The sequence below is a fragment of the Giraffa tippelskirchi genome, chromosome 7 (genome assembly GCF_054371585.1).
Source record: "Giraffa tippelskirchi isolate mGirTip1 chromosome 7, T2T-mGirTip1v1.2.pri, whole genome shotgun sequence".
NCBI lineage: Eukaryota > Metazoa > Chordata > Mammalia > Artiodactyla > Giraffidae > Giraffa > Giraffa tippelskirchi.
This window is the reverse complement of record NC_137281.1, coordinates 13,166,172-13,408,753: the sequence shown is the minus strand read 5'-3', so window position 1 is coordinate 13,408,753 and position 242,582 is coordinate 13,166,172. Positions and strand designations below refer to the sequence as shown.

General features: G+C 45.8%; 5 protein-coding genes and 2 long non-coding RNA genes across 22 annotated transcripts; 2 read left to right on the top strand and 5 right to left on the bottom strand.

Annotated features, from left to right (window-relative positions):
- Positions 1-27,457: 27,457 nt before the first annotated feature.
- LOC145515600 (uncharacterized) lies at positions 27,458-41,183 on the bottom strand. Its single transcript, XR_014060934.1, has 2 exons — positions 41,105-41,183; positions 27,458-28,517 (listed from the first exon to the last, which is right to left on the bottom strand). It is a non-coding gene; the product is annotated as an uncharacterized LOC145515600 (long non-coding RNA).
- Positions 41,184-42,007: 824 nt separating this feature from the next.
- On the bottom strand, positions 42,008-50,394 carry DYRK1B (dual specificity tyrosine phosphorylation regulated kinase 1B). Of its 8 annotated transcripts, none has more exons than XM_081516400.1 (12): positions 50,241-50,394; positions 48,046-48,209; positions 46,922-47,041; positions 46,644-46,832; positions 46,126-46,273; positions 44,968-45,254; positions 44,130-44,276; positions 43,903-44,043; positions 43,583-43,618; positions 43,303-43,498; positions 42,841-42,947; positions 42,008-42,745 (listed from the first exon to the last, which is right to left on the bottom strand). In XM_081516400.1, exons 2-12 carry the CDS (start codon positions 48,106-48,108, stop codon positions 42,374-42,376), a joined length of 1,806 nt encoding a protein of 601 aa, XP_081372526.1. In that variant the 5' UTR covers positions 48,109-48,209; positions 50,241-50,394; the 3' UTR covers positions 42,008-42,373. The 8 variants fall into 8 exon arrangements, 6 of the variants coding, with proteins under 6 accessions (XP_081372526.1, XP_081372522.1, XP_081372524.1 ...); XM_081516396.1 differs by lacking the exon at positions 50,241-50,394 and adding an exon at positions 49,476-49,856; XR_014060929.1 differs by lacking the exon at positions 50,241-50,394 and adding an exon at positions 49,476-49,856 and having other exon boundaries at positions 42,841-42,995; positions 43,231-43,618.
- Positions 50,395-50,683: 289 nt separating this feature from the next.
- Positions 50,684-61,813, bottom strand: FBL (fibrillarin rRNA 2'-O-methyltransferase). Its single transcript, XM_081516402.1, has 9 exons — positions 61,720-61,813; positions 56,138-56,314; positions 55,954-56,055; positions 55,770-55,864; positions 54,619-54,789; positions 52,965-53,097; positions 51,778-51,890; positions 50,868-51,013; positions 50,684-50,785 (listed from the first exon to the last, which is right to left on the bottom strand). The coding sequence occupies exons 1-9, from the start codon at positions 61,727-61,729 to the stop codon at positions 50,761-50,763; spliced, it is 972 nt and encodes a 323-aa protein (XP_081372528.1). The 5' UTR covers positions 61,730-61,813; the 3' UTR covers positions 50,684-50,760.
- Positions 61,814-69,300: 7,487 nt separating this feature from the next.
- Positions 69,301-229,085, bottom strand: FCGBP (Fc gamma binding protein). Its single transcript, XM_081516306.1, has 30 exons — positions 228,638-229,085; positions 224,542-224,661; positions 220,229-220,344; positions 178,619-178,689; positions 162,968-163,168; positions 162,464-162,580; positions 159,822-159,923; positions 151,836-151,917; positions 147,761-147,949; positions 141,073-141,218; positions 109,515-109,571; positions 106,868-108,115; positions 104,351-104,697; positions 99,541-100,111; positions 96,966-97,570; positions 92,782-93,349; positions 91,425-92,017; positions 89,570-90,164; positions 89,265-89,464; positions 87,254-87,395; positions 84,123-84,460; positions 82,459-83,032; positions 81,527-82,143; positions 80,382-80,925; positions 78,034-78,605; positions 77,126-77,699; positions 75,926-76,125; positions 73,413-73,796; positions 69,592-69,860; positions 69,301-69,470 (listed from the first exon to the last, which is right to left on the bottom strand). The coding sequence occupies exons 10-30, from the start codon at positions 141,080-141,082 to the stop codon at positions 69,461-69,463; spliced, it is 9,018 nt and encodes a 3,005-aa protein (XP_081372432.1). The 5' UTR covers positions 141,083-141,218; positions 147,761-147,949; positions 151,836-151,917; positions 159,822-159,923; positions 162,464-162,580; positions 162,968-163,168; positions 178,619-178,689; positions 220,229-220,344; positions 224,542-224,661; positions 228,638-229,085; the 3' UTR covers positions 69,301-69,460.
- Positions 136,197-145,476, top strand: PSMC4 (proteasome 26S subunit, ATPase 4). 2 transcript variants are annotated; one of them, XM_081516355.1, is made up of 11 exons: positions 136,197-136,255; positions 137,158-137,256; positions 138,004-138,097; positions 139,635-139,781; positions 139,863-139,972; positions 140,076-140,169; positions 144,153-144,320; positions 144,406-144,482; positions 144,625-144,793; positions 144,999-145,054; positions 145,242-145,476. In XM_081516355.1, exons 1-11 carry the CDS (start codon positions 136,220-136,222, stop codon positions 145,353-145,355), a joined length of 1,164 nt encoding a protein of 387 aa, XP_081372481.1. In that variant the 5' UTR covers positions 136,197-136,219; the 3' UTR covers positions 145,356-145,476. The 2 variants fall into 2 exon arrangements, with proteins under 2 accessions (XP_081372481.1, XP_081372480.1); XM_081516354.1 differs by having other exon boundaries at positions 137,911-138,097.
- On the top strand, positions 151,038-165,471 carry LOC145515586 (uncharacterized). Of its 8 annotated transcripts, XM_081516318.1 has the most exons (8): positions 151,102-151,258; positions 151,753-151,795; positions 151,892-151,963; positions 155,888-155,975; positions 157,713-157,839; positions 159,869-159,964; positions 161,236-163,348; positions 165,244-165,471. In XM_081516318.1, the coding sequence occupies exons 4-8, from the start codon at positions 155,967-155,969 to the stop codon at positions 165,290-165,292; spliced, it is 2,394 nt and encodes a 797-aa protein (XP_081372444.1). In that variant the 5' UTR covers positions 151,102-151,258; positions 151,753-151,795; positions 151,892-151,963; positions 155,888-155,966; the 3' UTR covers positions 165,293-165,471. The 8 variants fall into 8 exon arrangements, with proteins under 8 accessions (XP_081372445.1, XP_081372444.1, XP_081372446.1 ...); XM_081516319.1 differs by lacking the exons at positions 151,753-151,795; positions 165,244-165,471 and having other exon boundaries at positions 151,038-151,258; positions 161,236-163,375; XM_081516320.1 differs by lacking the exons at positions 151,753-151,795; positions 155,888-155,975; positions 157,713-157,839; positions 165,244-165,471 and having other exon boundaries at positions 151,168-151,258; positions 161,236-163,375.
- Positions 197,306-203,100, bottom strand: LOC145514924 (uncharacterized). Its single transcript, XR_014060565.1, has 2 exons — positions 200,446-203,100; positions 197,306-198,377 (listed from the first exon to the last, which is right to left on the bottom strand). It is a non-coding gene; the product is annotated as an uncharacterized LOC145514924 (long non-coding RNA).
- Positions 229,086-242,582: the final 13,497 nt, after the last annotated feature.

Genomic DNA, 242,582 nt, shown 5'->3' with positions numbered 1-242,582 from the left:
GTATTGAAGTTAGAGGAGAAGCAGGAGTTTTCTTTACATTCGTGTGTGTAGGAAACCCCAAAGAGTCAGAACTTGAGAACTAATAAATTTAGTAAAGTTGCAGGGTACAAAATCAACAGATACTAGGCACATCTCTATACACAAACAACAGGTTATCTGGAAAGAACTCTAGATAGCATTCCCATTCCCAGCAGCAACAGAGGTAAAATTCTTAAGAATGTACTTAACCAAATAGGTGAAAGACTTGTACACTGAAATTTATAAAAATCAGGAAATAGATGAAAATTAAATAAGACCCAGTTAAACGGAAAGGTAACCGGTATTCATGGATTGGAAGAATTAATATTGTTAACTTGTTTATACTTCCCAAAGTGATCCACTCTCCAGAAGTCACCTCATGAACATAAAAGGCACTTTTATGGCTCATCTCAGGAAATGACAAGGATTTTATGCCAAGAGCTCTGTGCCAGGAACAGGAACCAAGACCTCATATGTATTTCTTATAAATAACAGTATCACAATTTAAGTGCCCAGGTGCTTGGAAAAGAGTACAGAGTGAGAGAGAGAGAGTAAAGTCGCACAGTCGTGTCTGACTCTTTATGACCCCATGGACTATAGCCTACCAGGCTCCTCCATCCATGGAATTTTCCAAGCAAGAGTACTGGAGTGTGTTGCCATTTCGTTCTTCAGGTGATCTTCCTGACCCAGCGATCAAACTCGGGTCTCCCGCATTGCAGGCAGACGCTTTACCGTCTGAGCCACTATGGTACTTTACTAAATACAGAAGTCCAGACAAATCAGAAAATTGCAGAACGGGAATTATGGGCAAGAAGTTCTGAAGGAGATTACAGAGGAGGTGAGCTACAACTTTGTTTCTTCCCTGTACAACATGTCCAATCTTCCCCTTCAGAAATCAGCTGTTAATTGAGTCAGGCTCCCCCTACCTCAAGTTTGAGAGGCATGCTGAATTTGACCACGACAGGAGTGAGCAAAAGTACATTGAAAAGTCCATGCATAATAGGTAGATGAAGAGAGGAAAAGACAGGGGAGAGTCAGAGTGGAGAGATGGTCTGTATCGGAATGTTGAGGATGGGGTGCGGGTGGAAGGAGGGACTGAGATACATGAAAAAGGACTCCCCTGGTGGTCCAGTGCTTAAGACTTTGCCTTCCAGTGCAGGGGGTGCAGCTTTGATCCCTGGTCAGGGACCTAAGATCCACATGCTCTTTGGCCAAAAAACCAAAACAGAAGCAATACTATAACAAACTCAGTACAGACTTTAAAATGGTCCACATAAAAAAAAAAAAATCTTAAAAATAAAGGGGGAGAATTAGTAATAAGGGAGAGTATAAAAGGCAGAATAGAAACAGCTGGATTTATGGAGCAGTGATAGCATATCAGTGGGCAGGGCCAGCACTGACTCAGACTTGGATGTTTAAAGTGAAGCCAGTACACCTGAACCCACTCAAGGTGATGGCAATATCCTGAGTGCACGTGCAAGGCAGGCTGGGGAAGGAGGTCACTTGGAGGTGAGTGGTTAGAGGGATAAACTCATCACCCACCTGAATTCAACTCACTCTGGGTTATGGGGAGAACCTGCAGTGCAGGGGTGTGGGGAATGTGGTATTTTGCATAAAGATGAGGAGGAGGGAGGACTTAGAACTCAGCTCCTGGTTCAGAGGGAAGAGGAAGAGAGAGGGAGAGATTTTACTCAAGAAAGCTACCAGGGAGAGAGACAGGGCTGTTTCAGGATCCAGATAGATTTTATACTTGTGTGGCACTCTCTGACAGTGCTTTTTAAACTTGAATGTACCTTTCAGTTCCCTGGGGATATGTTTAAACTGCTGATTTTGATTTCATGGGTATGGTGATTCCGTTGGCTGAGACTCTGCCTTTATAGTAACAAGCTCCAAGGTAACGCAGATGCTGCTGGTCTACAGGCCACAGCTAGGCTCTGTGGTACATTTTTATAGCAGTTACCACCTTATCCTTGTATTTCTGTGACTTACAAACGGTCCTTTTGTTTTTCAGACTCTGAGTTTCCTAAGGCCAGTGTTTTCTTTAAAGGTGAACCCAGAGGCCAAGCCACAATACAAGGTAGGTACTCTGCAGTCTTGCAAATGATTACATTTATAAATACGGTCATTTAAATTTGCATGTATGACTTGTCAGAATGCATATATAGTCTAGTGTGTACAGAACTTTATGCAGTGTACTTGTTACCGAACCAGACGTGTCTGCTTGCCCAGTGTGCAGGGAAGCCAATCTTTTGCCACCGGTTTGTGGTGAAGGAAAACACAGGGTTTATTGCAAGGCTCTGCAACACGAGGCCATGCAAGGAGCATGGGCAGCGGGAAGCGTTTGTAAAGATGGCGTGAGGGAGAGGGTTGCAGGCATCAGCTTGTGGACATTCTTCTGATTGGTTGTTGACAGGGTGGTATTTCAGGAGTTAACCTCGTCAACCTTCTCATTCCGACGGGTCCGAGGACCACGTGCTTATGGTCAGCATGCAGTTAACTCCTTCACCTGGTGGGGATTTAGGATCTGCAAAACAGCTCACATATATGGCTCCAGGTATTACCTGTAGCCCTTTAGGAGGAACAAGAGGCCCTCAATTTTCTTTTGTGGGTAAACTGTTACTATTTTGTTGTCTGTTTTTGTTTCTGAATTTTCTCATTCTCTGATTAAATTTGCTCTTTGGAACTGAGGGAAGCCTTAGGAGGCTAAAACTTTTCTGCGAACAAGAGGCAAGGGAAATGGAGGCAGGATCTGTCTCTGGGTGGCAGGGAGGGAGAGCCCTGCTGGTTCCTGCTCAGTTTCATAATTATTGCCTTGTTTCTGGTCCCACCTCATGAGCTCGGACACACAGCACCCCATCTTCAGTTCTCGGTATCTCCCACCTATGGGGGAGGCAGTGGGTGGTGGCTAGCCTTCTGCAGGTAGGATCACCTGAAGTGGATCTGCCACCTTTTTCATTAAATCTTATTACCCGGGTCGGCTTAAAACGCACAACGTGAGAGTTGCTAGTTAAGTTTTTATTTGGGGCAAAATGAGGATCATAGCCTGGGAGACAGCACCTCAGACAGCTCTGAGAAACTGCTCCAAAGAGGTAGGGGGGTAGGTCAGTATATATGTGATTTTGGTGAAGGGGGAGTACATGTAGTTGATTAAGCACATGTTTTTTCTAGAAGGTTTCTACTAGTCTCATGAAGCTTTTGCTAGTCATGAGGAACAGTCGTCACCATGAAGGATTTTAGTGCTTTTCTGGATATGGGGAGACACAAGAATTGGGTTCATAAAGTCAGCTCCTGAAAATACCTAACTATTTGAAGGCCTATCCTGCCAGTTTTTGCCAAGAGCAGAGTGCCTCATTTCTTCCCTCCACCCTGAACTCCTTTCAGGGGCTGCTGAAGGTCAGCAGCAGCTGCAGCACAAGACATAATCCTTGTAGAGGTAGATGACAAGCGCCGATTTGTAGTTGACACCTGTCATGTGACTGCTTTCTGCTAAACGTGGTCATAATTGATGAATTTAATGAATTAAATTAGGAAATAGACAAAGAATATTGCTAAATTGATCCAGGAGCCATCAGGTGGCCTGGGGAATCAAATAGTGCTGGGGAGGAAACAGAATGTGGTCCGAGGGAGGGAATGTGATGAGATGTTAATTATAAAAAGGCAGACAGACCTCAGAATTTCAGCTTCTAATTGGCATGTGAGGAGCTTGGAAGTTGCCAATCAATCCTAACAAAAACTAAAAAAGAACAGGTTGAAAAACCAGCAACTCTTCCTGAATGCCTGAGAGAGGGGAGGACACAGGGCGTACTGCTGCTCCCAAGATTGGAGAGACAGACAAATATCAATCCGGTGACGTCATTGCTTGCTGGAACAGAGACTAGAGGAAAGCATCATGGGACCAGCGCTGGGGTAGGAAAACCTAAACTGTAGCCGACAAATTGTTAGAGGATAAGTGTGGACAGTCTGGGAGTTAACTCTGAGGAGGACCCAGTTATAATGGGGCACCTATAACTTTGTGGAATTTACCTGGAGGAGTTTGACCAGATCCCCACATTAAATGTGGAGGAAAAGGAAAATCCCCTTTGCTTCCAGCTTGGGGAAGGGAAAAAAAAAAACCTTTATTTTTTTTTTTTTGGTCATGCTGCATGGCTTGTGGGATCTCAGTTCTTCGACCAAGGATTGAACTCAGGCTATGGCAGTAACCCCTAGGTCACCAAGGAATTCCCAGAACCATTTTGAAGTATGCTAGAGCGCTCTCTTAACAAGACCTGCCCTCAGGCAGCTGAGCTGCTGCTGCTGCTAAGTCGCTTCAGTCGTGTCCGACTCTGTGCGACCCCATAGACGGCAGCCCACCAGGCTCCCCCGTCCCTGGGATTCTCCAGGCAAGAATACTGGAGTGGGTTGCCATTTCCTTCTCCAGTGCATGAAAGTGAAAATTGAAAGTGAAGTCGCTCAGTCGTGTCCGACTCCTAGCGACCCCATGGACTGCAGCCCACCAGGCTCCTCCGTCCCTGGGATTTTCCAGGCAAGAGTACTGGAGTGGGTTGCCATTGCCTTCTCCCAGCAGCCGACCTAACCAGAGCTTAAACTGCTAGGGTATTTTCAGAGTATCACTAACCTGGAGGGAGAAAATATCTAACTTCAGCTGGCTCAAGCCTCATGGGAGAAGGGAAATGCCCACTCTGGCCATCTTGTGCAACCTAAGGGGGTGGAATCTGAGAAATATTTGTGAAGTTTATAGTCTAGAGTCACAGATTTACAGACCTAATCATAGGAATATAGACTACTTCTTCTCCCTCGCCCACATAACTACTACATGACTAAGGCATCTTTGGATGCAATTTTAAATGGGACTTTTTAAAAACTTTATCTTGTGACACTTGTTAGTGTAAAGAAATGCAACAGACTCCTGTATGTTAATCATGTATCCTACAATCTTGCTGAGTTCATCTATTGGTTCTAGTAGTTTTTGGGTGGAGACTTCTGCAGATAGTGACAGTATTACCTCTCTCCTTCCAAATTGAATACCTTTTATGTCTTTTTCTTGTCTGATTTGCTGTTGCTAGGACTTCCAGTACTATGTTAAATAGAAGTGATGAGAGTGGGCATCCTTGTCTTGTTCCTGAATTTACTGGAAAGACTTTCGGTTTTTCATCGAGTGTCATGTTGGCTTTAGGTTTGTAATATTCAGTAGCTTTCATTATGTTGAGATATGTTCCCTCTATGAACTTTTTTGAGTTCCCTCTAGGCCCACTTTTATGAGAGTTTTTGTCATGAATGGAGATTGAATTTTGTTACATTTTTTTGGTTACTTTTTTTTTTTGAGTCTATTGAGATGATCATTTGATTATTTTTTCTTTAAAATCTGGTGTATTACATTGATTTGTGTGTGTTGAACCATCCTTGTGACTCTGGAATGAATTCAGCTTGATCACGGTGTATAGTTGCTTTTTATGTATTGTTGAATTTGGTTTGCTCATACGTTGCTGAAAACTTTTGCATCTATATCCATATAATGTCCTTTTTTGTTGTAGTGTTTTTGTCTGGTTTTTGTATCAAGGTAATGGTGGCTTGTAGAATGAATTTGGGGCTGTTCCCTCCTCTTCAACTTTTTGAAATAGCTTGAGAAGGATTGTTGTACGTTTTCTTTATATGTTTGGTAGAATTTCCCAGTGAAGCTGTCTAGTCTTGGACTTTTGCTTGCTGGGATTTTTTTTTTTTAAATTAGACTCTATTTCACTTTTAGTGATCTGTTCAAATTATCTGTGCCTTCTTTATTTCGGTCTTGGTAGATTGTCAGTATCTAGAAACTTTTCCGTTTCTTCTGTGTTGTCCAGTTGCTGGCATATATCGTCACAGTATTCTCTTGTGACTGTTTGCATCTCTGTGGTATTAGCTGTTATTTCTCCTTTCATTTCTTGTTTGTTTGTGTGTGTGTACACGCACCTGCTGGGTCCTCTCATTCTTGGTAAGCCTGGCTGAGGTTTTTCAGTTTATCTTTTCAGAAAAACCATCCCTTGGTCTCATTGACCTTTCTATTATTTTTATCTCTATTTAATTTCCTCTCTGATCTTTATTTCCTTCCTTCTGCTGCTGTGGGCTTTGTATGTTCTTTTCCTAATTATTTTAGGTAATAGGTTAGGTTGAGATTTTTTTGTCTTGTTTCTTGAGGAAGGCTTACATATCGCTCTGAACTTTCCTCTTAGGATCGCTTTTACTGCATCGCATAGATTTTGAAAAATTGTGTTTTCATTTTCATGTGTCTTGATGTATTTTCTGATTTCCTTGTTAATCCGTTGGTTTTGTTTTCTTGTTGTTGTTTTTTTTAAGCAGCGTGGTATTTAGTCTCCATGTTCTTTTCCTGTTCTAATTTCTGTAGTTGATTTCTAGTTTCATACTGTTGTGGTCAGAAAAAAAATGCTTGATATAATTCGTATCCTATTAAGTTTGTTGCTTGAATTGATCTCTTACTGTATTGATCCCTATGTCATTAATAGTATAGCCTTTGTCTTAAGGCCTATTTTGTCTGATTATGGCCACCCTTGTTTTCTTGTCATTTCCATTTGCATGGAATATCTCTTCCCTTCCTCTCACTTTCAGTCTGTGTGTGTCTTCTGTCCTAAAGTGGTCTCTTGTAGGCAGCATGTTGAGAGTCTTTGTTTTATATCCAATCAGCTATCCTGTTTCTTTTTTACAGGAGCAGGTAGCCTGTTGACATTTAAATTATTGATCAGTATGTACTTATTTCCATTTTAGTCCTTGATTGCCAGTTGTTTCTGTAGTTCTTTGTTCATTTCTTCTTTTTGTTTTTCCCATTGTAGTTTGATTTTCTTCTGTAGTATGCTTGAATTCCTTTCTTTTTGTTTTTTGTCTATCTGTTTGTAGGTCTTTGATTCGTAGTTACCATGGAGTTCATATATGTTGACCCATAATTACACCTCTGTGTGTTACTCACCTAGTCGTATCTCTGACTCTCTGCAACCCCATGAACTGTAGCCTGCCAGGCTTCTCTGTCCATGGGGTTCTCCAGGCAAGAATACTGGAGCAGGTTGCCATGCCTTTTTCCAGGGGATCTTCCCAACCCAGGGATTGAATTCTGGTCTCTTGCATTGGCAGGTGGATTCTTTACTGTCTGAGCCACCAGGGAAACCTCATAGTTACATCTACCTGCTTTAAACAGATAATTATTAAATTTCAAACACATTCTAAAAGGTCTACATTTTTTTCTCCTCTCCCTCACATTTTGTGTTTTTATGTCATGTTTTATATCTTCATGCTTATCCTTTTGCTGTTTATTGTAGTTACAGTTGCTTTTACTATTTTTTGTTTGTTTTTTCAGTCTACACACTGGCTTTAAGTGATCTTCAATCCTTACTATATATTTGCCTTTCTTGTTGGAACTTTTTTCTTTCCTGTTGATGCTTATTTCTCTCCATTTAGAGAAGACCTTTCAACATTTTTTTTTTAGAATGGGTTTAGTATTGCTGGATTCTTTTAGTTTTTGCTTGTCTTAAAAATTCTTTCTGTCTCTTTCTGTTCTAAGTGATAATCTTGCTGGCTGGAGTATCCTAGGTTGTAGGTTCTTCTCTTTCAGCACTACCATATTTCTTCTTTCTGGCCTGCAAAGTTCCTGCAGAGAAAGCTGATAGCCCTATGGGGATTCTCTTGTATGTGACTCTGTGTTTCTCATGCTGCCTTGGGCATCCTCTTGATCTTTAACTTTTGCCATCATGTAATGGTTGTGGTGGTCCCAGCTCTAATGCAAGGTTCTGGTGTGGAGTGGGTAGAGCCTGAGCATTTGCCCAGCTGGGAGTAGGGCTCGTGGCATGGTGGTCACTGGGGTCCCAGTGGCTGTGCTGCACTGGAGGCCTGGGCTGCATCCATAGTGCTGTTGGAGTACCAGCAGTGGCCACTGCTGCCCCACCTGGACCACCCCCAGGCCCTCAGGTTGCCTCTACATCTCTAGATCAAGTCTTTTCTCAGGACCTGGCTGCCCTAGATTCAGTCAAGTTGTGGCATGGGGTCAGTGGGGCCAGGGTGTTCACTCAGTTAGGATTGGGGAATGTGGCCACATAGGCAGAACACTATCTGGCATAAATCACAGTAATTTTTTTTTGGATCCATCTCCTAGAGAAATGGAAACAAAAACAAAAATAAACAAATGAGACCTAATTACACTTCAAAGCTTTTGCCCAGCAAAGGAAACTAAACAAAAGGAAAAGACATCCTTGGATTGGGAGAAAATATTAACAAATGATGTACTAGATAAGGAGTTAACATCCAAATATAGAAACAACTCCCACAGCTCAGTTTAAAAAAGAACCCCATCAGTGAGCAGAAGGCCTAAACAGACACTTCACCAAAGCAGACATACAGATGGCCCGCAGGCACATGAAAAGATGTCCTATGTCACAAATTATCAGGGAGATGCAAAGCAAAACCACCCTAAGTTGCTGATCTGGCTGTTATCCTTTGGCTCAGCAGGTGTGGGGATGGTGGGACCGTGAGTGGGTGATTGGACCCTGGAGGGTACCTGTAGAGACCCAGTACCTGAACGTTTGGGACAGTGAGCAATCACTGTCGCCCAGCCCCAAGGTCACTACCAACATTGAGCTCCAGGTGGCGCCATTTGTATATAACATGAAAAATCCTGCTCCGTGATGGTGTGGTCCTCTCTTCCATCTGCTGTGGGTGGGCAGCTCATCTCTGCCCTCTGCACAGGCATCGCTGCTTCTCAGGTTCACAAACCGGTGGATAAACAGAAGTTGACACAGGCTGAAACTCAGCCAACTGCTTTCCAATGGGGATGCTCTATCCAAGTTCCCTGCTGTTTCCAGCATTGTTGATCAGGGCTGAAGACTCACTCACTCCTTACCCTTGATGTCCAATCAGGATGATGGGTAGATACCAAGAGGCATTAGCCAGGCAAAGGATATTTTAGGCCAAAAGAATAAAATTTAAATGAAAATGGAGTTTCTCTTTGGAAGTGTTAATGATAATAACTGACATGTGAAAAAGTAGAAAATCTGAATAGACCAGTAACTGAATAAGTTATAAAGGAAGTAAAAAGATCTACACTCTAAGAAAGGCATTAGACTTTAGATTTTAGATTAGGTCTAAAGGCATTAGACATTAGATTTATTAACCAATTCATTGTGCATTCAAAGAAAGAATTCCTAGGTTATAGAAAGTGGTCCAGAGAATATAGACACTACTCAAATCCTTTTAATTATTAGCATAATTCTCTCAACAAATATAGAAAAACAGAATAAAATCTAGGTCAATGGTACTCATATATGGAGGGAAAATTTCCAGATAAAATACTAGCAAATTGAGCTCAGCAATGTTTTGACAAGTACTCACAATAACTGATAGGGTTGCTTTCAGAAATACCAAAATACCTCAATGTTAGAAAGTTTGTCAGTGCATTCCAGCACATTCACATGTTGAAGATGGAGTAACGCTTGGATCATCTTGAGAGATACAGAAATGTTGCAAATTAAACGGAGAAGCCTGAAATTCAATCATCTCCTTTTACTGTTCTTCCAGCTGTAGGGACAGGAAGCTGGAGCACAAATTCATCATTTTTTAAAAGTTTGAGGAGAGAGGACAGCTGAGGGTGTCTGAATCCTCAACTACCTTGACTGCAGATGGCAAAAAAGGGAGAGCCACAGAGATGGGAGAGCTGTGGGGAGAGAGGGTGAGGGACCCTGGAAAAGTGATTGAGGCAGAGACAGGGAAATGTAGAAACGGAGCAGAGACCAAGAGCAAGGGAAGGACTGAGGGTCAGAGAGAGGAGATCCTCAGACATTTCCTCATCTGAAAACCCTGATACTGAGGTTTGCCAGTCATAGAGTGAGAGTGCTCAGTCATGTAGTATCTGCATGATTTCATCAGTTCTCAGCTGCTCTGTTTTCAGCATCTCTAGAAATCGGATTTATCCTATAATTGAGGGCATCTTACCGGTGCTCTGTGTGGAACAGCAATCACAATGCAATCATCCTTGCCTGGCTGTTGTTTCCAATAAGGTGACTGGACCACTACAATCTCATACTATTTAAGCACAAATATTTTAAAACCGTTTGAAGAACCAATATGAATCCAGTTGTTGTCTGGAAACCCTTCCATTGACACGTGGTGAAAGGAAGAAAGCTGAGCTTGGAGCATTCTAGCAAATGTCCCATCAGTTATGCTCTTGATAGCGCAAGGACAGTATTTATGGGAAAGCAAAAATGTTAACTCTAAATCAGAAAATAAGTCAAAATGTTTGCAGTTTACTTTGAGATGCACTGATGGATGGATGGATGTGTATAAAGCAAGTGCAGGAAAAAAATTCTAGTGGGACAACCTTGGACAGATGATTCCCCTCCCTGGGATTCAGTCTCCTCACATCTGTGAAACAGGAATAATAATAGTTAATATCTACCTTTTGGAGTCATGTATATTAAATGAATTAAAATGTATACAGCTCTTAGAGAAATACCTGGCACATATTGAACACTATGTAAACATTTTATATTACTTTTAGAAATACACAATGTTCTGTACGTTATTTTTATTCCAAATGAAACAGACTGAGTTGAAGTTTTTTAAAGAAATTTGCTTTTCACTTGAAACCTTTCAGTACCTTAAATTTTTTGTTATATTCATGTTTTACTTTGTTAAAAAAAATTTTAATCATGGCTACTTCTATTTCTGGATAGCAGAAATATCTAACCTTCTTGTGACAGACCTTCTGTCTTCCAGAAAAGCCTAGAATGACTGTTTAGTGACATCAGCTTACAGCAGGTATTCACCCCTGACTGCTAAGGTCGCGGAGCTCGGCATAAGGGACAGAGGTCTTCTGGGAGAAAAGGGATTAGCTCCTAGACTCCTTCACTTTGAGATACAGAAGTTTTAGAACATTTCTGTTAAACTGGAATGGCCAGACTATAGTCATCTGTCACGAAAAGGTCAAGGGATTTCTATAGGGAAACTCACCGTAACGTGTAGAGATGTGTGTATTTGGTAGTTAGACGCAAAGCAGCTTGACTGGTTAGAGGAGAGCGTGAGGTGGATTTGTATTCCTCTGTGAGGGGTAGAACAAGCTGATTTCCATGTAAGGGGGAAGGTGATTATTATATTAATGAATAGGACCGCCACAACGAAGGACCACAATCTGACTGGCATAAACAACAGAAATTTATTTTTCTTGGTCCTGGAGGCCGTGAGTGCAGGGTCAGGATGTTGGCAGGGTTGACCGCTGAGGGCTGTGATGGAGTTCCATGCCTCTCCTACGAGCCCCTCGCTTCCAGGGGTTTACAGGCAATATTTGGCATTCCTTGGCTCGTTAAGTGCTATCACCTCATTTCTGCCTTCATCTCCGCCTTCATCTCCATGTGTCAGATTTCCCTCTTTTTATAAGGACGCACCCCAGGTAGGCATATCCTCTGAGTCAGAAATATTTGGCACCGAGAAGTCACCATCTGGGTATTTATGTTTATCTGGACTTGAGAGATAAGAAAAAGAAATCTCAAGTTTGTTTACTTTTGTTTTTTTTCTGTTTTTAAAGTTAGTTTTATTATGTACCTCTAGTACATTCTCAGTTTTTTAATTTTTTAGTTGAGGTATTGGATTTATAATATTGCATAAGTTTCAGGTGTACAATAGTGATTCACATTTAAAGGTTAACTCTAATTATAGTTATTATAAATATTGGCTATATCTCTGTACTGTATAGTATGTCCTTGTAGCTTATTTTATACATAGTAGTTGTACCTCTTAATCTTCTGCCCCTTTCTTGGCCCTCCCCCTTCCCTGTCCCCACTGGTAACCAGTATGTTCTTTTGATAAGAACATGGAACAAAACTGGTAACCCCTTTGGTTCTTTATATCTGTGGGTCTGTTTATTTTTTTGTTATATTCACTGGTTTGTTTTATCTTTTAGATTCCACCTATAAGTGATATCATAGTAGACCTAAGAAAATATTGCTACAATCCATGTCCAGAAATAAACGTTTTGCCTATGTTCTCTTCTAGGAATTTTACGGGGTCATGTCTTATGTTTATGTCTTTAAATCATTTTGAGTTTATATTTGTATATGGTATGAGAGAGTGCTCAAATTTCATTGATTTACATGAAGTTGTCTAGCTTTCCCAACACTACTAGTTGAAGAGACTGTCTTGTTTGCGTTGTATATTCTAACCTCCTTTGTTGAAAATTAATTGACCATATAGGTGTGTGGGTTTGTTTCTGGGCTGTCTATTCTGTTCCATTGATCTGTGTGCCATTACCACAGTGTACAGGTCACTATAGTTTTGTAGTACAGTCTGAAATCTGGAAAAGTTTATGCCTCCTGCTTTGTTCTTTTTCCTAAGGATTGCTGTGGCGACTCTGGGTCTTTTGTGTTTCCATATAAATTTTAGGATTATTTGTTCTACTTTTGTGAAAAATGTCATAGATATTTTGATAGGGGATTGCATTAAATCTTTACGTTGCTTTGGGTAGCATGGCTATTTTAACAATATTAATTATTCCAGTCCAAGAGCATAGGATATCTTTCTATTTCTTTGAATCATCTTCATCGTCTTTGCTAGTATTTTATAGTTTTCAGCATATAGGTCTTTCGCCTGCTTGGTTAAGTTTATTCCTAGGTATTTATTTTATGTGATTTAACTTTTTTTTTTTTTTACTTTACTTTCTGATATTTCATTGTTAGTGTAAGGAAATGCAACAGATTTCTGTATATTAATCTTGTATGCAATCTTCAATCTTGCTGAATTCATTTATTAGCTCTGATAGTTTGTGTGTGGAGTCTTCAGGGTTCTTGGTAAAGAGCATCATGTCATCTGCAAATAGTGACAGTTTTTACCCCTTCCCTTTCTATTTGGATACCTCTTTTTTTTTTTAATTGTTTGATTGCTGTGGCTAGGACTTCCCATGCTATGTTAGAAAGTAGTGAGAGTGAGCATCCTTGTCTTGTTCCTGAATTTGATGGGAAGGCTTTTAGGTCTTCACCATTGAGTATTACATTGACTGTGGGTTTGTTGTAAATGGCTTTCACTGTGTTTGAGATATGTACCCACTTTGGTGAGAATTTTCACCATGAATGGACACTGAATTTTGTCAGTGCTTTTTCTGCATCTTTGAGATGATCGTGTGGTTTTTGTCTTTTCTTTTGTTGATGTGTTGTATCACATTGATCTGCATATTTTGCAAATCTGGAATGAATCCAACTTGATCATGGTATGTGATCCTTTTTATGTATTGTTGGATTTGGTTTGTTAATACTTTAAGGATATTTGCATCTATATTCATCAAAGATACTGGTCTGTAATTTCCTTTTTTTTGTAGTGTCTTTGTCCCAGTTTTGGTATCAAGGTGATGGTGGCTTCATGTGATGAATTATGTTCCCTCCTCTTCAGTTTTTTGGAGTAGTTTGAGAAAGATAGGTATAACTTTTTCTTTGTATGTTTGGTAGAATTCCCCTAGTGAAGACATATGATCCTGGACTTTTGTTTGCTGGGATATTTTTAAAAAATAGATTCCATTTCCCTTCTAATGATTGGTCTGTTCAAATAACTTGCTGCTGCTTTACTCAGTTTTGGCTGGCTATGTTTTTTAGAAACTTGCCCAGATCATTTTTTTTGGCTGAGAATTGTGTATAATATCCGCTTAGGATTTTCCCCCCTGTGGCATCAGTTGTTATTTCTCCCCTTTCTTATTTTATTTGGGTTGTTTCTCTTTTCTTTTTGATGACCTAGCTAGAGGTTTGTTGATTGTTTATCTTTTCAAAAAACCAGCTCTTGGTTTTATTGATCCTTTTTTACTGGTTTTAACCTTTATTTATTTCCTCTCTGATCTTTATTTCCTTCCTTCTGCTGACTGTGAGCTCTGTCTGTTCTTCACCTTCTAGTTCTTCTAGGTGGCAGGTTAGGTGGTTTATTTGAGACTTTTCCTGTTTCTTGAGGAAATCCTGTGTACCTGAGAACTTTTTTAGAACTGCTTTTGCTGCATCCCATAGACTCCTCCTGCAATGCAGGGGACCCTGGTTTGATTCCTGGGTCAGGAAGATTCTCTGGATAAGCACCCACTCCAGTATTCTTGGGCTTCCGTGGTCGCTCAGATGGTAAAGAATCCGCCTGCCATGTGGGAGACCTGGGTTCGATTCCGGGGCTGGGAAGTTCCCCTGGAGGAGGGCATGGCAACCCACTCCAGTATTCTTGCCTGGAGAATCCCCATGGACAGAGGAGCCTGGCGGGCCACAGTCCAGGGGGTTGCACAGAGTCAGACACGAGCGACTGCGCAGAGTGACTAAGCACAGCACATAGACTTTTGTGAAGTTGTGTTTTCATTGTTTCGAGGTATTTTCTGATTTCCTTGATTTCATCATTGACCCATTGGTTTTGTAGTAGCACATTATTTAGTCTCCATGTGGGTGTTTGTTTTTTCCCATTTTTCTTAATTTTTTTTTTTTTTTTAATTTTTAAAATGTTCAGTGTTTCTGTCTGTGCTGGGTTTCTGTTGCTGCGTGGGCTTTTCTCTAGTTGCAGCAAGCGGGGGCTACTCTGGCTGCTGCGTGCAGGTTTCTCTTGTGGCTGAGCGTAGGCTCCAGGGCACTCAGGCTTTAGTAGTTGTGGTTCCCAGCTCTAGAGCGCAGGCTTACAGATTGTGGCGCTTGAGCTTAGCTGCCCCTCAGCATGTGGGATCTTCCTGGATCAGGGGTGGAACCCGCATCTCCTTCCTTGGCAGGTGGATTCTTTAACACTGGACCAACAGGAAAGCACTTTCCCATTTTTCTTTCTGTGGTTAATTTCTATTAACCACAGACTATTGTGGTTAGACTATTGTGATCAGAAAAGATGCTTGAAATAATGTCTATTCTCTTAAATTTGAGGTTTGGTTTGTGACCCTTTCTATACTCCCTTCTTCCACATTTAGTGACTTTGTCCTATTTTACATCTTCATGCTTATACTTTTGCTGCTAATTGTAGGTATAATCATTTTTATAATTTAAAATTATTTTTTTAAATCTATATGCTGGGTTATTTAAGTGATCATCAATTCTTCTATATATTTGCCTTTCCTATTGTAATTTTCTCTTTCCTGTAGATCCTTACTTCTTTTCTATTTAGAGAAGTACTTTCAATATTTCTTTTAGGGTAGGTTTAGTGTTGCTGAATTCTTTTGGTATTTACTTGTCTGAGAAATTCTTTACCTCTCCTTCTATTCTAAATAATAATGTTGCTGGGTAAAATAACCTAGGTTGCAGGTTTTTCCCTTCAGGACTTTGAATATATCATACCACTCCCTTCCAGCCTGCAAAGTTTCTGCAAAGAAATCAACTGATAGCCTTAAAGGGCTTGCCTTGTAACTGTTTTTCTCTTGCTGCCTTTAGAATCCTCTCTTTAACTTTTGCCATTTTAATTATGTGTCTTGATGTGGGTTCATCTACTTTGGAACCCTCTGTGCTTCCTGTACCTGAGTATCTATTTCCTTTTTTAGGAAAGTTTGGAAAGATAGAGGCATGATTTCTTCAAAAAAACATTTTCTATCCCCTTTTGTCTCTCTCTTCTTTCTGGAACCCCTGTTATGTGTAGATTGGCACACTTCATATTATCCTATAGATCTTGTTTATTTTTTTCATTTGTCTTTGTCTGCTGTTCTGATTGTGTGATTTCCATTATTTTATCATCCAGATCACTTATTTGTTTTGTATCATTTAATCTCCTGTTCATTGCTTCTAGATTGGTTTTTACCTTGGCAGTTGAATTGTCTAATTTTGATTGGTTCATCTTTATACTTTCTACTTCCTTAAGTGACCTGCACTTCTATGAAAATCTTTCTTAATTCCTGTAGCATTTTTATTACCTCATTTTTGAGCTTGAGGTCTAGTAGACTGGTGAGGTCTCTTTGATTACTCTTTCAGAGGATTGCTCTTGTTCTTTTAAGAATAGTTTCCCTGATTTTCCATTTTACTGTCTCTGTCTCTATGAATTTAGGAGAAATAGTTATCTCCTGTGGTCTCGAAGGGGTATTTTAATGTGGCAGCATTCTTGTGTAGACTCTGTGAGTCCAGTGTTTTTGGTGCAAGGGCTGGTTTTGGTATGGATGCCAGCCACATCTTTCCTCGGAGTGTGGTGGTTGTTTTTTCCCTTGATTGGGTTGTTATTGGCATTCTGGTGTCCAGAACCTGTGCTGGATGCTGGGCAGGGCCTCCTGTTTGCTGTGTGGCTGCCACTGCCCTGTGGAGGGCAGGACCTGCTCCCTAGTTGTTGGAGTAGAAGCCCTGAGGGTTAGGTTCTATCAGGCTCTGTTGCCCTTGAGTGCATGCCCTGCCCTAGAGGAGGTGACTGCTGCAGCAAGGGAGTCCCGTGTGAACCTGCACATCAGGTGCGCAGCTGTCTCTGGTGCTGCTCCGAAGCCGCCCCAGTTCATGCACCTTTCTCCGCTGTGTTCATCCCAGACCTAGTGCTAGGCTGTGGTGGGGGCCGGGCTGTGCTGAGGATCTGCCTGGGGCTTAGAGCCAGGGCACTGTGGCTGCAGGAATCAAGGTGGCTGTGCTTCCTCCTGGGACTTGAGCTGCGTCCCTGGCAGACCTCTCCCAGGACCTGTCTGCCCCAGATCCGGCTCCCGGTGGTGGTACAGAGTGGGTGGAGCCACAGTGTTTGCACCTGTGGAATGGGAAGTGCAGCCAGGCACAGGTGTGCCCTGATTGGTGTGCAAGTCATCATGTGTGCACTCCCCGTGAGTAGAATCTAGGCTTCTCCAGCCCTCTGTCCCAGCAGATTTCCCAGCATGCACGGGCTCCTCATGGTGACGCTCTGCCCGTGTGGACCTCCTCTCCCTTACAGGCCACTCCCAGGGGCACCAGTCCTGTGCTGACGCTGCCCCCACCTCCACCACCCATCCCACCTGGCTACATGGAGAGCTTTCTTGCAGCATTGGTTGTATAGGAGATCTGTTAGTTTCTAGTTGGTTTTCTGTGAGAATTGTTCCACATGTAGATGTATTTTGATGTATTTGTGGGGGGAGGTGAGCTCCCTATCTCCTTACTCCACCATCTTTATCCCTCCCTCACTACATCTTCTTTATCCATTCGTCCGTGATGGATATTAGGTTGCTTTCACAGCTTAGCTATTGTAAATAATGATGCCGCTATGAACACTGAGATGCATGTATCTTTCCGAGTTAATGTTTTTGTTTTCCTTGGATATATACCCAAGAATGGAATTGCGGGATCATATTTTATCTCCAGTTTTAGTTTTTTGAGGAAATCTCCATACTGTTTTCCACAGTGGCTACACCAGTTTACATTCCTACCACTGTGTACAGAGTTCCCTTTTCTCCACATCCTCAAATTTGTTATCTGTGATCCTTTTTATGATAGGCACTCTGACAGTGTTGCAGTTATATCACATTTTGTTTGTGTGTTTATTTTGTTTTTATTAATTTTTATTGGAATATAGTTGCTTTACAATGTTGTCTTAGTTTCTGCTCTATAGCATAGTGAATCAGCTATATGTATACATATATCCCCTCTTTTTTGGATTTCATTCCCATTTAGGTTGTCACAGAGCACAGAGTAGAGTTCCCTGTGCTATCCAGCAGGTTCTCATTAGTGATCTATTTTATACATAGTATCAATATTCGGAGAAGGCAATGGCACCCCACTCCAGTACTCTTGCCTGGAAAATCCCATGGATGGAGGAGCCTGGTAGACTACAGTCCATGGGGTCGCTAAGAGTCGGACACGACTGAGCGACTTCACTTTCACTTTTCGCTTTCATGCACTGGAGAAAGAAACGGCAACCCACTCCAGTATTCTTGCCTGGAGAATCCTAGGGACGGCGGAGCCTGGTGAGCTGCCGTCTATGGGGTCGCACAGAGTCAGACACGACTGAAGCGACTTAGCATCAATAGTGTATATATGTTAATCCCAATCTCCCAATTCATCCCACCTTGTTTCATTTTTTAAACAGCTTCATTGAGATAGAATTCACAGGCCATAAAATTCAACCAGTTAAAGTGAGCAATTCAGTATTTTCTTAGTATATTCTTAGTAGATATGTGAAACAGTCACAGTAATCAAGTTTTGAACATTTTCATCAACTCAGAAAGAAACCCCATACCTTTAGCCCATCCTTCTCAGTCCTAATCAACCAAGAATTCACTTTCTCAATATATATATTTGGCTATTATGTACATTTCATATAAATGGAACCCTACAATATGTGGCCTTTTGTTTTTTCCCTTTTAACTTTTTATTTTATATTGGAGTATAGTTGATTATCAATCTTGTGTTAATTTCAGGTGTACAGCAGAGTGGTTCAGTTATAACGTGTATGTATCTGTTCTTCAAATCCTTTCCCATTTAGGTTGTTACATGATATTGGGCAGAGTTCCTTGTGCTATACAGTAGGTCCTCATTGGTTATCCATTTTAAATACAGTGGTGTGTACATGTCCATCCCAAATTTCCCAATTATCCCTTTTCCCACCCTTCACAATATGTTCATTCTGTTTTCTACATAAGTTCATTTGTATCATTTTTCTTTTAGTTTCTGTATATAAGGGATATCAAACAGTATTTCACTTTCTTTGTCTGACTTACTTCACCTAGTGTAATAATCTCTGGGTCCATCCATGTTGTTGCCAATGGCATTATTTAATTCCTTTTAATGGCTGAGTAATATTCCATTGCATATATGTACCACATCTTCTTTATCCATTCCTCTGTCAATGAATATTTAGGTTGCTTTCATGTCTTGGCATTCTGTGGCCTTTTGATTTTTTGTTTTAAAGATTTTTTTGGTTGTTGTGGACCATTTTAAAAGTCTTTATTGAATTTCTTGCAATATTGCTTCTGTTTTTAATGTTTTGTTTTTTGGCTGTAAGGCACGTGGGATCCTGGCTCCCTAACCAGGTATCAAACCTAAACCCACTGCATGGGAAAATGAAGTCCTAACCACTGGACTGCCGGGGAAGTCCCTGGCCTGTTGTATGTGGCCTTTTTTTTTTTTTCAACCTTAGCATTTGTCTTCAAGGTTCATTCATGTTGCAGCATGTGTCAGCCCTTCATTCCTTTTCATTAATATTCCCTTGTATGGTTATATCACATTTGGTTTATCCATCCGTTAGTGGACATTTGGATGGTTTCCAAATGAACTATGAATAATGTTGTACACATTTGGGGTTTGTATAGACAGTTTTCTTTTCTCTCGGGTATATTCCCAGGAGTGGAATCATTAGGTCATATGATAACTCTACATTTAATCATTTGAGGAACTCCTAGACTATTTTGGAAAGTGGCGGCACCTTTCTACATTTCATCCAACAGTGTATGAGGGCTCTGATTTCTCCACATCTTCACCAACACTTATCTGACTTTTCAGTTATAGTTACCCTAGTGGGTGTGAATTAGTACTTTATTGTGGTTTTGATTTGCATTTCCCTGATGACTGATGTTGGGCATTTTTTCATATGCCTATTGGTCTTCTGTATGTCTTCCTTGGAAAGATGTCTGTTCAGATGCTTTGCCCATTTTTAACTGGGCCTATTTACCTTTTTATTACTGAGTTGTATAAGTTCTGTACATATTCAAGATATAAGTTGCTTTTTAGATATATAATTTGTGAATATTTTCTCACATTGTGGGTTGTCTTCCCTTTCTTTATCTTCACTTTCTTGATAGTGCCCATTGATGCACAAAGGTTTTTAATTTTGATGATGTCCAATTTACTTTTTCTTTCATTGTGTTTTTGGTGTCATATCTGAGTTTCATCGTTTTTGCTCTTAATTTAGGACTTTGATCCATTTTGAATTAATTTTTTAATATGGTTTAAGGTGAAGGCCCAACTTTATTATTTTGTATGGACCACGTGGTTGTCACAGCTCCATTTGTTGATGAGACCGTTCTTTCCCCATTGGATGATCTTTTGGCAACCATGTGGAAACCAGTCAGCCAGACAGTCCTGTCTCCAGTTGTCATCACACACTACACTGGGAACCCACAAGGTCTCCACAGTATGTGGCTGCTTCTTTGCCTTTGGACATGGGGTATCTTTTTTTGGTGGGTTCCAGCAGCCTCCTGTCAATGGTTGTTCAACACTAGTTGTGATTTTGGTGCTCTTGCAGGAGGAGATGAGCATACATCCTTCTACTTCACCATCTTGAACCAGAAGCTTTGCCTTGTTCTTGATCTTAATGGGAAAGCATCCAGTCTTTCCCCATTAAGTATGATGTTAGCTTAAGTGTTTCATAGATGCCTTTATCATGTTAAGGAAATCCCCTTCTATTCCTAACTTGCTGAGAGTTTTTTTGTTGTTGTTTTTTTTTTTTTTAGTAGAACAAGAAGTTTATTACTCCCACTCAGTAGTTCCTGGGGGCTTTGATGTTAAGTCATACATAATTCGAGAAATACCAGGAATCTTCTTAATCTCAGTGACCATCTTTAACACCACCTCTATGGGGATCTCACTGCCAGGGGTTGCAGGTATACCAGTCATGAAATCACTAGTAATAAAGGATGAGAGCTTTTATCATGAAAGAGATTTTGCCAAATATTTTCTTTATATCTATTGAGATAATCACGTGGTTTTTCTTTCTCATTCTATTGATATGGAGTATTATATTAATTGATTTAGGGATATAAAACCAATCTTGCCTTCCTGGAATCAATCTCACTTGTTCTTTGTGTGTGTCCAAATACAAATTTTATTCAGAATAATTAGGGTTTGCTTATAAGCTGATGGATGTAATACGTAGTAGCAAACAGCAGAAAGTTCGTGATCTTTCCTACACATGGCTGGAATGAAAAGTGGTTAGAGTCTTGGTTGGTTCCAGTTTTATTTCAGAAAATTTGTAATCGATTACAGGCCAGACATTAAGATGAAGTTCTCAGGTCCACCCAGGAAAGCTCCTACTCTCAGTCCTGGGTATGGATCACACCTCTGCTCCTGCCCTAGACACTGGCCCCAAGGCAGCAAAGTGTATCCTCGTGCAGAGCAATAATGTGTCGACTTAAAAAAAAAAAATTGCACAGTGTGAGAGTTGTGAGTCATGTTTATTTGGGACAGAATGAGGATGATAGCCTGGGAGACAGCGTTTTAGACAGCTCGGAGAAACTGCTCCAAAGAGAAGTGGGGAAGCTCAGTTTATATATGATCTTGGTGAGGTGGGGAGTACATGCAATCAAGCACCTATTTTTTTGCAGAAAGTTTCTGCTGGTCTTGAGGGTTTCTGCTAGTCACGGGGAGCAGTCGTCACCATGAAGGACTGTAGTGCTTTTCTAGATATGAGGAGATAACAAGAATTGGGCTCATAAGATTGGTTCCTGATAATATCTAACTATCTGAAGACCTGTTCTGCCAGTTTTCCCCTGAGCACAGAGTGTCTCATTTCTGCCCTCTCTGCTCTCTACCCTGAACTCCTTTCTGGGGGTGTTGAAAATCAGCAGCACGTTTTAATCCTTGCAGAGGCAGGTGGCAAGTACCAATTTGTAGGCGACAATGGGAAGCCCATGTGGAGCCATCTTTCCCAGCCAGACTTAGAAGGAAGAGGGAAATCTCACCTTCTCTTGTTGTGTAGTTCTTTTTATATGTTGCTGGAATTGGCTTACCTAGTATTTGAAGATTTTTGCATCTGTATCAATATTTATAAGAGATACTGGCCTCATAGAATGAGTTGGGAAGTGTTCTGTCCTATTTTTTGGAAACATTTGTGAAGAGCTGATATTCATTCATCTTTAAATGTTTGGTAGAATTTAGTGGTGAAGTCGGGAGCAGATGAGCACAGAATATTTAGGCGAAAACGCGAGGAGGGGGTGGGATCGCGGGGCAGGAGGAGTATCTCCGCCAAGAAAATTATGCATGCGTTAGGGAAGCTCTGAGAGAATGGCTGTGGAAGGTAAGGGACGCTTGGGCATTTTAAGCTCCCTCTTAACGCGCGCACCCCAATACACACATCCCCGCTGAAGCTTGGGGAACCTGGGGAGGAGAGGAAAGGGGGTGGTGGCGAACGGGCCCTTTCCTCTTAACACCTCTTCTTGGCACTCACCTGAGCCACGGAAGGCCAGTGGGTGCTTTATTCAGTTGCTTTAGAAAGACAAGTAGATTGCACAGGACTCTCGGGTTGGAGGCAAAGAGTGTCCCTAATGCGAAACGATGTACTGGAAATGGGGGGAAAGCCCGAGAGATCGCCTTGAGATTTCAGCCCCGAGGTGCCCTTTTTGATGCGCCCCACCTCCCGCCCCATCCACCGAGCCAGCTCCTGGGCCTCGCGGCTGGTAGATGCTCGCTTTGCCCACCCCCGCTCCCCCTGCCCGCACGTGGGAGAGGACCCTCACCAGGTGCTCATGGGGAAGCATGTACTGCTATTGGGTGGAGGACCCCACATCGTGTGTACCCAGAAGCGACAGCACTGCATGTACCCAGAGGGTGGAGGTGTCCCTACACCTGCCTCTATTCATACAACCCTCCCGAGGCTGGCAGAGTTTACAGAAACAGTCAGGGATGAGGGCAATCAGCCTCTTCGATTGGGGTAAATCCTCCTCTTTGAAGCCCACCTTCTTTCCTCATATAATTTTGGCCTTTGGCTTTATAGTGCGGGCTCTATGATCCTGCTTCCTTTGAACTTCCCGGTTGAAAGCCGGGATGGGCGGTTTGTATGGAATCCCAAGTTTTCATTCAGATGCTCTCACCTTGGAAGACTGGCTTTTTAGCTGAGGGTGGTTTCTGGGGGAAAATATGTGGGCCAGACGCGTTTATGATGTCGCACTAGTAGCCAAACTGTCCCTGAATGATAAAGTGAACTGAGCATGAGACTAAAGGGGAGCATCCGTTCATCTCCAGAATTATGGTTCCAGAATTATGGTTCCTGAGTGTGGCTCAGGTCTTAAAGGAAATGGGTGTTGGTAAGAGGGCATGCTTGCCAGCTGTGGCAGGCTCCTTGCCAAGGGGAAATGAGCCTGCTCCTTGGAAGCCGGAGGCAAGAAGAAACCATGAGAGCTTACTGGCGTCTCTCCCCTCCCCACCCCAGGTGAGAACAACTGAGCTACTCTGACTGTTGTTAGATTACTCTTGTTAATTACTTAGCAACTTGAAGAACCAACAACTCCTGTAATCAACATCCATTAACTTGGAAGACATGCTTTTGGGCTGTCTGAGGTTTGAAGATTTCCCCAGCTGGGCACTTCTATCTACCTATCTACTCACCTTTAATGTATATATTTGGCTTTTACATTATTTATATAATTATAAGTTTATATACACACACACCGGAGAAGGCAGTGGCACCCCACTCCAGTACTCTTGCCTGGAAAATCCCATGGACGGAGGAGCCTGGTAGGCTACAGATGATGGGGTCGCTAAGAGTCGGACACGACTGAGCGACTTCACTTTCACTTTTCCCTTTCATGCACTGAAGAAGGAAATGGCAACCCACTCCAGTATTCTTGCCTGGAGAATCCCAGGGACGGTGGAGCCTAGTGGGCTTCCGTCTATGGGGTCGCACAGAGTCGGACACGACTGAAGCGACTTAGCAGTAGCAGCAGTGGTGAAGTCATCTGAGTCTAGGCTTTTCTTTATGGGTAGTTTTTAGATTATGAATTAAATATTTTAACTTGCTTTGGATTTGTTCAGATGTCCTATTTCTTCTTGATTTTGTTTTAGTAGTTTGTGTCTTTCTAGGAATTTGTTTTTCATCTAAATAATATATTGGCATACAGTTGTTCATAATATTCATTTTTTTAAATTTCTGTAAGTTGGTAGTAATGTCCCCTCTTTCATTTCTGATTCTAATCATTTCACTCTACTTGCTTTTGTTCTTGGTATATCTAACTAATATTGTTACTACATTGATCTTTAAAAACCCAACTTTTGGTTTTTCTGATTTTCACCATTATTTTCCTATTCTCCATTTCATGTATTTCTGCTTTAATCTTTATTTTCTTCCTTCTGACTGCTGGAAGTGTAGTTTTTTCTTTTTCAAAGTCTTGAGTGGAAGTTTATTATTTGCAGTCATCTTTTTAAATATAGGTATTTACAAGTATATATTTTCTTCTAAGCACTGCTTTTGCTGTACCCCATGAATTTTGGTTTATGATGTCTTCATTTTCATTTATTTCAAGTTCAGTTCAGTCGCTCAGTCGTGTCCGACTCTTTGCAAATCCACGAATCGCAGCACGCCAGGCCTCCCTGTCCATCACCAACTCCCGGAGTTTACCCAAACTCATGTCCATCGAGTCGGTGATGCCATCCAGCCGTCTCATCCTCTGTCGTCCCCTTCTCCTCCTGCCCTCAATCTTTCCCAGCATTAGGGTCTTTTCCAATGAGTCAACTCTTCGCATGAGGTGGCCAAAGTATTGGAGTTTCAGCTTCAACATCCGTCCTTCCAATGAACACCCAGGACTGATCTCCTTTAGGATGGATTGATTGGATCTCCTTGCAGTCCAAGGGACTCTCAAGAGTCTTCTCCAACACCACAGTTCAAAAGCATCAATTCTGTGTCACTCAGCTTTCTTCACCATCCAACTCTCACATCCATACATGACCACTGGAAAAACCATAGCCTTGACTAGATGGACCTTTGTTGGCAGAGCAATGTCTCTGCTTTTTAATATGCTGTCTAGGTTGGTCATAACTTTCCTTCCAAGGATTAAGTGTCTTTTAATTTCATGGCTGCAGTCACCATCTGCAGTGATTTTGGAGCCCAGAAAAATAAAGTCTGACACTGTTTCCACTGTTTCCCCATCTATTTACCATGAAGTGATAGGACTGGATGCCATGATCTTAGTTTTTGAATGTTGAGCTTTAAGCCAACTTTTTCACTCTCCTCTTTCACTTTCATCAAGAGGCTCTTTAGTTCTTCTTCACTTTCTCCCATAAGGGTGGTGTCATCTGCATATCTGAGGTTATTGATATTTCTCCCAGCAATCTTGATTCCAGCTTGTGCTTCTTCCAGCCCAGCGTTTCTCATGATGTACTCTGCATATAAGTTAAATAAGCAGAGTGACAATATACAGCCTTGACGTACTCCTTTTCCTATTTGGAACCAGTCTGTTGTTCCATGTCCAGTTCTAACTGTTGCTTCCTGACCTGCATACAGGTTTCTCAAGAGACAGGTCAGGTGGTCTGGTATTCCCATCTCTTTCAGAATTTTCCACAGTTTATTATGATCCACACAGTCAAAGGCTTTGGCATATAGTCAATAAAGCAGAAATAGATGTTTTATTGGAACTCTCTTGCTTTTTTGATGATCTAATTTAATTTTTTTCTTTTGGTTATTGACAAGAATATTGTTTAATTTCCACATACTTATGACTTTCCCAAATTTCTTTCTGCTATTGCTATCTAACTTTATTCCATTGTCACCAGAAAATTATCTCTGTACCTTTAACTTTATGCTGGACCATAAAACAAATCTTGATACAGTTTTTTTTCTGGAGAATGCTCCATATGCACCTGAGACAAATGTATATTCTGCTTTTCTATAGATGTGTTAGGTCTAGTTGGTTTATAAGTGTTGTTCAAATCTTCTGTTTTCTTATTGACATTTTGCCTGATTGTCCTATTTATTATTGAAAGTGGAGTACTGACGTCTCCAAATACTGTGTTTTTTAAAAGAAATTTATTTCAAAAATATTTATTTTTATTTTTGGCTGTGCTGGGTCTTCGTTGCTGCACAAGGGCTTCCTCAAGTTGTGGTGAGTGGAGCGATTCTCTAGTTGTTGTGCTTGAGCTTCTCGATGCAGTGGCTCCTTTTGTTGCAGAGCATGGGGTTCCTGAGTGTGCATGCTCAGTAGTTCCTGCTCACGGGCTCTAGAGCCGGGGCTCAGTAGTTGTGGCGCACGGGCCGAGTTGCTCTGTGGCATGCAGGATCTTCCCAGACCAGGGCTTGAACCCATGTCCCCTGCATTGGCTGATGGATTCTTAACCACGAGACCACCAGGGAAATACCCCATTTCTTACCTATGTGGTGACCACATGTGCATTCAGAGTATAATTTTTTTCAACTGTATACACACGTATTAATATGTATGTGTCTCTACACATAGATACACTATATGGCACAATTTTTTTAAATGAATTTTAAAATTTTACCACTATTAGGATAGAGCCCAAGTTCTTCTCATGACATATAAAGCCTTATACAACCTATATTCTGCCTGTATGCCTGACCTAATCTCCTGCCATCCTCCTCCCTCTCTCTCAGCTCCTGCCACACTGACCTTCCTGCTCTAGCTGACGGGTCAAGTAATAGCAGAGCTTGTTGGAGAAGTGCTTAATTGGCCCTGAATTTAAAGCCATTTGTATTAGCAAAGCAAACAAATGTCTGTGGTGGGGTGAGTGAGTGAGTGGGGCTTGGACAGCCAGGGTCAGGAATTATGTGGCAACTGCAGCCTCCCAGAGATTAGGAGGAAAGGTGTCTGCTTATATAAGAAAGCTGGAGACGGTCCTGAAGGCTGCCAAAAAAGGAACAGTTGTGGGTGAAGAAGCCATCAATCAGGTCCCTTGAACAGGTGGAAGCTGGCGCTACTCTCAGCGGAAAGCTGGGCTCAGAGCTCCAGTTACCAGCACAGAGAATCCAACTATCAAAACCAGTGCCAGAGGGGAGGGAGAGGATGAGAAAGAAGCCTGAGTCAGCGGAAAGAGTGAGTCCAGAGCACCTGAGGTGACTGCAGACCCACTAGAAAGGGAGTTGGACACCAGTAACATCTAACTAGGCAGTTCTCAAAGTAGGGTCCCCTAGACCAGCAGCATCACTTTGATGCAGAAACTCGTTAAAAATGCAAAGTTTCAGGCTCCCCTTTCTGAGAATCAGAAATCTCAAGGGGAGGGGAGGGGAGGGCAGGGCCCAGCAATCAATGTTTTAGCAAGCTCTCCAAGGACATTCTCACATCCAGCAAAGTCTAAGAACCATGGATCTAATGTCACTGAGTGTGTGGACTATGTGCCAGGCACTGTTCTGAACAATTTACTTCTGTTAACTCATTGGGCTTCATAACGGTGCTATCACAGAGGAGAGCACCATTTTCCAGATGGGAAAGGTGAAGCAGGGTGACTTATGTAACTCACCTGAAATCACAGGGCCAGAGAGCAGAGACACAGCTTGAAGCTGTGCTCTCTCTCCCACTGTGCTCGCCTGTGGTGATGCTCTGACTTCAGGACACAGCCGCTGGAATGCTTCTCAAAACACTCTTGCCAGAACCCATTCCAAGTTTGTGATTTTCTAAAGTTGAACCTGAGAATTTGCACTTTTTCACAAGGTCCCAGGTGATGCTGGTGGTCCCAGTCCAGATCGCACACTTGGAGAACTTCTGTCCTGTTACTCTGCATTTTCCACATGGTGGCTGAGTGCAGCTAATGGAAATGTTGACTGGGGCTTAAAAACCCAACAAATTCCATGTGCATAGGCCCCTGCTGGGATGCTTTCGGCTACAAATGACAGAAAACCCAGTTCAAGCTGGCTTAAACAGAAATGATATTTATAAGTTCATCTAATTGAACAGGTTACATTTGCCTTCAGGTACAGGTGGATCCAGGGCCAAGGAGGTCATTAGGATTCTCTTTCCTTCTTCATCTCTCGGCTCTGTCTTCCTTCCCTTGTGGTCTTCGTTTCTAGGTGAGCTCTCCTTGCAAACGGGCCCCCAGCAGCTCTGGCCTTGGATCCTACTGGCTGGGAAACCACAACCTTTTGTGTTTTGTGGCTTCCCCCTTCCCTACCAGCTCAGGGGAAGCCCACCCCAGCTCTCATCGGCCGGGTCTGGGTCACAGGCTCATTTCTGAAGAGTCATGGTGGTTAGGGAGATGGAAGAGTCTCATTAGGGAGGCCTAGGTTATGGGCTCAGCCCTAGAGAACCAGCAGGTGGACTTACCCACACCCGAAACACACAGATGAAGAGGGAGAATGTGGGGGTGCTGCAGCCAGAAAAATGGGCGGATACTGGACAGGCCAATATAACCAGTAAGCACTACACCACCTTCAAAGGAAAGGGCACCAGGAAGCTGAAGTGTGTCCCACTCATTAAACGTTCACAAATGAGTCCAAGCACAGAGATGATGGTAAAAGAGGAAACCTGGAGGTTGATGTATTGTTTCATTTATACAGAGGAAAGGCTTGGGAAAATAATCTGTGGTCCTAGAAGTCAGCACAGTGGTTATCCTTGGGGAGAGGGTTGTATGTATCAGTTCTCTGTTGCTGCTTTAACAAACCTCCGTTACCTTAGTGGTATCATAAAATACTGATACTTGACGATTGCTATTAGTTATGTGTCTGGTAGTTGGCTGAGCTCTTAAGTATGTGATCACAATGTTGGAATTCCTAAAAGGTGATGGATGGACACAGCAGTGTGTCTGGACCAGGAGGCAACCAGTGGGTGGCAGGAGCAAGCAGGACAGTCTGTAGTCTGAGGGCCCACTCAGTTAAACGGAGGACTGAAACCAGCCTCACAGGGGTGTTGTGAAGAGTCAAGGAAATCATGCAGGTAAAGGCCTCACATACCAGTTGACACACCGCGGGTATCCCTGTGAAAGTTAATAAATGGAAACCAAAACTGGAGTCAGGCTTGAGGAGGCAGGTCTCATGCCCTACCGTGCACTGTGTTAGCCCCACAGGAAGATGCCATTACTGACCCAGTGGAAGAGGGGTGCCCTGCACTCCCAGACAGGAAGGGCAACCACCTGACTACCCGGGGGGGAGGGGAGGCTTCCTTCCTGCCTCACAACAAGCCCAACCAATGGGAAGCCAGTATTGCCTGAACTTTTGTCTTCCTCTGATTAACTTTCTGATAGCTTTCCTGTCACACTGTCCTTACTATGAAAGCCTTCTATGTTGTGTTAACTTCTTGGTTTGCCATACAGAATGCTGCCCAATCCATGAATTTTTAAATAATGCAAATTAGATCTTAATTTACTCAGTTAAACCTTGTTTTTTTGCTAACACTCCTAAAAACTCATACTCAACTTACCACGTGATCACCAGTGCTGTTTGGCTGCATGTAAGAGGACCCAGGTCCAAAGGGCTTGAATTAGAAAGAAATGCATTACTTCACACATAGCAAGAAATCCAGAGGTGTAGGGTGTTTCAGGGTTGTTGAAGTCAGACATTTAAGAAAATTTGATTTTATTTTACTTCCAAAAGAATTTTAACTTAAAAATACACATATTTATCAAGTGCCAACTAATCACCAGGCCTGGAACTGGAGACACAGCAGAGGAAGCAGAGCCCCTCACCTGGCTCCATGACTCAGGTCCTTCTGCCCAGACCTCCTCGGCGTGACAGGTGAGTCCCCAGATGCTGGCACTGCCCTCCTCACACTGCATATCCAGAGGTGGTACGAGGGGTCTGAGCTGCCCACTCCCCTTTATGATTTAGCTCTACAGAGGTATCATTTACGTGCAGTAAAATAAACCCATTTTAAGTGCACAGCGCAACAAATCCCAAAAGGTTCCCTCCTCCACTTGCTGGTTTTACATGTTTTCTTACACACAGTTTCTGTGTGCTGGGTTTTCAGCTTTATGGAATGGTATCATCATCCAATATGGAATCTTCTGAATTTTGCTCCATTCACAGAACATTATTTTTCTTGCACACCTGTAGTTCCTTCCTTTTCACTACTGCATAGTATTCATTTAAGAGATATTTATTGACTCCATGCCAGGTTCTGGAGACAAAGTGGTGACCAGAACAGACTTTGTCCTCATTCTCATGGATTTATCTATCTCAAGGGAGAGAGTGACATATCATGAAAGCATCTCTCCTACCGTCTCATTGTGGCTTCTTCGCGTTTGGATGTAGAATATCTTTTTGGTAGGTTCCAGTCCTTTTTTTGTCAATGGTTGTTTGGCAGTTGTGATTTTGGTGTGTTCGTGTCAGGAGGTGAACTCAAGTCCTCCTACTCTGCCATCTTGTCTCCAGTCTCCAAGAGACAGACATTTAGATGCTGACTTATATCACAGGTAGTCAGGACTGAGATGAGGAAAACCAATAGAGCAGAAGCCCAAAACAGACACCCAACCACCCTGGGGGATTAAGGAGGACTTCCTGGAGGAGGAGACATCTTATTTGAGACCCGAAAGATATATGTGGTTACTTTTGAGAAGGAGGTTAGGAAGAAAGAGGGAAGCTTCAAAAAAGAGGGAAAACATGTACAAATGCTTAGAGATGAGAAGTCGAGTTCTAGACCAGTACAATCCAAGAGAAACATCATGAGAACCACAAATGTAATTTAAAATTTTCTAGTAGCCACATCAAAAAAAAAAAGGAAAAATTAATTTTAATAATATATTTTATTTAACCCGATATATCCAAAATATTACCATATTAACATATGATCAGTATAAAAGCTATTAATGAGACATTTTACATTCTCTTTTTGCACTAAGTCTCTGAGATCTGGCCGGTATTTTACACTAAAGTACATCTCAGGCCACACAAGCCACATTTCACACCCTCCACGACCACACGTGGCTAGTGGCTGCCTTACTGAGCAGAACAGCACAGCAAGCCTCTTGTTACTCAGAGCACTGGCCTCACTTGGGAGCTTGTTAGAAATGCAGAATTCTCAGTCCCCCTCCCCAGACCCACTGATTAGGAATCTGCATTTCAACACAATCCCAGGGGACTTATATGTACATTAGTTTGAGAAAAATGGGTCCAGTTCTGCCTAAAACACTTCTCTGTGGCTTCCCACTGCCCTCAGGAGAAACCCCAGGTACTAACCCTGGCAGTCATTCATTCATTCGCTCATTCATTCCTGTTACTGCGCGCCTGCTGTGCACCAGGCCAGGTGCTGGGTGATCCTGGGACACAGCAGGAACACAGACAGACCTGAGTCATGGAGCCCCCAGGCAGTTAAAGGTAAGTACCCAGATCCCTGTTTCCTTTAGACTGTGTTAAACACACTGTGCTGAGGTGAAGTTACGGTGTGCAAGGGGTGTTACAGGAGGCTGACCTGGCTTGAGTGGAGGGGCGGCCAGAAACGAACCCAAATAAGGATGAGGCCACTATCGCGGCAGAGAGCCACACGCAGGTGAAATGTCCCGCTGAAGGGGACGGGCTGCCAGGCCACTCAGCCGGCCTTGGTCACTAAGAGGGATCGTTTTTCAGGCTTCAGGGCCATGTGGAGAAATGCCCGGAGGGGATTGGGTTACGGGAAACGAGCCAGGGATGGGGCCTTGATAGCGTCACACTCGGCAGAGGTGTGTCTGCATTTGGAAAGCCCAGGGGGAGGGGAGGTGAGCTCGGGAAGGTGGTCAGCTTGCCCACAGCGGGAGGACTTAGGGCAAGGAACTTAGGTCCCTTTTGCTTGGAAGGCCATGTCTTCCGATAAAACACCTGAATTTGCTTTAAACTAACTGAACAGGGAGAGAACATGTGTAGGATGTGGATGGAACAAGAATGGCCATGTGCTGGTAACTGCTGAAGCTAGGTGATGGGGGCATGGGCACTCATTAGACTTTTCTCTCTGCCTTGGCGCATGTTTGAAGTTTCCTCTTAAAAAAACAAAACAAAGTTAAGTGTTTTTCTTTGCAAGTAATTGGGGATGTTGAAAAAAATATTTTTGGCACCTGGAGAAGAAAGTCTTTGAAGCTCTTCTTCTGAAAAGAAGAAACTGCAGTATTAGGCATGTGAGCATCTCAGGGGATTTCCTGGTGGTGCAGTGGTTTGGGCCCTGCAGTTCCACTGCAGGGGGCATGGGTTCAGTCCCTGGTCAGGGAACTTAAGATCCCATAAGCTGCGTAGCAAGGGCGCCCCCCCCCACCAAAAAAAGAAAAAAAACAAAAAAACCACTGAACGTGAGCATCTCCTTAAGAATGGAGCCCAAGAGGAAGACGGTTGAAGGCACAGACAGTAGTACCAATAGTATTCCTGGGGTCAAATCCCAGGGCTGCCACTCACTACCTATGCAACCTGAAGCAACTGATTTCAACTCTGAACGCCTCACTGAAAAAGTGGGATAACAGCAGCTGCCTCCTAAGGGCTGTGTTAGGTTGTTACTGAATTAACGGCACACAGAGGGCTCAGACCGGTGCCTGGCTTGAAGCAGCACGTGTAAACATTGGCAGTGGTTATCACAGCACATGCCAGGCAGATGTAACACCACAAAAGGTCTCAAGGCAGATGCACCCATGGTTCCTTTATAGGATTGACCGTCCCAATAGTCTGTGGTATCAGAGGGGAAGTAAGGAACTCTCCCAACACCAGTGTATTGAAACTTTAGTAACCTTCCCTTACACATAGAAAACTCTTTTCTATAAGTCAGTTGTTCCAAAGGCTTGTGAAACACCGTCTAAATGACGTAAGTTCTGTTTATGATGATAACTGAAGACTTCATGGTAGAAAGGTTCCCTAAGTTGATGTGACCTTGAAAGGAATCCTATAAGCACTCGGAAGCAGTCTGGGGTAACTGGGGGTTACAGACACTCCTCAGTTCTCTTCCTGCCCTGGTGGAATTGTTTAGGTGATACAAATGATTTCTGAAAGGTTTTTCCTCTTAAACACAACGTGATTGTTGTCTTTTGTTTAGTTAACTGTATCTCCCACAACAGCTACTGGTGTGTTCTGTTAGTATTCAACAAAAACGTGTTTGTTGCAAAAAATACGTTAAAGTGAATCTCCTTTCCCCTACTTCCAACATGCAGAAATTACCACGGTTTTACATTTTGTCCATCATCTTTACGGATGATGTCTGGGAGTGTTTCAAAATAATACGAGTGGGAAGAAAGTGGGTGGTGTATGTGGAATGGGCAGGGCTGGCGGGACTGAAGGTCACGGGGCTGAGCGATGGTGCGCGCTGAGGCCCAGGTGAGAGTGAGGGCCGAGCTCTAGGAAGAGAGGAAGTTAGTTCAATGTGTCTGCGGCTCAGGCAGCTGGGGAGACAGGCGGAGCAAGTCAGGAACCAGATCACACCACATCTTCAGTGTCAGTCTATAGAGTGAGGACTCGGTCTTGAGGACGCTGGAGAAATATGGAAGGACTTCAAGCAAGAGGGCGTGATAAGGTCTGGGTTTCACAAAGACCCCTCAGCTGTCCAGTGGAGGTGGGTTCAAGGGGGAGACAGGAGGCCAGGCAGAGACGAGGTGGGGGAGGACAGAGCTGGACCAAAGCAGGGCCATGACAGATGAGAAGGGGCAGGTGGGCGAGTCTGGAGGCCTAGTGGTCAAGCCCTGGAGGATGGCAGTAAGTAGGATGCAGGTTGGGGGTGGGGAGCGAGGAGGCATCAAGAAGGAAGCCTAGAACTTGCTCTGGGAGCCTGGTGTGTGGAGGGGACACCCCTGGGGCAAGGACCAAGAGGAGGAGCAGGTCTGCAGTGTGGGACATGGTGAGTATTAGGGGCCCGGGGCTGAGGGCAGGAGGGGGCTTCTTGAGGCCCCAGGACCCCCAGGTCTGGGGCCAGGGAGGAGTCTGAGCTAAAGGCTGAGATTGGGCATCATCAGTACAGAGGCAGCAAACAGACCACAAGAGGGTGAGATGGCCCAGAGGGGGCAGGAGAGAAGGGTCCCGCACCAGCCTCCGATTTAAGGGGTCAGTGAAAACAGGAACTTCCTGCAAAGAAGCAAGACACAGGAGAAAAACTAGGGGATGGTGTTGTCATAGAAACCAAGGAGAGAGTGTCCTTATCAGAAATGGGGATGACCTGCCATATTCGCTAATGGCCCATAAGATGAATACCAAAAAGTGCCCACTGAACCAGGTTTCTCAGTGCCAGATAGAGAAGTTACAAGAAAACAAGACAAGGAACCCTCGGGAGACTGGATGAGATACCATTATGGACTCAAATAGGTTTGCTTATATACAAAGATATCTGTATATATACACACACAAATACAAATGTGTGTGAATACATGGGTTTCTACATATACATCTCCCCGGCTCTGTCAGCTGAGAGACTAGAACAGACACCTCAGGTGCAATGACCACACTCAGTGTCCAGTTCTTGGTCTCCAATACCATTCTCCACCAGAGGACCCAGGGCTACTGCAAAGGGGCTGAGTGCAGGGCTGGGGCGAGTCACTGTGAGAGAAACGGGCCATCATACAAGTGCTGAAGAAGAAGGAAGTGCTCGAGGGAAAAAATAAAAAATACAGAGCCAACCTGGAAGAGCCCCTGTGGCCAAAACTGGAATGAGTGAAAAAGTTAATTACGATAGTATTGGGTTAGATGCAAAGACTAAAGAATAAAATATCCATGAGTCCGCACTGATATGATTGTACAAATAAGTGGGACAGAAGGGACAAACCTGGCTACAGAAGAATTCCCAATAAGAAAAGAGGAAATCAGAAAAGCATCATTAGAACACCAAAGTAACAACTGCTGCTGGGGAGCTTCATTGAGGAATACCAAAATGAGTGTATGGAACACGGAGGAGAAACAGCCTCAAAGAGTCTTCTCATATTCATCAATTACTGTGGTGGGTTTGACATATGAAAACAAATTCTTTGTATTTTCCCTCCAGGAATTGGAGCTTATGAGCTGGATTTTGTGACTGCAGTTTAGTTTCTAAAAGGCATAAGGAAAGGGAAAACCCTAAGAGTACAGCTGAGAAACCTGGTGGCCAGCACCTAGAGGAAGCGCTTGGGTTCCCATCACCTGAGTGGCACTCTTTGCCCAAACCTGCAATCCTGGTCTAGCCAGGAGAAGAGCATCAGATGACCCCAGACTGAGGGGCCTCCTACCCAACACCTGACCAGGAAAGCCATGGGAGGGAAAGTCTGAGAAACTGTCACAGGTTGGAGGACATAGGATGAATAAATGCAACATGGTATCCTGGACTGCGTCCTAGAACAGAAGAACATTAGTCATATTCCACCCATTTTTCCACTAAAGTCGTGAATTCTGTTGGCAGAATAGTAATCAGTGTTCATTGCTTAGTTTTGACAAATGTACTGAAATTAAGTAAGATGCTAACATTAGGGGAAGCGGAAGGAAGTCTCTATATTATCTTTGCAACTTTCCTGTAAATCTAAAGTTACTCAAAAATAGTTTAAGTATCTATTGACTTGGCTACATAGTTACCACCTGCGTCCCAGACTCCATCTAACTCCAGATTTCATCTCACAGGTTCTCGACTCCATGAAGTCCTCCCTGATACCTTCACCGAGGTCAGGTGCTTCACTGAGCTCCTGCCGTGACCCCCTGTGGTCAGGGCTGTCTCCCCACTGGATGGGTGCTCTGGGAAGACAGCCTGGAGGCTGCCTCAGTCATCACCAGGTGTCCCAGGCAGTGCTGGGTCCCCCTTACTTCCTGAGACCCGACCTTAGCCCTTTGAGTTCAGAGCCTACCAGACCCCCCAGCTTCCTGGTCCCCCCATCCTTCCCCCAGTGCACCGTCACGAGCACTGTGATTATTTGAGGTGGCCGCCCTGTCCACAGCCTTTCCCAGCAGGCAGACCTCACTGTAGGAGTCCTCCGTCCGTGGTGGGTGGAAGGGGTTGGACACTGGACCCCAGCACTCCGACTTCTGTCTGGGGAACTTGGGACGGAGAGGCTGTGGGGCACTGCGTGGGGAGACCCCATAGAGTCAGGGCAAGAGCCCCCCAGGGCCAGCTCAGCTGCTGCAAACAGAAGTCGCAGATGCAGAGAGCAGCAGGGCCCACAGGGCCCGGGGGGGAAGCAGGGTCACCACCCTGTGTTGACTCTGTCCTCTGTCATCACCCACAACCAGCCCACTGTGGGGTCTGCCTTCAAAATGCATCCAGACGACTACTCAGGCCTTCCCATGCCCTCGTCCAGGCCACCGTCCCCTCCCACAGGCTCCCTGCTCCCACTCCCAGACCAGGTCCGTCCACACACTCCCTCCCTCAGTGAACTCATCCTGGACCTTATTACCATGAAATCAACAACTCCACGTTTATGTCTCCAGCCCAGACAGCGCCCCGAATGCCAGACTCCTGTGCCTGCTGGGGTGCCTACCACAACCACGGGCTCCCTCACACAGTGACACACAGCACTCTGCTCAGGCTAAAAACCTTGCAGTCACTGACCCCCCTTTCTCACCTCGCACCCCAATCCACTTCCACCGCTACCACGCTGGCCGAGCCACCATCTCTCAGCTGGACTGGAGCTGCAGCCTCCACGCTGGGCCCCGCTTCCATCCAGGGGCCCCCACAGCGGCCACAGGAACCCCACTAGGACGTGAGATGACATCACTCCTCAGCTCGGGATGTTCTGACTGCTTCCCACCTCACTGGGAATCAAGTCAAGTCCGTCCCCCCCACCCCACCTCTGCATGTCCCACCCCCAATCTCCTTCCCACCCACTGGCTCGGTCTGCTACAGTTCACCCCTACGCACTGAGCACATCACGGGACCTTTGAACTTGCTGTTTTTTCCCCAGACAAAACAGGTGCACAGCTGGTTTTCTCCCTTTTGGTCAGGTCCCTCCTCCAATCTCATTTCCTCAAAGATATCTCATTTAACCCCTCCACCTAAAATAGCAGCTCTTGTCACTCTCTATCCCCACTACCCTGGCCTTCACCAATACTAACTTTTCTTAAAATCATCTACCTCTCCCCACTAGAATGCTAAATTCCATGAGGACAGGGCTCTTGAGGATCTTATTTACTATTATAAAACCAGCACCTAAAACAATGCCTGAAACAGTATTGCATATCTGATGAATCAACAAATAACAAAACCCAGACGTTGGCTCCCAAGTAACAGAAAGCCCTATTCAACTTGGCTTAAATGATTTAAAAAAACGACAAAAACTTTACTGGATCCCCTAATAAGAAAGTCCTGAAGTAACTCATTTCAGATGCGGCCTGATCCAGCACTTCAACAACATCCCCAAGGACCTAAAACCTGTCTCTCCACTAGGCCTTCCGAGAAAATGGCTTTACCCTGCGGCCACAGCCCATCTGGATGCGTGCTTAGCTGTGGTCATCTTCCCTGCCGTGGGTTAGGTGTCTGCCCTCTGACAGACCCTGTGCTCCTCATGGCAACCTTCTGAGATGACCAGTAGAATCTCCACTTCACGATGAAGAAATGGAGCCTCAGAACGGTGAAATCACTTATCTAAAATCATACCGCTAGTAAGTGGAGGAATTAACGCTTTAATTCCTCTTACGACCCCTTCTTTAACCATCATGGAGATTTTAACGCTGGTGAACATGATGCTGGTAACAGCTATGATATGCTCACCATGTGTATCCTGCTAGTCCTCCACCAACTTCTCTGTGCCCTGGTTTTCTAATACACATAAAGACAATAATAATACTACCACACAGGGTGACTAAGAGGGTTAAAAGAGCTAATACATAATATGGACTTCGCTGGTGACTCGGATGGTAAAGAGTCTGCCAGCAATGCAGGAGATTTGGGTTCGACCTCTGGGTGGGGAAGATCCCCTGGAGGGAGGGCATGGCAACCCACTCCAGTATTCTTGCCTGGAGAATTCCATGGACAGAGGAGCCTAACAGGCTACAGTCCATGGGGTCACAAAGAGTCGGACACGAGTGAGTGACTTAACACTTCTCATTACACTTATTACTAATACATAAAATGGTCAGATGGAGAAGGCAATGGCACCCCACTCCAGTACTCTTGCCTGGAAAATCCCATGGACGGAGGAGCCTGGTAGGCTACAGTCCATGGGGTCGCTAAGAGTCGGACACGACTGAGCGACTTCACTTTCACTTTTCCCTTTCATGTACTGGAGAAAGAAATGGCAACCCACTCCAGTATTCTTGCCTGGAGAATCCCAGGGACGGTGGAGCCTGGTGGGCTGCCGTCTATGGGGTCGCACAGAGTCGGACACGATTGAAGCGACTTAGCAGCAGCAGCAGCAGCAAAATGGTCAGATCTCAAAAAAAACGTTTTAGTTAGCTATTGCCAGGTAACAAGTCCCCAAAATACCATGGCTTAAAATAGCAACCATGTATTTGCTTCTGATTCTGTAATTTGGACAAGTCTCTGAGGGGTAAGGGGACTCAGGATGGCCCATCTCTACGCCATGTGCTGTCAGCAGGGAGCTGGGCTAGACTATCCAAGATGGCACCACTCATGTCTGATGTAGCACATCAGCTGGGGACTGACTGGGCCTCCCTCTTTCCACATCTCTCTCCAGGGGGTGGTTCAGGGCTTCAAGAGAGTAAAAAGCATAAGCTGCTATTTCCTAAGGCCCAGGCCCCCCAACCAGCACAGCATCACTTCCACTGCATTCTGTTGGTCAAAACAAATCACAGGCCAGCCCAGATGAAAAGGGAGGAGGAGACTCCACCTCTTCACGGGAGAAACTGGAAAGAACACATGGTCTTCCTTAGTAGCAGCCATTTTAACTTCATGGCAATCAGCTTCCTCACAGGTGTCTCTACTTCAGTCCTCGATCCCCTACAGCCAGTTCCCCACACAACGCCCAAGGGAGCTTTTAACACACGTAACCGATCATGCCTCCTTCCACTGTTTAAAATTCTACAGCTTCCCAGGACTTCCTTGATGGTTCAGTGATTAGGACTCCGAGCTTTCCCTGTTGAGGGCACAGGTTCAATCCCTGGTCCGGAAACAGATCCTGCAAGCCGGCGCAGTGTTTAAAAAAAAAAACAAAAATTCTACAACCTCCCAATGCACGTAGGGTAAAGACACAAACTCCTTACAGGATCCACATGGTCTGGCCTCTTCCTCCCCCTCAGCTTCTACGTTCCAAGTCTCACACACACACACACTTGATTGAGTTAATATTCCTTCATCACCGCAAACCTCATTTCCTAGGGTCCAGATTAGACATTCTGTCAAGTGTTCTCACAACACTCTACCTTTGTAATTTCATATCTGTGTGATGATAAATTAAATCTGAACCTCCACCTCTGAGACTGTGAGTTCTGTAGGGAAACTCTTTTGTTCTCTGCTGCATTCTCAATTCTGAGCACAAAGCAGAGGCAAGATGAAATGCCCCTTGGATGTCAGAGACCTCAGCAAATTTTCAGGCAGCCCTGGGCACAGGGGATCAGCAGTCCCTAGGATGCTGGGATCAATAACTACTATGAAATTACCTATCCATTCATCCTGTAAATAGTTACTGAGTCTGTACTACATGTCAAGAGCCTTCTAGGTGTTAGACAAAAAGCATGGAGTAGACATAAGCTTCTGCCCTGATGGTCTGCTATGGGAGGAGACAATAAACAAGTTAAAGGAGGACAGATATGAGTATCAGTGATCCAGTTCTAGAAGAGTGGTCAGAAACAACCTCCAGAAGAAGGTAACATCTGAGTAAAGACCCAAAGGAGATGAAGGTGAGCCCTGACTCTCTGGGAGAAGAGGGTTCAAGGTAAAGAGAACAGCAAGTGCAGAGGTCCTAAGGCCAGTGTGGCTGGGGCAGAGGGAACAAGCCGAGGGGAGTGGATGATGTCAGATGGGTAACAGGGACATATCCTGCAGGGCCTTGCAGGCCACAGAGAGGAATGTGATTTCTACCTTCTGTGAGACGGAGCCACATGGAATCGGGGGGTGGGGGTAGGGGTGGCGGGAGGGAAGTGTGACCAGATGGACCAGATGCAGGCTTTCAGAATGTCCCTTTGGCTACAAAAGAGGAATGGACAGTGGGGAGCACGGAGACCACTGATGGTCTAGGTGAGACGAGCGTGGACAGGGCCAGGGTGACAGGAGTGGAGGTGAGAAGAAATGGTCAGGTTCTGAATATACTTTGAGGGTATTTGCTGATAGACCGGACAAGGGTATAAGAGGGGAGTCAAGGACACCTCCAAAGCTTTTGATCTGAATAACTACAAGGATGGAGCTGACATTTAATGAGAATGTGGGAGGAACACGTTTTGTGAAAAAGACCAGGAGTTCAATATCTCTAGATATCCAGGAGGAGGTATGCTGGCAGTCAGTCAACAGGTCAGGGGAGAGGTTCTGGGTAGATTTCTATGCTCATCACAGATTCCTTACAGGACTTAAACGATATGACTCCTGTGATGTCTTGAGGCTCATCTTGCACCTTGCTAAGTCAGTGGTTCACTCACAGATCCTGAGCCCTCTACTTCCTAGCCATGTAATCTTGTGCTGTGCTTAGTTGCTCAGTCGTGTCCAACTCTTTGCGACCCCATGGACTATAACGCTGTTCATGAGAATTCTAGCAAGAATACTGGAGTAGGTTGCCATGCTCTCCTTCCCAACCCAGGGATCGAAGCCAGGTCTCCCGCATTGCAGGCGGATTCTTTGCCGTGTAAGCCACCAGGGAAGCCCAAGAATACTGGAGTGAGTAGCCGATCCCTTCTCCAGGGGAACTTCCCGACCCAGAAATCGAACCGGGGTCTCCTACATTGCAGGTGGATTCTTTATCAGCTGAGCTATCAGGGAAACCTTATCTTGGGCAAGTTATTTAATTTTTTCTACCATCAGTAACCTCATTTGCAAAAGGGAGATCATAGTAGTTACCTCGTTCCTACGGCAATTCACTCAAAAAATACTTTTTTTTATTAAGCATTTTTGATATGCCTGAATCTGTTCTACAGTGCTAGAGATCCATCTCCCACACAGCCTGTGAACTCAAGCTTTCTGGAAGTCTCCACCCACATTCATCCTCCCCTCCCATCCACGGGCCCTGTCATGGTACAGCCCGGGCATCTCCTCCCTAGGACACCACGGCTGCCATCCTGGGCTCCCAGACCCTAGTCTCTTTCCCGTCAATCTCTTCTGGCAGCTGGCAGCCAATTGGGTCCCTTCCCTTCTGGAAATTACCCCGAGGTTCCCCACTGCCCTCAGGACAAAGTCCAAGCTCCCTAAAGAGCCAACAAAATCCTCCACAACCTAATTCACACAGCCCTTTTCAATAAGATTTCCACCAACACGAATCACCTGCAATTCATTCACACACCTGTTTCTCATCATTGCCTTTGCGCAAGCCATTTCGCCGCACCAGCGCCACCCCCAAACATTCCTCCGTCTTCAGGTCTCAGTTCAGACAGCACGTCCTCCCCCAGGAAGGTTTCCCTACCAGTACCGGGCCGGGTTCTCTCCGCGTTCCAAGCGGCTTCAGTTTGCGAACACATGCAGATCCATAACCGGGCTTTGCCCGTCTCTCCTACCGACTGGGGCTTCCAGCGAGCCGGACCCAGCAGAGCGGCTAGCAATGACCCATACTGTGAGGCCACTTCGGGCCTCCCCGCTTACCTCCTGCTCCGTGATCACGAACGCCCAACTTGCATGCTCTCCCAGCACAGCGCGCAACCCACCTGCCCCAAGAGTGAACTCAATGCTCGGGAGAGTCGGGCCTAAACCACCCAATCACTGCCTTCTCCTCCCCTACAGCCCGCCCCCAGCATCCGGGCCCTGGATGTCTCTGACTGCCGACTGGCTGCCTGGGAAGCCCCTGAGCGCGTGAGCGAAAAGAACTCTGGGCTCTGTAGTTCAGCAACGAAAACAGGGATAAAAGAGCGCCAATAACGCCATTTCCCAGAAGGCGCAGCGCCCCAGTATCCTTTAAATCTGGCGTCTCTTGATTGGCCGGTTGGGGGGACAGACGTTTCCAAATTACCATGGAAACAGACGCACTTACCTGGAACCCCGGTAATTTCTTTTTGCCTGAGAATCTAAAACATTTTGCTCAGCAATGATTCCAGTGAGACAAGACGTGTGAGTGGGGTGGGGGGAGGATATAAATTCTGTTCCCACTGCTGCCTGCCATCCCCCAGATGGCACCAATAAGGCCAGCTACATGCACTCAGCACCTACTGAACGCCTGGCAGAATGAGCCACGCCTGTGCAGACTCTGTGCAAACCCTGGCTTATCAGGACAGAACCTGATGTTCCCCATAGACAGCTGGCCCTTTATCTTTCAAGGTCTCAGTTTATCCGAGAAAAGGCCAGTGTGGGCTAGGAGCCTATACAGAATCGCTGTCTAGGATTCCACAGCCCCACGCCTCCTACAGCCCCGTCTGTGCCGTAACTCCCCCAGGGACCGGGGCCTCACGCCAACCACAAAGTTCTGCCAGCACCCCGTCCCCAAACACCGTTCCCCATGCCTCTGAGGGCGGGGTGAGGGGAGCCAAGGGCCTGCAAACGCTCAGGCGGGCATGTGAGAAAGCTCTTTACTGGGGGGTACAGCAAGGAGGAGCAAGGCCATCTCCCCCTACCTGCCCCCACCCCCTCCTAGGGCCCTGGGGTGAGGGGGGTCTCCCCCACCCCACTGGACCATCACTGTCTTTGGTACAATAAATAGAAAACAAGGGGAGGGAGGGGTCCAGGGGTCCAGTCCTTAGTGGGGAGGTGAGCCTCAACCCCTCTCCTTTGAACCCCTGCCCCAGGCCCCAATCAGTGCAGGCCTCACCCGCCCCGGCTGGGTAGCAGCAATTCCAGTCAAGGGGAGAGATGAGGATGGGAGCCCAGGGCCCCCGCATGGGGGGGTATGGCTTCAGGAGGGGCCCCAGGAAGGGGGCAGGGTCATGAGCTGGCTGCAGTGCTCTGGGGTACACCACGGAGGCCCAAGCGAGGCCCCAGGGTGGCGGGGTCATCGGGGGGTGGGAGGGGTGGGCGACCCCCTGTCATCCGAGTCCGGAGGGCTGAGGCAGCCAGGTGCTGTGGGGCAGGCGCCGGGTGAGGTGGGGAGCAGTCTGGGGGCCCGCCCACCAGGCTCACATCCATCAGCTCAGGGGGTGGTGGTGAGGTTGGTGATGGGGGACGACCAAGGCATCGGGGTTGGGGGGGTAACTGGGCTCCAGCCCCTGGCAGTGATGAGGCAGAGGCAGGGGCCTGATGTGTCTTGTGGGGTACATCCCCCCCGGCCCAGGGGCGCAGCGGCTGGGAGGGCGGGACCTAAAGGAGCAAAGGAATGGTGGGTGATGGAGACCTGGGTTCTGAAGCCCCAGACACCCCACCACCCTCCTCCTAAGTCCCCAGGACCCCATTACCTGGGGGCTGTTCATCTCACAGTCAGTGATGGGGGGCCCAGGGCCCCCACAATATCGGTTGCTATAGCGGTAGGTCCTGTTGTCACTGGAGGAGCCACTGGAGCCTCCTGGAAGTGCCAAGGAAGAAGAGAAGCCTTAGCCCGGAAAGAGGGGGGCTGGTCTTCAGGTGGCTAAGTCTGGTTCATGGCCCAGGCCCATTCAAAGGATCAGACACAAGTGAGATTAGGGAGGGGTCAGGGTTCAATTTGGGGTGTCAAAGAGTCAAAACAAGGTTTAGAGATCTGAGCCCAAGCTCAGACAGAAGCTCAGGGATCATCTGAGCTCCCCTGCTCCACCCACTGTGAGTTCAGGATCTCGTAGTTTCAAAGCTCTAGGTCAAGGCCCAGTAACAAAGCTATCCCCGCTGCCCCCCACCCCCCCGCCCCGAGCTACCCGACCCCTCGTTCGGCGCTGAGCACCCACCGGAGCTGGAGATGGAGCTGGCGGTGCTGGAGGAGGGGCAGGTGTCGAGGGGTGCGGGTGAGGTGGAGGCACTGCTGCCCGCCGGGCCCGTGTTGGTGGCCTCATCAGCCGTGCGGCGGAAGAAGCCGTGCTGCAGCGCCCCCAGCGGGCTGATGCGGGCGGCGGGCTCATACTCCAGCATGCGCAGCACCAGGTCCTGGAAGCGGAGGTAGTCGGCGGGGCTGTGGCCCGGCTCCCCCGCCCGCCGGCCCCCGGGCCCGCCCGTCTGCACGCCCAGCACCTCCTGCAGCCGCCGTGTCCCGGGGCCCTGGTAATCCTGGCAGGGGGAGGTGGGAGGGGGGGCAAGAGAGTGGCCGTCAGTGGGCAGGAGGGGCAGGGAGACACACAGGGGGAAACAGAGGCACGAGAGAGAAAGTGGAAAGAGAAGCTAAGAAGAGCTGTGCGGTGGGTAGTAGGAGAGAGGGGGTGGGTGGGGAGGAAGGAGAGGACAGACAGGGAGAGACACAGGGAGAGGAAGCAGGGAGACGAGGAGGGAGCCCCAAGTGTGAGAGAGTGAGGGTCCGCCGGGGTAGGAGGAGCGGCGTGGGGCGGGGGCCGCACCTTCCTGAGTTCCTTTGTCCTTCGTAGAGTCCAGCCACCCCCAGGCAGCCGCTCAAAGTACTTTCGAGCCTTGGGCGCCTGGTCCAGCATGGGGGCTGGTGGGATGCCCAGCACCTCCACGATCCGGTTCATCTGGTCCACCTGAGAGCAGGCGGGCCGTCAGGGTCACTGGGCCGGCCGGGCCTCCACCCCCTCCTCGGGAGCACACCCCCTCCTCGGGAGCACACCTCATTGGAGCCACTGAAGAGGGGCTCTCCAGTGTGCATCTCCACCAGGATGCAGCCCAGGGACCACATGTCAATGGCCAGGTCGTAGGGAGTGCCCAGGAGCACCTCGGGCGAACGGTAGAAACGGCTCTGGATGTACTGGTAGATCTGGAGGAGGGGAGAGGGCAACCATCAGAGGTCCCAGCCTCTGCTACGAGGACACCCCCAAAGCTAGGAGGGCCGACTGAGGGCAAGCCGCCTGCCCCCAACACTTGGGACAGGGGTCGCCAAACCCTCATGTTATCAGCACCAGCTTCCTGGAATCACCACCACTATCGTACTCATCGGCTTCAGGGCTCTCTGCTGGCCTAGTCTGGTCCTGAGCCCCTCTAGGTCATCAGAGGCTGGCAGCCGTTAAACCTAGGCCCTTCCCACCCTCCAAAACTAGATCCTTTTCAAACTACTACCAGCATCACCTTAGCTGCAAAGTTAGAGCCTCGCCCTTTCCATCCCCAGCTTTTAGAGCACAGAGTAAACAAAACTTTGCTAAGCGCTACAGCCTTTCAGGCTCACAGCCACCCAACTACGCCTCTGCCCAGCCCCTCCCCAACCTGGCAGTCTCAAAACTGGCCCTGTCCCCTCAGGCTCCGCTCTCCCCTCCTTCGGGCAGTACACCCGGTGGCCCTCTCCCTCTCTTGGTCCCATCCCAAGCACCGTAGCTCACGTATCAGCCTCTTCAGGCTGCACGTGACAAGGCTATCGCCGTCTAGCCTCGCCCCGCGGACCCAGGCCGCTAGTCGGCCCCGCCCACAGCCGCGCCACACCCACACCGAGCCCCGCCCCCGGGGCCGGGGCGCACCCGCTGGCCAAGCTGGCAGGAGCTGCCGAAGTCCACGATCTTGATGGCGCTGCGCTTGGGGTTGCAGAGCAGGATGTTCTCGGGCTTGAGGTCGCAGTGAATGATGCTGAGCTCGGGTGTGGCCAGGAAGAGCAGCGCCGTGCAGAGCTGCTGCGCCAGCTTCCGCGTCAGGTTGAGCGAGACGCCGCGGAAGTGCGTGTTGCGCAGGAGGTCGTACAGGTTGTAGGAGAGCAGCTCGAACACCAGGCACAGGTGGTTCCGGAACATGAAGTGCCGCTTCAGGTGCACTGCCGGGAAGGGGGCGGAAATGGGCTCTGCGAGGGCCCGCGGCGGCAGGGGGCCCACAGTCACACAGAGAGGCTGGCCTCGGATCTGTGTCTGCCTCTGGAGCAGAGACCAAACTGGAGTGTGCTCTGCGTGCTGGGTGCGCGCTAAGTCGCTTCAGTTGTGTCCGACTCTTTGCGACCCTGTGGACTGTAGCCCACCAGGCTCCTCTGTCCATGGGATTCTCTACTGGCTACTCATCGGAACGTTTTCATATGTCCACAATTTCATTTACAGGAAGTGAACCTCTTCAGATCTCTGTCAGACTTTGTGATGAAACCAAAGAGAAAGTTTCTATTTGCTGCTGATGGGTTTTTAACACTGTCCTACACTTCCTCCTTTCATTTTATAACACTGTTTTTAGTCTCAGTTCTGTTTTTTTTTGTGACAAGGGGTACTCGCTTTCCATTTACCGTAAGGATGTGTATCTTTCCTTTAAAAGCAACACACTCCTTCAATCTACTTGATTTTTCTAAGAGGAATCAGTATAGGAAAGAGGACAAAGATGCACACAGTAAAGGCTCTGACGGTCACTGCCTGGTCAAATGATAGCTCTATTCAGTACAAACGCCGTGACCTGCTGCCAAGTGATGGCACCTAACTGCCTCTGTTTTTTCATCTCCAAACTGTGGGTAATCTGAGATGAGGGTTCAACAAGTTAATGTGTGTAAAGTTCTTACAACAGAACCTGACCCCTTAGTGAGCACTCAATAAACTGACCAGCATTCTCATGTGAACAGGATACTGTGAAAGTGGCAACCCTGCCCTGGAGACCCCAGCCCCTGCCCGTACCAAGGGGGGGCCCATCCTGAGCAGCCCTGCCCCAGGCCTCACCTATGTAGTACTTCATCTCCGTGTCGTGCTGATTCATCAGCTCCAGCAGCCGCAGCTCAATCTGGGCCTGGTTCAGGAAGGCTTTCTTGTTCTTGATGATCTTAATGGCCACCAGCTCCTGGGTCTGATGGTCATAGGCCTTCACCACCTGTGATCACAGGCCCGTCACAAAGTGAGGGAATGGGGGCACAGGGAACAGAGCCAGGGACCACGCCTCTCTCCAGCAAGGACACCCACGGATATCACCACCAGTAATACTGCTCATTCAAAACTGTAGTGCTCACCAACAGTCAGACCCTAGTGTAAACATGGGACACAACCTCATGTGGGGAGTCCTGTTGTTTGCACTATTTTATAGAAAAGGAAACTGAGGCACAGGTAGCCAAGTGACTGCGCTGGGACAAGTGGCCCAGCACAGAGTTTGAACCCACTGAACCCACTGGCTGTGAGGGTCAATACCAGTGGGTGCCCGTACCTCCCAATCCCTGGATCAGGGATGAGTGAGGGGCATCCCGCACCTGGCCAAAGGAGCCTTTGCCAATGAGCGAGTCAATCTCATAGCGCTCCAGCCAGCGCTCGCCGCTGCGCACGATGTAGTCGTGGTTGTCATCGTCATAACCGTGGTTCAGGACCTTTTTCTCCTTCTTGGTGCTCGAGTCCTGAGGTGGTGCCTGCTGGGCCCGCCGCTTCTTCTTCGCATAGTACACCTGCCCGGCCGGCCGGGAGACGGGAGTGGTGAGTGACAGGTTGTCAGGACCCCTCTGCGCCCAGCCTGTATCCCCGCTCCTCTGCCCACCTCATTGATGTGCTTGTAGGTCTTAATGAGGTCCACAGAGAGCTTACGCAGTGGGGCTGAGGTCGCGTCTCGGAAGGCCAGGGGCAGCCTCCGCGGCAGGAGCCGTACTTCCGGCAGCACCTGGGGACAGGCAGGGTGACCGGTCGGTGGGCACTGAGGGAGGGCCTCCACCCCTACCTCAAGGGGGCGAACTCTGCAGGCTGTTGGCTCACTATTACCACACGGGTTATTTATCTGGTCACTGTCTGACAACCCCACTAGAACTGAAACTCCCAAAGGACAGAGACTTTATCTTGTTCTTGCTTCCTCTCCCGAGCCTGGAGCAGGGCCTCGCACATAGTGGGTGTTCATGAGAAATTTGCTGAGTGAATCAAAAAGTGAATGATTTATCCCTGACCTTTCATCACACACCTTGATTCTTTTCTAAACCTCAGTGGGAGAAGTCGAAAACCTGGGCTCTGACCCTCCCTATCCTTCACTGGAGACCATCCATCCTGGGAATCCCACCCAGAGGGGCTCCCTATCTTGCCTTATCCTCATCCTTTGGGGCCTTCACACCCCCACCCTGCACCCCTACTCTGTGCTTCTCTGCCCAGGTTTTTCACCCTGAGGATCTTGGATGCTTGTACTCCATCCTGTTCCATGCTCTACAGCTCCGAGTCTTCAGCCTACCCTTGAAGGTCTTAATCCTGCACTCCCAGGCCCTGCTGGCTCCAAAATCCTTCAGGCTCAAGCTTCTTCCCTTTTAGACCCTCCAGATCTTTCACTCTGGATTTTTTTTTCTTAATGAATATTTATTGAGTGTTTACTATGTGCCCGGCACTGTTCTCAGCATTTCCAATTGCATTTCATGAACTTGTTTAATCCTCACAAAAACCTTGTGAGACAGAACAGGGAACTGAAACACGGGGAACCTAAGGAAATATAACCACCGTGCCCGGATGGGAACCCAGGCTCTCCAAACCCTAACTCCTCCAGCGACTCCTCTTTATCTTCCACTCCCATGGCACCCTTCACGCCGGGCAGACTGTCCTGGGCAACCACATCACCTTTTTTGGCCCCAAGACCCTTCTATCCCAGCCTCCCCCTTCCCCAGGCAGGTGAGGAGCCAGCTAAACGCGTACCTGCGTGTGCTCCTGGGGCCCCGGGAAGCCAGAGAAGGGACCATGGCCCGGTGGGACAGCCATGGTGGGCTCAGAGGGCCGCAGGGGAGCGAGGCCTGGAGCGGGAGCCCGGCCGGGGGGCGCCTTCTCGCATCCTGCACCTCGGCTGCCACCGCCGCTGAGACCTGAGAGGGGGCGGGGGGAGGAGGGGGGACATGGAACAAGGGGATGTGTTGGCCAGTGCCAAGCGGAAAAGAGGTGGACAACAGAGAGAAGGCGGGGCACAGAGCAAGGAGAAGAGGGTACACGAGATCAACAGGTGGCAGTGAAGAGCGGACAGAGAGAAGTGGTGGTGGTGGGGGCACAGCAGAGTACCCCAGCAAATGATTACCAGATACATGAAGTAGGCGGCACGAGGAGAGGAACATGGGAAAGGGAACAATTGGGAGCCAGGCAGGGATGTGAGCCGTGACAGGAAAGGACAGAAAGACGTGAGTAATTGGGGGGAGGAAGAGAAGAGAGAAACCACAGACAGCATAGGGAGTTGGGCTCACGCTTTCCTCCCCATTTCTACTCATGGCTCTCCTCAGGGCCCCTCCTGTAGCCTTCTCTGAACGTCAGGACCTTGTCTTACCACAGGACGATCCCTCCACTTCAAGGGCTACCCTTCCCAGTAGGTCCCCCAATCCAGAGAACTCTAGGCTCCCTCCCAAACCACAAGGGAGTCTTCCACCCCCCTCCAAATCACAGCAGACTCCTCTGCAGGCCCCTAAAACCACATCAGGGTCCTCAGGGAGCTCCCAACCACACCAAGGTTATCTGAGGACCCCTTTATAACAGAGTTCTAACCCCAAGGTATTCTCACCCACCAGGGTACACCCTTCTCAGGGGACCCTCCCCATGCGGTGCCAAGACCTCTTCTATCATTTCCTCCCACATCAGGGACCACCCCTCCGGTAATTTCCCAAACCATATTCCAGTTCCCGCATGCTACACCAGGGCTCTTCTCCACATTACTCCACGCTGCTCCCCCTTCCCCCACTAGGGCCACTCCTTTTGGGAAGCATGGGGGAGGCGTTTCTATCGGCGGTTTAGAGTGGATCGTCCTTCTCTCCCCTACCATGGATCCTACTCCCACCCTCCCTAACCAATATTCCTGTCAGGGCCCTTTCTCCAGTTACTCCCTCACACCAGGGTCAATCCACAGCTGTGCCCATTCCTAGAAGTCCCCCATAGCCAAATTCGCCAAATACCACAGAGTTCTCCCCTTCCAGAGTATCTTCCACACCAAACTCCTCTCCCCACGGGCCTTCTCCCCTGTCACTCCTTTCTCCCATGCCAAGCCCTGTCACTCCACGACCCCTCCTCTCTCTTGGAGCTTCCCCACAAAACAATCTCTGCCCCGGGGCCCTCCCACAACAGGACCCTCTCTCCCAGCCTCCACCCCCTACCCGGGTCAGGGCTGGCGCGCCCACGGGGGGCTGGAGCGCGGTGGGGCCCCCAGTTGGGTGGGCGAGCGGCCAGCATGGCGGTGGTGGCTGTGGTGAGGAGACGGCCGCCTGTCCCAGCCCGGCCGGCCCGGCAAGCCCCGCGGCGGGGAGGGCAAGCGGGACAGGCGGCCCGGTGGGTGACAACAGCAGGCAGCAGCCGCCGCCGCCAGGGGCGGGGAAAGGAGGAAACTAAGGGTCAGCCCGGGGCACGCGGGGGAAGGGGAAAGCAGGTGGACGGGGGAGGGGCGGGTTAACCCTCGCCCCGCCGGCTCCGCCCCGCGCAGCCACCCGCCCCAGGGGACCCCGGCGTCCCGCCCCCCACCCTGGAGGCCAGCCCGGGCCAGAGGAGCCCAGGCGGGCGGGGCCGGACCGAACTTGGCAGTCCACACCTACCATGGCAACAACCGTGCCATTGGTCGCTGCTGCCAAGAGATCAACCAATCACAGCGCAGGACAGCAGTTGCTAGGCGACGACGATGCGGCCGGCGGAGCCGAGCCCAAACAAAGGGCGGGAGCGAGGCCCCACTACCCCCTCCTAAGACTGCTCCCTCCGGCTCGGCCCCTTCCAGGAATCCGACTATGAATAGCCAGGCAAGGCCTGCACCTGCCCGCCGCCCCCCTTCTCTCCTTCGGCCTCGTGCTAAATCTCGCGGCGACGCAGGCAGGGCGGGTCCCAGACTACCCTCCCCCGAGAGCGCGTGCTGTCCCCCCGAGCCACTTCCTTACCTGAGGGCGCGGGCAAGGGAACTCAAGCTGCTCGGGAAGCCCGAGCTCAGTCCTGCCCACAGGCTGAAGATATCCGGCGAGCGCAGCGAGCCAGGGCCCCGATTACCCAGTAATGCAACCAGCAAAATGGCGACCACAACAAACCGGCCCCCCCGTCCCGGACTCCGCCCCCACTCCCAAGCTGTTTCCCCTCACGTGACCCAGGGCAGCGCTCCGCGGCTGCGCTCAGAGGACCTTACTGGGATCCATGCGCAGTGAGCTACCGACCCCGCCCAAGCGCCGAAGTCCAAATTACGGCTGCGCAGGAGATAGCTGGGAGAGGAGTGTGCGCAGTGCGACCGGGTGGGAGCGCCTGCCTCCACCACCGCGCCGGTGGATCGAGGGTGCAAGCGCCTTGTGAATAGACGAATAGACGTCGTCAAGCAATCAGCGGCAAACGGAGCGACTGATGAGTCTTTTAATAGAAAAACAAACGTGTAACAGTAGCAACACTCTCTGGCGATCCAGATGGCGCTGGGCTTCAGTTCTTCACTTTAGGAGGTGGCCTGAGAGAGGAAAAAGGACTTAGAAGAGACCGTCGCCACTTTGGGGCACTTGTAACAAGTACTGATTGGGCCTTGTGCTCACCTGTACACACCCACGACCACAGCATGGTCTCTTTCGTAGGGTTCTAGGGTCAGCTGCTCCTGGGGCTTCATGTTCTCTTGCTGCATCTTTTTCACTTCAGAGGCAAAGACGGCCTCGGCGGAGGCTGTGGAGTCTATGCAATTAGCCTGCAAAAGAGAGGATCTGAAGTCTGCGGCAAGCTTTGGGATATTCCCCCCTTTTTGTGTTTCTTTAAATCAACAGAATTTGTTTATTGGAGACTAGGCTTTGGAAATGTACGGAAAGACTTCGTTACAGAAGTTTTCGATTTGGTTTGGATGTGGAACAGGAATCCTTCAACAGAACCCTATTTATCTAAAGGCTAGTGTTTAAATTTCACACTTTTCCCCCCTCCTACTTCCTTTTCTTTAGGAACTGTGCAGCTAAGAATACCCAAACAAACGCAGCAAAAGAGGATGGGGAATCTGGTTGAAGTACTGGAGAGGCCTCCGAATTTCAAAAGAAGACTTTTAAAAAATGCACCTACCATTTATATGTTGTTTATTTTATACCAGGTTCTGTTCTAAACATTCCACATATACTGAGAAGTGTAATCCTTACATCAACACTAAAAGAGACAGGACTAATATTGCTATTTTACAAGTGAAGAAACAGGCATATAGGTTAGGTAACTTGCTCAAAGACGCAGTAAGCTGGAATTCAAACTCAGATACTCAGGCTCAGTGATCATGCACTCAACCACTATAGTCTATTGCCTCTTTAAATTCTATGTTTTTTAGTTTTGTAGACATTTTTCACTATGTTTTATTCGATTGGGTGGCTTACAGGGAGCTGGGAATACACTGAATCAGGGTTATTTTGACTGCTTGCTTGGTAGTTACAAACCAAGAAGATATCACCACCCCATCTTAGACTTCTCTAAGCTCCACACCTTAATGGAAATCACAAAGTGTCCTCCATTACGCAGGAACGTGTGGGCATTCAGGGCTACAATCCGGGTCTGGTCTGGCTGGGCCACGTCGGCAAAGATCACATCCACCATTGCTAGGGAGAAAGAAGTAGCAGTTAAAAGCTGGATCCACTTAATCTTCCCAGCTCCTCCCATGGGGCCTGAGCCCCAACACCAGCAGGTTCCTGGCAGTCTTCCCTGCCTCCAGTCTCACTTTCCAATGATCCCCCACCCTCCACAGTGCCCCCAAGATGAGTCCAAAATCCACAATTACACCAATCATTCATTCCTCTTGTAAACCATATTGCCACCTACTCTGTGGCCAGCCCTGGGCTGGGCGTGGGGGGCACAGAGACGAGTCAGACCCGGACCCTGCCCTCGAGATGCTCCCAGGTCTGGGGTGGGGGGGACAGACACGTCATCAAAAAGGCAAGGAAAGGCGAGCACTTAACAGGCAGTCGTGTATGCAGGATTGTGAAATGGAAAAAAGTTGCAGGACAGGGGTAGGGTATGAATGCACAGGGCAAAAAAGCCACAGGAAGAAAAACTAAGGGAATGCAAAGTAGGATTTTTAAGCCAGTGTGATTTTTTTTAAAAATTAAAAACTCAAAAAAATGAAAAGATGGTGCAATGACTTTTTTTAAAAATCAGGAAAAGCCAACATCAAATTGTTCAGATCAGTTACCTCTGGGGGTGCTTTATAGGTGCTTGATTTTTATGTTTCTGAACTTTTTTTTTTTTTTAAACAGTCATTGATATTCACAATGGGTGCCTCTAGGTGTGCTTTCTGGGTTATGATCTCACCAGACAATGCTGATGAGGACCTCTGAAGGAGGCTTTTATGCTTAAGTCAGGGGTAGCATAAAAGAACTGGGTTTTGGAGGCAGGCAGGTAGGAAGTACTGGGTGGGGGGTGGCGGTGGGGGGGTGGTGTCAGGAGATTGGAGGGAAAGAGGTTGGCCCAAGGACCCAGATATCTGGGTCCCTGAAGTGGGACCGCCACCTCCACCTCACCTGGCTCCCCAGACCCTTTGCATTTCTGCAGACTCAAGAGGCCTGTTCATCCACTCCAGTTCCATCCGAATCAGGGCTTCGGGGGCCTCCTCCAGGACACTTGGAGTGGCCTGTTGCACACCTTCCCCTCTCCCAAGCCAACCCTAGACCCCTCACCGATGAGCATGCGGTATTTGTGCGGGTGCCGAGCGTCTTCAATGACAGGAATAATGTTGGTCCGCTTCTTAGCCAAGTTAATGAGGTCACGGCCAGAACGGTGGGAGAACTCAACTGCATAGACCAGACCGTCCTAGAAGACATCAAAGTCAAACAGAAATAACAATGATAACTAGTTCTCCTGTATGGAGTGCCTACTCTGGCCCATATACCTCATGCAACTCTTCAAATCCCCAAATCAAAACATTACCATTTAATGACCTGGTATCATGATGTGTGCGTGCATGCCAAGTCACTTCAGTCCTGTCTGACTCTTTGTGACCCCACTAACTGTAGCCTGCCAGGCTCCTCTGTCCATGGGATTCTCCAGGCAAGAATACTGGAGTGGGTTGCCACGCCCTTCTAGAGGATCTTTCCAACCCAGGGATTGAACCCATGTCTCTTGCATCTCCTGGATTGGCAGGTGGGTTCTTTACCGCTAGAGGCACCTGGGAAGCCCTTGTTATCATCTTACAGATGAATAAACTAGGGCCAAGGGTTATTCCATCCTGCTTTGTCTGACAGAGAAAGCAATGGCAACCCACTCTAGTACTCTTGCCTGGAAAATCCCATGGACGGAGGGGCCTGGTAGGCTGCAATCATGGGGTCGCTGGGAGTCAGACACGACTAAGCGGCTTCACTTTCACTTTTCACTTTCATGCATTGGAGAAGGAAATGGCAACCTACTCCAGTGTTCTTGCCTGAAGAATCCCAGGGACGGGGGCGCCTGGTGGGTGGCCGTCTATGGGGTCGCATAGAGTTGGACATGACTGAAGCGACTTAGCAGCAGCAGCAGCAGCTTTGTCTGATCTGAGAGCCCAGGCCCCTAGTTCAGGCTTAAAATGAGGAAGCTAGGGCACAGAGAAGACATAACAGCTAAGAATACCTGCAACGGGCCAGACACTGCTCTAGGCACGTTACAGGATTTAATTCATTATCATCACAATCACCCATTTTCCAGAGGGGTACACTGAGGCTCAGAGAGTAAGTACCTGCTGAAAGCCACTTCACTGTTAAGAGCCCACAGCAGAGTCTGGGGTTTTTAACCATTAAATTACACACCCTCTAGTCTCATAGCCGAGTGAAGGATCATGAAGTGAGATGTCTGGGTGCCCTACCAACAGGGAGGCTGTCCAGCTACACAGAAGCATAGCAACCAAAACTGATAATCTTCTGTTAGAGAAACCAGAAGCCCAGATTTGAGGGGTATCTTTTTTTTGGCTGCACCACATGGCATGCGGGATCTTAGTTCCATAACCAGGGATGGAACCCGCACCCTCTGCAGTGGAAGCATGGAGTCTTAACCACTGGACCGCCAGGAAAGTCCCAGAGGGGTAGCAATTAAATCAAATGTACTCTCAGCTCTGGCCCCCCAACACTGCTTACCCCGACACCCAAGCCCCTTCGCTCCAGGCCAAGAACTCAGGTGTGAGGCTGAATGGGGCTCCGGAGAGCATGTGGTTCAAGCCGCTCCTTTCATGCACAGGCACTGTGACCAGGAAGGGCCTGGCTCCAAGCCCCTTGGTGCAGGGAAACGACCAGGGCCTCTGAGTCCAGGCTGGCAAAGGAAGGGGCCTTTCTGTCCCTCCCACCTCTTGTCCCTCTGTCTACTCACCGGGCCGACGATATCAGAGACGTGGGAGACGGTGGTGCCCGAAGCAGCCCCGAGGTAGAGCACCTTGGCCCCTGGCTTGATGTGGATCTGGTCCACCCCACCCAGGATAGCCGCTGCCAGCTTGGAACGGAAGGGGTTCCAGGCACGGTACTCAATTTTGTCATCTCCCTCCTGTACCGGGAGAGATGGGGATGGAAGTCAGTGCCAGGCTCTTCTGCAAGACCCCACTGCTCTTAACTCTAGGGCCCTCAAAAGGGACTGGGCGCCCAGTCACTGTACAAGAAACAAATGAGTATATACATCTGTGACCACAACAGGCAGGGCCTGCGCTCTCGTGGGGGTTCCTGACTCAGGGAGAAGGGGCAGCGACGGGGACAATGAAGACAAGATCTCAGATGACAGCAAGGCAAGACCTCCGCGTTTGTTCTACGAACACTGCCTGTGCTAGCTCCTAAGCTCAGACACTGGGCAAACACACTGAAGGGGACAAAGGCCTTGCCCCCTAGGAGTGAGGACATGCTGAACGGACACACGTGGCACAGGAGCCAGTGACAGGAGCTCAGGAGAAAGGTCAAGCCAGGAAGGGGCGTGTCAAGTCCAGGGAGCAGAGTGAGGGCAGGTGAGGATGAGAAGCGGGCGGCCAGAAGAGGAGGAGGAATCGCCCGAAACTGAGGGCTCGCTCAGGTCAATAAGGAAGTGAGTTCCAGGCAGCAGGGAAGCCTGCAGAGAGGCCGTGAGGGCTGCTTCTGACAGACAGGGTGGGGCAAGGGGGCCTTGTGAGGGAGACAAGGTGACAGCTAACCAGAGATGCTCGTGATGACAAGGGACCGGCCCTGCCTGGAGCGGGGAGGAGCAGAGTGTTTCAGGCAGGGGGAATGGCGAGGCTGTGGGAGAGGCTGGAAGCACATGGTTAGGGGGAGAGGGAGATAGCATATGCAGGGCCCCCCAGTCACACCAAGGACCCAGGACTTGAACCTGAAGCCAGCACGAGGTGACGGAGGTGTCTGGGGAGGGGAGCGTGTGATCTGATTTGTAGGTTAAGACGATGCCCTGGCTGTCTCGTGTAGGATGGACAGTGGGGCAGGGAGACCAGACTGCCGGTGGCCCCGATAGCTGGGGCCCTGGCAGCTTAGCCAGGCATGGGGCCTCACCGAAATCGAGACTCTCTTCTCTCCGTAAACGGATTCCCCAGGGACCAGGTTCTTGGTGACCAGCGCATCTTCCTTTCCTCGACAAATGAAGACCCCTGGGGGAGGGGGTCACAGCAGGGTCAACACCCCATCGGGGCGTCACCCCACCCCTAGCCCCGGCGGGCTCCCCGCCCTCCTCACTCACCCTCATGCCGGTGGGGCTCTACCATCACATTCTTCCCCGATGGGTTTCCTTTCTTTCCTCCCCGACCACGACCCCGGTTGCCACCAGACTGGAACCCGCCACCTACAAGGCAGAGACGCAGTGAGAGCGAAACCCCACGGTGGCTCCCTCCCCGCCCCAGCCCAAGGAGAGCCCCGTCCATCACCTCTTCCTCCCCCTCCTCGTCCACGGCCCCTGAAGCCGCCTCCTCCTCCTCCGCCGCGACCTCGGCCCCCGCCGAAGCCTCCACGGCCGCCGCCGAAGCCTCCACGGCCACCGCCACGACCTCCGCGGTCACCAAAGCCACCGCGGCCACCGAAGCCACCCCCGCGGGGGCTGAACCCTGTGATGGAAACAGACATAGGAATCGTCAACAGGGCCATGGAGCTTGAGAGGTTACTCCTACAGCGAGGGACTCTGCTCAGGAGATAAACGTGTACCCGTGCACAGCGGGAGAGGTGCCCACACGTGTCCACGGCAGAACCAACAGGACCCGAACGTCCATCGGCAGAATGGACGAATGAGACTCAGACCATTCACAGCCACCAAGGAAAAAAGGTTAACAGCAACACGGGACAGATAGAAAAATCTCAGAATCCCAGTCAGTGAAAAAGCAAGCCCTAGAAAATCATGTATGACACAACATCCTTTTTAAAAAGTCCAGCCACAACCAAGACTGAACAGCGCTAGTTGTGTTGATCTAGGTGATAACCCATGCACCCTTCCCCCTCACGGAGACAAAAGGATGTGGTAAACGTGAAGCTGAGTATTAGGCCTGGGGAGGGTGAAATTATAGGATGAGGATGGGGAGGAAAACAGGTAGAGGCAGATTACTGTTAATATTCTGCTTTTCTCGGCTGGGGAGTCAATTCACAGAATCTGTTCTGTTTCCAATATTGACTAGTCTGAAGAAGAGTGTATGCCATGCACGCACATGAGCTGTGGCAGGAGGGTCTCCCAGGCCCTGAAACTTCTTCATGCTCTCCCGCTTGGGACCTTGTGTGTGGCAGAGAAGTGCTAGCCCCAAATCAGAGGGGAGGCATTCGGCACCCCATCTTTCCCGCTAACTGATCCCCCTGCTTCTAAACATGCACAAGTCTCCCCCAGCTTGGGGTTGGGGCGGGGGGCGGTGAGGGGGAAGGAAAAACCCAAAATTGTCCTTTATAGATGGGCAACAGCTTATAAGCAGTTTACTTAGGGTTTGTCAAGAAGATGGAAAGTTTAAGGGAAAAAAAAAAATTCAGACAGACTTGGTTTTCATCACTTCTGGAGACAGCAAACATTGTTCGCTGAGCCAAAAACAATGTCTGAAGCAGAGAGATTTCTCCTGGGGCTCACAGATTCAGTATCTGACCTCTGCAATGGTTTCTAAAGCTCTGCTGTACTTTCAGAAAAACGGAGTTATCAATCATTTGTGTGAAAATCCATGCTGGTTTCAAATGACCTCCCTTGATGTAAACTATTCAATATTAAACCTGCTAAAGTTTTTGCAAAGGTATGTTATATTCCCACCCTATGAAGGCTTCATTCCTCTTTTTTAAAAATTTTAATTTATTATTTTTGGCCACACCATGCACCCTGTGGGATCTCAGTTCCCTGACCAGGGATTGAACCTGATCCCCCTGCCTTGGAAGCTCTGAGTCTTAACCACTGGACTACCAGGGAAGTCCCTATGGAAAGCTTCAATTATCTTAATGGCGTTAAAGATGAAAACGTAGAATTCTGAAGAGCTAGTCCTAATTTAAGTGTTAAAAATGAGCTGGTTTCAAACTTCTACTGGAGAGCTGCTGACCTCTGGTCTCCTGCTCCCTCTGCAGTCTCCTGCCCACACAGCAGCTGATGACTGACCTTTTCAGAACAGTCTCTCACCATTCCTCTGCCCAAACCCCTTCAAAGGTTTTCCATCACATTCTAAATGAAATCACAATTCCTTTCTCGGGCTTCCAAAGTCCTAAGTCAGTGGGTCTCCCCCTTGCCCCATGCAAGCGATTCTGAGTAACTGTCTGGGGTGGGGGCCCGGACATGGGACTTTAAAGTTCCTCAGGTGACTCTAATGTGTGGCCCAGACTGAGAACCACCACACAGGCTTTGCTGACTTTCCTGACCTCACTCTATGCTAGGTCCCGTGTTCTTCCTCCCCAAGAACAAACTCCATTTCCAGCTTCTACACCCTTGACATCTCTTGTTCCCTCTGCCTGGGTCCTGAGGACACTGTCTGACTCACCCCCTCCACTGCACGCAAGTCTCTGACCAATTGTTCCTTCCTCAGACCAGCCTTTTCTGGCTACCTGGCCTTTAGTCTGCTTTCTTTTTCTTCCTATCAATTATCATACATGGCATTTTAACAATTATCACTGTCTCCTCCCCCCTCCCCCCACTAGAATCAAGCTCCAAATGGACAGGGATGTTTGTTTAGGTCATTACTGCATCCTGCAGGACTATGGGCTCCATGAAAATTAAATGAGTTGTTTGCTGATGACTCTTAAAGCCCTGGGTTCTGCCTCATGAAGAAAGCACCCTCTCTGTTCATTCAGGAAGGAGGTGATCAGATGGTGACCAGAGCCCCGGTCCCTCCCCTCAAGCAGCTCATGGACTGAACACAGGGAGATGGCCACTCCATCCGTGACCCTAGAGAGTAGGCAAGGTTCGCGGGTGTCTTGAAAAGTTCACCCATAAGAAGGAGATCTGGAAAATAACACAGTGCCCACATCGGAGAATTGTAAAGATTAAACAACAACACACAAAAAACGCTTAATACACTGCCTTACATGCAGTTTGAATATATTATTCAAACTCAGGGGAACAAGTCTCTCCTCCTTCCTACTTAGGAAAGAAACCACCACGCCTAAGAGACCCTCAACCCAGTCCTGACAAAACAGAGACCCAGAAAGTGTGGGCATGGCATGGAGCGTGGTATGCACGATACTCAAAACATCTTAGTCCATTTCAGTTCCTGGAGCTCTTAGAAAGATGGACTGTACCCACTCCTCAGAAAAACACACATTCACATACTTTTTAAAAAAATAAGTTTTGGTTTTTAAACGGACCCCTAGTTTAAAACTTCTCTTCTGCCACAGCCTTCCCCATCTCCAAACTGGCACCCCACCCTTCCAGTTACACACATCAAAACCCTGAATTGTCCTTGACCCCTCTCATGCCCACATGCAAACTATTGGCTCTATCTCCAAAACATATCCCCAAAGTGTGACAATTTGTTAACCAGGTCCACTGCCGCCACCCTGGCCGAGCCACATCATCTCCAAGTAGAGGACAGCAGCAACTGCCTACTGCTCTGCTTTCACTCTTGTTCCCCTAAAATCTTTCACACAGAGGAGGAAGGATCCGTTTAAATGTCTCACTCAAGTCTGACTGACATCATATCCTTGCTTGAAATCTCCCAAAGGCCTCCCTCCTCTCTCAACCAGACTAAAATCCTTGCTAAAGGACTTCCCTCGTGGTCCAGTGGTTAAGAATCCACCGACCACTGCAGAGGACATGAGTTCGATCACTGGTCTGGGAAGATCCCACAGGCTGAGGGGCAACTAAGCCAGTGCTTAGAGAAAGGCCGAACAACAGTGAAGACCCGTGCTCAGTCACTCTGCTGCTGCTGCTAAGTCGCTTCAGTCGTGTCCGACTCTGTGCGACCCCATAGACGGCAGCCTACCAGGCTCCACCGTCCCTGGGATTCTCCAGGCAAGAATACTGGAGTGGGTCGCCATTTCCTTCTCCAGTGCATGAACAGGAAAAGTGAAAGTGAAGTCGCTCAGTCGTGTCTGACTCTTAGCGACCCCATGGACTACAGCCTACCAGGCTCCTCCATCCATGGGATTTTCCAGGCAAGAGTACTGGAGTGGGGTGCCATTGCCTTCTCCGGCTCAGTCGCTCACTTGCGTCCAATTCTTTGCAACCTCATGGACTATAGCCCGCCAGGTTCCTCTGTCCAAGGAATTTTCCCACCAAGAATACTGGAGTAGGTTGCCATTTCCTACTCCGGGGAATCTTCCCGACCCAGAGATCAAACCTGTCTCTTGAGTCTCCTGCATTGTAGGCATTCTTTATCACTGAGCCACCTGAGAAATCCCAATGGACCCAGCATAGCCAAAAATAAATAAATACATACATAAATAAAAATCCTTGCTAAAGAGCTGACGCCTGACAACTTCTACAACTTCTTATCCTAACACAATGAGGGCAGGGTGGGGAAGAAGGTGTAGCTGCCATTCCTGGGACAATCAGACCACAGGATGCCTGTGGGCTTGTCAGGGTCTCAGGTGGCAGACACACCACCTGGCACTTCTCACTTCACCAGTACATCCCCAAACACTGAAGAGAAAGGGAACCTGGGAGGGGGCGTGGAGCCACAAATTCCATTACCCCCGACCAGATGACCCCATTTCTCCACAGGCCGAAGGGGAAGGAGGAAGGAAAAAAGAAAACCTGTACTAAGAAACAGACTCTTTCTGTCATGGTAGAAGATTTCCCCAACTCCAGGGGAGCCAGTTGTGGGGAGGAGCAGGGAATCAGCCTGATTTATAAGAGCTGGTGAGACATCTGGGGAAAAGGACCCTAATTTTGTTCCCTTTGTTGAGAACGGTAAAGATAACAATTACAACCAATACTATTATACGTCAAGCACTGTGCTATAGAAGATATAATAGACAAAATAACTATGTGAAAGTTTAAGGTGTACAATCTGTCCAGCTAATACACATATATTGGAAAAGGATTACCACCATGTGCTATTTTTTCTTAACATGCTCTCACTAAATTAGAACTGGGCGCCATTTTATTGATGATATAACTGAGGCTCAGACAGGTAAAGCGACTTGCCCAAGGTTACACAGTGAGTTAAGCATAGTTAGGATTGAAACTTTGAACTGAGGCCCTTCTGTTGTCAAAGCGGGGACTCTCCTCATTCCACTAGGAGGGAGGCGCGGAGGGTTCATCAGAATCTCCAGTAAAATCGGAATGAATAAAACCACTCACGCCCTGTGACTACCTCCCTCCCCCACCCCACAATCCTACACTCGGTGTGTGAAGTTTCACCTCACTTCTCACCGCAGTTGAGGATCACCAGGCTCCGGATCTCCACTCCATGCTTAGGGATCCGCCCCCCTCGGGAGAGTAGAGAGCGGGAAAGTGGGCCAGAGAGGGCCAGACTATCAAGCCAGAATACTCATCTATGCGGCTCTCTCCAAGAAGCTGGGTTTGAAGTCAAGGGTACTGCAGCTGCGGCAGCGACAGGGGAGGATACGGGGTCTTAAGAGGATCCAGCCTCTGGGCCCAAGATCAGGGACTCTCCGCCTCGCGATCAGGCCAAATCTCCAAATCCCACGCCCAGAGATCCAAGACCCTCGATGCCTGGATCTACATTCTGGGCAGCACCCTCGACTGCCGCCCGCGGCCCAATATCCAAGACTCCTAATGACGGCCTCAAGGAAACGAATTCCAGTTCAGGGCATCCCCAATTTTACGCCCAAGACCCTCGACTCACGACCGTGACCTCTGACGAATCAGTCACAAACCTCTAGACCAGGAACCCGAACCCTCGGCTCAGGTTCGATCCTGGGGCGGAATCAAGCCCTCTCATCCCCACGAGAGGCCGGAACAGGACCCTTCCTCACGAGACCGGATCCGGGGCTCAGAACCCCTGCCCGCCAGGCCAAAACCCCGCCCCTCTGTTCCCGCCTGGCACCCCGCTCCCCGCCGAGTCCCAGGCCTGACCCCGACCCCAACCCCGGGCTGCACCTGGTTTCATAGCGAGCGCGGAGCTGCTCGGCTCAGGAATCGGCGGCTTCCCGGGCTCCACGCGACTGGGGCTGACGCACGTGGAAATGAGCGCAGGCGCGCGGCGACGTACACTGCGTGACGCGACAACGCAGCCCCGCCCCTCGGAGCCGCAGCCCCGCCCCGACCCTGGCGCGCCCTCTGTGGGCGGGAATTTTTGAGCTTCTCAGGGCACCGCCCCTTCGAGCGCCCTAGGCGCTCCCGTGACCTGTACAGAGATCGCTACACTAAACACGCTTCCCGCTTCTCTTTCACAGGTGCGAGCACCCCAGTAATCAGGAAGTGAAAATATAGTCCCTAAGTCGTGCCCGACTCTGCGACCCCATTGACTGCAGCCCACCAAGCTCCTCTGTCTGTGGGATTCTCCAGGCAAGAATACTGGAGTGGGTTGCCATTCCCTTCTCCAGAGGATCCTTGCGAACCAGGGATGGAACCCTGGTCTCCCGCATTGCAGGCAGATTATTTACCGTCTGAGCCACCAGGAAACCTCAGTAATCAGGGCTCATCCTCAAACTTTCGCAGGAGCTGTGCCCTCTGCTTCTCTTCTCTATTCCCAGTTATCTCCCTAAAATTCCCTCTACACTCAAAAGCCTTCTCTGATACATTTCATCTCCAAGAACAAGGGCCAACTCTGAACTCCCATTCATACATTGGAAAAGCACTTGTGTGCCTGAACGTACCAGGCACTCTGTTCTAGGCATTGGGAATGCAGCAGGGAACAAGACATACGAATTCTGGAGATCATCTTCCGATGAGGGAAACAGACACCAAACAAGTTAGTAAAAACACGCCGAATGGTAGAAGGCCATAGTGCTTTGGAGAAATAAGTGCTTTGGAGACTGGTGTTGGGAAGAGGGGTGAAATTTCTTACAGGGTGGTCAAGGAATGCATCCGGTGACTTTTGAGCAAAAAGCTAAGGGAAGTGAATGAGGCATGCTCCTGTCTAGAGGAAGAGAGTTCCAGGCAGGTAGGATTGCATGTGCAAAGGCCCTGAGACAGGAAAGGTAAGGAGAGTTGCAGAAACACTGAGGAATGTGTTTCAGGCAGAGTGAGCAGGGGCGAGTGGGAAGAGATGAGGGCAGGGAGGTTAACAGGCAAATTGTGTGGGGCCTTGGGGTGAGAACTTTGACTTTTACTCTGAGTGAGATGGAGGGTTCTGAACAGAGAAGGGATGTAATCTGACCTGGGTCACTCTTGCTGAATGTGGGAAACAGAGGTGGGAGCAGGAAAACCAAGGAGGGGCCTGCTGCAGTGGATCAGGGAGGAGACAGGAAGGACCAGATCAGGATGCAGGTGGCAGAAGGAACAAGGAGAAGATTCTGTACCAATACTGAGAATTTTGCACTTTGTAATTTTATAATTTGAATATTACTCCTCATATTGATTCCACAAAGCAAAACAGGTGCTACTATGAGAAATCAGTAACAACCTCCAGGAGAATCCACTGGTCTGTTCTGTTCATTGTTGTATCACTTTGTATCCAGAACAGATAACAGAGTAGGTGCTCCTTAAATGTTAGTTGAAGGAATGAATGAACCTGTGCTGTCTTGAGTTCTCTGTGCAGGGTGTTCCAGAAACACTCCTGAAGATTTGTTTACATATTAAGATGGAAAATCTGTGGAGTCTATGCTGCATTTCCAGGAACTGTGTAATATTTCAAATGGTTCCAATTCAGGGTAATGTTACCTACTGCTCATGGATCTAACGGTTTGCCTTCCAATTAAAAATAATTTTTTTTCTAAAGGATGAAAATCCAGGACGTCCCTGGTGGTCCAGGGGTTAAGATTCCACGCTTCCAATGCAGGGGGTTCAGGCTCCATCCCTGGTTGGGGAAATAAGATCCCACAGGCCTTGAGGCGCAGCCACAAAAGGGAAAGAAAAATGGATGACAGTCTCAGAGTACAATGCAGGGTGTCTTCTGGAATCCTGGCACCATCTCCTGGCTCTGAGATATTGCACCTGCCAACTTGCTCTGCAGACCTGAAATGGGTACTACCAGTGAGTAATTGGGCTTCCCTGCTGACTCAGATGGTTAAGAATCTGTCTGCAATGGGTTTGGAAGCCCTGGAGAAAGGAATAGCTACCCACTTCAGTATTCTTGCCTGGAGAATCCCATGGACAGAGGAGACTAGTGGGCTACAGTCCATAGGGTCGCAAAGAGTCAGACACGAATGAGTGACTAACACTTTCACTTCACTTTTCAGCGAGTAATTGGAGCTTGCCAGGTGGCACTAGTGGTAAAGAATCCACCTGCCAAAGCCGGAGACTCAGTAGGCTCAGGTTCAATTCCTGGGTTGGGAAGATACTCTGGGGTAGGAAGTGGCAACCCCTCCAGTATTCTTGCCTGGAAGACTCTATGGACAGAGGAGCCTGGTGGGCTACAGTCTATGGGGCCACAAAGGGTCACACATGACTGAGTGACTGAGCACACAGTGAATAATTAGGGGGGCTTCCTGCTAGTCTTGTGCTGGGGGCACAGTTGTGACTGAAGGAGTCCAGCCTTCCTGGAGCTGCCAGTCCCTGGTCCTCTGACAGTGGCGGTCCAGAGAGGTCAGGGCCAGAATGAGGGGGGCAGTACAGGCAGAATGGTCAGGGCTGGGATAGAGGAGGCATCCCTGGAGGGCTTTTCTGCATGTCCCCCACGTCTCCTGAACCTTCCTTTTACCTTCCTGCTCTGACCACAACCTAGTTCTCCCATGAAGACACACCTTTCTGTGCAGCCCTTCTAAGCAGAGGCTGTTTCTCTTCCTCAGCCTTCATGCTCACTGGGCCTGTAGATGCGATAAGCTCCTTGTGGCTACTTCTAAACCATCCTCTGCCTCCTCTCTAAGACCCTCACTTTGAAGTTTATGCACAGAACCTGCTCCCATACTTGTTACCAGCTTTATCGACTCCCAAGTCACTGCAGCTCACTTCATCTTTTTAGCTCTAGGCTCATGGCCACCCAAGCCGCTCCTCTCACAATTCTTGTTGACTTACAAATTCAGGCAGATGATCCTTTGACCTTTCTGGCCTCTGGATCTCTTGACTTCCTCTCCTCTAGCGATCTCATCCTCCGCCCAACCCTTCCTTCCCAAACCCAGACTTTGTGCAGGGGACACAATGGTGACTGTGGCAATCCCGAGGTCCCAGGCTGATGGGGGAGAAAGGCCCACTCCCAGACAATGACAACCCCAAAACTGCAGCTCCTGCAGAATCTCAGTTCCATGCATCTCACTGTCTGCCCATCACCTTCTGTCTCTCCAGTTCACTCCCTCTGAAACTGTTGCTCTGAGGACCCTTCAGCCCCATGAAGCTGACCTCCTTCTCCCTGCCCCTCACTGCACCTCCTCATGATCACACTACTCTCACCACCCAGCCCAATCCCCCATCCACTGTTATCTCCTCTCCTTTCCTCATGCCCTCAAACTTGTAACTTTATCTTTTGCACCCAATTGAGTCCACTCTCCACCTGCTTCACACCTGCACACTGGCAGCTGAATGTGGATGAAGAAAAACCCACACCCACTCTAGCTGATCTCACTTCAGACTCATGACCCCAAGCAGTCTCTAATGCAGCCCAGCCATCCTATCACATGCCCCTAATTAAATCATTCTTCCATTTCCTTTTTTTTCTTAGTAGTATCAGTAATGTGCTCATTTTTAAATGCTTAAGACATAGTTTACATATCATAAAATCCACCTCTTTGGGGACTTTCCTGGTGGTCTAGTGGTTAAGAATCCGTCTTCCAATGTAGGGGACGCAGGTTCGATCTCTGCTCAGGAAATTAAGATCCCACAGGTCGAGGGGCAACAAAGCCCGCCCACCACAACTAGAGAGAAGCCCATGTAGCACAACAATGAAAGACCTACGTGTGACAACTAAGACTGGACATAGAAACAAACAAACAAATAAATATATTTTTAAAAGATCAATTTGTTAAAAAAAAAACCCACCTATTTTATGTGTACAGGTCAACACATTATAGAACACATTTTAGTAAATTTATAGTTTATACACCCATCACCACAATTCAGTTTCAGAACAGCTCAATCATCCCATTTCATCTAGATAAGATTATACAACACGTAGAATTCTGTGTCTGGTTTTTGTCACTTAGCATCACGTTCCAAATGGTTGCATGTATCACTAGTTGGTTCCTTTTCATTGTTGAATTCACTGTATGGCTAGACCACACTTTGTTCATCTGTCTACCTGTTGATGAGCTTTCCAGATGTTTCCAGTATGGAGGTTATTATGAATAATGCTGCTATGAAATATTCACTTACAAGTACTTGTGTGGACTGCTAATTTCTTTCTTTTTTTTTTTTTGAGAAGAGTTCCAGGAGTCAAATGGCTGAGTCATGTGATCAGAGTATGTTTACCTACTGACACACTGTTTTCCAAAGCAGCTGGACCGATTTTCTCTTCTTTTTTTATTTGGCTAGGGTGGGTCTTTGTTGCTGTGCATGGGCTTTCTCTAGTTGCAGTGATCAGGGGATACTCTTCATTGTATTGTGCAGGCTTCTCATTGCGGTGAGAGCACGGGCTCCAGAGTGCAGGCTCAGTAGCTGTGGCTCATGGGCTTAGGCGTTCCATGGCCCAAGGAATCTTCCTAGACCAGGGATCAAACCTGTGTGGCCTGCATGAGCAGGCGAATTCTTAACCACTGGTCCACCAGGAAGTCTTGGGCCCCTTTTCTTGAAGGATCATTTTACACTCTCTTCTCTGTCATCAGACCTCAAAACTTTTTCTTTCTTGCTCTTAACTGATGACTTTGTTTCCCATTTGAATGAGAACATACAAGCAATCACAAGAGAATTTCAGCATCCTCTGACCCATATCTACCAGTCAGTGGCACCTGTTAACTTCCTTTGCTATAAAAGAAATCTGTTTTTGTGCTCATACACTTCAATTCTGACACCAGGTATATTTCCACAACAAGCAATTCTCCAATTCTCTGCAGACTCCAACTGCTGTCCTACAGTTTAATTTTTGTCTGGACACTAACTTCACGGAGTTGCAGCAGATCCCACAGGTTAAGGACGGAGAGTAACAGAGGAAATCCTCTTTAAGTGAGGTGGTTGTGGAAGGGCTCTGTAAGGTAGTAACAGGTAAGTGGACATCTGAAGGATGAGAAGCATCTAGTCAGTGATGAGTGGAGGGAACAGCTTTTTCACAAAGGAATGAAGTGAAAAATTTGGCATGTTCGATACCCTGAAAGATAAGGTTCCCAAATCATAATGACAGTGATAGGAGATGAGTCAGAAGAGCTTGGCAGAGGACTTCCCTGGTGGTCCAGTGGCTAAGACTTCATGATCCCAATGCAGGGGCGTCATGTTCAACTCCCTGGTAAGGGAACTAGATCCCACATGCCACAACTAAAGATTCTGCATGCCACAACTAAGACCTAGTGCAGCCAAATAAATGTTGTTCAGTCACAAAGTTGTGTTTGACTCTTTGTGACCCCATGGACTGCAGCATGCCAGGCTTCCCAGTCCTCCACTATCTCCCAGAGAATGCTTAAACTCATGTCCATTGAGTCGATGATGCCATCCAACAATCTCATCTTCTGTTGCCTTCTTCTCCTCTTGCCCTCAATCTTTCCCAGCATCAGGGTCTTTTACAATGAGTCGGCTCTTTGCATCAGGTGGCCAAAGTATTGGAGCTTCAATTTCAGCATCAGTCCTTCCAATGAATGTTCAGGGTTGTTTTCCTTTAGGATTGACTGGTTGGATCTCCTCGCTGTCCAAGGGACTCTCAAGAGTCTACTCCACTACCACAGTTCAAAAGCATCAATTCTTTGGTGCTCAGCCTTCTTTGTGGTCCAACTCTCTTTATTTATAAATAAATAAACACTTTTAAAAAATAAGAGGTTGGCAGGGGCCTTTTAGGTGAAGGAATTTGATTTTATTACAAGATCAATTTATAGCCAGTGGTACTCTTTATAGGTAAGGAAGAGTCCTCTAGTGGCTGTGGGTATGAATTACAGGCAGGGAGGAGCAGATGGTAGGCATGATGATGCCAGCTGAATCAGGTGGTGACAGTGGGCATGATAAGAAAGGCAGGCAGATTTCAGGTATGTTTCGATACAATTCAAAAAGATGTTCTGATGAACAAGGTGGAGAGCAAAGAGGAGGGAAGAATCAAGAATAATTCCCCACGTTCTGACTGAGGTTTGGCAGTGCTAGTCACTGAGGTGGGGGAGACCATATAGGCAGGGCAGGAACCAAATTTAGGACAGAAGAGAGACCTCAGTTTTTGATGGATTGGACGAGCACCTTAAGTCCTCACTCCAACTCTGTGAGGTAGGGACTATCCTTAGCTCTACTTTAAGTATGATGCTTTGGGCTGAATGTTTGTGTCCTTTCAAGATTCATGTGTCGGAAGCTAATCTCCAGTGTGATGGCATTTGGAAATGGGGACTTCGGGGGGTGATACGTCATAAGGGGAGAGCCCTCATGAATGAGATTGCTGCTGCTGCTAAGTCGCTTTAGTCGTGTCCGACTCTGTGCGACCCCATAGACGGCAGCCCACCAGGCTCCCAGAATGAGATTACTGCCTTTATAAAAGAGGCCCAGAGAACTCCCTTGCCCTTCCACCAAGTGAGGACACTTGAGAAGACGGTCATCTGTGAACCAGAAAGCAGGCTCTCACCAGATACCAAATCTGCTGACACCTTGATCTTGGACTTCCCAGGCTCTAGTGAAAGTGAAAGCATTAGTTGCTCAGTTGTGTCTGACTCTTTGCGACCCCATGGACTATAGCTCTTCAGGCTCCTCTGTCCATGGAATTCTCCAGGCACTACTGGAGTGGGTTGCCATTCCCTTCTCCAGGGGATCTTCCCCACCCAGGGATCGAACCTGCGTCTCCCACATTGCAGGTACATTCTTTACCGTTTGAGCCACCAGGAATCCCAGGCTCTAGAACTGTGAGAAATTTAAATTTTTGTTGTTTATAAACCACCCATTTTATGGTATTTTGTTATAGCAACCTGAGTGGACTAAAACATATGAAGAAGCTGAGTGGCAGAGAAATTGCCATGCCTGAATGATAAATGATAAAGTTAGAAGCTGTTGATATTTTCATTTTCTACTTCTTCCCTCCATCCAATTGTTCATTTTCTCATCCATCCATTCTTCTAATCATCCAACTGCCCATTTTCCCATTTCCCCACCTACATCTTTCCCAATCTATCCATCTGTCTCCATCCATCCATCCCCTCACCTGCCAATAAATATTCATCATATGCCAGGTTCCCCAGGCCTCTGACACCTCATGTGCAGAAAGGAGGGGCTTCCCAGGTGGCTCAGTGGTAAAGAACCCACCTGCCAATGCAGGAGATCTTATAGACTCAGGTTTGATCCCTGAGTCGGGAAGATCCCCTGGAGGAGGGAATGGCAACCCACTCCAGTATTTTTGCTTGGAGAATCCCATGGATAGAGGAGCCTGGCGGGCTATAGTCCACAGGGTCACAAAGAGTAGGACATGACTGAAGCTGCTTAGAAACCACACACGTACAGGAAGGAAGGTCATGGATAAGAAAACATAAGGCAGACACGTTGGTGTGCAACTTAAGATATTTATTTAATGCTTTTCCGGTTGGCCTCAGTGGCTCAGCAAAGGCGTAGAGTGGAGAAGGGGCACATACAATGACAGAGTGCACCCTTCAACCTCCAGGGGCTTCAGGTCCTGCAGTCTTCCTTCCCGGTGGATGACTGATCAGTCCTGACTGCAAGACACAGACACTTAGCACTTTTTGTAGACGGAGCACCCACCCCAACTTCCCCCTTCCTATGATGACGCAGGTGCCCCTGCTCTAAGAAGACGGGCCTCCGAGCTGTATCCCTTACCATGGGGAGAAGTCCTGTGCTTTCCAATTCTCCAACGTTGTCTCCTGGGAGTTAGGCCAATCATTTGTCCAGTCCGTGTCAAAGTTTCCGCAGGGCCCACACAGCTTCCCAGCATGGTCATCGCTGACCACCACAGCCAGCTGCCCATCGGTGCCAAGCTGTACCTGAACCCCCGCCTTCTGCTGGACTAGCACAGAGCCATCAGGGTTCTGACTCACGGACACAGATGTTAACACCTCAGCTGGGAGGTCCACTTGGAGACCATTCACCTGGTGGTTTTGGCAGGGGGAAAGGTGGGTAAAACACAGAGGTGAGGCTGGAACCACAGAGAAGCTGGGGTGTTACTATGAAGGAGACCCCAAGGAAGACAACGAGTCCAAGGAGCAAAAGCAGAGAGGCAGACGCTGAAAGAGATGAAGGCCTGGATGGATGCACCAAATGGAGAGATGGACACCTAAGACAATCAGAGATGTGGATGAATGGATAGAAGCACAGAAGTGGATGGATGAAGAGATGGATCAATGCATAAGCAGGTGTGCACACAACATTCCACAGGCACCTGGGGTTGGAGGGAGACACTGGCATCAGAGAGATAAACAATGAGTCAAACCCCAGCATCATCCTGTCTAATTCTAGCTTTCAAAGTAAAAAGAACCCTTGAGCAAGTCCTGTTAAGTTACTGGTTCCCTAACAAGGCAACTTCATCCCTTATTTTTGCCATGCCGATATCTGAAGACAAGTCATGACCTAGCCAGTGTAATAATCATGTGAGAAAATGACTGTCCATCACAGGCTGTGGACTCAGTAACCTTGGTAACCTGGTTTTTTCTTTTAAATAACTGTTGTCTGTTTTCTCTGACAAGTTAACCCTTGTAAAGTTAGACTCCCTAGAGAGCCTTCTTTCAAAGAAAAGTTCTTTTTTTCAAAATGCTTTTGTATGTGACGCTTCCTCTGCCAGATGACTGGAGAGTCAGGTAGATAAGAAAGATAGGTAGACAGATCTGAAGAGGTGGATGGATGGACGGATGGGTGAATCAGTGGAAGGAAGGAACGGAGGGGGAAGGGAGGGAGGAAAAAAGGAAGGAGTGGTGGAAGGAGGAGAGAAGGAGGAGGGATGGATGCAGTGAAGGACAGCTGGAGAGGCGGGCGGGAAGTCTCAGCAGGCTGAAAGCTTTGATGGTATAAGTGGGGCTGAGTTATCTCTGTTTCCCAGCACTTGGCCTGGTGCAGAGGGAACAGGGGTGAATGTAGTCACAAAACCAGACTCTTCCTGGGGCCAGGCCCTGATCTGGGTACTGGTGACAAAGTGACGACCAAGGGGAACAGGATCCCTGCCAACTTGAGGATTATTTGCCGGTGAGGGAGCATGTCAACAAACACGAAGAAATAATGGGTAACTTCAGAGAGTGACTAGCACTGGAAGGGGATAAAACAGAGTGACCGCACAGAGGCTGGGCTGAAGAGGGAGAGCTTCCATAGGAAGTTGGGAAAGGCCTCTCTGTAGAAGCGGTGAGAGCGGAACTGAGATCTGAAGGATGAGAAGGAGCCGAGGCTTAGGAAATCTGGAAGGAGAGCACTGCGGCAGGGGGAACAGCAAATGCAGAGGCCTGGCGGCGGGAACAAGTGTGGTCCACTGTGAGAACAGCATAAAGGCCAGCTCGGCATGAGCTCAGGAAGGAGTTGGAGGAAATGAAGTTGGCGAGGCCAGCGGGAGTTTGATTGCAAAAAGTCTTACAGGCCATGGAAGGGAGGTGGCTTGAGCCTGAAATGTTGCTCTGAGAAGTCATTGCAGAGTTTTAAGCAGCAGAATGGTCCGATCTGATTCACATTTCTAGAGCATCTGTCTGCTGTGTAGAGGATCGTTTCTGGACAGATGAGCAAAGGAAGGTCGTGAGTAGGGGTCTGCAGTAATCTCACTCCTGGGCATATATCCAGAGAAAAAACATAGATCAAAAAGACACATGTACCCCAATGTTCACTGAAGCACTATTTACAACTGCCAGGCCATGGAAGCAATCTAAATTCCATCAACAGACAGATGGATAAAGAAGATGTGGTACATATACACAATGGAATATTACTCAGCCATAAAAAGGAATGAAATTGGGTCATTTGCAAAGACATGGATGGACCCAGAGTCTGTCACACAGAGAGAAGTAAGTCAGAAAAAGAAATATATTAATGCATGGATTTGGAATCTAGAAAAATGGTACAGATGAACCTATTTGCAGGGCAGGAATAGAGATGCAGACACAGGGAAGGGACATGAGGACATGGTGGAGGGGTAGAGGGATGAACTGGGAGGTCGGGATTGACTGTATATGCACAGCCATGTGTAAAACGGATAGCTATCGGGAGCTTGCTGTATAGTGTGGGGAGCTCAGCTAGGTGCTCTGTGATGACCTAGATGGGTGGGAGGGAGGTGAGGGGATACATGTATATATATGCATGATTCACTCCATTGTACAACAGAAACTAACACAACATTATAAAGCAACTGTACCCCAATAAAAATTTAAAACATATTCAACATAACAAAAGAGTAGGAGTCTGTTCACCTGAATTATGGATCCAGCAGAAAGTCAGAGAAAGAGTGACTGGTCTAGACTATGCTAAAGAGAGAACACAAGCTTCCCTGCTGAAAGCAGGGCTGAGTCTTGGACCATCTCCCGGCACTGGGGGAGGGATGCAGACCATCCCCTGGGGGAGGGATGTGTGGAGCATGGGCTATACCCCCCTACTGGACCTAGAAGACAGACGTGTATGGCTCTGCAATCCAAGAACAGGCCACGGAAACCGGGCAAGGGAGGTTTAGCGCAGCCTGATGTCTGTGGTTGGTCAGGAGGCTCTATGACGCAGGCCATGGCGGAGCAGACTATGAGTCGGCATCAGCCCTCAGTCCACCAAAGAGACTCTCTCTAGAAATCTGGAATCAAGCTGGTGAGAACTGTGGAGTTTGGCGAATGCAAGGCAGTGATAAGTCAGTGGAAGTCAAGGAACAGAAGGGAGGACCCATCTGGGCTGGAATGGACTCAGGAGACAAACAGTGACTGGCCTGAGGGGACCCTGAGAGCAAGCTGAAAGACAGCTGAGGGCAGAGGCAAGTGGCTTGGAATTGGCGGAGTTCAAAGAATGGTCCGGCTGAGCGAGTACCGCGCCTGGAGTCGATCTTGGTCCCCTGTGTCCACCCCGTCACCACCAGCACTCCATTCCCATCAAAGTGGTTCAGGGCCTGGGTGGTGCTGGTGGGTTCAAGGCTTGGATCTCCCAGGTACTCTCTGAGTGACCTGAGTAAATGACTTCAAATGACTTTTTGGGCCCTGGTTTCCCCTCTGTGTAAATGGAGATCATGATAATCCCTGTTTCATGAGTATGTTGGAGGGAGTTACAGAGAATGAAGCTGACTGGTGATCAGCAAGTCTTAAACACAGAGGTACAAATCCAGATGACACCACCAGGGCACCTAGACCCAGCCACTCCTGAGGCTGTGTCCCTGGATTTTCTATGTATGTGGGCCGATAAATTCAGTTTTGCTCAAGGCACTTTGAAATTGGTTTTCTCTGACTTGCAACCATAGAGTCTTGATTAACACTAACATCTAAACGGGTAAGTTACTTGACTGTGTTTTTGCTCCTCAAGAACTCAGCCAGAAGACAGGGACTAAGTCTGAAGTACTGACACAAATACAAACCCAGAGAAACAAACTGCAGAGATCTGTGAAGAAAATAGACATTAGGACAGATAGGCCACAAGGAACATAGGCACACTGCAACAGGAAGAACACAGCCCAGGGGAGACACGGCCCCTGTGTCCCGGCTTACCCAGACACCCTTGTTTTGGGTCACGGTCACCAGCCCGTCCTGGAAGAAGATATGAACCCGGGCCACGGCTTCCACTTTGCCTTTGCAGGGCTGGACATCGGCAACCACACGGTACCAAGGGACAGTCTCCTGTGATCCTGGGCAGCGGAAAGAGATCTCGTAGACACCAGGGGAGCTGACGGCGCTGCGGGCCCCATCGAAGGTGGTGAGGTTGGCACCCACAGAGAGGGAACAGAGGCCATGGGGGACCCAGCAGTCCCGGGTCCCAGCCTGGACCTCGCATACATGGCCCAGTGGGCAGCTGGCTGCCTGGCACGTCAGGCCGGTGCTTGAGGAACAGGAACAGCGCTGGCTGCAGTCCGAGGTGAGCACGGAGGAGTTCACCTGTGCACAGAAAGGGGCAGGTGACAAGGTGCGGTGGACTGCAAACACGGCCACCACCTTCCACCCTCTGGGTCCGTCCAGCATGCCTCTGCAGTAACTCCCTCTAAGAAATGGAGGTTAGGACTTCCCTGGTGGTCCAGTGGATGAGTCTGCCAACCAATGCAGGGGACACAGGTTCGACCTCTGGTCCGGGAAGATCCCACATGCTGAGGGGGCAACTAAGCCTGTGGGCCAAAACTACGGAGCCTGTACTCTAGAACAAGAAGCTGCTGCAGTGAGAAGTCCAGGAACTACGATGAAGAGTGACCCCTCCTGACTGCAACCGGAGAAAGCTCACGTGCAGCGATGAAGACTCAACCCCACAACAAACAAATAAATTTTTTAAAAAAGAAAAAAAATGGTTTTTTTTTTTTTAAAAAAAGAAAGAAATGTAGTCTATTTCCCCTTTCCCATTAATCTGAGCTGGCCTTAAGACTATGCCTTGGTTATTGCAATGCAGCAGAAGCAACGCTGTGCCAGGTTCAAGCCTGGACCTCAAGAGACCTTATAGCTTTACTACGCTTTCTCGGAACCCTGTCCAGCCACCACAGGCTAGCCCACCTGAGGAGGAGCGGTCTCATGGAAGAGGGATGGCCAGCCCTCAGCTGACCCACTGGGGGATTACAGAAGTATGAGTGAGCCCAGGGGAGGCAGAACTGCCCTGCTGTGTCCAGGCCAAACAGCAGAGTTGCAGAATTGTGAACAAAACAGTTTTTTTGTTTGTCGTCTTCTTTCCAAGAAGTCCTGCACTTCTAGACCCTCCAGCCCACCGTTCTGCAGTTAATAAAACTGGGATGAGGGACTTCCCTGGTGGTCCAGTGGTTAAGACTCTGCCTTGCAATGCATGGGGCATGAGTTCAAGCCCTGGTCGGGAAACCAAGATTCCACACACTGTGGGGCAACTGAGTCTGCATGCTGCAACTACAGAACTTGTGTGCCACAACTAGAGAGAAGCCTGCATGCTGCACTAAAGCCAAAAAAACAACAACCATGGGATGAATGGGGAAGGAATGTGGTAATCTATCTTTCCTTTATTTGACAAACATGCTTCTGAAGAAGCAGGACAGCCTTGTGGTTCAGAGGTGAGTCCAGGCTGCTGGGGTATGAACCCTAGACTCCTCCCTTGCTAACGGGTAGCCTTGGGCTGACTTCTCTTTGTCATCTGCAAAATGGGGAACATAACAATAGTCCGTGTCTCATAGAATTGCTGTGACTATCGAATGACTTAACGTCTATAACCAACTTAGTGCATAGAGAGAGCTCCAAAAACATTAGTCATGGGCTTCCCTGGGGGTTCAGTGGTAAAGAATCCGTCTGCCAATACAGGAAACGCAAACCTGTGTCAAACCCCATCCCATGTCCAGAAAGATCCCATATGCCTTGGAGCAGCTATGCCCGTGTGCCACAGCTACTGAGCCTGTGCTCTAAAGCCTGGGAGCCACAACTACTGAGCCCACATGTTACAGCTACTGAAGCTGTGTGCTCTAGAGCCTGTGCTCTGCAACAAGAGAAGCCACCACAATGAGAAACCCATGCACCACAACTAGAGAGTAGCCCCCACTTGCCGCAACTAGAGAAAAGCCCGAGCAGCAACAAAGAGCCAGCACTGCCAAAAATAAAATCATTTTTTAAAAAATCCATCACAAAAATAAATCAACTCTTAACTTTCAATTCCCATTATTAAATGACCATAGCTGTGCTACCTACTGCTGCTGCTGCTGCTAAGTCACTTCAGTTGTGTCCGACTCTGTGCGACCCCATAGACGGCAGCCCACCAGGCTCCTCCGTCCCTGGGATTCTCCAGGCAAGAACACTGGAGTGGGTTGCCATTTCCTTCTCCAATGCAGGCACGTATGCTAAATCACTTCAGTCGTGTCCGACTCTGTGCGACCCCATAGACAGCAGCCCTCCAGGCTCCTCTGTCCATGGGATTCTCCAGGCAAGAATACTGGAGTGGGTTCCCATTTCCTTTTCCAGGGGATCCTCCTGACCCAGGGATTGAACCGCATTTCCTGCATTGGCAGGTGGGTTCTTTGCCACTGAACCTCAAGCTCCTCAACCCTCCCTGCCCACTTCAAATTCCTCCTCACCGGCAAGTATCGGCCATCGTGAGTGCAGCCGCAGTCTTGGACAGGAATGCAGACACCCTGGGACAGCAGGAAGCGGTCGTCACACTCACAGCCCTCAAAGCAGCGGGTGGTGCAGCCCGTGAGGCCAGAGAGAGCCGCGCAGGAGCCCTGGCAGGAGCGTGTGCAGACGGAGTAGTGGCTGTTGGCTGGGCACTGGAGCGCTGCAGAGAAAGGAGGCGGTGGGGTGACGGCTGCACACTGAGTAATGAACGGGGCCCACTGCACACTTGGCTCTGAGCTGCTGGTGCTGGGGACACAGATCCAGGCCCTGCCCTGTGGGGCTCATGTCAGTGGGACAGACTGTGATGGCCTAGTGTGATCAGGAGAAATACAGACAGGAGGTCAGGGCCAAGATGGAAGCTGTGAGGACCCAGGGGAAGCACCCAGAGTGAGGGCCTGGGCTCTGGCTAAGCAACTGGTGGATGGTGTGGCTGCCTTGAGATGAGGATCAAGATTGAAAAATAAGAAGATTAAGCTTGGGGTGAAATGCTGATGTCACATGGGGACACAGTAGGTGCGTGAGGGCCCCCTAAGGACACCTAGTGGAAAGTGTTCAGGAGGTCACTGGACCTGTGAGGCTGGTAGTCAAGGGAGACATCAGAGAGGGAGACAGACAGTGTCCACTGCTTGCATGTAGGTCCTGCCCTGAGAAGAATGAAGGAGACACAGCTCTGCCCTGGGGTCATGAGTGGCCACTGCTGTGTCCAGGAGAGTCCAAGGAGACACAGCCCTGTCCTGGGGATTTGAAGGAAACAGATAAGCCCTGACTGGAGGTTAGCTAAGAGGTACAGTCTTGGGCTAGGGGTCTGAGGGGGCTGCACTCTTGTCCTGAAAGATCTAAGGGGTGATGGTCCTATCCTGGCAGGAGGTGGGGCAGGGGCCTGGGTGAGACTCAAGTTTTACTTTGTGAGCTTCTGACCTGCCCGACCCACCCTCCCAGTTCACCACAGATGTCCAGGAAGGGCCCTGAGAACTGTAACAGAAGGTTTCAGGAGAGCGGGCCCCTGAAAGGAGTCTGAGAAGGGCCAGTCAGCCAGGCAGGAGCGAAGCCAGAAGCAGGGTGTGCTAAGGGAGGAACTGGGGCCCTGCCCCTGAGATGCAGACAGGACAGGGGGCACCAAGACTGAGCTGGAGTCCTCCCAAGGGTCCCCAGACACTCACGGCAGAAGCTGTCTGTCCTCCAAGGCTTCACGGAAATGCCAGCCGCCTGGCAGGCTGCTGTGTAGGCTGCCAGGCTGCGGCAGAGGTAGGTGACATTGCCCTTCTGGGCACAGAGGTCATACACGCACTGGCGGAAGTACTCAGAGGGGCTCAGCGCTGCGTGGCAGGCTGAGAAGGGGCCGTTGGTGTCCCGGAGCTGCCCGCAGGCCTCGAGGCTCTCGTATGGTGCCGTCTCCTCTGCTGAGCACACGGGGCAGCCTTGGGATCCACAGCCCACGCTGCAGCCCTGGGAGGAGCCAGGCGCCCGCCACGCAGCTCCAAAGGCATCCACGCTGGGGGCTGTGGTGCCGCTGGGCAGGACAAAGTCGTCATTCCAGTTGCCATTGAAGTTGCCACAGAGGCCACAGAGCCGGTCACGGAAGGGGGAAGGGATGGATATGAGGATGTGGGCGTCGCCATCAAAGAGAAGCCGCAGGTCCTTGGTTGTCTGCAGAACCATGTTCCGGCCCTCGGCCGTCACCCGCACATGGCCCACAGCCACGGGCAAGGCTACAGCCTCACCATCCACTGTGACCTGGATGGAAGGGTCAAGTGCATCAGGGACTCAGAGAAGCACAGGTTAGTCTGTCCCCTCAGACTCCCAGGGCACAGCTGTCTCTCTCTCTCTCAGTTTCACTGGGGTGAGGCCATGTCCCTCAGAGACTTCTCAGGGCAGGGTATGTTCCCTTCAGAGACCACAGGCTGACAGTGTCTCCTCAGTCCCCAACACTGGGGCCGTGTCTCCTTCAGGCCCCCGGGACAGATCTATGTCCTTAGTCCCCTTGCACTGGGTTCATATCTCTCTCAAAATCCCTAAATTAGGCCCGCTCCACCTCAGAACCCCCCAGGGCAAGGCCAGGTCCACTTACCTGTGGCCCCCGAGCCAGGCTCACAACCTGGCCGGCCACAGTAACCACCACACGTTGCGGATCTCCAGCCTCATTCTTCTCAAGCACGATGGTAAAGTCCTCGTCCCCAGGCTGCGGTTGGCAGACTTGGGCCAAGATATAGGAGCAGGAGCCATGCAGGTCATAGACGCGTCCATCCAGGGTGACGTAGTGGATGCCCCCATTGGCCAGGCAGCGGCCACAGCCGGTAGGGCGACAGGCCTGGACACCGTCCTGTACCCGGCACTCCTCGTAGGGCCTGCAGGTCTCGCCCTCCTGGCAGTTGACTTGGCCGCCGGGTCCACACTGGCAGCGCCGCCCACACTCGGGGCCCGGGTAGAAGGTCTCGCCGAGCGGGTAGTAGCGGCCCTCGTGGAGGCAGCCGCACTGGCCCACAGGCACACAGGTGTCTCCGCTGAGCACGAAGCCGGCGTCACAGACGCAGCCCTCACGGCAGGCGGACTCACAGCCCTCGGGCGCTGAGAGGCTGGGGCAGCTCACAGGGCAGGAGTCACCGCAGAGCTGGTAGTGGCTGTGGGCAGGGCACTGGAAGGCTGCGGGAACAAGAGGGGAAGGAGGCAGGGCGTGAGGGAGGGGGACGAAGGGGAGGCACAGAGCGGGAGAAGTTACTGGGGTAAATCTGCGTGTTTTGCCCGGGATATTTCATGAGTGAATCTGTCCAGGGATCTGAGTGGGGCGTCTGACCCAGCACAGCCAACGGGGGATTCAATGTGGGGATATGGGAAGCAGGTCTCTCCAGCCAGGCTGTGTGTCAACCTGCTCAAGTATTTCTAAAGATCAAGTCAGTCTGACTGGGTGAGTCCAGCCTCAAATATCTGACCAAGATATGCAGGATTAGAACCCACCGTTGAGTATCTCAGGGTGTGAATCTTGCTGGGGTGCGGGGCCAGGTGCATCTTGGGGTATGAATCCATCTGAGTATGCCTGCCTGTGGATGTCTGATCTGGAAGCCTCTCACAGTCTCTATGACAGGGTCTGTCAGAGTGCGACTCTGACCACACTGACCACACGTATATCACTGGGCGAAGCTGACAGGATAAATGTGACCAGGAGATCTGCCTGAGGGGAACTGCCTAGGATTCTCTGACCATGAACCTGTATGTATCTTCCTGGGGCTATGTCAGGGTCCTGATTCCACCAGATAGGTATATCTGCCTAAGTGTGTCTCTCTGTAAATGTGACCAAGTGTCTCTAACCAGAGGAGGCCCTGTCTGAGGTTATGAGACCAAATCTGACCCTGTGCATTACCCTGTTTAAAAAAATAAAAAAACAAACAGTCTAGAGGCATCTGGGGCTTCCCTGGTGGCTCAATGTAAAGAATCTGCCTGCCAATGCAGGAGACCTGGGTTCCACCCCTGGGTTGGGAAGATCCCTTGGAGAAGGACATGCCAAACCACTCCAGTACTGCTGGGAGAATTCCATGGACAGAGGAGCCTGAAGATCTATAATCCATGGGGTTGCAAAGAGTCAGACGCTATTGAGGAACTAAAGAACAACAACAACAGAGGCATCTGACCAGGTGTAACTCTCTAGGTCTCTCTGACCAGAGGTAACTGAGAGAATCTACTGGAGTGATCAGTCACCCCAGTCCATCTGAGTGCATGAATCCTGATAGTGCACTGGATCTCTTTGCTGACAAAGGATCATCTAGTCAAAGCTATGGTTCTTCCAGTAGTCATGTACAGATGTGAGAGTTGGACCATAAAGAAGGCTGAGCACCAAAGAATCGATGCTTTCAAACTGTGGTGCAGAAGACTCTTGAGAGTCCCTTGAACAGCAAAGAGATCAAGCCAGTCAACCCTAAAGGAAATCAACCCTGAATATCCATTTGAAGGACTAATGCTGAAGCTGAAGCTCCAAAACTTTGGCCACCTGATGTGAAGAGCCAACTCATTGGAAAAGATCCTGATGCTCGGAAAGATTGTAGGCAGGAGAAGGGGACGACAGAAGACAAGATGGTTGGATGGCATCAGCGACTCAACAGACATGAGTTTGAGCAAACTATGAGAGATAGTGAAGGACAGGGAAGCCTGGTGCGCTGCAGTCCATGGGGTCACAAAGAATCAGACACGACTTAGGGACTGAACAACAACTGGACCCAGGGTTTCTAACCACGTGTATGAGTCTCTCCCTTTGCATTATGTCACCGGGTATATTCCAGTGTGTGAATGCCAAGGTGTTTCTTTCACAGGCTAAGGAAAGGCAGGGTGATGCCTAAGCCCCACGGAGAAGGCTCTTGTCTCAGAGCGCAGAGAAGAGGGTAGGAGGAGAGACCCCACTATGTGTCCCATGCATGGATCAGTACTCACGACAGAAGTCCGGTCGCCTCCACTCGCCGAGCTGAGCCCCAGCGGCCTGGCAGGCTGCCACATAGGCGGCCACGGCCGGGCAGAGGCCTCCTGGATGGCCCTGAGCCTGGCAGGCGTCCAGCAAGCAGGCCTGGAAGTACTGCTGGGGCGGAATGAGGCTGTGGCAGGGAGCCAGCGGGCCTTCGGTGGCCGAAATCACGCCACAGGCGTCGGGGCCGCCGAAGGGCTCCTGCTGCTCGGGCGTGCAGGGTTTGGGGCATGGCCCGGGCACGCACTCTCCGCAGCCCGCGGCGCCGCCCACTTGCCAGCGGTCGGGGTTCCCCTCCACGGCGGTCAGGTCGTCGTTGGGGTTCTTGTTGTAGTTCCCGCACAGGCCACAGAGGGCGCCCGCGTACGCCGCCGGCACGCGCAGGCGCACGTTGCTGTCTCCGTCGAAAGCCAGCGAGATCCCGGAGGCGGTGGTCACCACCACGTCGGCGCCGCTCAAGTAGGCGTGCACGCTGGAGTCCAGCTGGAAGGGCAGGGCCACCAGCTTGCCGTCCACCTGCAGGGGCGGGGTGGAAGTGGGGGTCACTGAATGTCGGAGGCACAGGTTCGAATCCTGACTCCACTATCTACTGGGGGCGGGGGCGGAGACACCTTATGCGCGTCACCTCCCCCTCCTTGTAATAGTTAATAGTTGTAGTAATAATAACGAGGGCTTCCCCCGGTGGCTCAGTGGTAAAGAATCCACCTGCAATGAAGGAGAATCGGGTTCGATCCCTGAGTGGGGAAAATACCCTAGAGAAGGAAACGGCAACCCACTGCAGTATTCTTGCCTGGAGAATCCCATGGACAGAGGAGCCTGGTGGGCAACAGTCCGTGGAGTCGCAAAGAGATGGACATGACTGAAGTAAATTTTTTTGTTTATAGACAGGATATCATTGGCTTCTCACACTACCCTCTGAAGCAGATACTTTTCTCAGACTCATTTCACAGAGGAGTAAACTAAGGCTTAGAGATGGGGAAGCCACTGCCCCAAGCCCCCTACTGTGAACCCCTCCCTCTGCCCTGTCAGCCTGTGAAAGGCAGTCAGAGAATTGGCAGACCCCTAACTATCCCAGGCAACTCCAGGGCTGGCACATGCTGGTCCACAGTCCGCTCACCTGCAGCTGCCGGGGCCAGCCGGCACTGAGGGTGAAGCTGTGGCCGTAGATGTGCAGGGTGACAGTGCGGGTGTAACTGACAGCCTGGCTGCCCCGGTGCTCGTTGGCTACCGTGACGGTGAAGTTCTCAGCCCCCTCGGGTGGGTCATGGCAAGGCGCACTCAGCAGGTACTCGCAGGCGCCTTGGAAGTCGAATCGGTGCCCATCCAGGGTGATGTAATGGGGGTCACCCCAGGCCTGACACTCGGCTGTGCTGATAGGTTGGCAGCCGTGCTGGCCTGAGGGCAGCAGGGCACACTCTTCACCTAGCCCGCAGCTGGCAGGCTTGCAGACCAGCGAACCACCTCCGGGCCCACACTGGCACTTCTGGGAGCAGGTGGCATCAGCCCAGAACTCGCTGCCGGCCTCGTGGTAGGTGCCATTGGCCCAGCAGCCACAGCCGCCTTCCAGGGGGACGCAGCGGTCGGCACTCAACACGAAGCCTGAGTCGCACTGGCAGCCCTCCACGCAGGGGCCCTCGCATACAGCAGGGCTGGTGGGGGGCCTGGGAGATGGGCAGCTGGCTGGGCAGGGTGGACCACAGAGCTCGTAGTGGCTGTTCTCCGGGCAGGGGAGCTCTGTGGGTGGAAGAGAGGGAACGGTTTCAGGAGGTGGGGTCTGAGGATACGGTAGGACGAGCCAGACAGAGACAGACCGAGAGGGACAGAATAAGAGACAACGGAAGACCCAGGGACGGGGAGAGAGAAGAGGAGAAATAGACAACCAAAGGCAGACACAAGAGACAAGGGCCAAGAGACTGAGAAACAAAAACAAACACAGCGAGACAAAGAGAAACAAACAAACAGACCCAAAAGGACTGGAATGAAATCAAACCAGCTCCGAAGAGGCGAGACCCCTGCCAGCAGCTCCTGCTCTGTCCCCCCAGCGCTCACCACAGCCGGCTTCCGTCCTCCAGTCCTTAATGACGATCCCAGCGGCCTGGCAGGCAGCAGCATAGGCAGCCAGAGCCTGGCAAAGAATGTCTTTAGCCCCACCGCCCAGGCAGACATCCAGAACGCAGCCCTTGAAGAAGCTATCGGGGGCCACGTGGTCATGGCAGGCGGCAAAGGGGCCTCCAGAGCCAGGGGCCAGGGGGCCGCAGAAGCCAGGGCCCCCGTACTCCTCCAGTCGGTCCTCAGCGCAGATCGGGCAGGACCCCTGACATTCATCCCAGCACAGTGGGTCCCAGCCTGGAACCCGCCAGCTGCCTCCCCAGATGGGTATGGAGGGAGCCAAGGTGCCGTTGGGGAAGGCTTGGTCATTGCTCAGTTTGCGATCCATGTTCCCACAGAGCCCACACACGGCGCCGTGGTAGCTGCTGGGCAGCGTCACCTCCACTCGCCAGTCCCAGTCGTAGGTGACCTGCAGCCCGAAGTCAGTGGCCAGCACCGCTTTGGATGCACCGTGGGTCACCGAAAGCCGCCCGTCGGCCACAGAGACAGGCAATGCCCTCAGCACACCGTTCACCTGGGGGGAGGAGGGGCGGGAGGCAAACCAGGTCACTGGAGATGCAGAGGCCCAGATCTGGCCCCCTGACTCCCTCGCTCATCCCGCCATGGCTGGGAGCTGCCAAGGCCTTCCTTACGACTGCTGCTCATAGGGTCATTTGACAAACACTATGGGCATCTGCTCTAGTCCAGGCCCTGGAGAATGAAAGCCCACCCTGTGGCTTTTTCTGGGTTTCTCTTTTGATCTCCATCTCACTCCCTTCTCTGTCTCTCTTTCTCTTTCTACATCTGGACCTATTGCTCTCTCTCTGGTCTCTCTCTCTGAGTTTCTCTCACTCTGTCTCTCTTTCTCTTTCTCTGGGTCCTCTTCCTTCTCTGTGTCTCTCTCACTTGTGCATTATCTCTCTGCATCTGTGTGTGTGTGTGTGTTACTTTCTCTCTCGGGGTCCATCTCTCTGGTCTTTCTCTGGGTCTCACTCACTTAGTCCCTCCCTCTCTCCTTATTTCCTGTGTATCCCTGGGTGTCTGGCCATCTCTTCCACTCACTCACCATCATTTATTGAGTGCCTACTCTGTTCCATAAATCATTCTCTCCCTGTGAGCTGCCATTAATCTGCATCTCCATTATTCTGGGCAGAAAGGGCGGCCCATCTCGCTCTCTCTGGATCTCCTTGAATTTCTCTCCACGTCCGAGGCTCGGGGCCTCTCATTTGTTCCCTCGCAAACAATCAAGGGTGCTTACCTGGGTCAGACCCTCAGCCGAGCACTTTATGTGCATCACCTCACTGTGGGGCCGGGCCTGCTTTGATCCCCATTTCACAGACGAGGAAACTGAGGCCCACCAAGTCAAGTCATTTGCCCAGTATCACATATCTCATAAGGAGAGGGTGGATTCAAACCCAATGTCTAAAAAGGCAAATTTTGAAGTCTTGCATTAAAGCCCTTAATGAAGGGCTAGACTCATTTAATTCCCAATAGTGGGGTGATGTAATTATCGTTGCTCTTGCTGTTTCATTTCAGGACTAAGTGAAGAGAGAGAGCCCTGAGCTCCCCTTTTGTGACCAGCAGGACCCTTCCCACTCTACCTGGGGACTCGGGACCAGCCTTACCCTGACTTTGCCGATCTCGCCTTTGTGGATGGAGATGTTGGTGTTGAGGGTGGTCACGGTGACCAGCCTCACATAGGACACAGAGGGGTTGCCCCGGTTCTCGTTCTTGGTGGTGACAGTGAAGGGTGTCAGGCCCTGGGCATTGCTCCCTGGGCAGTCGGTTGTTGCCAACACATAGTTACAGGTGCCCTGGAAGTCAAAGTTCCAGCCGTCGAAGGAGTGGTAGTGTGGGTCGCCCCACAGCCAGCACGTGGCCTGGTAGTTGGGCACACACACGCCCTGGCCATTCTTATTCTGGCACGTCTCCTGTGGCCGACACGTCACACCATGGCACGGGTCTGGGGGAAGAGGAGAGAGGACCTTGAGGGGCTGCCAGGCGGAAAGCCAGTTTCTTCCTAGAGTCAGCCAGGACACCAGCTCTGAGGGCTCCCGGGGTGCAGGGGGGGAGGGGAAGACCAGGTTCCAGGGTCCTTCCATTTGAGAGGCTGGCCCCCGGTCTGCCATTTCTGAGACCAGGCCCTGGGTGCCCCCACTCCCATGTCTGAAGCTGTCCAAGACCCTGTCAAAGGTCCCACTTCTGAGACTCAGGCCCCAAGGTCCTTGCAGCCAAGACACAGGTTCTAGTCCCTACCTCTGTGACCCAGGCTCTGGGGTCCCCTTGCTTGAGATCTCAGCCCCAGAGGACTGAGGTCTGAGACCACAGGGGTCCCTGTGTCTGTGATGCCAGCCCTGCGGGCATCCCTGAGGACACCCACAGCCCAGAGTCCTCTGTGTCCAAGGTTCCTGGTGCCCAGGTTCCCTCACACCTGGGCTCTCAGCCTCCTGGAGGCCACCACATCTGAGACCTGGGTCCTGGTGGTCTCTGTGCCCAAGACCAAGGTACTGCAGGAACTTTCTGGTGGGAAACTAACCTCAGAGGTCCCACCATTTGAGAGGCTGACCCTGGGGTCCCTTTTTCTAAGTCTCATAGCCTGGTGAGCCCTCTGTTCCAGACTCCATCTCCCTGGGATTGCTGTGCCTAAGACCCTGGTCTTGGGAGATCTCATTTCTCAGGCCCTGCCTCCGAGGGTCTCTTTGTCCAGGACTCCCTTCCTAGGGCCACTGAATCAGTGAGCCCAGTTTTTGGAATCCAAGTTGTTATTGTTGTTTAGTCGCCAAGTTGTATCCAACTCTTTTGCCACCCCACGGACTGTAGCCCACCAGGCTCACCTGTCCATGAGATTTCCCAGGCAAGAATACTGGAGTGGGTTGCCATTTCCTTCCCTAGGGGATCTTCTCAACCCAGGGATAGAACCCACGTCTCCTGCATTGACTGATGGGTTCTTGACCACTGAGCCAGTAGGGAAGCCTCTAGGCCCAAGATCCCAGCCTTAAAACCTCCTCTCTCCCCGGGTGCTCCTTAGCTCCAAATCCTCCAGTGGAGTTGGGCTTTGTCAGTAGAGGGAGCTAGAGGGTCACAGCAGGAGGAAGGGGCGGCTTCTGCTTCTAGCGGGCTTTGTTCTCTGGGTTCCTGGTGGCAAGTGGCATCAGCAGCATGTGGGACGCCTGCTCAGTGAGGCCCACTGGCCCCTGCTGGTTTCCCTGTGCACCCCAGCAGGCTTCCCAGTGAGTTTGCCAGCACCCCAGTGAGGGTTTTCCCGCCTGCCAGCTCCAGCCTGCACAACCTCTCTGCCACCCTCCAATAAGATCTGCCTCTCAGCCTTGAAGTGGGGGCCGTCTTCCCAGTTCCTCCCTTCCTTAGGTGCTCTGCTGTAACCTTTGGGGCAGGGGCTGCTCCCTACATCTTCTCTTCTTGTATTCATTAGCGTTCTTTTTAATCCCTTAGTAGTCAATCTTTATTACAAGCAAAGAATTCTGTTAAACTTTCCCTATTTAAGCTCCTGTGCGGCTTCCCTGGTGGAGCTAGTGGTAAAGAATCCCCCTGCCAATGCAGGAGACTTGCATTGGGGCAATGCAACCCACTCCAGTATTCTTGCTGGAAAATCCCACGGAGAGAGGAGCCTGGCAGGCTACAGTCCATAGGATCGCACAGAGTCGGACACAATTGAAGCGACATAGCCTGTGTGGTTTCTGTCTCCTTTTAGACTCAGACCGAGATAACAGGGTCCCTGGGAGTCCCTGTTATCCTGCCCATGAGCCCCGATATCTCAGTCAGTCCTGGAGGTATATCCCTTTATCCTCAGGAATAAGGGAATTTTCTCTGCCCTTCACCCAAGAAATCAGTCCTGGGGGGTGGCTTTGTGTCTCAGACTTAATCTTGAGAGGTGTCACTGTCTGAGCATGTATCTCTATAAATCCTGATCCTCCACTTGAGGCAGGTGCTGTATTCAAGACCCTGGCCTTCGGGAGGTCTCTGCCTGAGACCTCAGGACTCTGCTTTCTTTCTTTCTTTAAGATATTTTTGATGTGGACCATTTTTAAAAAGTTTTTATTTGTTATGCTATTGCTTCTGTTTTATGTTCTGTGTTTTTGGTCCAGAGGCATGTGGGATCTTAGTTCCCCGACCAGGGATTGAGCGCACACCCCCTGCCCTGGAAGGTGAAGTCTTAACCACTGGACCACTAGGGAAGCACCAGGACTCTGCTTTTTGTCCCTGTGGGTCCCGGTCTCCCCTGTCCCTTGGGGATGGTGACTGAAACCCTGAGCCTAATTCCGCATACCAGTGAGCAGCAAACTATGCACTGCCAGCTGCCTATTTCTGCAAATAACATTTTATTGGAGTCACACCCTTCACTTACCTGGTCTACAGCTGATTGCATGCTGCAAAGGAAGAGTTGAGTAGGAGGAACAGAGACCATATGGCCTGCAAGTTTAAATATTTACCCCCTGGTCCTTTAGAGAAGAAGTTTTCTGGTCTCTGCCTTACACAGAGAGTCTCTGCCATCTGCCTGGGGAAACCTATTCCTGAGGGTTCCCACTGCCTGATTTCTACCATAAGAGTCCCTGCCTCCCAGCCTGGAGGGCTGCTGCCCCCGCCCCAGGAATCCTAGCCTACGGGTCCCCAGGTCTGAGACTCCAGTTGTTAGTCCTCTGTGCCTGCCACCATGAAGATCCAGGTGACACCACCCTTAGCTCCAGAGTCCCTGTCCTCTATCTCCCTCGCTGCACCCGCCCTGGCCCCAACCCAGCACCTTTGGTGACACAGCTCAGGACGCCTCCCGAGGGCTGGCAAACCTGCCCGGCATTGCAGCTGTGGTTCTGGCACACCAGGCCTTTTCCGGGCTGGCACACACACTGCTGCTGGCAGTTGTCAGTGAGTACCACCTTCTCAGGCTGTGGGGACAGAAGATATGGCTGTCAGGGCCAGGCTGACTCTGGCAACTGCAGTGTTCTAGGCATAGGCGGTCCGGAGGATGTAAAAGGGACATCTACCAGCAGGGTGGCCCCTTATCTGTGAAACTAAAGCACAGCATGGCCTTGGGGTCCAATTCATTCATTCGTTCGCTTTCATTCATTTATTCTGAAATATCCACTAACTGTCTGCTGTATGAGAGAAATGGTGTAACGTGGGAATTAAGAACATAGGATCTGGAGCAGATTGCCTGAGTCTGAAGCTGGTTTCTGCTATTTCCAAGTTACATCACTCTGCACAAATTGAGCCTTGTTTTGCCTAAGTTTCCTCACCTGTAAGTTGCAGATAATAATAGCACCAACTTATTCAAGTATGTTGTTGATGTTGTCATTTAGTCGCTAAGTCATATCTGACTCTTTTGCAACCCCATGGACTGTAGCCTGCCAGGCTCCTCTGCCAATAGAATTTTCCCCAGGCGAGAATACTGGAGTTGGTTGGCATTTCCTCCTCCAGGGGATCTTCCCAACCCAGGAATCGAACCCACATCTCCTGCTTGGCAGGCAGGTTCTTTACCATTGAGCCACCAGGGAAGCCCTATTAAAGCATAACTGAGCTAATAATACATACAAAGTACAGATGAAATGAAAAGGGATTTCCTTTAAATATCCAGACTGGAGAGAAAACGGGTAGAGATGAAACAAGACTGGGAAAATGTTGATTATTTTTGAAACCGAGTGATTGGTACATGGAGATTAATTATACTGGTCCCTTGACTTTTGCCAGTGTGAAAATTTTTATACTAAAAGGTTTATATATAACATTATAATATATATATTATATATGAATAAATAAAATGCACGTATACTGTGGGCTTCCCAGGTGGCGCTAGTGGTAAAGAACCTGCATGCCAATGCAGGAGATGTAAAAATTGTGAGGTCTGTGCCTGGGTCGGGAAGATCCCCTGGACAAGGAAATGGCAACCCAACTCGCGTAGCCTTGCCTAGAGAATCCCATGGACAGAGAAGCCTGGTTAGCTACAGTCCACAGGGTCACAAAGAACTGGACACAAATGAAGTGACTTAACACACACACATATGTGTATTGTTTACCCACACTTAAAGCAGTAACTGGCACATAGCAAGCACCATCTACCTGTTTGCTCTAGTACTACTATTATTCGTATGAGAAGGAAAACAGAGGGTTCTTGCCCTGACAGAGCTCTCAGACCTTTAAGGGAGACAGACTTTACATAACACACATTCAAAGTAAAAGCAGTAACTCTGAGCATGGGAGAGGGACACAGAGGGAATCAGCCTCTGGTATAACAAAGTTGAAATCTACACCTGGGATACAAAGCCAAAACTTGACCTGAGGAACCAGGGGAGGATTTCAAGTTGTGGGTGCATGCATGTCTGCCAAGTCGCTTCAGTCATGTCCGACTCTTTGTGACCTCAGGGACTGTAGCCTGCCAGGCTCCTCTGTCCATGGGATTCTCCAGGCAAGAATACTGGGAGTAGGTTGCCATGCCCTCCTCCAGGGGATCTTCCCAAACCCAGAGATCAAACCCGTGTCTCTTACATCTCCTGCATTGGCAGGCGGGTTCTTTACCACTGGTAGCATATGGGAAGACCTCAAGTTGCGGGACCTGTGGTCGTATTTAGAAAGGTCTTACCTGCTACTATGGGGATGATAGACCAGAGGGAGCAAAAGTGGACAAACTGGACCATGGCGGGGCCATGGCGAGGGGAAGAGGAATGGATCGGAGAGATATCCAGGAGGCCAAATGGACAGGCTGTGGGAGGGGGGTCCAGCATGCAGTACCGTTCTGCCCGGGACGGTGGGGTCCCTACCTCGTAGTAGATGCCATTGTGGTAGCAGCCGCACTCCTGGATGGGCACACAGCCTTGGCCGTCACTGAGGAAGCCGGAGTCACACTGGCAACCCTCAGCACAGCTCTCTGGGCACTGCGGGGGGGCGCTGAGTGCCGAGCAGCCCAGAGAGCAGGTGTCTGCGCAGACCTCATAGTGGCTGTTGGGGGGGCACTGCATGGCTGCAAAGAGGGAGTGCGGGTCAGGTCCCTGGGAGTGAGAGGTGGTGGGACCCAGCGTCTGCCCCTTCCGTGTCTCCGCCTCCCTCCTCCCTGCCCCTCACTCACGACAGAAAGACTCGGTCCTCCAGGGTTCCACGTGGCCTCCAGCCGCCTGGCAGGCGCTCACATAGGCGTGGATGTTGCTGCAGAGAATGCTCTCGTTGCCGCCACCCAGGCAGAGGTCGAAGACACAGTCTTGCAAGGGGCCCTGGGGGTCCAGGAGCTTGTGGCAGGCGGCCAGTGGCCCTGTGGGGCTGGTGAGGAGCCCGCAGAACTCCTGCTGCTTGTATTTCTCCTGCAGCTCAGGTTTACACTCCAGCTCCGTGCCACAGCCCTCGTCACCCGGCTGGCAGGTGGGGGGCGGCAGGCAGGGTGAGTCGGGCACCGCCTCCTCCCACGAGTTGCCAAACTCATTGGCGCTGCCCGCCTGCGAGCCATCTGGCTTCTTGAAGTCGTCCTTGGGGTCGCCGTTATAGTTCCCACACAGGCCACACAGCTGCTGGTAGTAGTTGCCTGGGACGGTGACCCGCACGTTGTACATGAGGTCGTAGGCCACACGCAGGCCAAAGTCAGTCTCGATCACGACGTCTGAGCCGTGTTGGAAGACGTGGATCCGGCCCTCATCCAGCACCACAGGCAGCCTCCTGTCCACGCCGTTCACCTGGGAGGCAGGACAGGCCGGGCTTCAGAGGGTACACTTCGAGACCCTAGATCAGGCCCCTGCCTGACACTAAAGATCTGTGGGATCTCACCTCTCTGGGTCTTAGTTTCCATAGGTGTAAAATGGGCATAATAATAGGGTTCATAGTGGGTTGATCGGTGGCTCCCCAAAGATATGTCTGCCAAGAACCTCAGAATATGACCATATTTGGAGAGGTAATTAGGGTAGAGATCTTGAGATGGGATCGTCCTGGATTAGGGTGGAACCTACATCCAATGACAAATGTCCCTAAAAGGGCAGGAAGAGGAGAAGGTACAGGGAAACCCAGAGGAGAAGGCTGTGTGAAAAATGAAGACAGGGGCTGGAGCGATGGGGGCACAAGCCAGGAACACCTGGAACCTCTAGAAGTGGCAGGAGGAGGGGGAGGATTCTCCCCCAGAACCCCTGGAGAGGGAGAGTGTGCGTCTCTTGCCCACACTTTGATTTTGGACGTCTGGCGTCCACAGCTGTGAGAGAATAAATTTCTGTTGTTTTAAGCCACCAAGGTGGTGGTGAGTTCTTACGGCAGTCTCAGGAAATGAATATAGGTCTTAATGGAGTAACGCTCTTACAACAGCAGGGACCAGGAGGGAGGGGCAGGTGCAGGGGAAGGTGGAGTGGAAGGGAGGAGGGGGTTGGGGGGGATGTCCAGAAGGGATAATCAAGGGCCAGGGAGGGCTTCCACAGTGGTTCAGTGATAAAGAATGTGCCTTCCAATGCATGGGACACGGGTTCAATCCCTGGTCCGAGAAGATCCCAAGCCCGTGTGCTATAACTACTAAGCCTGTGCTCTAGGGCCTGGGAGCCACAACTACTGAAGCCCTGCAGCCTAGAGCCTGTGCTCTAAAACAAGAGAAGCCACTGCAATGAGAAGCCCGAGCACCACAAGGAAGAGTGGCCCCCACTTGCCGCAACTAGAGAAAGACTGTGGACAGCGAGGAAGACCCAGCATAGTCATAAATAAACAAATTTAAAAGGGGGGGGGCAAGGAGAGGGGAGACTGAGCCGCAAGGGAGAAGGCCCAGGTCCCCAAGGTCTCCGCCCTCCTTGGTTCCCCACTGTAGCTTCTGACTGGCACCTCCTCTCCTGGGGGATCCCATGCCCGCCACGTCTACTCAGAGCTCTGTGCCCCCCGCCTGTCAGCCGAGAGCAGCGCACGCCCCACCCACAGACCACCTTCTACTGAAGACCCCTCCCCTTCACGTTCTGGGGTGTTCTCACCGTGACTTTCCACTGATTCTGCTCCAGCCGCAGGGTGAAGTTGGCCACCTGGACGGTGATCGCCCTGGTCACACTGACTTTCCCGTTGCCCCAGGCCACGTTCTCCTGCAGGACAGCAAACTGGGGCAGGCCAGGCCGAGTCCCACAGGTCTGAGCGAGCACGTACACACAGGTACCCATGAAGTCGAAGCGTTGGCCGTCGAAGGTGGTGTAATGGGGGTCTCCCGATGCCTGGCAGGTGGTAGAGCCCACAGCCACGCAGCCCAGGACACCATTGGATGGCTGGCAGGCCTCGTGAGGGCCACAGCTGGATGGCACGCAAGACACCAGCCCGCCTTCCTCGCAGTAGCAAAGGGAATCGCACTCGGGTCCCGGGTAGAAGGTCTGTTCGGGCGGGTAGTAGGCACCCTGGTACACGCAGCCGCAGGAGGCCAGCGGCACACAGGACTCACCATTGAGCACGAAGCCCTCGTCACACACGCAGCCTTCTTTGCATTCGAAGCCGCAGCCCCCGGACACCGGGAGGTCTCCGCAGGACAGTGGGCAGCCGTAGGAACACGCCTCGTAGTGACTGTGTGATGGGCAGCTCAGTGCTGCAGGGAAAGGGGCAGTCAGGACGAAGCAGCCTTGCTCCCCGGTGACACCGAAGATGCCCTGACACACACATGCACACACATATGCACACACACACTCACATGTATAAGCAGTCTGGCGGCAAGGAGCCCCTCAGTTCAGTGGGGCCCAGGAAACATTTTATCACAGTTAATCTAATCCTGATAATTAAGATTCTATTCCAACTTAACTGTGGTCTGGGGTCATCTGTACTGTCTTTAATGACCTTATTCAAGTTGGTAACAAGTTGTGGATCCGTGATATATATTTTAAACATGCATAGGCATGTGTCTCTATAATCTATGCAGTGTATTTGCGAATCCAGTATTTTTAGCTTCTTTGTTTTATAGCAATAATGTAGTACTGGTGGTAGTAGTAGTAATTCTATAGAAAATTAAAATATTTGCCCAGGGTGGTAAAGAAAACAGTGAAAAAGAATCCCATTCCTTGCTCCAAACTCACCACCCTAGATTATAAAACAGGGGGTTTCCACAAAAATAAAAAACCCTGAAACTGAACCCAATCAAGTCTCTACCTGCACCATGCAATATGAGAGCCACACGTGGCCCATTTAAATGTAAGTTAGTGACAATGAAGTAAAAACCTTTGTTTCCTCATCTGTTAAATGGGTATAACCACATCCCTACCTCATGGAGCTGTTATAAGAATTAAGTGACTTAATGATATCTATACATTAATGAATGCACATAAGGCCGAGCCCCCAGCTGTCACTCTCGGTACTCACGGCAAAGTTCCTCACTCCTCCAGGGGTGCACGGTGACCTCGGCAGCCTGGCAAGCGTCAGCGTAGGCCGCCAGTGCGTCACACAGAGGCCCAGACTGGCCTGGCAGGAGGCAGCGGTCATAGACACAATCGCGCACAGCACCCTGTGGGTCCAGCGTTTGGTGGCATTCCCGGAAGGGACCACTGGGGTCAGCGAGGATCCCACACTCCTTCTTGCTCTGCAGCTGCTCAGCCACCAGGGAATCCAGCTTGGGACAGTCGCCCGGCTCGGCCGCTCCGCAACCCGGCCTCGTTTCCTCTTGCCAGCTATTTCCGAACGCCAGTGCGTTGGCAGCTTGGCCTCCACCCCTCAGAGCCAGGTCGTCAGCTGGGTCCTCGTTGAAGTTCCCGCAGAGCCCGCACAGGGCCCCAGCGTAGCTGGTGGGCACCTTGACGGTCACATGGGCGTCCCAGTTGTAGGTGACTGTCAGGCCAAAGTCCGTGCGGATGACAGCGTTTCGGCCCTGGCGGAACACCTGCACCTGTCCATCTGCCGCCTGGAAGGGCAGGTACTGAAGGATATCGTCCACCTGGGCAGAGATGGCAGAACACCAAGAGGTCAGGGTAGTCGAGGCTCTGTGGCCCTCCCTTTACTCACTCAGCTCTGGCTCTTCTGGGCTCCTTGCTCTTCTCCTGATGCCCCCCAAGGCCTCTGCACTTGCTGTTCTGGCACACCGTCCACCTCCCTGTCCACGGGATTCTCCAGGCAAGAATACTGGAGTGGGTTGCCATGCCCTCCTCCAGGGAATCTTCCCAACCCAGGGATCGAACCCAGGTCTCTTACATCTCCTGTATTGACAGGCGGGTTTTTTACTGCTAGCGCCACCTGGAAGCCCTTCATCCTTCAAGTATTTGCTTAAACCTAAATCCCTAATCCATGGCCTTCAAAACCTGCAGGATTTGTCTCCCCGTTACCTCCCTGACCTAACCTTTCTCCCACTCTCCCCTTACTCTTTCTGCTCCTAACTCACACTGGTTTTCTTTCTTCTTCTTCTTCTTTCCCCCCTACTATGTGCACATGTGCTAAGTCGCTTCAGTCATGTCCGAGTCTTTGTGATCCCATGAACTGCAGCCCTCCAGGCTCTTCTATCCATAGGATTCTCCAGGCAAGAATACCAGAGTGTGTTGCCATTCCCTTTTCCAGGGGATCTTCCCATCCCAGGGAAAGAACTCACATCTCCTGCATTGACAGGCAGATTCTTTACCACTGTGCCACCTGGGAAGCCACCGTTTTTCCGCTATATTTATGATTATTGTTTTATTATAAACAGTACAAATGATGAGCCAGATAAACAGGAATATTGGGTCCCAAGCATAAGAGCTTCTATCCCATGGGTCAGGGTGCACCTCCTCCCAGGTATCTGCAACTGATTGTTCACCAACCAGGAAGCACTTAGTGTTCAGAGTTTTTATGGAGGTTACATTACCTAGGCAGGGTTGATGAAGTCATCTGCCACTTGCTTAAGCTCAGTCTCCAGCTTCTCTCTCCCCACTGGAGGCCCAGGGTGGGGGCTGAAAGTTCCAACCCTCAGTCACCTTGGTTTTCCTGACAGGCAACTGAGCCTTCATTCTGAAGCTACCTAGGGACCTGCCCTGAATCACCTAATTAGCATAAACTCTGGTGTGGTTGAAAGAGGCACTTAATGACAAAGGTACTGGCTTTTTTGATAGTCACCCAGCTCTCCTAGTTTAGTCTAACTTTAGGGGTTTTTCACTTTGCCAAGAACACCGCTTACCACTTTTCTCCTGGCTGCTTCCCTTCCATCCTTTAGGACCTGGCTTAAATCTAGGTCCCTTCCGTAGAACGTCCTGCTTAACTTTGGCTCCTGTCCATCTTTGTGCCAGCACCAACTCCCACCTCCCTCACTCAGGCTCCCTGCTGTCGCTCAGAGCATATCAAGTGCACCCCCACCCCTGGGCCTTTGTACTTGCTGTGACCTCTCCCTGGGATACCTGGGATACCACCTATCACTCTTTATTTAGCCATCTCTACTTCACCTTCTAGGTGTCCACCTTGATCCAAACTCCTTACAATGAATGGCCTAAAAGGCCATAGTGTTGTGGCATGCAAGTTCTTAGTTGCGGCATGCAAGATCCATTTCCCTGACCAGGGGCTGAACCCAGGCCCCTGCATTGGAAGCGTGGAACCTTAATCACTGGACCACAAGGGAAGTCCCCATGCAAGCATTTTGACAGTCTCCTGAACTCACAAGCTCAGCCCAGCCTCAGGGGCTTTGCACTTACCTGTACACTATGCTTGCAACATACCTATTCTCTCCCACATCCTCGTTCTTGGTCTGGCTGCCTCCTTCACATCTCAGTTTAAAATCAAGGCCTCTACCCACCAGGCCCTGCTTCTCCCCTCTTTTCTGACCTCATCTCCCACCAACCTCTCTACCCTATCTCTCCGGCCTCACTCTCTTAGGTGCAGCCTCTTTGGTTCTGTGCTGTTCTTCAACTCAGTCCGGCCTCAGCCTTGGCACCTGTTGTTCCCTCTGCCTGGAAACCACCACTCTTCACCTGGTGGCTTCTTCCTCATCCTTCAGGTTTCAGATTAAATAAAAAACCTCCATCATAACCATCCCTGACATCATCCCCTACCTCACCCTCCCCTCCCTCTCTCCATTCCAGCCCTGCTGGCCTCCATGCTGTCCCTCATGGTTGTTCCTGCCTCAGAGCCTTTGCAATTGCTGTTCCTTCCCCCTGGAACACTCTTCCATCCGCTTCCCTCCCTGCCTGTTCCATGTCTTTATCCAGGAAGAGCAAAAGAACGTGGAGGTTAAGAGTATGGACTCTGGTGCCAGACAGCCTGGCTTCAAATCCTGGCTCTGCCACTCATTAGCTGTGTGACCTTGAATAGGTGACTTAACTTCTCTGTGCCTCAGTTTTCTCCTCTAACAACACTAGCTATTTCACAGTGTTGTTACAGAGGTTAACATATGAGTTACTGTACATCAAGCATTTAACACATAGAAGTAAATTATAAATTATTCCCAAGTGGTTCAGTGATAAAGAATCTGCCTGCCAATGCAAGAGCCATAAGAGATGCAAGTTAGATCCCTGGGTTGGGAAGATCCCTTGGAGAAGGAAGTAGCAACCCACTCCAGTATTCTTGCTTAGGAAATTCTATGGACAGAGGAGCCTGGTGGGCTATAGTCTACGGGGTCGCAAAGAGTCGGACACAACTGAGTGACTGAAATGCATGCATCTCTCTATCTATCTATCTATATGTATATATACTGGCTATTATTGTTCAAGACTCAGCTTAAATGTCATCTCAGATAAATGAGAATATAAATATTAATAATTATGCCTTCTGTTTAGCTACAATTTCTCTATTCCAAACACTAGGCTTTGTGGGCAGAATTTCCTTTACTCTAAAGCTGTTCTGAGGATAACGGATTAAGGCCTGTACAGCGTTTAGTGCAGTGTCTGGCACATGGAAAGCTCTCTCGGTTTTCCATTTCCAATTCATTCTCCTCCCTAAGGCAGGGGCTACTGCTTCAAACTGCGCAATAATAATTATAAACTATCACTGTAAATCTTAAGAAATCCTACTTCTCAATTTTTATCTTTTTTAAAGAGAAAAATCAATGGTTCTTGACTTCTGCTGGGTGGTTGTCTCTTTAAGAACCCTCTGTCCAGAAACCTATGACCTGTGGGCCCATTTGTAAGCACCCCACACACCTTGCAACCCCTCCCTGCCAACACACTTTTTGTTCAGGTCACCTTACTATCTGAATATCAATTTTCCTTCAGAGAATGCCCAAATCTTTACCTTTGGAGGGTTCATAGCAATAAAACATTAAGTCAACATTTACTTAATACTTGTTGGGTGCCAACACCTCTTTTAAACGTTCTTCAAATAACAGCTCGCCAAATCTCCACAACCACCTTATAAAGCGACAGCCACTGGGGAGGCACCATCTTATTATCCCATTTGTCAGAGGACAAAACTGAGGCTCCAAGAGACAAAGACACACAGCCAGGAAGAGGCAGCTCTGCCCGGCTTGGGGGGGGTTGGGGGGGGGTCAGGCCTAACTACTGACCACCAGGTCTTCTAACAGACCCCCGTCCTCCACCAGACCCATCCTCTTTAAGGGGGATTCCGGCCCCTCCACCCCGCCTCAGGCACCCCTCGCTCACCAGCACTCGCCCAGGGTACTCCCGGCGCACCGCCACCTTCACGCCGCGGGCCTCGACCCGCACTGCGCGCGTGTAGCTCACGGTCTGGCTGCCCCGATGCTCATTTTCCACCAGTACCCGGAAGGTGGGCAGCCCTGAGGCCTGGCCGCATGAGCCGGCCAGCAGGTACGTGCAAGTGCCCATGAAGTCGAAGCGTCGGCCATCGAAGCTCACGTAATGCGGGTCCCCGGACCCCTCGCAGGTTCCGAAGTGGTAGGGGTAACAACCCTGGAGGCCGTTCTGGACGAGGCAGCGCTCGCCGTTTGGGCAGCCCTGCGTGTCGCTGCAGCGCACCTGGCCGGTGGTGGCGTCGCAGGTGCAGCGCCTCTGGCAATACTTGTCGGCCCACACCTCCTGGCCGGGCGCGAGCGGGCGGCCCTCGTAGGTGCAGCCGCAGGACGAGGCCGCCACACAGGCGCCGCCGCTCTCCACGAAGCCCTCGAGGCACACGCAACCCTCCACGCACTGGCGCGCCGAGCAGTTGGATGGCGCCGCGTCGGGGTTGCAGGAGGCTTGGCAGGCCGGGGCGCAGAGCTCGTAGCGGCTGTTGGCTGGGCAGGATAGGGCTGCGGGGACACGGGAGGGTGAGTCAGGCCAGTGGGAACGTTGTGGGTCCTCCCTCCCCAACCCGCTGCGTACCCACGGCTCCCCATCTTAGTTAATGGCACGCCCATCCTTCTGGTTGCTCCAGGCCCCAAACCTGAGATGTAGTTGACTCCCTCCCCTTTATCCACTGAACAACCAAGTTGCCCGCAAATCCTGTAAACTCCATCTTCAGGAGCTATCAGGAATCTGACCTTTCTCCTTGCACCACAGTCCCCACCCTGGTCTTGTCCGCTCCAGCGGCCTCCTGCCTGGTCTCCCGGCTGCTCCCATCCTACGTCTCATCCTGTTCCTCACCTGCAGCCAGAGGCATCTGTGAACACCTGAGTCCCCTCTCCTGCTCAGAGCCCTCTGGTAGCTCCGTCTTGCTCTGGCTAAAAGCCAGAGTCCTATTGTCTCATGAGGCTCCCCAGGTTCCACGGTCTGCCCCCCTCACCTCCTTCTCCTCATCTCCTCCTTTCAGTCTGCCTCTGGCTCTCTCTGCCCCCACACGGTGGCCTCTTCTCTGGTCCTCACACTTCCCCATCTCCTTTTTCCCTCTGCCTGTACAGTATTAGCCTTTCCTCATTGAAGGCATGCAGTTAAGAGAAGGTTCCTGGAACCCAGATGGCCTGGGTTCAAATCCCAGCTCTCCCCTTCTTAGCTGTGTGATTGTGAGCAAACACCTCCAATCTCTCTGTGCCTCAGTTTCCCCATCAGTAGAATGGGATAATAATAGTCTCCTCTATGTAGAGACACCCCATGCAGAGCATCATTGCTAACTCACTCTGTTGCCTAATCCTGGTCTCTGCTCCAAAGGCACCCCTCACAAACGTCTTCCCTGAGCACTCTCTTCTTGAGCCTCCCATTTATTCTTATCCCATGAACTCTGTTTCTTTCGCTCTCTGAAGATATTCCATAGTTTACGGCTTACTGTCTGTCTCCCCCGCTGGGACTATAAATTCTGTGAGAGTGGGGACCTGATCTGTCTCAAACATGGTGGAATCTCCAGCACCAAGGACAGGGCCTGGCCCACAAGCGAAGCCCAGGAAATACTGTGAAAACTAATGGGGAGATAAATGAATGCACTGGTTCCTCTTCTGCACCAGGCATTGGGAAACTCAGTGGTGGTGGTGATGGTGGTGATGGTGTTTACTGGGCAGTGAGGACACAGCAGTGACCAAGACAAACCCCAAATGGCCCCAGTGTCTCCCTCAGACTTATGCCTCTCCAGAGTCCCTGTCCCAAGTTCTGAACCTGGAAGCCTTCTCCTCCTTCCTGCCCTAGGCTTTCTGCCTGCTGAACATTTCTCTGGGAGCCTCACAATGGCAGAGACAGGTGTGTGTTGGTCCCCACTATGCCCCATCACCAACACAGGGGTGGAGCCAGATAGGGGTTTAGGAAATGCATGAATGAATGAATGGATATATAAGTGAATGAATGATTCCGTGAATGGATACCTGGCTATGGAGCTTGGACTTTATCCAGAAGATGTTGGGGAGTCATGGAAGGGTTATAAGTGAAGTGATATTAACATGTCTTCCTTGGGACACCTCATGCCAAGCCTTTGCACGTGTCCTTCTCTCAGCCTGGAGCCCATTTCTTGCCCCCTGCTTTTCCATCTAGTTCTAATCCCTTCTACAGCCTTCAGACTGGGCATCCCTTTCTCTAGGAGATCCTCTTTCACCCCACAGGCTGAGTCAGGAAGCTTCTCTGGTCTCGCATAGCCCCTCCGAACTTCCCTCATCCCAGACCTGACCACTCTGGACCATCACTGTCTAGTGATACATCTGCTTCAACTTTAGGCTCAGTGTGGGCAGAGCCTGGCCATCTTGGCCATTGCTGTGTCCCCGGCACTGTCCAGTTCCAGGCTGGACCACAGTCAATGCCCAGATGCAGAGGGCACCCCTGCCTCCTACCACATGCTCCCAGCCCTCACCAGGGCATCACTCACGGCAGTTGGCTGGCAACCTCCAGTTCCCAACAGAGATGCCAAGCTCCACACAAGCCTGGGCGTAGGCACTGAGGCCACGGCACAGGCTGGCTCGGTCCCCGTTGACCACACATAGGTCATACACACATTCCTTCAGGAAGGGCTGGGGGTCCAGGGCCTCGTGACAGACAGCGAATGGGCCGTTGAGCTGGGTCAGCATGCCACAGAGATGACTGCTCTCATAGTGCTGGGCCTGGTCTGGGGTGAAGGCGGGACAGTCTTTCTGGCAGCCGTCCTCACAGAGGTAGTCCCCATCATCCAGCTTCCAGCTGCTGGCAAACTCCACAGCATCGGGAGCCTGCTCCAAGTCAGGTGTAAGGAAGTCATCAGTGGGGTCACCATTATAGTTGCCACACAGCCCGCGCACCTGGCCCTGGAAGCGCACAGGCAGGCTGAGTGCCAGCTGGGCATCCCAGTCGTAGCTGACCACGAGCCCAAAGTCCAGCTCCACCACCGCTCGTATCCCACTCTGGTACACTCGCAGGCGTCCCCCGTCCAGGGAGGCAGGCAGGCGTGAGCGCTGGTTGTCGATCTGCGGAGGGAAGGAGGAGGCGAGGGTCAGATCCCCGTGTGGTCTGGCCTTCAGCCCCTCATCTCCTCCCACGTGTGTCCCTCCTCTAGCCAGTGGGGATTCCTCTCTCCTGTTAGTGCCACCCATCAAGCTTCAGGACTTTTGCTCCTGCCTTTTCCTTGGCCCAAAATGTTCTTTTCCTAGAAATACACATGGCTTACCCCCTTGCTTCTTACAAAGACTTTGCTCAAATGTCACCAACTCAGGGAGGCCATCCTTGACCACCCTATTTTATATGGCAACTCCTTCCTAGTCCCTGTTCCCCTTCTTTGCTCTATTTTTTCCCTCTAGTGTCTAGCTTTCTAAAATGTCATCCGCAACAACTATCTGATGTTTATTGCTGTTTAGTCACTAAGTCATGTCCAACTCATTGCAACCCCATGGACTGTAGCCCACCAGGCTCTTCTGTCCACGGGATTTCCCAGGCAAGAATACTGGGGTGGGTTGCCATTTCCTCCTCCAGGGGATCTTCCCAACCCAGGGATTGAACTCACATCTCCTGCCTTGGCAGGCTAGTTTTCTACCACTGAGCCACCAGAGAAGCGCTAATCTGATGTTTATCGTCTCTAATTTGACTAGACTGTCAGCTCCACAGGACAGAAGTTTTGGTTTCCTTCAATCACTGCTTCATCTCCAGATACTAGAACAATACCTAGCAGAATAGCAGGCGCTCAGTAAGTGAATCAGGCACTGCTGTATTAAATAAACATTCAGTGGGCACTGACTCTGGGCCTGGCTCTGGTCTGGGAGAACCCTGGAGATACATTAATGACCAGATCCCATTCCACTGGGGGAGACAGACATGTCATTAGATGGTGACAGATCAGAGTGATCAGGGCTGGGACAATGGAGGAATAAGAGGCTGCAGGAGCCTAGGAAAAGGACCAGACCTAAATTTTCAGGTCTGGAGAGGCTTACTGGAGGAAGGGACACTGAAGTGAGCTGTAAAGGACCAGGGAGAGAGATAGCCACAAAAACCAGGAGGGAGAGAGGTGTTCCTTTGCAAATGTCCTTAGTGGAGACAGAGAGTCCAGCTGGGAGATAAGGAGTGTATTCTTTCTGTCCCCAGGACCATTTTCCTCTGAGCATCTCTTTCTGATTCTTTCTTCACACAGTCTTGTCTTAGCCAAGTAGATGGAGTGTAAAAAAAGGAATAACAGATAGAGAGGACAGCATGAGCAAAGTCAAAGGTAAGACATCATTCATTCAGTCAGCAATGCCTCCCTGAGTCTTCCCTTGTGTCCAAGTCTATGTCAGGCAGTGACTGAGACAGCCCACATTCACAGGCTCTTAGTCCAGGGACCACTGTCCAAATCCATCTCTTGCCTAAGACCAGGAGTCTTCATTTTTACATGACGCAAATAGTATTTGTTCAGTACAGAAAACTTACAAAATACACATGATCAAAAATGAGAAAAGAGAAAACCACCTATATTGCTACAGACACACACACATATATTTATGCATCATGCAAGTTTCTTTTTCTACCTTTAAATACATTTTTTTAAAACAATAATGAGCCCATGCTGAAGTCACCATTTCATGAACCCCTATTGTCTCTAAAATAGTCTTGTGAGCATCCTAGCATCATTCTACCTGTAACTTTAAACCTTTGCTAAGTCACTGACCTCTGTAAGGATCTGACAAAGTAATAGTTCATCTCTCTGAAAAACTACACAGCATACGCAAGATCCTGGACATAAGTTCAAGGGATCTGAGGTCCCCCTGAGTTTGTGTTCAACCTATCTAGACCTCAAAAACACCTGCTTTAATCCACACACTTATTGATCTCACAGATCCGCCTGCACACTCACAAGACGAGAGAAGTGCAAGAATATTCATGGGGACTTCCTGGCTGTCCAGTGGTTAAAACTCCATACTTCTAATGCAGAGGGTGCATGTTTGATCCCTGACTGGGGAACTAAGACCCCACATGCCTCTCAGCCAACTAAATAAATTTTATAAAACAGATCTCCACTAAAAACTATAATTAGAAAAAAGAATATTCAGGGCAGTACTGCTCACAATCGTGAACACAGCATCCAATCACAAGGGCCTGAGCTAAAGGAACCACGATGCATTCAGCCAATGGTGGGCTGTGCAGCTATAGAAAGGAAAGAGGAGGCTCCCTCCCCACTGATAAGGAAACAGCTCCAGTATGCACTGTTCAGGGCAAAAAGTCAAGTGCAGAACAGAGCCCACGTACAATAATGTCTGCTAACAAAGGGGAGAGGTAAGAATGTATATCTATATTTACTTGTATTGGCATAAAGAAACCCTAGATGAACACTCAAGAAATCAGTAAAAGTCATTACCTGTAGGGAGCAGGGGAAAGCAGGTGGAGATGGGGGTAAAAGCAGGACCTTTCGCAACGTGCCTTCTTGTTTTGAGCTGTGAATGCTTTATCCATTAAAAAATTAACTGCAGCAACAGGGAAGAACCTTGAAACTATTATGCTGAGCTCAAAGAAGCCTTCCACAAAAGGCTTCTTGCACTGGCTGATTCTGTTACTATGAAGTTCTTGAACCAGCAAAAGTAACCTCTGGTGGAGAAAAGTTAGAACTACGATTGCTTCTATGGGTGGGTTGGCCATTGTTTGAGAAGGGACATGAGGGAATTTTTCAGAAGGATAAAAACATTCTATACCTTGACAGAGCTTAGATTTGTACATTTATCAAAACTCAGTGAACTGTCCACTTAAGATGCATGGATTTCATTATGTTTAAATTTTATCTTAAAAGTAAAAAAAATGTAAAAATACTATATTCTAGTTAATGGTATACATGTTGAAATCTCTAGGGATGAAGTGTGTTGATGTCTAGAACTTACTTTCAAGTGCAAAAGAACAAATTTGAGTCAGTTGTAGTGAGGTGGATGAACCTGGAGCCTGTTACACAGAGTGAAGTAAGTCAAGAAAAACAAATATAATATATTAAAGCGTATATATGGAATCTGGAAAAACAGTACTGATGAACCTAATTGCAGTGAAGGAATGGAGATAACAGACATAGAGAACAGACTTGTGGGCACAGTGGGGGAAGGAGAGGGTGGGATCAATTGAGAAAGTAGCATTGACCTATAAACACTACCGTAGGCAAAACAGATAGCTGGTCAGAAGCTGCTGTATAGCACAGGGAGCCCAGCCTGGTGCTCTGTGATGACCTAGAGGGGTGGGATTGTCGGGGCAGTGGTGAGAGGCTCGAGAGGGAGCGGTTATATGTATAAATGTCTATGTATATATATATATAGACATATAATTTTCACTCATTTACCATGTTGCACAGCAGAAACCAACACAACATTGTAAAGCAATTATCCTTCAATTGAAAATAATTTAAAAATTAAGTGAGTAAAAAAGAGAGATTGTTGAGTGGACAGAGGGATAGGCGGGTGATAGATGTGTGATGAAATAAGAAGAGTGAAATGTTTAGAATCTAGGCAACTGCCAAATGAGTGTTCACTGTACAATGATTTCAATCTTTCTGGATGTTTAAACAGGTTCATAGCAATATAGTAGGGAAAAAAATCACTACTCATTTATTTTCCTATTATTAGATTGCTGTTATTTATATTGGCTGAGTAGCGATCCATTTACCAGAGGCAGAATAGCCAGAGGTTAAGATGGAGGCTTGGGAGCCACCCTGTCGGTGTTCCCAGCTCCATCTCTTACTAGCCCAAAGCCTTTGAGTAGTCATTCATTGCTCTGGACCTCAGTTTCCTCATCAAAAAGTGTTAATAGTGCCTACCTCCCTAGATTGCTGTTAGCATTAAATGCATTAATACAATAGAAAGTGTGAAGAAACAAACCCAGCACATAGTAGGTACTCAGTAAAATTTTAGTGTTTGGTCACTTAAGAAATTCTCATTGTTGGATATTTGTCTTCTTTCTCTCCCCCACCCTACTGTCTTCTTGATATAATAATATAAACACATTGGCATAAACCTGTTTTTCTAACCATATCTCTGAGCATTCTTAAAATTTTTAGAAATCGAATTGCTGAACAAAAGGAGTTTTAAGTTCTGCCACTGATTTTCAAATCCCCCTTCCCCAGCCCTCACGCCCTTGGCCCACTTCTCTGCACCCTCCACCCCATGGCAAAGAGCTTGGGTCTGGGGTCTGACATTCAGACATTGCCTCCTCCATCTGACTGGCAGGCGGCTCCTGGGTATTAAACTCTGATGCCTCCTCTGGATCCTTACCCGGGCGAAGCCAAATTCCCCGCGGGCCAGTGACACCGCATGTTCATAGGCGCGCACGGTCACCAAGCCCACGTAAGAGACACGACGGCTGCCTCGGTGCTCGTTCTTGGCGTCGACGCTGAAGGCAGGCAGGCTGACATCGTCACTGTGCAGCTCCACCAGTGAGTACAAGCATGTGCCCATCATGTCATAGTAGCGGCCGTCGAAGGTGGTGTAATGGGGGTCACCCTGGGCACGGCAGGTAGCCACGGAGGCCACGCACCCGGCCTGCTCATTTACCACCTTGCAGAGCTGCCTGGCAGCGCACTGCTTGCCTTCACAGGGGGTCTTCTCCAGCGTCCGCTGGGCTGGGGAGGGAAGGGGGATGGCCACAGAGAAAGAATCAGGAGTGTCCACCCCAGTGGGAATCCTGGAGCTCTCCCGCCCTGGGGAGTTTGGGTGGTTGACTCCCAGCCACCCATTCGAGAAGTAGGGAGCCTGAAGTCTGGAATCTCACAGGGAGAGAGAGGCTCAGGGCTGATTGTTCCCAGGTTTGGTGGTTCCCCAGTTTAATATGGCTCAGCCCCGAGGAACTGGAAGGTGGTGAAGAACCACGGGCAGGAACAATCACGGAAAGGCCTCCATTTTTGCCTTTTCTCTCTGTTTCCCCCCTCTCCTCTACCTTCCCACTCAGGGTAAAAGGCTAAGGGATCCTTTTTTAAAGATAGAAAGTGGGGACTTCCCTGGTGGTCCAGTGGCTAAGACTCCATCCTTCCAAGGTAGGGGGCTCAGGTTTGATCCCTGGTCAGGGAACTAAAGTCCCATGCTGTACGGTGTGGCCAAAAAATAAAAATAAAATAAAGATAGAAAATGGAAAACAGAGACTGTTCAACAGAATGGAAATGGCAGAGTCAGGTTGCCTATGTTCGAATCTCGGCACAACTAACTAGCTGTGTGACACTAGAAAGTAATTTAAAATTCTCTGTGCCTCAGTTTCCTCACTTGTGACATGGGGGTGATAGTAATACCTTCTTCACAAGGACAGTTGGGGAGGGAGAGTGGCCAGGTTTAAATAAGCTAAAACATAAGTTAGGGTTTGGAACTGATCCCAGGTGTTAATGAGGTTATTATCTGTTATAAACATTCACCTTATCTTTTCCCCATTACTAATCAAGCCCAAAGTGGCCCTTTGCAGTTGAGTGGCTTCCATGCTCTGGAGGTGGACAGGAGTGCTGGGAACCTGTGTCTAGGATCCTTGCTTCGGGATGGGGACCCACACAGGAAGAAACAGCTCTTTCTCCCCTGCCCCCTGGTCTTCAAAAGCTCTTGCCTTCTGACTACTTATAATAATGGTTCACCCTTACATAGCCCTGCTTACTAGTCTGATACCCACTAAAGGCTCCACCAACACTAACTTTTGCACTGTCACTTCACAATCCCGTGAGGGGTGCAGGCATTCTTCTCATTTTGCAGATGTGGAAACAGGTCCACAGATGTGAAGTTACAAACCCCAGGTCACACAGGCAGAGGTGGGATCTGAACCTGGGAAGTCTGGCTTCAGCATCCATGCCCTCAAACGCTGCACTGCCTGGTGGCAACTCCTCGATAGGCTGGGCCCCAAAGCACACACAGGGCTGGGTCCTAGAAATTAACTATGTTAACACATACAAGGCCCCTAGAGTGTTCCCTGGTATTTTGAGAAATACTCCCCCCACGGTATCCATCATTATTATATTAATACTTTTAGACCTCCTGAGTTTGGCATTCATATATGAGGTGTGTGTGTGAGGGGGGTAGTTAGTAACTGATATAGTTGTAGCTTCCCAGAGGGGCTCAGTGATAAAGAATCCACCTGCCAATGCAAAAGATGCAGGAGACGAGGGTTCAGTCCCTGGGTCAGGAAGATCCCCTGGAGGAGGAGGAAATGGCAACCCACTTCAGTATTCTTGTCTGAAAAATCCCATTGATGGGGGAGACTGGCAGGCTACAGTCCATGGGGTTGCAAAGAGTCAGACATGACTGAGTGACTGAACACACACATAGTTGTCTATCAGTTGCTAGAATAACAAAATATTTCCAAGCTGGTTGGTAAGAAACTGCTGACCTGATCCCAGCCCCTAAAGATCCCTTCCTCTTGGCACCCTGGCTCTCCCCAGGACCCTTTCCCTATCACCAGACCCCTTCCCTCCACAAAAGCAATAGACAAAGGGCTGATGCCAGACACCCTGGGGGCTTCTAGAACCCTGCTGCAGAGCTGTGTCTGGTATCTCTGCAGACTGATTGGGACCCTGGGTCGTGCCAGTTGCTAAACATTTAGAGAATTGCTTCTGTGGTAGGGTAGGGGGAAGAGGACAGGGAGGGCCTGGGAAGGCTTAAGGAAAGGAAGGATGGCAGGGAGGAGGCAGGTAAGTGGGAGACAGCCCAGCTGACCCAGAAACCACAGATGAGCACAGAGAGGATGGGAAAGGGGACAAGGCAAGAGAGTCGGCAAAGGGGTCACCATCTGGACAGGGTCAGAGGTCATTTCTTGTCACTCACTCCGGCCACAGGCAGCTGCTGTCCCGAAGCTCACGTCCTGGTCTAGCCCGAAGGTGAGCAGTCCAAAGCTGGTAGCGGCCTCGGCCACATGGACACTGTCAGTTGTGCCAAAGTCCAATTCAGCATACGAGAACTCACTGCCTGGCACAGCGGTCCAGGAGAGTTTGGCCCCTAGCCTCTGCCCATCCATGGTCAGCTCGTCAGCAGCCTTGGTTGGTGCCACCACCAGGGCCACACCCTTAGAGCCTGGCACACTCCTCAACACATAGGCAGGGCAGTAGGCTGCCACGTCTGGGATCAGGACCAGGTGGGGGTCATAGGTCTCTCCATCTTTGGTGGTACCCTCACCAAACATCAGGACTTGGATGCCCACGTCTGCAGACAGGTAGAGTGGCCGGGACTGCTGGATCTCAAACTTTGCCATGTTGCCTGCCCGGAGACTCCGGGAGCCAGCGGTGCCCCCCAGGTGGTAGGTCAGCTTTGTAGCCTGGCTGGCCATGACATAGACCACATCGTGCTGGCCGTGGAAGGACCGAGCGGGCACCACGTAGCGGGTGCCCCAGGCAGACGTGGGTAGCAGCTGCTCTACCACATGGTTGCAGTTCAAGTTTTTCTGGGCACAGCTGTGGCCAGAGAAGACAGCCACGGGGCTGCTGGCAGTGACCTTTGACCCCGAGAGATTAGCCGTGCTCTGTACCTGGGCCACCTGGTAGGGGTCCAGGATCACATTCAGGACATGGCCTGATGAGTAGGACTTGCCCTTGAATGTCACCGACCCCTTCAGCCAAATACTGACAGAGGCACCAGCTGCACCCGCCACCACAGCAAACTCCTTGAGGTTCTTGGGTGAAGGGCTGGAGGGTGTGAACACAAAGTACTCAGTGCCCAGGGCGCGGACAGGCCTCAGCAGTGTCACATCCGCCGTGTAGGGCTTAGCGTTTACCGCCTGCACTGAGATGGCACGGTCAGAGCGGACCACCACCGCACGCTGGAAGGTATTGCTGCCGACCATCTCAGCCTTGGCGCTGATGTTGACCAAGACTGACTGCCCTGGCCTGACAGTGACCTTCTGTGTGGTGCCATCTGCCCGGCTGAGGATGGAGACTGAGGTAAGGCTGTCCGACAGACTGGAGAGGAGGAGGCAGAGATAGGCCTTGCTGTACCCGAGATTATAGTTCTGTAGGAAGGCCGTGAGGAATTCCTCACCCCCGCTGTTCTGGGGGTCCACTGAGGCCTCCTGGGTCAACCCTGGGGTGAGAAAATGTAGTCGTGGGTCTTGCTTTATCCAATCCCACCTACCCCTGTCAGAGAAGCAGCCTCCTGCCCCATGCCTGAATCGCAGGTTGAAATACTAACATGAGCTTCTGTTTTCTCTCTTCTCTCTCCTTTCCCCTTAGTCACGCAGTGGTTACCTACCAACCTTTCTGGCTTTTGCCTTCCAGAAGCCTGAACACTTCAGACAGTGTTCTCAGGCTCAAACGCTGATGGGGCCGAACAAGAGATGTAAATGTGTGAAACAGAAGGGGCAGACTGTGCGGCTAGAGCATTCATATGCCATACGCATTGCTATTGGCTTTAATCTGTTGTGATTAGGATGGCTTATAGGATCTCCCTTAAAAATGTCAGATCTTACCATTTTTCAAGAGAAATTGGAGAGCTGAATTCCCGTGTGAAATCTCCAATCCAAAATTGTTTTAAGTAAGCAGTGTGGGGACGTCCCTGGTGGCTAAGACCCCGAGCTTCCAGTTCATGGGGCCTGGGTTCAATCCCTGATCAGGGAACTAGAGTCCATATTCTGGAACTAAAAGTTCAAGTGCTGCAACTAAAGATCCCACTTGCAGCAACTAAGACCCGGTGTAGCCAAAAAAATAAATAAAACAAATATTGCACTGTGGGGCCCAACCTCAGGTGCCAGTTTGTGATTTCTGCCTTCACAGGATGAAGCGTGTGTGAAGGGTAAAAGGAGATTACGAGAGTATGGACAAAATGTCTCCTAGCAATAGAGAGGAGTGGGCACTTTTCAACACCTCCATCAAGGAAGAGATCCTCCAGGGCTGAGAGGAGAGAGGGAGAGGAAGAGAGAGATCACTCTATGGGGTCTTGGAGAGCGTTGTGGGGGGTTACAGAGGGACTGTCTGCCAGGGGCCAGGGCCAGGGGATCAGGGAGATGAATGTAACTAGAGTAACCTAAATAGATGTTGACTGGTAACTAGAGGGCCCAGATGTCCCACCCGTCCACCCAAACTTTGGCCTTATGTAAGACTCTAGTCCTGGACAAAGCCCTAGAGAATTAGGCACCAAGGCCCCCAAAAATGATGTTAGTGAAATTTCCCATCACCTCAACAGAATGAGGCTCTAAGTCAAAACTTGGGTTGAGGGGCAGAAAATCAAGAAAGTAGCAGTTCTTACCTACTTGAATTCAGGGACTAAAGTTTTTACCTGCTTCCCTCCAGAACTGACAGAGGATGGGTGAATTCCACCACATTTCTCTACCCGACTTAACGGGCCTCTCTCCCAGTCTCAGCTAGCCTGAGGTCACACTGGGAGATGGGTTTGCAGAGGTGGCTCCAGTGGAGGGTGCTGACCCAGGCAGGCAGAGTTCTTCAGTCTGGAACCAGGAAATAGGTGGGATTTCGGTCTAACTTACCCCATAGGAGGGTTGCTCCGGCCCAAAGCATCCACCAGCTCCGCAGGGAACCCATGTCTGCAGTGGGAGAAGAGAGGGGGTCATGGGAGGCTGATCTGTCCCTCTGTCAGAAGGCAAAAGTGCCTTGTCTCTAGACAAGGGCTACCTGGGCACCAGGAAGGCTGAGGTGGGCTGGGTCCAAGGGCCAAAATATGTACAAGGGGAGCTGGACATCTGGTGGGTCTGGGGGTTGGGCAGGGAGGGCAGAACAGGAGTAGGATGGCGAGTTGGATGTCTAGTGGGTCTGGTGGGGGTGTGGGATGGGGAGGCCTGGAGCCAGGGGCAAGGGTAGGGGACCTGATGTCCCACTTCTAAAGGTGACACAGCCTCTCTCACCTGCAGGTTCCTGGAGCTGTGGGAATGGCCCCTGGGCTGGCCTATATAGTGGAGTCTTTTAATTCCTCAGACCACACCTTGGGCCACCTGCCACGCAGGTGGTGCCAACTTCCTGGAGGAGGCTGCTGACCCCAGGGTCAGCTGGAATGGGCACCCTGGAGGCCTGTGAAGGGTGAGGGCAAGCCTGCATGCCTGATTCCTGAGGGGTGTGAGAACAGCTGGTGGCTGTGCCTAGGGAGTCTGTTAGAGACTTCAGTCCTGGGAGGGTGGTGTCCCCAAGAGAAACAGCTGGGGAGCAGGGTGCTGAGGGCCTGGACCTGGGCTCCCAGAGAGCAGGAAGTAGGAGCTGAAAGTGGCATTTGGTCCTGTTTGCTGGTTCAATGGCTAGATTTTTTTTTTTCCTTTTGGCTCCTGCCAAGAACAATAGTAAAGGACTCACATCTAGGTCCCCAGTTCCCCCAAGGTCTTCTCTGGTCCCCAGCTACCCATATCCTGTTTCCAGCCACTTGAGGCAGGGGGCAGGGGGTGGTGGTGGTCAGGTGTCGGGTGGGCAGGAATCTGAGCACCTGACCCAGGGCTGTGGAGTGGGACACAATACCTCCATCCCCAAACCCACAGAGTCTCCTGGGTACCTAATCTGCAAAATGGGAACATCAGAAGTAGCCCCACTGGGCTTATTTGTCTCCCAGAGGACACTCTGTAAACTCTCAGGGACTGTGTTGGGGGTGGGGGAGGCAGGCTCTTCTGGCGTGGCCCCAGGTGGGGAGCAGCTGGGTCACAGGGGCTGGAGCTGTGTGCAAAGAAGGATGGAGGCCACTGTTTCCTGGTTCCACGTAGACAATGGGCTCTGCTTTCTGGAGAATTTGTTTTCTGGGAGGTGTTTTGTTTTGTTTTCCTGAGAAGGGACTAGCTGAACAAGTTTTGGGTGATGTGGTGACCCGCCATCAACCCAAAATCTGCCTGGGATGGGAGATGGGTTCTAGGTCACATCTAGAGGAGCAGAAGCAGAGACAGATGAGAGGAGGTGTGGGTGTTCAGAGAAGGAGTCTCTTCCTCCTGAGGGGCTGGCCTGACCCACGCCCTGCTCTCCTCCTCCCAGCCTCAGGACTCATTGTTTGCTGGGGAGTCTCCCCTGGGAACAGCAGCTGCAAAGCCTGGCTGTCCTCTCAGACAACACCCCAGCAGCTGCTGCCCCCAGGACTTCTCCTCCCTTATCACAAGGCCTGGGCCTCCAGGCGGCCAGGGTGGGTGGGGGCTGTCAGAGCCCCCACCCAGGGCAGGTTCCCAGAGGAAAGATAAAGACTCAGAGTTGACTGGAACCCAAAGTCAACTGGAAAAATGAGGTGAGCAAACAAGAGACTGGATGAGAGCCAAAGATATCAAGAAACAGTAGGGTGAGGGGATGCCTGGGGAACTCACGGGGAATGAGAGCTTTGTGTGGAGGCATTCCTGGGTCCTGAGGGAAAGGATCGGGAGGAGGGGCTGCTGTGAGTCCTGAGGAGGAAACAGCTATTTGCAAACAAAGATGTCAAAAAATCTATATCAGATAGATACCCCTCATTTAGCCTGAGACATCCAGAGAAATAAGGGGTGAGGGGCAGAGAATTAGAGTAAGACCCAAGGTGATTCTTCACATGAATCTCTAAGCCTTGAGGTCTCCCCTGGTTAACCCAGACAGGAGCCTTCCCCCATCCAAATCCATGGCTGTGTTCTTCTGACAGAGTCCCCAGAAGTGGGGTGGTGGTGGAAAGTCCTCACGATTTAGTATTTGACACCCCTGGGACCTTCTCCCTCCCTTCAGAGAGCAAGTGGTATGAGTGTGGTAGGTGTGTATGGGGGGGGTATGGTATGACACACCTTGTGCCCTACTCCATGTCATATCAAATTCTCAGAAACCCCACTGGTGATCCCTGAGATAGCCTGTGGGGGCAGTTCCTTGCAGTCAGTGAAATCACATCCATCCTGCACCAGCAGTCCTGGGCTGAGCCCAGACAAGGGGGTGATTGTGTGTCTGAGCCTCTGGCCTCTCCCTGCTGACAGGCTCTGTTGGGGGCAGGTCTGTATTGGTCATACCATTGGAGACCCCTGGGACCCTCCGGCTTGTCTGGGTTTTGGAGATTCGGAGCACAGGTGGAGAGAATTTATTCTGCAGCTCAATTCAGAGTACATTCAGATCAAGGAGGTCAAAATTGCTGGAAATTTTGAACTTCATACTTTCATGCTCTGGATCCCACAAGGGGTCTTTACACTTCCTTGGGGATTGCTCCATCTTGCCACTAAGCTCCCTGAGGTTCAAGCTTGACCTTCTTCCTCCTTTGCTCAAGAACATTCCATGCCTCTCTGTCCCTGTGAATGCAAGTCCACACTCTTGGCAGGACTGTCCGAAGCCCTAATGCCCCACTTCCGGCAACTTCCATCTTGCCGGTGCAGTTCCTTCCACTCTTCACCATATTCTATCTGCTAACTCCAGGCCTGGAATCTAGATATCCTTTTCTGCATGTGTCATTCCCAAGAACCCGAGGTTAGGCTAACCTCTTATTCCTCCTATACAGCACTGGCCATCCACTTCCTTGTTTTACAGGAACTCCCTTTATTTGTTTTGCCCTCTTGAAACTTCAGACCTGCTACATCTATGGTCCTGTTCTGCACCTCCCCACCCATCTCTCTTTCACCCACCACAATCTGACTTCCACGTGCATTGAAATCATTCTGCTAAACCCTCCAATGTAGCTCCTCTGTAACATTTGACACGAACACTTCCTCCTCAACAATTTCGAATGCCTTGGTTTCCATATCACTTTCTTCTGGATCTTGTGTTACTTTGGTCTGTTTCCTACAATAACTCTTTTAACATTGGTGTTCCTCAGAGTCTCTCTCTGCTTATTTCTCTAACTGCCTCTGTTTTCCAGGAGATCGTTGTTTAGTCACTAAGTCGTATCTGACTCTTTGCAACCCCATGGACTACAGCACACCACGCTTCTCTGTCCTTCACTGTCCCTCGGAGTTTGCTCAAACTCATGTCCATTGAGTCAGTGATACTATCCAATGATCTCATCCTCTGTCACTCCCTTCTCCTCCTGCCCTCAATCCTTCTCAGCATCAAGGTCTTTTCCAGTGAGTCAACTCTTCCTATCAGGTGACCAAAGTGTTAGAACTTCAGCTTCAGCATCAGTCCTTCCAATGAATATTCAGGGTTGATTCCCTTTGGGATTGACTGGTTTAATCTCCTTGCTGTCCAAGGGACTCTCAGGAGTCTTCTCCAGCACCTCAGTTCGAAAGCATCAATTTGTCAGCTCTCAGCCGTCTTTATGGTCCAACTCCTACATCCGTACATGACTACTGGAAAAACCATAGCTTTGACTATACGGACATTTGTTGGGAAAGCGATGTCTTTGCTTTAAAAAAAAAAGAAAAAAATATAATATAAATATATATATATATGTACATATATATATATATACATGGCTGTGCTGGGTCTTCACTGCTATGTGGGGTTTTTTCTAGTTTCGGGGAGTCGTGGCTGCTCTCTAGTTGCAATGCACAGGCTTCTCATTGCAGTGGCTTTTCTTGTTGCAAAGCACAGGCTCTAGAGCACAGGCTCAGTAGTTGTGGCTCACGGGCTTAGTGCCTCCACAGCACGTGGGATTTTCCAAGATCTGGGATGAACTCACCCCTGCTGCATTGGCAGGTAGATTCTTTACCACTGAGCTACCAGGGAAGTCTTCTCCAGGAGATCTTATCTGTGTCCACTTATACTATTTTTGTGATGATGAAACTTCTGTGTTTTGGGCTGTCCTGTGTGGTAGGCAATAGCTCCATGTATATATTGAGCTCTTTTAGACATATTTTTCTTTTATTTATTTATTTGGCTGTGTTGGGTCTTAGTTGCTGCATGCATGATCTTCTATCTTTGCTGTGGCATGAGGAATCTTTAGTTGTAGCAATGCAAACTCTCAGTAGCGGCAGGTGGGTCTAGTTCCCTGACCAGGGATCAAACCTGGACCCCCTGCATTGGGAGCTCGAAGTCTTAGCCACTGGGTCACCAGGGAAGTTCCTCTATTGAGCTCTTGAAATGTGACTAATGTAAAAGAAGAACTGAATTTTTAATTTAATTAATACATTTAAAATTAAATTTAAATAACCACCTGTAACTTATGTCTGTATTAGACAGGATAAAACTCTAGAAAACTCTATCTGCCACCCATACCTACCTACCTATCTGTTCTTTTTTATACCCATTTTCTATTCCTGGCCCCTTTGTAGAAACCATTCTAATTTGATTCATGGGAATATTTGTAATGTCCTCTTGAAATAAACTACACATATTGGTAAATGCACAAATCATAAATGTATGCAGCTCATTGAATTATTTAAAAATGAATACATCCTTATAACCCACAACCAGGTCAAGAAAGAATATTTTCAGCAGTCCAGAGCCTTCTGAATTTTCCTTCTTGATCACTACCCACTCCCTACTTCCCATGCTTGCATGCAGTCTCTCAGTCGTGTCTGACTCTGTGCGACCTATGGACTGTATCCCACCAGGCTCCCCTGTTCCTGGGATTCTCCAGGCAAGAATACTGGAGTGGGTAGTCATTCCCTTCCCCAGGGGATCTTCCTGAGCCAGGGATCATAAGGAGTCACTGTTATGACTTCGAACACCACAGATTGTTTAGCTTGTTTTTTTTTTTTCTTTTTCTTTTCTTTTCTTTTTTGGCCGAGCTGTAAGGCATGTGGGATCTTAGTTCCCCAACCAGGGATGGAACCTGAACCCCCTGCATTGGGAGCTCGGAGTCTTAACCACTGGACTCTGTTTTTGAACTTTACACAAATGAAATGTCCATATTGTTTTGTGTCTGGCTTCTTTCACTCAGTATTATCCTATGTACATAACTGTAGTTCATTTTCATTGCCATATGATACTTGCTTGTTTAAAAATCACTACATATTTCCCCATTCTACTTTTTCCATTTTGGCCTAATGAATTCTATCTTTTGACACACGTGAAGTTTCTGTTGGGATGTGCTGTGGAGTTCCCAATGGTCATTGCTGGGTCACGGGGCTTGGCTTTAGTAGATGCTACCAAACATGTTTCAGTTTCAACTCCCATAAATGACCGGTCTGGTCGCTCCATAACTTCACCAATATTTGGCCTTGTTAGACTTTGTAATTTTAGCCATTCTAGAGATGTAGTGATGTTGGGTTGTGGTTTTAATGTGCATTTCCTTGTTCTTTTAGTGAGGTTGAGAACTTTTCACATAGTTATTGGCAATTAGAATCTCTTTGCAACTGGTGATTTTAGTGATGTGCTTGTTCAAGTCTGCCCATTTTTTACAATTATGTAGTCTGTTTTTTCTTATTGATCTGTATGAATTCTTTATATGTTCTGGGTACAAGTCAATTATTGGTTATATATTTTGCTTTTTCCTCCCACTCTGTGATTTACCTTTTCAAAACTTATCTTTTTCTTTTTTTGGCTCAAACCACATGGCTTGTGGGATCTTAGTTCCCTGACCAGGGATTGAACCCACAGCAGTGAAAGTACCAGGTCCCAACCACTGGACTGCCAAGGAATTCTCTCTTATCACTTTCACTTTTTTAATAATGAAAAATTCTTAATTTTAATGTGGTTCATTTTATCAATCTGTAACATTTTGTGACTGGCCTTTTTTTTTTTTTTCTGTGTTGAATTCATCTAATCTATAAACATTCTTGGGCTTCCCAGGTGATGCTAGCAGTAAAGAACCTGCCCGCCAATGCAGTGAGACATAAGAGATGTGGGTTCGCTCCCTGGGTTGAGAAGGTCCCCTGGAGGAGGGAATGGCAACCCGCTCCAGTATTCTTGCCTGGAGAATCCCATGGACAGAAGAGCCTGGCAGGCTAATAAGACGAAGATTTAAAAAGCAGCAACATAAACATTCTTTTCCCCATTTATATAGATTTTCTTGGATTTATTTCACCAGTATTTAATTTTGTTTTTTCAGAAATATTCTGGGGACGGGAAATAAGAATTCTGAGGGGACTTAGAGAAAACAGAAGAGTAATGTGAGCCCTGTCACTTTGGCATGTGCTGTGTCTGAAGAAACTAATAAACATGTGCTCTGAAAAACCCCATGAACAGAGGAGCCTGGTGGGCTACAGTCTATGGGGCTGCAAAGAGTCAGACATGACTCAACGGCTCAACCACCAACAGCACTGAAGACTTTCAAAGGGACACTTTGTGTTCGATGTAATGGTCGGTGAGAGTCAGAGCTATGGCAGCGATTGACTCTGTTGAGGAATGAATAAGTATTGCTATTCTCAGGAACTGTGATCAAATGTTGAAACTCTTTTACACCTGGACTCTGTAGAGCGGGTTCTCCCACCTAGGGTGGAAACATGACACAATCCAGGAAGTTGAAAGAATGCCTCCCAGCCAGCTGCTAATACCTTTTTTCTCTTCTTTGAATAGGTGAACTACAGGCACATGGCAACTTCCTGCCCGAGCCATGACCTTCTCCCTCAGTCACAGATGGCACTGAAAGGCAGCAGGTAGTGGGCAAAAATATCTAACTTAATATTTCAAAGCTGAACTGATACAATCCCTGTGAAGAGAAGCTTTTGGAAAACCTTTAAGACTGAGAACTCAGCGAGTTGAGTTCCCTCCCAGAACCCTATAATTCCTTTACCAAAACACATTTCACATCATCTTGTAATTGTTTTTTTGACCTCCTTGAAAAGAATGCTCAAACTACCGCACAATTGCACTCATCTCACATGCTAGTAAAGTAATGCTCAAAATTCTCCAAGCCAGGCTTCAGCAATACGTGAACCGTGAACTTCCAGATGTTCAAGCTGGTTTTACAAAAGGCAGAGGAGCCAGAGATCAAATTGCCAATATCCGCTGGATCATCGAAAAAGCAAGAGAGTTCCAGAAAAACATCTATTTCTGCTTTATTGACTATGCCAAAGCCTTTGACTGTGAATCACAATAAACTGTGGAAAATTCTGAAAGAGATGAGAATACCAGACCATCTGACCTGTCTCTTGAGAAACCTGTATGCAGGTCAGAAAGGAACAGTTAGAACTGGACATGGAACAACAGACTGGTTCCAAATAGGAAAAGGAGTACGTCAAGGCTGCATATTGTCACCCTGCTTATTTAACTTCTATGCAGAGTACGTCATGAGAAACGCTGGGCTGGAAGAAACACAAGCTGGAATCAAGATTGCCAGGAGAAATATCAATAACCTCAGATATGCAGATGACACCACCCTATGGCAGAAAGTGAAGAAGAACTAAAGAGCCTCTTGATGAAAGTGAAAGAGGAGAGTGAAAAAGTTGGCTTAAAGCTCAACGTTCAGAAAACTAAGATCATGGCATCTGGTCCCATCACTTCATGGGAAATAGATGGGGAAACAGTGGAAACAGTGTCCAACTTTATTTTTTTGGGCTCCAAAATCACTGCTGATGGTGATTGCAGCCATGAAATTAAAAGACGCTTACTTCTTGGAAGGAAGGTTATGGCCAACCTAGATAGCATATTTAAAAGCAGAGACATTACTTTGCCAACAAAAGTCCGTCTAGTCAAGGCTATGGTTATTCCAGTGGTCATGTATGGATGTGAGAATTGGATGGTGAAGAAAGCTGAGCGCCGCAGAATTGATGCTTTTGAACTGTGGTGTTGGAGAAGACTCTTGAGAGTCCCTTGGACTGCAAGGAGATCCAATCAATCCATCCTAAAGGAGATCAATCCTGGGTGTTCATTGGAAGGACTGATGTTGAAGCTGAAACTCCAATACTTTGGCCACCTCATGCAAAGAGTTGACTCCTTGGAAAAGACCCTAATGCTGGGTAGGATTGTGGGCAGGAGGAGAAGGGGATGACAGAGGATGTAATGGTTGGATGGCATCACTGACTCGATGGACATGGGTTTGGGTAGACTCCGGGAGTTGGTGATGGACAGAGAGGCCTGGCGTGCTGCGATTAATGGGGTCGCAAAGAGTCAGACACGACTGAGCGACTGAACTGAACTAAACTGAACTGATCTGAATAGGGATGTGTTTATTTTGCTGATTAGTGAATCCCCAGGGCCTGGTATAGTCCTGGCTCATGGTGAGTACTTAACAATTACTTCTTGATTGAATGGAATGGAGAAATAAGCGAAGATCTGGTGGAATGACAGAGATTTGTGGGGTTCAGTTCTGTCTGTTATATTGGTTTGTGATGGAAGTTGTCCTTCCCATAGCATTAATGGAGAGTGGTATATATATATTTTAATATTTATTTATTTTATTTTTAAGGGTTATTTGCTGCATTGGGTCTTAGTTGCAGCACGTGGGATCTTTGATTTTTGCAGCTGCAGGTGGAATCTAGTTCTCTGACAAGAGATTGAACCCAGGACCCCTGGATCAGGAGTGTAGACTCTTAACCACTGGACCACCAGAAAAGTCCCTGGAGGTTAGTATAGACACTTTGCAGAGGCAGAGTGGGAGAGTCAGGCTGCCTGGTTATTTAAAATGGATATGCTTTTTATACTTCAAGTATACAGCTCAGATCAATGGTCTCTGTGCTTATCAGACCTTTTCTAGAAGAAGTGACAGTTGAATATTTTTAGGTTCAGTCAAATTTTGTTACGATACACAACATACATGTATTAGCCAGATATGAATAAATATAGACCATGGGAACAACATATCTGAAATTTATATAAATATTTAAAGATTTTAAAAAATGCAAATACCCTGGTGGTTAAGAACCTAAGGTCACTTGGCCCCTCTGTTTCTCATTTGTTTATCTTTTTTTCTTATATTCTTGTGGGTTAATATGAGCTTTTCTTATAATTCCATTTTGATTTGTAGGGTTTTTTTGGCTGTGTTGGGTCTTCCTTGTAGCAGGCAGACTCCTCTAGGTGCAGCACACTGGCTTCTCTAGTTGTGGCTCATGGGGTTAGTTGCCCCTTGGCATGTAGGATCTTACGTGCCTGACCAAGGATCGAATCCGTGTCCCCCTGCATTGGAAGGTGGATTCTTAATCACTGGACCACTAGGGAATCCCCTATATTCTTTTTGGGTACATTTTTGTTGTTGTTCCATCACTCAGTCATGTCTGACTCTTTGGGACACCATGAACTGCAGCACACCAGGCTTCCCTGTCCTTCACCATCTCCTGGAGCTTGCTCAAACTCATGTCCTTTGAGTTGGTGATGCCATCCAACCATCTTGTCCTCTGTCATCCCCTTCTCCTGTCTTCAATCTTTCCCAACATCAGGATCTTTTCTAATGAGTCAGCTCTTCGCATCAGGTGGCCAAAGTATTGGAGCTTCAGCTTCAGCATCAGTCCTTCTAATGACTATTCAGGATTGATTTCCTTTAGGATTGACCTCCTTGCAGTCCAAGAGACTCTCAAGGGTCTTCTCCATTACTTTGATTAAAATTTCCTACCACTTGCTTCAGGTATTGCAAATGAATATGTAACTTTTTACTCAATGCTTTACCACTTTGATTGAAGTGCTGAAACTTTACTTCCATGTAGGTTCTTTCACCTTCTTCACTTTAAAAAACTGTTTCAAGTATTGCCTCCATCTGCAGTAAACACCACATCAAGTGATATAATTTTTTCTTCAGCCATAATTGATTTTAAAAACTCATGAGCAAGGTAATCTATTTAGTCCCGAGAAAGGTAATATACCTACCAATTCTGTTTTTCTGTCTTTCTGAAGTTCTGAGACTTCTATTATCATTTGGAGCATGGAGAACTTCCTTTACCCATTCTTTAACAGCTGTTCTACTGAAAAGACACTAGCTTTTCACCTAAAATTTATTTCCCTTTAATTCCAGAAGGGTAGTTTTGCTGGATATAGGATTCACAGTTGACAGTTCTTTTCTCTTGGCACTTGAAAAACATGATGTCATACTTTCTTCTCAATGGTATTAGATGAAAAACCCACTGTAATTTAATCAGTGTTTTGCTGTAGATAATGTATCATTTGTCTCTAGTGCTTTCAAGATCTTTCTTGCCTTAGTTTTCATACAGTAATTGGTGTGTATTTCTTTGGATTTACTCTGTTTAGCTTCTTGAATCTGTAGGTTTATATCTTCTGCAAAATTTGTTAAGGTTTAGTCATTCAGTTCAGTTCAGTTCAGTCGCTCAGTCGTGTCCGACTCTTTGTGACCCTATGAATCGCAGCACGCCAGGCCTCTCTGTCCATCACCAACTCCCGGAGTCTACCCAAACCCATGTCCATCGAGTCAGTGATGCCATCCAACCATTACATCCTCTGTCATCCCCTTCTCCTCCTGCCCACAATCCTACCCAGCATTAGGGTCTTTTCCAAGGAGTCAACTCTTTGCATGAGGTGGCCAAAGTATTGGAGTTTCAGCTTCAACATCAGTCCTTCCAATGAACACCCAGGATTGATCTCCTTTAGGATGGATTGATTGGATCTCCTTGCAGTCCAAGGGACTCTCAAGAGTCTTCTCCAACACCACAGTTCAAAAGCATCAATTCTGCGGTGCTCAGCTTTCTTCACCGTCCAATTCTCACATCCATACATGACCACTGGAAAAACCATAGCCTTGACTAGACGGACTTTTGTTGGCAAAGTAATGTCTCTGCTTTTAAATATGCTATCTAGGTTGGCCATAACCTTCCTTCTAAGGAGTAAGCGTCTTTTAATTTCATGGCTGCAATCACCATCAGCAGTGATTTTGGAGCCCCCCCCAAAAAAGTCGGACACTGTTTCCACTGTTTCCCCATCTATTTCCCATGAAGTGATGGGACCAGATGCCATGATCTTAGTTTTCTGAATGTTGAGCTTTAAGCCAACTTTTTCACTCTCCTCTTTCACTTTCATCAAGAGGCTCTTTAGTTCTTCTTCACTTTCTGCCATAGGGTGGTGTCATCTGCATATCTGAGGTTATTGATATTTCTCCCGGCAATCTTGATTCCAGCTTGTGTTTCTTCCAGCCCAGCGTTTCTCATGATGTACTCTGCATAGAAGTTAAATAAGCAGGGTGACAATATACAGCCTTGACGTACTCCTTTTCCTATTTGGAACCAGTCTGTTGTTCCATGTCCAGTTCTAACTGTTGCTTCCTGACCTGCATACAGGTTTCTCAAGAGACAGGTCAGATGGTCTGGTACTCCCATCTCTTTCAGAATTTTCCACAGTTTTTTGTGATCCACACAGTCAAAGGCTTTGGCATAGTCAATAAAGCAGAAATAGATGTTTTTCTGGAACTCTCTTGCTTTTTCGATGATCCAGCGGATATTGGCAATTTGATCTCTGGTTCCTCTGCCTTTTCTAAAACCAGCTTGAACATCTGGAAGTTCACGGTTCACGTATTGCTGAAGCCTGGCTTGGAGAATTTTAAGCATTACTTTACTAGCATGTGAGATGAGTGCAATTGTGCAGTAGTTTGAGCATTCTTTGGCATTGCCTTTCTTTGGGATTGGAACGAAAACTGAACTTTTCCAGTCCTGTGGCCACTGCTGAGTTTTCCAAAAAACAGGTTTAGTCATTATTTCTTCAAATACCTTTTCAGCCCTGCTCTTTCTTTTTCTCCTTCTGTTACTCTGTGATACAAATGTTAGATTTTGCTTAATTGTCCTGCAGGTTGTCTAAGGATTTGGTAGTTCTTTTTTCCTGTCAATTTTTTTTCTGACTTTTTTTTTGATTGGGCAATTTCTATTGTTTTATCTTCAGAGTCACTTATGCTTTCCTCTGTCATATTCATGCTCCTCCTAAGTCTTTCCAGTGAGTCTTTAATATCAGTTATTATAGTTCTCAGTTTTATTATTTCCATTGTTTTATATTTTCTATATCTTTGGTGAAATTTTCTATTTTTTCATCAGTCTCAAGAGTATCTGTAATTGCTTGATGAAGCATTTTTATGACGGCTACTTTACATCTTCATAAGATAATTCCAACATCTAGTTCAACTCAGTGTGGGCTTCTGTTGATTGTCTTCTCATTCAAGGTGGGACCTTCCTGGTTTTTGTTATGATGTGTGATTATTTTATTATATCTTGAACATTTTGGATATTATGATAAAAAAACAACTCTAGATCTTATTTAACTCTTCCATTTTACCAGGCAGTTGCCATGTTTAGGTTTAGCATGCAGTTCCTGGCCTAGTTTCGTGTGCTGTGGTTCCAGTGACATTTTAATTTCAGAAGACTTGTAGTGTTATTCTGGTCTTTTTACTTTCCCTAGTTATGGTTGTACTTGCATCCAATTTGTTTTGGTACCACCAGTGGAAATTTAAAGAATTTCCTAGTGTCTGCATGATGCTGCTAGATTATGGGTAGGAGACACTGGCATGAAGGGGTAGAGAGCACTTTCTTCGTGGACTGCCCATTGCCACTGGGGCTTCTGCTTGATCACTGCTAATACTGCCCATGGGAGAGAAAAGCACCTACTTGGGTGCCTTCTGCTGCTGGATGAAGGCTAGAGAGCCAGTGGGTGTGGACCACCTCCTGTCATTGGATCAGTTGAGAAATGCTGGTTCACTATGTTGTTCCTCAAGTCCTAAGGTCCTAAGTCACTTAGGCTTCTACTTTATACCTTTCACAGACTTCTTACAAATGTCTGTTGTATTATTTCTAGAGTTTTTGTTGGCCTTATCAGAGAGGGGTAGGGAGAAATGAGCCTCTGCCAACTTGTCTGGAACCAGAAGTCACTATTTATTATTCTAATAATTTATCGGTAGGGTTTTAAAAAATTTATGTACCCAATCATATTGCTTATGAATGTGCTCAGTTGCCTCAGTCATTTCTGACTCTACAACCCTATAGACTGTAGCCCGCCAGGTTCCTCTGTCCATGGGATTTCCCAGGCAACAATACTGGAGTGGGTTGCCATGCCCTCCTCCAGGGGATCTCCCTGACCCGGGGATCAAACCTGCGATTCCTGCATCTCCTGCATTGCAGGCAAATTCTTTATGCCCTGAGCCACGTGGGCTTATGAATAATGAGTTTAATTACTTTCTTTCTCATCTTTATATCTTTTCTTTAGCTTCTCTAATACATAGTAGAATAAAAGGCATGATGAGGGCATTCTAATCTTGCTTGTGATCAGAAAGCAAAAGCTTTCAACATTTTGCTACTAAATACAATGCTTGTATAGTATTTCTGTGAGTACACATTATTCTATTAAAAATTTCCTTCTATTTTTAGTTTTTTTACACATAAATGAATGTTTAATTTTATTAAATGATACTTCTGCATCTGTCTCAGTTATGTTAACATCCACTGTTGATCATTATCTAGATCTAGGGCTGCCAGGTCAAATACAGGACATTCAGTTAAACTTGAACTTCAGATAAACAAAATTAATTTTCAGGATAAGTATGTTCAATATAGGGCTTCCCTGGTGGCAGCAGACCCAGGTTCGATCCCTGCGTTGGGAAGATCCCTCCAAGAAGAGAATGGCTACCCTCTCCAGTATTCTTGCCTGGAGAATTCCATGGACAGAGGAGCCTGGAGGGCTAGAGTCCATGGGATCAAAAAGTGTTAGACATGACTGAGCAACTAACACACACACATGTTCAATATAACTCTACTATAATTTTATAAGTAGTTCCCATGAAATTTATATGCTGAATCTGGCAACCTACCTAGATTTATTATTTCATTAGGGACTTTGCAAAATGAGGATTTCTAATTTATCATTCTTTCTTCATTTACTAGCTACTATATACAGAAACATCTGTATACTAACATATATATATATACACTACTATACAGAGAAACATCCCTCATTAATTGTTTGGTTGCCCTGAGTTGCAGGTAATACAGAGAAAACAACTCAAATGCTTCAGTTTTCAGATTTAGCTCTTTCTGAAGGTAAAGAAACATTGCGTGTGTGTGTCTGTGTTTAATATTATTACGAATATATAGGTTTTAAACATATTTTCTCTTTCAATTTCCACCTTTGACTAGTAGGAGCCTCCTTGATTTATAGTATGACAAGATGTTCCAGGATCATCACTGTACACTTTCTCACCAAACCCAGAAATCAGCCATATCTCAAAGAGCTTTGATTCCTACTAGTTTACCGAATTATATTTGGAGACCATAATCTGATCACTAGACAAAGAATTATCTTTTTGTTTAAATTTTTAAAAAATTTCGGAGTTTCGTTCATAGCAGAGCAGCTCCCTCGCTGCCATCTACTGAAAATCAGCCCTCCGCACAAGGGTTTGTAGCCTCACTAGCGGCGGCGGGACCCTGGAGGCTGTTCGTTTCTACCTCTCCTGACTGGCGCCCCCCTACCCCTACCCAGCGGCGTCCTCAGCCCATCCTCGGCGGCTGCTCTGGTCCGCGCGAGAGGAGCGGTGGCCGGTCTCGTGCGCACGTCCCCGGACTCGCCCGCGCGCGTGGGTCTAGGGAGGCGTCCGTCCAGCCTAAGCCGGGGCCTCGGGTCCAGCGGCGCGACCCCGCCGGAGGAAGGGCGAGGGGGAGGGGGCGGCCGTCCCGGGACCTCTGGGCCTCAGCGCCTCGCCCCCTCCCCTCCCGGCCGTGGGCCAGGCCCAGGCGCTGGGACGCAGAAAGGGGAGAAGCTGGGGGCAGAGCTGAGGGGCGACGAAACGTGGCTATAAGCATCCGCGCCGCGGGTCCTCTGCCACCCCTGGCGCGGGGGCAGAGGGGGCGGTCGTGGCCCTTTGATCTCGTTGGGGAAAAAAAGAGAGAATAAAAAAGTGTATAAACATTTGCACGATTCCAAAGCCCAGGTTTTATAATGAGGTTTTATATTCCCAGAGGTCTGGCTGCCGTCTCTGCCCTCTATCACATTTCTTCTTCTCCCGGCTTCCCGGGTGGCCAAGAATCCGCCTGCCAATGCAGGAGACACAGGTTCCATCCCTGATCCGGGAAGATCCCACATGCCACAGGACAGCTAAGCCCCTGAGCCAGCAACTATTGAGCTTGGAAAACCACAACTACTGAGCCCACACACTGCAGCTACTCAAGTCTGCGCACCCTGGAGCCTGTGCACTGCAACAAGAGAAGCCACCCCAATGAGAAACCTGCCCACCCCAATTTGAGAATAGCCCCCGCTAGCTACAACTAGAGAAACACCTGCACAGCAATGGAGACCCAGCACAGCCAAAAATTAAAAGAAAAAGAACTGCTTAAAAAAAGATTTCTTATGTTCACCTATAAATAACTATATTTATGGGATTTTTATTCATTTCCATTGTTTCTCTTTGAAAATACACAAACATATGTATGTGTGTATTTGCATTTTCCTTCTTTCTTACACGATGTTGCATACACCATCCTACACTTTACTATTTTGTGTAACACTTTATCATGATGATCATACCATAACAACATGTAAAGATCTCCATTCTTTTTTAGAGTTGCATAGTACTCTACTGTGTAAATATACCTTAAATTTATTCAATCATTCCACTACTGATGGATATTTTGGTTTCAAGTATTTTTCTGTTACAAAAAGTACTACTATAAATACCCTGGTACTTTCATTATTTTGTATTTTTGTCACTGTATCTTTGTGATAGAACCCTAGAAATGAGAGTAAAATGAGAATTTCTGGATCAAAGGGAATATATAAGTTTGTTAGATGTGAGATTGATATGTAAAAAGCTACATGTATGTGACTTTGCTGGAGATTACCAGATCCTCCTCCATATGAGTGAAAGTCATTCAGTCATTTCTGACTCTTTGTGACCCTATGAACTGTAGCCCGTCAGGCTCCTCTGTCCATGGGATCCTCCAGGGAAGAATACTGGAGTGGGTTGCCATGCTCTCCTCCAGGGGATCTTTCTGACCCAGGGATTGAACCCAAGTCTCCTGAACATAGGCGGACTTGTTAAGGTTTGTACTATTTTTCATTCCCACCAGCAATATGAGGGTGCCAATTTCCCCACAACATTACGACAAAGTATGTTGTCAATCAGATAAAGAAATTATGTCTCAATGTAGTTTTATTTTGCATTTTAAGTATTATAAGAGGTCAACCATCTGCTCATTTGTTTAAGGACTTGTGTTTTCTGTGAATTCTGTTCTTTTGTCTTTTTACTTTTCTCATTGTATTTTTTGCTATGCAAAAATGTATCATTATGTAGTCAACAGTATCTTTTCTTTTACTGCTTCTACATTCTGAATCACAGTTAGCAAATTTTGCCCACTTGAAGATTATGAATCAATTCATTGTTTTCTTTTAGTATTTTCATAGTTTCATCTTTTAAAATTCAGATCTCTGACTCTTAAAATTTATTCTGATGTATGGTGTAAGGAGTAGATTCAACTTGATCTTTTTCCATATGATTATCCACTTACCCCAGTACTTATTAAAAAAATCCTTCTTCCCTCCAGTGGTTTGAGATGCAACCTTTATTATATACTAAATTTCTATATGCATTTGGGTCTGCTTTCTGAATTTTCTATACTATTTTTTGGTCTATCCATTCATGTGCTAATTCCTCATTGTTGTAATTACAGAAGTTTTATTCTATGTTTAACTCTCTGGTAGTACCTACCTGGAGAAGGAAATGGCAACCCACTCCAGTACTCTTGCCTGGGAAACCTCATGGACGGAGGAGCCTGGTAGGCTGCAGCCATGGGGTCGCGAAGAGTCAGACACGACTGAGCGACTTCACTTTCACTTTTCACTTTAATGCACTGGAGAAGGAAATGGCAACCCACTCCAATATTCTTGCCTGGAGAATCCCAGAGACGAAGGAGCCTGTTGGGCTGCCGTCTATGGGGTCGCACAGAGTCGGACATGACTCAAGCGACTTAGCAGCAGCAGCAGTACCTACCTTCATGGTCCTTTTTCTAAGAGCTTTCCTACCTGTGCTTGCTTACTCTTTCAAATATGTTTTTATAATCAAATTTTCTAATTCTAGATAAAAATCTGATGATAGTTTTGAGGGAGTTCCACTGCATTTATAAATTAACTTTGAAAGAATTACTACATTATGCGAGACTTATATTCAAAGAAATTGGCCTTCCATTCATTCATGTTTACTTTTCCATCCTTTATGAGTATTTATAATTTTCCTCATATAAGTTTTACAGGTTTCTTGCCAAGTTTCTGCTTGGGTATTTTATTATCATTACTGTTTGCTCTTGTGTATAGGGTGTGCTCTTTTGTGACCTCTTCTGACTGGATACTGCTGAAGGCTGTTGATTTCTGTATATTAATTGTGTGACATGCTTCACTAAATTCTCCTGTTCATGGCTGCTTTTCACCAATTCTTTTTATTTATTTATTTTTTACTTTGGCCACACCGTGCAGCATGTGGGATCTTAGTTTCCTGACCAGGGATTGAACACGTGCCCTCTGAATTGGGAGTGCAGAGTCTTAAACACTAGACCTCCAGGAAAGTCCCTTCACTGATCCTCTTATAATCATATTATCATCAAATAGAGGTAGTTTCCAGTTCTCATGCCTCTTAATTAGAGGCATAAAGTTAAAGGAACTGAAGTGAGAGGGCAACCTAATCAAAACACTATCCCCCTCTCCTTGTGTCAGGAGACAGGCTTCACCAATTAACCCCATTCTCTAAATCTCTGCTCCTACACATCATTGTATAATCATGTTCAATTTCTTTAAAATACATATGTACATGCACACACACACACACACACACACACACACACACACGTTACTAACAACGCATTCTGCCCTAAACGAAGCCCTCTAACTTCCCTTTCCATAGAGTCAAGTTTCTTGAAAGAGCTGTGTACACTCACTGACTCAACTTTCTATATTCTTCTACATTTATTCTTTCTACATTCTTCAGCCCTTACAGTCTAGTTTTCACCCCACCACTTCGCTGAGTTTACACCAGCCAAGGTCTCCAATAACCACTGTAATTAAATCCAGAGGATATCTTCCTGCTCTGGTGTGATCTCTCAAAACCTGTTTTTTTAATTTTCTCCTTCTACTGGCTTCTCTGACAGCACATACTTATGTGGATGTGTGTGTGCGTGCATGTAAGTTTCCATCTAACCCCTCGGGTTGCAACTTTCAAGCTCCTATCCTCTGCCACCCCTCATCTTCGAGCCTCTCTCACTGTTGCCTCTTCTTAGATTCTACACTCTTTCTAAGCCTTCTCAAACCTTTTCCTGTCACCATAAGGTGACTCATACCTTGTAATGATTCTAAATGACCTGCTTTTGTTATATTTCTTATTGTAAATAAGATCCCATACAGAAGTTATCAATATTCACTATTTACCACCACATAATGGCTGAGATGTAAAAACTAAGTCACTGGTGCTGGCCAATATAAGCCCAGTGATAAGGAACATGACACAGAAATTCTTGATAACAAGGGTACAAGTTCAGGAGAAAAATCCATGATTCTACACCAAGAGAGGATTTTGAACATTTTAAGAACAGCTCTCCTTTGAGTTCCAGATGGTGTGTCTGTCTATTGGATACCTACTGGATATCTCAAAGTCACTTCAAACTTAGTATATCCCAGACCTCACTGTCTTGCTCCACCTACCTAGGTTCTTTCCTTATTCTTAATCTCAGTGAATGATGCCACCATTGGCATCATTGGTCTAATTTTGGTTAAATTGGTTTAACCAAACTGGTTTTAACCAAATTAAAAATTGGTTTAATTTTTTTAAGTTAATATACAGTGTGTGTTAGTGTTAGTAACTCAGTTGTGTCTGACTCTTTGTGACCCCGTGGACTGTAGCTTGCCCAGCTCCTCTGTCCATGAAATTTTCCAGGCAAGAATACTGGAGTGGGTTGCCTCAAATTCATCTGTTTATTTCCAAGTCCCTGGTGGCTCAGACAGTAAAGAAACTGCCTGCAATGCAGGAGACCCAGGTTTGATCCTGGGGTTGGGAAGATTCCCTGGAGAAGGGAACATTTACCCACTCCAGTCTTCTTGCCTGGAGAATTCCATGGACAGAGATCTGGTGGGCTACAGTCCATGCGGTCACAAAGAATTGGTCATGACTGAGCTACTAACACTTTCGTTTCTTTCTTCTTCTCCACTGCCATTTTACTAACGGATTCAGATAGCCATTTCTCACCTGGGTTATTACATTAGGCTTCTCGGTTTGTTTTGTTTGCTCAAAGTCTTTTCCCCTTTGCATCCATATCTACACTGCAATAACAGTGATCATCCTAAACAAGTAAAATCTTGTCAAGTCATCTCCCAGCTTAAAACCCTTCAGTGCTTGTCCCTTACATTTAGGATAGATTTTAAACTCCTTAGATAATATTCAAGACTGCAAATTATGCCTCCAGCTCTTCTTTTCTAGTTCAGCTCATCACTCCCGGTCCCCTTATGTCTCCTACACATCCTCTCACTTGTCCTGCTGCTTCTTTTAGTCTGGAATGCCCTCCCTCACTGATCTAATTCCTACTTATTCTTCAGGTCTCTTTGGCTCTAACCTCCTGGCTGGGTTAAGTGCCATCCGTTTTTATTCCTGTTATTCCTGTAGGAGACCCACAAATGCTTCCCTTATCGTTTCTCTTAGTAGAGTGCTTTTCAAAGTGGATCTGCAGACCCCTGCATCTCCTCAACTCTTCCAAGGGGTCCCCTGAGTCAAGCTTATTTTCATAGCAAAACTAAGATGTTATTCAGATTTTACATTATGTTAAAATCTGCAAAAACAACGGCAGGTAAAAATCCTATCTCTTGGGAGTTCCTTGATGGTCCAGTGCTTAAGAATCCACCTTGCATGCAGGGGACGTGGGTTTGATCCCTGGTCAGGGAACTTTGGCATATGGCAAGATCCCATATGCCGAGGAGCAACTAAACTCTCACGCTGCAGCTACTGAGACTGTGAGCTCCAGAGCTGGCACGTCACAACTAGAGAGTCCATGTGCCACAGTTACTGAAGCCTGGGTGCCAAAACTACAGAGTCTATGTGCCACGACAAGAGATACATATGAAGCAATGAAGATCCCGCATGCCCAACTCAGAAAAACTCCTGGCTCTTGTTGCAAATCAAGGCAGCGGCACCCAACGTCCTAGAAATTATTGAATTCTACACAAGCACTCACAGCAAAAAGCAACAATAATATCCAGTTTTTAAATTATTAATTCCACTAAGTCTCTACCCTTGAGTACCTGTCATTTTAATATACTGCATGACAAAATGCAAGGTAGATATAAAGCTGCATAATGATATATGATGACTGTCTCAAGAAAAGGCATTTGTGTGATTATTTGAGTTATGAACTGTACTGCCAGCTTTTGTCATAGCATAACTTTTTTTTTTTACATTGAAAGAACAATTTTAAAACCAGAGACTTGATTATATGGCAGATATTTTATGAAAAAGAACAAAGTGAGATTCCTCTTTAAGGAGAATAGCTGACTGAATTTGTGACAGATGATAAAATCTGAACCTTCAAGGAGAAACACGTATCTGCCACCTTGTGTCTATCAACTTTCTAAATATTTACAGATTTTCTGATAAGATCAATGTAGATACTTATGACTATGATTTTTTTGATATTATATAATGAAATGTTTCAACATTCTTGAAAATTTGAATAACTCTCTAAAGCAATATTTTCCAGTTATCTGATGCGTGATGTTATAAAACCGTGAATAGGTAAAAGATGTACTCAAGGGCTTCCGTGGTGGCTCAGTGGCAAAAAATCTGCCTGCCAATGCAGGAGATGTATGTTTGATCCCTGATTGGGGAAGATCCCACATGCTGCAGGGCAACTGAGCCCCTGCTGCTGCTGCTAAGTGGCTTCAGTGGTGTCCAACTCTGCGACCCCATGGATTGTAGCCCATCAGGCTCCTCTGTCCATGGGACTCTCCAGGCAAGAATACTGGAGTGGGTTGCTGTTCCCTTCTCCAGGGGATCTTCCCCACCCAGGGACTGAACCCTCATCTCTTATGTCTCCTGCTTTGGCAGGCGGGTTCTTTACCACTAGCACCACCTGGGAAGCCCACCTAAGCCCTGCACCACAACTATTGAGCCTGTGCTCCAGGGCCCGAGAACCACAACTCCTGAGCCCATGAACCACAACTACTGAAGCATGCACACCCTAGAGCCTGTACTTCACAATAAGCAAGAGAAGCCACTGCAATGAGAAGCCCAAGCACCACAACTGGAGAGTAGCCCCCGCTCTCCACAACTAGAGAAAAGCCCACGCAGCAATGAAAATGCAGCACAACCAAAAATAAAATTAATTAATTTTTAAAAAGATCTATTCAAAGTGCAAGACGGACCAATAGATTTTTTAAACTTTGTTGATATGGTTTCAGACTGCACATTGCAACTAACCTTTAAGAAACTACCATTTGAAGAGTTCTGCTGTAGTGTTAAAAAAAAAAAAAAAGAGCCACATTTATCTTTTAGATATAAATCTTTTCAATACACCTTTTTATAATATTTTTAGTAAATCTTTTAAATATACCTCTACAACTGCTTATACACGTGAGGCCAGATTTTCCTAATATACTTCACCCAAAACAACGCTTCACAATACACTGAATGCAGAAGCAGAGATCAGGATTCAACTGTTTTCAATTAAGCAGGACATGAAAGATACTTGAAAAACTCAAAATAATGTCACTCTTCTCAGCCAGTTTTTTGTGTGTGTTTCCTTATGGTTCTCATTACGATTGGTCAAGCCTACTATAAGGAAGCTCTCACTGATTACAACTAAAAGTTCTAGCCAGAAAATATAAAGCAACTTCCTGAGAACCCTGAAAAGTAATTGAGAGAGGGCAGGTTGGGAAGGGAAGTCAAAATCCAAAAAATTACTGATATGGTGGTAAAGTTTTGTGGGTTTTTTTTACTTTCCTGTATCTTCCTACTTTAACCAATGAAAAAGTGAAAGTGTTAGTTGTTCAGTTGTATCCGACTCTCTGCGACCCCATGGAATGTAGCCCACCCAGCTCCTCAGTCAATGGAATTCTCCAGGCAAGAATACTGGAGTGGGTAGCCGTTCACTTCTCCAGGGAATCTTTCCAACCCTGGGATCGAACCCGGGTCTCCTGAATTGCAGGCAGATTCTTTACTGTCTGACTACCAAGGAAGCCCAACTTTAACCAGATGGTGATCCAAATCCCAGATCAGCACAGCAAATGAAGGCATAAAAATTTTAAGAAACTCTCTTTTCAGTCAGAGGACAGGGAAGGATCACCTATTAGCAGCAAGTGTATGGGGGAGAGGGGAAGAGGTGTTGGGGAAACCAACAGAGTAATCAAATGAAAACAACTCAAACTCAAAAGAAGGCAAAAAGGGGAAAAGATAAGAACAAAACACAGGGGGAACAAACAGAAAACAAATAATAAAATGATAGATCTAAGTCCAATTTATTAATAATTGCATTACACATAAATGAATGAAACATATCAAATAAAGGCAGAGATTGTCAGGTTAGATTAAAATTGTATGCTGTCTGGACTTCCTTGGTGGTCCAGCGGTTAGGAATCTGCCTGCCAATGCACAGGACATGGGTTTGATCCCTGGTCCCAGAAGATCCTGCATGCTAAGGGGCAACTAAACTGATTCGACACAACTACTGAAGCTGCGCCCTAGAGCCCACGCTCCACAACAAAAGAAGCCACCACAGTGAGAAGCCTGTGCACTGGATCTGGAGAGTAGCCCCCGCTCCCGGCAACTAGAAAAAGCCCTTGCACAGCAAAGAAGACCCAGTGCTGTCAAAAGTAAATAAATACAATTTAAAAAACAAAACGAAAAACTATGCTGATTTTAGGAGTTACTTTAGCATCATGGCAGCTCAAGACACTCCCTTTGTCTCTCCCCTTCAATCTACAACCAGTAAAACATCCATAACTCAGCAAAGGTGCCTCTTCCCAACACATCAGGATGCCAGAGAATTCCTCAAAAGTGTGCATCTGAAGGTGGGTGGATTGGAACACATAGAGGAGGCAGAAGGGGGACAGCCAAGGTGGTTCATGACCTGATCCCTGGAACCTGGCCACCATGGCTGATCTTGCTGAGAAACCAGTGGCATCAGGGGAGACAGTGCCTGTGACGCCAGCCTCCTACCTGCAGCAAAGCTCGCAGCCACAGGGAATCACACAGCAGCAGCAACAGGGCCTGTGACCCTGACCATTCAGCTACAAAGGGACCCACAACTCCAGTGCCTGCCCTGTCTGCAGCAGCAGAGCCCACTAACCTGACCACCCTGGTCATGGCAGAGATGCCTGCCACCCTGGATCCACCCTGTGGCAGAGCCAGGAGACCCCAGACATGGTGGAGGCATGTACCATCCCAGTGCCCCAGGTGGCGATGCCAGCAACGCTGGCAACAGCAAGGCACCAAAAAACAGCAACAATGAGGGCACAAGGGACATCACTAACAGAGGTAGTGGAGAATTGAAAGTTGTTTCGTTGATAAGTCGTGTCTGACTCTTTTGTCACCCCATGGGAAGTAGCCCGCCGGGCTCCTCCTCTATCCATGGGATTCTTCAAGCAAGAATACTGGAGTGGGTTGCCATCCCGCCCCCAAGGGATCTTCCTGACCCAGGGATTGAACCTGCCTCTAAGAGTGGAAAGTGCTCATTCTCAAATATTCAATTATACATATTGAATATTTGAGAATGAGCACCCAGAGTTGGGGGATCCCTGGCGGCTCCAATGTAAAGAATCTGCCTGCAATGCAAGAAACTCAGGTTCAATCAAGGAAACAGCTACCCAGTCCAGTATTCTTGCCTGGAGAATTTCACGGACAGGGGAGCCTGGCGGGCTACAGTCCATGGGGTCACAAAGAGACAGGACTAAGTAACTAATACTTTTACTTTCATAACCAGAGGTAGCGCAGGTAAGAAAACTCCAAAGCTTGTGCTATAGCACCACCTACTGGAAGACACAAGTTGTTGTTGTTCAGTTGCACAGTTGTGTCCGACTCTGTCACCCCATGGACTGCAGGAGGCCAGGCCTCCCTGTTCCTCACCATCTCCCGAAATTTGCTGAAGCTCATGTCCATTGATTCAGCAATGCCATCCAGCCGTCTTATACTCTGATGCCCTCTTCTCCTTCTGCCCTCAATCTTTCCCAGCGTCAGGGACTTTTCCAATATATCGGCTGTTCGCATCAGGTAACCAAAATACTGGAGCTTCAGCATCAGTCCTTTCAAAGAATATTCAGGGTTGATTTTCCTTAAGATTGACTGGTTTGATCTCCTTGCTGTCCAAGAGACTCTCAGGAGTCTCCTCCAGCACCACAGTTCGAAGGCATCAATTCTTCAACACTCTGCCTTCTTTACAGTCCAGCTGTCACAACCGTTATGTGACAACTGGGAAGACCATAGCCTTGACTATACAGACCTTTGTCAGTAGCGTAATGTCTCTGCTTTTCAACACAGTCTAGGTTTGTCATACCTTTCCTGCTGAGAAGCAATTGTCTTTTGATGTCATGGCTGTAGTCACCATCCACAGTGAGTTTAGAGCCCAAGAAGAGGAACTCTGTCACTTCTTCCACCTCTTCCCCTTTTATTTGCCATGAAGTAATGGGGCCAGATGGCATGATTTGTTTTTTTTAATATTTTACTTTAAGCTGGCTCTTTCACTTTCCTCTTTTACCCCCATCACAATAAAGGCCTCTTATTGCTAATGTTGAATCCTTATAATCAAGTATAAGGAAAAAAAGTTTTACCTAAAGGAGTTGTTCACTGCTCCAAATGTGTCAGCTAAGAACAATGTATCAGCTAAGGAACAACATATCAAGCACCTTGAAGAACCATGGTAACACAGTATCACAAAAGAAAGCAATTCTCCAGAAACCAAACTTAAAGTCACAGAATATTGCTATCTGATTGACAGAGAATTCAAAATACCCATCATGAATAAACCCAGTGAGCTGCAAGAAAACTCAGAAAGGCAGTTCAGTAAACTCAGGAATAAAAATAATGAACAGAAAGAATACTTTACCAAGGAAATTGAAACTCAAAATAATAATAATAACCAAACAGAACTAGACCTGAAGGACTCAATAAATGAGATGAAGAACCATTAGAACACATTGGAAACAGGGCAGACCACAAGGAAGACAGTTCGAAGACAGAAATCTAGAAATGAAGAGGAGGTAGAAGAGGAGAGACAATTAAGATATTTAAGGAATTACTCAGTTTTTCTGAATTCTCCCATGTATGCTGCTGCTGCTGCTAAGTCGCTTCAGTCATGTCCAACTCTGTGTGACCTTATGGACCAGAGCTCATCAGGCTCCTCTGTCCATGGGATTCTCCAGGCAAGAATACTGAAGTGGGTTATCATTTCCTTCTCCAGGGGATCTTCCCGACCCAGGGATCGAATCCCGGTCTCCTGCATTGCAGGCAGATTCTTTACCAGCTGAGACACCAGGGAAGCCCAAGAATACTGGAGTGGGTTGTCATTTCCTTCTCCAGGGCATCTTCCCCGACCCCAGGGTTCGAACCCATGTCTCTTGCATATCTGGCATTGGCAGGCAGATTCTTTACCACTAGTGCCACCTGAAAGCCATGGGTGTGTTCGTTTTGTGTAAATCTGTTGAACGGTACACAAATGATATGTATACGTCTCTGTACTTGAATACAAAGTTTACTTAACAAAGCTGTAGCCGGTGTGATACGCAGCAGTGTTTTTCCGCGGCCGGAAGCACAGGCTTTGTAGACAGACAGAAGAAGATCTGGGCCCCCTCGTCTAGTTTCTTTCAGAGTGAACATAATGTCTGTCAAGATTCAATGAGTTGAGCACGTAAGACTTAAGCATCAGGCAGGGCCTGGTATAGGTCTGCAGGTCTCCTGCGTGACCCAACTCCTGGCACCGCTGCCTCACTTTCTCCATCCGTAATGAGTGGATTCTACTGGATTCGCGGCTACCGGTAATGGCGGGCTTGGAGCTCCTCACCCCGGGGCTGGAGCCAGGTAAGGGGTGTCACCCTTTACGAGTAGTCTTGGTCTTCCTGGCTCCACGCGGAGGGCAATCCTCGGCTGCAGCCCACGTGGAAATCCCGTTAAAAACCCCCCTCTGCGGAACCCTGCCCAAGCCTCTAAACAAGAAAGAAGAGCACTTGGCCAGATCTGACAGATCTCAGAAATTCCTCGGTTTGAAAATCAATGAGGGCAGCGCCTCCTGCTGTCAAGAAAACCAGCGCCGGAAAAAGCCGCGTGAGACTGCGGCCCTGAGCGCTATTGCGCACGCGCACCTCCCCGGGCCCGCCCACGCGCCCGCGAGGTACGAAGTGCGCAGGAACAAGTCTTGGGGGCGGAGCTAAGGACGTAGCCGCCCTGCACTTTACCTACCGCGCCCATTCAGCCTTCCCTCAGCGATGTCTTAAACTACGTTTCCCAGAACCCATCCAGGCCTTGCTTTCCGGTGGCGTCAGCGGAAGCGGTGACTGGCTTAGGCCGGGCCACACAGAGGCCGGCTTGGTCACTATGGAGGAGATAGGCATCCTAGTGGAGAAAGCTCAGGTCCGGTGGGGCCTGGGTCGCGAGGAGAGGGCGAAGCCGACCTGGATGGGATTCTGAGTGACTTTGGGGATCCAGGCGTGGGTCTGAGTGATTTCGGAGGCCTCAGGGAGAGCTTCGTGCCGATCCGAGGCCTCGGCTGAGTGGCTGAGTGATGATAGTAGGACTTGGGAAGCAGGGCTGGGGAAACGGTGACGCTAGAGGTTCTTTGGGGCTGAATGATTTCGAGGTTTAGGTGTAATGCTGTGACATCGCTAGGCCCGGCGGCATAGGCGGTGGGTCGGGTGGTGAGTGGTGTATGGGATTCGGCCATGGGGCCGAATGATACATGAGGCTGGGCTGGGGAGCTGACTGATATTTGGAGCTTAGCTGGTGTTGAAGCGCCAAGTAATACCTGTGATCTGGCCGAGTGATGTTTGGGGCTTGCGTGGGAGCTGGGTGACATAAGGGCCTAATGTGAGTTGGAGTCCATGAGGGATATTTGGGGGGTAACTGAGTAATACCAGCACTGTATGAAGGCATGGTGACTTTCACAGTCAATTGAGGCATCCCTGTAGTATTTTGAACCTGTTGAGGGGGGCTGGAGGGCATTGGGGTCTGATAAGGAGTTGATCAGACATTTAGGCCCTAGATGGGAGTTGGGATATTGAGGACATGTTACAAGTGACATATGATACCAGAAGATCTGTTTGGAAGGCTGTGTGACCGAGGAGCTTGTTAGGAGCTGGGTGACTTCAGAGCCTCTTTAGGGGGCTGAGAAGTTCCCAGGATCTATTTAGGGGGCTGAATGATGTCAGGAACCTATTAGGGGCCAAGTGACTTCGTGGTGAAGTGGGGAGGGGTGGGGCTTTAGATTCTTTCATAAGGGGACCTTCTTCCAACCTGAGTTTCCCTCTGTGGTCTAGGATGAGATCCCAGCCCTGTCTGTGTCACGGCCCCAGACTGGCCTGTCCTTCCTGGGGCCTGAGCCAGAGGACCTGGAGGACCTCTACAGCCGCTACAAGGTACATTCAAAGCCAGTCCGCAAAATATCAACGTTGTTGTTGTTGTTTAGTCACTAAGTCCTGTCGGACTCTTTGTGACCCCATGGACTGTAGCCTACCAGGCTCCCATGTTCATGGGATTTCCCAGGCAAGAATACTGGAGTGGCAAATAGGGACTCTGTAATAACCTAAAGGGGCGGTATGGGGAGGGAGATGGGAGGGAGGTTCAAGAGGGAGGGGACGGATGTGTACTTATGGCTGATTCATGTTGATATTTGGCAGAAAACAACAAAATTATGTAAAGCAATTATCCTTCAATTAAAAAATAAATAAAAAAGAATACTGGAGTAGGTTACCATTTCCTTTTCCAGGGGATCTTTACCAGGGAATAAGAACCTGTTGTATAGTGCAGGGAACTCTACTTTATACTCTGTAATGGCCTAAACGGAAAAAGAAACTAAGAAAAAAAAGTGGGTATACGTATAACTGATTCACTCTGGAGTACACTCAAAACTAACACAACACTGTACATCAACTATATGCCAATAAAATTAAAAAAAAAACAAACCAGTCTGGACCCTGTACAGGGCCCAGCATCCCATACTCCCCCTACCTTCATTCCTTGGCTCAGCAAGGCCTGGAACCATCCCCTGCTTCTCCCCTGTCTGCTCACAGAAGCTGCAGCAAGAGCTGGAGTTCCTGGAGGTGCAGGAGGAGTATATCAAGGATGAGCAAAAGAACCTGAAGAAGGAATTCCTCCACGCCCAGGAGGAGGTGAAACGAATCCAGAGCATCCCATTGGTTATCGGGCAGTTTCTGGAGGCTGTGGATCAAAATACAGCCATCGTGGGCTCCACCACAGGTGCATGGCACGGGGTTGTTTACCTATCTGTCCGTTCAACAGCTGTTAACTATTTCTTGTCATGAGCCAGGAACTTACAATGGCAAACAAGGGAAGATGGTGTTAATAGTGTTTCTCCGAGTATTTTCAGTCAGATGCAAAAGTGGAAATATATTTTACATATTTTACGTTCTCTCCCTTTCTCTCGCCTTTATAAGTATGTATATATAACTTATACAGTAGAAGTTTGACCAAAGGATACTTAGCCTCACTGTGGTGTGATACTCTAATTACTTTTCCATTCTGTTCCAGTCTGTTTTGTTTTAAATAGCATTCTGTTCATGACTATCTAAAATGACTTCACAACTGCTACTGAGTTGGGACCTGCAATTTGAAAACATAGGTGAAGTGAGATTGGGCTCTGGTCAGGACTCAGTTATTATGTGAGAGCTGCTGTTATTAACATGGGTCTAGGTGCTGCCTTCATGATGGTCATTGTTTCTGTGACTTACCTGTCTTCTTGCTTCTGGCCTCTGCTCCTCCAGATCAAGCCATATGATTGTAAAGCTTGTGGGGAAAGGTGTGTGACTGGACCCTGGAGTTGGTAGTGAAGGGAGGGAGAGATCCAAAGTAAGGCCTGTGTCTTTGATCTATTGGGCTCGGGGACAGTGGCTGTCCCCGAGATGGCAACGTGGGCAGAAAAGCAGCCTTGTTGAGAGAGTGAGGGCAGCCTGGGACATCACAGGGAAGTGTCTGGGAGGCTACAGGACAGCCAGGCCTGGAGGTCAGGAGAAAGACTGAGGCTGGAAGGAGATGTGTGTATGTCACTACCATCAATGTAGAAGGTGGACTGGGGAGGTGAGATAGAGAAGTCTGGGCAAGCAAGAGTCTGTGGCAGAGACCTCGATGGGAAAGGAGGAATTCCCTGCTGGTCTAGTGGTAAAGAGTCCACCTGCCAATGCAGGGGACACAAGTTCAAGCCCTGGTCCAGGAACATTCCACATGCCGCAGGGCAGCTAAGCCCATGCCCCACAACTACTGAAGCCCGTGTGCCCTAGAGCCCATGCTCTGCATTAGAGAGTAGCCCCTGCTCACCGCAAGCAGAGAAAGCCCTTTCCTAAAGAAAGCAACAAAGAGTCAGTGCAGCCCTAAACAAATAAATAAATAAACTAGATAGGAGAGGATGGTGCTGAATCGGGGCAGGGTCCCTGGGGAGGAGGGGAGGGATTGGTTGGAGAGACATTTTAGGAGGCTAGTGGAAGGCCATGGTGACTGAGAGGCTGTGGAGGGAAACAGAGAAAAGCCCAGAATGAGGCTTAGGGCTCTCTTTAGTGACTCAGGACCGCAGGCCTCCCTGAGACAGAGACCCAGGAGGAGGAGCACAGATGAGGGGGAAGATACTAAGGGCACACTGAGACACAGTGAGTGAGACATGCTGGGGAACATCCAGGGGCAGGCGTTCCAGGGGGCTGCTGGTCACCTGGTCTGGAGCTCAAGAGTTAGGGAGAGACATCTGGGGCTTCTCATTTTTCCCTTTCCCTTCTTGTCCTTCACAAAGGCTCCAACTACTATGTGCGCATCCTGAGCACCATTGACCGGGAGCTGCTCAAGCCCAACGCCTCGGTGGCCTTGCACAAGCACAGCAACGCCCTGGTGGACGTGCTGCCTCCTGAGGCCGACAGCAGCATCATGATGCTCACCTCAGGTGAGGGGGAGCCCAGGGCTGGGGAGGCCTGAAGGGACCCTGAGGGCCAGGCTGGGAGCCCCAGCTCTGCTCTCCCACCAGATCAGAAGCCAGACGTGATGTATGCGGACATTGGGGGCATGGACATCCAGAAGCAGGAGGTGCGGGAGGCTGTGGAGCTCCCACTCACACACTTCGAGCTCTACAAGCAGGTAAGGAGCCAGATCTGGCAGGGGAGGGAGAGGCCGGGTCCACCGGGTCTCCAGCTGGTGATGGACTCCCTGGCTCATCCTTCTCTCCACCTCTGGGCTTCAGATCGGCATCGACCCACCCCGAGGCGTCCTCATGTACGGCCCACCTGGCTGCGGGAAGACCATGCTGGCAAAGGCTGTGGCTCATCACACGACAGGTGAGCCGCTTGGCCCCTCCCCCAAGCTCTGGTCTCCTGGGCTTTTCCAACCTTGCCCTCAGCTTTCTCATCCTCCCCAGGAAGTAGCGTGGCACAGCGATTAAGAATGTGGGCTCTGGGGTCAAAGCCCCAGTGTGTGTCTTACTGAGTGGTGATGCCATCCTGGGGAGGTGACTTTACTCTCGTGCCTCAACTTCCTCATCTAATAAAACATGCATTTCATAGCATGATTGTGGAGAGAATTAATGAAATAATAACATAGTTTTCCTTTGGTGGATCATGACCTATTAGTAATTATGAATTCAAATTCATGGGTTCTAACCAGGATTTTAAAAAGTGAAACAGAACATAAAACATCAGAGTTCACCCCACATACTAAGAGCTCATATTGTTTGTGCAACTTAACACACACAAACATGCATACACGTCTGCCGTGGTTGTACAAATGTATTTCTTGTAAGTTTCAAACAAAGATGTCTGAAAGTCCCTGTATTACTGTTTGTAAAGCCTAAAAGCAGGACTTTTAAAATCTTAATATACTAAGCCAGGGAGCAGTAGAGGGCAGTGGGTAAGCGATGGGTCAGGCTGCCTGGGTTCTTGAAATATGGACCTCTAACAACTTCTAAGGAAATGGCAACCCACTCCAGTGTTCTTTCCTGGAGAATCCCAGGGACGGGGGAGCCTGGTGGGCTGCTGTCTATGGGGTCGCACAGAGTCGGAGACGACTGAAGCGACTTAGCAGCAGCAGCAGCAGCAGCAGCAACAACTTCTTATGTAAGGTTGTACTACTTATGTAAGTTAGTTTATGTAACTTCTTGGCAAGTTAGCCTCTCTGTGACTCCATTTCCTAATTTTCTGGATTATTCAGAGGATTAAATCAATATAAAGCTTCTAAAACTGTACCTTGGCACATAGTTAGTATAGTAAATATTAGCCATTGTCGTGATCATTCACTGGTTTAGCAGCTCATTGAACTTCTGCAGTCCCCGGTGCTGGGATAGAGTGATGAGCCAGACATGTCCCCTGCATTGGAGAGTTTCCCAATTTGGCTGAGGAAAAAAGGAAAATAAACACTTAGAACTCAGTCATCCAATATTTATTGAGCACCTGATACATAACAAGCTGTGTCCTAGGTGCAGAAGACATGGCTGTGAACAGAACAAAGTCTCCATATCTCATAAAGGTTATGTCTTAGTTGAGGAAGTACTTGAACAGGTGAATGAATACGTCATATGGTGCTAAATGCCTGAAAAGAACAACTAAGAGGCAGGGAGATAGGAAAAAACAGGGGCTGTAGCTTTATGTGCCAGGAGTGGAAGTGGTCAGGGAAGACTTTTCTGAGGTGACATTTATGGAAAGACCTAGAATACGCTTTTGAGAGAGTAGGTCACGTGAACATCTGGGGGACGGAGTGTGTCAGGCTGAGGGACTTCGCTGGTGCAAAGGCCTTGAAGCAGGTATGTGCTTAATGTCCCACAACAGTGAGGAGGCCCCTGTAGTTGAAGCCGCGTGAGCAAGGGGTCACGGTAGGAAGTGAGCCTGGGTGGGGACAGGCTACAGAGTAGCAAATGCCTCAGGAAAGCAAGGAAGGTAGTGGGATAGCCCTCCAGGAGCGTTGTCAATCCATTCTGCATAGGCCTCTCAGAGAGAGGTCCCAGAATAAAGGTGTGAGGAGTCTGCCAGGCACTCAGTAAGGAGAGGGAATAGCATTTGCAAAGGCCAGGGGGTGGGAAAGAACTTATCTAGGGAGTCATGAGTGGTGGTGAGTGGACCGTGACTAAACTCTGTGGGGGCAGGGAACTGGTGATTTTGTCCTTTTGTGTTTCCAGTGCCCGCCCAGTAGCTGAATTGTGGTAGGTGCTCAGAAAATAACTGGTGAAGGCTGACTGAAGGAGGGGCTGTGGGTCCAGAAGATGAGGCTGACGAGGTCAGAAAGGGCATGATATAAATCATCTTAGTGCTACTATAAGAGAGTTTGGCTGTTGTCCTGAGAGCAAGGTGGTTGTAGACAGGCTGAGTTCAATAGAAATACATTTGGCCCTGGAACAACAGAGGCTTGAACTCTGAGGGTTCACTGGTACCCAGATTTTTTCACATGATGCATGGTTAGATGAATCCACAGATGCAAAACTGCAGATATGGAGGGCCAGCTATAAAGTTATACACAGATTTTCTACTACACAGAGGGTTGGCGCCCCTAAACCCTGTGTTGTTCAAGGGTCAGCGGTAGAATGCAAGCTATATATATAACTTAAATTTTTAAGTACTCATTTTTTTAAACATGTTAAACAGGTAAACTTAGACTAAAATATATCTATTTCTTATTTGGTATATTCAAAATGTTATTTTAACATGTAGCAGTATGAAATTTGAGTTTTTTCTATAATTTTTTCAGTATAGTAAAATATATGTAATGTAAAATTTATTTTAACCACTTTGTGAGTGTACAATTTACAAGTGACATCAAATGCATTCACAGTCCTGTGCAGTCACCACCACTATCCATTTCCAGAACTTGTTCATCATCCCAAACTGTAACTCGGTACTCATTAAACAATAATTCCCTATTTCTCCCTTCCCACCATCCCTGATAACCCTCTATTCTACTTTCAGTCTCTGAATTTGCCTGTTCTTGGCACCTCATATATATGGATGAGTCATACGGTATTTAGGAGAAGGCAGTGGCACCCCACTCCAGTACTCGTGCCTGGAAAATCCCATGGACGGAGGAGCCTGGTAGGCTGCAGTCCATGGGGTCGCTAAGAGTCGGGCATGACTGAGCGACTTCACTTTCACTTTTCACTTTCATGCATTGGAGAAGGAAATGGCAACCCACTCCAGTGTTGTTGCCTGGAGAATCCCAGGGACAGAGGAGCCTGGTGGGCTGCCGTCTGTGGGGTCGCACAGAGTCGGACACGACTGAAGCGACTCAGCAGCAGCAGCAGCATACGGTATTTATCTTTCTGTGACTGCCTTCTTTCATTTAGCGTAATGTCTTCAGGGCTCACCCATGTGGGACTATGTCAGAATTTACTTCCTTTTAAAGGCCAAATCATATTCTACTGTATGTATAAAGCATATTTTATCTGTTAGTTCATTTGTTGAGGGACATTTATTGAGATGTTTTACTTTTTTTGGTACTGTCTTTTGAAGTCTGATATGTATTTCATACTTAGAGTGCATCTCATTTTGTTTGGACCAACCACATTTCATCTGCTCAGTAGCCACTTGTGGCCAGCGGCCACCATATTAGAGAAGGGCAGGGCTACAAGCGGCACAACTCCTAGTTTATGACCAGGTCTACACAGTGGATTCTGTGTCTCCTTTCTCTGTGGTACCTGGAAGGAGTGTCCTTAAGGTTGCTCCGTGCAACAGAACGCCACATCCAGACACTAACAAACAAGTTCAAGTCTAAGAAAAGATAGAAAGGAGAGGCAGGGCCAGAACAAACCTGTTGTCAACCCCATTGCCACTTGTTATGTCAGAATATGTGCTCCTGGTTCCTAACTCTTGCATGATAGTCAAAGGTGGGTCCTTTGAGCAAATGGAACTGAGCTCTTGGTGAGGCAACATGATGCCTTAGTGTATGAAAAACCTGTTTTCTTGCTGGTTTTTTAAGCACTCTGAAAATCCACTTTTTTTTTTTAATATACGTTGGATTCCATGAACATCTCTAGCTCTATTTTATAGGCATGTTGGAGTACAGACACATTTTTAAAAATATCCTGATTTTTAAATGTTGGGCCTAAACTGGCACATCCATAGGCAGGATTCACAATTTGGGCTGCTGGGTCTCTGAGGGGTACGAGTGAGTAGCTGGTCCTCCTGACTGGATCTAGGACCCTGCCCAGGTCATGAGAACCACTTGGAGTGGGCATCCAAAGAAACGGATGTCCTCAAGGAATGCTCAGTTTCAGTTAAAGTAGGATGGGGCCCTACAGGCAGAAGTCCCATTCTCATCTGACCCGTCATCCTGCCATCAGCTGCATTCATCCGCGTCGTGGGCTCAGAGTTCGTACAGAAGTACCTGGGCGAGGGCCCTCGCATGGTCCGGGACGTGTTCCGCCTGGCCAAGGAGAACGCACCCGCCATTATCTTCATAGATGAGATTGATGCCATCGCCACCAAGAGATTTGATGCCCAGACAGGGGGTGAGTGAAGCCCACACAGGGCCTGGGGTCTTGGGCAGCCTTGCTTGTGGGATGTCCTGGGCTGACCGTGTTACATACTCTCCAGCTGATAGGGAGGTTCAGAGAATCCTGCTGGAGCTACTGAATCAAATGGATGGATTCGACCAGAACGTCAACGTCAAGGTTTGGGATTCAGGATGGGCAGGGGAGGTGTGGTATGGGAATCAGGGAAAGATGGAGGCTGGCCTGTGAGAGGACAGCTATTGCAGTGGGAGGGAGAGTATAGAAGGGACAGAGCTCTGAGGTGGCCTGTCCCCGATGCCAGGTGATCATGGCCACAAACAGAGCAGACACCCTGGATCCTGCCCTGCTGCGGCCGGGACGCCTTGACCGTAAAATTGAATTTCCACTCCCTGACCGCCGCCAGAAGAGACTGATTTTCTCTACTATCACCAGCAAGATGAATCTCTCTGAGGAGGTTGACTTGGAAGATTGTATCCTCCTCTAGAAGCAAGGGGAGGTCACCGTTGGGAATGGGGGTTGTATATCCACCTCTGCCATCACCACCACCCAGATTGAGCAGGTGGGAGACCAAGGTCTGAGGAGGGGGCTGATAACAAAGACAGCCCACGAACAACTTCTGGCTCTGGTGTTAACCCTGTCGTGCAGGGAATGGTTTCCTTAACTCACCTGCCACAGATGTGGCCAGACCAGATAAGATTTCAGGAGCTGATATCAACTCCATCTGTCAAGAGGTGAGTGATGGTTTCTGTCTAGATTGGGCAGGGGTAAGTGTGAAGACCCTTCCTCTTGAAACCACTCTGCTGTGGTCCTTCTGTCCCTGATTGCCTCCCTGGGTCTTGGGCTGCGTCTGTCTCTTCCTGCACCATCCCTGGAGGCGGGGAGTGCAAGGAGTAGGTTTTAACTCTTATCCCTCGACAGAGCGGGATGTTGGCTGTCCGAGAGAATCGCTACATTGTTTTGGCCAAGGACTTCGAGAAAGCGTACAAGACAGTCATCAAGAAGGACGAACAGGAACATGAATTTTACAAATGACCTCTCTACCCAAACCACAGGGGCTGGGGACTTCTCTCACCTCCCCAGCCTCTTTCCCCAAACCTAGTTCTCTTTCCTCTTTACCCAGGATTGATTTATTCATTAAACAAATATGGTTGAATCTGTTTAATTTTTCCTTACAAGTTTAACTCCTATGGAGAAGCTGGGCCTTGAATAGGATCCTCTGTGCCCCTCCTGCTCTCCTGACAGATACGCAGTTGAGGTACATGGCCTGGGTTACAGCTTGAGAAGTAAAGAATTCAAACTGAATGGCCTCAGAAATTTGGGGAAAAGGATGGAAAATGAACAGCCCATGACCACAAAATAAAGCCTCTATAATCTCTCCACCCACATTTCCTACAGGTAGAAGACCATTCAAGTTTTAGGCAATTCCTAGCTTCTTTACACTCAGGAAATATCAAGGACAGAGGAACCACCCAGTAGAGTCCCCTGGAGCAAGAATGAGGCGGCAAGGGGACAGTTGGATGCCTGAGTTCTGTGAACATCTCTGGTTCTTCCTACCATCTCATTGGGGCACAGATGTGTTTAGTAGGATCAGTTCCCACTTTCTCTTAAAGTCTCTGTTTAGACCCCTCTCCCTCTGGGGAGTCTTCCCTGATACCCTAAGTTGGGAAGTAACCCTTTCCCTAGGCTGCCCTTGCACCGTGCACATGCTCTGCTTGGGACTTCTTACATTTGCCTCCTCCAGACTGGACTCCCTCATAGTCAGGGATTGTAGCTTGATCAGAATTCAAGTCTCAGCACCCACCCATGGCAGACATTCAGTTCATGTTCCTTGGACAAATGTATGAATGTCACCATATAGTTGGGAGTGAGATGGTAAGAAGGTATAAGGAAAAACAGCTGAGGAATCAGGTCCTTGAAGAGACGGGTGATTCCTCTGTAGATAAGCATGGCAGGTTGAGCAGAGAAGTTAATTCTTCCTCCTGACACCTCACGAAAACAAAAGTAGGTTATAAATTCACTTGGACACAGAAGGAGGGAGGAGATGGCAATGAAACAATTTTGAAAAGAGGCAGAGATCTGCTTGTTGATGTAGCAGATCTGAGGAACCGTGAACCTGAACTAATGGGATGTCCAGAAACAGACTCCCATTTTCAGAAACCAGAGGGGCCAAGTTCTGAAGGTGAGGGCAGGAAACAGGAGGATTGCCTGAAAGGCTATATAAAAACCAGAATTGATACACTGAGTGTGCAGGAAACAAATGAGCTGCTGTTACTCCTGGCCCTGTGACCCTTCCCCAGCCTGGCTGAAGACCCCAGATTTGCTCTGCAAAGGCTGGGCCAGCAGTTTCTGGGCTGGTGTACCTGGGGCAAGAATGAGGCGGGGCCATGCTGAAGATGAGATTAAGTAAGTGCCCTGGGCAGGCAACTGAATGAGGAAACCAAGCAGCATGATCAAGAGGAAAGTGGATTGCTCCTGAAGTCTTCACCGTTCATATTCAGTAGCAGCTAGTATCAAAACTGAGGAGTTTAGAAAAGCATATAATTTAGAAATAATGGAAGTAAATTTCAAAAGGATGAGAGGTCCTTGCCTCTTGGAAGTAGACAGGGAAATACAGGGTAAGTGTGCCATGGGAATGCTTTTTTTCCTAATACACTTTGTATTCAATATATACTTGACCTTTTTTTTTTTTTTGGCTGTGCCACACAGTAGGTAGGATCTTAGTTCCCCAACCAGGGATCGAACCCCTGCCCCTGCATTGGAAATGCGGTGTGTTAACCACTGGACCACCAGGGAAGTCCTATACTTGAATTAGGTTTGTTGTTTAGTTGCTAAGTCGTGTCCAACTCTTGGGACCCCATGGAGTGCAGCCTGCCAGGCTCTGTCCAAGGGATTTCCCAGGCAAGAAGACTGGAGTGGGTTGCCATTTCCTCCTCCAAGGGATCTTCCCTACCCAGGGATCCAACCTCACTTTAGCAGTTTCCTTCCTTTACTCTCCCTCCTTCAAGCGGACTTGTAAAATCCATTTTTTTTTTTTTGCATGGCTTTGTTATTGTTGTTAAGTACCTAATTTAAACGCAGGTGTGATCCCTGGGTCCTGTCACAAAGGCACAAAACACATTGTAAACGTCAGTGATAAAGGGCAAAGAGACTGGGGAAAAAACAAAGCCATGTACCCCAGAAATGACAGCAGACTAGTGTGAAGCTCTAATTGGTAAAAAAAGTAGTAGCCACTCACATTAGCTGGAAGAGGGGATATCTGGTATATTTTGAGGGTTGCCCAGCAACCCTCTATGCTTAGACAAAGTTATAAAGTGGCCTCCCATCATTATGGTCTGAGTGACCCTGATGCTGATGTTCTATGAGACTGCTTATGCCCAACTGGATAATGTAGCTCAGCTGTGAGCACTAGGCTATCTTTCAATACCACTGAGGCCTACCTGTAAGTGTCAGGCCAGTTCCTGGATGTCGGGGGCTCCTTTTTTTCTGTTCTCGGCTACATGTTACTGCATTAAGAAGGAAAAAGTAAGGCCAGTTTGCTGAACAGCCCAGACACGTGAACACATTGGAAGTGGAGTCTTGAAAGCAAATGTTTTCCTACTAAGGGAAACAGATCCCTTTGCTCTGCTCTGCAAAGACAGAAAGAAAAAACAAATACATGTAAACCTTTTTAATTGTTTTAATTATAATAATACACATAAAGGAGCCCAAAATATAAATGTATAATGCAACAACTTATTATAAATAGAACACTTGTATAACCATCATCCAAGGACCGGGTGGTAGGTTTCCACTGAAAAAGAAATTCTATAAAACTCTTTGCCCAGGAGCAGTAATGATCCATTTTGTGAATACCTCCGCAATTCCTACAACGGAGAGTGTACCCTGGCTTGATGGAGCAACAGTTCAGACAAATGTCGATCATTTCCCCAGGTTTCACGTATACCTATTCTTTTTTTTTTATTACTATTATTTGGCTGCATTGGGTCTTAGTTGCAGCACTCCAGATCTTCACTGCCTCACGCGGGATCTTTCATTTTGGAACACGGACTCTAGTTGTGGTACACAGGCTTAGTTGCTCCACAGCACAAAGGCTCTAAGTTCCCCGACCAGGGATCGAACCCACATCTCGCAATGCAAGACGGATTCTTAACCACTGGGCCACCAGGGAAGTCCTTCATGTATTCTTCAGTAACATTTCCTTTCAGTACAACCAGGATCAGCAAGCATACCTCAGGTGAGACTACAGTGCATGTGCTGCCAAGTTGCTAAAAAGGACTCGGTTGATCAAAAATGACTCTGTACCAATGCAGCAACATGACAAACGTCACCACTGTCTGCACAGACCAGAAGCCATGTCATGATGCCAGAGATCACACCACAGCCATCCCAGATGACTTAAAACAGTCTTCCATGTCAGCCTCACGGGGAGAAGAGGAGGAGGATGATGTATAAGAAAGAGCCTGAGATGGTGCTTAACATCCTAAAGACTGCATCTCTTTTTTTCTTAACTTATCCTCACAAATTATCCCAAAACATGACTTGGTCATTTTGCCTCTTTAGGTATGCGTATTGTCATGTCATAGGACAGGAGGCTCCAGCAGAATGCTCAGCACAGTGACTCCTCCTGCTGAAGCAGGGATATATCAGGCCAGGCAGATGCTGACCCCAGAGTCCTGCAAGGGAGAGCAGGCTTTCTCTCCAGAAGTAAGCCTGGTGCCCTCAGTGGTCCAGCACCTACTAATTTTTATATCAATCTGAGACAGGCCTGGGACCCTCTGCTTCAGTACTGCAATGCTTGCACCTGGTCATACCTCTCCTTGAGCTACAAAACACAAAGAAAGTATATGGGACTACATATAACTGTATGGCAAATGCTGGACCAAAAGATACAAAAAGACAACAACAAAAAAAAAACCCTGCCCCCCAAACCCCAAATGCCATTTCTAAAGAGCTGGAAGCAAAAGCAGGGTTACTGCACATGTGCCCCTGCACTCAACACCACCAGAGGGTGGGCAAACCACCTAAGCTACCCCTTCAGTCTGACCCCTGGACACACCCCTATCCTCACCCCATACAAGGAACGAGCTCACACCCACCCCTTGGGGAGCAAACAAGAAAACCTGTTATGCTCCCTACTGCAGCCCACGGGAGCCCCAGTAAAGCCTTGTCTGAATTTCCTGTCTGGCCTTTAGTCAATTTCTATTGATTGGGGAAGGCCAAGAACCATATAGATAATTGTGAGTTCAAACCATTACATCTAGTTTCAACCTACCATCTCAAGGTTCATTCTAGCCATCTCCTTTTCCATGTCTGAGGTGCCCTGCTGATAGGGAGAAACCTGGCTGCTCCCATTGCACTTGATACATTTACTTATTTGATCAGAATCCCAGCCCCAGTGCCTCAAGCCACTCCCTGCATGACCACTCTCCTCATCCTGCTCAGGCTCCTAGCCCATCTTACAGCTTTAGGACTGAATTGCTCAGAAAGGGAAGAGGAAGCACAGAATGTGTTACCCTCTGACTAATTGTGGGCTCACTATTCTATGGCACACTGCCTTCCCAAGCATAAAGTGAAATATTTTTTCAGTCCAAGATTCTCAAAAGTATCTGCCACAGACCCATAACATCACAGAAGAGTGGAAAGAATTCCTTCATATTAAAAAAAAATTACTATGATTTCCTTTTTTTTCTATGAAAAAGTTTATTCAATTCTATGTGTGTGTTAGTCACTCAGTCGGGTCCGACTCTTTGCGACCCCATGGACTGTAGCCAGCCAGGCTCCTCTGTCCATGGAGTTCTCCTGGCGAGAATATTGGAGTGGGTTGCCATGCCCTTCTCCAGGGGATCTTCCTGACCCAGGGATCCAACCCGGGTCTCCTGCATTGCAGGCGGATGCTTTACCTTCTAAGCTACTAGGGAAGCCCATTCTATTCTATACAAACAGGCAAAATTGTTTGACAGATAAATGACAAATCTTCAGCTCAAGTCGTGAAACACAGCTGATGCTGCAAGAAGATGCAACGTATTCTTTTTATAACAGATCTGTGGCTCATATGATCACACACGTGTACCAGTCACAAGGCCACTGGCACCCGTGATGTACCACACGCAGACAGATTCACAGACCTACCTCCACACAGCCTGACTTGCACCCGCAGCTCAACCACCCCCGTCACACAGCGACGCGCATACCCACCCCATCACACACATCACCCCAGTCACACTCCACAGTCACGGTGTCCACCGCGCCTCTCAGCTCACTGCTCAGTCACGAATCACACTCCAGGCCATGGACTCTTTCCAGTTAGGTGCTGCTTCAGCACACGCCGTCTGGCACCCAAAGAATTACACACACGCAGAAACAACTCATTCTCAGCCGAAGGCGCAGTCGGTCCCGCAACCCTCACAGTGGCAAACACACACACACACACACACGTACACACGCTCACGAGGCCGGGTACATAGGGACACACGCCTGTGAACCACGCGCCGGGACTACCTCGAGGGAAGAATCTGACAGAATCCGCCTCCCACGCGCTCGGCCTCAGGGCGGCACCAAGGACGCACTCGGCTGTCAAGACTCTGGACTCTATTGTCTGGAGGTCTGTCGAGGCTCGCACAGCCGGGACTGCTCCCGGCTGAGTTCTGTCAGCGCACCGCGCGAGTACGCGGGTACCAGAGTCCGGGACATGAGCCGCCCCGTCCGAGCGTGCCTGCGCCTGCGCACTCAGAGCCCAAGCCCACCGGCTACCGGCCGTGGACTACATTTCCCAGAAGGCCCAGGGGGAGGGTGTAAACTTCTACCCCGAGGGCTCCCAGCAGTGCCTTCGGGGTTGCCCAGCCACCGCAGTCAGTTTGTCGAAGCCAGGCGAGAAGTTGGTGCTAGGCGAGACGGAGCAGGATTTGTCCAGGGTGGGGATGGAGATGCCGCCCAAAGTGAGGAGCCCAGGGAGCCTTTTCTGCCTGCAGCCTCAGGCCTGTGCGGGCAGGAGGAGAGGAGGAAAGGGATTGTGTGACTGTGTGTGTGTGTGTGTGTGTGTGTGCGTGCGTGTGTGGTGTGCGCGCGTGTGTGTGCACAGGACCAAGTCAGGCCTCCTGTCGGTGGGTGCGGTTGTCAGTCTGATACTGGTGCTTGGTTCAGTGATGAGTATGACTGATCCACGCTCTTGTTGCCTTCCCCTCCCTCCCCTCTCAGCCCTAGTGTGTCTGCACAGAGCTATGCCCCCAAGAGAAAAGTCCAAGATTGAACCCCAGGATGAAGGTTCCCAGCAAGAAAGCACAGTCCTGGGCTTGGGATGGGGCTTTTAGAGATAAAAGTGTCTCTGAGACAGACCCCTGGGAGGAAATGGTGAGAGGGGTCCTTACTTGGAGGCAGTGTGGGTGCTGCTGCATTTTTCAGAACCTCAGCATCCCCTTACCTCTGATCCTAGGAATCCGCTATCATGTCAAAGACAGGCTCCCATCTGGTCACAGGTGTGAGGTAGAGCTGATGTGGCCCTGGAGGGGACATTACCTGTCTGGCTGTGCTCTAAGAAAGGCTTGGTGTCTCATGATTTCCTTCTTCTCCAGTCCTGCCGGTCTTCACAAGAAGGATCCTGAAGAGAAAAGAAAAAATTTTCCCCATCTGAAAGTACAGATCAGGTGAGCTTCTACTTTCTCTTTGTTTGTAAATGCATTTTTGTTTTTAGTACATAGAAACGTTTGCTTTTCTTTTCCTGAAATGTCAGTGGCCTGTTCTAGGCCTTCCTTCCCAATAAATGAGGGGCCATGCAGATGGGTCCCCCTCTCATTCACTTTTTGTGATAGTAAATATATATCCTGGAGTCTAAAGTTACAGCTTTGCTTAATAAAGCAAATGAGATGAATATTTAACTGGAATCATATCACTGCTCTCCTGCAGAACCTCAGTTTAAAAGTGAGACAAGATCAGAGGTGGTCTGATTGGTGTCAGTGACATGGGCATCTGCTTTTTAAGGTGTTTAGGAGCAGCAACATGAGTGAAAGTCATGGAAAATCTGTGTCTTCATGCATAGGATTTTTTCCAGGGAATCGATGGGTTGAGATTTGCTTATAAAGAGTTTGTCAAAAGAAAAAAAAATGTGCATATGAGTAAAGTAATAATTCATTGTGATGAACAATAATACTCAAATTTTAAATTTTATATGAATGTCATTTACTATTATTGGGATTCAGAGATATTTTACAAGGGTTATATCCAAAGTGATATTTCAATTGATTATTCAGTGGAGAAAGGGGAAACAAACCAAACACTGTCTGTCTGCTTTGCCCACATTTTCTTATTTAGTCTGCAGATGCCCCTCACCTGATATGTTCATTCAGAGGAGAATTTTGTCTGTGAAAAGGTATTATTGTATTGAAGAAGAATGTTCAAGAGTTGTTAGCCTTTATTTATAATGGTCATACTGATTCCCTTACTATTCCCACACATGTGAAACAGATTTGATTCCAAGATTTTCAAATATTTATAACTGGATATAGATTTGTTGTATACTTAATATTATGGAATTGATGCTCATTTTTTTCAAAAAGTTATTCAGTTGTATTACCTGGGACTTGTAAAAAACAAAGTTAAAATAGCCCTGGCATCAATGATTAATATTTTGGGGAGATTTATTTTAGCAAATTCTTTTTTCTGTGAACCTGTATGTGTGTGTGTGTGCACATATGTGTACAGAATAGAAACTGTTCTAACTGAACATTCAAAGGACACAGATTCCACAACTCTTATTTGGAAAAAGTAATTCTTCCAAACCAGAGGTTTCTTATATCTCCATGAATGTAGAAAGAAGATGAACATGTCAGTGAAGCTTCATAAACCTTTCAAGTATTTATACCTCCAAATTTAGTATTATATAAATCAACTATGAATAATTATTATGGCACAATTTATCAAATAAGATAGCCTTTCAGGATTAAACTTTTTTAGGTTGCTTTTGGGACTTTGCTTCTGGTCCAGTGGCTAAGACTCCATGCTCTCAATGCAGGGAGGCCAGGTTCGATCCCTGGTCAGGGAACTAGATCCCACATGGCACAACTAAGACCCAGCACAGCCTAAATAAATAAATATAAAAAAAATTAAGTTGCTTTAACAGGACACAGTAATAACCTCTCCAGTCCAAGTATCTTTAAATGCAAACAACATTTTGGAAGACAGGTTTATAATAGTAGAAAACAGAATAAAATGGTAATAACTATAAATATGAATGTAAATCTTTACAGAGGACAGGAGAGTAAGATTTAACCTCTTATTTAATTCTCCATTTAATGCCTTATTAGGTTCTCTTTATCAGCTTTATGTTGAAGAATGGTGTCTGTTCTTTTGTAGCAGCAAGGACGAGGAGAGATCTGCTTAGCACTTTCAAGCCTTGCCTCTAAAATATGTAAAATATCATTATAAAAAAAGGGGACATGAGACTCAAATTTTACTATAAAAACAGAAAGTAGAAAATAATTTCATAACAATACCATCAAACTTTTATTTAGAAATTACATGTCACTAAATGCTATCTATGTAATACCCTGATCTTCATGACAATTGTAGGAGATTGGTACTGTTCTTATCCCTAGTTTATCAATAAACTAACTGAGAAGTTGGAAGCTGTCAGATTAGGACTTACATTCTGAAAGTCAACGACAGAGTCTGTGTTATGAATGACATTATAATCTCTCCCTTAGTTTTACATACTTTTTTTTTTCCGGCTGCACCACTCAGCTTGCAGGATCTTAGATCCCCCACCAGGTATTGAACCTAGGCCCTAAGCGGTGAAAGCACAGAGCCCTAACCACTGGACACCCAGAGAATGCCCCATACTTGTTTAATTTGCCTGTATCAGTCAGTAATTCATCATGAATATCCTTCTCCAACATTAAATATGGACCAGTATAATCGGTATTAATAGGGGCCTTAGTGTGCCATCCAAACTGACCATAATTTTAATGGATAACAAACAAGGACCCAGTGTATAGCACATAGAACTCTACTCAATGTTATATGGCAGCCTGGATGGGAGGGGGTTTGGGAGAGAAGGAATACATGTATATGTATGGCTGAATCCCTTCACTGTTCACCTGAAACTATTATAACAGTGTTCATCAGCTATACCCCAAAACAAAATAAAAAGTTCAAAGGGGGGAAAAACTGTCCATAATTTATTCAGCCTGTTGCCTCCTGTAGCTATTTGTTTTCCTAACAGTTGGTTATTCTAAGTTGTTATATGATAAACATCTTGCACATGTATCTTAGTGTGCTAAGAAAAACTGCCTAAAAATGGAATTGTGGTTGAATAACAGACATTAGGGCTCACAGTATGCTGAATCTTCTGATAGTAGTTAGAGGAATACAAGCATTGAAACGTAGTCACTATCCTTAAGTTTCTTATAATACGGCAAATAATATAAAATCAAAATAGACACAATAAGCATGAGATAGGAGGTAATAAGGGCTTCCCTGGTGGCTCAGTGGTAAAGAATCTGCCTGCAGTGCAGAAGATGCAAGTTCGATCCCTGGGTTGGGAAGATCCCCGGGAGAAGGAAATGGCAACCCATTCCAGTATTCTTGCCTGGGAAGTTCCATGAACAGAGGAGCCTGGTGGGCTACAGTCCACGAGGTCGAAAAAGAGTTGGACACAACAGAGCGACTAGACAACAACAAAGAGGTAATAAAGCTACTAGAGATACTCAGGTCACATTTCTTGGGAGTTCCTGGAAAGCAGATAGTATTTCTCTAGCAACCTCTGTCAGCTTTTGACCAGTTTATTCTGAGTTTAGGGGAACTCTGTGATGAAAAATGAAATTTAGGCTGTATGGTTCATACCAGCTCTGTCCAGTAGAACTTTCTGCAAAGATGGATATGTTCTATATTTACATTCTCCAGTATGGTAGCTACTAACCACATGAGGCTCTCGAGCACTCAAAATGTGGCTGATGCAGCTGAGGCAGTGAACTTTTCATTTTACTTAAATTTGATTTAAATAGCCATATGTGGCTCTTGTATTGGATAGCACAACTTCACATCTTACAGTTTTGCTTCTAATGATGTTAGATTCAAAGTGAGACTAATGGGTCAGATACAGATCAACATCGTCAGAAATTTGGGTGGACTGGAGACCCTTTCTTTCTTTAGCTGCACCGGGTCTTAGTTGCTACGTGTGGGATCTTCCATCTTTATTGCGGCGTGTGGGATCTTTAGTTGCAGTATGTGGGATCTAGTTCAATGGCCAGGGGTTGAACCCTGGCCCCCTGCATTGGGAGCTCAGAGTCTTAGCCTCTGGACCACCAGGGAAGTCCCTGGAGACCCTTCTGCAGGAGGGCCTGGTCTGGCTTCGTGCAGGAAGCCCCTGCTTTGTATTCAGACTTGGGCAGGTTGTTCCCTGTGGTATAGGGAAGGTTTGGCTTCATTTAGGCTCCCTCTTTTCTCTTCTGATTTGTATGTGGGGTATTATGGGGATAGAAATACAAAGAAGGCAAAACAGGTCATATTAACTAAGTCATTTTGGGATTCCTTTGAGACACAGCTGGTCTCAGAGTCTCTTATTCCTCCCCCAGTCCTGGCTTCTCTGGATGCTGTGCTTTTCAAGTGGAGGAACCCCAAAGAGGACTACCAAGTTCTTGCAGTTCTATAACCATGGCCCATGTAAGTTCACGTTTCTCCTCCTTGAGATGTTGTGGTTTTTTAATTCATGTGATCACGTTTATGATCCTGAAACTTCCTTCCTGAGACAGCACTATTGCTCAAGTTGCCCTCAATCACTCTGATCTCAGTGAAGGATGGAGCCACACAACTTAGTGGCCTTCTTCTTTCCCCCTCGTTTCTCTCTCTGGTGTTCACCTATTTCATCATCTCTCCAAGGACTCAGTCTCTCTCAGGACCATTGATGGAGCAGTGATGGGTGAAGTTGCTTGAGGAAAATCCTTGAACTTCTCTCGTTAGAGTCATGATTCCATGACACAGAGATGATGGTCCATTAGACTCCACAGACCTGAGTGTTTCAGGTTGATAAGATGGAATTTAGTGTTGATTTTTTTACATATGATGAGATCTCATATTGTAAGAGGTTTATAGGACTAGGTTGGAGTGTGATTGAAGCCTGCATGTCAGAATCTCAAGGGACTGTCCAAGGGGTCCCCAGAGGGATAAATAACAGGACAGAAGTCAGTTTTGTGCTTGAGGAGGGTGTGCGGGTCTCTAGTGACATCAGTGTCATTGTGGATCATCCTACATCAGCATCCTTCAGCTTAGGATCCAAATAAGTGTTCCTGATGGATGGTGGTGGTAGCAGGTGGGAAGACCCTCCCAGATCCCTAATGGGGAATGAAGAAAGGCTAAAGGGACTGGGCTTTAGAAAGAAACACTAGGGCTTCCCTTGTGGCTCAGCTGGTAAAGAATCAGCCTGCAATGTGGGAGACCTAGGTTTGATCCCTGGGTTGGGAAGGTCCCCTGGAAAAGGGAAAGGCTACCCACTCCAGTATTTTGGCCTGGAGAATTCCATGGACTGTATAGTCCATGGGGTCACAAAGAGTCAAACACAACTGAGCAACTTTCACTTTTCACTTTCAAAGGGACTGGAGAAGACCTAAGACATTTTGTCCAACCTAAATGCCTAAAAGTGACAGAAGGATTAGTCCGATATATCCACAAGATGGATGAATAGCCAGCCAGTAAATAAAAGAATTTGTCATCTGTTATGACAAGGGAAAATGCTTATGACATTATCTTGCACAATAATGAACCTGAATATTGATTAAATCAAATATCTGCCGCTGTGCTGTGCTCAGTCATGGCTGACTCTTTGCAACCCTGTGGACTGTAGCCTGCCAGGTTCCTCTGTCCATGGGATTTTCCAGGCAAGAATACTGCGAGTAGGTTGCCCATTCCTCCTCCAAAGGATCTTCCTGACCCAGGGATCAAACTTGTGTCTTGGCAGGCAGATTCATTACCAACTGCGCCAAATTAAATGTCAATAAAGTCCTATTTTCTTAGAGATTTTGGAGTATCTGGGGGAAAAACAATTCATTACTTATTTTTTCTTTAAATTTTTTGAAAGGAAAACAGAACGTAACTCACATTGATTCACAACTTAAACTATTCACATGATAGGCAGTGTGCTTATTTATATGATTTTGTTTCACTGGAAAACTTCATTCATTCATTACATGATATACAGGACATTCTATTTGTAACAACTGTATTCTTCAAAAGTATATAGGCACTCCATTTTACAAATTACTGATTTTCTTTTTCTTCCATACATGTCACGGGCTTGATACCATCTTAACTGCTTTCTATATTGCCTCTTTCCTGCAAAGCAGTTTTCCCCTTTTGAAAATACAGTTAAAACATTGTTTATAATACATGGGTCTGTCATTTCAGATGTCCTTGTCATTCAGGGATGTGGCCATAGACCTCTCCCAGGAAGAGTGGGAGTTCCTGGACCCTCTTCAGAGGGCCTTGTACAGGGATGTGATGTTGGAGAACTATAGCAACCTGGTCTCATTGGGTAAGGATATCTGCACAAATAATTGACAATCTGCCTTCTGGAATACCAGTTTTCTCCACTGTTGAATTTCAGAGCTCTGTTTTAAGATACCAGCTGAATAGCTTTCCCCTATTTTGAAAGAATGGTTTGAGTATTATTGGGTTGGAAATGGGCACTTGGTTAAGTGCCATCTTCTCCATCCTTCAGTGACCTTCACTCTTTCCTCTGGCCCTTCCTACAGTTGCCTGTTATTCTACATTATTTCTAGGTTTGAGTCCTGTAATATTTTCAGAGAAGCCAGGTGTCATATAATGTGCATGCTCAGAATTCCTGGAGCTGTTCTGTGTTCAGGTCTGACCTACCTGTAGAGAGATTAGCTAGTCTCAGGGTTTTGTGTTTTTGTGATCATCAGAAGAGCCTCTACAGTTTTTATAGTGGTGGATGGGTTAACAATATTCATTTACTTTTTTTTTGGTTGTGCCACTTGGCATGCAGGATCTTAGTTCCCCATCCAGGGATCAAACACACACCCCCTGCAGTGAAAGCAGAGTCCTAACCACTGAGTCGTCAGGGAAGTCCCCAATAATATTCATTTAAAATTGAAATAAACACATCCCATCCTAGAAGAGACATATTCTCTCTAACCTACTTTGTGGCTGAAAGTTCTAGTCTGTGAATCTTACATTTTCTATTGAAAGAATTCTGAGGAAGAACTTGGAAGTATTTTTGAAGACAGTATTTTTCTTTGGGGCTTCCCAGGTGACTCAGTGGTAGAGAATCCTTCTGCCAGTGCAGGAGACATGGGTTTGATCCCTGATGGGGAAGATCCACTGGAGAAAGAAATGGCTGCTGCTGCTGCTAAGTCACTTCAGTCGTGTCCGACTCTGTGTGACCCCACAGACGGCAGCCCACCAGGCTCCACCGTCCCTGGGATTCTCCAGGCAAGAATACTGGAGTGGGTTGCCGTTTCCTTCTCCAGTGCATGAAAGGGAAAAGTGAAAGTGAAATCGCTCAGTCGTCCAACTCTTAGCGACCCCATGGACTGTAGCCTACCAGGCTCCTCCATCCATGGGATTTTCCAGGCAAGAGTACTGGAGTGGGGTGCCATTTCCTTCTCCAAAGAAATGGAAACCCACACTAATATTCTTGACTGGAAAATCCCATGGACAGAGGAGCCTGGCAGGCTGTAGTCCATGGGGTCACAAAAGAGTCAGAGATGACTTAATGACTAAACAGTAACAAGAAAATTTTCTTTTACTAAAATAAGAACAACAACAAAAATAATACTCCATGCTAGGCATCCTTGCAAGCTCTTATATATATTAATTCATTTAATCCTCACAAGAGTCCTGTAAGGTAATAATAGCCCCATTTACACTGATAAAAGCATAACATGTGGAAGGAGTAACAGCTGGTGAGTGACAGAGTATTTGAACCCTGACCATAGGGCTCCAGAATCTGTGTCCTCAATGCCTTTCTGTACTGCCTTTAAAAGCAGAACAGACCTTCTCCCTCCCCTATTTGGCCTCTTTAGTCCTATGACCATGGATCCATCTAAATGTGAATATTCTTCAATAGCCTTTTCCATTTTATCAAATGCTATTTTGACCTATAGGACTTTCCAGGTGGCGCAGTGCTAAAGAATCCACCTGCAGGTGCAGGAGGCATAAGAGATGTGGATTTGATCCGTGGGTCGGGAAGATCCCCTGGAGTAGGAAATGGCAACCCACTCTGGCATTCTTGCCTAGAAAATTCCACAGACAGAGGAGCCTGGGGGCTACAGTCCATAGGGTCACAAAGAGTCAGACAGGACTGAGCGTGCACGCACGTGCGCGCGCGCACACACACACACACACACACACACACACACACACACACACACACACACACACACACACACACACACACACACACACACACACACACACACACACACACACACATTTTGACCTAGAGTTTAATATAAATGTAACCAAGTCTAAATTAAGTCATTTTGAACTTACGGTTTTTGTTTGTTGTAAGTCATGTGGCATTTCTTTCTTGTGAGCAGGATGTTCCACTCCTAAGCCAGACATGATTACTTTACTGGAGCAAGAGAAAGAGCCCTGGATGATAATGAGAGAAGGAACAGGAAGTTGGTTCACAGGTGAGTGATGGCAGATCAGCCAAGGGGGATGCCATCACACCCACTGGGTCAGGGAGACACATGGCCCTGAGATGAAGGCTCCTTTCAAAGGCCCAAGGCCCAGGGGGAAAGGCCTGATTTTTGGGAAAACATTAAAATCCCCTCAACATGAGCTCCCAAAGGCACTTCATCTTTACCCTTTTTTGTCATGCTCCTTATTTCACTTCTCTTCTATTTCCCTCCCATTTCAAAGAGGGAACTGCCTTCTTTTTTCCCCATTGACAACCATTTTATCTATGTTTCCAAGTCCTCTTCTATATTTACACTTCTTTTCTCCATTGCATAAAATTATTTTATATATATTTCCAACTTACTTGAAAGCAAGACTGTGCCCAAGTTTAAGTACTATTGATAAAGATTCCTACATGTTGTAGTAAAGAAGATGACCTGTACAGAGAAGCAAGGCAATATGGTGGTGATATGTTTTTATCTGTTGTAATTTGTCTGAATTTTATTCTAAGAGATTAAAGAGAAACCTTTGGGGAAAAAATTATGTACAGATTCTCAAAGTGATCTGCATCAGAATCATCTGATAAAAAAGATTAAAAATAAAGACATTCAGAAGTTGTTCCTATAGATTTTCATTCCTTTGTTTGGGTTGTTGCCCAAAAAGCAGTATATGTAAGGAACTCCGCTACATTCATCCTAAGTAGGGGGACCACTGACTTAATTTGTTCATCTAATCACTTATTTTACCCTCTTTTAGCATCACATCATTTTCTGAAGCCTTTTGCCTTCTTTCAAATTTCATTACAACAATTTAGAGTTTTCTAAATCAGGATCCAGCAGACAAACAGCTCACCATCTGCTTTTTAATGGCTCACAGGCTAAAACTGGTTTTTACATTTTTAGTGGTTGAAAAAAAATCAGAAGAAGAATATTTTGTGAAACATAAAAATTTTACAAAATTCAAATTTCTGTGTCCATATACCATATGTGGTTTACAACATAGCTACACTTATTCAATTATATACTGTCTAAGGCTCCCTTTGAGCTTATAACAGCTGAGCTGCATAATTGTCACAAAGACCATATGTCCTATAAAGGCTAAAATTTTTACTATCTGGCTCTTTGCAGAAAAAGTTTGCCGACCTCTGCTCTAAAACTCAACTTCTAATCTGTGTTATTCTTAGTTTGTCTTTTATTTTGACTATAAGATACAATCCCTTATTCTACCCCTAACATAGAAAAGTCACATCACAGCATTTGTTTCCTTCTTTTTTTCCCTCCAGATTTGGAGTCTAAGTATTTCACCAAGAAGTTATTTCCAGAAAAGGATATTTGTGGAATATATTTGTTTCAGTTGCAGACAGTGGATGAAAGTCAAACTTATATCCATGAGGACACCATTTTCAGAAATGATTTGCAGTGTAAACATGAGTTTGAGAGACAAGAAGGACATCAAATGAGATGTGCTAGTCAAATGATAATCCAAAAACGTGTAGCTCTTCCTCTACATGAGAAAATTCATGCTATAGAGAAATCATATGAATGTAAGGAATGTAGGAAGGCTTTTAGACAACAGTCATACCTTATTCAACATCTAAAAATTCATACTGGTGAGAGACCCTATAAATGCAAGGAATGTGGGAAAGCCTTTTGTCGTGTTGGGGACCTTAGAGTACATCAGACGATTCATGCTGGGGAGAGACCCCATGAATGTAACAATTGTGGGAAGACCTTTAGGCTTCATTATCACCTTACTGAACATCAGAGAATACATTCTGGTGTGAAACCCTATGAGTGCAAAGAATGTGGGAAGGCCTTTAGTCATGTTCGAGACCTTAGAGTACATCAGACAATTCATGCTGGGGAGAGACCTTATGAATGTAAGGAATGTGGGAAAGCCTTTAGACTTCATTATCAGCTTACTGAACATCAAAGAATTCATACTGGTGAGAGGCCTTATGAATGTAAAATTTGTGGAAAGACCTTTAGGGTACAACGACATATTAGTCAACATCAGAAAATTCATACTGGTGTAAAACCCTATAAATGTAATGACTGTGGGAAGGCCTTCAGTCATGGCTCATACCTAGTTCAACATCAGAAAATTCATACTGGTGACAAATCCTATGAATGTAAAGACTGTGGTAAGTCCTTTAGTTTTCATGCAGAACTTACTCGACATCATAGAATTCATACTGGTGAGAAACCCTACGAATGTAAAGAATGTGGGAAAACCTTTCGTCTCCAAACAGAACAGACTCGGCATTGTAGAATTCATACTGGAGAGAAGCCCTATGAATGTAAGGACTGTGGGAAGGCCTTTATTTGTGGCTATCAGCTGACTTTACATCTGAGGGTTCATACTGGTGAGATTCCCTATGAATGTAAGGAGTGTGGGAAAACCTTCAGTAGTCACTACCATCTTACTCAACATTACAGAATTCATACTGGTGAGAAACCCTACGGATGTAAAGAATGTGGGAAGGCCTTTCGCCTTCAAGCAGAACTTACCAGACATCACAGAATTCATACTTGTGAAAAACCCTATGAATGCAAGGAGTGTGGGAAGGCCTTTATTCGTAGCAGTCAACTTATTTCACACCAGCGAATTCACACCAATGAGAACACCTATGAGTGCAAAGAATGTGGAAAGATTTTCAGTCGCCGCTACAATCTTACTCAACATTATAAAATTCATACTGGTGAAAAACCCTATGTATGTAAAGAATGTGGAAAGGCCTTTCGCTTTCAAACAGAACTCACTCAGCATCACAGAATTCATACTGGTGAAAAGCCCTATAAATGTCAGGAATGTGGGAAAGCCTTTATCCGTAGCAATCATCTTACTCAACATCAGAGAATTCATACTGGTGAGAAACCTTATGAATGTAACGAATGTGGGAAGACCTTTAGTCGGCACTATCATCTTACTCAGCATCACAGAATCCACACTGGGGAGAAACCCTACATATGCGACAAATGTGGGAATGCTTTTATTTGTAGTTATCAACTTACCTTACATCAAAGAATTCACACTGGCGAGATTCCATATGAATGTAAGGCATGTGGAAAGACCTTTAGTCGCCGGTATCATCTTACTCAACATTTTAGACTTCATACTGGTGAGAAACCTTATGGGTGTAAAGAATGTGGGGGTGCCTTCCGTCTTCAAGCAGAACTTACTCGACATCACACACTTCATACCGGTGAAAAACCCTATAAATGTAAAGAATGTGGGAAAGCCTTCAGTGTTAAATCAGAACTTACACGACATCACAGAATTCATTCTGGTGAGAAACCATATAAATGTAAAGAATGTGGGAAGGCTTTTATTCGTAGTGATCAACTCACTTTACATCAGAGAAATCACAGTAATGAGGAATCCCTACGCATAATGTAAAGAGGATATTGATTGGTTGCTAAGTTGTGTCTGACTCTTTTGTGACCCCATGGACTAGCCTGCCAGGCTCCTCTGTCCATGGGATTTCCCAGGTAAGAATACTGGAGTGGGTTGCCATTTCCTCTCCAGGGGATCTTCCTGACCCACGACTCCTACATTGCAGGTGGATTCTTTGCCATCTGAGCCACCAGGGAAGCCCCTATAGAGGATACAGTGGCCTTTAGAAAATGCCTTTTACAACAACAGAGAATTCATAATTAAGAAAAAATTTACTTGTTAGGGAACATGTGGTAATCCCCTTTGCTTCATGCTTAAAAGTTAACAGAAATAGTTTTATACTATATATGTTGATTTAAAGAGCTGAAAAAATTAAAGCATCACCCAGTCTTGGTTAACTTTAGAGAATGATACTGCTGCAGTGCATCTCAAACCAAGATGAAGGATACCAACTCCCCACAAAAATTGTTGTTCACCAGTACTTTTAACAGGCACAATGAAATTGCGTTACCAGATAAATGAAACGGAAAGAAAAACAAACATACAAATGAAAGCCCCCAATTTATTTTACTGCTTTTAAAAAAACATTTTTGGTCATGCTGGGTCTTCATTGTTGCATGAGGACTTTCTCTAGTTGTAGCGAGAGGGAGCTACTCTTTCTGGTTTTGGTGCGTGGGCTTCTCATTGCAGTGACTTCTCTTCTTACAGAGCATGGGCTCTAAAGCACAGGCTCAGTAGTTGTGGCACATAGGCTTAGTTATCCCACAGCATGTGGAATCTTCCTGGACCAGGATTGGACCCATGTACCCTGCATTGGCCCATGGATTCTTAACTGCTAGACCACCAGGGAAGTTCCCCCAATTTTTTGTTATTGGATTTAACAGACATAAATTGGCTCTGTCATCTTTCTGTGAATAACTCTAAATGTTTGCTTTCAGTGTCTGTGACTTAACTCATTGCAGACCAGGAGCAAACAATCTGCAGACCAGCATCAGGACATGAACCACAATACAGAATTACAACAGAAAATAATTATGTTAATGTGACAGATGTGGGAGAAAACTTAAGCCATGGCAAATTTTTACTAGAGTTCTCATAATTCCACCGCTGCCTGTATGGTATTGGCAAGGCACTCTTTCCCTCTGTGCCTGTTTTAAAGTGGTGATTATAGTACCTACCTAATAATACTTTTCTAAGGATGAAATGTTAATTTTAAGAGACCTTCAAAAGAGAATGTGTTCAATAATTATTACTTTCAGTGATATTAGTAAATTCATGTGAGAGGAAGACCCTATGAATATAAGGAATTTTTTTAAACTGTCCACTATCTTTCATTTTGTTTACTTAATTAATTATGGATAAAGTCTAGTAAAATAAGCTTTCACTTCTAAGATTAAGAAGTCATTTCCAAAAACTAATAAGAGAAAGAAATCTCTAGAGTTGATAAATGTGGAGATTATGAGAGAAAGCTTTTGAAGAATCTGGGAGGGCTGTTAACGCTTTTTCTTTTGTAATCCATAAAGCAGATGTGTTACTGTCTGCTTTTTCTGCTCCAAATTCATGATAAATTAGAAACCAACAATGAAAAGGCCACTGTCTATTTGGAAAAATAAAAGAAGAATGCAATGAATAATATAATGGCCTCTCTAGAATCAATGATTGTTAATATGTTCTCTTATTTGGTTTGCTTTGTATAATTTTTGACATTTTTTACTGTAGCATCTGAGTATAAATATAGACATTAGACATCATGGGGCTTCCCTGGTGGCTCAGACAGTTAAGAACCTTCCTGCAATGCAGGAGATCCAGATTCGATCTCTGGGTTGGGAAGATCCCTTGGAGAAGGGAATTGCAACCCACTCCAGTATTCTTGCCAGGAGAATTCCATGGACAGAGGAGCCTGGTGGGTCACAATCCACATGGTCATAAAGAGTCGAACATGACTGAGCGAATAAACATGCGTACATAGCCATCATAACATTTCACCTCTCTATATATCATGCAACTCCTAAGAAAAAAGACTGCCTCCTACTCAATCACTATGTAACTTCACACTGAAGGAGATTAACAGTAGTACCGTATCTGTAATATTACAGATAGATAACCAGTGCCTTAACCCAACATATCTAAAAGAATGTCTCTGGGAGTGGTAGTATTTAATAGTACTGGGGAAATGTTCTGTGGTCACTTCTGAACGTCTAAATAATAAATCCCTTCTAAGAAAAAAATGCTCAGTATCATACAATCAAAGGACTTGAGAGGCCTACAATAAAGAAAATTTGCTTAGCTTTGTTTATCCTATTGTATCTTAACCTTTACTAAGGAAGTCTCATTCACAACACCTAGTATCTTCAGGATGTGAACCCACACTGAATCTGCTGCCATAACTGAAGAAGAGTGACCTTCAAGATGGACAGTCCAGATAACCATGGCAAGTAGTTGCCTATGTTGAGAAAGGAAATGTGTAGTGTGTTTCTCTGTTGCTTATATCTTCCTCTGCAGTCAACTGCTTGTGCTTTAAATGTAGGGCTGATACTTTCTACAAAATTAAACACTTATATGATCTAGTTTTTTATATGAACATACCATGATGTATTTAAACCTCTTATTTTTTAGTGTTCAGGTTTAACAATTTTTCAGTTTCAGATATATCCTTGTCTGTGACCACTGGTTTGTGTGAACTGGAATTTCTTTAATTGTACACATGGAAAAGTAGAACTGCTCATACATTATATATTCTTTCAGTTATGTTAGATATTGCTAAATTGATCATAGGTTAAATACACTTCCAATTCTACTAGATATTGCCAAGTTGTTCTCTTAGACTCCTATTGAATTGAGTTTTCCTACAGCTTCATATTAGGTATAAGTTTTACTAACTATTTTGATAAATTTCAATTTCAGTTGAGCATCTTTTCAAATGTGTTTCTTGGCCAATCATTATTTCTTTACTTTGAATTTCCTGTTCTTGACTTTCTCCATTATTGTTGTTCTGTTGTTTGTTTTCTAATAGGCTTGAATGGTATTCTGGATACTTCATTTGCAATTATTTTCTCCTATCTTAAATATAGCATTAGTTATCTATCTACTGAACACTCATTCTATTTTTATGAGACAGATTTCTAAGTTATAAATTGTATAATCTGTATAATAATAAATTTTATTTTCTAATATTTATACTTATTACTTTATTTACTTTTCTTCTTGTGATAGACTCTTCAGAACAAAGTTGAATATTATGGTAACAGTAGTCATCAATTTCTCTGAATTTAGAAATGTCCCAGTATTTAATCATTTAATATAATGTTCACTCTATTTGGAGATAAATTCTCCTTGTTGCCTCTAAATAATTTCCCTACTTTGTTTGCTAGTGACTGCTGAATTTTGTCCAAGACCGTTTTGTTATCTATTGATAAAATCTTATGTTTTTCACCTTAAATTTATTGATGTATTGATTTGTTTCTATTTGTTTCTTGATGTAAGTTTATTGGTGCATTGATTTGTTTTTATTTAAAATTCAATTTTAAACAATTCTTGTTATATACTGTGATTGTTGTCATATTGCTGAAGTTCATTTGGTAATATATTATTTAGAATATTTCCATCTATAATCATATGTGAGGCAGTATTATAGTTTTCTTTTTCTTTGATAAAATTTTAGATTTGTAATTAACTGTTCTTTAAAAACTATAAAATCTGTCTATAAAATTAATGAATTTTTATATATTGACTATATATTTGATATCCTTGCTATAAATTCAGTTAGCTCTAGAAGGTTTTTTTTTTTTCAATAAACTCAGTTCAGTTCAGTTTGGTTGCTCAGTCATGTCCAACTCTCCATGACCCCATGGACTACAGCACATCAAGCCTCCCTGTCCATCACCAACTCCCAGAGCCTACTTAAACTCATGTCCATCGTGTCGGTGATGCCATCCAACCATCTCATCTTCTGTCATCCCCTTCTCCTCCCGCCTTTAATCTTTCCTAGCATCAGGGTCTTTTCCAGTGACTCAGTTCTTTGCATCAGGTGGCCAAACTATTGGAGTTTCAGCTTCAGCATCAGTCCTTCCAATGAATATTCAGGACTGGTTTCCTTTAGGATTGACTGGTTGGATCTCCTTGCAGTCCAAGGGACTCTCAAGAGTCTTCTCCAAAACCACAGTTCTAAAGCATCAATTCTTCGGCGCTCAGCTTTCTTCACAGTCCAACTCTCACATCCATACATGACTACTGGAAAAATCATAGCCTTGACTAGATGGACCTTTGTTGGTAAAGTAACATCTCTGCTTTTTAATATGCTGTCTAGGTTGGTCATAGCTTTTGTTCCAAGGAGCAAGCATCTTTTAATTTCATGGCTGCAGTCACCATCTGCAGTGATTTTGGAGCCCAAGAAAATAAAGTCTGTCACTGTTTCCATTGTTTCCCCATCTATTTGCCATGAAATGATGGGACCGGATGCCATGATCTTAGTTTTCTGTATGTTGAGCTTTAAGCCAACTTTTTCACTCTCCTCTTTCACTTTCATCAAGAGGCTCTTTTGTTCTTCTTCGATTTCTGCCATAAGGGTGGTGTCATCTGCATGTCTGAGGTTATTGATATTTCTCCTGGCAATCTTGATTCCAGCTTGTACTTCATCCAGCCAGGCATTTCGCATGATGTCCTCTGCAGATCAGTTAAATAAGCAGGGTGACAATATACAGCCTTGATGTACACCTTTCCTGATTTGGAACCAGTCTGTTGTTCCATGTCCAGTTCTAACTGTTGCTTCTTGACCTACATACAGATTTCTCAGGAGGCAGGTAAGGTGGTCTGGTATTCCCATCTCTTTAAGATTTTTCCACAGTTTGTTGTGATCCACACAGTCAAAGGCTTTGGCATAGTCAATAAAGCAAAAGTAGATGTTTTTCTGGAACTCTCTTGCTTTTTCGATCATCCAGCAGATGTTGGGAATTGTTCTCTGGTTCTTCTGCCTTTCCTAAATCCATCTTGAACATCTGGAATTTCACAGTTCACATACTGTTGAAGACTGGCTTGGAGAATTTTGAGCATTACTTTGCTAGCATGTGAGATGAGTGTGGTAGTTTGAACATTCTTTGGCATTGCCTTTCTTTAGGATTGGAATGAAAATTGACCTGTTCCAGTCCTGTGGCCACTGCTGAGTTTTCTAAATTTGCTGGCATGTTGAGTGCAGCACTTTCACAGCATCATCTTTTAGTATTTGAAATAGTTCACCTGGAATTCCATCACCTCCACTAGCTTTGTTCATAGTGATGCTTCCTAAGGCCCACTTGACTTCACATTCCAGGATGTCTGGCTCTAGGTGAGTGATCACACCATCGTGGTTATCTGGATCATGAAGATCTTTTTTGTATAGTTCTTCTGTGTATTCTTGCCACCTCTTCTTAATATCTTCTGCTTTTGTTAGGTCCATACCATTTCTGTCCTTTATTGTGCTCATCTTTCTGAAACTCCGATACTTTGGCCACCTCATGCAAAGAGTTGACTCATTGGAAAAGACCCTAATGCTGGGTAGGATTGAGGGCAGGAGGAGAAGGGGACAACAGAGGATGAGATGGTTGGATGGCATCACTGACTTGATGGACATGGGTTTGAGTGGACTCCGGGAGTTGGTGATGGACAGGGAGGCCTGGCGTGCTGCATGGGGTTGCAAAGAGTCGGACATGACTGAGCAACTGAACTGAACTGAACTGAACTTGCATGAAATATTTCCTTGGTGTATCTGATTTTCTTGAAGAGATCTCTAGTCTATCCCATTCTATTGTTTTCCTCTATTTCTTTGCACTGATTACTGAGGAAGGCTTTCTTATCTCTCCTTGCTATTCTCTGGAACTCTACATTCAAATGGGTATATCTTTCCTTTTCTCCTTTGCCTTTAGCTTCTCTTTTCTCAGCTATTTGTAAGGCCTCATCAGACAACCATTTTGCCTTTTTGCATTTCTTTTTCTTGGGGATGATCTTGATCACTGCCTCCTGTACAATGTCACAAACCTCCATCCATAGTTCTTCAGGCACTCTGTCTATCAGATCTAATCCCTTCAATCTATTTGTCACTTCCACTGAATAATCATAAGGGATTTGATTTAGGTCATACCTGAATGGTCTCGTGGTTTTCCCTACTTCCTTCAATTTAAGTCTGAATTTGGCAATAAGGAGTTCATGATCTGAGCCACAGTCAGCTCCTGGTCTTGTTTTTGCTGACTGTATAGAGCTTCTCCATCTTTGGCTGCAAAGAATATAATCAATCTGATTTCGGTATTGACCATCTGGTGATGTCCATATGTAGAGTTTTCTCTTGTGAGGTTGAAAGAGGGTATTTGCTATGACCAGCATGTTCTCTTGGCAAAACTCTGTTAGCCTTTGACCTGCTTCATTTTGTACTCCAAGACCAAATTTACCTGTAACTCCAGGTATCTCTTGACTTCCTACTTCTGCATTCCAGTCCCCTATAATGAAAAGGACATCTTTTTGGGGTGTTAGTTCTAGAAGGTCTTGTAGGTCTTCATAGAACTGTTCAACTTCAGCTTCTTCAGCATTACTGGTTGGGGCATAGACTTGGATTACTGTGATATTGAATGGTTTGCCTTGGAAACAAACAGAGATCATTCTGTCATTTTTGAGATTGCATCCAACTACTGCATTTTGAATGCTTTTGTTGACTATGATGGCTACTCCATTTCTTCTAAGGGATTCCTGCCCACAGTAGTAGGTATAATGGTTATCTGTGTTAAATTCACCCATTCCAGTCCATTTTAGTTCACTGATTTCTAAAATGTTGATGTTCACTCTTACCATCTCCTGTTTGACCACTTCCAATTTGCCTTGATTCATGGACCTAACATTCCAGGTTCCTATGCAATATTGCTCTTTACAGCATTGGACTTTGCTTCCATCACCCATCACATCCACAATTAGGTGTTGTTTTTGCTTTGGCTCTGTCTCTTCATTCCTTCTGGAGTTATTTCTCCACTCTTTTCCAGTAGCATATTGGGCACCTACTGCGCTGGAGAGTTCATCTTTCAGTGTCATACCTTTTTGCCTTTTCATACTGTTCATGGGTCTCTCAAGGCAAGAATACTGAAGTGGTTTGCCATTCTCTTCTCCAGTGGACCACGTTTTGTCAGAACTCTCCACCATGACCCGTCCATCTTAGGTGGCCCTACATGGCATGGCTCATAGTTTCACTGAGCTAGACAAGGCTGTGGTCCATGTGGTCAGTTTGGTTAGTTTTCGTGATTGTGGTTTTCATTCTGTCTGCTCTCTGATGGATAAGTTACTTAGAGTTTTCTGTAAACACAGTTGAGACATGTATGAAATTCATTTTTCATTTTCATTTCCCTTTATGTCCTTCACTTGCCTTATTGTACAGGTTAGGAAGATGACAAAAATAGAAAGATATCCCATGTTCTTGGATTAAAAGAATCAATATTGTTAAAATTGACTATACTACCCAAGACAATCTACACATTCAATCAAATTATCAATGGCTTTTTTCACAGAACTGCAACAAAAAAATTTTTTTTTAGTTTGTATGGAAGCACAAAAAACCCTGATTAATCAAAGCAATCTTGAGACAAAAATCAGAGCTAGGGGAATCAGGCTCTCTGACTTCAGACTATATTACAAAGCTACAGTAATCAAGACAGTATGTACTGGCACAAAAATAGAAATATCAATCAATGGAACAGGAGAGAAATCCCAGAGATAAACCCATGCATCTATAGTCACATAAATGACAAAGGAGGCAAGAATATATTGGAATATATTAATATAATGGAGAAAAGAAGCATCTTCAATAAGTGGTGCTAGGAAAACTGGATGGCTATATGTAAAAGAATGAAATTAGAATACCACCTAACACCATACACAAAAATAAACTCAGAATGGGTCAAAAACCTAAATGTAAGAATGGACACTATAAAAATGTTAGAGAAAAACATAGGGAAAACACTCTTTGACATAAACAACAGCGAGATCTTTTCTGATCCACCTCCTAGGATAATGAAAACAAATAAACGGGACCTAATTAAACTTAAAAACTTTTACACAGCAGAGGAAACCATAAACAAGATGAAAAGACAACCCTCAAAATGGTAGAAAATATTTGCAAATGAAGCAACGGACAAAGGATTAATTTCCAAAATATACAGACAGATCATGGAATTCAATATCAAAAAAACAAACAACCCAATCAAAAAATGGGTGGGAGACCTAAATAGACATCTCTCCAAAGAAGACATAGAGATGGCCAAGAGGCACATGAAAAGATGCTCAGCATCATAAATTATTAGAGAAATGCAAATCAAAAATACAATGAGGTATCACCTCATACCAATTAGAATGACCATCATCAAAAAAAACCTACAAACAATAAATGCTGGAGAGGGTGTGGAGAAAAGGGAACCCTCTTGCACTGTTGGTGGGAATGTAAACTGATACAGCTACTGTGGAGAACAGTGTGGAGGTTCCTTAAAAAACTGAAAATGGAACTACCATATGACCCAGCCCACTTCTGGGCACATACCCCGAGAAAACCATAATTCAAAAGGGCACATGTACCACAATATTCATTGCAGAACTGTTTACAGTGGCCAAGACATGGAAACAACATAAATGTCCAATGACAGATGAATGGATAAAGAAGATGTGGTACATCTATATACACAATGGAATATTACTCAGCCATAAAAGGGGACAAAACTGGGTCCTTTGTAGAGATGTGGATGAACCTCGAGTCTGTCATACAGAGAGAAGTAAGTCAGAAAGAGAAAAACAAATATCATATATTAATGCATATATGCAGAATCCAGAAAAATGGTACAGATGAACCTATTTGCAGGGCAGGAATAGAGACACAAATGTAGAGAACAGACTTGTGGACACAGCGGGCAAAGGGGAAGGTGTGATGAATTAAGAGAGTAGCTTTGACATATACACACGATCATGTGTAAAACAGACCACTAGCAGGAAGCTGCTATATAACACAGAGAGCTCAGCTTGTTGCTCTGTGATGACCTAGAGGGGTGTGAAGGACAGGAGGGGCGGGAAGGAGACTCAAAAGGGAGGCAATATATGTATAGTTATAGCTGATTGATTTTGTTTTACAGCAGAAACTAACACATTGCTAAGCAACTATCCTCCAATTTAATTAATTTTAAAAAGAAGGAAATCTGGTAATTAGGACTCTGTGCTTCCATAGCAAGTGGGCGCGGGTTTGATCCCTGGCCGGGGAAGTGAGATCCCACATGCCCCTCGGGGTGCCCTCCTGCAAAAAAAAAAAATTTCAAAAAAAATCACACCTTTTGAAGTTGCAAGAGCTGGTGAAGACGGGATGCTGCTGCCTCTAGCGGTGGGGGGAAGTTACTGTAGGTCGGGGGTGGCGTGGGGTGGGGTGGGGTGGGGGATGGACGGCCATCAGAGTATGAAAGCTGGATGTGAAGTAGGAAGGAGTGAAGACAAAATGGAACCTGGCTCGGGTCTCACAACCTCCAAGTTCTACAACGTGAATGACCTGAAGAAGTTGGCACCCTGCCGTGGATAGCACACACAGCTGGCCTAGCACTAGGAGGAGCTGAAGGAGGGCACCTGGCATGAGCCAGCAGGGCGAGCCAGCAGATGAACAGCAACGTGGAGCACTGCCCTTCAGAGCATATGGCACTGCTTCTCTTCCAGCTTCTAAATATGGCACAAACGTGCCCTTGACCAAGCCTAACAGGAAACCATTCAGGAAGGGGGCTCTTGGAACCATGGTCCAACTTAGCTAAATTGATATCCTATAAAACCAGCACAATTGGGACTCCCCCTGGTGGTCCAGTGGCTAAGACTTTGAGCCCCCAATGCAGGGGCTCCGGGTTCCATCCCTGGTCAGGGAATTAGATCCCACATGCCACAGCTAGGAATTTGAATGCAAATAAATTTATCCCACATGTGACAATGAATATCAAAGATCCCATGTGCTGCAACTAAGACTCAGCCCAGTGCAGCCATTAACTATATATATTTTTAAAATAATAGTAAAATAAAAATAGTGGCTTCCCTGGTGGCTCAATGGTAAAGAATTCACCTGCCAATGCAGGAGACATGGGTTCAATCCCTGACCCAGGAAGATTACACATGCTCAGAAGCAACTACTGAGCCCATGCACCACAACTATTGAGCCTATGCTCTAGAGCCCAGGAGCTGCAACTACTGAGCCCATGCTCTGCAACAAGAGAAGTCACTGCAATGAGAAGCCCGTGACTAGAGAGTAGCTTCACTAGCTGCAAATTAGAGAAAAAGCCTGAGCAAGGAGCCAAAAATAAAATAATAAAATAATGGAAGCATGGAAGCTCTGGGTATGCCTCACAGACACATACTTTACACCACATATATCTTCCATTTGGCAGTTCCAGAGTTGCATTCACTATAATAAAACTGCAGTTGTAAGAATAGGGGGGAAGAACACACCATCATCATTTTTTAAAAAATCAGATCATTGCATTCCTCTGCTCAAAACCCTCTGATGGTTTCCTTTCTCTTTTAGGATAAAAGTCAAAATAGTTACACTACCTACAGCACTACACATAAGCTGGCCCTTTAACTCCTACCACTTGCTCATTCATGTCTCCCTGCAGCCACCCTGGTCACCTTGCTAGCCCTTCAACACACCAATAATGGTCCTTCCTCAGTCTCCCCTCTACCTCTTCCCTCCACCCTTCACATCCTTGCCATGGATTATACACATTACTTCCTTCCTCAAGTCATTCCGGACTCTTCAAAACCACAGTTTCAGAGAGGGACCTCCTGATCAGGGTATTTAGAACCGAATCCCCAGGACTTCCCTGGTAGTCCAGTGACTAAGACTCTGCACTCCCAGTGCAGGGAGCCTGGATTTGATCCCTGAATATTCATTGGAAGGACTGATGCTGAAGCTGAGACTCCAATACTTTGACCACCTGATGCAAAGAGCCAACTCTGATGTTGGGAATGATTGAGGGCAAGAGAAGAAGGAAGAGACAGAGGATGAGATGATTGGATGGCATCACCAACTCAATGGACATGAATTTGAGCAAACTCTGGGAGACAGTGAAGGACAGGAAAGCCTGGTGAAAAGAGTCGGACACAACTGAGCAACTCAACAATAGGGAACTAGATCACGTGCCACAACTAAGAGTTTGAATGCTCTAATGAAGATTGAAGATCCCTCGTGCTGAAGTAGGACCCAGCAAGTAAACAAATAAATATTTTTTAAAAGCTGAATCATTCGGGGCATTCCTTCTCCCTCTCCTATCGAATACTTCTCAGCGGAGCACTTAAGCACAAACTGAAATACTACAGTATTTCAGTTATGTTATCTGTTTATTTAACATTTTCAGTCACTTCCAGTAGAATGTAAATTCCATAAGGACTGTTGTTTTCTTTGTTATATTTATTGCTATATCCAATATCACCTATAAAAGTGACTGACATACAGTAAGGAATCATTGAATATTCTGGATAAAATGAATAAATGAAAGAGGGAACTGAAAGTGTAGCTTCACCTTCTCTATCTGATCTTTTTTTTCCTTTATTTTTGGCCACACCCTGCAGCACGTGGGACCTCAGTTCTCTGACCAGGGGTGGAACCTGTGGCCCCTGCATTAGTAGGCGGAGTCTTAACTCCTGGACCACCGGAAAGTGCCTGATCTTCAGATGAAGCTTACTTGTTACTAGCATGTGTGTGTGTGTGTCAGTTGCTCAGTCCTATCCTCTTCATGACCCCATGGACTGTAACCTGCCAGGCTCCTCTGTCCATGGAATTCTCCAGGCAAGAATACTGGAGTGGGTAGTCATTCCCTTCTCCAGGGAATCTTCCTGACCTAGGCATCAGACCCGGATCTCTGGCTTTGCAGGCAGATTCTGAGCTGCCAGGGAAGCCCCACTTGTTACTAGGTCTCAGGCCTATTCTCTCCACCCTCAGTTTTTCTTTTCTCTTATTTCAACACTACCTAAGCTCCTATTGGACTTCCTGGGTGGCTCAGTGGTAAGAATCCACCTGCTAATGCAGGAGATGTGAGTTCAACCCCCAATCCAGGAAAATCCCCTGGAGGAGGAAATGGCAACCCACTCCAATATTCTTGCCTGGGAAATCCCATGGACAGAGGAGCCTGGTGGCCTCAGTCCATGAGGTTGCAAAGAGTCAGACACCACTAGTGGCTAGATAACAACAACAAAAGCTTCTATCACCAATATATGTTGTTGGCATATGTGTACTCATATGCACATGTGTGTGATCTATGACTAGACATGTGCGTAATGCATATGCCTTAGAGACATAACACATTCCATGTACGAAAAAGAATGCACACTATCTTTACACCAAAACTACAAATTCCCCGATTTCTCAATATCAAGAAACACCACAACAACCAGTCTGGTTGCTCAGGTCTTAAGAGAGTTACACTTCAACGCCCACATCAGCCTTAAACCACCCCTTATGACACAGTCACCAAATTCCATCCCTTCTAAGGAAACATTTCTCAAGTCCCTGTTCTCCTTTGGCACATTGATTTTCATCAGCTTTATCAGAATCATCATCCTCTCTCATCTGGTTTATCTCAAAAGTCTCCTCATTCTTCTTCCCAAATTTACTCCTGCTCCATTCAGTAAGCTATGCTTATAATTGTGAGGCAAACTGGAGAATTCCTTAAATGCCTTCTTTCTCCTTGATAAGAAAAAAATTTTTTTAATCTTCTTATTTTCTTGATTAAAGTCTAGAATTACTATTGGGATCCATGGTACATGTTCTTAACATAATCTATAAGCCTGGAAAATTATTATCTGACCCCAACTCAATAACTTCAGCTCATGTCAAATTCTCTTGTTCTTTGCACATGAGGCACTTGGAATTTCTTTCAGTTCTTTGTATGTTCTTTTTTTAAAAAAAATATGTATTTATTTGGGATTCCCTGGTGGCTCAGCAGGAAAGAAACCCCATGCCAATGCCTGCCAATGCAGGAGACACAAGAGACTCGGGTTGGATCACTGAGTCAGAAAGATCCCCTGGAAAAGAAAAAGGCACTCCACTCCAGTATTCTTGCCTGGAGAACCCAATGGACAGAGGAGCCTGGTGGGCCACAGTCCATGGGGTTGCAGAGTCAGAAACTACTTAGCCAGTAAACAACAACATATTTATTTATTTATTTTTGGCTGCATCAGGTATCTGTTGCAGCACACAGGATCTTTTGTTGTGGAGAGCAAGGTCTTCATTGTGGTGTGCTGGCTTCTCTCTAGTTGCACATCACAGGCTCAGTTGCCCTGAAGCATATGGGACAAATGTCTGTATAGTCAAAGCTCTGGTTTTTCCAGTAGTCATGTATGGATGTGAAAGTTGAACCATAAAGAAAGCTGAGCACTGAAGAATAGATGCTTTTAAATTGTAGTGCTGGAGAAGATCCTTAAGAGTCCCTTGGACTGAGAGATCAAACCACTCAATACTAAAGGAAATCAACCCTGAATATTCATTAGAAGGACTGATGATGACGCTGAAGTTCCAATACTCTGACCACCTGATGCGAAGAGCCGACTCACTGGAAAAGACCCTGATGCTGGGAAAAATTGAAGGCAAAAGGAGAACGGGGTGGCAGAGGATGAGATGGTTAGATAGTATCACTGACTCAGTGGACATGAATCTGAGCAAACTCTGGAAGATAGTGAAGGACAGGGAAGCCTGGCATGCTGCTGTTGCAAAGAGTGGGACATGACTTAGTGACCGAACAACAACAACATGTGGGATCTTAGTTCCCTAACCAGGGATCCAGCCCGCATCTCCTGCATTGGAAGGTAGATTCTTAACCACTGGACCATCAGGGAAGTCTTTGTTCTTTGTCTGTTGTGTGTTCCTTCTTGCAAATGGTGTTCTAACATACTTTTCCATTTGCCTAGAACATCCTCTATGGCTGACGACATCCTCCAGAATATTCAGGAAGTAGCCTAAACTGCCGATGCAAAGGGAAGCCTTCCAAGATCCTGAAACATACTATCCCAAGCTCCTCGTGGCAGAAACCTGTACATCTGACATTACATAAGTATTCGTATAATTGCTTGTTTGATGTCAAGATTCGCCTACAGACTTTATTGGAGCATATACCCTTGCTGCCCACTACTGTGGAGAAGGAAATGGCAACCCACTCCAGTATTCTTGCCTGCAGAATTCCAGGGACAGAGGAGCCTGGTGGGCTGCCGTCTGTGGGGTCACACAGAGTCGGACATGACTGAAGCGACTCAGCAGCAGCAGCCCGCTACTGTGTCTAAAACATGAATGATACAGAGAAGGTACTTCATAGAATGAGACAACGAATGGATGAATGAAAATAGTATAATGCTGTCAGCAACTGAGTGAGTTCTACAACTTCCTCAGCAGGAAGAGCAGAGGCTAGAGACATGGGTGTTACTCTTTAAGAGCAAAAAGGGACTGAGGGTTGGAAAGCAAGATGCCAGGAGCACACTGGTGTTCACAAGCCACAACTGTGGATTGTCAAAAAGATAAGCATACATCTCAAAGGCAGAAGAGAGAGAATAAAATACGACAAAAGCACTCACAAGTAACATGATAGATTTTGTGGCTCTGGTCCCGGGGGATGTTGGGGAGGGTTGCCTAGTGCTGTAAATGTATTGGACTTGCTGTTTGTGCCTGTGAAGGAAAAGTATCATGGATCCACTGACCCATATCATGAATCCCAAACAAACAACATCAACAGAGGTGAAAATCACTGAACAGATTGATTCTGTAATTGTGTTAATGGACAGACAAGAGCAATGGCCAAGATCTGATTTCACACTGACATTTCTGCCATTCTTCTGTCCAGTTATTCTCATGGGAACCATGACATTGACCAGCAAGTGAAACATCCAGCTCAGGATACATGGAGTAGTAATATACTTCTGGGATCTGAATTTGAGTTCTGCCCACTTGGAGTTCGGGGGGTTAATACTTAAGGCCTGGAAGCCACCCAAAAGGCAGGTGACACTGAGAGAAGTTCCCCAGGCCACTCTGTGAAAATAAAAGACAAGTTTACATACGATGTCACTTAGGAAATACTTCATCTCAAAGGCTGCCAGTGTCGGAGGGATTCCTCCACAGATTAGGGTCAAAGTATTGGCTAAAGCAAGATGGTTGATTATTTGCTCAGTTGGTCTCAATCCATGCCTCTTAAAAAGAGAGCAGATATAATGACAAAGGAGTGAGACATTCCCCACAGTCCCTATTCCAGCCTGAGCGAGGATCACCGTACCTATTGCCCCATCCACAGAAATCATTCCTTCATTGGCTGGGGTATGATGGTTATGCTCAGATACACGGAACCTGGGGAGAGACAGAACACATGTATGAATTTCTTCAAGTCAAGTGAAGTACATTCCCCACCATAACTTATTTAAAATTTCCTTTCTGGAAATCCAACTCTATTGTCATGCATAAAAATCCATCCATGAGGAATTCCCTGGCAGTCCAGTAGGCTCAGGTTCAAATCAGTCAGTGGACTAAGTTCCCCCAAACTTCGCAGCACATGAGGCCAAAAAAGAAAAAAAATCTATCTCTAAAGTTTGTTTCTCTTAATCACCCAGTATAACCCTCATAATACTTATAAGACCTGAAATTATTTCATTGGATTATCTTATTTCTATCGAAGGAAGACAATTTCCTCTAATGGAAACATGAGAGCTATGAAAGTAGGGATTTGTCTACCTCGTTTTCCACTCACATCTAGGATCTAGAACAATCTGTCACTAGTAGGCAGTCAATAAATAGCTATTATATGAATAAATGAATAAGCAAATGAATGGAGTCATTATTTTCATCTCAAAAGTTATTTTAACATGGCCTTTAATAGATTTCTTAACGTGAAATGCAGATTCTCTACTTAAGAGTTTAAAAGAGTTCATTAAACTCACTAATTGTGTTATTCAAAACTGCATATCCTTGCTTGATTTGGGGGATTTTGTTTATGCAAAAGCATAGAGTTTTCAAGAAACAGGTGTTCGGGTGTCTTATGTTGCACTCGACTGGATCAAATACTTTCTGTCCAACATTATCTTTCTAGATACTGATTCAATTTTTGAAAACAACTTTTGAATCAAGGATCTAAGCTGAATTGAGCAATATATCTTTTTCTTTTTTTTTTTTTGGCCCCACTTCGTGACTTGTGGGATCTTCATTTGCCAACCAGGGATCAGACTCACCCCTTTCAGTGGAAGCATGGAGCCCTAACCTCTTGACCACCAGGGAATTCCCAGGCAGTATATCCTAATAATATTAATACAACACAACAAAGATGTATTCCAAGAGTACACGTGATTCATATGACAATGAACACTGGAAGCAATCTCATTTCATTAGGAAAAAAGACTAACATGACCACAGGTACACAGTGTGTGTGTGCTTAGTCGTGTCCGACTCTTTGTGACCCCATAGACTAACTCATCAGGCTCCTCCGCCCATGGAATTTTCCAGGCAAGAATATGGAGTGGGTTGCCATTGCCTTCTCCAGGGGATCTCTCCAACCCATGGATTGAACTCCTGTCTCCTGAATTGGCAGGTGGATTCTTTACCACTGAGCCACCAGGGAAGCCCTATCTTACAAGCAAATAAATTTCAGGGCAAAAAAAAAAAAAACTCAGAAAGAGCAGGAAACAGACACCCATACACAGCAGAGGTGCTGCTGACCGCGAGAGTATTGTAGCTGGTTATAACTCCTGAATGGGCTCTGTATCTGAGCAAAAAGTGTGAAGATGCCTCCCTACAGGTTTATTTACCCCGACGGTCAGAGGCACTTCCTTAAATCACTAAGTTCTTGTGAACACTGACCCTGTGCTAGCCACTGCCCTGATCTGTCATATTTACTTTCACGATTCTTATGTTCCCCTGGAACACAGAGCTGAAGGCAGGGTTCACATCAGGTGTCTGATTGTAGGACCAATATCACATCTCAGAAATCAAATCTTGGACCCAAGTTTGCTATTAGGAATGAAGACCCAACTCTGAGGATATTCACTGGTAAAGATGCCTTCTGTAATTGGATCTGGCATTAATTCCAAGCTGTATTATTTCAATTTGAAGATCAAAATCTACAACAATGTAATTTCCTAGTGTACCAGTTCTAGTAAAGATTTGGAAAAGGTCTTAAAATCTTCATACAGGGCACTCAAAGAACTTTTCAGTATAAATGAGTTCCCCCAGTTCAGTCTCATCCAGACAAGGTCCAGTGGAAACAAAGCCTAAATACTGATTTAAGATAGTGTGGGGACTTCCCTGGGGTCCAGTGGCTAAGACTCCACCTGATCCCAGTGTAGGGGGCCCAGATTCAATCCCTAGTCAGGGAAATAGAGCCCACAGGCCACAGCTCAGAGTTCATATGCTGCAACCAAATAAATAAATATTAAAACCCAGAATAAGATAGCTTGTGCACTATAATAATTTAATACTTTAATGTTTTATACATTTAACTCATCTTGTTCCTGTGCTTAGGGAATCTCAGACTAAGACACTTTAATCAAAGGACAGAACTAATGCAGACAGAGGTGAAAATTTGGACAGAACTAACGCAGAGAAAGAAGTGAGATGACTTTGGAGGCAGTGAATAAGAGGAATATTCTCTGCAATAATCAGAGAGCAGCCCTTCACACAGACTCTCTCAGGGACTCTTGCATGTTCTCATGAAAAGATATTATTATCCAGATCTTGGGTAGAGTCTCATCTCCAAATACTCACTTCTTTTTTTTTCCCAGGCAGTTTCTAAGCCCAAAATAAAAACTCCACTCACCTAAGTAACTTCTGTTCTGGGATGATGAATCCAATGATCACTAGATTTTTCATGGGAGGAAAAATCTGAACCCCTTTATTATAGGTTTGGTTTTCCTGACCTCATCTCTCTAGAGCTGTAATTATTATATTATTTCTAGCATCAATGACAGTGCCTCCAAGAAAAACTCTAAACATCTTTTTCTTGGCATACTAATTATCCAAATTAATTATGAGTGATTAAATAGACTATCCCAAGATGCTGTCAGAAGTGACTGGATGTAAACATTTTTTTCTGCATTCCCTACAGGGATGAGGTCAGATAATTGTGAGTCCTAAAGAGTGAGACCTTAGAGAATACACTGTGATGCTGTAAATATTCTGAAAATCTCTGAAAAATATATTTCCTAGGAGAGAAGTTTTAGATTGCCAAGACCTTGATGAATTCCACCTATTCAAGATTTGGTAAGGAAGAAAGAAGCCTTTCTCAAGGAGACAGTGTGGGGGACATCTAACTAAGGTAGCATGTATTGACAGAGACCCTATTATAAAAGGTACGATAAATTAGATAGGGCTGGTCCAAAGGTAAAGAATCCACCCGCCAATGCAGGGTACAAGGGTTCCATCCCTGGTCCAGGAAGATCCCACGTGCCGTGGAGTAACTAAGCCCACACCTACTGAGCACCACAACTACTGAGCCCATGTGCCACAAGTACTGAAGCCTGTGTGCCTGGAGCAGAAGCTCCACAACACGAGAAGCCACTGCAATGAGAAGCCCACCCACCACAACTAGAGAGTGGCTGCCATTCACCACAACTAGAAAAAGAGTCCATGCAGCAACAAAGGCCTAACACAGCCAAAAATAAATAAATAAATAATTTGAAGAAAAGAATAGTCTATGAACACTTGAAAAAATGTTCTACAAGATTAGTCACTAGGGGAACACAAAACCACAGTGAGATATCACTACATAATCCCTCAAATGGTTAAAATTTAAGAGACTGATGATGGAAAGCAACTGAACCTCTCATATATTGCTGGCAGGAATGTCAAATGTTAAAACTACTTTGGAAGACAATTCGACAATTTTTTATAATGTTAAACCTGTACTTACCATACAACTCAACAGTTTCACTTCTAAGTATTTATCCAAGAGAAGTGAAACTGTACATCCCCACAAAGACTTATACATGATGTTCATAGCAGATTTATTCATAATAAAAGTTGGAAACAACCCAGTGAATAGATAAGCCAATTATGGTATATTCACAGAATGGAACACTGTTCAGCAATGAACAGTCATATAGTTCAACAGAATTCTGCTCAAGAATGGACAACTGATACGATACCAAAGATAAATCTCAAAAATCATTTTGTTGAGTAAATAAGCAAGGCACGAGAGGGTACATACTGTGTGATTTCATTTATGTGAAATTCTAGAAAAGTCAATCTGTAGTGACAGAAAGCAGGTCAATGGTTGCCTAATTGCCTGTGACTGGGGAAAGAGCTGGAATTGACTACAAAGGAACATGACAAAACATATTATGCTCATTAGCTTGGTCCTGTCCGACCCTTTGTGACCCTATGGACTGTAGCTTGCCAGGCTCCTCTGTCCATGGGATTTTCCAAGAATACTGGAGTGGGTTGCCATTTTCTCCTCCAGAGGATCTCCCTGACCTGAGGATCAAACCCCAGTCTCTTGCATCTCCTACAGTGCAGGCAAATTCTTTATCTCTGAGCCACTGGGAAAGCCTGACAGAACATATTGGGGGTGGTGGAGATGTTGTATATCTTGATTGTAGTGATGGTTGCATAGGTCAAATATACACTGATCAAAACTCATTGACCTGTACACTTACAGTGGTACATTTTATTGTATGTAAATTATACCACAGTGAAGTTGATGTTTTTTAAATATTTATTTATTTGGCTGCACTGGGTCTTGGTTGTGGCACATGGGACCTTCGATCTTCGTTGCAAATGTGGGATCTAGTTCCCTGAGCAGGGACTGAACCTGGGCCGCCTGCGTTGGGAGCACAGAGTCTTAACCACAGGACCACCATAAAAGTCACACAAGAAAGTTGATTTAAACAGGAAAAAACAGAAGATATTGATGTTTGGATAGGATGGAGTAGTATGAAACTATAAAGAAAGCTGAGTGCCAAAGAATTGATGCTTTTGATCTGTGGTGTTGGAGAAGACTCTTCAGAGTCTCTTGGACTGTAAGGAGATCCAACCAGTCCATCCTAAAGGAAATCAGTCCTGAATATTCATTGGAAGGACTAATGCTGAAGCTGAAACTCCAATACTTTGGCCACCTGATGCGAAGGACTCATTTGAAAAACCCTGATGCTGAGAAAGATTGCAGGCAGGAGGAGAAGGGGACAACAGAGGATGAGATGGTTGGATGGCATCACTGACTCAATTGACATGACTTTGAGTAAACTCTGGGAGTTGATGATGGACAGGGAGGCCTGAGGTGCTGCAGTCCATGGGGTTGCAAAGAGTCAGACATGACTGAGTGACTGAACTGAACTGAACTGAGTATGAAGCAAGCCAGTGCTTCTGCTCAGAACAACTAGAAAAGCCAGATCAATTACTACAATCTTATCTTAAAGATATCAGAGAGCTGTGAAAGCAGCAAGGATGAAGGAAATAAAATTCCAGAGAGGGAAGAATTTTCAGACAAATGCTGAGGATCCTCGTGTCTCTCCAGAGTCCTTTGCAAACTCTGGGTATGGTCCAAAGACTGTGAATTTGGGCTTGGTCCAGGCATAGGGCCACTGCTGAGACATAGTGAAGCCAGCAGAACTTTCAGAAGTTGTGTTGAGGGTGGAAAGATCAACCAGAGATTTGAGGGGCTTCAAGAAACTGACTTCTGAGGACTTCCTAGGTTGTCCAGTGGTTAAGAATCCACCTTGCAATGCAGGGGATGCGGGTTCCATCCCTGCTCGGGGAACTAAAATTCCACATACTGTGGAGCAACTATACTCACACCACAACAAAAGATCCCGCAGGATGCAACTAAGACCCATTGCAGCCAAATAAATAAATAAATACAAAAATAGAAAAGAAACGGACCTCCCAGTTAAGACAACTGCTAAATTGCAAAACTTGGCTGGTTAGAAGGCTTAATAGCTAAACCAAAACCTCAAAAAAACAGAGTTACAACTCCCATGATATCCAGGTATTTAATACATAGGAGACAAAGTCCTACTGGGGGAACGGCCTTGAGCACAACAGGTAAGATCTGGAAGTTCTTGCGAGTGTGGTAAATTGCCACTGATGAACCACACTGACTTTCTCCCTTGGGTTATTTGCCAATCTGACTCAGAAATGGACTGCAAACTCAGATTTTTTCCCCAGAGCAAAAGTCTGCTGCCACAGTTCAAAACAAAATCCAAGTGGGACTTTCCTAGTGATCCAGTGGTTAGGGCTACACTTCCAATGTAGGGGTGCAGGTCCAATCCCTGGATGGGGAACTGGGATCCCACATGCTTCGCAGCCAGAGGCAAAACATGGAACAGAGGCAATATTGTAACAAAATTCAAAAAAAAATTAAAAATGGTCCACATAAAAAAAGATCTTTAAAAAGAAAGAAAAGAAAATCCAAATAGTTGTTGTTGTTCTGTCGATAAGTCATGTCTGACACTTTGCGACCCCATGGACTGTATAGCCCGCCAGGCTCCTCTGTCCATGGGCTATTCCAGGCAAGAATACTGGAGTGGGTTGCCACTTTCTTCTCCAGGTCCATTGTTGCAAACTGCATCTAATTCAGAAAACTGAACACAAGTCAACAGAAATGAGACATCCCCCAAGAGAGGGATCAAGAGCCAGATCTGTCAGGAGTGGGTGGAGGGGTCACAGTCCTTGTGATATCCTCTTCCAACCCGAAGTTTGGGGGCAGAAAACCCAAGTTAGGAATTCAGTTACTCAGCATTAGAAACAGAGCTGAAGGGCTTGCCTGGTGGTCCAGTAGTGAAGAATCCACCTTGCAATGTAAGGGACATCTGTTCGATCCCTGGTCCAGGAAGATTCCACATGCTCCAGAGCAACTAAGCTTCTGTGCTGCAACTACAGAGTTGTGAGCTGCAACTACTGGAGCCAGTGTGCTCCAGGGACCATGCTCTACAACAAGAAGCCACTGCAATGAGAAGCCCACGCACCACAATGAAGAGTAGCCCCCACTTGCCAAAACTAGAGAAAGCCCAAGCACACAGACAAAGACCCACCACAGCCAAAAAATAAAATAAATAAAATAAATCTGCAAAAAAAAAGAAAGAAAAGAAACAGAGCTGATGGGGAGCTCAAATTTAGATAGTCCTATCAGAGAATAAACCCTTTCCTGTGGGTACCTGTGAGTGACCCAGATGGTCCAGCCAGCATGCACAGCATTGTCACAGCTCTGGCCCCCACAGAGGGCTGCCCTAAATCTGTAACAGTCCTTGAGTGTGAGTTCTATTTATTGAGCTATACCTGCTTTCATTTCAGCACAGCTCATAGCAGGTTTTCACTTACAGGCACGACCAGGCAATTAGGATCTGTTGATTCAGGATTTTTTTTTTTTAAGCCAGCAGATGTTTTTTCAGCAGCAGCAAAGACACTACAGGGCCAGACAGCCATGTCCCAAGCCCAAGTGACAGGTAAGGTTTTTTGAAGCCTTTTTTATCTTGTCAAACTTTGAGTCCAAATTGATCCACTCAAAATGTGTACTTCAGGCCAGAAAATCATCAGCCTCTGAGAGCTGTCAGACATAGGACAAGGACCTCCTGTATAGCACAGGTAACTCTGCTCAATATTCTGTAAGAATCTAAATGGGAAAAGAACTTGAAGAAGAATGGATACACGTATATGTATAACTGAGTCACTTTGCTGTATACCTAAAAATAATACAGTATCATTAATCAATTATATGCGTGCTTGCTCAGTCGTGTCTGACTCTTTATGATCCCATGGACTGTAGCCCTAACCCTAACCCTAACCCTAACCCTAACCCTAACCCTAACCCGCCAAGCTCCTCTGTCCATGAAATTTCCCAGGTAAAAATACTGGAGCAGGTTTCCATTTCCTTCTCCAGGAGATCTTCCCGAGCCAAGGATCGAACCTGTGTTTCATCTCCTGCATTGGCAGGTGAATTCTTTACCACTGTGCCACCTGGGAAGCCCATTAATCAACTATACTCCAATATAAAATAAAACTTAAAAAAAAATAAGAGTTTTCAGATATACAATTTCACAAGAGCTCCTTAAAAAATGGGCTTCCCTGATAGCTCAGTTGGTAAAGAATCTGCCTGCAATGTGGGAGACCTGGGTTCAATCCCTGGGTTGGGAATATCCCCTGGAGAAGGAAAAGGTTACCCATTCCAGTATTCTGGCCTGGAGAATTCCATGGACAGTCCATGGGATCCCAAAGAGTTGGACATGACTGGGCGACTTTCACTTTTACTTTCCTTAGAAAACTGAAAATTTCTTTTTTTACTCTCTAAGTGGCTTTATTAAGCAATTCATGAATCCGGCAGCAGCAGTATCCCATCTAGCAAGTAGATACACACTCACTGAAAATTGCTTAAAACTCCAAAAGTGTATCTTTATATGGAGATTGGTTCTCTTTTTATGTTGTCTCATTTTTTCCCTTGGACCTCAATAGGCAAATATCATTGTTAAAGATCATCACCTATTGGGACTTCCCTGGTGGTCCAGTGGCTAAGACACTGCACTCCCACTGAAAGGGGCATAGGTTGAATCCCTGGTCAGGGAACTAAGATCCTGAATGCCAAAATTCGAGGTCAAAAAATAAAATAAAATAAAATAAAATAAAAAGATCACCACCCATGGAAACTTGTTCTGTTTACAATACTCAAAACAGTTCATCCTAATCCATCCATTGGTGGCAAAAAAGCAAGGAATTTGAGTCCCCCTACTTTGCAGCTCTTCCTATAAGAATGAGCCCTCTAGAATTTATGAAATTAAAAGCACTTAACATTTTATATCAATTTTACCACACAGCCATATGCAAGAGTAACAAGATACAAAGCAACTAAAATACCACCCTTTTTTTTTTCCTCATTGAAACTTCACTCAAACCTCTAGAAGTCAATTTAGCACTTACAAAATTAATATTTTAGCTTTCAGGAATAATTATGGCTGGTATGCGAGTAGGAAGACGGAATTTAGGAGCCCTTTCTCCTCTTCCTGGAGGAGAAAACAAAAACTAGAAGCCTCACTCAGCCTGCATTTTTCCTCCTCATTTTAGCCAGCATGGCCAAAAGCAGCCAGGGCACCCAGTGAGCCAGCTGTCATGGAAATGATCTATTACTCTCATATTCCATAAGTAACTTTTACCTCAGGCTTCCCTGATGGCTCAGAGGAAAAGAATTCAGCTGCCAATGCAGGAGACACGGGTTCAATCCCTGGGTCGGGAAGATCTCTTGGCAAAGGAAATGGCAACCCACTCCAGTATTCTTGCCTGGAGAATACCATGGACAGAGGAGCCTGGCAGGCTATAGTCCATTGGGTCGCAAAGAGTCGGATACGACTTATCAACTAAACAACAACAACTTTCACCTCTCACAACAGATGGTAGTTCAGTGCTATTTCATACCATGGATGACTCCTCAATCACCCAGGAACCAAATTTTCATCATATCCCATCCCTTCATCTTCATTTCCTCTTCCTAAGCAATGCTATTGCTGAAGTTCAGTGAGTTAGAGATGGGTCTAGTGAATCCCACTTTTGACACCATTTGTATCAGAGGTCTCCAAGACAACCAGCCCCAGGGTCAACGATTCACTATGAGTATTCATAGGATTAAACCTCTAGTCATATTCGTGGCAGAGAAGGCAATGGCACCCCATTCCACTACTCTTGCCTGGTAAATCCCATGGACGGAGGAACCTGGTAGGCTACAGTCCATGGGGTCACTAAGAGTCGGACACGACTGAGCGACTTCACTTTCACTTTTCCCTTTCATGCACTGGAGAAGGAAATGGCAACCCACTCCAGTATTCTTGCCTGGAGAATCCCAGGGACGGCGGAGCCTGGTGGCTGCCGTCTATGGGGTCGCACAGAGTCGGACACGACTGAAGCGACTTAGCAGCAGCAGCAGCATATTCGTGGCTATTAGTTATCCTTATGAAAGAATTCAGAAGAGACAAAGCAAAATCAGCAAAGGGAAAAGGTACATGAGCCAAGTCTGAAGGAAACTACACAGAAGTTTATGATAGTCTTCCCCCAGTGGAGTTACACAAATAGTGTATAATTCCTCCACCAATGAGTTGTGTGATATGAAAGTGAACTAAAAGTCGCTCAGTCGTGTCAGACTCTTTGCAGTCCCATGGACTATTCAGTCCATGGAATTCTCCAGGCCAAAATACTGGAATGGGTAGCCTTTCCTTCTCTAGGGGATCTTCCCAACCCAGGGATCGAACCCAGGTGTCCCACGTTGCAGGCAGATTCTTTACCAGCTAAGCCACAAGGGAAGCCCATGTGATATACTGTACAATAATAAAATGGATGAACTGCTGCTATATTCAGCAACTTGGATGAATATCCCACATATAACATTGAGCAAAAGACGCCAGCCACAAAAGAGTACATACTGAATGATTTCACTTAAATGAAGGTCAAAACCCCAGAAAAATTCATCTGGGCTATTAGAAAACAAGATAGTGTTTACCTCTCAGGAGGAGGTTAGAAGAGGAAGAGGCATGAGGGGAAATTTCTGGGATCCAGTTAATGTTCTGTTCCTTGATTGGGTGATGGTATATTCACTTTAGAAAATTCATTAAAATTAAATTAAAATTAAAATTCATTAAAATTCATTTACCAATCATGCATTTTCCTGTATGTTATGCTTGTATTAAACTTTTTCTCAAAGGGACTTCTCTAGCAGTCCACTGGTTAAGACTTCACCCCCAAATGCAGAGGCAGGAGCTAAGATCCCACATGCCTCACTGGCCAAAAAACCAAAACAGAAAACAGAAACAATATTGGGACAAATTCAATAGTGACTTTAAAACAAACAATCCATATGTATACTTATGGCTGATTCATGTTGATATATGGCAGAAATCAATATAATATTGTAAAGCAATTATCCTCCAATTAAAAATTTTAAAGTTAAGAAAAAGTGTTAAATTTTCAGTTCTTTTTATTTCACTATATTTTCATCATGAAACATATTTTGATATGTTGGTCATGAGTTTTTATTTTTATGAGAAGACTAAAGAATTTACTAAGCTTATTTATAAGTAACTAAATATGAAAACTACACTATAGTTTCTAATATCAAATCTAACTCCTCCAACTCAAAGATCTGTGATAACCTTCACAAGTGTAAATAAGAGGAAGTTCTAAGACTCTGAACTCCCAATGTAGGGGGCTCAGGTTCGATCGTTGGTCAGGGAACTAGATCCACATGCCATAACTAAGAGTTCGATGCGGCAATGAAGACTGGAGATCCTGAGTGAAGCAGCTAAGACCTGGTGCAGCCAAATAAATTATTGATTTGTTTTTATAACAAATCACACCAGCAATATGTGAGAGGATCCTTTTCTTAGCGTTCCAAGCAGCACTGACTTTATAAGTCATCTTCTGTTTTGCCAATTAATGGCTAGAAAATAATGTCTTATTTTTGCTTTAACTGCCATTTCCCTGGATAATAAAGGCAGAGCATATTTTCATATGTTTTATTGGCCTCTTGGATTTTTTCATTCTATAATTTGTCTATTTATATTTTTTGCCCAATCTTCTTGGTTATTATTCTTTTATTTGTACAACTATCTTTCATCTGCCTTGTGTGCTACAATCCTGCCCATTGCCTTGTTTACAGTCATCATCTGCCTAGGATTTTTATTAATATTTTATTATATGGATGTGAGAGTCCTTATCATAAAGTTACCTGCCCATCACAAAACTGTACACAAAATTTCTTCAGTTTTCTTCCAAGATCTTTACTGATTTTTTTTATCTTTAAGTATTTGTTCATTGGAATTTGTCTCCTGAATGGCATGATAGGGGCTTCCCAGGCGGCACTAGTGATAAAGAACCCGCAGGAGACGTAAGAGATACTGGTTCGATCCCTAGGTTAGGAAGAACCCCTGGAGGAGGGCATGGCAACCCACTCCAGTATTCTTGCCTGGAGAATCTCATGGACAGAGAAGGCTGGTGGGCTACAGTCCATAGGGTCCCAAAGAGCAGGACACAACTGAAGCGGCTTAGCACACATGCACACATGGCATGATGCAGGAATCATACTTTACTTTTTTCCAGTTATACCAGCACCATCTTTATTTTTTTAATTTTATGTTTTATTGAAGTATAGTTGATTTACAATGTTGTGCCAATCTCTGCTGTACAGAAAAGTGACTCAGTTATACATATATAGACATTCTTTTATAAAAAACATTCTTTTCCATTATGGTTTATCACAGGATATCGACTACAGTTCTCTGTGCTATACAGTAGGACCTTGTTGTGTATCCATCCTATATATAATAGTTTGCATCTGCTAATGCCACACTCCTGTCCTTCTCCCCTACTCCCTTCCCCTTAGCAACCACAAGTTTGTTCTCTATGTCTGTGAGTCTGTTTCCGTCTTTTTTTTTTTTAAGTTTTTTTATTTTGTACTGAGGTTTAGCTGACTAACATACAATGTTGTGAGTTTCAGGTGAACAGTGGAGGGACTCAGCCATACATACACATGTATCCATTCTCCCCAAAACCTCTCTGCCATCCAGGATGCCACTAACATTAAGCAGAGTTCCATAAGCTATACAGTAGGTCCTTGTTGGTTATCTATTTTAAATAGAGCAGTGGCAGCACCATTTTAAAAAATAAACCGTTCTCCTACCAAATTCAAATACCACCTGTACATGTGATAAAATCATATTTCTTCCAGGCTCTATTTCTAATGTTCCTGATATGTCTGCCTAGTCATACAGCAGTCCTACACTATTTTTATCTCAACGGCTTTATGGTAAGTTCAAACATCTGATAAGATTAACCTCTTCTCAATTTTCTTTATGTTCATAATTTTCTTCCTTTTTATGAGACATTATTCTTTCATGCAAGCTATATGAGTATTTTACTCAAAAAGTCCTTTGGGGGAAAAAAAAGTCCTTTGGGGATTTTAACTGGCACCACGTTAAACTTATAAGTCCTAGGAGAAATTATATCATTAAACGTTGTGAAGCTCCGTATTCAAAAGCATGGCTTTCTGTTTGTGCAGATTTTGTTTCATGTTCTCAGAAATGACTTTATATGGGACTTCCCTGGTGGTCCAGTGGTTAAGAATCTGCCTTGCAATGCAGGAGACTTGGGTTCAATCCCTGGTTGTAAAACTAAGACCCTGCATGCCATGGAGCAACTCAGACTGTGTGCGGTAATGAAAGATTCCCCCTAATGCGAGGAAGATCCCACGTACCGTAGCTAAGACTCAATTGTTGTTGTTCAGTCGCTCAGGTGTGTCTGACTCTTTGCGACCCCATGGATTGTAGCCCGCCAGGCTCCTCTGTCCATGGGATTTCCCAGCCAAGAATACTGAAGTCGGTTGCCATTGCCTTCTCCATAAGACCCGATGCAGCCAAATAAATAAATAGATCAATTACCATCTATCAGCATAAAATATTATTAACTTTATTCCCTATGTGTCCATTACATCCCCATGACTTATTTATTTTATAGCTAGAAGTTTGTACCTCTTAATCCCCTTTACCTATTTCACCCATCCCCCTATCAATCCCCCCCCCCCGGCAATGTCTAGTTTGCTCTCTGTATCTATGAGTCTGTTTGTGTTTTGTTTGTTCATTTGGTTTTGGTTATTAGATTTCACATATAAGTGGAATCATGTAGTATTTGTTTTTCTCTGTCTGATTTACCATAGTTCAGTTCAGTCGCTCAGTCGTGTCTGACTCTTTTTGACCCCATGGACTGCAGCACTCCAGGCTTCCCTGTCCATTACCATCTCCCGGAGCTTGCTCAAACTCATATCCATCGAGTCGGTGATGCCATCCAACCATCTCATCCTCTGTTGTTCCCTTCTCCGCCTGCCTTCAGTCTTTCCCAGCATCAGGGTCTTTTCCAATGAGTCAGTTCTTTGCATCAGGTGGCCAGCATCAGTCCTTCCAATGAATATTCAGGACTGATCTCCTTTAGGATGGACTGGTTGGATCTCCTTGCAGTCCAAGGGACTCTCAAGAGTCTTCTCCAACACCACAGTTCAAAAGCATCAATTCTTCAGCGCTCAGTTTTCTTTATGGTCCAACTCTCACATCCATACATGACTACTGGAAAAACTATAGCTTTGACTAGATAGATCGTTGTCGGCAAAGTAATGTCTCTGCTTTTTAATATGCTGTCTAGGTTGGTCATAGCTTTTCTTCCAAGGAGCAAGCGTCTTTTAATTCCATGGCTGTAGTCACCATCTACAGTGATTTTGGAGCCCAAATAAAGTCTGTCACTGTTTCCATTGTTTCCCCATCTATTTGTCATGAAGTGATAGGACCGGATGCCATGATCTTAGTTTCCTGAATGTTGAGTTTTAAGCCAGCTTTTTCACTCTCCTCTTTCACTTTCATCAAGAGGCTCTTTAGTTCCTCTTTGCTTTCTGCCATAATGGTGGTGTCATCCGCATATCTGAGGTTATTGATATTTCTCCCAGCAATCCTGATTCCAGCTTGTACTTCATCCAGTCTGGCATTTCACATGATGTACTCTGCATATAAGTTAAATAACCAAGGTGACAATATACAGCCTTGATTTACCATAAGAAAGAGTGAAATCTTGTCATTTTTAGCAACATGGACAGACCTGGAGGGTATCATGCTAAATGAAATAAATCAGACAGAGAGAAACAAATATGGCCAATTTATTTTTGACAAAGGTGCTAAGACAATTCAATTGAGAAAAAGCAATCTTTTCAATAAATGGTGCTAGGACAACTAGATATTCATATGCAAAAGAAGGAGATGAACCCATACCTCACTTCATATAAATATTAACTCAAAATGCATCATACACCTAAACATAAGAGCCAAACTATTAAACTATTAAAGAACACACAGACACAATCTTTATGAGCCTGGATTAAGCAAAGCTTCCTTGATGTGACAACCAAATCATAAGCAACCACAAGGAAAAGATTAATTGGACATAGAGTTTAAAACTTTTGTATTTCAAAGGACAGAGTCAAGAAAGCAAAAACACAATTCACAGGATGGGAGAAAATATTTGCAAATCATGTATATAATTAGGATCTAGTATTCAAAATGGTCTTCCCTGGCGGCTCAGGAGTAAAGAATCCACCTGCCACTACAGGAGATGTGGGTTTGATCCTTGATCCAGGAAGGTCTCCTGGAGAAGAAAATGGCAACCCATTCCAGTACTCTTGTCTGGGAAATCCCCTGGACAGAGAAGCCTAGCAGGCTACAGTCCATGAGGTTGCAAGAGTCAGATATGACTTAGCGACTATACAACAACAAACCACAACATTCAAAATAAAGAATCCTCATAGATCAACAACAAAAATATAACCCAATTTAAAAGCCAGCAAAAGATTTGATTAGACATTTTTTCAATGTAGAAATGGACAATAAACACACGTGAAAGTGCCCAACATCATTAGCCATCTGCAAATGCAAATGAAAACCACAGTGAGCTACCATTTCATACCCTGTAGCATGGCTATAATAAAAAAAATAAATAAGGACTTCCCTGGTGTTCAGTTGTTAAGAATCTGCCTGCCAATGCAAGGGACACAAGTTCAGTCCCTGGTCTAGGAAGATTCCACACACCTTGGGACAACTAAGCCTGTGCGCCACAACTATTGAAGCCCAAAGGCTCTAGAGCCTGTGCTGCAAAACAAGAGAAGCCACCGCAATAAGAAGCCCGCCCAGCAATGAAGACTCAGTTCAGTACAGTTCATTCACTCAGTCGTGTCCAACTCCTTGAAACACCATGGACTGCAGCATGCCAGACTTCCCTGTCCTTCATTAACTCCTGGAGCTTGCTCAAACTCATGTCCATCGAGTCAGTGATGTTATCCAACCATCTCATCCTCTATCATCCCCTTCTCCTCCTGCTTTCAATCTTGCCCAGCATCAAGGTTTTTCCAATGAGTCAGTTCTTTGCATAGGTGGCCAAAGTACTGGAGCTTCAGCCTCACCATCAGTCCTTCCAGTGAATATTCAGGACTGATTTCCTTTAGGATGGACTGGTTGGATCTCCTTGCAGTCCAAGGGACTCTCAAGAGTCTTCTCCAACACCACAGTTCAAAAGCATCAATTCTTTGGCACTCAGTTTTCTATATTGTCCAACTCTCACATCCATACATGACTACTGGAAAAACCATAGCTTTGACTAGATGGACCTTTGTTGGCAAAGTAATATCTCTGCTTTTTAATACACTGTCTAGGTTGGTCATAGTTTTTCTTCCAAGGAGCAGTGTCTTTTAATTTCGTGGTTGCTGTTACCATCTACAGTGATTTTGGAGCCCAAGAAAATAAAGTCTGTCCCTGTTTCCACTGTACGTTGTCTTCCAATGAAGACCCAGTGCAGCCAAAAATAAATGAATAAATAAAAATTTTAAAATAAATAAATAAAATAACAAGTGTTAGCAAGGATGTAGAGAAATTAGAAACATCATACATTGCTGCTCAGAATGTAAAATGGTGCAGCTACTTTGGAAAGTTTGGCAGCTACTCAAAAAGTTAAACAGAGAGTTACTGTGCAACCCATCAATTCAACTGCTAGGTACATGCGTTCATACAAAAATTTCTACACAAATGTTCATGTTAGCATTTATATTACTCACAGTAGCCAAAAGGCAGGAGCAAGTCAAGTGTCCATCAACTGATAACGGAGGAACAAAATGTACTGTATCCATGCAGTGGAATATTATACAGCCACAAAAAAGGAATGAAGTACTGATACATGCTACCACGTGGATGACCTTTGAACAAATTACACTAGGTGGAAGAAGCCAGACAAATAATTCCCTTTATATGAAATGTCCAGTATACATGTATTTTTTTTTTCAATAAATGCAGACAGTACTACATGATCTGAGGTTGTTGGTTAAATCTATGGATGTGGAACTGCAGATAGGGAGGGGTGACTGTGGGACTTGAGCATTCTCAATTGTTGGTACCTGAGGCAGGTCTTAGAATCAATCCACCATGGACTCCAAGGACGATCCTAGTGAGAATGTTTGCTCAGTTCCATGAATGTTCTAAAAACCACTGAAATAGGACTTCCCTGGTGGTCCAGTAGCTAAGATTCCACGCTCCCTATGCAGGGGGCTTGGGTTCAATCCCTGGTCAAAGAACTAGATCCCGCATGCTGAAACCAAGAGTTTGCATGCCAAAACTAAAGATCTCGGGTGCCCAAACTAAGACCCAGTGCAGCCAAGTAAATAAATTTTAAAAAATAATAATAACAAGCACTGCATTGCACACTTTCAAACTGTAAATCTTATGGTAAGTGAATTACACGTTAATTTTTAAAGAAAAATAATTATGATGCAGGTATAATGATAAATGGCTACTGATGCAGAGTCGTGGGATAGACAAAACCATAAGGAGGGCTGCAGTTTCTAATTACCTGAAGGGCACCTTCCCATTACTCAGCTCCAGGTCACTGTGCCGTGAATGCAGGTTGTTGTCAAGTATTGCCTGATCTCCTGCATATTTTTCAAAAGTATCCAGAAATCTAAACTTTTATGTGAAAGATCCCACTGTGTAAAACATTGATAACTATTATCAGTTATTCAATTAGGAAAAACATTGCAACATAGGCGAATTAAAATATATGTGCAGGCTGGATTCTATCACAGGTTCCTAGTTTGTCATCTATGGGATACGTTGTTCCTGTTGTTTAGTCACGAAGTCATGTCTGACTCTTTTGCGACCCCATGGACTGTAGCCCGCCAGGCTCCTCTGTCCATGGGATTTCCCAGGCAAGAATACTGGAGTGGTTTGCCATTTCCTTCTCCAGGGGATCTTCCCGACCCAGGGATCGAACTCAAGTCTCTTGCTTGGTAAGCAGATTCTTTACCACTGAGCCATCTAGGAAGTCCATGGGATATGTATCTCAAGAATTTCTGAACTGTTTTTTAATTTTATTTTTAACTGGATGATAATTACTTTACAATATTGTGATGGTTCTGTATTATTTAATATCAAAAAGAGAAACACAAACAGGAAAGGATAAATCACCCACAATTCCATCACTTGTTTAACATTTATGTAAACAAGAAATTTACATAAGTTTGCCCTTTGCAAATCCAAGAAATATTGAATAATAACTATTAGGTATTTGGTGCTTATTTCTGACTATTTCTATGAATAATCTTTATAGAGGTATATATATAAAGAGAAAACAATATGCACACATTATTATTTATTATATATGGGTCATGCTAAGAAAATTTGTCTCCTCTAGTGGCTCAGTCAGTAAAGAGTCTGCCTATAATTCGGGAGACCCAGGCTCAATCCCTGGGTCAGGAAGATCCCCTGGAGAAGGAAATGGCAACCCACTCCAGTATTCTTGCCTGGAGAATTCCATGGACAGAAGAGCCTGGTGGGCTACAGTCCATGGGGTCACAAAGAGTTGGACACGACTGAGTGACTAACACTTTCACTTTCAAGAAAATTTAGCTGAATATTGTTCTTTAAAATATTTATTTATTTGGCTACATTGGGTCTTAGTTGCGGCTCGTGGGCTTAGTTGCTGTTGTGGGATCTACCACAACCAGGGATTAAACCCAAGTCCCCTGCACTGCAAGACAGATTCTTAACCACTGGGCCACCAGAGAAGATCCCGAATTTTGGCTTCCCAATATGTTGTGGGTTTCTTTCCAGATCTGCATGTTCAACTAAACCTTGTTCTTTTTAATAGCTGCACAGTATTCTAAAATTTTTTTATGATAATCACCCTAGCCAGTCCTATATTGAGAGGCACTTAAGCTGTTTCCAATGTTTTTGCTATTTAGAAAATAAACTACACTAAAGATCCTTTAGCCCATGTCTTTATATAATCAAAATATTTTGTGGGATTGATTTATATACGTGGAATGGCTAAGTCATAGGGTATATGGCTTCTTAAAAAATTTTATTGAAGTATAGTTGATTTACAATGCTGTGTTAATTTCTTCTGTACAGCAAAGTGATGCAGCAGGATTTATGAATTTTTATTTATTTATTTTTTACCTTTTTGGCCACAAGGTGAGGGATGTGGTATTTTATTATAGTTCCCCAACCAGGAATAGAACCCGAGCCCCCTGCAGTGGAAGCGAGGAGTCTTAACCACTGGTCCACCAGGGAAGTCCCAGGATATATGTGTTTTAAAATTGCATTCTGTGACCATGAGATTTCTCCCTAAAACATGTACCAATTTACACTCCCACCAGCATTGTTTATGAGCTCATCTTCCACACACACTTGGCAGGACTTGGTGTTGTCTGTCAGCTGAAGTTTTGCTAGTCTGATGTCTGTGTGTGCGTGTGCTCAGTCGCTTCAGTCGTGTCCAAATCTTTGGGGCTCTGTGGACTGCATGCAGCCCGCCAGGCTCCTCTGTCCACCGGATTCTCCCGGCAGGAATACTGCAGTGGGTTGCCATGCCCTCCTCCAGGGGAATCTTCCCAACCTAGGGAAGGCAGATTCTTTACCACTGATTCACCAGGGAAGCCTCACTCTGATGTCTTTTATTTGAAATCTCATATGCATCCCAAGTCCACCAAAATAGAAAAGAAGCACTTTCCCCAATTATATGTTTGATCAGAGCAAATATCATCAATCTTCTTAACGTAAAGGGGAGAATAAAATACCTTCTTTTCAGGTGTTTCTAAAAAAAAAATAAATAAACTATACAGAGAGCACCTATCACAGAGCAGAAGTTCAGCAAGCAACAGTAGCAGCAAGCATTACTAAAAATGGTACCTGGGCGATGGCAGAAGTTTCAGATCTCTGGTTTACTGGAGCAGATAAGAAGTAGAACTCTGTGAGGCCAGGGCATACTTATTGGGATTTGACTCTTGGAATTTGAAATCAGACCTTCGGGGCTCAAATCCTGGCCCAACCACTTACTAGTTCTGCGGCATGGGGCAAGTTACATAACCTCTCTGTGCCTCAGTTTTCTCATCTGTCAAGTGGAGCTGAGGACAGTAATAACTACTGTTTCATGAGGGTTAAACTAGGTAATACACAGAAGGTAAGGTGCTTCAAGCAGTGCCTATAAAAATAAGCACTATCTAAGCACTACTATCAAATCCCTTATGAGTATACAGTGGAAGTGACAAATAGATTTAAGGGACTAGACCTGATAGACAGAATGCCTGATGAACTACGGACAGAGGTTCGTGACATTGTACAGGAGACAGGGATCAAGAAAATCCCCATGGAAAAGAAATGCAAAAAAGCAAAATGGCTGTCTGAGGAGGCCTTACAGATAGCTGGGAAGAGAAGAGAAGCGAAAAGCAAAGGAGAAAAGGAAAGATATTCTCATCTGAATGCAGAGTTCCAAAGAATAGCAAGGAGAGATAAGAAAGCCTTCCTCAGCGATCAATGCAAAGAAATAGAGGAAAACAACAGATTGGGAAAGACTAGAGACCTCTTCAAGAAAATTAGAGATACCAAGGGAACATTTCACGCAAAGATAGGCTCGATAAAGGACAGAAATGGTATGGACCTAACAGAAGCAGAAGATATTAAGAAGAGGTGGCAAAAATACACAGAAGAACTGTACAAAAAAGATCTTCACGACACAGATAATCACGATGGTGTGATCACTCACCTAGAGCCAGACATCTTGGAATGGGAAGTCAAGTGGGCCTTAGAAAGCATCACTACGAACAAAGCTAGTGGAGGTGATGGAATTCCAGTTGAGCTATTTCAAATCCTGAAAGGTGATGCTGTGAAAGTGCTGCACTCGATACGCCAGCAAATTTGGAAAACTCAGCAGTGGCCACAGAACTGGAAGAGGTCAGTCTTCGTTCCAATCCCAAAGAAAGGCAATGCCAAAGAATGCTCAAACTACCGCACAATTGCACTCATCTCACATGCTACTAAAGTAATGCTCAAAATTCTCCAAGCCAGGCTTCAGCAATACGTGAACCGTGAACTTCCAGATGTTCAAGCTGGTTTTAGAAAAGGCAGAGGAACCAGAGATCAAATTGCCAATATCCGCTGGATCATCGAAAAAGCAAGAGAGTTCCAGAAAAACATCTATTTCTGCTTTATTGACTATGCCAAAGCCTTTGACTGTGTGGATCACAATAAACTGTGGAAAATTCTGAAAGAGATGGGAATACCAGACCATCTGACCTGTCTCTTGAGAAACCTGTATGCAGGTCAGGAAGCAACAGTCAGAACTGGACATGGAACAACAGACTGGTTCCAAATAGGAAAAGGAGTACGTCAAGGCTGTATATTGTCACCCTGCTTATTTAACTTCTATGCAGAGTACATCATGAGAAACGCTGGGCTGGAAGAAACACAAGCTGGAGTCAAGATTGCCGGGAGAAATATCAATAACCTCAGATATGCGGATGACACCACCCTTATGGCAGAAAGTGAAGAAGAACTAAAGAGCCTCTTGATGAAGGTGAAGGAGGAGAGTGAAAAAGTTGGCTTAAAGCTCAACGTTCAGAAAACTAAGATCATGGCATCTGGTCCCGTCACTCCATGGGAAATAGATGGGGAAACAGTGGAAACAGTGTCAGACTTTACTTCTTTGGGCTCCAGAATCACTGCTGATGGTGACTGCAGCCATGAAATTAAAAGACGCTTACTACTTGGAAGGAAGGTTATGGCCAACCTAGATAGCATGTTTAAAAGCAGAGACATTACTTTGCCAACAAAAGTCCGTCTAGTCAAGACTATGGTTTTTCCAGTGGTCATGTATGGATGTGAGAGTTGGACGGTGAAGAAAGCTGAGCGCCGCAGAATTGATGCTTTTGAACTGTGGTGTTGGAGAAGACTCTTGAGAGTTTCTTGGACTGCAAGGAGATCCAATCAATCCATCCTAAAAGAGATCAATCCTGGGTGTTCATTGGAAGGTCTGATGTTGAAGCTGAAGCTCCAATACTTTGGCCACCTCATGTGAAGGGTTCACTCATTGGAAAAGACCCTAATGCTGGGTAGGATTGGGGGCGGGAGGAGAAAGGGACGACAGAGGATGAGATGGTTGGATGGCATCACCGACTCGATGAACATGGGTTTGGGTAGACTCTGGGAGTTGGTGATGGACAGAGAGGCCTGGCGTGCTGCAATTCATGGGGTCGCAGAGAGTCGGACACGACTGAGCGACTGAACTGAACTGAAGCACTACTATTATTATTGTTTTTCTCTCTCCACTCTTTCCTCCCATGCATCATCCACAACCCTTCAGGAGAGGAGAGAAAGAACAAGCTACTTGTTCTCTGTCTTTAGAATCACTTGAGTGTAAAAAACCAAGGACTTGAGGGACATGCCTGGTGGTGCAGTGGCTAAGACTCCACACTTCCTATGCATTGGGCTCAGACTGAGTCCTTGGTTGGGGAACTAGGTCACACATGTCACAACAAAGACTGAAGATCCTGTGTGCTGCAACAAGACTTCTTGAAGCCAAATAAATAAATCAAAATAAATATTTAAAAAGAAATTAAAAAAAAAACCCCAAGGACTTGAAAGCAGGAAATATAGATTCTAGTCTTGGCTCCAAAGAAATTACCTCAACGACCTTGGGCAAGTCCATGCCCTCGTCTATGAGAGCTTCCTCCCCTCTCAAATGGGATGGAAGTGGTCTCCAGACACCCATCATTGGGAGGGGTCCAGACCCAGATCAGGCATCCCTTCATTGCCACCTCAGTTCCTGCCAGAGCCTGGGGTTGAGTTAGACACTACGAGCTGGCCCCAGTATGGCGCCAATAAGAACACTGACTGCATAGACTCCAGCCTGGTAAAAGGAGGAGGATTCTCTCCCAGACCATGCAGCCCAGAGCCACATTTTATAAGTCAGCAACCCTGAGTGTGAGCCCTTCTCATGAGTAACCTGACACTTGGGCTTTACCCTCTCTTAGACCAGAGACCAAGTGAGGGAAGGATTTCATCTAGGCGACTCCGCCATTTTTTTTCTCACCCTTTCCCAGCTGCAGATGATTTGGGACAAGAAAAAATATTGTGCATCTGCTAGCTGGTGTCTCTAAACAGTGACTTTCCATCTCTCGATACAAGTCTCCTTTTGTAGAAAATGATGACAGCATCTGCCTGTTACAGTCATTATAAAGATATCAATTAGGGAGCTAACAGCAGGAATAATGTGAATCAAGTGGTTTAAAATAAACGGGATTTATTTGGTTATCTCACTTGTAAGCAGGCCATATGTAGGGCAGGCTCCACTATTTATAGTTGAAATGGCCCCAGATGTATTTCTGTACTTCTCCCTTCTTATACAGGGTGGGAGAGGGGAAGGAATACACAAACATAAAGCAAAAGTTCGCCACACTCTCATCTCTTTATCTGTTAATTATGCAAAGCAAGAAGTGAATATTTTCTGATCCCAACCCCTAGAGGTCATTACTGCTTAGAACTTGCGGTATATTTTTTTCAGACATTTTTCCCTACCCATCAACAGGCCACAACTGAGTGTTACAGACACATATACAAATATATTGTAACCCAAATAAAATCACGCTATGTACGTTGATTTTCAAACTAGTTAGGGCTTATCTAGAGCAGTGATTAAAAATTCATAATAATTCATAATCCATTGAGACAGAAAGCAGATTGGTGGTTGCCAGGTTTCCATTTGGAGAGATGAATAGGTTCTGGAACTAGACAGTGGTGATGGCTGCACAGCACTATAAAGGTACCCAATGCCACTGAGTCTCACACTTTACAGTGGTTAACCTGGTAATTGGTAAAATTTTATGTAATATGTATTTTACCACAGTTTTAAAAACATATATCCTCAAGAAGGACAGGGAGAAAAGGTAAGTGGATGAAGAAAGACAGGTGTAAGGCAATAAGGAGGGATGGGGACTGGGGCAAATGAAAATGTCAGGCTGGTGATCACAACTTAGCTCAATCGATTGTCACCATGGGGGAAAGTGGGCCAGATTTTAGAATTTTTCAAGATAAGACAGAGATAGGGATTTTATGTGAAAACAGCCAATCTGGGTATGTGAATTTTTTTAAAAAAGATATGTATTATTTATTTATTTGGCCCAGCCAGGTCTCAGCTGCAGCACTTAGGATCTTTGATCTTCATTGGGTATTCAGGATCTTTAGCTGCGGCATGCGAACTCTTAGCTGCAGTAGGTGGGATCTAGTTCCCTGACCAGGGACGGAATATGGCCCCCCTGCATTGGAAGTGTAGAGTCTTAGCCACTGGACCACCAGGGAAGACCCAAGTGAAGTTCTGAAAAACAGACTGTGGGCCTGTGGGTCCCCAGTTTACAACTTTAGCAGCAGATGACTTATAGAATCCCCAGAGGAGGAAATGGCAATCCACCCCAGTATTCTTGCCGGGAAAATCCCATGGACAGAGGAGCCTGGCAGGCTACAGTCCATGGGGTTGCAAAGAGTCAGACACGACTGAGCATGCACCCATGCACGCACACACACACAACCTATTGCGTTCACCAGCCAGCTCTAGAAATGTGCTGTATCAGGACAGGAACCAGGCATAGGAAGGTGTCCTACATGAGTGAGGGGAAGTCAGTTCTTTCTCTGAAGAAGGAAATCAGCCAAGCAGACACTGGAGTGCAGAGCCTCTGCCCTGAGGTTGGGGTTTGGCCTCAGCAAACACTGGCTCCTCCCACTTCTGCAGTGGATGGAGTTTAGTTTCCCTACCAGTTGATAGTGGGCCTTGCCACATGAATAGCTTTAGCCAAGGGAGATATGTCAGCAGCCACCAAGGCACACAAAGGTTTTATTTTATGCTAAAATATTTATGCATTCATTTGACTGAGCTAAGTGTTAATTGCAGCATGCAGGGTCTTTAGTTGAGGCATGCGAACTCTTAATTGCAGCATATGGGATCGAATTCCTTGACCAGGGATCAAACCTGGGCCCCTTGCATTGGGAGCCTAGAGTCTTAGTCACTGGACCACCAGGGAAGTCCCACAAAGGCTTTAAATACTCTAGTGATGGCCCTTGAGAAAAACACGTCCCCTTCAGCCTGGGCTACAGAATGAACACACACAGAATAAACCTGAATCCCACCAACGGCTCAGAGCCAAGCCCAGCTAACATGTAGGCTGGCGCAGAGTCACCCACCAAAGTCTGCTCTATACCAGACATACTGCAGTTGAGCTCAGTCTGGTGATCAGGAGGCTGTTTGCTGAAGCTGCTGAAGTTTGTGGGCAGATGATTAAACAGAATTATTGAGTCAATATCTGACTGATGCCACTGTTGTCAAGAGTCTTTTGTGCCCAAGGAGCCAAGTAGGTTTGGTAAATCCAAACCCCAATCCATGGTTCTCAAACTTCATGGTATCAAGATAGCCTAAGCTTTAAGCTATCTTTACACTCTTACAAACTATTGAGGATCCCAATGCACATCTGTTTGCATTCCATTTCCCAATATTTACTATATTAGAAATTACAACTGAGAAATTTGAAATACAAAAATGGTACTCAACAACATTAGCCACCAGAGAAATACAAATCAAAACCACAGTGAGATACCACTTCACACCCACTAGGATGGCTACAATCCAAAAAGATAGATAGTTATCAGCAAAGAGGTAGAGAAATCAAAATCATCATATATCACTAGTGGGAATGTAAAATGGTGCAGCCACTTTGGAAAACAGTCTAGAAGCTCTTCAAAGGGTTAAACATAGAGTTAATATTACCCAGCAATTCTGCTTATAGGTACACACACACACACACACACACATATATATACAAGAAAAATAAAAACATATACCCACACAAAAACTTGTACACAAATGCTCATAGCAGCATTATTCAGAATAGCTAAAAGGTGGAAACGATCTGAATTCCCCTCAACTGATGAATAGATAAGTATAATGTGGCCTGTTCATACAATGGAATATTTGGCAATAAAAAAGAACAAGGTGTTGATACAGGCTACAATGTGGATAAACCTTGAAAACATTATGCTGAGTAAAAGAAGTTGGGCGCGAAAGACCACATACTGAATGATTCCATATTATGTTAAACCTTCAGAATAAGCAAATCTATAGAGAAGAAAGATTAGTCACTGCCAGGGGTTGGGGTGGTGGGCATAGGGAGTAACTGATAACAGGTGTGAGGTTTCTTTTGTGGGGAAGAAGCAAATTTTCTTAAATCGACTGTGGTGATAGTTGCATAACTTTGTGGGCATACTAACAACCATTGGATAGTAATACTTTAAATAGGCAATTTTTACAGTATGTGAATTATATCACTATCACAATAAAGCTATTATGGAAAATAAATACACACACCAAAAAAAAAAAATTTGTGCACATATTCCATTAGCGGGCAGAGTAATGACACCATCACACATGTAACCTCTGGAAAATGCCATTAAGTCCCTGTGGGAGAATGAAAGTGAAAGTGAGAACACATAAGGCCCAGGAATTACAGCCAAATAGGAAAAACCCTAATGGGTTATCTTTATTGAGATTTTAATTAATTAATTAACTTGGCTGTATCAGGTCTTAGCTGTATCAGGTGGGATCTTTTGTTGCAGCGCATGGATTCCGTAGTTGCAACACATGGGCCTACCTGCCCTGTAGCATGTGGGATCTTAGTTTCCTGGACAGGGATCAAACTGGTGTCCCCTGCATTGCAAGGCAGGTTCTTAACCACTGGACCACCAGTCTCTCTAATGGGTTATCTCTACTCCAGAGCCCCTTGTGGGGTCAACTAAGGTCAATGTTGTACCTGCATCACAATTCAAATTTTCCACCACCCAAACTTCATGCCTCCCTCTCCCTTCTGCACGTGTCTAACACTTCAAGCCGTGCCTCAGTGTCAAATTGCAACAGGATTCATCAGCATATGGACGGAACATAAAACCTAGAAGTTGCATTTAACACATAAACAAGCCCTAATGTATTTTAGGCCTATTCGCAAGATATAGACTTGTATCTGTACTGTGAGCCTGACATCCCAACCTAAAGAGACAAAGCAGGAATAAAAAAATAGCTGCCAGAAGGACTATTTACAATAGCCAAGACATAGAAGAAACTTAAATGTTCATCAACAAATGAATGGATAAAGGAGATGTGGTTCATATATACAATGAGCAACATACTCAGCCATAAAAAAAGAATGAAATAATGCCATTTGCCACAACATTAATGGACCTAGAGATTATCATACTAAGTGAATTAAATCAAAGATAAATAATACAAATATCATATGGTATCACTTACATGTGGAATTTTAAAAAATGATACAAGTGAACTTATTTACAAAACAGAAACAGATACACTGACGGAAAACAAACTTATGGTTAACAAAAGGGAAAGGGAGAGGGATAAATTAAGAATTGGGGATTAAAAGATACATACCCTGGTGGCTCAGCTGGTAAAGAATCTGCCTCCAATGCGGGAGACCTGGGTTCGATCCCTGGGTTGGGAAGATCCCCTGGAGAAGGGAACGGCTACCCACTTCAGTATTCTAGCCTGGAGAATTCCATGGACTGTACAGTCCATGGGGTCGCAAACAGTCGGACAAGACTGAGTGACTTTCACTTTCACTACTATACATAAAATAAATAAACAAGGACCTGTATAGCTCAAGGAACTATATTCAATACCTTATAGTAACTTATAATGGAAACAAATCTAAATATATATATATATTCAATATATCACTTTGCTGTTCACCTGAAACATTATAAGTCAACTATACTTTGACTTTAAATTTTTTAATTTTAAAAACCATTTAAAAAAAGCTGCCATAAGCATTTCCTAGACATCACAAATGGAAAAAGGCAAAGATGCCCAACCTCATTAAAACTCAGTATTCAGAAACATTCTCATTAAAACTATGACAGCATACTGTTTCATATCCAGCCGGTTGTCAAAAATGTAAAAGACTCCCCATATGAGGTTTTAATCCATGCTGCTACTGCTGCTAAGTCGCTTCAGTCGTGTCCGACTCTGTGCGACCCCATAGACGGCAGCCCAACAGGCTCCCCCATCCCTGGGATTCTCCAGGCAAGAACATTGGAGTGGGTTGCCATTTCCTTCTCCAGTGCATGAAAGGGAAAAGTGAAAGGGAAGTCGCTCACTCGTGTCCGACTCTTAGCGACCCCATGGACTGCAGCCTACCAGGCTCCTCTGTCCATGGGATTTTCCAGGCAAGAGTACTGGAGTGGGGTGCCATTGCCTTCTCCAATAGAGTGAAACAAAAATCCATGAGTTCATGTTGATTTAAGTAAATAGTCAAACATGTAAGTTACGGGGAGAAGGAACGGCTCTTTCTTTCAATAGAATTCCAACTAACAGACATAGAAGGAGAAAGGGACCTGCAAAATCACTATTAGGCAAATGCCTAGTAACAACTGTTACAGACCAGATCTATGCTAAAATTCGTAGATGCAAGTCTGAGGAGAATCAAGACTTGTATAGTCACAAAGTATCTTCCCCAAGATACTTCTTAATTGCTAAGGGAAAGACAGTAACTTTACAGTGGAGACGTGCAGTAGACTGTGTCCTAACCAAGTGACTCAGGTCAATATCACCCACAAGACATAGTGACATGTCTGATATGTTGCGCTGAGAAAGACACAGCATCATTTGTATGGTATTCCTGGCCAAAAAAAAAAAAAATGCATAACTTCATTTCAACCATGGAAAACAGGCAAACCCAAGCTGAGGGACAGTTAATAAAAGAGCTGATCGGTTCTCCTCAAAAGTGTCAAGGTTGGGACTTCCCTGGTGGTCCAGTGGCTGAGACTCCATGCTCCCAGTGCAGGGGGCCCAGGTTCAATCCCTAATCAGGGAAGTAGATCCCACTTGCTGCAACTAAAGATTCTGCAGGCCACAACGAAGATCAAAGATCCCACATGCTGCAAAAGATCCCATACGGCCCACCTGGAGCGGCCAAATAAATGAATAAGGTCATGAAAGACAAGGAAATGAAGAGGAACTGTCACTGACTCTCAGAGGCTAAGAGCACTTGACAACTCAGTATCCTCTGTCCAGGGGATCTCCCCAACCTAGGGATTGAACCTGTGTCTCCTGCCTTGCTGGTAGATACTTTGCTGTTGAGCCACCTGGGAGGAGCTGACACCTCTGGCCAACAGGCTGAGGGGATTCCCCCAGCCCCATTCAAGCTTTCTGATGAGTGAGGCCTTCACAGTGAGGATGAGCTAGGGCTTCAAGCGAGGATCATCCAGATAAGCCATCCTCTAATACCTGACTCACAGAAAGTGTGTGAGATGACAAACGTTTATTATTTTGAGCAGCTTCTTTAGGGGAGAAGGCAATGGCACCCCACTCCAGTACTCTCGCCTGGAAAATCCCATGGATGGAGGAGCCTGGTGGGCTGCAGTCCATGGGGTCGCTAAGAGTCAGACACGACTGAGCGACTTCACTTTCACTTTTCTCTTTCATGCACTGGAGAAGGAAATGGCAACCCACTCCAGTGTTCTTGCCTGGAGAATCCCAGGGACGGGGCAGCCTGTTGGGCTGCCGTTTATGGGGTCGCACAGAGTCCGACACGACTGAAGCGCCTTAGCAGCAGCTTCTTTAGAGAAAACAATTGCTGTTGTGAATGATGGCCACCAGGTGGCACATGGATACCAAGGATGGAAAGGGAAAAAAAAACAGCTGCCAACATTATAAAGAGGTCAGGGCTCTGAGTTCATTTATAAATTTATCACAAGCCTAATAAAAATGTCATCAGGTTTTTTTTTTTCTACAGCTAGGCAACTTGATTATAAGGTTCATTTGGAAGTACAGCAGGCAAATATGGGGGGAAAAGCTGAAAAAGAAGGAGGAGGAGGAGGAGGAGAAAACATATTAAAGATAATATAAAACAATGTGTTGTGGATGCATCAGTTACGTACACAGATCAATCCAGAAATAGAAACAATTGCTTATGGAAATTTATACAATCATGTAATACTTTTTTAATTCAGGAAGAAACAGGGAAGTTTTAATTTAGTGCTATTGGATCAACTAGATGAACAAACAAACAAAAAAGCTTGAGTCCGTTCCTCACACAGGATACCAGATTAAATTCAAAGTGTATCAATGACCTAAGTGGAAAAATACAATCTCATAAATAATAAAACACTAGTGAGTCTCCTAATAACCTGAGACTGTGGGAGTGGGGTATATTCGCCAAACGGTTCATCAAAATTCAGAGGCGATGAAAGAGCATTTTGTTAAATGACCAAGCAAAAATGAAAACCTTTCACAAGTTCAAAACATAAATCCACCACAGGCAAACTAAAAACTACAGACGACAAAATGGAAAAAAAATATTTACAGCTGGAATCACAAAGGGTTAGTGTCTCTAAAATATACAGAGCATCTAAAAATCGAGGCAAAAAAGACCCAGAAACCTATTGAAAGTGGGTAAGATATACGAAGAAGAAGTTCACATAAAAAGAAATGCAAATATCCCCTACATACACAAAAATATGCTCAACCCCCCATATAATCTTTAAAAACCACAAACTCAAGCCACGCTGCAATCCTTTTTCTCACCTATCAAATTAGCAAAATTCCAGGTGATTTGACAACGCTCTGTTGGCATTGCTGTGAGGACCCAGGGGTCCTTACACCTTGCTAGTGGAATGAAAAACAAGTCAAACCTCCATGGAGGAGACTTTGGCAATATCTAGCAAATTTACCTTTTGACACCTGCAATCCCACATCTAAGATTCTAACGTAAAGACTCACAGAAAAATGAAATGTCATACAAATATGCCACTTCAGTACAGCAAAAAACTGGGGTCTTCCTTGATCCAGTGGTGAGACTCCTCGCTCCCAAAGCAGGTGGCCCAGAGTTCAATCCCTGATCAGGGAACTAAGATCCCACATGATGCAACTAAGAGTTCACTTGCTGCTGCTAAAGATTCCACATGCTGCCAAGATCGAAGATCCCACTTGCTGCCACTAAGACATGGGACAGCCACAATACTTAATTAATTTTTTAAAAACTAGAAAACACTGAAGTGGCCATGAATGGAGTACAGGTTAAATCAACTATGCTTCATCCACAAAAACAGAATATTATTCAGCTGTAAAAGGAACTAAGATCTATTAGGAGTACAGATACCTAAGAATGTGTGTGTGTGTCTGTGTGTAGTGATCTCTAAGATACAGTGAAAAAAAGCAAGGTGCAATTAGAGTCCCCAGATTGCTACCTTTTGTGCAGTAAGGAGGCACAGGGTCTCCCCTGTTTTCTGGCACATGGTCCAGAGGGTGATGAGAGCCGGTGGAGAGAGGCTGGAGTGTGAGAGCAGGATAGAGCAGGCGAGGTGGCTGTGGGCTCCAGATTGGTTGGTTTGCATCTGAAAAGCATGCTCCAAAGAAAATCACTTACTATCTCTAGGAACTGGCTAGTCCTGGCAGGGGTAGGCCCTCCAGGGTCAGCAAGGCCCCAGATGTCAAAGCATCAGGATACAAGGGGAAAAAAACCCAAATACATTGGTTAATACACTTCCATGGCTGGTCCACTGTATTTGACCCACTGTGCACCTCCCTCAGCCCTCACTTTCTTTCCTTTTTTTAAAATTTAATATATTTATTTGGCTGCTCTGGGTCTTAGTTGCAGCACGCGAGATCTAGTTCCCTGACCAAGGATGGATCCCGAGATCCCTGCATTGGAAGCACAGAGTTTTAGCCAATGGACCACCGGGGAAATGCCCCTTCAACTTTCTATAACTTCCCACCTCTCTGGCTCTCCTCCAGTGTGTGTCCTGGTCTCTAATCCTATGACACCTGGCTAGCGGCTCTTTTCTCCTGGCTGCCTATCTCTCTGGAGAGGCTTAGCCAGTTCTATGGAGTCAGCGGCCACCTTTAGATCATTCCCAGCTCTCTTATTCAGACATCTCTCCTGAGCTCAAGGCCCTAGAACCAACTGCCGATGGGACACCGGCACTTGAGTGTCTCAACAGGAATCTGATCAAATCCCAAAGCAAATCAAACATCTCCACCATCATCACCCTTCCCTCTTCCTACAGTGCCTGTGTTTTGTGAATTGGCATCACAGTCCATCTGCAACCCAGGCCAGGAAAGTGGGAACAGTCCTAGATATCTCTCTCCGCTCAAATAGTAATCCAGAACTTTTAAATATTTTCTGTGTGTTGCATCTTCTCCACCCCACTCCTACTACTCTAGTTTGGACAGTCTTCATCTATAATTTTTAAAAATTATTTATTTATTTTTGGCTGCAGTGGGTCTTTGTTGCTGCAAATGGGCTTTCTCTAATTGCAGTGTGCAGGCTTCTCATTGCGGTGACTTCTCCTGTTGCAGTCCATGGGCTCTAGAGCTTACAGGCTTCAGCAGTTGCAGCACGTGGTCTTAATAGTTGTGGCTCCCGGGTTCTAGAGTGTGGGCTTAGTAGTTGTGGCACACAGGATTAGTTGCACCTCAGCATGTGGGATCTTCCTGGACCAAGGATCAAACCCATGTCACCTGCATTGGCAGGCAGATTCTTAACCACTGGACAATCAGGGAAGTCCTATAACTTGTATTATTGCAATGGGGTCTGGGTTAGTCTACCTGTGATATTGTGATTTACATTAAGAAAGATATATTTGGTGTTTGTTCCCTCTCCTGACACAGAGTCCCTAAAACCCTTGGATTTCCTGATAAGAGTGACAAAAGTGAAAGGAGTGTCTTTTATTCTTCATAACAAGTCAGGGTCCAGTAAGGATAGTGAAACCACACCAGTTACTTTAACAGGGAGAATTGAACATACAGACTGTAATATAAGGAATTGCCAACTTGGTCTAGAGTTGTTATCCAGATAACTGCAAGGGTAAAAAGAGATCCCTAAGGCAGTGGTTCTTAAACCTTAGCCAAACTGCCTGGAGGACTCGTTAAAAGGCAGACTGCGGAGGACAACCAGCAGAATCTGATGGATCTGGGATGGGGCCAGAATGATGTGTTTCTAACAAGTTCCCAGCAGATACTGATGCTGCTGCTCTGGGGACCACACTCTGAGGACCACAACCCTAAGACAGCATAGAAGTAGCAACTGCAGGAAGCAAGGTCCACACCTAGAGCTGGGGGAACAGAGATGTGAAGAAAGGTCACCAGCCAGCTGGCACTGATGTTTCTGATGAAACTAGTTTTTCAAGTGCTGCTGTTGTTGCTGTTATTGTTTAGTCTCTCAGTCGTGTCTACCCTTTGCAACTCTATGGACTGTAACCCACCAGGCTCCTCTGTCCATGGCACTGGCCAGGCAAGAATACCTGAGTGGGTTGCCATTTCCTTCTCCAAGGGATCTTCCCGACCCAGGGATCAAATCTGGGTCTCCTGCATTGTCAGGAGGATTCTTACCACTGAGGCACCAGGGAAGCCCTTTGCAAGTGTTAGAAAACTACAAATTGGATTCAGGCAATGCTGCTGCTGTTGCTGCCATCCCCACCACCACCAGAGTGAAGAAGTGTTGCTGAGGCAACACTCACACGAACAACAGGCAAGTCCCTTCTGCATAAGGTGACCAACCACCCTGGAAAGAGGTTCCCAGGAAGCATAACTTTCATTGCTAAAAGTGAGGATACCCAGAGCAAACCAGGATGACTTAATCACCTTCCTTCTATAATCTCCTAGCAAACCCCACTGCCAGGGTCTAACATAGAACCATCTGGCAAAACAGATATGTGGTTTCCCCAGACTTCCCTTGTGGTCCAGTGGTTGGGAATCTGCCTGCCAATGCAGGTGACACTGGTTTGATCCCTGGTCCGGGAAGATCCCACATGCTGTGGGGCAACTAAGCTCATGTACCACCAAGCCTGCACTCTAGGGCTTTCCAGTTGCAACAAGAGAGTAGCCCTGCTCGCTGCAACTAGGGAAAGCCCACTTGAAGCAATGAAGACCAAGGGTGGCCAAAAATAAAATAAATTCTGAATAAATGAAATGTGGTTTCCCAGCTCAGCATCACAAAGCAGAGCATAGGAGGACAGGCTGGGTGTTCGGAGACAATAACCTCATAACTGATACTGACTCTTCACGATCTTCCCGGTCTTTTACAATCTATCCTCAGGGTTGCTATCAAGAGAAACTTTATAAATAGGTATGACTGATCATTTCAGACTCTTGCCAATATGTTTTCAATAGCTGCCTGTGATGTTGTGATATTAAGAAAGATATATGTGGTCTTCATCCCCTTTTCTGACACAAATTCTCTGAAACCCTTGGATTTCCTAAGTGATAAGAGCAATAAAGGTGAAAGGAGGGGGCTCCCCTGGTGGTCCAGTGGTTGAAAATCCACTTCCAATGCAGGAGACATATATCAATCCCTGGTCCAGGAGGATCCCATATGCCACATGGCAACTAAGCCTATGTGCCACAATTACCGAGCCAGCACACCACAGCTACTGAAGCCCGTGTGCCTAGAGCCTGTGCTCTGCCACAAGAGAAGCCACCACAAGTAGCCCTGGCACCACAAAGAGAGTAGCCCATGTTCGCCACAACCTGAGAAAGCCCGTGTGCAGCAATGAAGATCCAGCGCAGCCAAACGTAAGTAAATAAATCTTTTTTTAAGTGAGTGCCTTTTATTCTTCATAACAAGCCCCTTTCAACCACACCTGAGTTCACGGTGATGAAGTGGCTGCTGGAAAGCTGAGGATGAAGGCTGGTTGCTAGGAAACTAATCCTGTGATCAGAGGGTTGGAACTCAGCCTTCCACCCCCCGCCCCTCACCTCCAGGGGAAGGAGGAGAGGCTGGACATTGATCACCAAAGGCCAGTGATTTAACCAGCTATGCCTGTGTAATGAAGCCTCCGTGAAAAACTCTAAGGGGTTCTGAGAGCTTTCAGCTGGTGCTGGGGTGAGGGGGGTTGTGTGCAGCACACCTGCAGAGGGCTTGTTTGCTCGGCATCCTTCTCCCATATCTTGCCCTGTCCATCTCTTCCATTCAACCATTGGATCTTTTTATAATAAACCAGTAATTTAGTATCTGTTTTCCTGAATTCTGTGAGCTATTCTAGCAAATCACTGAACCTGAGGAGGAGGTGTTGTGGGAACCCCCAATTTGTAGCCAACTTGGACAGAGGTTGCAGGTAACCTGAAGACCCACTAGTTGCAATAGGTATCTGAGAGTTGGGGGTTAGACTTGCGGGACTGAGCCCTTAAACTCTGGGCTCTCAGGCCAACTCCAGGTAGATGGTGTCAGAATTGAACTGAATTCTAAGACACCCAGTTGGTGTCCCCAGAGAAGTGGAGAACTTCTTTAAAATACATATATTTGACTTCGTCAGGTCTTAGTTGTGGTGTGCAGGCTCAGGAGCCCCACGGCATATGGGATCTTAGTTCCCTGACTAGGGATCAAACCCAAATCCCTTGCATTGGAAGGGACTGAACCACTGGAAGTCCCCGATCGGAGAATTTCTTGGTGTGGGAAAAACCTCTATGCATTTGGTGACCAGTGTGGAGAGTTGAGTGGTGAGTAGACAAAGAAAGAGAGTCTGTTCCTTTTCACTGCCTACCAGCCAATTGGGGTAAAATTCCTACTTTTTATTATAGCATAAAGGGCTCTTCAAAGTTAACTTCAGTTACAGCCTAAGTCTCATCTCCTTTCCTGAACTTTATGTTCCAGAAATATAGAAATCTTTGAGTTTCCTAAAGCAAATCATGTTCTCAAGTTGCTATGCTTTGAACATACCATTGCCTCTTCTGTTGAAAAGCTCTGTGGCTCAGATGGTAATGAATCTGCCTGCAAGGCAGGCGACCAGGGTTCGATCGCCTGGAGAAGGGAACTGCTACCCACTCCAGTATTCTTGCTTAGAGAATTCCATAGACAGAGGAGACTGGCGGGCTAGTCCAAGGGGTCGCAAAGAGTCGGATACGACTGAGTGACTAACACTTTCATCTGTTGAAAAGCACATAAATCTCTTTTTTTAGAGAAAAACAGAAGATCAGAATATGTGCCTCCCCTTTAAGAATGGAAGTTAGTTTTTGATCCATAATGTGTTAACTGGATTTGAAGGCCAAAAACAATGTCTAGGCAAATGTGTTCTTGAATTCCACAGTATTTACTGTTCTCCAGCTTTTAACACCCAGGGAGAAAAAAGATAAGAACACTCCCAGTGCTAATGAAACTTGTTAGTTTTTCTTTCCTGTTAAAGATATTTATACTTGAATTCTTCCTAAGGTTTGACACATTTTAAGATGAAATCCATAAATGAAAAGCAATGGTTGGTTTAAAAGTTAGAAATGGTTTATACAATCGTATCAGACAATAAAAAAAATTCGGTAATAATTTACTAAGCTTGTTCTTAAATTTGAAGGTTGTTAAGATCCTTATGTGGTTATGTGGTTGAGAGTGAGTTTGTTTTTTTTCCCCCTCACTTTCTACTGCATTTTTTTAAAATCAAGTGATTTATGACCAGTCTTATTTGGTTTTTCTCCAGCATAAATTCCCCGGTGAAGAAAGACTTCCAAGGCAAACACTGGGCTGTTTATAGGATCCTGCTGGATTCAATACCTTCCTCCAGGAAGTTAGTCACTAAGTCGTGTCTGACTCTGTGACCTCATGGACTGTAGCCCGCCAGGCTCCTCTGTCCATGGAATTCTCCAGGCACTGCGGATGGTGACTGTAGCCATGAATTGAAAAGATGTTTGCTCCTTGGAAGGAAAGCTATAACAAACCTAGACAGCATATTAAAAAGCAGAGACACCAACTTTTGCCAACAAAAGTCCTTATAGTCAAAGCTATGGTTTTTCCAGTAGTCATGTACGGATGTGAGAGTTGGACCATAAAGAAGGCTGAGCACTGAAGAATTGATGCTTTCAAATTGTGGTGCTGGAGAAGATTCTAGAGAGTGCCTTGGACACCAAGGAGATCAAACCAGTCAATCCTAAAGGAAGTCAACCCTGAATATTCATTGGAAGCACTGATGCTGAAGCTGAAGCTCCAATGTTTTGGCTACCTGATGCAAAGAGCCGACCCACTGGAAAAGACCCGGATGATGGGAAAGATTGAAGGCAGAAGAAGGGGACAGCAGAGGATGGGATAGTTAGATGGCATCAGTGATTCAATGGACAAGAGTTTGAGCAAACTCCGGGAGATAGTGGAGGACAGAGGAGCCTGGAGTGCTGCAGTCCATGGAGTCGCAGAGTTGGACACAACTTAGCAACTGAACACCAACGAGGTAGTTGGATTATAACTATTTGTACGAACATCTTTCCACTATTCAGATCCTCCTTTTAGGCAGTAACTGTGGGTGTTGGTCTTCAGACTCCGCGTTTTGGGCACAGTATCTTTCCTAGTGTGGACAACCATCAAACGACCACTGAGTGAATGTGACAGCACTTTTGATAAAAAACCAAATTCCAATACAGCCCCAATGATTATTATTTAACCTTGAGCAAGCTTTTTTCTTTTTTTTTTTTTTTCTTTTTCATTTTAGGCCACACCATTTACCTGGATGCAGGATCTTCGTTTCCTAACCAGGGATCTAACCCGTGCCTCCTGCAGTGGAAGGGCAGAGTCTCAACCACTGGCCCATCAGGGAAGTCCCTAACCTTGGGCAAGTTTATGGTTGCCTGACTCTCCACTGACTCACAGAGTTCAGTGGGCAGGAGTGAGTGCTCTGGAATCAGATTGCTCTGTTTGGCAGTTGCCCAGTTCTGCAGACTTGGGCAAATGATTGAACTGCCCAGGGCATGCCTGCCTTACGTACAGAATATGGATGGTGATGATGGTTCCTACCTTCCCCGTTCCAGTGAGGATTAAATGAGGTGATGCGTATTAGCTTCAGAGCACAGTGCTTAAGACTTTAGACAGAGTGTAAATGTTCGCTGTTAGAGTTATGGAAATATGGTCTATAGTACTCACTTCATAGTGTTTTCTTTAACAATTTTAATTTATTGATTGATTAGCTGTGCTGGGTCTTCGTTGCTGCTTGGGTTTTTCTCTAGTTTCAGAGAACAGGAGCTACTTTCTTGTTTTGGAGCATGGGCTCCAGGGGGCTTCCCAGGCGTGCTAGTGGTAAAGAACCCACCTGCCAAAGCAGGAGACGAAAGAGATGTGGGTTTGATCCCTGGGTCAGGAAGATCCCCTGGAGGAGGGCATAATAACCCACTCCAGGGTTGTTATTCTTGCCTGGAGAATCCCATGGACAGAGGAGCCTGGTGGGCTACAGTCCACAGGGTCGCAATGAATCAGACACAAGTGAAGTGACTTAGCATGCATGCATGGGCTCCAGGGCACACGGGCTTCAGTACTTGTAGCTCCTGGGCTCTAGAGCACAGGCTCAATAGCTGCTCTGAGGCATGTGGGATCTTCCTGGATGAGGGATCAAACCCGTGTCCCCTGCATTGGCAGGCAGATTCTTTACCACTGAGCCACCAGGGAAGCCCCATAGTTTTGTTTTAAGAACTAAAAGGAGCGATGTGTTCAGTGATTGACAGTAATCTGCATAGAGGGAGCACTCCCGCTTGTCTCTTTTACTTGTTCTGAGGTAGTTTTGTCTCCTTTCAATGAACCCAGACAAGCAGCTAGTTCTCCTACTTCTTGTTTATTACCCAGAAAAAAAAAAAGTTCTTCTCCAAAAGCAAGACTACTGGTTTATGCCAGGAAAGCTAACAGAGTGGAGTTCAAGGGCAGCACTGAGGACTGGCGAGAGCTAAGGTAGTGCTAGCTTGCTAGTGCTACCATAACAGAGTATCACAGACCAGATGGCTTAAACAACTGAAACTGATTTTCTTACAGTTCTGTAAGTCCAGCATTAAGGTGCCAGAAGGGTTGGTTTCTCTCGAGGCCTCTCTCCTTGGCTTGCAGACGTCCGCCTTCTTCCCGTGTTCTCACGTGCCCTTTGCTCTGGGTGTACGTGCCCTTGGTGTCGTTTCGTCTTCTAATAAGGACACCAGTCCTATGGGGTTAGGGCTCCAGCCTTTTAACTTCATTTAACCTTAATTATCTCCAAACTCAGTCACACTTGGGCATCAGGGCTTCAGTGTACGGATTTGAAGGGGGGAGGGCATGTTTCAATCCAGCTAAGGCTGGAGGTGAGCAAGGAGCAGAACCAGATCACAAAAGGCCTTGGGAGGCCTCTTTGGGAGTTTCTTCTTGACCCACCCACCTATGAAGGTCCTGGGGAATTGGCTCCATGCAGCATCCCCTTTCTGTCCTTTACCTTCCAGGCAGGACTAAGCACAGCTCAACGGTGCATTTTTCAAGGTTGCCTGGAATCCTAATTCCTTGGTAGCATAGTGGTTAGGATCCCAGGCTTTCAGTGCCGTGGCCCAGGTTCAATCTCCCTGGTTGGGGAAACAGAGAAAGCTGCATAACACAGCTCTGCCAAAAAAAAAAAAAAAAAGGTTGCCTGGGTAAGAGCAGACCTGGTGGGAATCACTAAAGAGAAGCTGACTGGAGAGCAAGCACACCCAGGAGGGAGTATGCAAATTAGATGCAAATGATGACACACACATACCCCAGTTAGGCTTCCTTCTTTGGGTCAGTGGTCCAAGGCTTTTGAAAAGAGTCTAAACCTGAACAGAGCAGTCCATAAATTCCTATGTCCACCAAATCTGAATGCCCATTGACCAGGGACTGTTCTAAGACCTGGGGCCTTTGCAGAGTTTAGGATCTAGACCTGCACTGTCCAATAAAATGTTCTCAATATGAAGCACTTAAAACATGGCTAGTCTGAATTGAGATGTGCTGAAGTATAAAATGGGGCTTTCCAGGGGGCTCAGTGCTAAAGAATCCACCTGCCAGTGCAAGAGATGCAAGAGACACGGGTTTGCTGTAGAGTAGAAACTACCACAACATTATAAAGAAACTATCCAAAAAAATAAAAAATAAAAAAAAAAAGAATTACACACACACACAAAAGGAATGCAGCCCTGTGACACTTTAATTTTATCCCAGTGAGAGTGATTTTAGGCTTTCAACCTCCAGAATGGTAAAGCAGTAAATTTGTGTTGTTAGAGGCCACTAAGTTTGTGATTGTAGAGAAAGAGCAAATTAGCCAAGATGGTGTAGTCAGGCTCTCTCGCCCCTCGGCCTCTCGCTCTGGCCCCACATTTTGTAAATAATGATTGTGTAACAGCTGAGATTACTTAAAGCACTGCGCATGTGCATCACGAGGTACTCACTTGACCGAGGGCTACTTTTGGTCTGTGGGGTTATATAAGCCCCACCTGGAAAGCCCTTGCAGGTATGTGTCTTTATGTTACGGCTGCTGCGTCAGCTAGGAGAGGAGGTTATGGCTGTTGCCCAGAAAGAATAAACATGTCTGCAGTTTCTACGGCTCCTCGAGTTTTCTTCCAGCTTCCTCACTCATGCCTGGCCTACCCTGGGTTCAGCCAAACCGTGTGAGAAGTGGTAATTTGTTACAGGAGCTGTAGGAAACTCCCATGCCTGCTGGATATTTCTTTCCTTTTTCCTTCTTTCCTTTCTTTTTTTTCTGGGTATTTCTTTGAATCACATTCCTCACTAGCTGAGAGAGTCACTTCCTTCTAAGGTGTAGTAGGGCAAGTTCTGGTTGGGTCTTCAATAGACCCAGGGGGTCTATTCAAACAAGCCCCTTTTCCTCTGTACTAAAGTTGATAAGCAAGGAGATCGGGGAAACTATGTGGAGTTCTAGTAAAGAGGACTGGCATGTGTGTGTGCGCTCAGCCACTCAGTCATGTCCGACTCTTTGCAATTCCATGGACTGTAGCCCACCAGGCTCCTCTGTCCATGGAATTTTCCAGGCAGGAATACTGGAGTGGGTTGCCATTTCCTTCTCCAGGGGATCTTCTCAACCTAGGGATCAAACCCAAGTTTCCTGCATTTCCTACATTGCAGGAGGATTCTTTACCACTGACGTACCCGGGAAGCCCAAGGACTGGCACATTTGTCTGCAATGGCCATCAGCATAGATGTCTTTCTATAATTAGGACAAGTACCCCAAAATTGGATAGTTGTTCAACATGCTGAGTCCTTTAAATGAGATAAATCATCTCATTTAATTCTGAGAACGACCCTATGACTTAGATAACTATCTCATTTTTTAATAAAACATTTTTACAAAATATTTATAATTATTTATTTGGCTGTGCCAGGTCTTAGTTGTGGCATTTGGCATCTCCAGTTTTTGTTGCGATATGTGGGATCTTTTTTAGTTGCAGCATGTGGGATCTAACCCGGGCCCCCTGCACTGGGATGGTGGAGTCTTAGCCACTGGACCACCAAGGAAGTCCCAAGCATTCCATTTTAAACCTAAGAAAACAAAGTCTGAGAGGTTGGGTAATTTTCCCACAATGACTAAGACCGAAAAACATAAGCCAAGAGCTAAACTTAGGCTTACAGATTGCTGAGAACCACCCTTTACTGATGGGAGAGACTATGACGAATAGGATGGATCCTTAAGTTTCCTTCATTCATTTCACAGGTCCCTGTGTTCAGTATTCAGGGTAGACTGATGAACAACTCAGGCCAGGCTCTTGTAGCATGGAAGTCACATTCTATCAGAAGGACACCAGCAACTGAGAGGTCAGCCCACTATGATGAAAGTGATGATGAACATTAAGAGAGAGGGGTGAGAGGGAGTGGACGGGATGGGGAGGAGACTTTTTGAAGCAATGTGTGGTTCTGAACTTGAGAGCCCACTGCCTTCCAAGGAGTGTCCTAACCAAATTCATCACGTTCCCTATCTTTTGTTTCCCTTGGTAATTCCCCCAACACAAGCTCCTCTCGTCCTCTCAGCTTCCCTCATCTCCATCATTCTCTGTGTCGTCCTCTGCTCTACCCGCTCCTGCCTCCCTCCATCCTTCCCAATTCTGCCACTGCAACCCCTGTAAGCCTTTCACTCGAAGTTCCCTCGGACTCTTACTTTAACTAACACCAGATCCTTCTCCAGAGATAATCCCCACAATCTTTACTGAAGGCGCTTCAACTGCCCACTCGCCAAACACCTCAAGGTATGGAGGAGGAGAGGAGAGCAATCAGGATATGCTACGGAATAAACGAACCCAAATCCCAGTGACTCACATCAAGGTAGAGACTCCCTCGTGCGCCATGTCCAACCTGGGTGGCCCAAGTTCTTCTCCACATGCTCCTTCCTTCACCCAGACTGATGGAGCAGTGTCTAAAACACCACTGATCTCCTGGCAGAGGGAAAAGAGATGTGAACAGCTGTGAGCTGGCTCTTGGAGTTTCAGCTCAAAAGATATATACGTTGATGTGTTCACATTTCACTGGCTAAAGCAGGTCATATGGCCAAGCTTGATATCAAGTATCTTTAGACTCTGCTATCCCTTAGCAACTCAATGCTATTTCCAGATATTATTCTTTCCCCACACACTTTTTTTTAAATCTAGTTGTTGTTCAGACGCTAAGTCATGTCCGACTCTTTGTGACCCCATGGACTGCAGCTCACCAGGCTTCCTTGTCCTTCACCATCTCCTGGAGCTTGCTCAAATTCATGTCCACTGAGTCAGTGATGCCATCCAACCATTTTGTCCTCTGTCGTCCCCTTCTCCTCCGGCCTTCAATCTTTCCCAGCATCAGGGTCTTTTTCAATGAGTCGGCTCGTCCCATCAGGTACCCAAAGTATTGAAGCTTCAGCTTCAGCATCAGTCCTTCCGATTCTCACATCCATACATGACTACTGGAAAAACCATAGCTTTAACTATATGGACCTTTATTGGCAAAGTAATGTCTCTACTTTTTGATACACTGTTTAGGTTCATCCAGGTTTTTTTAAATATACTTATTTTATTTTTGGCTATGCTGGGTCTTCGTCATTGTGCAAGGGCTTTCTCTAGTTGTGGCAAGTGGGGGCTACTCTTTTTTAAAAATAATTTTATTTATTTGTTTGTTTTTGGCTATGCTGGGTATTTGTTGCCCCTCAAGCTTTCTCTAGTTGTGGTGAATGGGGGCTACTCTTTAGTTGAGGTGGGCAGGCTTCTCATTGCAGCAGTTTCTCTTGCTGCAGTACATGGGCTGTAGAGTGTGCAGGCTCAGTAGTTATGGAGCACAGGTTTAATCACCCCGCAGCACGTGGGAGCCTCCCAGACCAGGGATCAGGCCCATGTCCCGTGCATTGCCAGATGGAGTCTTAACCACTGGACACCAGGGAAGCCCCTCCTCCATGCTCTTAAAAAAAGTTCCTTCTTCCCCTTGACAGACCTCCTAGAGTAACAGCTAGATCCTCCTCTCTCTTCTCTTCTGACTCTTTAGTCTCCCTAGAAATCTGAGTCACACTTAGCTCCTCCCACTTCCTCATTCCATATGAGACCCTTTAGAATGTCCCAGAGGTTCAAAATCTGTTACTTCTCTCATTCCCCACTGAAGCTACCCTCTTCCAAATCACCATCATCTCTCACATGTATTACTATTGAGTTGCCCAAAAAGTTTGTTCAAGTTTTTCCATAAGATGTTGTTCAATACAACAACAACCTTTCAAATCTTGCTCTACAGTTCATTCATGATCTAGTTGTTGCTCCCCAGCCTAATCCTTCTGTAGATTCCCATGTCCTTCAGGGAGAGTCTAAAATCCTTGTTGTTTGTTTTGTTCAGTCGCTATGTCCGACTCTTTGCAACTCTATGGACTGCAGCATGCCAAGCTTCCCTGTCCTTCACCATCTCCCAGAGCTTGCTCAAACTCATGTCCATTGAGTCGGTGATGTCATCCAACCATCTATGTAGTCCCCTTCTCCTCCTGCTTTCAATTTCTCCCAGCATCAGGGTCTTTTCTAATGAGTCGGCTCTTTGCATCAGGTGGCGAAAGTATTGGAGCTTCAGCTTCAGCATCAGTCTTTCCAATGAATATTCAGGGTTGACTTCCTTTAGGATTGACTGGTTTGATCTCCTTGCCGTCCAAGGGACTCTCAAGTCTTCTCCAGAACCACTATTGAAAGCATCAATTCTTCGGCGTTCAGCCTTATTTATGGTCCAACTCTCACATCCGTACCTGACTACTGACTAAATTCCTTACCCTTTTCTGGCACGCTTTTCCCTGCAGGCTTCTCTGGTGGCTGCCTCAGCCTGGACCACCATCCCTGCCACTTCACAGTCCAGCCACATGGGGCTTTCTCAGTGTCATGAATTGATAATTGTTTCAGGGCTTTCACAATGCAGTTCTCTTGGCCTGAAATTCTCTCCAATCCCACTCCTCCCCATATTTCAGGTCTCAACTTCCTCACTGCGGCCTTCAGGTTCTTTCTGCACACGCGCTCCCACAGCACCCCCTACTGAAATGCTTCTTTAATGACATTTGTCGATTTTTTATTTTCTTCAATTTTTTAAACTGAAGTATAGTTGATTTACAGTATTGCATCAAATCTCTGGTTTACAGCAAAGTGACTCAGTTACACACATATATACATTGTTTTTAAATATTATTTTCCATTATGGTTTATCACAATAAACTGAATATAATTCCCTGTGTCATACAGTAGGACCTTGCTGTTTATCCATTCTAAATGTATTATTGATAGTTTGCATCTACCAATCCCAAACTCCCAGCCCATCCTTCTCCCTCCCCTTCTACCCCTTGGCAACCACAAGTCTGTCTATGAGTCTGTTTCTGTTTGTGCCATATTTTAGATTCCACATATAAGTGATATCACATGGTATTTATTTTTCTCTTTCTGACTTAACTTCACTTCATATGATAATCTCTAGTTGCATCCATGTTGCTGCAAATGACATTCTTTCATTCTTTGTTACGGCTGAGGAGTATTCCACTGTATATATGTACTACATCTTTATCCATTCATCTGTCAGTGGACATCAGATTGTTTAGGCTACTGTGAATATTGCTGCTGTGAACAAAGAGGTATGTGTAAATTTTGAATTATAGTTTTGTATGGGTATACTCCCAGGGGTGAAATTGGTGGATCATATGGTAACTCTATCTCTAGTTTTCTGAGGAAACTCCATACTGTTTTTCACAGTAGTTGTACCAACTTACATTCCCACCAACAGTGTAGGAGGGTTCCCTTTTCTCCACATGCCTTCCAGCATTTGTTGTTTGTAGACTTTTTAATGAATGCCATTCTGACCAGTGTGAGGTGGTGCCTCATTATAGTTTTAAAAATTTATTTATTTTTTTATTGAAGGATAATTGTTTTACAACATTGTATTGGTCTCATTGTAGCTTTGATTTGCATTTCTCTAATTATAAGAGATGTTGAGCATCTTTGAAAAGATGCCTACTGACCATCTGCATGTCTTCTTTGGAAGATCTTCTACCCGTTTTTCGATGGGGTTGTTTGGTGGTTTTTTTGTGGGATTGAGTTGTATAAGCTGTTTATGTATTTTGGAGATTAAGCCCTTGACTGTTAACATCATTTGCAACTATTTTCTCCCATTCCATAGGTTATCTTTTTGGGGTTTTGCTTGCTTGTTTGTTTATAATTTCCTTTGCTGTGCAAAAGCTTGTAAGTTTGATTAGGTCTCACTTGTTTGTTTTTATTTGGGCCATAAAGAAGGTTAAGTGATGAAGAATTGATGCTTTCGAACTGTGATGTTAGGGAAGACTCTTGACAGTCCATTGGACTGCAAGTAGATCAAATCAGTCAACCCTAAAGGAAATTGATCCTGAATATTCATTGGAAGGCCAATACTTTGGCCACCTGATGCAAAGAGCCGACTCATTGGAAAAGACCCTGCTGCTGGTAAAGACTGAAGGCAAGATGAGAAGGAGAAGACAGAGGATGAGATGGTTGGGTGGCATCACCGACTCAATGGACATGAGTTTGAGCAAGCTCTGGGAGATGGTGAAGGACAGGGAAGCCTGGCGTATTGCAGTCCATGGGGTCGCAGAGTCAGACACGACTGAGCAACTGAACAGCAACAACATGTCAGAGAATGTTTTGCAGATACTTTCTTCTAGGAGCTCGATGGTGTCACATCTTAGGTTTAAGTTTTTAAGCCGTTTGGTGAAACACTCACTCTGAGCGCTTGCTCTCCCAGATCTGGAGCTGGATGAAGGCAGAGACTGCCACGTGCCCAACACATCAACCACGCTCAGGAAATATTTTTCCAATGAGAGAATGAATTTGTCATACATGAAGCCAGGGGAAGGGAAATAGTAACGGTGAATAGATGCAATTATATATGACTGAATCAGCTTCCCAAGGTAATCAAGAGAGGCAGAGGAGGGCTGGGACGCTTGCGCCACCTCTGATTCACTTGGTCCTAAACTCATCAGACATCACTCTCTTCCTGCATTTCCCCCTGTGTTTCTAAACCTCAGAAAATGACTTCCTCACCCACACTTATTCAGAGAATCTGGTTTCAAGCCTGAGAGAGTGTTCCTGTCCTTCGTCCCCCTCCCTAGCTCCTGCTGTTCTCACCTCTCCCCCAGTTCTCCTTCTCCGCACATCCCACAGGTCCTCTCAGCCAAGTCATCTGCAGAGTCTGAAGCATCCCCGAGATGCTCCCCATCCTCAGATTCATTCCTGAGCAGAAGGACCCTGGAAAAAGAAACATGATGCGTGAGTGAGACACATCCCAGGTCTGGGCAGAAGTCTGTCTGCCAAACCAGGCCACGCAATGGGTGTGATGGGAACAGCTTGGTGTTTTGGGGTTTTGTTTATTTATTTGGTTAGCGTTTGCTTTTTCTTTCCTTTTTTTGTTTGTTGTTGTTGTTGTTTTTGTTTGGTTTTTGGAATAGCCTTGACAAGGCCCGCGTATCAAATCATAGTTCTTCGCTCAAGGCCAAGATGGTGCCTGAAATCATAGTGTCAGAGACGCTAGGACTAGCCTTCTGGGACAGTCATAACAAAGTACCTCAGGCTGGGTGGCTTAAACAACAGGAATTCATTTCTCATAGTTCCAGAGACAAATGCCCAGGATCAGGATGAGGGCAGGTGTGGCTTCTTCTGAGCCTCTCCCTTGGCTTGTAGATGACTGCCTTCTTTCCTCTGTGGACACACATCCCTGATGTTTCTTTGTGTGTTCAAATTTCCTCTTCATGTAAGGACACCAATCATGATTGAATTCAGTTCAGTTCAGTCGCCCAGTCGTGTCCAACTCTTTGCGACCCCATGAACCGTAGCACACCAGGCCTCCCTGTCCATCACCAACTCCCAGAGTTCACCCAAACCCATGTCCATCAAGTCGGTGACGCCATCCAGCCATCTAATCCTCTGTCATACCCTTCTCCTCCTGCCCCCAATCCTTCCCAGCATCAGGGTCTTTTCCAATGAGTCAACTCTTCGCATGAGGTGGCCAAAGTATTGGAGTTTCAGCTTCAACATCAGTCCTTTCAATGAACACCCAGGACTGATCTCCTTTAGGATTTGAATTAGGACCCATCTAATGGCCTCATTTTCACCTAATCACCTCTTTAAAGGTCCTATCTCCAAATAAAGTCATTTCAAGGTACTGAGGATTAGGGCTTCAACACATGAATTTGAGGGTGGGGGTGGGAGGGAGACAGTTCAGCCCATAAGAGACATTCCTTGGTTTTAGGATATTAACAGTCCTTCAGGACTTGCCAGTTGGCCCAGTGGTTAAGAATCACCTGCCGATGTAGGGAATATGGGTTCGATCCCTGGTCCAGGAAGATTCCACATGCCACAAGGCAACTGTGGAGCCCGTGCACCACAACTACTGAGTTGGAGCTCTAGAGCCTGAGAGCCACAGCTACTGAGCCCACATGCTGCAACTGCTGAAGCCCAAGCACAAGAGAAGCCACCATAATGAGAAGCCCCCTCACCACAACGAAGAGAGTAGCTCCCTCTTGCCACAATTAGAGAAAGCCCACACACAGCAGTGAAGACCCAGTGCAACCAAAAATAAACTAATTTAAAAAAAACAGACCTTCAGTGTTCTCCGAATAAAAGCAGTAACGATTAGATTAATGAGTAATTGAATTTGCTGTCTGTGAATGCTAGGGACAGGGTATAATTAATTTAAAAATGAATAGGTACAATTAATTGTATGTAAACTAGCACTCTAATTCAATGAGAGCAGGGGAGGTCTGGGGCCCCAGACATTTTCTCTTGGTTGGGCCAGTCTTGAAGGAGAGAGAGTGTGCCTTAAGTATACCCTTACAGCCCCAGAAACAAGAAAGCATGAATCTAGAGAAGTAAAGATAGCTCTAGACTCCGTGCGTTTTCTGGGGTTTTCAGCATAAAGCCAGGATGCTAAAGGGCCATTTTCAGAGAAGAAAATCCTGGGACTTAATCAGAGTGAGAGGAAAGATCACAGTTCTGGATATAAAATTCTAGAACCTGAAAGCAAACCCTTTTTTAAAAGCCCTCCCTTTGAAAAACACAGTGGGAATATATGTCTTTACGATGAGTAAAGCAAGAGAAAAATTTCCCCTGAGAATTCGTAACAGTAAGTCCATATTCCTGTGTGTTCAAAGTCTAAATTTGTACTATCTGTGTAGCCTGAAAGACCTCCAGACAAAATTTTAGAGTGGTCCCAAGCTGGCTATATCTACCCTGAATATTCATTGGAAGAACTGATGCTGAAGCTGAAGCTCCAATACTTTAGCCACCTGATGGGAAGAGCCGTTTCACTGGAAAAGGCCCTGATGCTTGGAAAGATTGAAGGTGGGAAGAGAAGGGGATGATAGAGGATGAGATGGTTGGGTGGCATCACCGACTCACTGGACATGAGTTTGAGCAAACTCCGGGAGATGGTAAAGGATAGGGAAGCCTGGCGTGCTGCAGTCCATGCGGTCTCAAAGAGTCGACACGACTGAGGGATTGAATAACAACCCAAGCTAGCTATTCCCACAGGTACATGGCAGAAGTAAACACTAACTCTACCCAGGGAAATGCATTTTAAAACCAGGCTTTAAAGAATTTCCACAGATAAAATCCCAAGGAACATGAGTTCCACAAACCTAACAAGCAGAAGTGACAAACCTCAGAATCAGACTCAGAGCTGGTTTGAATATTAAATTATAAGGTACTGAATACAAAACAAATAAATGTTTTAAGAAATAGAAGACGGTATTTTGAAAATACTGAAGGAAAAAACAGACTATCAAGACTGGCAAGGAATATTTGAACAAGAGAAACTAGAAATTACATATGTAAAAATTAAAAAACCCAGTGGACAAATGAAATAGATTATATCACCATTGAAAGGAGAAGAAACTAGAACACATATATATTTGAAGAAATTACACAGGGTGCAGCATATGGAGAAAAATGATGGACATTATGAGCAATGGGTTAAGAAATATGGAACAGAGTGGGAAGGTCCAACATACATCCAATTTGTGGTTTTTTTTAAAAAAGATAGGGGCTTCCCTGGTGGTTCCCTGGTAGTAAAGAGTCTGCCTGCCAATGTGGGAGACATGGGTTCGATCTCTGGTAGGGGAAGATCCCACATGCTGTGCCACAACCTTTGAGCCTGTGCTCTAGAACCTGGGAGCCACAGCTACTGAAGACCGTACACCCTAGAGCCCGTGCCTCTCAACAAGAGAAGCCACTGCAATGAGAATCCTGTGCATCACAAGAGAGTGGCCCCTGCCTGCTGAAACTAGAGAAAAGCCCAGGCAGCAATGAAGACCCAGAAGAGCCAAAATAAATCAAAAGATAATAGAAGGGAGAGAAGCACATTTGATAATGTCTGGAAGTTTTTCAGAATTGATAACGATTCTTCCTCAAATTCAGGAAACCCAGTAAATCCTATGCAGAATATTTTTTGTAAATATCCACACTAGGTAATTAGTAAACCTTAGCCCACTAAAGAGAATATCATTACTTTTTATTTTTGCCCAAGCATTACTTTTTATTTTTCAATAGCAATAATCCAGAAGATAGTGGAATGAGATCCTCAAAGGGCTAAAATAACTGTCACACTAGAACTGTATGCCCAGCAAAATACCTTTCAAGAACAAAAAGAAAATGATTGTTTAGACACACCAAAGAGTAGAAATTAATTCCCAAGATACCCATTTCAAAAGAATTTCTAAGAGAGATACTTCGGGAGGAAGAAAACTAATCCTAGAATGAAGCTCTAAAACACAAGAAAGAATGATAAGAAAAGAAAAAGTAAACAAAAGCATGAGGTAAACACCAAAAATATCAAAACTCTACTAAAAGTACAGTAACAATGTCATATTTTAATGTTTAAAAAAGAACTATAATCTTGAACAACTTATAAATGGAGAAGATTTTGTAGAATGCACATGATGATATTTTTAGAGTAAGCACTAAAAGAACAGACAGTAAGTGTAAAACTTTCCATATAGCATAGAGGGGAAAATGGAAATGTTGGGAGCAGACTCAATCCAAATGAATGCCGGAAGGAGAATAATAGGAAAGGCAAAACAGAAATGGATAATATGACAGGAGGAATTCTGTATCTCCCCTCTTTGGAGAATAGACGAGAGCATCTTTGTGCAAGATCAGGTGAAACATGATGTTTATAGTTGTTAAATGGAAGTCTGAATATGTGTAGAAAGATACCTATGGGACTTGCCTGGTGGTCCAGTGGCTAAGGCTCCATGCTTCCAAAGTGGGGGGTGTGGGTTTGATCCCTGGTCAGGGAACTAAGATCCATTTGCTGCGTGGCATGGCCAAAAAAAAGATATGTATGGATGCTGAGTAGTCAAAAGGGTGGGTGAACTGCCTTCATGACTAATTGTTTCTTAGCCCAAACCCACCCTTTCACACTCTGCTTTCTGGCTCTGAGGCTGCCAGCTCCCTATTTGATTCTGCTGAGAGGGAGCACAAGAAAGACGAAAGGCTGGAAGGAGAAAGGACATGTTTCTTCCTGTTTCACTTGCTGTTCCTGTTGGCATTACTCCAGCAGTAGTTCTTCTCCCTGATGGCAGCAGCTGACTCCTGTCTTTTCCACAGTCTCATTTCTCTCTCTCTGAAACACCAAAACCAGCTGTCCCCTCGTCAGAGGCCTGGGTTCCGGCTCTACAGGAGTGTTCCTTCAACCTTCTAGATTCTGATAACCTTATTATGATTATAATAACTCTATGATGTTCACATAATAGTAAACAGGGCTTTCCTGGTGGCTCAGTGGTAAAGAATCTGCCTGCCAATGTAGGATTTGGGTTTGATCCTTGGGTTGGGAAGATCCCCTGGAGAAGGGAATGGCAACCCACTCAGTATTCTTGCCTGGAGAATCCTATGGACAGAGGAGCCTGGTGGGCTCTAGTCCACAGGGTCGAAAAAGAGTTGGACACAACTTAGGGACTAAGCAACAGCAACAGTAAACAACTAGAAACCTATTCCCTTTGTTGCCTCAGTCCTAGTGGGTGAATGCCTGCATCCATTATCTCTGATTAATACAACATCCCCATTTTGTCATCTCAACATCGATTTCACCACCTCAACCCATTCCTTATATTAAATTCTCTCTGTTAAAATAACTGGTGCAGTTTCTGTTTTTCTGACCAAACCCTAGTTATTATTATCTCCTGTAGCCATATGACCAAATTTTGGCCAGTGGAATAAGAGCAGATGTAAGGTAGGTAACTTCTGGGTCTTGTCTTTAAAATGAAGCTAATTATTTCATACTTCTGCCTTCTGTCTTCTGATAGAGGGGGACAGATTTAGTGACCCTAAGATGGCTTCATGGGAAATAGATGGGGAAACAGTGGAAACAGTGTCAGACTTTATTTTTTGGGGCTCCAAAATCACTGCTGATGGTGATTGCAGCCATGAAATTAAAAGAAGCTTACTCCTTGGAAGGAAGGTTATGGCCAACCTAGATAGCATATTTAAAAGCAGAGACATTACTTTGCCAACAAAAGTCCGTCTAGTCAAGGCTATGGTTTTTCCAGTGGTCATGTATGGATGTGAGAGTTGGATGGTGAAGAAAGCTGAGTGCTGCAGAATTGATGCTTTTGAACTCTGGTGTTGGAGAAGACTCTTGAGAGTCCCTTGGACTGCAAGGAGATCCAATCAATCCATCCTAAAGGAGATCAATCCTGGGTGTTCATTGGAAGGTCTGATGTTGAAGCTGAAACTCCAATACTTTGGCCACCTCATGCGAAGAGTTGACTCATTGGAAAAGACCCTAATGCTGGGTAGGATTGTGGGTAGGAGGAGAAGCGGATGACAGAGGATGAGATGGTTGGATGGCATCACTGATTCGATGGACATGGGTTTGGGTAGACTCCAGGAGTTGGTGATGGACAGAGTGGCCTGGTGTGCTGCAATTCATGGGGTCACAAAGAGTTGGACACGACTGAGCAACTTAAGTGAACTGAACTGAACTGAACTGAAGATGGCTTCACCCATATGAGCCAGGATGATGCCTCGAGTGGGGCAATAAGAAAGCCTGATGACCTCTCGGGGTGGGGCCACCCACCTACTCTGGGACATTTTGTGAAATAAATGTCTTCTGAGGCAGCGTGTTCTAGACTCTCTTGATTATACCATAGTCATTCATCCTAGTGTAAATGGCTCTAAACACCCAAACCACAGGAGCCCCAAAACTTAAATAATATAATACAAATAACTCTCAAGTTAGAAAATAAAACATAGGAATTTCCTGGTGGTCTAGTAGCTAAGAATCTGCCTGCCAACACAGGGAACACGGGTTTGATCCCTGGGCCAGGAAGATTTCACACGCCATGGAGCAATTAAGCCCATGCATCGCAACTACTGAGCCTGAGCTCCAGAGCACAAGCACCGCAACTACTGAAGCCAGCATGTCTCAGAGCTGCTGCTGCTGCTGCTGCTGCTAAGTTGCTTCAGTCGTGTCCGACTCTGTGCGACCCCATAGACGGCAGCCACCAGGCTCCGCCGTCCCTGGGATTCTCCAGGCAAGAATACTGGAGTGGGTTGCCATTTCCTTCTCCAGTGCATGAAAGGGAAAAGTGAAAGTGAAGTCGCTCAGTCGTGTCCGACTCTTAGCGACCCCATGGACTGCAGCCTACCAGGCTCCTCCGTCCATGGGATTTTCCAGGCAAGAGTACTGGAGTGGGGTGCCATTGCCTTCTCCGGCTCAGAGCTAGTGCTCTGCAACAAGATAAGCCGCTGCAGTCAGAAACCCTGGCACCGCAACTAGAGCGTAGCCTCTGCTCTGTGCAATTAGAGAAAGCCCATACACAGCAACAAAGACTCAGTGCGGCCAAAAATAAATAAATGAAATAAATCCTATAACTGAATGGCAATAAAAGCACTATGAAAGCAATGTTTCAAGGGTGATTCATTGCTTTGAACATTTTTATCAAAAGACTGAAAACAAATGGAGGAAGCCTCAGTTTAGAACTTATATATGAAACAACAGAGAAAAATCCAAAAAGGAAGAAGAAAATAATTTAAATGCTGAAATTGATAGAGTGAAAAAACAGAGAAGACCCCCAAAAAACTTAAAACTTGGCAATTTGAAATTCTAAGAAGATAGAAATGCTTCAGGCAGGACTGATAGAAAAAAGAAAGATGCAGATAAAAACAAAAGGCATAACTAAAAAGGGGGGAACCACAGATATAGATATTTTCAAATGATAAAATAAACTTTTGAACTACACAGACCAGTGCACTTGAAAATCTTGACAAAACAGACAAATTTCCACAAAAATAGAAAACGCCAATACTGAAACAAGAAACAGTAAACTCTGAAGAGACCAACAGCCATTAAAGAAACTTTAGTTAAAAGAAGCCCCAGAAAGTTTAACAGGGGAATTCTACCAAGCTTTCCAGGAACGAGTAACACCTGCAGTATATAACTTATTACAGGGAAAAAAAAGAAGAGAGATTTATTTTATGAAGCTGGTATCCTTGACTCCTAAACAGAATAGGGACAGTTTGGGAAAAGAATATTAAAGGCCCATTTTACTTTCTAAGTATTAATACAATTCCTAAATAAAATATTAGACAAGCAAATACAATAAATGTATGAAAAATGAAATATCATCAAATAGGTTTTAATGAACACCAGAAAGTTAATGTAATGCACTACATTATGGAATAAAGGAGAAAAGTCTGATGGTCACATCTATGGCTTGAAAAAAATCATTTGATAAAGTTCAACATCTATTTATGATAAAAGCTCTCAGAAAATTAGGGAGAGAAAGGAACTTCCATAATTTGATAAGGACTATCTACCAAAATCTACTACACACCACATACTTAAGATAGAACCTTAAGCTCATTTCCTTTAAGATCAGAAGGAAGATATAATACAATCACCACTACTGTTCACTCCTAGGGGTCCTGGTCACTGCAATAAATCACCATAAATATGTATATAAGGGATGAGAGGGAGGAGGACAAAATTGTCATTATTTGGATGTGATTTGGTATTCCATATAGAAACTCCAGGGGCTTCCCTGGTGGGTCAGATGGTAAACAAACGTGCTTGCAATGCAGGAGACATAGGAGACGTAGGTTTGATACCCTAGTTGGGAAGATCCCCTGGAGGAGGGCATGGCAACCCACTCCAGTATTCTTGCCTGGCGAATCCATGGACAGAGGAGCCTGGCGGGCTACAGTCCATGGGATTGCAAAGAGTCTGACATGGCTGAAACAACTGAGCACACATGTACACAGAAACTCCAAACCATTAAAACTATCAGAAAGTCAGCAGATTGGCCAAATAAAACATCAAATTGGAAAAATGAATAGCACTTCTCTATATGACAGTAAACAACTAGAAACTCTAACAAAAAATAAGATCCCATTCAGAATAGTAACAAAAGTTTAAAAGTAATCTAGGAATTCATCTGTCAATCCACAAGATGTTTATGAAGAAAAAAAATTTAGGGAATTCCCTGGCAGTCTAATGGTTAGAACGCCAAGGTTTCACTGCCAAGTACTTGGATTCAATCCCTGGTCTGGGAAGTAAGATCCGACAAGCCATGTGGCATGGCCAAAAAAGAAAATAATAATAACGTTATTAAAGGAAACAGAAGAAATCTAACAAGGGGAGATGAATCATGTTCATGAATGCAACAATTTAATATTATTAAGATGTTTCTTCTATCTAAATCAAGCTATAAATTCAACGCAAGCCCAAATTCCAGAAAGGTTTTTTTTAGAAACAAAATAAATGGATTAAAAAATGCGTGTGGAAGAATCAAGGCTCACAAATAGATAAGAGGATCTGTATCAGGTAAGATATGCCAAACAGACCTCCCTGGTGATCCAGTAGCTAAGACTTCATGCTCCCAATGCAGGGAGCCCAGGTTCAATCACATGCTGCAACAAAGACCTGCCACAGCCAAACAAATAAATAAATAAAAATAGTTTATCGAAAAGATACACCAAAAAGCCAGAGTAAAGAAAGAAAACAAAGGTGGAACGGCACACGATCAGACAAACTGATCAAAGGAACAGGAGAGAGATGTGTATATGAAAGACCTTGAGATATTTCAGAATAAGCATCCTAATCAGAAGGGAAAAGATGGATTTTTAAAGGATAAAATTGTGAAAACTGATTCTTTACAAGGAGAAAAGAAAAGTTGGTTCCTTACTTTTCACCACAATACAAAGGTCAAACAAATGGATTAGAGACCTAAACATGAAACATAATAAATCTATAAAGCTAGCATATTCCTTTCACAAGCCTGCAAGAACAAAGTACCACAAACTGGGTGGCTTAACACAACAGAAATGTACTCTCTCCCAGTTCTGGAGGCTAGAAGTCTAAAATCGAGGTGTGAAGGGGCCAAGCTCCCTCTGGAATCTGTAGGGGAATCCTTCCTTGCTTTGTCTTAGCTTTGGGTGATTTGCTGGCAATCTTTGCAGTTCCTCGGCTTGCAGCTGCACTGCGGAACTCCAATCTCAGCCTTTCTCATCACATGGCACTTTTCCCTCTGGGTGTCTGTCTCCAAGTGGCTGTCTTCTTATAAGGACATCAGTCCTATTGGGCTAGGGCCCCACCCTACTCCAGTATGACCTCATCTTAATTTAATTCATTACATCTGCAACCACTCTGTTTCCAAATAAAAGCACATTCTGGATTACTCAGGGTAAGGATTTCAGCATATCTGTTTTTAAGAGACATAATTCAACCCAGAACAGCTAGTAGAAAAATGTAGAATATTTTTATGACTGTGGAGTGAATAAAGATGTTTAAACCAAGAAAACAGAAACCATATAATGAGATGGATTTGATTATATTAAGATTAAAGTTTTCCTGCAAACGAAGACATGATTGAAAAAGTTTAATAAGTGACAAACCAGGAGAACATATTTCTAGCTTCAAAAAAATGTGATTAAAATCCAGAATATACAACAAAATCCTGCAAATATTTAAGAATGCATGCATGCATGCTCAGTTGCTCAGTCAGTAACCCCAGTATAAAAATGGGTAAAAGATATGAATAGGCCTACTTCCCTGGTAGTCCAGTGGTTAAGACTCTGCCTGACAAAGTTCTTTCTGGGTAACAAAACACTCATGTATTAGCTAGGAATATAGCCATCCGGAATCAAGATTACATTTCAAAGACTCTCTTGAAGCTAAAAAGCTGGGCAACAATGTTCAGATCCACTGAATACAAGTGGAAGTGATGAGATCACTTCCAGGAAATGTCCTCAAAGGGATATGTTATGATTATCTGTCCTTTCTTCCTTTCCTATGTCCAGAATGTGGACAGGATGGCTGGAGACAAATAAGTCATCTTTGACTACATAGTGATTTGGGGATGGAGGAAACTCATGATGGAGCCAGAGTCCCTAACCTTATGGAGACAAGTCAACAATGAATCATCTTCTTTCTGTGATACAAAAGTAAATGTATATCTTGTTTAACTGAGTGTTATTTGACAAACCACACAACCCAACATAATCCTACCAGAACTCCCCAAAGGAAAATTTTGGCACATCTGGAAAAAGATAGAGGCAGGGATGAAGCACAGGCATGTCCACTATCTCACTCCCTGAAAAATTTTGTCTCAGTCATGGTCATCACTCTGGTTGGAAATCTGAAGAGGGAAATCTGTCTGTCTCTGATCGATCTGAATAATCCAGAAATTTCAGAGTTTATTAAAGACAAAACTAATCTGAAAGTTGAGTCAAGCACAGAATTATAAGAAATGGCTATATCCATGGTTTTCTCCACCCAGGAAAAAAAACACTTGTCAGAGTAGATTAATCCACACTTAACCTGCAGGTTTGCAATGTGGAAAACTGCTGAAAGTACATATTAGAACTTCTTTCAACATATTTGTTTTGACATTTTTATTAAGAATTTGAGTGAGGAATTAATTAAATTGTAATCAAAAACAGAGATGACATGATGCCAATAGAACAGTTCATGCCTTGAATAATAGAATCAGAATTACACAACATCAGAACCCTGAGAGGTTTAAGCTATCATAACTCCCCATTTTACAGCTGAGAAAACTGAGGCTCAGAGTTGTCAACTTGCTTGCCCAAGGTATACCTGGAATCAAGGGTAAAGTTGTTGGTATACCTTCTTTCTACTTTTTCTTTTTGAATAAATGAAAACTATGTCATGAAAACAAACAAAAAAAGGAATCTACCTGATAATGCATGTCCCTGGTCCAGCAAGATCCCACATGCCCCAGGATATCTAACCCCCTGCCTCAACTATTGAGCCTGCGCACTAGAGCAAGGAGACGCAACTACTGAGCCCACATGCTGCCACTACTGAAGCCCGAGTGCCCTAGAGCCCATGCTCTGCAACAAGAGAAGTCACTGCAGTGAGAAGCCCATGCAGCTCAACTAGAGAGCAGCCCCTGCTCACCACAGCTAGAGAAAGCCCACACGCAGAAATGAATACCCAATGTAGCCAAATAAATAAATTTTTAAAAGATATGAATAGGCAGTTAACATAAAAGGAAATCTAACTGGTTAACAAGTCTGAAGAGATGCTCAACTTCCTTCATAATCAGTTAGAAAATTATAACTTTTTTTTAACTTTTTATTTTGTATTGCGGTATGGCCAGTTACAACGTGACATTTTAAATCTATCAGACTGGTCAAAATAAAAGGTCAGTGAGGAACTAGTATTAGTGAAGACATGTAGAATTTGGAACTATCATGCACTTTGGTTAGCATAATTCAGTATGTATATCGTATGACCCAGCAACCCCAATCTTGGTATATAATCCAGAGAAACTCTCACGCGAATCCCAAAGGATATAAGTACAAGATTGTCGACTGAAGCATTGTTTGTAGTAGCAAAGAATTCAAGGCAATGTAGGTCTTCTTCATTAGTAGGTGAATAATTAAGGATGGTGAACTGACAAATTAGAGTGCTATGCACTAATCAGAAGCAATTACCTAGATACACAAACAACATGGAATGCTCTTAAAACAATATTGAGCAAAAAATGTAAAAACAGAAATGTAGTTGGTTCAATTTTTAGAAATTAAAAACATATACATATACAAAGCACTATACATCTTTTAGAAATATAGACATAATAGAACTACTATATTTTAAAAAAAGAAATATAGACATATCCAAGAACGACAAACACATTAAAAAGTGTGTCTTTGAGGAGGAGGAAGAAATGAAAGTTGGAATGGGAATATGGAAAAAAAAGTAACATAAGAGAATAACTGCATACAAACTATTGTTATAGTGGATCAGAAATGAAATAGTATGGTAAAATCAACTCTCAGAAAAAGAAAAGGAAAAAAAAAGAATAATGAAAGAACGAAAAAAGAAGTGCCAAGGAAATGTTAAGAAAAAAGATGCATTAAAAGCAAAAATTTAAAAAAAAAATTAAAAAAAAAAAGCAAAAATTATTAGGAAAGACAACAAAGGATATTTCATATTGATAACAGAAATAATTCACTTATGTCATATTAATATCATAAACCCTTCTGCACCTAACAACGTAACTTCAAAATACATGAAGCAAACACTGATACAGTTAAAAGGAGAAACGAACATAGCTCACTCATAATAGGAGGCTTTATTACACCTTCCAGAAGCCAACAGATCAAAGAGAGGGAAAAAAGCACGGACATAATAGTTAAGAATTAGATCACTAATAAACTTGTATAGTCAGACCTCTTATCCCAACAACTGGAATGAATGCACATCATTTAAAAACAGAACACAGTCGGGCTCAGCCCCAGGCCGAGGCCAAGGTCAGGGCTCCCGCTCGGGGTCCTCAGGCCCCTCTTCGGGGCGCCCGGGGTCTCTATGCACACACCTAACTCTCGCAAGGCCAGGTCGAAGCTGGGGCCGGAGGGAGGGGACCTCATTTCCTAGGGTCAGTTCTCTTGCGGTCTCGGCCCGCTGACCCTTTGACCTCCACCTATAGGGTCCTTGGCGGCCGTAAGCCGGCCGTCGCCCGGGCTCGGAGGACGCTTCGCGCCCCGTAACCTCCTGGCCTTATTACGCCGGCGGGGCTGTAAAGCGGTTATCAGCCGCTGCCTAATCCAGACCTGGGGTCAATGCGAGCCCAAACAATGTGCACAAAAAAGACGGCTTTGGAGCAAGAATTTGGAATATGCATTTAAGTTGTCGTGCTTTGTATTGGAAACCCCTGGGCAATTAAAATAAGCCTGCCTTGCAGTATTTTCTGTCCTTTTCTTATGTGTGGTTCCTGCAAGTCAAAGGTGCTGGAGTCCCTTCTGCAGTTTGGGAACTTGTTTTGAAATAGCCACCAAACAGATTTTTTCCCCACTTTGGGTAAAGTTTCTTTCCAGGGTTCAGCCTCTTCACACCACCCCCTGACTGGAATAGAGTATTGACATCTTTGAGAGAGCAAAGGAGGTAGATGGTGCTTGCTGTATACTTTATTTTTCCATGCTATAGTTTGAACCCTGAGGTTTGAGCTTTTTCCTGGTTAAATCTCTTGGTACCAAAAGTGTAGAAAATGAAATGTTCATTAACTTGACAACTCTTTAGTCAATGTATTAGGCAGTTTGCCTCTTTGAGAACTGCAGCGCCCAGGACGTCTCTTAAGATTGACGTTAAAATCAAGCTAAAGATGCACTGATGAACTATCTCCCCTGGATACCTGTGGTATTCTTTGGGTCATTTGATATGGCAAAACTGTGGTTGATTTTCATAAGAGCTACATGAATGGAATTTCTGCAAAATTGGATGAGTGACAAATTGGTAGAGCTCTTATATTTGAATGATAACTCCAAAGGGCACTGCTTTCCCCTCTGAGGTGTGGTTTCTACCGTCACTATTGAAATTTACAGCTTGAAAAACACTAAGTTTTCAGGAAGCCTTTAAAGGGAGTGTTCAGAGCACTTGGATTAATAATAACACAGGAGCAAAACTTCTTTGAATAAGATTCTTGTTGTTAAAAATCTGTTGAAACTAAAGAAAACATATTTCTTTAAAAATCGCCTAATAGAGCCAACAATTTTGTATATTTTTAATGTGATGACAGTCCAACCTATCTACTGATCTGATGAATAGAGAAATGTGAGCTCTATAGTAACTAGAAGAATAATCTTCACCAAATGGCAAGTTTCTAATGTTTGTTCTCTGATAGGGTGTGTATGTTGTCTAATGTGTTTTATCAAAACACAACCTATGTAAAGACCCTTTGAGCATAAGATGTTAAAAATAGAAGATTCCATTGTGTTTTATTATAAGCTAGCATTTAAAATAACATATCCAATAACATTTTATGATATTTTTCTAAGAGTAAATGTAGCTTGTCTTGACCTATCTGCAGTTCACTTTTTGGTTTTTTGCCAGTGTTGTCCTGCTTAGTATCCAGTCTCTAATTCCTGACAATGAACTTCATACTGATGTTGGTATGCAGCAGCCAGCCCTCCATAACACTACCTATCCTAAATGCAGGGTTAATGCCGAACCTACTGTGTAAGAAATGATTTACTGATGAAGTTTCAAAGAAAACCACATCAATTTGGATGTCTGTTACCTTGAAGTGATCATTTTAAGAGCTTCTTCTCTAGGTATAAAAAGACTATTTTCTTCTTTTGGTGTATTTCATCCTGTGTTGAGCAATCATTTGTGAAATGAAAAAGCAAAAAACCACCCCCTCCACACACAAACCTCCAGCCAATTTAGGATCATAAACATGAAGATGGAGGTGAAGACTAGCCTAATTCAGTGTGTATTATCTCATGCATTGTGTTGACCTTGTTGAAAATCTCTTTCAAATATCTGCATTCCACATGTAGAACTAAAGTGTTTAAAACTAGAAATATGAATGCTTGCTTTGTTAATTTCATGTTTGTGTTCAAAAAGCAACATCCAGAATCTCTACAACTGACTTAAAATAAAACCATTAAAAAAAAAAAAAGGAACACTTCCAAAACAGAACCAAAAAATGCTGCATACTAGGTCAAAAACAAAATCTCAATAAATTCCTAAGAATTTATGTCATTCAAAATACATTCATTAAGTAAAATTAGAAATCAACTACAAAAAGAAAATCAAGGAAAAATCCATTACCTAGATACTAAAAACCACATTTCTGAATAATTTGGGGGTTAAGAGGAATTGAAATTACATTTTTTTGGAACTGAATGACAAAGAAAGCACTACATATCAAAACCTGGGGTATACATAATAACAAAATAAATACTAATATGGAAAAAATGAGTCAACAATTAAGGCAGAAATTAATTAAAATATCCCTCCAAAAAATAAATAAAAGGGATTATCTTCTACTTATTTTCAGCAAACAAAAAGCTGAAAGTTTTTTAAAGACCAATAAAACTGTAACTTTTTTTTTCAAATCTGATCCAGAAAGACAAGAGAAGGAATAAATAAATATCAGGAAAGCCAAAAGAAATATGACTTCGGATCCATATGATTCATCAGAAATAATAAGCATTAAGTGATGCCAATGAATCTGAAATCCCAGATAAAATACTGTTCTAGGCATATATAAATTACAAAAATGTATTCTGGGAGAAAGTAATAAATCTGAATAAACCAATATCCACAGAAGAGGTTGAAATTGTAGTCAAAGACCTACTAAAAAGGCACCAAATGTGAATGATCTGACACTCAACTTCTACTAAATGTCCAAGAGACAGATACCTCTAATATATCACAGACCATTCCAGAGTGTAAGAAAAGGTAGGTGGCTCCCTCAAAGCATAGAGCAGTGCGAGCTTCCCTTAGGTCATAACTGGGCAAGGACAGCACAAGAAAGAAAACCATGAGTCAGTCAGTTCCACTCATGAAAACAAATGCACAGCAACTCTAAATAAAATGGTATTAAATCAAATCCAGCAATAGTGAAAGAGAGGGGAATGATACTACATTAACAACACAAAAGTCATCTGATTATATCAATAAATGTATAGAAAGCATTTAATAACAGTCAATACCTACTAAAAAAAACTTCATAGCAATTAGGAATAAATTTTCAAAATGTACTGAAAACATCATACTTGATGAAACCTTAGGGGCATTCTTTTAAAAAGTCTAGAACAAGACAAGGACTGTCCATTATCATGACTGTCATTTAACACTGTCTTGGAACTCTGAACCAAAGGGGGAGGGGTGAGAAATGAGTTATAAAGATTGAAAAAATTAAGCTGTCTTTTATTTCCCCCCTGGACACCAGGGCCATCTAGTTAGAATAGTATAGAGAATTATCTGTCAAGCTATTCTAGAATGAATAAGAGTGAGTTCAACAAGGTAGCCAGATCCAAGCTCAGCATTAAAACCAGCAGTAACTGATTAGGAAAAAAAAAAAAAAAAAAATTCCCCAGCCATTAGTGAAAAAGTAAAAACAGTCAAGTCCAGCCAGTGAACCAAAAAGCATGCATAAAATATCCCAGGAAAAAATTATACTTACATCCAAGAGCGGAAGACTCAGTATTACAAAGTAATAGATTTTCCTCAAATTAATAATTATTCATTACAATCCCAACCAAAATCTGAAGGATTTTTTTTATGGATTTGATAAATGCCAACCATTCCCATTCTCCATTCCCATTGCAGAGTCCCCCAGGTTTAGAACCAAGCCAAGTCCTCCTCACCGAAGTCTAGGCATCTGCTTGGAGACTAGGTTCTGCTGCTCACCTTTTTTGACTTGAATCACCCCATAAACAATTGGTAAACAGAGTAACGATGGTAGCATATCACTGTCATGTTGGTTAATAGGCAATTTGCTCTAGGAGGCTAACGTTTTGAAGCAATCAGAGGTAAATTTTCTCATCATTAAAGGGGAAGACAGTAATAAAAGAAGATATTAAAGGGAAAAGCTGCAACCCTACAGAAATGTCTTCCTTTAGATCCACAATGGATGGTTTAGTGATTTCAAAAACCATAACATTTACTACAATGATATTGTTGTTCAGCCACTAAGTCCTGTCTGGCCCTTTGCGACCCCATGGATTGCTGCACACCAGGTTTCCCCATCCTTCACTATTCCCCAGAGTTACTCAAACTAATGTCCATTGAGTTGGTGATGCCATTCAACCATCTCATCCTTTGTTGCTCCCTCCTTCTCTTGCCCTCAATCTTTCCCAGCATCGGAGTCTTTTCCAATGCGATAGTATGTGGCAAAGCTATGAAAGCAGATGAAGGAACTGCAACAATATTTTCCCACATTAAAATAACAGATTACTGAAGACTACACCTTGGATCAGATTTTCTCTTTTTTTGGCATCCCTGGGCAGCTTGCAGGGATCTTAGTCCCCTGACTGGGATCAAACCCATGCCCATGGCAGTGGAAGCGGAGTCCTAACAACTGGACCATCAGGGAATTCTCCAGATTTTTACTTTTGATGAAAATGATCTCCATGAGAAAGTATCTCCGGATTGGCATCTCATGAAGGAGGTACAAGCCCCAGCCTTTAAAATTGCAAAGAAGGTACAGAAAGTATTGCTAAGTGTATATGCCCTATGGAAATTTAACTGTGCTTGTATTTTTATTAGGGTTTCCCAGGTGGCTCAGTGATAAAAGAATCTGCCTGCCAAGGCAGGAGACGTGGGCACCAACCATTCTTGGGTTAGGAAGATCCCCTGGAGGAGGAAATGACAACCCACTCCCAGTATTCTTGCCTGGGAAATCCCCTGGACAGAGGCGCCTAGTGGGCTACAGTCCATGGGGTCAAAAAGAGTGGGATGGCTGAGCACATTTTTGTTGGAATTTGTTACTGGTTTCGTATAACTCATTATACAGTTGCATATGTTTTCAGCAATCTGTCCCTAATTCTATTTTTCCCATAAAGCCTTTTTATTTTTAACAGCGCACTGTTTTGCAGAACTACAGGTTTTCAGGAAAGTATGTATCAGATTATAGCAGAAAGACCTGTCCTCACAATGAAGCTGGGGCCTCTCTTGTAACAAGCATTCTTGAGAAGTCCTGAGTTTCCCTCACAGGTAGCCAGGAGAGCAAGTACCCTCTTCCCTCTGAGCGGGGGAACAACTTCCCAGGAGACTGTGGGGCGGTTCTCTGGGGTTCAGGCACCAGAGCCCATCATAGTCCTCTTCTCTCCTCCCACCAGACCCCCAGACCACTCAGGAGAGGCTTAGTGAAAAGATCCAGAATTTTGCTGCTTACAAGTTTTCGGATCTTGAGCAA

Bases quoted from the DNA above. Each gene is read 5' to 3' on its own strand.
- FCGBP (XM_081516306.1), bottom strand. The intron at 93,350-96,965 runs GTGAGCGAGGGG...ATCTCTGCCCAG, and splicing joins AGTACCCTGGGCGAGTGCTG to GTGGACGATATCCTTCAGTA. The intron at 84,461-87,253 runs GTGCTGGGTTGG...CTCTTCCCCCAG, and splicing joins CCTGAGCTGTGTCACCAAAG to ACCCGTGCCATGGTGTGACG.
- FBL (XM_081516402.1), bottom strand. The intron at 51,891-52,964 runs GTGAGGGGTCTA...CTTTCTCCCTAG, and splicing joins CAAATACCGCATGCTCATCG to CAATGGTGGATGTGATCTTT. The intron at 51,014-51,777 runs GTGTGGAGCTTA...TCTCTTTTGCAG, and splicing joins ACTTTGTGATTTCCATTAAG to GCTAATTGCATAGACTCCAC.
- LOC145515586 (XM_081516318.1), top strand. The intron at 159,965-161,235 runs GTGAGTGATGGC...TTTTCCCTCCAG, and splicing joins AACAGGAAGTTGGTTCACAG to ATTTGGAGTCTAAGTATTTC. The intron at 163,349-165,243 runs GTAAAGAGGATA...TTCCATGGACAG, and splicing joins GAGGAATCCCTACGCATAAT to AGGAGCCTGGTGGGTCACAA.
- DYRK1B (XM_081516395.1), bottom strand. From the start codon at position 49,551: ATGCTGGCCGCTCGCCCACCCAACTGGGGGCCCCACCGCGCTCCAGCC. The intron at 46,833-46,921 runs GTGGGCAGAGGA...CCGGCCGGGCAG, and splicing joins CCTACAAGCACATCAATGAG to GTGTACTATGCGAAGAAGAA. The intron at 44,044-44,129 runs GTGTGCTCCCGA...GCCTGCTCTCAG, and splicing joins TCTTCAGTGGCTCCAATGAG to GTGGACCAGATGAACCGGAT.
- PSMC4 (XM_081516354.1), top strand. From the start codon at position 136,220: ATGGAGGAGATAGGCATCCTAGTGGAGAAAGCTCAG. The intron at 139,782-139,862 runs GTGAGGGGGAGC...CTCTCCCACCAG, and splicing joins CATCATGATGCTCACCTCAG to ATCAGAAGCCAGACGTGATG. The intron at 140,170-144,152 runs GTGAGCCGCTTG...TCCTGCCATCAG, and splicing joins TGTGGCTCATCACACGACAG to CTGCATTCATCCGCGTCGTG.